The sequence below is a fragment of the Dermacentor albipictus genome, chromosome 2 (genome assembly GCF_038994185.2).
Source record: "Dermacentor albipictus isolate Rhodes 1998 colony chromosome 2, USDA_Dalb.pri_finalv2, whole genome shotgun sequence".
Classification (NCBI taxonomy): domain Eukaryota; kingdom Metazoa; phylum Arthropoda; class Arachnida; order Ixodida; family Ixodidae; genus Dermacentor; species Dermacentor albipictus.
This window is the reverse complement of record NC_091822.1, coordinates 95048639-95336996: the sequence shown is the minus strand read 5'-3', so window position 1 is coordinate 95336996 and position 288358 is coordinate 95048639. Positions and strand designations below refer to the sequence as shown.

At 47.5% G+C, this 288358-nt stretch overlaps 5 protein-coding genes across 9 annotated transcripts; 4 read left to right on the top strand and 1 right to left on the bottom strand.

The window, feature by feature from the left end:
• Nucleotides 1-118347: 118347 nt before the first annotated feature.
• Nucleotides 118348-122847, top strand: LOC135902740 (uncharacterized). Its single transcript, XM_065432959.2, has 2 exons — nt 118348-118725; nt 122452-122847. The coding sequence occupies exons 1-2, from the start codon at nt 118401-118403 to the stop codon at nt 122502-122504; spliced, it is 378 nt and encodes a 125-aa protein (XP_065289031.1). The 5' UTR covers nt 118348-118400; the 3' UTR covers nt 122505-122847.
• Nucleotides 122848-138516: 15669 nt separating this feature from the next.
• On the top strand, nt 138517-159051 carry LOC135902741 (uncharacterized). The gene is made up of 5 exons (XM_065432960.1): nt 138517-138639; nt 145343-146324; nt 149762-150704; nt 152643-153012; nt 158774-159051. Exons 2-5 carry the CDS (start codon nt 145420-145422, stop codon nt 158863-158865), a joined length of 2310 nt encoding a protein of 769 aa, XP_065289032.1. The 5' UTR covers nt 138517-138639; nt 145343-145419; the 3' UTR covers nt 158866-159051.
• Nucleotides 159052-166300: 7249 nt separating this feature from the next.
• LOC135902684 (serine-rich adhesin for platelets-like) lies at nt 166301-222553 on the top strand. Of its 4 annotated transcripts, none has more exons than XM_065432894.1 (18): nt 166301-166472; nt 166568-166734; nt 169633-169782; nt 176511-176951; nt 182655-182786; nt 186211-186421; nt 187399-189728; nt 189804-189952; nt 192784-193001; nt 198420-198474; nt 203373-203492; nt 205037-205168; nt 209503-209583; nt 210382-210465; nt 216219-216381; nt 216661-216828; nt 220674-220808; nt 221768-222553. In XM_065432894.1, the coding sequence occupies exons 1-18, from the start codon at nt 166430-166432 to the stop codon at nt 221873-221875; spliced, it is 4887 nt and encodes a 1628-aa protein (XP_065288966.1). In that variant the 5' UTR covers nt 166301-166429; the 3' UTR covers nt 221876-222553. The 4 variants fall into 4 exon arrangements, with proteins under 4 accessions (XP_065288966.1, XP_065288964.1, XP_065288963.1 ...); XM_065432892.1 differs by having other exon boundaries at nt 176409-176951; nt 216661-216789; XM_065432891.1 differs by having other exon boundaries at nt 176409-176951.
• Nucleotides 222554-227220: 4667 nt separating this feature from the next.
• On the top strand, nt 227221-257636 carry LOC135902685 (uncharacterized). 2 transcript variants are annotated; one of them, XM_065432895.1, is made up of 12 exons: nt 227221-227344; nt 229860-229901; nt 235083-235165; nt 235590-235745; nt 237743-237937; nt 239349-239622; nt 244024-244192; nt 244610-244758; nt 248684-248804; nt 252482-252640; nt 255005-255130; nt 257294-257636. In XM_065432895.1, exons 4-12 carry the CDS (start codon nt 235673-235675, stop codon nt 257522-257524), a joined length of 1497 nt encoding a protein of 498 aa, XP_065288967.1. In that variant the 5' UTR covers nt 227221-227344; nt 229860-229901; nt 235083-235165; nt 235590-235672; the 3' UTR covers nt 257525-257636. The 2 variants fall into 2 exon arrangements, with proteins under 2 accessions (XP_065288967.1, XP_065288968.1); XM_065432896.1 differs by having other exon boundaries at nt 252482-252689; nt 257294-257432.
• Nucleotides 257637-267424: 9788 nt separating this feature from the next.
• Nucleotides 267425-276987, bottom strand: LOC135902686 (organic anion transporter 3-like). Its single transcript, XM_065432897.2, has 2 exons — nt 271725-276987; nt 267425-268103 (listed from the first exon to the last, which is right to left on the bottom strand). The coding sequence occupies exons 1-2, from the start codon at nt 272130-272132 to the stop codon at nt 267537-267539; spliced, it is 975 nt and encodes a 324-aa protein (XP_065288969.1). The 5' UTR covers nt 272133-276987; the 3' UTR covers nt 267425-267536.
• Nucleotides 276988-288358: the final 11371 nt, after the last annotated feature.

The following is a 288358-nucleotide window of genomic DNA, read 5'->3' as shown; positions in this document are numbered from 1 at the left end:
GTTTACCATACGCCAACCATAGTCTAAGCTGTGTCTATTGTATTATCTAATAGCGCTGTGAATGAAGCAATATAAGGACTTCCATGATGTTATTACTCTTCAGGAACCTAGCCACATTTCCTAGTAATCAAACCAGAGTAACCGTACAAAATAGAGCAGATTCATTACCAAAAATCACAACTTCAACAAGTTGCAATCATTCGGATAGTACAGTGTTTGTGGTATCTTTCGTGAAAGAATGGAAAGACGTCAAAGCTGTTACGCGCAAGTTCATGCCTCCACAAGAGGTAGTAGTAATTATTGCAATGGTCAAAGCAGGCCTACGAATTGTCTGCAAACGCTAATCTCTGTCGGATGCCGATTCAGATGCTCTAGTAAAGAACAGTTTCATATTAAAGTGTGTTAGTGCCTTTCATATTAGAGTGTATTACAGTGTCTGGCTTACAGTGTCTGGCTTACAGTGTCTGGCTCGTGGGGGCACCACGGAGTGAGAGTGGACTTCATCCGCCACGTGCCGTTGAACAAGGGGAGGTTGTTTAACGCGACAGTCGCTTATACACGGCCTTGAGTTCGCACAACTTCTGGAGGCGTCGACAGACAGCGGAGTGACCACAGAAGGCTAAGGGCCAATTTACGCTCAAACCGCCCATCGCCGCACCGCACTCAGGCGGTTCGTGAAAAACGGGCGGTCGTTGCGATCCGTCCCGAAATTGCATTTACTCTGAAACGCATGACGCGGTGCGGTTCGTATGCACCCTCTGGTCGTCCAAATAGGAAACCAGCTACTGGCAACATGCATCAGCGACTTGGCAGTCTCGTGTGCTGGCGACCAGCAAAATTTCTCGCCGTGCCAGGATTTTGTTACTGCGTTTGCTCTCTTATTAGTGATTTTTTATTAGTTCGCTGTTTTTCTTTAGTGTTCCCTCCGGTTTGCACACAAGGACAGGCTACGGTCACATCATACAAGTGGCAATGACCACCATCACCACCAGGCAGCTGCTTTGCCCCGGCAGCTCCTGTGGCATCAGCATCAGTGACGTGCCCACGCTTCGGCCCGCGCGGTTGGGTTGGTTGGCTGCGATACACCTAACGCACGTGTTCCTCTTGTCAGCCACGGCTCCCATTAATTACCAGATGAGTGATAAAACAGCAGATTTTTTACTCGAATGCATGTCCAACACCTCTAGGGTAGACTGGCTGCGTGTATCTCTGATGGTGGCTGCAGACGTACTCAACGAGCAGTCGAAGCAGAAACGCAGACGCATCCGACGAATCCTGAAACAACGACGTCAGTTGCGCGAATATTTCACTCTGGTGCAAGAAATGCGTTGTCAAGACGACCAGTACTTCTTCCGAGTACTTTCGGATGTCTGTCCAAAGGTAAATACGCATTTTGCAGTTTCGTTTTTACGTGCGCTTATTTGGTCGCGTCAATTTGGGGTATCGCAATAAATGCTACAAAGGAACGTACCGATATGTTGGTGAGCCACTCAGTATTCAAGCACTCGTTATATTGCAGGGTTTTTCTTCTAAATTCTCTCGCTGATTTCTCGATGCTTGCTGCACGTGTAAATGACTCCGAGGCTTGCACGAGAAACCAAAATTTGGTGAAAGAACAGAGGCTAGTGCGCGCTTAAATGGTGCTTCATTTGTAGTGCGTTACTCCGTAACTGTAAATAAATGACAATCATCATACTGCACCCTCTTCTGGCCACCGCATGTTTTTATCGGGCGACTTTCATTATGTAGTACTTCAAAATCTCGTAACCACAGGTTTGACCATTTTCTGGCGCTGGTGGAGCCGCTGCTACGGCCAAGAAGAGTCACCTGCAATACATTGTCAGCCGGCGAAAAACTGTACGCAGCGCCAATGCAAAATTTATTAACTGACATGTTTCCTTTCGCTGCATTTTGTCGTCGTCTTTCATTAACAGAGATTCAACGTGTTTCGTAATGGAGGCAGTTGATGATGTTATATTGTGAACGCGCTGTCACACTGCTACGCTTCAAGTTCTATAGTTGCGGGACCTTCGAGAATAACTGTTTGGGTGAATAAGGTAGAATTTTTTTTTCTGAGCATAAGAGCCTTAAATAAAAAAAATTCCAGCTCAGTGTCAGAGGCAAAGGTTTAGTCTAGCAGTTCATTCGATGTTAGGCACTATAATAGCATGATTGTATTTACATATTGTTTTCATGCTATGTAATGCTTATTCCCATGCAGCGCACAGGTCACAACTTTCATTATAAGAAGTGCGTACAAACATAAATCAGGTGGGAATTATTCAGAATGAAATGCTGACACAAAGAAAGGAAGGCAAGTGGAAAACAGGGGGCGGGGGCACAGATAACTATGACATGTGCTAATACATTTACGGCTTTTGTGGCACAAGGGCTATAATAGCACAAACCCATTTTTGAGGCTTTTGAGGGAGCCTAAGAAGCAGTTGCATATCAGCTAATATCACATTAGTGTTTAAGTTGTGGTTAATTAAGAGAAGTGTACCCACTGGCACTATTTTTAATGGTTATCATTCGGTGCCATACAAGGTGGCAGCAAAAGATAAATCAGTGAAATGAGTTTCGGAGGGAATCTGAAAGGTGGAGCAAGCTTCAGTACAGGAATACTTTTCCTTCACCGAAGAGTAATACAAAGCACGAAAACCAATACTGGCTTCTTGGAATGCTTTGTAATTCCTAGTCTGGCCATCAATCCTCGGATCAACACCTTTCTGGAGCTGTTGGTCTCTTAAGAATGTGAGCAAAGAAAAAAGTTCCATTGGGAACATCTTGCCTGCACCCTGCTTTGCAGGTGCATTTAATTTAGCTAGATATGCTAATACTATCAAGAAACACTTTTCAAATAATTGCAAAATTATGAGACTAAATGTTAGCTTTTCAATGCTTTTCTCTTGTGGAATTCTTTGAATGCTCTGGTCTACACTTTCTGTAGCTACAGGGTAACAGCTTTAGTTGCTTCTTGTAATTGCAAATGGTGTGCAGTTTAGTGCTCGCTTTGCAGTCTTCTGGATATTTCTCCCTTCTGCCATTCTTTTTTTTACAGGTACCTTGCTCATGGCTCCACCATGTCGATCATCGCTTAGTCATACCGCACATTTGACGCCACCGCCACCCTAGTATTTAGGCAAACCTGCCGGACCTTACGCCAGGTTCTGGAGCCTATGCTTCTAGCCATGCCAACTACAGCAGAGTGGAAGGAGATAGCCATGGATTTTGAGGCACTGTGGCAATTCCCTAATTTCATTGGCGCAGTGTATGGGAAGCATGTTTACATAGAAGCTACAGCGCACTCAGATTCCATTTTTCATAACTGCAAAGGACGTTTTAGCATAATCCTCCTGGCTGTGTGTGATGCCAGGTATCGCTTTACGATGGTGGACATGGGCGAGTGTGGACCGCGTGGGGATGCAAGCCTATTTGATGAATGCCTACTAGGAATGAAGCTGAAAGCCGGACTGCTCAATATTCCCCCAGAAAGCAAGGTACCAGGTTCTTCAGTCAACTTGCCCTACGTGTTTGTTGGTGATGAGGCGTTTCCTTTAAAGGAAAACCTCATGCGGCTGTTCCCTAGTTCCAGCCTTGATGCTGAGCGCAGGGTATCTAACTACAGGTTGAGCCCAGCTAGGCGCAACATCGAAAACACCTTTGGCATTCTTGCAAACAGATGGAGAATTCTCCGTCAAGATATTCAAGCGGCTGTAGAAACTGTAGACCACATTTTGTGGGCTACAGTACTTCTACACAACTACCATCGGACTCTTGATTTGGAAGGCTCCGATAGCTGTAAGTACTGTTCCGACAGGGATGTCGATAGAATTGGTCCAAACGATAACTTAATTCCTGGCAGGTGGAGATCAGATGATCCGTGTACTCGACGTCTGCCCAAGAACATCCAATTTTCTGGAAGTCAAAATCACGCTACCCGAGTGAAAGCAGTGCGAGAAGCCTTCAAAGAGCGCTTTCAGTCTTCTGAGAGGCGTGTGCCATGGCAAGAGAAGGTGCTACATGTAGGCTTGTGAAACTGTGCAGCCTTCTCACTGTGCTTCCAAGTGCTAATACTCAAGCGTGCGTTGCGAGCACTCTGTCGAAGCGCGGAACGGGTCTGGTATTCCGGTAACCACAGGCAAGCAGGGCATTTAGGCAGACGGCTGGAGGCATAAACTCAAGCTGATGAAGGAACTTTAGCCTAGACGTACGTGGGTGGCCTTATCGGTGGACAGGGCCCAGCCACTTGTTGGCACAGCGCTTAACCAGCCAAGCAAAGCACTAATAGTGCTCTAACCAATTGTAAATCATTTGAAACATTTACAAAAACAACGTGTTGATGATTGCACTGCTGTGTAAAACTTCCACCAGCAGCAAAGAAGAATACATTTCGTAACTGCTACTGTGTATGGTTGAGCTCTGTGCCAAGAGGTGTCTTACAAGAACATCAAACGTATGTTTTTCAACGATACAACTGATCAGCAGCTTACAATACAAGGCCACGAAATACTCCGAGTGGCCGAATACAAGTATCTCGGGGTATGGATAAACAAAGGGCAGATGTACACGGAAAAGCACGAACAGTCTCTAATAGCAAAAGTGCGAAGAGATGCTCGGATAATGAAACATAAGGCATTGTGGGGTTACAACAGGTATGAGGTACTGAGAGGCATTTGGAAGGGAGTAATGCTGCCGGGGGTTACTTTCGGGAATTTCTCCCATTATTACTGCAGAGCAACTGCCTGGATTGAATATGCCAATGCTCCGCACCTCCTGGATATCCCAAGAGAAGCGTTGCGCAGTCATCGACTTTCTGCAAGGCACTTCACACCTGACATGCTCTTAACATCGGGACCATATTCACAGGGCATCAGGAGGCGTCTGAAAGCTACTGCAGTAACAACCGTTCCTGTACGCGATCCGTACTTAAGGTATCTTGCTTTACCAAGTGAGTACCAAAAAAAGTGCCCAGATTTTCCACCTAATTAACCGTTCGAGGTTTCAGATTGCTACAAGGTTACACTTCTCCTTTTCAGAGTTCTACATTGGACCAGACCCAAGCACAAGTACACTTTTCGCACATGCATGCTTTTTCCTCCTGCTGCAGAGATGAAAGCTGCCAAGTCTTAGACACATCTTCGCCAGTAAAACAGTAGTTTTGCAAAGCATGGTTTAACCTTTTTCTACCATCGCACCACACTAATGATTCTTTGTTCTGTTTTGCAGCCATCGTGTGCTCCCTCCAGTTTCTACACAGTGGTTCACGTTATTGCTGCAGTGGACTGTCACACTTGCAAAAGGACTACTACACTCTAGGCACTCAACTGCTTCCCCCCCCCCTTCAGCAAGAAGATTGTCTCCGCTCGATCCAGAGGCGTCAGCTGGGATGCAGGGACATGCAATGCAGGTCTCATCATTGCCAGCAGCAGTCCAAGGTATGACCAATATGTGTGTAAATTGGCGACATAGAGTTATTCATACGCACTTTCACATTTGCAGAACGTTTTCCAGCTCATCAGCCGCAACCTTTGGAATATGACCACACTTACTGTTTACCAGAGACTTCCTACCCCTCGGGTATGTGTACCCAAGGAGCACCTATGATCAACTGTGCCAATGATCGACCAGAACCATTTGTGTCACAGTCCATAAAGATGCCCTAATACACTTATTGCTTTTATTTCCTTGCAGAAGGTTCCCAACATGGCCAACACCATACTGACCAGGATTATTGCACATTGGATTCCTTGGGTATGCATTCAATATTCATAAACCTTGCATTACTACAATTCTTCTACTGCTGCCCATAACATATGCTATAAGTCATGGCACCCATGAAGGCGCCGTGTCTTCATCCATTTTAACCCTTTAATTGGCACGATAAGAAACACCGGACCTAGAATGTTTTATTGCTGTATTTCTTGTTCATATTGTTCAAATGCATACCAAATGAAATATGAAAGGGTTTCTCTGAAAACTAAGTGAGATACAGTGGGTTGAAAGTATTGTTGGCCACCTGGTTAGGGGCAAATGTATGGTCCGAAACTTGCGTTTAGTACTTGGTTTGGCCAGGTAAATGTTTCGTCTTAAGGTGAACCTTAATGGAGATAAACAACAATTGCTTTCGCGTTAGCAATAACTTGACCACCACGTCCGCTAACACGATACTGACGAGGTCTTCAAGTTGCCAAAAGATCTGCTGCTGCTCACGGTCGACATTTCTGTGGCTACCACTGTTGAGCAAGTACATAAGCAAGGTAAATTGAAAGGCACAGACTAATATTTGGTATTGTAGAGTGTTTCCAGATATTTCTGAGGTGAACACCACATTAAGCATCAGTACTGCAAGCTGGACCCCTTATGTACGTGTTGACTATTTGTATACCTTGCTTCTGTTATTGTGCATACATGTAATCTGTCTGTTTTCTTAGTGGCAGGGTCGTGCGACTTCCACCCTCCGGGGTCACCAGGATCTCTTGCAGAGCAAGAAATTCCAGGCACATCTTTGGTCCTGCCACAACCATCCACGTTTCTTCCAGGTATAATTTGCATTCCTCTACCTTCATTTCGTGGTGCCCTGTGCAGTGTTTTCTAAATAGAGGTGGGCTAACATTATGCTGATCAAATACGAACAGCTGCATATTGGATAGTCAAATGAAGATGTGTACAGCAGGATTATTTATCTCGGTATCATTGGCTACGGCACATGCAGTCGCTGGGGTGGCAAAAAAGATTGCTAACTACCAGGGACCGGGGATTAATATTAAATTAGGATGGTTAAACGTAGCTTAATAGCAAACGCGCTGCTGTGCCTATACGTTTTGGTGTACCAAACAATTCCCTTTGTGTAATATTCAATTTGAACATTTTCCCATCCCAATTACAAATACAATGCCGACATCTTGACTTGTTGCAGCAGAATGTTTTGGCCTTTAGTATGGCCCTTGCTATCACTCGGCTGAAATAAAGTAATTTAACTATATATTTCGGGTGCTGTAACATTGTGCCTTCAATGAAATTTATTATTCACTTTCTGAGCCAGAGTTCCTGATGCTTGCGCAAGCTGACTACTGACCTTGCCTGTGTTCTTGCGTTTGATGTGTTCCTGTTCTGCCCCAACAGAGCCTGTCCCAGGCATGTCTCGTGGGGTCCTCCAGCAGCAAGCCGTCGCTAGAGGTGCGTTCAGAGCTGGTGCACGGCTAACAGCTGACATTCTTGCCTGTGTTCTTGCGTCTGATGTGTCACTGCTCTGCCCCAACAAAGCCTGTCCCAAGCACGTCTCGTGGGGTCCCCCAGCAGCAAGCAGTCGCTGGAGGTGTGTTCAGAGCTGGTGCACGGCGAACGGCTGACATTCTTGCCTGTGTTCTTGCGTCTGATGTGTCGCTGTTCTGCCCCAACAGAGCCTGTCCCAAGCACGTCTCGTGGGGTCCTCCAGCAGCAAGCCGTCGCTAGAGGTGCGTTCAGAGCTGGTGCATGGCTAACGGCTGACATTCTTGCCTGTGTTCTTGCGTCTGATGTGTTACTCTTCTGCCCCAATAGAGCCTGTCCCAAGCATGACTGAACCCAATCAGTTGACTCAGCTTCACGACCCAGTCAGCACGACTCCGCCAGTCGTCGTTCAAGGTGCGTTCACAGCTAGTGTGCGGCTAACTGCTGACCTTCTTGCCTGTGCTGTTATTTTATGTATTACTGTTGTGCCCCAACAGAACCTGCGCCAAGCACATCTTGTTCCTCATCGCAGGATCTGCCATCTACACCTCCAGGAAGGGGCTGGAGCCGAATTCGCAAGGCTATGACACCACGCATATAGAAGCGGGTGCAAAAATATTTGGAGGAGATAGCAAGCCTACGGAGGACTGTGTCAAGACTGAGAAGAGCCTCAGCGATCATTCCACGAGCACGGACATTGGCCGAGTCATCCAGGTACCTCAACAAAGACTTTTTAGAAATTTTTCGTGTTCAGATGCATCTGCAACCCCTGAAAAAGCATGGACGACGCTGGCCAAAAGAGTTCCGCCAGTTTGGCCTTAGCCTCTATTTCAGTAGCCCAAAAGCGTACAGGTACCTGGCAAAAACCCTTAGCCTTCCAACAGTAAAAACGTTAAGAACCTGGCTATCAGCAGTATCGCTTAAGCCTGGATTCATGCCAGAGATTCTGGATTTTGTAAAAGAAAAGACAAAAAATTGGGATTTGATGGACAGGGAATGCGTCCTCATCTTTGATGAAATGTCTCAAACAAAACCTGCAGTATGACTCTAGGTATGATGTTGTTGTTGGTTATACCGACACCGGCACTGAAAGGTCTGGTCGTGCAGCCAACTCCGCACTCTTGTTTCTAGTGTCTGGAATAGCAAAGCGGTGGCTCCAGCCTCTAGCTTATATGATAGGTGACGGCTCAGTTCCTTCTGAACCCATTCTGATTTTGCTGAGACAACTAATAAGTAAGCTGAAGGACTGTGTTCTCCATGTAAAGGCACTCATCTGTGACCAAGCAGCGAACAATTGTGCACTTGCGAAAGCACTCAAAATGACCCCACAAGACCCTTTTTTTTTAATGGATGGGATGAAAATATACTTTATATTTAATCAACCGCACTTATTGAAGTGCACTAGAAACAACTTGCGAAAGTATGACCTCCCGATTGGCAAGGACGTTGTTTCATGGAAACACATAGTCAATATATGCGAGTCCACCCATCATCTAAAGCTGAAATACCTGCCAAAAATCACCGACCGGCATCTCTATGAGAGTACTTTCGGCAACATGAAAGTAAAGTTGCCTCGCAGGTTTTGAGCAACAGTGTGTATTTGGCAATTGAAGCCTCCATTGCTTTTAACGTTCTGCCTCCTACTGCCACACACACAGGCAGCTTTGTAGAAAGGACAGACAAGCTATTTGATGCTTTGAACAGCTCTGCAGTTCCCATAAGAGAACGGAAAATTAGACATGCCATGACCTCATCCACAGAGCACATTGATTTTTTGAAGAAATGCGTGCCTCGGACCAAGTCCTGGAAATTTTATTCCCCTCGCCAACCTAAGACTATATCTGGATGGCAGGTGACAATCAAAGCAATCTTGTTGCTGTGGCAGGAACTCCACCAATCTTATAATTTTCAATTCTTGCTGACGCGACGGCTTAATCAGGATCCACTTGAGAGTATGTTCGGGCTCATTCGGCAGCAGCATGGTTGCAATGAAACTCCAAATGCCTATCAGTTTTCTGCAGGTCTAAAGCACATTGTCGTGTCATAGCTTTTCAAACTTTCTGACAACAGTACCTGCGAGGAGGACAAGGGCTTTCTTTTAACTCAACTAAAGTCACTGCAACTGACCAACCTCAGCAGCCCGTTGGATGGGGCCCCTAGCTCCACAAGTGCTGCTTTTAAAGAAAAGCTCTCTGAAAGTAGTGCAGAAGCAAGTGATGACGTGCTTAAGTCAAACATAGTTTGCTATGTGTGTGGATATATTATACAGACATTCCCAAAGAAAAGTCAGTGCAGCTCATGCCACAACCTCCTGAAGGAGAGTAACCAGGACCTTGCAAATCCTAGCCAGTTATTTACGATGTTTAAAGCTGTTGAAATACAGGGCAAAGCCCTTGGTCATCTAACTGTGCCAGCTGCCACAGCATATGAGTATGTCCTGGTGCTTGAGGACAACTTTACCCAAGCAATACAAGCTATTGCACACCATCATGGTGTTACAAGTGAACTGTTCTCCATTCTAGCCGTGGAGACCGGTCATGCACCGTTTTGTAGTTCAGACTGCAAACGACAATTTCTGCAGCTCTATGCCCCCCTTAGCCTTCTCTGGCATTTGCGGTTTAAAAACCGGGAGTTAACCTTGCCAAAAGCACCTAAATCTGCTGCCAAAACAAAACTGAAGAAGCTACAGTAAGTCACTGTGGGTGTCTTGCAGATCTAGGCGCAACATTTTCTTTTTCGCTTCAGTGAATCCTGGTTTCGGTTTCATTTTCTTAATTAGCTTCCCGGTCAAATTTCTCCATTGGTGCCAAGCATCGCATTTCTTTTTCCATGAATATAAGCTTTTTATTTGCCCATTCTTGTTCGAGACGATTCTTCCTCCTCATCCAAAGCACAGGTCAAGCGATTCGTGCTACATAGCATTTCACTTGTTTGCAGTACTTGCAGAGTGGGGTGGCTTCCTACTTGAGCGCAAGATTTCTGATGCCCATATTGAGTTGCTAGTCTGATTCAGAATTGCTCTCCCTTCTTGAAAGACTGGGTTTTTTCCGGGTGCACCGAGGTGGTGGTGTCAAGAATGGCGAGCTGCGAAACAAGATTGCCACACAGTTACGACAGGGCGACACGACGCGCACCTCTCCCTCTCCGTCGCTGCAGCTGGGAGGCGTTCAAAGAAGCGGCCTTTGCGCTGGAATCCGCCGCCTTCAACCCGCCCCATCGACATTGTGACGGAACTAGTTCGGCGTGTGTGAACAATGATTCCGGAGTTCCCCAACGCGAAGCTGATTTGACACGCATGGACAAGCTGCCATGGGGACGACTTATTTTGGTGCGTCTCACGCTTCGGCGTGGCACGGAACAACGAGCGATCCTCGATCGGCGCCGATAGTTCCCAGAACGGCACCCCGCCAACGCCGTCGTCGGGCCTCAGAGCGCGGTTGCCTTTGTGCACGTAAACTGATCTGCAGAGCAGCGGCGAGTTGGTGATGAGTAAACGAACAGTCGCCGCGTCGTATCACCGGCGGGTCGAGTGTATAAAAAGTGTGGTTGTGCGAATGCTGATGACACTTCTCTTGAGCAGTCATGTTAGACTGAGACACTTCTCTTGAGCAGTCATGTTAGACTGAGTCACTTCTCTCATGCAGTCATGTTGGACTGATACTCTTTTTCTCAAGCAGTCATGTTAGACTGATTTAATTTCTGTAAATAAACCCTTTTCCTCGTTCTCGATGAGAAACAGTTCTTCACTTCATCAACGCTCTCAGCGTAAATAAGTTGGACGACGGCATGGGCCAGCTGCCTTCGAATTCATGCCGTACTCCAATCTTGGCAAAGGACCACGGACGATGGGATTGAGCCCCCAATCCTGACAAGTGGCTGACAGCGGTGGGATGGACTTTGCGACATGGTGCTGTATCTGCGGTGAGTGCTTGGTTTTTGCTTTGACTCTCTAGGCTTCATTTTGTGGTTGTTCTGTTTAGAACAGTAGGGAAGCTAAATTGTTGTGTGTTAGCTAGGTTGTGTTTTCCTAGCTAGATTTAGAGAGCAGAATCAAGGCAGTAAAGCAGCAGTCATGGAGTTAAGGACACTGCTGAGAGACGAGTTGTTGATTGTTGGTGAGGAACTGGGCCTAGATGTACGCAAGGAAATGCTCAAATCGGAATTATCGGAGCTAATTTCCGAAAAGGCCAGTGAGGAAGAAATTGAAATGGGGTTTGAACTTCTGAAAAAGACAAGAACGAGAGAGAAAAGAACAAGAGAGAGAGGAACGCGATAAAGATCGCGAGTTAAGAAAAATGCCACTGGAACTTGAAAGCAAACGTTTGGAGATGTCTCAAGGAAGTGAAGGCGCTCTGGGACGATCAAGTGAGGCAGAATCGTACCGCATGGACAGGCTATTAAAGCCATTTGAGGTTGGGACCGACATAGGCTTGTTCCTAAGCAATTTTGAAAGGACTTGCGAAAAGATGAACTTCGGCCCAAGTACATGGCCACAGCGGTTGCTGTCTATGTTGCCGTCTGAGGCGGCGGAAGTAATCGCCAGACTGAGTGTGCAGGATGCATATGATTATGCAAAAGTTAAGGCTAGTCTCCTGAAGAAATACCGCCTTTCAGCCGAAGCTTTTCCGCAAAGGTTTAGGAGCACAGGCAAGAAAGATATCGAGGGCTATCCGGAGTTTGCATATAGCTTAAAGGCCAACCTAGTCGAGTGGCTTAAAAGCGCGGAAGCGTACGACAGCAGAGACACGATCATTGAATGCATGTGTCTAGAGCAGTTTTACAAAGCCATCCCCCAAGCTGTGAAACTGTGGGTGCAAGACAGAGGTAATGTAAACACTGTGGAAAGGGCGGCTGAATTAGCCGAAGAGTACGCAACCCGTAGAAAGTTGAACGCCGAGGAGGGAAACTGGGACAGTCGAAATGGACCGAGGAAACCATTTCCGTTCAAAAAGGGTGCGCAAACTAGACGATCAGAGCCTGTAGACATGGCGGAAAAGCCCGCAGAAAAGAGCGAGGAGAAACTTAACGGAGAAACCGCACAAAAAGAAGAGAAAAGAAAATTCGAATCTGTTAGACCAATTCGCTGTTACAAATGCCACAAACTGGGACATATAGCTGTAAACTGCGAGAAGTCTAGCGTAGTTTTTTCCTACGTGGAGGAAAAAGATGAGAATATGGAACTTTTAAGTCCATATCTCCACGACCTGCAAGTTAATGGAAAACCATGCCGAGTGCTAAGAGACAGTGCCGCCACGCTGGACATTGTCCATCCGTCTTACGTGATGGTAGATGACTTCACCGGAGAAGTAGCATGGATAAAACAGGTTGTAGAAGAACACAGCGTGTGTCTGCCCATGGCCAAAGTCAAAATCAGTGAACCATTCGGGGAGCTAGAGACTGAGGCTGCAGTTTCCAAATTTTTGTCACTGCAGTATCCCTACATTTTTTCGAATCGTTCGAATCAGTTACTGCGTGACAGAGGGCTCAAACTGGGAGAGGGCATAGTACAGGCATTGACCCGAGGCCAAGCTCGTAAGATCGCGGCGCTTTCGGCTGAAAATGCTCAAGCTCCTCCAGCGGAAGCAGAAAAGGGGATAACTTCAATACCCGAATCCGAGCTAGGCCCGAGGGACAAAAGAACAGTTGAGGAGAGCCTGCCAGCTGACCAGCTCAATGAGAGCGTAGCACTAGAGTGTCAGAGTTCTAGCCTGGAGGAAGAGCAAGCAGACGCGCTCACAAGCGAGACAGGGTCGTTATTATCACCGGCCTCAAAGAACTTTGATCAACTCTTACGCGTGGATAGAGAGTCACTGGCAGCTGAGCAAAAGAATGATGAGAGCTAAGCTAAATTACGTGACACAGCTAAAGAAGGCATTGCTAGGCGCAACGTAACGGTACATGAGAAAAGAGGATTGTTGTATCGGCATTACAGAGATCGAAAGGGTAGGATTTTAGATCAGTTAGTCATACCTACTAAGTATAGGGAGGACCTTTTGAGTCTTTGTCATGGAAATGGGTGGTCCGGCCACCTAGGCATAAACAAATCAAAGGAAAGATTGCTTATGGAATACTACTGGCCTGGCTGTTTCAAAGATGTAGAAAACTTTGTAAGATCATGCGACGCCTACCAGCGTTCTGGTAAACCAGGAGAGACTTGGAAAGCTCCACTGAAGGTAGTGCCCTTAATAACAGAGCCTTTCAGACGACTTGTAATAGACACGGTAGGGCCTCTTCCAAAAACAAAATCAGGCTACAGGTACTTGTTTACCATGCTGTGTCCGGCTACCAAGTTTCCAGAAGCAATCCCTTTGAAAGAGCTCAGCTCCACCGAAGTAGTAGACGCGCTTTTGACAGTGTTTGCACGAGTTGGGTTTCCAGCCGAAATTCAGGCAGATCAAGGGTCAGTATTCACGAGCGCACTGACTTCCACATTCTTGCAAAAGTGCGGGGTAAAGTTAATACACAGTTCTGTCTATCACCCTCAGTCAAACAGTGTAGAGAGGTGGCATTCGGTGCTTAAGCGAGTTTTGCGTGCGCTCTGTTACGAGCACAAGGAGGACTGGGAGAACTGTCTGCCGGCAACTTTGTTTGCTTTGCGAACGGTTCCACATGAAGCGACAGGGTTCTCACCAGCAGAACTAGTGTATGGGAGGACACTCCGTTCTCCACTGAGAATGTTAAGAGAGATGTGGGAGGAAAGAAGGGAGAGTCCAACCGTGGTTGAATACGTGCTAAATTTACTGGAACGGTTAAGCGCAACCCAAGAACTAGTCGGAAAGAACATGGCACTAGCTCAAAAGAACGCCAAATTCTATTACGACAGGAATGCGAGGCTTCGTACGTTTAACGCCGGAGACCAGGTATGATCCTCAAATCTTCAAGAAAGAACAAGCTTGAAGTTCACTGAGACGGGCCCGTTAAAGTGTTGCACAAACTTTCAGAAACTAACTATGCTTTGAGAATGCCAGGTCGCCGGAAGGAAGTGAGGATATATCACTGTAATTTGATGAAGCCGTATGTAGAGCGGAGCGGAGTCGTTAACTATACTGTCAAAGAGCCGGATGGCATTGGTACCAAGTTTAAGGAGTATAGGGCAACCTCCAACTCTGAAATGGGCCTAGAAGAAGTAGTAGAACACTCGGTAAGCTCGCATGCTCTAAGACCTGAGCAGCTAGATGAGCTAAAAGGGGTGTTAGGGGAATATCTCGACAGATTCAGCGCTCGGCCGGGTAGAACCGAACTGATAACGCATGAAATTGAGCTGACCTCTGCCGAACCAGTAAGATCAAAACCTTACAGGGTGTCTCCAAGACAGAGAGAGATTATGGAGGCAGAGATACAGCGCATGCTAGAGTTGGGAGTTATTGAGCCCGCTGAGAGCGACTACACGTCACCGCTAATACTCGTAGAAACCCCTAACAAGGACCCTCGTCCGTGTGTTGACTACAGGAAGTTAAATGCGATCACTAGGGAGCAGCTGTACCCGATACCCAACATTGAGGAACGAATTGAAAGAGTTAGCGCTGCTAAATACATTTCAACGATAGATCTCGTGCGGGGGTAGTGGCAAGTTCCCCTTTCAGAAAGTGCCAGCCGCTATGCCGCATTCATCTCGCCTATAGGCACTTTTCGCCCTCTCGCACTCAGCTTCGGGCTGAAAAACGCGCCGTTTAGCTTCTCTAAGTTAATGGATATTGTCCTAAAAGACTTGCAGGAGTTCGCCTTACCTTATCTTGATGATGTGGCCATTTTTTCGGACAGCTGGGAACAACACGTATCGCACCTCAAACAGGTGTTACCACGGTTGAGGGAAGCCGGCTTAACGATGAAAGCGGAAAAGTGTAGGTTTGGTTGTTCACAGGTTACTTATCTGGGCCACGTTGTCGGTCTAGGCATGAGGCAGCCGGCTGAGCTGAAAATAGCTACGATTGGAGAATTTTCTCAGCCGCACATGAAAACGGACCTTCGTTCATTTCTGGGACTTGTGGGGTACTATCAACGGTACATTTCGAATTACTCTCAATTGGCAAGTCCACTAACAGACGCCCACCGAAAGGGAGCACCGAGTAACGTACACTGGGATAAGGACAAAGAGAACGCTTTCCAAAGTTTGAAAACGCTATTGGTTTCTCGCCCTGTGCTTCGCGCACCAGGCTACACAAAGGAATTCATACTTCAATGCGACGCAAGCGACAGAGGTATGGGCGTGGTACTTAGTCAGGTCGGCGACGATAACGAGGAGCATCCTATCCTCTATGCCAGCCGTAAACTAAATGTAAGGGAGGAAGCCTACAGCGCTTCAGAGAAGGAATGCGCTTGTTTGGTTTGGGCCGCCCAGAAGTTGTCGTGTTACTTGTACGGAGCGAAGTTCATCTTCGAGACCGACCACTGTCCTCTGACGTGGCTCAATCAAATGTCACACAAAAACGGCCGCTTGCTCCGATGGAGCCTCACTCTCCAAGAGTACAACTTCTCCTTTAGATATAAGAAGGGAAAGTTGCATAGCAATGCGGATGGTTTGAGCAGGCTAATTTGAATTCTGCGATTGAGGGTCCCGCCTAAATTTAAGGGTTACTAGTGTTAGCTTTTCTTTAGGCGAAAAAAATCCCCTCTCATTCAGCAGAATTCCCTCCATTAATTGCTGAATTTGTCAGCAGGAATTTGCTTCAGAAATTGGCATAGTGAAATGTAGCATTTTTTTTGTTTCTGCACTTATGTTGTTGTTTTTTTGAAGCCTAGCGAGTCTAAAATAAGAGCCAATGCACGTCATCTCGGCGCAGAGCCGTGTTGTGGGGTTCATTTTGCAGTTGCCTGTCCTTGTTGGATGTTTTGGGGCGGTGACATCAATGCACAAGTGTTCGCTGCGAGCCAAGACATCAATCCCCCCCCCCCCCTGACCAGCAGCCGTACTCTTCCTGCCTAGCGGTTCTCAGCGTTATAGTCTCTTCGATTTGGCTGCACTGGCTGCACTAGTTCCGTGATAGTTCCGCCACCGTGCAACGAGCGCGCAAGACCGGTTCCAGCAGTTCACAACACTAGCGCCGCACTGTCGCTGTCAAAACGAATAGGCAAGTTCACAAAATGTGCAGGCCTTGTCGTCTGCAGCGCGTCGCCAGCGTCGCTTCGCCGTCTCCCTAGGCGTATTCTTTGTGCCGGGTGCTCCACTGATTCGTGCTGCTTTTTTTTTCTTTTTCTTGTGTGGTGCATCGGACTTTTCGTGCGTGTGTGATCGAGATGGCTGCCTGCTTGCAAGCGGCTATGGAGCTGTTAGAGTCCGACAGCGACGAAGAATTCGACGAGATGTGCATTTTACTTGCATGCGGTGTCGTCAGAAACGATCGTCATCGTATCCCTGGTTACTGTGAAACTGTAGTGAACACGTACTTCGAAATGGAGTTCAAGAGACTCTTCCGGCTGTCTAGAAAGACTTTCGATGAGCTGAGCGCTCGCTTCATGGCATCCGCCTTCTTCCCCGATGCTGTAAAGGAAGGCGGCAGATTTCGGCTGAAAAAACATGTCTGATAGCTTTAGTCTACATAGGCTCCCAGAGCTCAATGTACGCTATTGGCGATAAATTTGACGTGACGGAGTCGTCGGTGCATGTCTGTGTCAACCGAGTCGTCAAGTTTTTGCACGGCATCAGAGACGAAGTAATCTGCTGGCCTGGCAGCGCGGAGATTGCCCGCGTGAAAGCCGGACTCCATCGTCGTCTGCTGCGCGCTAGGACAAACACCCGCCATCGTGAACTGGCTGACACTTGCTCCGACGTGAGTGCAGCGTAGTCGTGAACTCGTCGAGAACTAGGCCTGCACTTGTACAAAAAGAAGAGGAAAGTGCAGAGGGCGCGCGCTGCACTGGCAAAACGTATACGATGGTGCTGCACTCTCTGAACTCGTGCAGCTAGTGCAGCCAAATCGAAGAGACTATTAGACAGTCGATACTTTCCGGGCCATGGAGGCGCTGTCAAGAATGGCGAGCTGCGAAACAAGATTGCCACACAGTTACGACAGGGCGACACGACGCGCACCTCTCCCTCTCCGTCGCTGCAGCTGGGAGGCGCTCAAAGAAGCGGCCTTTGCGCTGGAATCCGCCGCCTTCCACCCGCCCCATCGACATTGTGACGGAACTAGTTCGGCGTGTGTGAACAATGATTCCGGAGTTCCCCAACGCGGAGCTGATTTGACACGCATGGACAAGCCGCCATGGGGACGACTTATTTTGGGGCGTCTCACGCTTCGGTGTGGCACGGAACAACGAGCGACCCTCGATCGGCGCCGATAGTTCCCGGAACGGCACCCCGCCAACGCCGTCGTCGGGCCTCAGAGCGCGGTTGCCTTTGTGTACGTAAACTGATCTGCAGAGCAGCGGCGAGTTGGTGATGAGTAAACGAACAGTCGCCGCGTCGTATGACCGGCGGGTCGAGTGTATAAAAACTGTGGTTGTGCGAATGCTGAGGACACTTCTTTTGAGCAGTCATGTTAGACTGAGACACTTCTCTTGAGCAGTCATGTTAGACTGAGTCACTTCTCTCATGCAGTCATGTTGGACTGATACTCTTTTTCTCAAGCAGTCATGTTAGACTGATTTAATTTCTGTAAATAAACCCTTTTCCTCGTTCTCGATGAGAAACAGTTCTTCACTTCATCAACGCTCTCAGCGTAAATAAGTTGGACGACGGCATGGGCCAGCTACCTTCGAATTCATGCCGTACTCCAATCTTGGCAAAGGACCACGGACGATGGGATTGAGCCCCCAATCCTGACAGTGGGGAGATTCGTTGCTGTCCCTCTTGGTCATGGTTGCCGTGTTACGTTTCTCGGATGTGGCGGCCTGCTCAGTTGAACTGGGCCAGTAGCGTTCTCGGTGGAGTGCCGTGCATGCGGTCCCTGCTAACTGATTCGGGCGCGCGCCGCTTGCGCCAGAACGGCGGGAAGGGGTCCTTTGTGTTGACCACAAGGCTCATGTCCCAGTAGCGTTCTCGGTGGAGTGCCGTGCGGACGGTCCGTGCTCCGTAAGCGCCATGGTCATTCTTTTTCCCCTCACCTCTTAAAAATTAAAACGTAATTAGAAACCTAGTTCCTAGCATCCTTCCTTAACGCAAGGATGGTCCTCGTTTAGTAAAAACTTATCCGGACGTATTCGAGTGCTGTATTGCCATGTTACCTGCTTTAAACTTACAGCTTTTCTCAAGTATATGAATCTACCTACCAAGCGAGTTATTGGCGGGCGCGCCGGCGCCCCGCATGTGTACTTCTAAATATCTCATCTCCGTGCGTCACTGCGCAATAATCATGTTTAGATAATTCCTTTTTTTTCTCTTAATCACTCTTTACTTTTATCTTTATTTACTCAATAACGCAGTTTCTTGCGGGCGCGCCGGCTCCGCGCATGTTTACTTCTAAAGTTTCCTCTACGCGCGCCACAGCGCAATAATCATCTTTAAGTAATTCCTTTTCCTTATTTATTCTTTACGTTTATTTTCTATTTACTTATTAAAGCATTCACCTGCCGGCGCGCCGACGTCGAGCACGTGTACATCCAAACTCTCAACCACGCTCGCGCGCCTCATAGCCACGGCACAGTATTCATCCTTAAATAATTCCGCCTCTCACTTTATTTTTATTTTTCCCATAATTTTAGTTAACTCAACCTCGCCCCAATAACTAATACATGCAGTAACAGGCATACAGCGCTCGAATTCGATCCCGTAAATAATAAAGAAAAGGGAAAACCAAATCAAAACAAAACAGTCATAGCGAACGGAATGCAGCCCTTCGGGCGCGTTTCCTCTCGAAATAATCATAAATAAGGTCATAATAATTACACGAAAAAGGTATTTCGCTCAATCGAGCATTCCTCCCCTGGGCTGGCGGCTCGCGCCGTCTTCCCATGCTAGCTCCGTAAGATTTCAGCGCCTTGCCGGCCACCGGCATAACATTTTCCGAGTATTGAGAGCTGCTCGAGTTTCCTTTTCACGCAGATCGGCCACTTTTTCTCCGAAGTATGCCTTGCGGCCTCTCCAAAACTATTCCGGACAAATTGAAAGAATCGCCACGTAAGTATGACGCCTAGGAGAGGAGTTACGCTTGTTCAAAGTGCCTTGTGGAATAGCGGGCTAACAGACCAAGCCACCTCTCCGGCCCAGTTCCGAGGGTGACAGGTTCGAATCTCGTATGTCCTACATTTTTTTTCTCTCCCCATTCGTGTTTTTTTTATCTTCCCTACGCATCACCACCGCGACCCTCCGCACGGAGCTCTATAACTTCGTCTTAAATCGCCTATACTCTTCTTTTAGACAACTAGCCCGCACAAGGACCTTTCAAATGCCCTGGGAATTTCCCATCAAATCACTTCACCCTTCTCCTAATCAACTAGTCCCCACAGGGACCTTTCAAATCCTCGGAGAAGCTTCCGCTTCTATCGTTTACTCAGGGGTTATCTTCATGGCCACAAACATCGTAATAAAGAATACCCGTTATCCCCAGCTGGATGCGGTTCATCGGAGCGCACATTGATAGCATTGGAGACGCACTATAGCCAACAGCACGGATGTTCCATCAGATGGACTTGTTCTATCTGTGGATTAACTAAGGCAACTTCTCGAGGAATAGCCTCTCACTATGGGCATTGTTCTACGGCTCTGGGGCGGGCCAGTGGGCCGCTGCCGCCCGGGTTCGACGCCAAACAGGGTGACGGCGCGGTCGACGCGGCCCTCACCAATGGCTCCGACTCAGGGCTGGGTGCAGGCGAAACCTCAAAACATTCGCAACCTACCATTATCCGAAATTATCCGTCCTTAATAATAACTGTAGTAAGTGCACAAGCTCGCTCACCTTAAGGGTGTATCTAAAGTGTATCTGTAGCCTGTCAGAAGGCTCAATACCCCACCTCACATTCTGCTTCTTCGCACTTCGCCAAGTGCCGCAAGAGAATTCGTAATGACAAGTTACCAGATTGCCAACCCAACCTTCATCCACGAGTCCCGAAGGGCAAAAGCAGCCCCGTGGGCGTATTACCCCCGTCTACTCCAAAATTCACTAAGACACCAACCCCTCCCTCAGTAACTGAAATTTGTTCGACAACTCGAAATTCTAGTTCAAAGACATCTAACTCACCCCCACTACCCCCTCCCCCGAAATCAGGCAATAAATCACCCCACCATTGGGACTTAACAGAGATCCGTCGAGTCGCGTCCGTCAGGCTTCGGCTGGGGGACACTGCCTCCAATTATAGAACGAGCCTGTGGATCCCAGGAGGTCAACGTGGGACATCGCCTCTCTAGTCACCTCGGACACATACAAAACCATCGAAGCTGAGGTGAAAAGCGAACTAAGTGTCACAGAGGGCAGTGGCTACATTGAGTGGACCGGGCTACTACCAACCTCTGGCGGGTCACGACCACAGCCGAAAGGCAGGAGGACACACAAGGCGGCTTTGAAGTCACTCCACCTGCACTTCTCCTCGTGCTCCTCCTCCTCCGGCGAGGATGAGCCGGCGCCCGCCCCTGAAAGGAAACCAGCTCCCCTAGCAGGTCCCTCCTCGGAGGTTGACCACCCTGCCGGCGATGCCGGGGTGCCACCAGGGATTAGTGCGTGCACACTGGAGCTGGAAGAATCTCAGGGGTCCCCCTAGACATGCGTTTCCCCGCAGGCCGGCTGAGGCCGGTGAACAATAGAAGGCAGCATCCACGTGACCCTGAGTTCCCGGATGTTGGTTCCCTAAGTTGGTTTCCAACTGTCCCTATGAGGCCACTGAATACCTAGTGTGTCACGTGATTGGGGAGGTTTCTTCCCTGTATTACAACAATCCGTGCTTCTAAACGCCGTCTCTCCGCTTCGGAATGGCGCACGTCTGTGATCGAGCTGCCATCGGCGATGACGATCGTCGCTGCGAATTTTGCAGCAAACTATTCATACAGAGGAACATGCTGCAACACATCAGGAACGTTCACAGAATGGCCGTGGATGTCAAGAAGTTGATGAAATGCGACGTATGTGGCACTTTCCTGCCTACAATGGAGAAGTATTCGGTGCACCAGATCGCTGCGCACAACTTCGAGGCTGACTACGTGCACCTGTGTTCCGGAACAATAAGGGTGAGGAACAGTTTTATTAAGTTTATTCTCAGTCATCGTAAGCAAATGACGTTTAAACGCAATATTATATGTCGGACTTTTTTAAATTTCTTGTTGCGCAGTGTGCCTACAAAAGCAGTTGTTTATACCTTGCGGGCCTTTGTTTTTTTTTTCTCCATCTGTTTCGCGAAGAGTATCTTTTGCGCACGTGCCTAATTTATTTCCTTGGGGTATGTTGAAGTTTGTATCCTCGTTAAATATAATTTGTTTGTTTATCCATCTATATATAGTATAGTCATGTGTGCGCGCTCCCAGCGATGCGCTATATGACATACGTTTGGCATGGTCTGCTTTCCTGCCCAGCAAGTGGAGTGAAATTTGACGTTTGCACATCTTTTTTTCTTTCTTTAAGCGACAGGAGTAAGCTGTTCTGCGTTCTGACGTTGCTCTGTGCCACATGCGTGCGTGGCCTAGTCTTCCCCTCAATGCACGTTGCAATGCGGCAGAGACGCAGAACCGGGACCATACTTGAATTTGCGGATGTCGCCGGGATGGTATCCCAGCGTATTGTTGGCAAACTCTATAGTAGTACATTTGATAGAATAGAGCGAAATGTGACGCTCGCGCACGCTCCCCCCCCCCTCTTTTTTTTTTCTTAAACGAGAGGAGGGATTTGCTCTGCGTTCTCACGTTGCTTTGTGCTACTTGCGTGCGTGGTACAGTCTTCGCCTCAGTGCCGACCGCAATACACTTGCAATTGCGGCTGTCAGCGGCTTGGTCTCCCGGCGTACTTTGGGAAAATTCTTTAGTAGTACCACAGTCCATCAATTGAAGGACTCTGGTTGTAGATTTCATAAAATAGAGCCAAATTTGACGCACGCGCAATCCTTTTTTCTTTAATAAGAAGAGTGTGTTAGGAGGCTACTTGGTAAGACATCTTTTTGTGAACTTAAACTGCGCTTAGGAAAAGACACCAACGTAGAAGAAGACAGGACGAACGCAGACTAGCAGCTGGTTTATTGAAATCACACATAATGCTGCCTCTTCGAACCAGGCGCATGCCCAAGCCAGATCATAACAACGTGACCATGGAACACTCCCTCGCCAAGCCCCTATCTACAGTAAAAATTCAAGCTCTTCTTGAAAAGACGGAGCTTTTCAAGAAGAAACTGAGGGAAGGGATTCACACTGTTCTGGGGCGTAGCTTGCACCACGTGCTCTCTGTTCGTCTTTGTCTTATCGTAACAGCATTGCTGTGAATGTACAGTCTGATTCAATATTGAGGAAGGAGTGAGCATAGATCATGCTTAAGTTTCATACTTGTTTCTTATTAAAACAAAACTAATATGATAAATGTTTTGAAGTTATGGCGCATTGCATATTTGAAATTCAATTTTAACAGAAATTTCAGCAATATCAAGGGTGACCTCATGACACAGTCGAGTTGAAGGTGAGGGAGTAAAATAAATGCTACGTTAGCCCATGTCCAAAGCCTTCAAAGTGATTATATTTGTTTGCATCTCTCTCCCCAAAGTACTTGTCATCATCTAATGCTATTTTGTGCTTTTATTACAGAATTTCATGAATGGAAAGCAGAAGAAGAGGGTAGCCAAAACTGCTGGTTCATTTTGCCCAGGGACCCCGAAAACCTGGCCAGTGGAGAGACAAGGATCCACTATTACTGTAATAGATCAGGCGAGGCAAGGAAAAAGGAAGGTCATAGTGACCGTCGAGAGAAAAGTCAGGGGAGCTGTAGGTCTGGTAAGATATGTCTTTCATTTATTACCATCACAATGGACAACACCCAGAGTCCGACACCTGAAAGCACCACCATAAAAGTCGGGTATCAAAGAAACCATTATGGTCATAAACCAGAAATTCAGCACTTGGGAATGAGTGACAAGGAAAAGGCCAGCGTAGCAGAGAACCTAGCAAGGGGTGTGCCCATGAAAACCATTCTAAAGCGAATAAGAACATCTGTGGCATCCAAGCTGAGGCCAGTGCACTTGGCAGAGTGCTCAACCCTGCATAACATCAAACGGCAAATTAACATTGCTGCTCCTGAACGTTGTCACACTAATGACGCTGTCAGTGTAGACATGTGGGTGCTTGTGATGAAAGAAAAAGGTGAAACACTTGTCCGCCTGTACAAGGCACAAGGTGCAGTGGACCCAAGTGGTACATTTTCTTCAGCAGACTTTGCTCTTGTTCTGATGACAGAGCCTCAGAAGGAGCTACTAGAAAAATTGGGCCCTGCAGGGACTGGATGTCTTGACTCCACACATGGAACTATACAGTACCTGTTTGAGCTGACCACTCTTCTTGTGCTAGATAAAGTAGCATCAGTTGTAGCTATAGCTTATTTCATCTGCAACCAGATGAACGAGCGAACTTTGACAGCATTCTTCCAATATCTGGAGTCGGCCATGGCCAAAAAAGCGGCCGCTAAGACATTGATATCTGATGATGCCTCGCAATTCTACAAAGCATTGTCCAGGGTCATGGGTGCCGCAAAACAGAAACTTCTCTGTGCCTGGCATGTGGATAACAATTGGCGTAAGAAGACACTCGAGTGCGTAGAGAGGCAGCTAAGGCCACATGTTTACCATAGTGTGTGGCTACTCTTAGAGTTCCTCGCGGAAAAGGCGTTTGAAGATTATTTTAAGCAATTCCTTTCTAGTGAGGAAGAAAAACTGAGGGACTTCCTGAAGTACTTCAAAGACCACTATGCAGTTAGGCCGCAAGAGTGGGCCTATCGCTTTAGGACTAGAGCAGCTGTCAACACTAACATGCACCTTGAGAGCAAGCACAGGACGTTAAAGCATACTATGCTGGAGAGAAAACAGAATAAGCATGGTGACAAACTAATTTCCGCCCTCATGAACTTAACAAATCATTTTTTAATGAAAAGGGCTAGCCAGATGATGAAAGGGGCAAAGGGTAAGGAGCTGAGAACAATTCAGAAGAACCACAGGTCTGGCAGTGAAATGGCAGCTTGTGCCAAAATAAATGAAGATGGCATATGGACTGTGCCATCTCAGTCTATTAAAGGGCTCTCATATAAAGTGTCAAAAGTGAAAGATGGTGCTTGCTGTCCTTTGAGGTGCAAGGAATGCGCAGTGTGTGTGCAAGCACAGTCACTGTGTGGTCATCGCTAATCCAACTAGCAGCAACAAGGCCCATGAGAGCTCACCCAAAGAAGCATGTGAGGCAAGTCGGGCATTGCACATTGTACAGAGTATAACAAAGCTGGAAGCAGCCAAAGCAGTGTCAAGCTCAACACTCTTAAGAGCAAAAATGGACTCAGTCAGACAGGCAATATCAGATGGTGAAGTCTCTGAGGGTGTGGCTGAGAAGGCAAACAATTTGTTTGAGCCAGTTTTCATGCTTGTGGAAAGTGAAAGTGACCCAAAAAGAAAGATGCCAGACCATTCAAATGAACCAGCCAACAAAAAAGTTGTGCACCTGTTAAGATTTCACTCTACAAAAAACCCTAGATTGTCGCAGCCATCATCTAGCCTTTCAAGGCCCACTGAAGCTCAAAAGGAAGTCCTTAAATAACAGCTTAGGGACAGCAACTTAGAAACTGAAGAGATAACCACGTCAGCAGGGCACGATTACTGGTAACAAGCCTCCAGTGCAGTTAGGAAGAGAGAAGTGGTGCAGTAGTGCTGTGCTGTCATGCCTTATAGAAGCAGGTTGAGGGCTCGCATATAAACAAATCATGACATGTGGTCTCTGATGATTAGCCCGTCTGTTTTTGTCTGTGGTGTGCAGCCATATGTCACAGCTGGATGGTTTGTGTGTTAGAGCACGAGAGATGCCTCCATGCTTGTTGTATGAGCTGCTGGTAAGTGTTCTGTGAAAATAGGTACAGACCCAGTGGTTATATCTGGTATGTGGCAGCTGTTGGATAGTAGTGTGTTAGAGCACGCCTCCATGCTTGTCATATGAGCCGCTGGTAAGTATGTCTGTACATAGGAAGCGCATTGGATGGTGTGTAGTGTTTCAGTGTGCAAAAGCCTCCAATGTGTTTTGCTACTTATAAATTTGTGTAAACACTCAGTAGCGCAGTAGTCATGATGTTGCACTTCTGAGCTCAAGCCTGCGTGTTCAATCCCAGCAAAGGTGGCTGCATTTCAGTGGTGGTGAAATGAAAAAAAGCGTGTAGTTGAATTCAAGTGCACATCACAGAACCCAAGATGGTCAAAATAATACTGAGTCCCGCACTGTGGCATGCCTCATAATTCTATCTAGATGTTGTGTTCCATGTGATGTTCTTTATTGCCCATTTGAATAAACTTTTATTTTTCAGATTACCAAAATAGAGTGTATATGCAGTGGTATTGTGTGCAGTCTGGATAAGTTGCTCTGGTCATGAGCACTCAATGAAAACTTCTGCATATTTGGCTGCAGCAGACAGTGTCATAATGATAGTAAAGACTATGCAGAAAGCTTTAGGCCACTCTACATATCAGATCAGTTTTATATTGCGTCCCTTATGGTGCTTATGGTGGCAGAATAATAATTGGCAATGCTTCCTTACACATTTAATATTTTTCTTTTTTTCTTTTGGAAGAGCAACCTTGGAAGAATAATCTACAACAATGCTCCTACCTTCTCTTTCACTGTCTCCCCATTTCTTTTCTACACTTCAACTTCATTCTACGCACTATCTTATTCTCCTCTTCATCCTACATTGACGGTGTGGGAAAGTGAGCTGAGGGTGCATAAAGATTGCTGTGCAGAACTTAATTGCAGCACTGACGAAGACAAATCTTTGTCAAAAGGTTCAGTACAGCTACATTCCCCCTCCAAACACTGTTTATCACTTCAAGCCTTCATATTCCTGTGAGCTTTTGTCTTGTTTAACAGTTGTAACAGTCATACTATTTATTACTATCAATAGCCAGCATACATTTAGCACTGCAAAGTGCTGTTTAGAAGACGTGTGAGTTTCTACTTCCCTTATGATAAATACTCCAGACATTCAGTCTCTAATTTATGACAATCTTTCAAACATTGCCAGTGATGACCACCATATGGGTTAATGTCGGCATGGGACTGAGGCTTTCCCGCAAAAAGAACAGTTATGTTTTGCTCATATCATGTGACTGACAGTTTCTGCTGTAATTTTTGCACTTGTCAACTGCACTGTGAAGAGTTCGTTTCTGTGAATATGTGCTGGCCTGATTCTTCTTAATCACGCATTTCAGATCTTGTGCTGTGAGATGAGGAGGTGTAAAACAAGAACACCGTGTAGATTTCACAACGCCTTTAAGAAACCACACAAAGCTTGGAGATGAAGCATTACATGCAACTTGAACCAAGTGTCTGGACACAGCAAGTGAAAGTTTTGTCATGAGTGAGGGTGTCGGCGTTACTTGTAACTGCCTTTAAATAAAAGTTTGTTTCAAAACAATGGCTCAACTCTGTGTTCCCCCGGTAAAAAACAAAACCATTGGGATTTGCAATTCCCTTTTTAAACATAATTGACCAATATGAATAAAAAAAACTTTATGAATCAAGATATAAGCTTGCCATACCTAGGAAACACTTGAAACTCCTTTTGAGAAGCTTACTCATACGCGAACACATTATAGCAATTATTTTCAATCGTATACCCCAATCATCACCATGTCAAGTTACAAGGTAGATTTTTTTTTAGACTCCAGGAAGTCGTATGCTTAATTCTATCCATTGTTTACTGCATTGCATTTGATTTTCTATTACAAATAAACTCGAATTCTCCATTGATTGCACCGACGCTCACGTTATAATTATATGCTATTATTATTGACTAGTCTTTTATATATATTCTTGGAGGGTGGGGGCTGCACTGGTGGCGTTCTACGAACTTGCGCCGCGTGTTTGTGCGGGTAAACTTATGCCCCGTTCACACGAGACATTCGGCGTCTGGAGCGGCGCCCAGTTCGGCGGAACCCAGTTCGGCGGCGGCGAGATCCGCCGGAATAGCCCCTTCCGCGCCGATCGCTCCCGTACCGATTTTTGCGGCAGCTGCCGCCGGATTGCCTCGCCGCCGCGCGGCGCTGACCAATCGGGGAGCGCGAAACAGAACTTCCAAAGATGGCGGCCGAGTCTCGCGTCATGTCACAGTCATCAAAGTCCGCCGCGACATCCACATCCGAAATGCGGATCGAACTGGTGCGCAAGCACCCAGTCCTCTACGATAAGCGCCACTTGAAGCACAAAGACAACGTGCAGAAGGACGACTTGTGGCACAACATCGGTCACGAGATTGGTGGGCGAACCCACCAACGCCGCTGCCGCCGTCTCTTCGGCGAATGCTTTTGCGCGTCACGCATCGCCAGAAAGGTGCTTGCCAACAGGCCGAGCAGTACTGCCTCTTCTTGCTCGGGGTTCATCATTGTCTTTCCAAGCAATGCTGCAGACGCGCAACATAAAGACACGAACTCGACGCGAGCGGAGACAACTGCTGCGCAATTTCGAGCCGCGCGAACATCCGGGACATCCCGCGCTTGATTGGAGGTTAGCATTTTATGGGGCAGATGGCGCTGTATGTCTTTCTGGCGGCGCGGTCCGCAAGCAGTGTGAACTACGCGATTTTCAGCGGCAGGAGAATTCCATTCGCTGTAGACGCCGGTTTCCTCAGTGTGAACGTACCATGATGCGCAGAATTTTTTTCGCGCGTTATGAAAACAGTGCACTGCAGGTATTTTAATTAATGCAACGAGCTGTATGAAATATCAGTCAAGGGGTTGGAAACGTCGCTATAGAGAATCCCGACTATTTTCTTTTGCGTGTGTGTATTTGGAGTTGATGCACACTTTTCTTTATTTACTTATTTTGGCTACATTGCGCCAATTGCGCTTCCATAGAATAAAGAAACGCGCTTCCGCGCGCTTGCCGACTCGATCGCAAGGGGACAGCCTGATCAAGATCAACAGCTGGAAGAATCTCAGGGCCCCCCATAGTTACCACCTACTGGGCCGTTGGGCGAGTCTGGCCTGACTCCGCCGGGATATTGCGCAACACATCGGCAATCACCACCCTCTGCCGGGAGGGAAGAGCCTGAGAGCCGTTGGCTCTCGAGGTAAGCACCTGCTCCTGCAGCCTGCACAGCGACATGGACTCCCAATTTAAATGCACCGTGGGCCAAATGTGCTTGTAGCGTGCCTCGGCGGCCGTGACCTGGCATGAACAGAGACCAGCATACGTGCTTACACGGTCTGAAGTGAATGAAGTTGATAGCCACGTGGGTGGAAAGAAACGTGGCTGCGAGAGGTGATGCCCACGAAACGGACAATGCATACATTGAGACAAAGCGGCCCCCTTTAGCGGCCTCCGAAAGAACAAAAAGAAAGGTGCACGTTGGAAAGGAGTGCAACGCTAAAGTGGCGGGTAGTCCACGTTGCTGTGTTGGCTGCGGCAGCAGATGCCTGGTTCACCCGATTGCTTCACAATGCAAGTTGCTCATCTTCAACGGCAACTGTAGGTTCTAACAGGTGGGACGCTCTGTCCAATCTGTCTGCACAGCTGGTTGTCGCTCGTCACCAGACCGCCATGTGCGACGACGAAGTCCCGTTTAGGAACTCGCGTTAATGAATCCAGCGCATCTCGACATGCAAATTTTATTTCTGTTGCATGGGAACGTACATCAACACTGCTCGTCTTCTGCCAATAAAGTAGCACGTTCTGTTCACTCACTTGTGGCTTGTTCGTGTGGACGTCAGTAGACGCACTTGGCCGTCTCTTGGCAATTAGAATGCACCGGCTACGCGGCTGCCGCATAGCTAGCGGGGCGAGCACGGCGCGTACGAGCGGATACGAGCGTACTCGACCGGAAAGAAACGGCCATATTGAATATTGCTGTAAAAAAAAACTTGCACTTCCGCTTCCGGTTTTAGCAGCGCCATCTGGCGTCCACCTAGGTTCCATGCGCTGCCGCTGCTTACTTTCGAACCACTGCGGTACAGTTTCCCTTCTCAAAGTGGGTTTTCATTCTATGGTAAAGCAGGCCAGACCCTGTCCCTTGCGCTTGCGTTCGCCCTAATACTAGACTCGCGAAACGCTAATGCGTTAGTAATCTTCTGGTGTAAAGTGACGGCGGAAATCTTGGCGCCGATCAGATAGCGGTAGTCCGATGCGCAGCTGCCAGTTGGCTCGTCCGCTGCCTTGCAGAGAGACACGATGTCGCAGCTTGACATATTGCCAGTCGCTACGTTTGCAGTCCACAAAGCAACGAAGTCGAATGATAGTGCTCCCGAAAAGACAGACCGACTCTGACCGCGGAGCTCTCGTCAAAATGGTGTACGTCGTAACACAAGCAGACGACGCTTGCTGTGTGCCGGAAGTGCTTAAGTGTAGTGAGCAATTGTTCTTGTGCATTCTAGTTGTTACTTTCTTTTTATAGAAGCAAATTAATTAACATTCCAACTATTACGAAGGCTGTTTGTTCGTCATAAAGGTGGAAATATTATTGACGACAGGCCCTGGGCAGCCAATCGGATAGCTCACGCTAATGACGTCATATGGGTGATTTACGTCATATGGGTAGGGGCGACTGAAAATTCCGCCAAGCAATGTGCTGCGATCGGCAGCGATGTACATTTTTAAACCCTTGTAATAAATTACACGCTTCACGCGGAGCACTTAGATGCGTGAAGTATTGATCAGAAGGACCTACTCTAACAATCTGTACGTTTGCGCAAATTCGTCAAAATCATATCAGGGTCCCTTTAACCCATTGAGGGTCGATGCCGTAAATATACGGCGCTGCGAACAGGTCCGAAAATGGTTGCCGTATATTTACGGCGCCGTCTGTACGTTTAAAACGCGCGCTAATTTCCTAACTTTTTCTTGCCTGGCATGCGGTGCTACTATGTGGGAATACATGAAATTTTTTTCTCGCGTCTCTCTCTTTCAGTTTTCGTTCTATACTTTTTTTCTTGCTCCGGCGCGTCTGCTACCGCTCGCGCATTGGCGCTCTCGCGGGCGCACGGCGGTTAGTTTCGGTTTTGTTCCGCACGCGGTTTCGGCTTCTTTTGCTCGCAAAACTGATGGCTATTTCGTTCTTGTCACTCAAAGGGTGACCGCCTGTTACCCGCTCGGTTGTTGCTCACAGGGGTCCACATACGAAGGATGCCGCCGTGCATGCGTTTCCTTTTTTGGCCCTTTATTCCGAAGTTGCCTCCCACGTCTGCTCAGGGAAGCAGTACCCAGAGGAGGTGCCATGTCTGCGCCAACACCACTCGGCAGCAAAAACATCGCGAGGACAGACTGATCCCTCAGGACCTAAATTAAGTCCTTCATACCATACAAGGTACATACGCGCTGAGTGCAACAAACCGCTCTGCGTGGAGCCATGCTTCAAGAAATACCACACGCTGAAGAAGTATTAGTGCAAAAGGAACATTTCAGACTTGCAAAAAATTTTTGTGCGTGCATTCTTCTTGTGTATTTTTCTCGTGTGCACATTATGTATAACAATGCGCCAATTTTTTGAAAATCTTATAACTTTATTTGCTATTTTTATTGTTTTTCTTGAATAAACAGTCCATATATGCCAACGCCAAACATTTTTTTCTCACTTAACGGTCACCCTAGAAAAATTACAGTAATTTTTTTTTTCGAAATAGCTCCCTCTGAAGAATTTAAATGTGCAATAAAAAAATCGACCCTGAGTGGTCGCATGTGGCGAAAAAAATCGACCCTCATAGGGTTAAGTTGCGATAAGACTGGGCCCACATGCAACAAAAATGTTTAGAATCTGCAATGCTTATCAGCTGTTCAAGTGTAGGTAGTGTTAAGGCGGAACCGCATGGCGCGATTTCAGGCGCGATTGACGCGCAAGGTGGGACGCGCGTGTCATTTTGAAGCATGCCCAGCATGATCCGTCACGAAATCGTGCCACCGCGTGCTGCTGCTCGAGTAAAAAAAAAAAGAACGTGTCGCGCGGCGCGTTCCCCAATCAGAGTTAGGTAAGCCACGTGGCCTTTTGATTTTGCCACCAGATGGCCCTGTTCTCTCCGCATCTTGACGGAACCTCTCTGGCGTACTTCTTTTTTCTCGGCATAACTGGCGCGCGCCTGAAAGAAACCACGTGCTACCGTGATTTCCTTCGCGCATCGTTTTCACTTAAAATGGACAAAGCAACCTTCAACGAGGCCCTAATAACTGTAGGGGAGAAGCGTCGCATATGCTGTAATGCTTCTGTAATGTAATGCTGTAATGTTCTGAAATATTCTGTATTCTATCTTCTAATATTATGTAATATTGTATGTAATATTCTGTAATGTAATGCTAATGATTGGTTCTGAGGCACTGCCATGACGACATCACGACAGGCCACCTCGGTGTCAAGCGCACATGGGAGAAAATTCGCAGCCGCTATTTCTGGCCATAGATGTTTTGCCACGTCAGCAAGTATGTCCTCTCCTGCCCTGACTGTCAGACGCGAAAGCTACAACCCGGAAAGCCGACCGGTTTTCTCCAGCCGATCCCACCTGCAGGTCGCCCTTTCCAAGTGTGCATGGATTTTCTTGGCCCTTTCACTAAAAGCAAAGCAGGAAACCGCTACATTCTCGTGGTTACTGACTACCACACGAAATGGGTCGAAGCTATCGCGTGTACAGCGGCCACCGCTGCAGAAGCTGCCAAAGCCTTCGTCGAGCAAATTGTTTTGTGCCGTGGGGCACCAGAAAAAGTGGATCGAGGGCAGCATTTTGTCGCCAACCTGACTGAAGAAATCTTCTGACTTATAGGTAGCGGGCATGCCACTACTATAGCATACCATCCTCAAGCGAACGGCTAGTGCGAGCGCTTCAACCGCACGTTCGCCGATATGCTCAGTATGTACGTTTCTTCGCGCTATCGCGCCTGGGACGAATTTCTTCCGTACGTGCTCTTTGCATACAATTCTTCTACTCACGAGACCACCGGGTTCAACCCGTTCTTTCTTCTTCATGGACATGAGCCCAAACTTTCTATAGATGCAGCGCTGGGCGCGGAACGCGGTTTGGACTGCACACTGGACGCCAGGAAAGTGGCCCTCCGGCTGCAGCGTGCTCGCGAGCTAGTGACCGAATGGGAGAGGCGTCAGCAAGTAAAGAACAAATGTAGTTACGACGCTAAACGACGTAGGGCAGTCTACCATGCAGGGGACTTGGTGTATTTGTGGACTCCCTTCAGAGCTCGGGGAAAGACAGCAAAACTCCTTCACCGATACCACGGACCTTTCCGTCTTGTTAGGCGAATCGGCGAGAACAACTGGGAGGTAGTGGATAGAACTAGGCAAAAAACGCGACGTTGTTAATGTTGCGCGCTTAAAACCGTGCCACGTCAGACAGTGCTCGGATAATGACGACGCACACGACGCGTCTGTTGACGGACATCGAGAGGAAGTGTGTGATTCAAGTAAAGCTGTGCGCGAGTGCGATTTGAATGGTGGTGCGCGCGAGTGCGGTTCGCGTAGTTATCGTGTGTGCGAGACAGAGACTAGTGAAAGAGTGCGCGTCGTAGAAGACTCGGGCGCCGGGACTGAACTTTACTCCATCTGGAAGACATTCAGGCCGAACCGAGAACTATCACTGCTTACGACACGGACACTGATGTGTATTACAGCGCAAGCGAATAATCTTCACTGTTAATTTTCTTGTGTAGCGCGCGCGAATCAACTTTCATGTTTCTTGTGTTGTGTATTGTGTCTCCATTTGGTAAAACGTGTTTGTTTTGTTTTATGTGATGTTCAGTTTTCCGTACGGATACTTCAGTTTTCTTATATGAATCTTTAAATGTACATGTTTAATTTGTGCGTGTTTAATTTGTAAATTTGGTTTTGTAGTAGTGCTTTGTAACGAGTGGGACACTCTTTATCGTAGGGGGGAGGTGTCGCGAAAAGATTATACCGCGGGCCTCTTGGCTTTCTTTCCGGGAATTTTGTGGGCTTCTCGACGCGGGGGGAAACCGCGGGCATGTGCTGCCGCCGCCACGCCTGACGTCACACGTGCACCTGTCGAGTCCTCGTCCCACGCTCGGCTGTCAAAAGCTGGTTAGTTATGGTCAGAGTGCTCTGTGTACCGTGTGTTGACGCGACCATTTCTTGGCCCCTTAAACTCTGACGCTTATTGGATGATGTCGGCCTGCCTGATTGGTCGGAGCAACGAAATAGCCCATTGGTGGAGAAATGTGTCCCTTGGATCCTGTGTAAAGTTATTTAAGGAATAGTTCGAGTAGTTTAGGAGTGTGAGCAAGTAGACAGCAGCAGATGGCGCAACTTCACCAGGGGAGACCTTATTCAGCTTCAGCGGTGGTTGGTCGTGGCTCGCGAACGCTCCTGTGCACGAGGCTTCAGCGACTTCGTTCGTAGCTAAATACTCTTTTATCTTTATTAGCTAGTGTTTTGAAGTGTTTTCTTTTGCATGGAGTAGGGGCGCAAATTTTGAATTCTTGGTAAGAGTAGTAAACGTACCGGCTTTGTATAGATCTGGCGGCTCCTGCTTAGGCCTAGGTGGTAGGAGGGACCTATTTGAAAGGCTTATTTAATTCTTTCAGCTAGCTCTTCGGATTCTTACATGGAGTAGCGAGTGATAATTCTTATTTTTTTGTTTGGGATAGCGGTCGAGGTCGGTTTCGCGTGAGTGATTTGGCGAACTTGCTCGTTGGGCCTAGGGACGTAGGCCTAGCGACGAAATTGAAGAACGTGAAGGCCGCAGGGGACGGGGAGCAAGTGCAGTGCGACGAGTGCCTGCGATGGTGCTTCCTCGACAAGACTAAATTCCACAATTTAGCAGACGCGGAGGGGTCTAGCTTCACGTGCAGGTCGTGCGAGGGCGTCAGGGAAGCCGTCCAAAAACTGGAAGGGAATTGGGCGGCTAAGTTCGAAGAGCTTAAGGCAAACCTGAGAAAAGAGCAGAAGAAGCGGGTAGCACTGCAGGCGAAAGTTCAAAATTTCGTCAAGGTAGAGGAGGCCCAGGCCGCGCAGTTAGCAAGGACTGTGGTCGAGCTTGAGGAACAGAAAGAAAGGAGCACTGTTAAGAATGGCGAGCTGCAAGGCAAAATCGCCACCCAATTGCGACAAGGGGGCAAGACGCGCATTCCGCACCCCTCACCATCGCTGCAGTTAGGAGGCGTTCGAAGAAGCGGCCTTTGTGCTGAAAACCGCCTCCTTCCACCAGCCCCATCGACATTGTGACGGAACGAGTTCGGTGTGTGAACAATGGTTCCGGAGTTCCCCAACGCGGACCTGATCTGACACGCATGGACAAGCTGCCGCGGGAAAGACGGATTTTGGTGCTTCTCATGCCTCGGCGTGACGCAAGACAACGAGCTACCCACGATTGGCACCGATACTTCCCGGAACGGCACCCCTCCGACGCCGTCGTTTGGGCATCGGAATGTGTGTGCCTTTGTGTACGTAAACTGTTCCGCGGAGCGGCAGCAAGTTGGCGATGAGTAAACGAACAGTCGCCGCCTCGTATGGCCGGCGGACCGAGTGTATAAAAACTGTTGTTGTGCGAATGCTGGACACACTTCTCTTGAGCAGTCATGTTAGACTGATTCACTTCTCTTGAGCAGTCATGTTAGACTGATTCACTTCTCTCATGCAGTCACGTTGGACTGATACCCTTTTTCTCAAGCAGTCATGTTAGACTGATTGAATTTCTGTAAATAAACCCATTTTCCTCGTTCTCGATGAGAAACAGTTCTTCACTTCATCAACGACCTCAGCGTAAATAAGTTGGACGACGGCATGGGCCAGCTACCTTCGAATTCATGCCGTACTCCAATCTTGGCAAAGGACCACGAGCGATGGGATTGAGCCCCCAATCCTGACAACTGGCTGACAGCGGTGAGATGGACTTTGCGACATGGTGCTGTATCTGCGGTGAGTGCTTGGTTTTTGCTTTGACTCTCTAGGCTTCATTTTGGGGTTGTTCTGTTTAGAACAGTAGGGAAGCTAGATTGTTGTGTGTTAGCTGGGTTGTGTTTTCCTAGCTAGATTTACAGAGCAGAATCAAGGCAGTAAAGCAGCAGTCATGGAGTTAAGGACACTGCTGAGAGACGAGTTGTTGATTGTTGGTGAGGAACTGGGCCTAGATGTACGCAAGGAAATGCTCAAATCGGAATTATTGGAGATAATTTCCAATCAGGCCAGTGAGGAAGATATTGAAATGGGAATGGAATTTCTCAAAAAGAGAGAGAAACGGGAAAGAGAAAGAGAAGAACGGGACCGAGAAAGAGAAGAACGGGACAGAGAAAAGCGAGAGAGAGAGGAACGCGATAAAGATCGCGAGTTTCAGTTAAGGAAAATGCAACTTGAACTTGAAAGCAAAGGTTTGGAGTTGTCTCAAGGAAGTGAAGGCGCTCTGGGACGATCAAGTGAGGCAGAATCGTACCGCATGGACAGGCTATTAAAGCCATTGGAGGTTGGGACCGACATAGGCTTGTTCCTAAGCAATTTTGAAAGGACTTGCGAGAAGATGAACTTCGGTCCGAGTACATGGCCACAGCGGTTGCTGTCTATGTTGCCGTGTGAGGCGGCGGAAGTAGTCGCCAGATTGAGTGCGCAGGATGCATATGATTATGCAAAAGTTAAGGCTAGTCTCCTGAAGAAATACCGCCTTTCAGCCGAAGCCTTTCGGCAAAGGTTTAGGAGCACAGGCAAGAAAGATAGCGAGGGCTATCCGGAGTTTGCATGTAGCTTAAAGGCCAACCGAGTCGAGTGGCTTAAAAGCGCGGAAGCGTACGACAGCAGAGACATGATCATAGAATGCATGTGTCTAGAGCAGTTTTACAAAACCATCCCCCAAGCTGTGAAACTGTGGGTGCAAGACAGAGGTAATGTAAACACTGTGGAAAGGGCGGCTGAATTAGCCGAAGAGTACGCAACCCGAAGAAAGTTGAACGCCGAGGAGGGAAACTGGGACGGTCGAAATGGACCGCGGAAAGCATTTCCGTTCAAAAAGGGTGCGCAAACTAGACGATCAAAGCCTGTAGACATGGCGGAAAAGCCCGCAGAAAAGAGCGAGGAGAAACTTAACGGAGAAACCGCACAAAAAGAACAGAAAAGAAAATTCAAATCTTTTAGACCAATTCGCTGTTACAAATGCCACAAACTGGGACATATAGCTGTAAACTCCGAGAAGTCTAGCGTAGTTTTTTTCCTACGTGGAGGAAAAAGATGAGAATATGGAACTTTTAAGTCCATATCTCCACGACCTGCAAGTTAATGGAAAACCATGCCGAGTGCTAAGAGACAGTGCCGCCACGCTGGACATTGTCCATCCGTCTTACGTGACGGTAGATGACTTCACCGGAGAAGTAGCATGGATAAAACAGGTTGTAGAAGAATACAGCGTGTGTCTCCCCATGGCCAAAGTCAAAATCAGTGGACCATTCGGGGAGCTAGAGACCGAGGCTGCAGTTTCCAAATTTTTGTCACTGCAGTATCCCTACATCTTTTCGAATCGTTCGAATCAGTTACTGCGTGACAGAGGGCTCAAACTGGGAGAGGGCATAGTACAGGCATTGACCCGAGGCCAAGCTCGTAAGATCGCGGCGCTTTCGGCTGAAAATGCTCAAGCTCCTCCAGCGGAAGCAGAAAAGGGGATAACTTCAATACCCGAATCCGAGCTAGGCCCGAGGGACAAAAGAACAGTTGAGGAGAGCCTGCCAGCTGACCAGCTCAATGAGAGCGTAGCACTAGAGTGTCAGAGTTCTAGCTTGCAGGAAGAGCAAGTAGACGCGCTCACAAGCGAGACAGGGTCGTTATTATCACCGGCCTCAAAGAACTTTGATCAACTCTTACGCGTGGATAGAGAGTCACTGGCAGCTGAGCAAAAGAATGATGAGAGCTTAGCTAAATTACATGACACAGCTAAAGAAGGCATTGCTGGGCGCAACGTAACGATACATGAGAGAGGAGGATTGTTGTATCGGCATTACAGAGATCGAAAGGGTAGGATTTTAGATCAGTTAGTCATACCTACTAAGTATAGGGAGGACCTTTTGAGTCTTTGTCATGGAAATGGGTGGTCCGGCCACCTAGGCATAAACAAATCAAAGGAAAGATTGCTTATGGAATACTACTGGCCTGGCTGTTTCAAAGATATAGAAAACTTTGTAAGATCATGCGACGCCTGCCAGCGTTCTGGTAAACCAGGAGAGACATGGAAAGCTCCACTGAAGGTAGTGCCCTTAATAACAGAGCCTTTCAGACGACTTGTAATAGACACGGTAGGGCCTCTTCCAAAAACAAAATCAGGCTACCGGTACTTGTTTACCATGCTGTGTCCGGCTACCAAGTTTCCAGAAGCAATCCCTTTGAAAGAGCTCAGCTCCACCGAAGTAGTAGACGCGCTTTTGACAATGTTTGCACGAGCTGGGTTTCCAGCCGAAATTCAGGCAGATCAAGGGTCAGTATTCACGAGCGCACTGACTTCCACATTCTTGCAAAAGTGCGGGGTAAAGTTAATACACAGTTCTGTGTATCACCCTCAGTCAAACAGTGTAGAGAGGTGGCATTCGGTGCTTAAGCGAGTTTTGCGTGCGCTCTGTTACGATCACAAGGAGGACTGGGAGAACTGTCTGCCGTCAACTTTGTTTGCTTTGCGAACGGTTCCACATGAAGCGACAGGGTTCTCAGCAGCAGAACTAGTGTATGGCAGGACACTCCGTTCTCCACAGAGAATGTTAAGAGAGATGTGGGAGGAAAGAGGGGAGAGTCCAACAGTGGTTGAATACGTGCTAAATTTACTGAAACGGCTAAGCGCAACCCAAGAACTAGTCGGAAAGAACATGGCAGTAGCTCAAAAGAACGCCAAATTCTATTACGACAAGGATGCGAGGCTTCGTACGTTTAACGCCGGAGACCAGGTAATGATCCTCAAACCTTCAAGAAAGAACAAACTTGAAGTTCACTGGGACGGGCCCGTTAAAGTGTTGCACAAACTTTCAGAGACTAACTATGCTTTGAGAATGCCCGGTCGCAGGAAGGAAGTCAGGATATATCACTGTAATTTGATGAAGCCGTATGTAGGGCGGAGCGGAGTCGTTAACTATACCATCAAAGAGCCGGATGGCACTAGTACCAAGTTTAACGAGTATAGGGCGACCTCCAACTCTGAAATCGACCTAGAAGAAGTAGTAGAACACTCGGTAAGCTCGCACGCTCTCAGACCCGAGCAGCTAGATGAGCTAAAAGGGGTGTTAGGGGAATATATCGACAGATTCAGCGATCGGCCGGGTAGAACCGAACTGATAACGCATGAAATTGAGCTGACATCAACCGAACCAGTAAGATCAAAACCTTACAGGGTGTCTCCAAGGCAGAGAGATTATGGAGGCAGAGATACAGCGCATGCTAGAGTTGGGATTTATTGAGCCCGCTGAGAGTGACTACACGTCACCGCTAATACTCGTAGAAACCCCTAACAAGGACCCTCGTCCGTGTGTTGACTACAGGAAGTTAAATGCCATCACTAGGGATCAGCTGTACCCGATACCCAACATTGAGGAACGAATTGAAAGAGTTAGCGCTGCTAAATACATATCAACTATAGATCTCGTGCGGGGGTACTGGCAAGTTCCCCTTTCAGAAAGTGCCGGCCGCTATGCCGCCTTTCATCTCGCCTGTAGGCACTTTTCGCCCTCTCGCAATGTTGTGCCATTACCGCAAGCCCGGATTCCGAATCTGCAAGATGCAGAATTTATCCTGCGAGCGCCGAAATTCTCCCTTGAAAAGTCAAGATACTGAGCCGTCAGGCAGCGGTGTCCTGCGGGAGAAGCATCGGCATGCAACGTGTTCAGACGTGTCAGCTAGTGCCAGACAGCCCGGCGCCGCACCTCCTTTTGCCTGGAGGTCACCGCGCGCGCGAACTTTGAACCGGGTGGCCAGCGCGGTCGCTGGTTGGACCCCTCGGACGACCGTCCAGTGCTCACTTTGTATTGGGCCGTTTGAGTGACAATGGTTCTCGGGGAGTATAAAGCTGCGAAGCGGCCGCCTCGAAAACAGGATCCGCCGACCCACCGGGAGACAGTGTCGCTCCCGACTGGGGTGAGATGTGTCACGCGTTTTCGCCGGACGTCGCCGTGCGGGAACAGTCGCGTTTGTGTGAGCTCTCGGCCCCAGTGCCGATCCGATCTTGTCCTGTACAATGACCTGTATATCATGTATAAAATCCCTTTCGTTATTCTCATCGACGCCTGGCTCGGAGTCTTCGCTACCAACGCTCTGTCACGAAACGGGTGACGAGCGCTACGGGACCACAAAGTCGTAATCGTGGTGCAGCGGTGCAAAGTCGTAACAGTGGATGGCAGCTACGGGATTGACCGGCATCAGCTACCTCGGCGCGGTGAGTGCCTGAAGTTTACCTCAAACACCAGACTTTCTCTGACACAGGTTATAGTAGCTTAGGGAAGGATTTGGTGTTGCATTGTGATAACCTTGTGTGTTTCAAGCCTAGTAAGAGTGTTTCGAAAACCAGGGGATGCTGAGGGGGTAAACAGGGCAGTGTGTGAAATGCTTGCATATGTCTTACTAGTAGTGTTGTAGTAGCCAGTGGCGTAGCCAGAAATTTTGTTCGGGGGGGGCTACGCCACTGGCCCATATATATATATATATATATATATATATAATCATCAGCCTGGTCACGCCCAGTGCAGGGCAAAGGCCTCTCCCACATATATATATATATATATATATATATATATATATATATATATATATATATATATATATATATATATATATATATATATATATATATATATTTATATACGTAGCTGCAGCTCAACCTCCTCCTTAAGAGAAAGCTTTAGCTCGGGTGCTCCTATTTAAGTACATGTAGAAGGGGAATTCGTTTTTCCCTGCAACCACTTCACCAAATTTGAGGAGGTTTGTTGCATTTAAAAGAACAAGTTTAATTCTAGTGACTACGGTTTTCGAATTTTTCATTTAGGTGGTCAATTATTTATTAAAAATTGGCCAAATCGAAAATTTTCAGAAAACGAAACTATCAAGTTTAAAACTCCGTGACTCAACAATGAAAAATGATATCACAATTCTGTGAATTGCATCTAATAGCACATCTACAGCGGACAAAATGGATATGTTACACATGAATCTCAAAAAAATTCAGTATTGTGGAATTACGGCTTTTGCAGAACCCTTGTACACAACGTAACCAATTCACGTAAGATACAAATTGACATAGCAAACTTGTCCGCTTTTACTGTTATAGTAGATGCCGTTTACAGAACCACAATGTCTGTTCTTCATGCATAGCTATTCGTTTGTAAACGTCGTGCTTCTATTTTTTCAAAATTTCAAAATTTTCAAAATATTTTAAACAAAATGCAGGCCCTGAATCGAAGTTTTGTTTCGAACAGAACTAGGATTTAACTTTCTCTCTCAAATGCAACAAATTTCAATAAAAGTGATTAGCAGGATTATCTAAGAAAAGCGTTTCTGCGTTTTACAAGTATTTGAATAGGCCGCGTCGGATTGGGCCCGAGCTAAAGCTTCCTCTTAAACAAGTTGTCAAGGGATCAAATCCATGAATAATAACTGCATTGTCATTGCCAAAGATGCTGCAAACGAATTGTTGAAAGCTACGCACTGTAAGTACAAGTAAAATATGTATTTTTTCATAAAATATTATACTCGTATGTGCCAAAAATTGTGCCCAACATAACTGACGTCAATGCTTCCATGTTTTTTTGTCTATTTATTAAGTAAAGAAAATATCACATGAACTTTAGAACTATATCAGTTCGAAACCAGGAAAGCAGTGCATGCCACTGATATGAAAAATTAAAAGGCAATGAACTGAACAAGTTGAGGACAAATATGTTAATGAAACTTTGTCATTCAAGAACCGTGCTTACATTCTTGTATATATGCAATGGCCAGTGAAAAATCTCAATGACGCTGTAATTTGTTTTAATGTATTACGCAAAAGCAGCTGTCACCGGTCGTGTATCGTGAGTAATTGCACCGAAATCATAGTCGCAACAGAGAGCACGTATAAAAAGCAGGAATTCTGCATGATATACGAGGGCAAGTCAAATGAATGTGAGCCAACAACGGGGTACTTTATTTAAAAGTAGTCTTCATGAGAATTTAGACATTTGTCCCATTGACTAACGAGTCGCGTGATTCCCGTCTTATAAAACTCCTTGGGTTGCTGCTTCAAACAGTCTGTATCTGGTTCCCTTGAGCTGTTTTTTCGGTTGCCCCAAAATGTAGAAGTCGCAAGGTGACAGGTCTGAGCTGTATGGCAGATGTTGCAGCGTTTCCCACTTGAACTTTGCCAGTTTTGTATTAACCACATAAGCAACGTGGGGACAGGCATTGTCGTGGAACAAGATGACCCCATTCGCCAATTTTCCACGTTGTTCGTTCTTAATTGCGACACCCTGCCGTTCTGGCGTTTCACAATATCGGAAACAATTGATAGCCTCTCAAGATTTAGCAAATTCTATCAGTAATGGACCCTGACGGCCGAAAGAAAAGTCAACAACACCTTTCCAGCGGAAATGATGGCCTTTGCGTTCTTTGGGCGTGGTAAATTCGAATGTTTCCACTGCAAGCTTTGCCGTCGTGTTTCAGGCTCGTAGTAGTGGCACCAAGGTTCGTCCCCGATCACAGTTGCAAACAAGAAGTCGTCATGCTCATTGTGATACCCGATCAGATGAGTCAAGGCAGCGTGAAACTTTTCCGTCTTCTCGCGATGGATCAAAATCTTGGGGATCCATTGCGCACCAAAGAGCCGATAACCGAGAAGCTCATGAATTATGGCGTGAACCGAACCGTGACTGATGTTCAGACGGTCTGACAGTTCATCGATGCTTATCCTCTGTTTTTGTTTCATCAGCTCACGAACCTTTGAAATTGTGTGGGGGGTGATTGCACGATGGTTTTGGCCCGGTCTTGGAATGTCTTTACAACGTCCTTTAAACCGTTTACTCCAACACTTCACAGTGGTCAATTAAATGCCGTGTTCGACGTAAAAGGCAGCCATACGGCGATTAATTTCTGTTTTGGAAACACCTTTAGCTGTCAAAAACTTCGTGACACCGAGCTGTTCAACTTTTGAAGTGTCCATTATGTGACGCAACCATATTCAACCCAGTGTATGAGAGCATTAAAGAATATTTATCTTCACACCTGCGTGTCACTTTTGCAAATGAGGCATGCCGTTCTCCTACGCGCATGCCTCGCAGATAATGAACCGAACCATTATTGCGCGGTTAGGGCAGGCGCACTTTCATTTGACTCGCCCTCGTACATTAGAAATGCAAAGATACAATGGGATACACAAATGCGAAAATACGGCTTGATAAAGGACAAAAAAGTGTCACTGGAAACAAAGTTCACTGCATGTATACACAAAACCTCGAAACAAGATATTTAAGTATACATTCTAGACATTCTAGACAAAATCCGGAGTGATTTCCGGCGCCGGGGGTCGCTTTGGTCGGCGGTGCATGGACAGCACGAAAAAATTTCGGGGGGGGCTGAAGCCCCATAAGCCCCCCCCCTGGCTACGCCCCTGGTAGTAGCGTACGGCAGGTATATTCAAAAAGGGTAAACAGCAGGAGGACAGTGTGAACGATGGAGAAGTACAAGGTCAAGGAACTTCTCCAAATTTGTGAGGAGTTGGGCATTGAGTTGGGCTCAACCAAAAGAAAGAATGCGGTCCTGGAGGTCATGAGGACTGAGGACTTAACGGCTGAGGAAGCCGAAGAGGCATTGGCGGGTATCAAGGAACGTCGCGAGGAGGAAAAGGAGGAAATGAGAAAGAGACGTGAGCACGAGCTTAAAATGAAAGAGTTGGAGAACCGAAATAGCTCGCGGGCGCCTAGTCTCGCTTCTAACGCTCCAAGAATACGCGATCAACTTCCACCTTTTGTCGTCGGAGAGGATATGGCCAAATACCTCGTGAAATTTCAGCACGTGTGCGAACGGAATAGCATTGAGCGATCCCTCTGGGCACAGAATCTGTTAGCCTTGCTTCCTGGGGAGGCATCAGACGTAATAACTTGCTTATCGAAAGAGGCGTCTGAGAGCTACAGTGATGTGAAGGAAGCGCTACTGCGGAAGTACAAATTGTCGCCCGAAGCTTTCCGGCAGAGGTTCCGGTATGCAAAAAAGGGCAAGGAGTCGAATGTTGACTTCGCGTTTCGTCTAAAAGCCGACCTGGTGGAATGGCTGAAGGGCGAAGAGGTTTACGACGACCGCGACAAAATCGTCGAATGCATCGCGTTGGAGCAGTTCTACCGTTGCATTGATGAGGATGTCCGGCTCTGGCTGCAAGATAGGCTAAAGGAGGTTAAGCTAAACAAGGCAGCAGAGTTAGCGGAAGAGTATTACACCCGCCGCAGCTTGCACAGCAAGGCAGTGCGCGTAGAAAAAGCTGATAGGAGAGATGGGTTTTCCTGGAAGCCCGACGAACGGAAGCAAATCACGCGTCGCGAGTTTCGGGAAGACGAGTCCCTTCCCAAAGAAACTGTAAGGGAAGGACAGAATGCATCTCAGAATGATGACGATGGTCCGAAACAGCGAAACGATACGACGCGTTCTTTTGAAAAACGGAAACCGTTAACCTGCTACAATTGCAAAAAGCAAGGGCACATCGCTGCAAGCTGCCCAGAGAGAATTGCATTTGCAACAATACAGGAAACTCACAAAAACATACGTCTATTGGAGCCCTATGTGCAGGAAATTAAGGTAAACGGTATGAAGTGCCATGCACTTCGGGACTCTGCAGCAACTATGGACGTTGTTCACCCGTCTTTCGTTTCCTCGAGTGATTTTACGGGAGAGTGTGCTAGGATACGGCAAGTGGCCGAGGAAGAGAGTGTCTGTTTACCGATCGCAACGGTTATCATTGAAGGAGAGTTTGGGAAACTTAACACAGAAGCCGCTGTGTCTGCCGCCCTCCCGGAGCACTTTTCCTACCTCTTCTCAAATAACTCGGAGCAGCTGCTGAAGGATCAGGGCAAATCATTCTTTGCCGACGTGGCGTACATGGCGCTCACGCGATCCAAAGCGCGCCCGCTGTCGAGGGAACTTGACTTTGCGTCGGTGAGCGAAAGGCGGTGCGGCACACGGACTGATCAAGTTAACTTGAGTGGCGAGCAGTCACGGGAGAGGCAGAGCTCGGAGGCTGGCCTAGACGAGCGGGTCCTGGAAGTGAGTGGGAGTGACGCGTGCAGTGCTAGCCGCGATATAGACGCGACGCCGCAATTAGGGGACGCGGGCTCCACACTCGCTCCGGTTTCCGCCAGCTGGCAGCAGCAGGCTGCAGTTGAAAGGGAAACTCGGATTCGCGAACAGGAAGATTGTTCACTAGCCGGTCTGAGGAAGAGCGTCAAACGGGGAGTGAAAAAAAAGAGGGTTTCATTTGGCAAGGAATCTGGCTTATTGTACCGCCGCTACACGGATAAGCAGGGTCGCAAATATAAGCAGCTTCGGATTCCGCAAAAATATCGCCGGGAAAAATGAATGACCTCATTTGCTTCCTCAGAAGTATGTTTTCGGTCCAAGTGATTTCAAGGGGACCATTCTATTTGTCATTATTATTGTTGATTATTAATTGTCCTGATATTTTTGTGTGTTGTGGATTTGAAAACTGGTTGTTTGATCCTTGTGTACCAGATCGTACACCTGCCTCTTGTTGCAGCGGGAGCAAAAAGAGGGATAGCAAATTAGTTAGATTGATTTGGATTATGGCCTTGTCTGGTGTTTGACGGGAGACAGAGGGCACTTGTTCGTGTTGGGTGTTGCCTTTTGCCGGTCGGTTTTGCAAGCTGCAGAACGACCACCCGGGACCAGTGGCGAGAAACAAGGGCTTAGGAACGATCCGAGCGGAGCTGGTCGAGGTGCCTTGGCGACAACGCGGTGAGCACAGCTCCTGTCCTGGCGAGTCGGACCTGGGTACGTGAAGTTACCTGGCGTCCCGACACTGGACGTGAACTTGGACGAGCCTGACGAACGTGCGCGCCTGGAATCCGAGCCACGTGGAGGCAGCTCGTCTTCCCGGCGCCTTATCTGAGGGCGGGGATGCTGTTGTGCCATTACCACAAGCCCGGATTCCGAATCTGCAAGATGCAGAATTTATCCTGCGAGCGCCCAAATTCTCCCTTGAAAAGTCAAGATGCTGAGCTGTCAGGCAGCGGTGTCCTGCGGGAGAAGCATCGGCAGGCAACGTGTTCAGACGTGTCAGCTAGTGCCTGACAGCCCGGCGCCGCATCTCCTTTTGCCTGGAGGTCACCGCGCGCGCGAACTTTGAACCGGGTGGCCAGCGCGGTCGCTGGTTGGACCCCTCGGACGACCGTCCAGTGCTGACTTTGTATTGGGCCGTTTGAGTGACAATGGTTCTCGGGGAGTATAAAGCTGCGAAGCGGCCGCCTCGAAAACAGGATCCGCCGACCCACCTGGAGACAGTGTCGCTCCCGACTGGGGTGAGATGTGTCACGCGTTTTCGCCGGACGTCGCCGTGCGGGAACAGTCGCATTTGTGTGAGCTCTCGGCCCCAGTGCCGATCCGATCTTGTCCTTTACAATGACCTTTATATAATGTATAAAATCCCTTTCGTTATTCTCATCGACGCCTGGCTCGGAGTCTTCGCTACCAACGCTCTGTCACGAAACGGGTGACGAGCGCTACGGGACCACAAAGTCGTAATCGTGGTGCAGCGGTGCAAAGTCGTAACAGCACTCAGCTTCGGGCTGAAGAACGCGCCGTTTAGCTTCTCTAAATTAATGGATATTGTCCTAAAAGACTTGCAGGAGTTCGCCTTGCCTTATTTTGATGATGTGGCCATTTTTTCGGACAGCTGGCAACAACACGTATCGCACCTCAAACAGGTGTTCTCACGGTTGAGGGAAGCCGGCTTAACGATCAAAGCGGAAAACTGTAGGTTTGGTTGTTCGCAGGTTACTTATCTGGGCCATGTTGTCGGTCAGGGCATGAGACGGCCGGCTGAGCTGAAAATAGCGACGATTGGAGATTTCTCTCAGCCGCGCACGAAAACGGACCTTCGTTCATTTTTGGGACTTGTGGGGTACTATCAACGGTACATTCCGAATTACTCGCAATTGGCAAGTCCATTAACAGACGCCCTCCGAAAGGGAACACCGAGTAACGTACACTGGGATAAGGACAAAGAGAACGCTTTCCAAAGTTTGAAAACGCTATTGGTTTCTCGCCCTGTGCTTCGCGCGCCAGACTACACAAAGGAATTCATAGTTCAATGCGACGCAAGCGACAGAGGTATGGGCGTGGTACTTAGTCAGGTCGGCGACGATAACGAGGAGCATCCTATCCTCTATGCCAGCCGTAAACTAAATGTAAGGGAGGAAGCCTACAGCGCTTCAGAGAAGGAATGCGCTTGTTTGGTTTGGGCCGCCCAGAAGTTGTCGTGTTACTTGTACGGAGCGAAGTTCATCTTCGAAACCGACCACTGTCCTCTGACGTGGCTCAATCAAATGTCACACAAAAATGGCCGCTTGCTCCGATGGAGCCTGTTAGATATGGAGCTGTTTCCTGCGATTACTTCGAGTTCCCCAAACCACTTCGAATCGCAGCACAACTAATTGAGGAATGCCGAAGCAGGAAAGCACATTCCAGAGGAGCGGCCGAGCAAACAAGTTTAAGGCAACAAGTTCACGTGCCAACAAGTTCGTGCGCCGCCGGGATTAGCAGGTGGGCCTCGGACAATGGAGCATGAGCAGCCCTCCCCTTCTCCTCGTTAGAAGTGCATTGCCAGTCTGCGAGGCGAGACCGCAGAGAGCCGCCAGGTGTTACACTGCGACACGGGCGCCTACCATTGGCTGAAAGTGGCGTCATCGGAGCGGACTCTCCCATTGGTCAAACATGAAGTGACTTACAGTGCTCGAAGAGTTTATAAGAAGCCTTCCAGAGAGACCAAAGCATTCTGGGATATGCCCTGATTCCCGGATTCACCTCTCTCGAACTTCTTGCCGCGGGCCGCAGCGTCGGAGTTGCTGCCGGCCCGTAATGACTGCACGACTGTTAATTGACGCTCACGCCTCCTTGTAAATAATGTAAAATAAAACCTCCCAAGTTTGGGTTTTTCATCCCGAAGTCCGTCCTTCAACCCCTACAAGCCTCACTCTCCAAGAGTACAACTTGTCCGTTAGATATAAGAAGGGAAAGTTGCATAGCAATGCGGATGGTTTGAGCAGGCTAATTTGAATTCTGCGTTTGGGGGTCCCGCCTAAATTTTAGGGTTACTAGTGTTAATTTTATTAAGCGAAGAAGATCCCCTCTCATTTAGCAGAATTCCCTCCATGATTGCTGAATTTGTCAGCAGGAATTTGCTTCAGAAATTGGCATAGCGAAATGTAACATTTTTTTTTGTTTCTGCACTTATGTTGTTTTTTTGAAGCCTAGCGAGTCTAAAGTGAGAGCCAATGCACGTCATTTCGGCGCAGAGCCGTGTTGTGGGGTTCATTTTGCAGTTGCCTGTCCTTGTTGGATGTTTTGGGGCGCTGACATCAATGCACAAGTGGTCGCTGCGAGCCAAGACATCAATCCCCCCCTGACCACCAGCCGTTCTCTTCCTGCCTAGCGGTTGTCAGCGCTGGACAGTCAAGATTTTTCGGGCCATGGAGGCGCTGTTAAGAATGGCGAGTTGCAAGGCAAAATTGCCACCCAATTACGACAAGGGGGCAAGACGCGCATTCCGCACCCTCACCGTCGCTGCAGTTAGGAGGCGTTCGAAGAAGCGGCCTTTGTGCTGAAAACCGCCTCCTTCCACCAGCCCCATCGACATTGTGACGGAACGAGTTCGGTGTGTGAACAATGGTTCCGGAGTTCCCCAACGCGGACCTGATCTGACACGCATGGACAAGCTGCCGCGGGAAATACGGATTTTGGTGCTTCTCATGCCTCGGCGTGACGCAAGACAACGAGCTACCCACGATTGGCACCGATACTTCCCGGAACGGCACCCCTCCGACGCCGTCGTTTGGGCATCGGAATGTGTGTGCCTTTGTGTGCGTAAACTGTTCCGCGGAGCGGCAGCAAGTTAGCGATGAGTAAACGAACAGTCGCCGCTCGTATGGCCGGCGGACCGCCATACGAGCGGCCGTATGGCCGGTGGACACACTTCTCTTGAGCAGTCATGTTAGACTGATACACTTCTCTTGAGCAGTCATGTTAGACTGATTCACTTCTCTTGAGCAGTCATGTTAGACTGATTCACTTCTCTCATGCAGTCACGTTGGACTGATACTCTTTTTCTCAAGCAGTCAAGTTAGACTGATTTAATTTCTTTAAATAAACCCATTTTCCTCGTTCTCGATGAGAAACAGTTCTTCACTTCATCAACGACCTCAGCGTAAATAAGTTGGACGACGGCATGGGCCAGCTACCTTCGAATTCATGCCGTACTCCAATCTTGGCAAAGGACCACGAGCGATGGGATTGAGCCCCCAATCCTGACAGCACCGAGCTGAAAAAGCGGCTCGATGCATCTAGTAAAGTTGGCTCGACGCGCTTGAGACGCGGGCAGCGGAGAATGTCGGGTCAGGACACCAAAGCGGTGGCAAAGACTCAGAAAGTAAGGTACACCCTACAGGCGAAGTGGGAGGCAGGAAGCTAAAGCAAGCGGTCGCCAGCTCGCCGCCGATGAATCGGCGCAGCTATAGTGAAGCAGCGCAACACGCCCCGAGTTAGGCGACGCTGCAGGCACAGGGAGCTGGAAAGAGCGGCACCTACCTTGAGGCTGCCACGCGGAAAAAGCAGGAGCCCAGAGGACAATGCCCTTTGTCGAGTCCGAATCACGCGGAAAAGGACCAAGGGAAGCAGGGAGAGGTAAGAGATAGTGAAAGGGTGATTATCGCTGGCGACTCAAACATGGCTGGGTGCTCAAAAGCAATTGTGGAGAGGGTGAAAGGCGACAAAAGAGGGGCGGTAGGGACATTTCCAGGGTGGACACTGAGTTCTGTCATGGAGCGAGCAAAAGAAAAGCTCACAGAAAATGCCCACGTGCGCAACCTTCTCGTAGTAACAGGTGGGCTAAATGACGTCATAAACAGGAGAGGGCCAGGACTAGCCCAGCGCTTGGCGAACGGGGTGGACGACTTGCGCGAGCTATCCCCTCAGGTGCAGATCGTGGTGTGCACGGTGCCGGAGGTGCCTGTGCGTGACAGTCACGTACAAAGAGCCGTAATGGCTGTCAATGAGGCAATATGGAAAATGAGCCGAGAGAAAGGCTTCGAGGTTGTCGAAGTAAACAGGGAAGTGAGAAGTTGTGGTGGTTTTAAACGAGATGGGATCCACTTCAATTACAGGCTAGCGCGAGAAGTGGGCTGGCGACTTGTGGGTCGCGCTGTTGCTTTTTAGGGGGCCCGCGGGCGCTCAGGAGGTCAGAGTAGGTAGTAATGACGAAGGTCTCCTAAGGGAACATCAGAAGAGCATCGCCGTCGATAACAGAAAAAGGAGGAAAGCAAGAACAAGAGCTCGCCATGCAATAGGCTACATAAACATGCAGGGCGGCACAAGAAAGGAAAAGTGGGCAGAGATTGAGGAGCAGTTACATAGAGAACAAATAGGGGTGTATGCGGTTACAGAAACGCACCTTAGAGACTCAAAAGACCCGCCAGTTTTTGAGAATTATGTATGGGAAGGGTGCTACAGAACTAAGTCGGAAACAAAGGGAGGGGGAGTCGGAATGCTCATACATCAGGGAGCCAAATGGAAAAGAGTAAATTCACAATTTCAAGAGCATCTTTGGTTATGAGGTACAATGAGTGGGAAAGAAACTTGGCTGGGAGTTACGTATTTGTGGACCGGAAAAAATTACACAGAGAAGAATAAAGAGTTTGTGGAATGCATAAGCGCTGATATTAAGGGCTTCGGGAATGGTGCTGAGATTGTCCTATTAGGTGACGTGAATGCCCACATACAGGATTTATATGGCTATACCGACAATAACGGGAAGTCAATGCTAGACCTTTGCGAGCAACATAACCTCGTGATCGCGAATACAGGGCCTAAGTGTGAAGGACAGATCACGTGGGAAGTGGGAAACCGGCAATGGAATATTGATTACTGTCTCATGACAGAAGGAATTCATGATAAGTTGCGAGAAATGGTCATCGATGAGGAAGGGTTTAGCAGCATAGGGAGTGACCATAAACGTATCATTTCGAAAGCGGGATATGTAGTTGGGAAAGAGAGCAAGGAAAGCACAATGGCCAGTCCAAATTTGAACGCTGAACAAATAGCAAATATAGTCACTAGAGTTGAGGAAGAACTTGGCAAGTGGCCAAGCTAGGAGTGGGAATATGGTGAGCTTCTAATTGTAATAACGACAGAAATACGGAAAGAGAAACAACATGTTCGTTGGAAAGGAACAAAAGAAACCGAAAAGCTGGTGGAACAAGGAGATACGAGAAGCGATCGCCGAACGACAGAAAGCATCTCGAGAGCACAGGCAGGCAAAGAAGGCGCAGTTCCCACACGATGAAGTAACCAGTACATGGGTAATATACCGGGAGAAAAAGTCTATGGTTCAAATACTGGTGCAAGGAAAATTAAAAGGTGAAAGTGAACGTTGGTTGTCAGAAATACGTGAGAAAAAGAAGGCCGCACCTAGAATATTTTGGACTCACATAAAATTATTAGGCAGGAAGTCAACAACAATATAACAACATATCCTAGACGAAGATGAAAAACAGACTCAAAGGAGAAGCGGCAATAAATTATATCTGAAAAGTAACAGCCGAATCTTTCCAAGGCAAGGACGAGGTTGTATTTGAATAAAAAAAAGAGCACGAAAGAGACCCAAGTGGAAAAGGAGCTGGTGCTGACAAATTTAGACTGGAAGAAAGCGGAAGAGAAAATTCCTAAGCGCACAGCCACAGGGCTAGGCGAGGTTCCCGTTAGGCTGATAGATGAACTGGGGCCAAAAAGTAAGGAAGCTCTGGTGAAAGCAGTGGAAAAAACTTTAAAAGGTAGACGAATACCAGACAGTTGGCGACAAAGTAGAATGAATTTAATTGACGAAGGTAAGGGGGATAAAGAGAGAATTCACTCGTATAGACCGTTGACCATTACATCTATAATATACAGGCTAGCAATGCAGGCAATCAAATTAAAGCATCAAGCATGGGCAAAGAATAATGGAATTTTGGGAGAGCTTCAGGATGGCTTTAGAATAAGTAGGCATTTTGATGATAACTTGTTTGTTCTTACTCAGTGTATTGAACTATCAAAAGCAGAAAGCAGACCGTTGTATGTGGCCTTTTTGGACATTACAGGAGCCTACGACAACATATACGATACCGCAGCATTTTGTGGGATATTCTGGAAGGGCAAGGCTTAGGTAACGATTGCCTACAGCTTTTGAGAGATATTTACCTAGAAAATACCGTTTGCGTTGAATGGGAAGGGATGAGGAGCGCGGAGAAAGTTCATATCAACAAGGGACTGAGGCAGGGGTGCCCTTTATCCCCGCTACTGTTTATGATGTACATGGTGAGGATGGAGAGGGCGCTAGAAGGAAGTAATATCGGGTTTAATCTCGCATACAAACAGGCAGGTACAGTAATAAAGCAGCAACTGCCAGGTTTATTTTATGCGGACGACATTGTGTTGCTCGCTAACAAGCAAAGTGATTTACAACGTCTGGCTAATATCTGTGGACAGGAAGGCAACAATTTAGGTTTGAAATTTAGTGTTAGAAAATCAGGTGTTATGGTATTCAATGAAAACAGTGAACAGACAGTGGAGATACAGGGCCAAGAAATATCTCGGGTAACAGAATATAAATACCTTCGTATATGGATAAACGAAGGCAATGGATATATGGAAACACAGGAAAAATCCATAACAGTCAAGGGGAAGAGAAATGCAACCATAATGAAGCACAGAACGCTCTGGGGATACAATAGGTACGAGGTCCTCCGGAGTATGCGGAAAGGGGTAATGGTTCCAGGACTTACTTTTGGAAATGCGGTTGTTTGCTTTAAATAAGGGGTACAATCAGCACTCGATGGGAATCAAAGGTTAGTGGGTCGCCTCGCATTGGGTGCTCACGGGAAGAATACAAATGAAGCTGTGCAAGGGGATATGGGCTGGACTAGTTTTGAAGTGAGGGAAGCACGCATTAAAATTGAGTATGAAGAACGGCTGAGGAGTATGGAAGAAAGTAAATGGGCTGGTAGAGTGTTGAGGTATTTGTACTGAAAAAAACATTCATTCAGAGTGGAGGAAAAGAACTAGTAAGCTTGCCAGCAAATTTTCGGCCTGTACGGTGGGCAATACAGCAGCAAAGAGGGTCAAGCGGAAAGTCAAAGAGGCTAAATTAATCTCATGGGTGGCGGCAATGGAAAAGAAACCTGCCATGAGTAACTACATTTAAGAGGAAAAAACGAAATCAGGAAAGAAACCATTTATGATAACTCAAAGGGAAGCTGATTACTTTTCGAAGCGAGATCGGGATGCCTTAGGACACGCACCTATAAAGCGAGATATAAGAAGGAAGAAGAAGCATGTGCTTGCTGCGGTAAAGCTAGGGAAACGACGGAGCATATTTTATTAGAATGTGAAGACGTCTACCCAGCGATCGATCTATGCACCACTGGCCTCCTTGAAGCCCTTGGGTTCAGCGGGAGCAGTGGTAAAGCAAACAGGTCCGCAATAGACATAAGTAAGAGGCGATTGGAGGATTGGTGGAAGAAATGTCGGGAAACGACAGAAGACGGAGACGTACAAAAGCACAGTTCGCATTTGGGGATCAGAAAATTTGGACGTCGTAGTTCATAGTCTTCTTTTTTTCTTTTTTCATTGTTTAACCTAGGTAGGATATTAAGCACCATAGTAGCAAGAGTTTGGTGGCGCAACCCACCGCCCCGTTCCAAAGGGGACGCTCATAACATCCATCCGTCCGTCCATCCATCCATCCAGACCAGGCCGGTCAGGCAGGCCGTCGACGACGGGTATGACATCGTTTTGTTTGTAAATATTTTTGTACAGTTTAAACTTAAGGTAAGATGCCAAGTGAATAAACATAGTTGTTGAAATGCTACTCGTCGTCGTCGTACCTGCGGATTTGGACTTGCCCTTGCCAGAGCTCATCCCCATTCATCTTCGTCTCCCTGGTGAGCTGATGCGTCAGATATCGAACGCATGCGTCACTTCGGTACAATATACTCAGATAACGTCGTCACTGCAGCGCTCAATTCTTCGAGGTCACACGATGTTTCTTCAAGTGCAAGAAGATTCCATATATATATATATATATATATATATATATATATATATATATATATATATATATATATATATATATATATATAAAGCAAGCATGAATTTCTATCACATTTTTTTTTTCATCTCCCACACCCCTCGACGTGGAGAGACACGTGAAAAGTGCACGTTTCCGAGCCGGAAAAAAAAAAGATATTCCTATCGCTTTAAGTAGCGCTCTGACTGCTCTCTCTACATTACAATGTAAATTACTCACAGCTTTGTCCTTCTCCCGACCAATAGTCTTGTCCTAGTTTTGGGCACAAGTCGTTCTAGTATTTACACCCCAGGCACGATTTCTCCCCGGCGACATGCGTACACGTTGCGTCTGTAATGGTACGTCCACACTAGCGACAAAAACGCGTGCGACACAACGCGCGCGGCGAGCGGTGCTGTCGCGCGCGGCAAGATTCACGAAAAGCGGCAGCAACGCGCGGCAAACGCGCGAATGGGTGCGAGACCCATTTTTCGCGGCAGACGCGAAACGTCCACCAATCAGAAGCGAGCCGCTTTACGAGCCGAGCTGTTGTGGCGCCACCTGTCGCATAAGCAAAGAATCATAATCTATGGGCTCCGAGACTGAACAGTGACACGCGCGCCGTAAAATCTCAGAGGCCATTTCCAGTCAAGGGGGCTGTTTTTGTTAAGCCTTACCACACCGCCACTGAGGCGTCGACGAAGAATTCGCCTCGCAATGGAGGCGTTTTTGGAAACCGTTCGCGGATATGCGTACTTCTATGATAAATCGAGCGTCGGACAAGGAGCTGCGCGCCAACCGCTGGCACATTATGGACAGCAGTTTGGCATGACAGGTGAGTAATTGGTGAAGGTGGGGAAGCAGAGTGTGCGCCTGGCCCTCAGTGTCCCTGTACCGCACTCAAAACTTTCTTGTCCGCTGTCTGGCACGTCGGCGTCGCACAAGTAAAGAACAAACAAGTATTATAGTGTTCACAGTCACCAGTAGCTCCTCGTCCGTATCCGACATGCCTGAGCGTGACCGGCAGTGGCGCAAAAAAACACACACTTCCGATGGAAGACGAAATGGGCAGAACGGAGAGCGCGTTGTCGCGAGAAGTATCGAATGGAACGAGACAACGCGGGACTCCACGGGCCGCTGCCGCGTGCCGCAAAACGCGACTGTGGACTTGCCCGCACGCGTCTGCCGCGCGGGCGCTTGCCGCGTGCGGCGTGTCGCGCGCGTTTTTGTCGCTAGTGTGGGCGTACCATAACTCATCGCACGTATTAAGTTTCACAGGCGATTTTTGAACGTAGAAAGCTTCTCTGCAGCTCGAGGCCACGTGCGGTGCACGTGTCGGGCAAATCTAGCCAGCGGAACAAAGGCTTCTAGTTGGGTCACCGTGCGGGGCGCGGACTTGCGGTAAGCGACGAGATAGCTTTTTTTTTTTTTTAGGCAAAGATTTCTTCGCTGCTTACTCAAGACTGTCTGACTGCGGCTGTCGAGCACACGCGAGGAAATCGTTTGAATCCCACCGCGTCGAATTTGCACAATACCCTCTGGTGCCCCCTGGCCGTTGCCGCTTTAACCTCTTGACTGCTGTAATTATCCGTGGCCCTTCTCAAATGCTCTGCAGAAACTGCAGCGCTTTCCTTTCTGCTAACATGCGAGTCCAGACAGAGGAGACGTAGATATAAGTGTAGAGAGGAGGGAGGAGAAGAGGCCATCCCGACACCCTGTAGAGAATTTAAAGGGACCCTGATACGATTTTGACGATTTTCTACAAACGTACTGAGTCGTTAGAGTAGGTCTTTCTGATCATTAATGGACACATCTAAGTGCTTCGCGTAAAGCGTGTAATTCATTGTAAGGTTTTAAAAATGCACATCGCTGCCGATCGCAGCACGCTGCTACACGGAATTTTAAGCCGCCCCTACCCATATGAAGGAAATCGCCCATATGACGTCAGTGGGGCGAGCTATCCGATTAGCGGACCAGGGCGCGTGATCAGTGGCGTAGCAACAGGGGGGCGCGGGGCGCCGTGGGCCCCGGATGCAAGGGGCCAATGGGGGTGGGGGCGGGGCGTGTCATACGTCTGAAGACACCCCTCTTTCCGCCGGCTACACCCGGGGGGGGGGGGGGGGTGGACAGAACACCCATGGGTCCCGGGTGCCAGACGACCTAGCTACGCCACTGCGCGTGATCGATAATTTTTCCAACTTTATGGTAAACAAATGATCTTCGTAATAGTTGGAATGCTAGTTCATTTGTTTTTACAAAAAGAAAGTAACCTAAAGATAATGCACAAGAGCAATTTTTCACTACACTTAAGCACTTCCGGCACACAGAAAGTGCCGTCTGCTTGTGTTACAACCTACTCCATTTTGACGAGAGCTCCGCGGTCAGAGTCGGTCTCAGTCTTTTCGCAAGCACTATGATTTGACTTTGTTGCCTTGTGGACTGCAAACGTAGCGACTGGCAATATGTCAAGCTGCGACATCGTGTCCCTCTGCGAGGCAGCATACTAGGGAACATCGGACTCCGCTATGCGATCGGCGCCAAGATTTGCACGTTTGTGCCGTCACTTTACACCGGAAGATTACTAACGCAATAGCGTTTCGTGAGTCCGGTATTAGGGCAAACGCAAGCGCAAGGGGACAGGGTCTGGCCGCTTGACTGTGCCGTAACGGGATGAGCAGAAGCGCAAATGTGAATGGTCTACACGGTGCAGCCACTTGGTGGCAGAGCTCAACCATACACAGTAGCAGTAACGGAGTGTATTCTTTGCTGCTGGTGTGTATATTTCGCAGGAGTGTGATCATCAACACGTTGTTTTCATAAATGTTTAAAATGTTTTACACTTCGTTAGAGCAATATTAGCGCTTTGTTTGGCTGGTTAAGCGCTGCAGCAACAAGTGGCTGGACCGTGCAGCCCGATCAGGCCGCTCCCGTACGTCTACGCTAAAGTTCATTCATCAACTTGAGTTTATGCCTCCAGTCATTTGCCGAAATGACCAGCTTGCCTGTGGTTACCGGAATACCAGACACGTTGGGCGCTACGATAGAATGCTCGCAACGCACGCTGCTTCGATAGCTCTCGCTTGTTGTCGACGGCCAAGCGGCTAGCGGAGAGGTATCGCGCGGGCGGGGGCGGGCTCGAAAATAATCGGAAGTGGACGATGTGACGTCGCATCGTGACGCAGAACCAGTGAAGGCGGAGCTTAGCCCCGATCACTCGGCGAACGATTTGAGGAGGAAAAGCATGGCTAGGGAGGAGGGCAACTTCTAATCGCCTGCAGCTCCATTAATACGTAACGCTTCACTTAAATTGTGGTGCGAATGTTCTACTTAAGCTGTACCCTACGCGTCTACAAAATTTGTCCGAACCGTTTCAGGAGACCTTCAAGGCCGTCTGGCAGTTCCCCCCCCCCCCCATACCCACCCTGAGCTACGTCACGCAAAAGAGGCCAACTTAAAAGTTCCGTGCAGCGTGCTACGAGCCGTACACCTTTTGAAAATGAGGCGCGGAAGGACGAGTGGGCAACTACGATGATAACAATTCGATTAGTTCCGGCTAGTTCCGAGAACCGTGCCACTCCTTGGATTGTTTCGGGGTCGGAAAAGTCCTGGCATGCTGCGGCATGCTTCCGAGCGCAATTTTTTCTCGACGTGAACAGTGCATGTAGCCTCTGCGCTTATGTTACGATTGCGGTTATGTCCGGCAATCCTTCATTGCCGCGGAATCTGGCTTACGTTCATGCCAGGATATGCCTAATAAGTGCTGCATGCCCGATTGCCGGAGCCATTATAAAGCGGCGCCAAAAAATAATGTCTTCATGTTTCCTCAAGATCAATGAAAATATTGGATGCCGACGCTAAGACAAAGAAGACAAAAGCTAGAACTCCGCGGAATAAGGCAGCTGTTTCATTGTAAATAGTTGCACGAATAATTTTTATCTCCATTGCTAAACTCATTTGAGGTGTTGTAAATATGTGGACTGTGGCACTGTATGTAAGAATGCCTAGAAAGTGAAGTTATTCGTTTAAAGCCTAATCTAGAAGGGAATAAATACATGTGTCCTGAATGTGGAGGACACACCAGTGAAGTTGTCATGAGATACGTGTTATGTCGCAGGGATGACATTTTGTTGGATAACTTTTCTGGTCGCTCGAACGGCAAACTCATTGACGCCGACGATAAATCAAGGCAAACAAACTATTCTGAAGAAGAGGGCGGCACTGTGACTTTTCAATGTAAGCCATGCTCCCCGTCATCATGCACCCGGAATTCGTTCTCAATCCTAAGGCTGGACCATTTCACTTTTTATGGAGGGGCTTGTTAATAATGCAGCACGTAAATATTTTTGCATAAATAACCTAATCTTGGAACACCCTCTGTGCTCTGCGGGCCATCTCTTCAACTATGCCTAAATAGAAAACTGCGCTTGGGTCAACGTTGCAGGTGAGTGCGCGATCCCTTCATGCAACCCGAATCCCCGAGCACGCCGCCGGCCTCCTCTCCACGACCTCACTCGCCGAGCGCTCAGACCTTTTCTTGTCTAGGTGGTGTTGGCAGGAAGTGTAAACCATATGCAAGCGATTTCTCGTGCGACAGCGACGCGATGGAGATGGCAGTCGCGTTAGCTCGTCGCCCAGAAGTGAAGATCCAAGCGAGCGACCGCTTCGCGCGACGACTTTCCAGTGTTGCCGGTATTAGGGGATCGAGTTAGCGCCAACCGTGACTTGGCATTTGCTGCAATAATTTAACTTCATATTTGGCCGCACAAAGCAACATAAAGTATTTCTGAAGGTCTTGCAGTATGTTTTTTTGTTGTTGTTGTTGTTTACATATCAAAATTCGCTAGTTCGCTCGATCCGTCCGGGACGCGCGGCCAACGCTGCAAAACGCTGTCCGCTTCCTCTTCCCGCCCGCGCTACCTGAACCGCCGGTGTCATTTTGCTGTTCGAGCCTGCAAGCATTTTTTTCTGTCCCCGCTGTAAAGCTTTCTGTGCCTGTGATGGAGCAGCGTAGGAAACTAGCTGCTTTACAACTACTTCTGATAATGAAGAGGAAGCAGTCGCTGTCCCGTATGCACTGGGTTCGGCCGGTCTGGACGAGCGAACGGACGAAATGGAGTTCTTCACAGCGGTAAGAGACAAAGGACTTAATGCGCCAACGCAGCAGAACTTCATGCGCTTTCATTGCCTTTTACAGATGAAGCTCATGAAGAACGGCGACGACTCGCTGTTCTTCAAGTTCTACAGGATTTCGCCGGAGACATTCGACGCTCTCCACAACATGGTGTGGGACCGGCTGTCGAAGGAATGGGTCTGCCGAGAACCGATTTCGTCTGGCGAGCGCCACACACCGGCGCTGCGGTATAACCATTTTGTCACTTCAGTAGTTCTTAGATTCGGTAGAAGCTGGCCATTCACCAGTACAAAACTTTAGTGCGTTGATCCTGCTATATGATCTTGTGTGCTTTCAGATACGTCCCGTGTGCTCGTGCGAGATGCAGCAATGTCCTTCAGAGTGGGGCTGGAGACTGCCCGCAAGGCGATCCACCTGACGTGCAATGTGCTATGGGAGGTGTTCTCCCCTGTGTACATGAAGGTGTGCTTAAAATATTTTCATTGCATGGCACAAGCTGGAGCGGTACCAATAAGCACGATCTTACGTTCACCCTTACTTAGCAATGGCTCAGTATTAGTCGCCTTTCTGAGCATTTTGTGTGGGTTTCAATCAATGTTAGTGTTGTTCAATATTATTTAGCATGAATGTCTAAGATGGTACAGAACATGCATGTCCTTAGAAAATGGATCGTGGCTTAAAGTACTAGATGCATGTACATATAAGAAGCCAACAAACACTGACACCAAGGACAACATAGTGGAAATTACTTGTGTTTTAATAAACGAAATAAAGAAATGATAAATTAATGGAAATGAAAGTGGATGAAAAAACAACTTGCCGCAGGTGGGGAACGATCCCACAACCTTCGCATATCGCATGCGATGCTCTGCCAATTGAGCTAGCGCGGCGCCATTTCCCCATACACTTTCTTGGGTGTTTATCTTTCTTAGTAAAACCCAGGGAGTGGTAGCAAGCGGCACCACTCACAAACCTTGGCGGTGGATGTGGAACATCCTTTCTGCCTCAGGCGTCACGAGAACGTGATCTTTTTGTGTGAAGGCAACCGGTCAATATCGCACCCAAAAAGATCACATTCTCGTGACGCCTGCAGCAGAAAGGATGTTCCACATCCACCGGTGTCAGTGTTTGTTGGCTTATTACGATATGACTAATAAAAATCGGGCCCCTCGGTTAGCCCCCTTTCTTCTCGTTTACATGCATATACAAAGACATAAGATTAAATTAGGTGAAACCAGCAGCAGCAAAGTGTACTGTGTGTGACAATGAGATTTGCAGTAGCTGAAGTAGCGGCATAACTTAAACAACACATGCATATATAAAGAGCACGAGGGTACATAGGTGAATAATGCAGCAGTAAAGTCTGCCGGTGATTGGTGTGCATCAGAGTTCAAATCTGTATTATGCAGCCTCCAACAGAGGGAGAATGGAGGGACATCGCCTTAGAATTTGGCAGCCGTTGGCAGTTCCCGAATCGCCTGGGAGCTATGGAAGGCAAGCATGCGAGGATTAGATGTCCAAGAAAGTCTGGGAGCCTGTACTTCAACCATAAGGTATAGAACAGAACATTGCAGTAGTGCATGCTGCATATTTGCTGCTGAAGGGTCAGCTTTGCAAATGCAGACTCCTAAATTTGACAGGAGTATTGTATGGGAACAACCTTGTGCATAAGACACAGCCCTACAGCTTTCAAATGATATTGAGAAGAGCTTGTTCGTACGCTTTGTTAAAAAGGGGGAGTACAATTCCATCCTTCTCTTTTTCCAACCTGCAAGCAGAGGACTGCAGCAAGTAATTTATCTGGTATGAGAATGTAACATTTACACTGTTATTGATGATTGTGGGGAAGTAAGGGAGAGGTTTCTGTCTTTTTTCGGAAATGTAACGATGACACAGGAGAGTGTGTTGTGTCTAGTTGTCGCATAGAGGGGATGGTATATATGAGTAGCAGAGGCGGACGAGAAGATGGAAAAATCATGTAGATACTCTAGGCAAAGCTTGTAGTAAAGTAAAACGGTAACCATGTTTCATGTGTGCCTTGCAACACTGTAATGAAAGCAAAGTGTAATGAAAGATTCCAATTACAAGAATTATTTGTTGTAATTATTATTTCCAATGATTCTGGGGCACCCACTCCATTGTCCTCATCGCTGTCGCCGACAGCCAGTACCTGTTTCGCCTTACTGATGTGGGCGCACCTGGGAGGTTTAGTGATGGGGGAATTTTCAGATTCCCCCATTGGCAAACGACTGCACGAGGGTAAGCTCAATGTGCCTCGGGCAGCTAAGCTACCAGGCTCTGAGAGAGTTTGCGCTCATGTGTTTTTGGCGATGGAGCCTTCCAGCTGCGCCCCGAATTTATGCGACCGCTACCGGGCACCCGGACTGAAGCTGAAGCGGTCATCAACCACCGCCTCAGTCGTGCCAGGTCTGTACCATATCAGGTTTAAAATGGTAATCGTTAAACCGTAATCGTTAAAACCGTAATGCTACAATGATACCTCTGTTTATGCATTCGGTCTAACTACATGAATATTTTTTCACATTTATAAATTGTAAAATTGCCCATACAATGTTGGCGTTTGGTGTCTTTGTGCACAACATGCCATCACCATTTAGTTCTCCATTGTTATTTTAATTTGGTGCAGGCTTCTACTGCACGTTTACTACTGTAATTTTTAAAGAATCACATGTGCATTTTTAAGGCGGAATATATTTGTCTTTTTCAGACGATGTATAGAGAACGCCTTCGGGATTCTCGTTTCCGGTTGGCGGATATATGAAAGGCAGATGAACCTGCAGCCGGAAAATGTGGAGAGTGTTGTGAAAGCAACCTGCGTACTTCGCATCTTTTTATCCGTAACGTCCAGCGCTTCAGCGACTTAATGCCCACCTGGATATGCAGACTGCCAGGACATGTTCGGGTCTGTCCGTGACGGCACTTGGCGACAAGGGACGGCAACTGCTGCTGTGTTTGATTTGCAAGGAGTAAAGGCCCGCAACAGCACAAATGCTGTTAATTCGGTGCGCAAGCAGTTCATCGAATATTTCAAGGATGAAAGGCAGGCATCTTGGATGAAAGGCAGGCATCTTGGCAGTGGGACCTGCCAGGGGTGACAAGCCTGTAAGATGGTGTAGACCTAGCCGCGTCAAGGGCCAGAACACGTGCTGCTGGACTCCATGAAGAACCCAACAGCCCTCTTCAGGGCTACCTACTTGATGCTTTGGCAGCGAGTCGCTGGATTTACGATATTGTCGCGAAGAGAGTATACCGCGGGCCTCTTTGCTGTCTTTCCGGGAATTTTGTGGGATCCTTGACGCGGGGCAAACCTTTGTACACAAATAACCTCGAAAGCGCCGCGGGCAGTGCTGCCGCGCGGCCGCCGCCACCGCCGCGCCTGACGTCACACGTGCACATGTCGCGTCGTCTTCCCACGCTCGGCTGTCAAAAGCTGATTAGTTATGGTCAGAGTGCTTTTGTGTACGGAGTGTTGACGCGACTATTTCTTGGTCCTTTAAACCCTGACACTTATTGGATGATGTCGGGCTGCCCGATTGGTCGGAGTAACGAAATACCCCGATGGTGGAGAAGCCTGCACCTCCCGCGGGTAGCGGATCCCTTGGATGCTGGGGAAACTTATTTAGGGAATAGTTTGCGTTAGTTTTGAGGTGTTAGCAAGTAGACGGCAGCAGGCGGCGCAACTTCGCCAGGGGAGACCAGGCCGATCAGGCAGGCCATCGACGGGGGTATGACATCGTTTCGTTTGTAGACATTTTTGTGCAGTTTAAACTTACGGTAAATGCCATGTGAATAAACCTAGTTAATTGAAATGCTACCTCTCGTCGTCGTACCTGCGGATTTGGACTTGCCCCTGCGAGAGCTCATCCCCTTTCATCTTCGTCTCTCTGGTGAGCTGATGCGTCTGATATATAACGGCTGCGTCACTTCGCTACAAAATGGTGTAGCGTGCTGGGTACCGAAGTCCACGCTCTAATGTCATGGGCCGTGACAACAAACCTCAGGAACCTAGCTCTAACCGCTCGACTATGACCGAACCCCCTACTGTCCTCGCTACCATGTCTACTCAAGCGGAACCTTTCATCGTACCGCCAGTCTTTAAAGGCACGCCAGAAGAATCAATGTCCGAGTGGCTGCTTTGCTACGAATACGTAGCCTCCCTCAACAACTGGGATGACGGAACGAAAGCAAAATCTTTATATTTGGCATTAGATGGCAATGCAAAAAAGTGGCACAAAACTCAAATTTTAACGGGTGCCCCTAATACATGGGAAGAGTGGGCGACGCTCTTAAAAACGACTTTCACAAGTCGCCACACAGTCGAAATAGCATATTTGCAGCTGCAAAACCGGACGCAGCTACTGTCACAGTCTCCTGAAGATTATTACTGTGATGTGCAGCTGTGGGCCAGAGCTAATCCGTCTATGACGGAAGAGGAGCGGTTGCGGCACCTCATGCGCGGCTTGCGTCCGGACGTGCTGGAAAAAATTCTTGTTGCAAACCCGGACAGCTGCTCTGCTTTCCTCGAAATTTTACAACGAATTGATCGGGTAGCTTTTTTAATGGTGCGTACGTCACAACCAGAAGCGATCGGCACCCATTTCTCTGCCGGCCAGCAGTCGTGCTGCCCATACGCACCGGCACCTGCCGCCGCAGTGGCACCTGTATCAACAATGCAGCCGCCTCCGACATGTCTCGCTACCTGCGCTGCGGCCGAGCGTCATTCCCTGCGAGAGGCCACCGACCACGATAGGGACTCGAGGGCGATCGCGGACTCTATAGCATATCACAGGGCTCAGTGATATGCTGTATCTCTACAGCATATCACTGAGCAAGACGACCGCAGCACTGCACCGACTGCTCTAGTTCTTAATCTCTCGGACAGCTACGTTGGATTTAAGGTGGCGCCCCCTATAGGCCGTGAAAGTTGCGAATACTTGGACTCGCAGAAAAAGAAAAGGAGAGAGAGAGGCCATAGTTTCGAGAGACTACGGAGAGAGACTGTAGTGATAGTATTTGGATGCGAGAATTACGCGAAGGAAGATTACGCCAGGGAGAGGACTCAGGCTGTGAAATTAATCTGTCTCCTATTATGACGTGTTGTATATACTCAGGTAACAAAGTTATTTCAGCGCTCAATTCTTCGAGGTCACACAAAGTTTCTTCAAGTGAAAGAATATATATATATATATATATATATATATATATATATATATATATATATATATATATATATATATATATATATATATATATATATATATATATATATAATGAGGTTCGGAAAGCTGCTCGGGCCCCAGCCTCCCACCCTTTCCCCCTGAAACATGAGGATTCTCTGCCTATGCTTGGAAGTTTGCTTTTTGTGCCAGTAGTTAAAGTTGAGTGTCGTTGCAGGCTTCCCCCTCCACCTCCGACGGTTTCTTCGTTCCGATTTAGTCTGAACACGTGGTACAGACAGTACATTGCTCCCGCTTCGTCCAAGCGAACATGAATTCTTATCACATTTGTTTTTTCTGCTCCAACACCCCTCGACGTGCAGAAACACGTGAAAGGTGCCCGTTTCCGAGCCGGAAAAAAAATATTCCTATCGCTTTAAGTAGCGCTCCGACAGCTCTCTCTTCTCAACAAGGGGCGCGGACCTGCGGTAAGCGCCGAGATAGCTTTTTTTTTAGGCGAAGGTTTCTTTGCCTCTCCCTTAAGGCTTTCCGACTGCTGCTATCTAGCACACGACACGAGATGAACTGGTTTGAACCCCACCGCGTCGAATTTGCAGAATACCCTCTGGAGCCCCCTCGCCGTCGTCGCTTTAGCCTCTTGAAAGTTGTAATTATCCGTGGCCCCCCTCAAATGCACTGCTGAAACTGCAGCGCTTCCCTTTCTACTAACATGCGAGTCCAGACAGAGGAGACGTAGATAGAACTGTAGAGAGGAGGGAGGAGAAGAGGCCGTCCCGACACCCTGTACAGAATTTACGGCCGTCTGGCTGTTCGTCCCCCCCCCCCCCCACCCTGAGCTACGTCACGCAAGAGGCCCTCCTAAAGGTTCCGTGCAGCGTGCTATGAAGCTACGAGCGGCGCACCTGTTGAAAATGAGGCGCGGAAGAACGAGTGTGCGACGACGGCGATAACAATTCGATTAGTTCCGACTAGTTCCGGGAACCGTGGCGCCGCTTGGATACTTTCGGGGTTAGAAAAGTCCTGGCATGCTGCGACATGCTTCCGAGCGCACGTTTTTCTGAACGTGAACAGTGCATGTAGGCTCTGCGCATGCGTCACGATTGCGGTTATGTCCGGCAATCCTTCATTGCCGCGGAATGTGGCTTACGTTCATGCCAGGATATGCCTAATAAGTGCTGCATGCCCAATTGCCGGAGCAATTCTAAACAGGTGCCAAAAAATAATGTCTTCATGTTTGCGCAAGATCAATAACAATATTGGATGCCGATGCTAAGGCAAAGAAGACAAAAGCTGAAACTCCGCGGAATAAGGCAGCTGTGTCATTGTAAATAGTTGCACAAATGATTTGTATCTCCATTGCTAAACTCATTTGAGGTGTTGTAGATATGTGGACTGTGGCACTGTAGTCAAAATGCCTAGAAAATGAAATTATTCGTTTAAAGCCTAATCTAGACTGGAATAAATACATGTGTCCTGAACGTGGCAGACACACCAGTGAAGTTGTCATGAGATACGTGTTATGGCGCAGTGATAACATTTTGTTGAATAACTTTTGTGGTCGCTCGAACGGCAAACCCATTGACCCCGACGATAAATCAAGGCAAACAAACTATTCTGAAGAAGAGGGCGGCACTGTTACTTTTCAATGTAAGCCATGCTCCCCGTCATCATGTACCCGGAATTCGTTCTCAATCCTAAGGCTGGACCATTTCATTTTTTATGGAGGGGCTTGTTAATAATGCAGCACGTAAATATTTTTGCATAAATAACCTAATCTTGGAACACCCTCTGTGCTCTGCGGGCCATCTCTTCAACTATGCCGAAAAAGAAACTGCACTCGGGTCAACGCTGCACGTGAGTGCGCGATCCCTTCATGCAACCCGAATCCCCGAGCACGCCGCCGGCCTCCGCTCCACGACCTCACTTCGCCTCCTTGTACTCATACAAGGAGGCGAAGGGGTGACGTGAAAACGCCCGTAACACCCTACTACTATACGACAGCGGGGAAACTGGATAAGACTATGTTCATGGTACGGTACAATGCGTTCCTGCTATTTCTGAAAAACAAACACCACGCAAATATGTCAAGCGGACAAGTTACGCAGGGCGTGCAGAAAAGCAGAGCCGCACTAATGAAACAGCGCCCCAGGGTCCAGGCGACATTACGGAAGCGGTCGACCGTCAAATAAACACTTCTGTGCCCGCCGCGGTAGCTCTGCGGCTATGGCACTGCTAGAGGTCGTGGATTTGATCCCGGCTGCGGCAGTCGTATTTCCACGTGGGCGAAATAGAAAACGCACGTGCATTTAGAATATGGACCACGTTAAAGAACGTCACGGTGTCATAATTATTCCGCAGTCCGCCGCTACGGCGTGCCTCATAATCCGATTATAGTTTTGCCACGTGCAGCCCCATAATCAAATTCAAGTTTGATACTTCTGCCACGATGCGATGTGCCATGTGAGGCAATGGCAAGGCTCAACCCTCTCAGGGATTATGAAATGTGAAGCACTACCACACCTCAAGCAAACTGCTCTCCCTGTGTGTTCTTTGTACTACGCACACAAACAGCAGTGGGGCGCACAAGGTAACGTTTAACATCAACTCAAAACTGTCGTGGCTGAACTAAACGCTGAATAAATTAAGTTTCCCCTTCACAGCTAGTACCATCACAGCTAATTATCGTCAAGCAAAACAATTAGCACAGAAACCTTCGCTTACATCGATTCTCACGGTGCGCGGGATATACATATCTTTTTTATCTCCCCTCTCGCCTTATGAATTTTACAATGGTAATTACGTCTCTTCTACGACGGTAGCAATCAGAAGTTGTGACTATAAGGTTTCAAGTTGTTAAACAGCGGATCATCGTCACCATCACAAGGTCTACGCAGAAGTTCTTCTTCGCCTCTTGTGCTACGATGAAGAGATACTTTTCGTGACGCTTAATTATTACCTCCGCATCGGAAAACGTCACCTGTGCGCGTGCCTCGTGTTTTAGCGCAAAGATTACAGACGACCACGTGGGCAGAGAACCGTTTTAGATCGCCGAGTGTTTCGTAAACATTGTGGTCTGCTGCCGTCGTATATTATAAACGCTGAGCTTGCACCGCTGCCCACTTTTGCACACAACAGGAATCGCTACTAGGCGCCACTTGGCACTTTCTTGCTTGACAAAAGGGGGTAGGGAGAGACTCAACTAGACAATATGAAGCATACGCGTAAAAAAAAAGGAAGATTGAAAATATCGGCGAACTTCCCCGTTTTGGCGAATCCTCCGCGCCGACTCCAACAGTAGCCATTTCCGCAGGTCCAGGCAGCGACGCTTGTTTCTTGAGCGTTGTCATATGACGACACAACATGCACACCCACGCACCACGGAACATCGTCTGACCATAGAGGAGCATCGCCTGACCGTCGCTGCGGCCGACAACGAGTGGCGCTGCTGCTGCACCCTGAAGCCAATCAACGATGGAGCGAAGGAAAGAAGGCATCTATCCTCCTTTCCCGTTGTGCGCCCTCCTCCTTGTAGTGGAGCAGGTTTGCTCATCGTCTGCGAGGAGTGGGGACCGGGGAATAAAGGGGCCGAAAAGCGTAGGAAAGGACTAGTTTCAGGAATCGCCTCCCCCCTCCCTTCCTTAAGTAGTAGATAGTAGCAGAACTTTCTCTCTCCGAGACACCTTCTTCTTCAACTGTACACCGAACCTACGCTCGTTTTCATTTCATCGATTGACTGAATACCATGTCCTGCACTGTACACCTGCCACCGCGTTGGCACAGTCGCTGTCACCACCGCGAAGGCATATGACAACAAAGACCGGGACATCTTGTAGGATATTTTGGAAGGAGAAGGCTTAGGTGACGATTGCCTACAGCTTTTGAGAGTGATTTACCTAGAAAATACCGTTTGCGTCGAATGGGAAGGGATGAGAAGCGAGGAGAAAGTTCATATCAACAAAGGACTGAGGCAGAGGTGCCCTTTATCCCCACTGCTGTTTATGATGTGCATGGTGAGGATGGAGGGCGCTAGAAGGAAGTAATGTCGGCTTTAATCTCTCATACAAACAGGCAGGTACAGTAATAAAGCAGCAACTGCCAGGTTTATTTTATGCGGACGACATTGTGTTGCTAGCTAACAAGCAAAGTGATTTCCAACGTCTGGCTAATATCTGTGGACAGGAAGGCAACCATTTAGGTTTGAAATTTAGTGTTAGAAAATCAGGTGGTATGGTATTCAATGAAAACATTGAACAGACTGTGGAAATGCAGGGCCAGGAAATGCCTGAGGTAAGAGAATATAAATACCTTAGGATATAGATAAGCGAAGGCAATAGATATATGGAAACACAGGAAAAAACTATAACCGTGATGGGGAAGAGAAATGCAGCCGTAATGAAGCACATAGCGCTATCGGGATACAATAGGTACGAGGTGCTCGGAGGTATGTGGAGACGTGTAATGGTTCTAGGACTTTTGGAAATGCGGTTGTGTGCTTTAAATCATGGGTGCAATCAGGAGTCAATGTGAACCAAAGGTCAGTGGGTCGCCTCGCATTGGGCGCTCACGGGAAGACTACAAATGAAGCTATGCAGGGTGATATGGGCTGGATTAGTTTTGAAGTGAGGGAAGCTCACAGGTTAATTGAGTATGAACAGCGACTGAGGAATAGGGAAGAAAGTAAATGGGCGGGTAGAGTGTTGAGGTATTTTTACAGAAAAAAAACATTGATTCACAGGGGAGGAAAAGAACTAGTAAGCTTGCCAGCAAATATTCGGCCTGTACGGTGGGCAACACAGCAACAAAGGACGCCAAGCGGAAAGCTAGAGAGGCTGCAATAATCTCATGGGTGGCGGCAATGGAAAAGAAACCTGCCATGAGTAACCACTTAAGAGGAAAAAAACGAAATCAGGAAAGAAACAATTGATGATAACTCAAAGCGAAGCTCATTACTTTTCGAAGCGAGATCAGGATGCCTTAGAACACGCACCTACAAAGAAAGATATAAGGAGGAAGAAGCATGTGCTTGCTGCGGCAAAGCTAGGGAAACGATGGAGCATGTTTTATTAGAAAGTGAAGACATCTGCCCAGCGGTCGATTTAGGCACCACTGGCCTCCTTGAAACTCTTGGTTTCAGCGAGAGCAGGGGAAAAGTAAACATGTCCGCGATAGAGATTAGTAAGAGGCGATTGGAAAATTGGTGGAAGACAAGTAAGGAAACTACAAAAAACGCAGACGTAGAAAAGCGAAGTTCGCCATGGAGCGTCAGAAAATGGGGTTGCGGCAGCTCATAGCGTTTTTTTTTTTTTTTAGCTTGGGTAGGACATTAGGCACTATATTAGCAAGAGCTTGGTGGCGCAATGCACCGCCCCGTTCCAAAGGGGTCACTCATAAGCATCCATCCGTCCATCCATTCAGTCTATTCCCAGGAATACAAACAAAAATACGCTTTAAGGAAAAACAGCATATGTAGACGAAAGGAATGGACGCAAACACGATCGTTCTGACGCGATGAAAATATGTGTGTTAACTTTACAAGTGGCTGTGTCGCTACATGCTTTTTCCTTATTCTTTTTTTTTTTTGCGTGAATGCACACGCTCTGAAGTATCGCTACTTTGAAGCACCTCCCGACGCGGTGTGGCAGACAGTAGCAGTGGGAAAGCCGAAGGAAGACGCAAAGCAAGCTTCGCTTTTAAAAGATAGAAACGAAAGACATCTCAAATAACAACACGCATACATTTACTGAAGTCAAATGAAGAGAACAGTAGATAGCCTGCGAATACAAACACAAGTACATTAATTACCGTCCACAAGGGAGGGGACCTCAGAAATAAGAACTAGGATGGTTGCTTGGGCTAGTTGGTAATTCATGATCAAAAATAACGTACAGCGCAAAGGACAAGGACAGCGATAGACGACATACACACATGACGACATGTATAGACGACATGTATGTCGTCTATCGCTGTCCTTGTCGTTTGCGCTGTACGTTATTTTTGATCAAAGATAAGAGTTGGAAAGGCGCAGCCAGTGGAGCGCAGGGGAGCGGGGCAACATATTATCACAGAGCCTACGACGGATCGCAGCTGCTAGAATAGTGCTACTCACGCTATTTGTTTGATGCTACTGCATCTTTTGCGAGAGCAAGAGGACGGTGAACACAGCCCCACTTGGCTTTATCATACCCTGACGTGACATCCACTAACCTCTGAGTTCGACGAACTGCATGCACTCGAATGTTCCCTTACAGGACCAAGGCGAAGTCACACGTTCGCGTTGCACGTGGCCAGCATCTTTATTGAATTCACGTGAAGCGATGTTCTCTCGAGCCAGCGTTTCGACCGTGGGACCTGTTTTCGTCGAAGAAACAACTGCCACGGCCACTGGATAGAAATTGGCGACCATGCAAAAGCTTACTCTCTAATTTTTGGTTAGGTTTCATACAGACAGCACTGACATCGTGGCTCCCTAAGTTACTCTACCCCACCCCCAATGGCAAAATAAAGTAAGTGGTGCGTAAAATAAGACGACCGAAGCCGAAATGTTTGAGGCTCATTTGGTTGGTTTAGTTGCGCTAGCGACGGAAGGGGCGTTATAGCCGATTGTTTCTAGTGGCAGCAAGAATCGACAATATATTCGCGTGCAAACAGGTGTTTTCAATCCTGGGGGCCTAATTTCTTGCGAAAACAGGAAGAGGATACATTTATTTTACAATTATAAAACAAGCATTAACAAAAATAATAAAAACAATAAAAATACACAATTTGTATCAATACACTTGTATGGAAACTCTTTTATTGCACATTTTCGCTATGCATCAAATCGTTCGGTGACTGCGTGGCGTTGCACTTTGTAGCACGAGGCCGTGGGTTCGAATCCCGGCCGCATTCCGATACACGTGGAGCGTAAAAGTGCTTGTGTTCCGTGGTTTTTTGGCGCGCAGTTAAGAAACGCACGTTGTCAAATGAATTGCGGAGCCCTCTCCCACGAGGTCCCTCATAGTCCACTTTGCAGCTTCTGCACATTAAACCCCGAAATTTAGTCCGACCAAACACAATTACCATTGCTGTGCACTTGAACAACCGGACGGCTTTATTGATGTTTATCACATCCACGAACAGTACTGTGTGTTAACAGGTGAGATAATGCTGACCGAAGGAAACCAAACATCGACCCGTATTTTTCTTTCGCACTAGCACTTGTTTCTTCAGTCACTTGCTCCGCCACGTTGACGTTATGATACCGAAATGCGCGCTGCCCACCGGGTTGTTTCAAAATTAGGCATCTGACAAACGCGCGTCGAGGCACCCTGGTGCATATATGCAGTGTGCTCAGCTTTTTTTCTTTTTGTTTTAGCGGCACCAAATTAAAAAAACATCGCCCATGGGAGATAGCAACATTCTGACACTTGAGCTAAATTTCTGAATGAGGCGGCCATTAGCTTTACGAGAAATAAATATGCTTAATCTCCCAATTGAATACTTACACTAATTAACTTTGTAATTAATTGCAATTTACTATTTCTATGCGATGAGTTCGCAAGGCTGGCATATTCGCTTTGAACGAATTCTCAGGACTGCACTAGTTCAGAGATATTAATTTTCAAAATGTCCAGCGAAACGCATTAACGTTCCAGTTACATATTGTGCTTCAATGCCCGAAGCAGCGTTTTCTTAAAAACCGCAAGGCATCTTGTGCTAGCGTGTCGTAGCATCAATCCATAGGGTAGTAAGGAGGTAGGGACACTGCCCGAGGCACTCGGTTCCAGTGATAGTGAGGGCCACAAAGATAAAGCCAGTCTGGCTCCAAAATGTCGAGGTTTTAATGCGAGAGCACTACTTGGCTGATTGTGCGACCCCGCCTACATCAGAAAGCAGTGGCAGAAAATGGCATGGAAATTACGTCATGCTGATAGAACAAACACACACACACACACACACACAAGGATTCGATCTTCTGCCCTACCGCTCCGAGCGCGCTAACGACTGCGTCACCGAAGCTTTTCTTTTTCTCTCTCTTTATTGCATGGGAGAATGACCTTCAGCAAAATAAGAAAGACAACGCGCTACAGAAATTTAAGGTGACTGAACACACATTCAAAAGTTCGGCAAGCACGTGCAAGCGTCCAATAAAGGCATTCAGTCCGGCGCTGTTCGTTGCGCAGCGCAGACACTACGAACGGCGCCACATGCGACAATGATAAAAACATTCGATCTGTGCACGGGGTTCGGTTCTGCCTGGCGGCAATCGCGGCTGCGAAGCAAACATCATGGTGCCGCTCGGAAAAGTACTGTGGTGCCATCTGGCTGAAAAAGTCGTGTCATCGAGAAAGAACACTCAACGCAATGTGCGTGAAATATACTACTTTAATGAGAACCCTGCTAATAAAACTCAGCTGAGAGACCGCAATGTGCTCGTCCGCGTCGGGGGCTCGTTCAGGGCGTGCGCATACATGACAGGAGCGAGGAGGAACGGCGACGCGAAACTCGTTTCCACCCCACCGCCTCGAATGTGCACAATGCCGGCTGGAGGGCCCTGGGCGCCGCCACAATAGCCTCTTGGCAGCTGTAATTATCCGTGACGCCCCCTCAGAACCACTGCAGACGCTGCAGCGCTTCCCTTTCTACTAACATGCGAGTCGAGAGGGGACGTAGAGGGAACTGTAGAGAGGAGGGAGGAAAAGAGGCAGTTCTCGTACAAGGGAAGGGGAGCGGGGAGCTGAAGTGAAAAGGCAGGGAAACCATACTTTTATACGAAAGTGGTTTCTGCGAAACTGGATAAGCTGAACCGCATGCGACACGCCTAAGTGCGCGCGCTGCGAGCAGTTCGGTCACGTGTCCTGCGACGCGGCGTGCGTACGGTGCGGCGGAGACCATGCGGTTTCGGCGTGTAGTGTCCGCACCTACTCGTTAGTGACCGCGAGGCCAGAGCGGCAGGAACCTGCCGCTGAGGAAGCGGTTACTTCGCCAGTAGCTGACACGGTAATTGCCTTGGAGGAATTCCTAGGTATACTTTGTGGCGCAAAATACATTTCTGGAAAAGGGACAGAAGAAAGAGAGACAGTGAAGCGCCAAACTACCCACTGTTTAATGACAGCCTGAACAAACGTATAGAAGAAAATACAACTTCCGCTCATGCGCAGGGGGCCAAGGTGTGACAGAACAACGTGTTCATGATATCATGCTTTGGATGAAGCACATTTCTGCGGAATATAATACGATAGATGTATCGCTGACACAATCAGACCCTTTCTTTTCAATATAAAACGCTTCCAACAACTCCCTTGCAGTTTGATCCCTACTTCTGCCAAGAATCAATACTCGTTCAAAGCATGGCCTACAACGACAGGCTTTACAGTGCGCAGGAAGATGCGCGTTCTCACTCTTGCCGATGCTGACTTCAGAAAGCAGGCTACCCTCAGTCTGTCTTAAATGCCGTGGTCGAGTCCCTCCTACAGAAGCTGAAAACTACCGCTGCGAGTGGGAAAACGCACTCGAAGGAAAGGGAGCGAGTAAAGCCAGAAGTAGTACCTTATGTGCACCGTGTGAGCCATAACCTCAAGAATGTTGCTACCAGTTATGGCATTCCGGTTGTCTTTTCGGCTCCCAATAAGTTAGCTCAATTGTGCCCCCGGATCACACGCGATGGGCCGCGGGGCTGCCAGAAGCAGCACGCCAAACATTTCAGGGACTGCGTTGAAGGGGTGGTCTAAGAAATACCCCTAGATTGCGGCAAGTCATACGTAGGACAAAGGGGACGTTGTATTAATGACAGACTGAGGGAGCACGCTAATAGCATCTTCCGGTATGCTATCTAGTATGCTATCTTGCCTACTGAGGAGTGTGAACGCGGCAACCACAAAGAAGAGGCGGACAGAGAGACTGGTGGTTATTGGTGAAACCAATATACCAAACGATATAGTCAACCTTCTTAACAAGGGACCGAAATACGGACTTGAGCCCCAGGTTCCAGCACAAAAGCTTCTGGCATGGAATCGACAAGTCGCAAGAAAAGCGCCCCAGGAACAGCGTGAGCGTTGCCTACTAGATGGTGTAGACAGCCTACAGAGAGCTGCCCCCAAGGCCGGAACTGGTCGACAGGTGCGAATGCTGCAACGTGTGGTGTCTTTTTAGAGCGCAGCTCTTTGGCGTCCGTTCCTGGGTTTCGCGTCGTCGTCGGCGTTGTTGTAGTCGGCCTCGTAACCAGCTCGCCGACGAATCTGCTGCTCCGCCGCCGCGCATGCGCGCTGTCGGCTCTCCGGGCGAGGGAGGATGATGGAAGGGAGGAGGAGAGCTTGTGGAGGAGGGCTGGCTACACAAATGGCTCTTTGGCGTCCGTTCCTGGGTTTCGCGTCGTCGTCGGCGTTGTCGTCGGCCTCGTAACCAGCTCGTCGACGAATCTGCTCCGCCGCCGCGCATGCGCGCTGTCGGCTCTCCGGGCGAGGGAGGGTGATGGAAGGGAGGAGGAGAGACTGTGGAGGAGGGCTGGCTACACAAATGGCTCTTTGGCGTCCGTTCCTGGGTTTCGCGTCGTCGTCGGCGTTATCGTCGGCCTCGTAACCAGCTCCGCCCCCTTTCATCCCCCCAGCGCTAGCAGCGACCGACTGATACCGCTTTCGTGAGTCCGCTACCGCACTCACGAAAGACGTCGTGCACTTCCTGCAACTCGCATTAACCGTCCATCGATCCACACCGATGTTAGTAGTGGGGGACTTTAATGTTGACATAAAGACAAACAGCAATTTCCTAACACTTATGCGGGAGAACATCCCGTTCCTCTCGCTCGTAACGCGTCCCACGGCTGTGACAACCTCGCGAGGCACTTGTATAGATCTCGTCTTTGAGAATCAAGCATTGGTGTACCAAGTCGAACATATATCAGTCTATTTCTCCGACCACAAAGCTTCCTTCATGACTGTCAAGAACTGTTAGTGGAGTCTTTGTTAAAGGAATACGTGTGAAAAATAAAAAAAAATTCTGTGATAGCGCATACATGTGTTGCTCGATTTCTTTGCCTCAATCTATCGAAAAGGTGAAACAGCTTATTTGCTGCGCTCAAATTTCGCATTAGGAAGTAACGTAATCGTCGGTAATTTTTTCAAAGACAATGAACTCTGTCTAATGCAGTCTGAAAAGGAAGGTGCTTTTGTAGCTCTTCCTAGGCAAACCTTTAACGAAAAAGCATTAGAGGCAATCAAAAAGAATTTTAAGCCTGTAAAAGTCAGCTTATCAAAAAGTGAAGAAAACCATGACTTCGTTCTGTGAAGAAATTGGCTGTGAAAGATTATTTAAACAGATCAGAAAGAGTAAAAAAGATTCTCTTCGAGCTTTCTTCAGTGCCAAGACCCATAAGGTTGATGTCCCGTTCCGAACGATTATTAGTGAACGGGACACGTGGCAATATCAAGTCAGCAGTTTTTTGTTAAAATGCCTGCGGCTTCTTCAACTCAATGACCCTTTCTTGACTAAAAACTCGGATGAAGTTTTTGAATATTTCCGTGACAGCCAAGAAATAGCCTATGTGTTCTCCGTTGATGTAAATGACCTTTTTTACTCGGTTCCGCGTACTGAACTTCTAAAAGCCGTTAAACAGTGCATTGACGAAAGTGGTGAAGCTAATTTTGTGTCTAAAATGGAGATGTCGGCTTCGAATTTGGTTTCCCTCTTGGAAGCTTATCTCAACCACACCTTTGTAACTTTTGAACATGGCATATTTTTGCAGAAAGAGGGCATCTGCATTGGTTCACGTGTAGCACCCATTTTATGTGACATCTTTTTATCCTACATTGACCACGCACTACAATGTGTTTTTACTTCATCTCATCCTAATGTTCTTAAAGTTTTTAGATACGTTGACGATTTTTTAGTTGTTATTGACTATAGATGCTCCTTGCCATGCCATGAAATGGTTGAGCAGCTTTTAGATGTTTTTAGAGCAAACGCAAAAGGACTTACTTTTACTAACGAGCTTCCGAAGGACAGTTCGTTGCAGTTTTTAGACCTTAACCTGACACTTAACAGTGATCACGTTTGCTGTGCGTACCTCCCTCGAGGTAAAAAAGAACTACTACAATATGACTCAGCGTACTCCAAGACTGTGAAGCGTGGAATCGCCTTACTTTGCCTCGAATCGGCTCTGCGCAAGTCATGTGTGCATGTAATGCAGGCAAGTTTTTTCCATCAACTTGAGAGACTTCAAAAAGCAGGCTACCCTCAGTCTGTCTTAAATGCCGTGGTCGAGTCCCTCCTACAGAAGCTGAAAACTACCGCTGTGAGTGGGAAAACGCACTCGAAGGAAAGGGAGCGAGTAAAGCCAGAAGTAGTACCTTATGTGCACCGTGTGAGCCATAACCTCAAGAATGTTTCTACCAGTTATGGCATTCCGGTTGTCTTTTCGGCTCCCAATAAGTCAGCTCAATTGTGCCCCCGGATCACACGCGATGGGCCGCGGGGCTGCCAGAAGCAGCACGCCAAACATTTCAGGGACTGCGTTGAAGGGGTGGTCTACGAAATACCCCTAGATTGCGGCAAGTCATACGTAGGACAAACGGGACGCTGTATTAATGACAGACTGAGGGAGCACGCTAATAGCATCGGCAGTGGGTAGTTTGGCGCTTCACTGTCTCTCTTTCTTCTGTCCCTTTTCCAGAAATGTATTTTGCGCCACAAAGTATACCTAGGAATTCCTCCAAGGCAATTACCGTGTCAGCTACTGGCGAAGTAACCGCTTCCTCAGCGGCAGGTTCCTGCCGCTCTGGCCTCGCGGTCACTAACGAGTAGGTGCGGACACTACACGCCGAAACCGCATGGTCTCCGCCGCACCGTACGCACGCCGCGTCGCAGGACACGTGACCGAACTGCTCGCAGCGCGCGCACTTAGGCGTGTCGCATGCGGGGGCGTGGTGTCCTCCCAAGTTACACCTATGGCACAACCTAACTACACCCTCGTACTCACGCTTAACGACACGCTCACCTACACGAAGAAGGTTAGGAACGGGCCGCGCCATCTCTATCCGAATGCGCCGGTTTCCCGTGCCAATGGCAGGGAACCCGGGCATGCCTTCTTCGGAGATCCCGTGGACCTTTCCGAAGACCTCTAGCTCGGAGACAAGAGTCTGGTCCGGAAGATCCGCGGCGTAGCCAAACACCCTAACCGACTTCACCCGCACACATCTATACTCAAAACGAACTTCCACATCACGAACCTTCAATGCGGGATTAGCTGAGAAGCGATAAACCGCGGCCTTAGTCTTAAAAGTAACCTCAAACCTTCCTGCACCAAAGTCCTGCACTGCCTTTAAGTCATTTAACGAAAAGCGCTTTACGGGCGGCTTGCAAACATCGACATTTGACGCGCCTTTTGGAACACGCATGAAAAACGTAAGCGGCCGAAGCCGCGAAGGGGCCACCATCGCGGTGGAAACCACGTGGCACCCGCGCCTAGCCGAATTTTAAGCTAACACTACAGCAAGGTAGGAAGCTAAAAACCCTCAGCTAAACACTGGAAAAAACCAAGGACAAGAAGAGCCACCGGGACACCTCACCAAATCGATGAACAGCGGGTTGGAGACTAGTAGAATCCGCACCGTAATCCTATCCAACCATTCCGAGAAAGGCCCACGTGGGGGGGATCGGCAGCACCGAAGCTCGAACGCACAAATCACACCACCACCGCACCTATCACTCCACCGCCGCCGCAACCAGCCTGGCGAGAGTGAGACGGAGACGAGAACGACTTGCGCACTCGCGATCTGTGAGGCTGAGAGTGACGCCTGACACCGGCAAAAGATGCCGAGAGCGAGTGGAGCTATGCAATGATGTGTGCCTTAGAGTTACTGTATATGCTACCAAAGGTAGCATGCTAGCTTTGGTAGCATGTACAGTAACTCTAGTTTGCCTGTACATGTCGCGCCACCTAGCAGCGGCGATGAGCACCCGTGGGTAGGCCCTCACCGTCACTTCACCATTGTCTGTGGTGCGCTCAGGCCTGCCTGAAAGCCTGCTTTTCCAATTTTCCAATGGTTTCACCGCGGCCTCTTGGCAGCTCCTTCGTGAGAAGTGTGAACAAAAAGAACAAGCGCACGTAATGCTGCGTCAAGGATTGTCACTACCTCGAAGGAAATGTCGATCGGTATCAAATTGTACCGCTTCCCTTCACAATCAGGGGACGCAACCCGGTGGCTGAAGTGGATTCTCGCAGCTCGTGTCGGTCTTGCCAATTTCTGTTAAAAGAACTAACACGTAAACACAAAAACAAGAAAAAAATAAAAAAGAACCAGCAGCGGCGTCCGTAGATAGACGCAATAAAGCGTCTACTGCATAGAAACGCGTGAACTGATTCCCGCTCTTGTAAATCAGTTTAGATAGTTGTTTAGCTCGTCTTCAAAACAAACGCGCAGTGGTTGTTACGTGTCAAATCTAGCTTCGTAAGCGCTCTGTGATACAGCTTTTTACGTCCTGTGTTTCTTCCTGCTCCAAGATCAAGACGCGAATGCTGGAACCGGCTCATTCGTGCCGATATCTTTTCGCGCTTAGAACAACAGAACTAAGGTTGGAATACATCGCAGGGCACGTCGAGTATTCGAAAATTAGCATTTGTCTCGCACACGCTGGTGCATTTTTGTTCAGTCTTCGCGTGTTGTTTCGTCTCAGCTGATTGCTCTCTATGATGCTTCAGCGGTAATACCCTCACACATTCGAGCCCGAACGGCAATACTAGAATATGCTCGAGGCACTTTGTCAACGGAGAAAAAGCACTTACCTGCCTATTCGCCAAAACCTCTGCAATTGTGAGGTGCAAGGCACGCTCCCAGTAATGAAGCAACAAATGACAGTTGAAAAACGTCTGCGGCTGTGTTTGCTCACTTAAGTGGCATAAAATAATGATTTGTTAACTCACTTTGAGTTCAATGCCGGAAGCATGCTTGCTTTATTGTGACAAATACTTCGCGACCTGCGGTGGTTGCTTAGTGGCTATGGTGTTGGGCTGCTGAGCACGAGGTCGCGGGATTAAATCCCGGCCACGGCGGCCGAATTTCGATGGGGTCGGAATACCAAAACACCCGTGTAATTAGATTTAGGTCCACGTTAAAGAACCCTCAGGTGGTCCAAATTATTCCAGAGTCTCCCACCACGGCGTGCCTCCTAATGAGATCGAGGTTTTGGCACCTAAAACACCTTAATTTAATTTTAGCACCTCGCTGTGTTGTCCATGCTGTTCACTTCTTTGACACAATATACATGGTTGTAGTCTTCAATTTTGCGTCCTTTCTCAAGCGTCAGTAGTCAAAAATGGGCCTGGATGTTTTGGATTGCCTTAAAACCGCAATTTAGAACGTCCGACAGGTTTTAAACGAGCGCCGCAAGAGCATGCCTCCGTAGCAGTGGCCGCCTCGGTGTTTCACGCAACTGACATGGTGGCGCTGACGGCCAAGCCGATCGCTGAGGAAGGCTCACTAAGCTTCAACAGATACTCCCTCACCAGAACAGGAATTGGCCTCCCTGGTGCAGTATTCGGCCACCCCTCCCTCATGATTCCCACAATTAACCCACGGCCCTCCGTCCCTAGCAGCTGCGAAGCATCTGAACAAGGCGGCGGTAAGACCTGTAACGCAGCAGAGGGTGCTAAGAATCTCTGAACCCGGACAAGCCGCCAATGGAAACTGACCCTGGCAACCTTCAACAGCCGAACTCTGTCGAGTGAGGTTATAGTTTAGCAGGACTCTTTGAGAAACTACAAGATATTATTTGGGATAGCATTGGCCTTAGCGAGATTAGAAGAACTGGTGAGGCTTATACAGTGCTGACTAACGGCCATGTCCTCTGCTATAGAGGTCTCCAAGATAAGAAGCAATACGAGGTAGGATCCCTAATCCATAAGGACATAGAGGCCAACATTGAATTCTACAGCATTAATGAGAGGGTAGCAGTAGTCGTAATCAAACTTAATAAGAGGCGTATAGATTAAAGATAGTACAAGCCTACGCTCCAAGATCCAGTCATGATGATGATAAAGTATATCAGTTTTATGAAGATGAATTAGCGATGAGAAAAATGCAAACTCAGTATACTGTAGTAAAGGGTGACTGGAATGCAAAAGTGGGGGAAAAGCAGGCTGGTGAACAAGCAATTGGGAACTACAGCGACTATTCTAGGAACGCGAGAGGAGAGATGCTGGTAGAATTCGCAGAAAGGAATAAGCTGATAACATCTTTTTCAGGAAGCGTAGCAACAGAAAGTGGAGCTGGAAAAGCCCCAGTAGTGAAACAAGAAATTAAATTGATTTCATACTTTCTGCCAATCCCACCATGGTGCAGCATGTAGAAGTGATGGGTAGGGTAAAGTGCAGTGATCGTAGGGTTAGTGACGGCTAGGGTTCACCTCAATTTCAATAGAGAAAGAGTAAAATTGGTCAATTAAAAACAGGTCCACCTTGAGGCAGTAATGGTAAAAGCAGACAAATTCAGGCTGGTGGTTGCAAACAAGTATGCAGGCTTAGAACAGAGAGATGAATATGACATAGAGGTAATGAATGGAAACCGTAACTAGGCTGACTTCAGAGGCAAGGCACCAAGGCAGTCAGTAGGCGAGCTCTCCCAAGTAACAGAGGATCTAGTAAAGAAACGACAAAGATCGAAAGTACCTAACTCAAGACATAACAAGGCGAAAATAAGTGATATTCGTAATTACAGCGTAAGACAGACTGAAGAAGCGGTAAGAAATGGACGCAGCCTGGAATCAGTGAGAAGGAAACTCGGCATTCCAGTACCTGTCAATACCCCTGTATTCATTCAACACACTCTTCGAAACTGAGGATGGCACTGAGGATGTATGATGGCCAAAGTTGACCTACATGGCAAACACATAACAAAAATGATTGGCCAATGTGTAGATTTATTACTGAACCCAGCACATACTCCACGGGCAACTGTGAGGTGCATCCATTGTATAGTCAGCTTTGTTCAATGCCACATATTTTACAAGTAAACATTGTCACTTTTCAAAAAAAGGTGGAGAGGGAGGAGCCAGCTTTAGTTTCTTACACAATATTTTCAAAGCTCAATAAGAACACTGTTTCGATCTGTGCTTGTTGCGCCGTAATGCAAAGCACTGCATTTCATAATGATGTTTAGTGACATATCTAAGAGTGAAAGTGTGAATAGTTTCAATGTGTTCCGCGTAGTTGCGCAACTTATGTGACAGCTCATGTTGCTTAGCTGCGATCAGTGGTTTAATGTACCAACCCTGCTGCATATAGCGCGTGCTGAAAAAATGTAAAAAAATATGTTTTGGTGTAGCACAGCTGATTAGAATTGCTGTGAAAAGTATTTTCCTACAAAGCAGAACTCTACGTTACTTGTCACCAATACGCACAAATGAAAATATTACTGTGAGCTACTTCAACCCTCTGAACATGTAACGCAATGGTGAGAGTACCAAGTCCATAAACTCAATCCTAGTACGTTTTGTCATGAACGCGAGAGTAGTAAGGGGACAATTTTGTTTTTATGTAGACAGGGGTACGCATAGCGCCCAGCCTGCAAGCCACTAACCATCAAGCATCTAGACCATTTTAAAAAACCCCACACGGCATATGCGCTTCTTTTATGAGGTCACTGTAGCAGCAGATGGGTGATAAAATATTTTTATGCGAAGCATATTACGAGGGCTCAACCCAGCTCCTCAGGCGCGGCGGTGACCATGAAATCACGTGACACCGTGACGTCACGACAGAGGAGAACCGGCGCTCCAACTCCCGCCGTCGCTCGCGGCGTCGCGCCCCGCATCGGACGCGGTGCGCGTCGAGCAACGCAGCGTTCGGCGCGACAACGAAATGTGCGCCTGAGCAAGCGCCGCACGCCTGAGCCGACGTTATGCGAAGCATATTACGAGGGCTCAACCCAGCTCCTCAGGCGCGGCGGTGACCATGAAATCACGTGACACCGTGACGTCACGACAGAGGAGAACCGGCGCTCCAACTCCCGCCGTCGCTCGCGGCGTCGCGCCCCGCATCGGACGCGGTGCGCGTCGAGCAACGCAGCGTTCGGCGCGACAACGAAATGTGCGCCTGAGCAAGCGCCGCACGCCTGAGCCGACGCCGACGACACCGGCTTTTCTGCGACACGAGCTCCTTAACGCTGTCGCGTTAAAATAAAGGCTAGTATGCTTCGCATCCTGGGCTTAACCTTAGCTAAGCCACAGCCATTTTTTTTTGACAAGCCATGGTCTCAATGGCTGTTTACACACCATCCGGCAATGCAGCATTCTGTAAGCTAAGTTCCCAAAGATGAAAGCGATATGATTACGATAAAATTTAGTTTTGAAAGCACAGCTGCTCAGTGATGTCTGCACTAATTGTATTGTTTCTTTCTCATTTCTTGTATTGAGATGCAATTGTATATGCTTGTGGGCATGTATCATTATGTTGTGAGGTGTATCAAGAAAGAAGCAGTCCCTTGTCTTCATTTCATGCCGCAATGCTGTCAATAGGCGACGAGTGACCGGGCCGGCCTACTCGCTCGATATAACCTGTTTCACCATAGTGTACAGCATGCCCGCGGGGCATTGTGACATTGCGTGAGAAAAGTCTATTCACGTGCCCTCTGTAGGTTGTGCCATCTATGCGGGGTCCATCAAAATGTAGCAATCATGTTACTATTAGTAGAACAGAGCTCTAAGTATATACAAGAGCTGTGGGAAAGTATTATGGCGACATGCTGCAACTGGGTTACAAAGGGTTGAACTTGAAATCACGTAATGACACAAGAGCCTTCCCTGGTCACCAAAAGAGAGCTGTGGTGCCATATACACATGACATTTAGAAGGTCAAGCTACTCTTTTCCACACCATGCAATTTGTCTATGTTTCTGAAGACTAGTAATTCATGTGCTCATGATAGCCAGGACTACATGGCTCGCAGAATGCATAACAGCTGATGCCTATGAAATTCTTTCATGTGGCAAAGTATTACACAGGAACTATGGGCACTGACAAAATAACATTCGGGGAGCATTATAAATATGTGAAAAGAGGATATCTTGGTTGGCTCGCTCTGCATTGTGATGCATATTTCAGACATGCCTTGTTGTGTCCAGGCACAGATATTACATGGATGATCATTGTGGCAGAAGGAAACAGCAAGCTTGGGTCCACATTATGCCAGAAAGTGCGCCACCTGTATAATAAAAGTGGTTATCATTCATCTAGTCAATCTTGTACATGGCGTCCTTGGATTGAGCATCAACATTTTGTGTTCAGGTATCGTAGGTTAGTGAGGACTAGGATTCCCTTCAGTTTGAAGAGAGAAAGACTAAAATTGATAAAGAAGGAACAGGTCAACCTAGAGAAAGTAAGGCTAAAAGCTGACAAATTCAGGCCGCTACAAACAAATATGAATATGCAGCGTTAGGACAGAAAGATGAAGACGACATAGAGGTAATTAATGAAACCTTAACTAGGATGGCTTCAGATGCAGCAACTGAAGTGAGAGGCAAGGCACCAATGCAACCAGTGGGCAAGCTGTCCCAAGTATCAAAGGACCTAATAAAGAAACGGCAAACAATGAAAGGGTCCAACTCAAAAGATAAGATAGACTTCGCGGAACTTTCAAAACTGATCAACAAGGCGAAAATAAGTCATATTCGAAACTATAACAAAGACTAAAGAAGCCATAAAAATGGACGCAGCCTGAAATCAGTGAGAAGGAAACTTGGCATAGGACAAACCAAGATGTATGCACTTAAAGATAAGCAGGGTAATATAATCAGCAATCTCGAAGGTATAGTAAAAGCAGCGGAAGAATTCTATACTGACCAGTACAGTACTCAGAGGACTCACGATAATTCCATTCGAAACAGTAATGAACAGGATACAGAAACTCCTCCTGTAATTAGCGTTGAGGTCATACGGTCCTCGCAGGACATGAAACGAAGAAGAGTGGCAGGAGAAGATGGAATAACAGTCGATTTATTCAAAGCTAGAGACAATGCTTGGAAAACTGGCGGCTCTCTATACGAAGTGTCTATCGACTGCAAAGGTCCCAAAAAACTGGAGGAATGCACAAATTATGCTTGACTTTGAATTTATTGAAATTTAGACAATATACAGTTGTCCGGGTGAAGAGGGCTAAAGATGACACACGTGGTCACCTGACTAGGCCCTAGACACCCTGAATTCACGCAGGCACAGTTTCGACATGGTAAGTTGCGAAGTACAATTTTTTTTTACGGGAAGATTATAACTATTCACATACAGCAATATACATACACTGTACATTCAAATCAATCTAATTAATTATGTATAATACCTACAAACATGTTTACTTGACCAAGAAAAGAAAAAACAAAGCAAGGAATCCCAACTGCATCTCCCATACGACAAAAAAAAAATTTCACATGACAAATATGTTCACTTGACAAAAAAGGATGCTCTAAATCGAGTGCTTCCGCAGAAAAACAAAGAACATTGACATTCACTTGACACTCATTCACACGCATTCACTTGACAAAAAAGAACAAAGGAAACAAATTTCTAACTGGTTTATACATGATTTAAGAAAAATTTCTTGGCCTGGTTTCGGAAAGCAGGCAAAGAGGAACAGTTTTCCATAAAGTCTATCAGAGCAGGATAAAGGTTTAACACATTAGGAATTTGCCAATTTAACAGTTGTGTCCCGTAATTCGTCCTGCATTTAAACTTGGTGAAGTTGGTTCTCCTAAACTCGTAGTGGGATTCATGTTTGGTATACCTCAAAGAGAAAAGTTGTGGGTCAATTTTGAAATCTGAATATGCAAGCTCTGATAGTCGCAGTTTGTATAGTGATTCAATGTCCAGGATGCGATTTTGCGAAAAATATACAGATGTGGATTCACGTTGTGGTAGATTTTCAATAAAGCGCACACTTTTTTTCTGTAATCTATGGAGGCTTTCCATGTTAGACCTAGTAGTGGTGCCCCAGACAAGCAGGCAGTAATGCAGTCGCGAATGAACGGTATTAAAATACAGTTGACGTCGAATATAACGAGGCAACAATAAGCGAAACTTATTAAGCATACCAATACAGTGTGCAATATTACGCTTAATATAGTGAATATGGCAAGACCAACGAAGGTTTTCATGAAACTGAACACCTAAAAATTTAATTTGTGCTACCTTCTTTAGCGGTCGCGACTCGAATGCCACATCATTATTAATATAAACAGGTCTGTTAATAGGGGTAAAAACAATGTACTTAGTTTTGTCAACATTTAATGAGAGTTCATTTGTAACAAGCCAGTCAGATAGATTCTGAAGCCATAAGTTTACACGCGGGATTAAGGAACCTAGATTTTCACCAGAAAAAAATACACTTGTGTCGTCAGCGTAAAGGATAATAGAAGGGGTTTGTGGGATAGATACCATGTCATTGATGTATAAAAATGCTAATCTAATGCTAATCCACAAAAGGGGATACGTTATAGAATTGAAAAATTATAGGCCCATTAGCTTACTCCCAGTATTAAATAGAATATTCACTGAGATAATCTCGAATATAATAAGGGCAACACTGGACTTAAGTCAACCAAGGGAACAGGGAGCTTCCAGGAAGTGATACACTACAATGGATCACATCCATGCCATCAATCAGGTAATCGAGAAATCCGCACAGTAGAATCAGCCTCTATATATGGCTTTCATAGATTGCGAAAAGGCATTTGAGTGAGTAAAGATATCATCAGTCACAGAGGCATTGCGTGATCAAGAAGTACAGACCACTTATGTAAATATCTTGGAAAATGTCTACAGAGATTCCACAGCTACCTTAATTTTACACAAGATAAGTAGGAAGATACCTATAAATGAAGTGGTCAGACAAGGAGACACAATCCCTCCAATGCTATTCACTGCGTGCTCGGAAGAAGTATTCAAGCTACTAAACTGGGAAAGCTTAGGAATAAGGATCGATGGCGAATATCTCAGCAACCTTCGGTTTGCCCATGACATTGTTCTTCTCAACACTGCAGACGAGTTACAACAAATAATTGAGGTCATTAACAGAGTGTAAGAGTGAGTTTGAAGATTAATATGTGGAAGACAAAGATAATGATGGATAAAGGGGCAAGGGAATAAGAATTCAGGACCGCCAGTCAGCCTCTGGATCCTGTGAAGGAGTACGTTTACCTAGGTAAATCAACCAAAGGGAACCCCGATAATGAGAAGGAAATTCATAAAAAAATAGAAATGGGCTGGATTGCATATGGCAGATATTGCCAGCTTCTGACTGGAAGCTTACCATTATCATTGAAAGGGAAGGTGTATAATCAGTGCATCTTACCGGTGCTGACATATGGGGCAAACATTTGGGGACTGACAAAGAAGCTTGAGCACAAGTTAAGGACCGCACGAGTGATGGAATGAAGAATGCTAGGCATAACATTAAGAGACAGAAAGAGCGGTTTGGATCAGAAAGAAAACGGGTATAGGCGATATTCAAATTAACATTAAAAGAAAAAAATGGCGCTGGGCAGGTCATGTAATACGCGGGTTAGATAAACGTTGAACCATTCGGGTTACAGAATGGGTACCAAGAGAAACGAAGCGCAGTAGAGGACGCCAGAAGATTAGGTGGTGCGATGAAATTAAGAAATTCATGGGTGCTATTTGGAATCGGATGCAGCAGGACACGGGTAAATGGAGATTGCAGGGAGAGGCCTTCGTCCTGCACTGTACATTAAATAGGCAGCTGCTGATGATGATGATGATGAGAGCGTGTGTATACATGACAGAAGAACGCCAGAGATGAAAGGCGACGTGCTAAAGAAACTCGTTTGGGTCTTTTCATCGCATCCCGTGTGCACAACACCCTCTGGAGCTCGTGACAATACCCGTGACAACCCCCCCCCCTCCGCAATAGCATTCCAGAAATTGCAGAGCTTACCCTTCTGGTAACGTGCGAGACCAGAGGGAAGCTAGACATAATGGTAGACAAGAGGGTCTCCGCGGCGCGACCGTCTGCGTGCATTGTGAATGGTACAAGCCCAGATGTACAGGTTTTCAAAAAGCTATAGTCCTAATTCCAAGTCCTAATCTCATAGGAGTGTCGGAAGAGAAAGCTGCAGTACATAGCCCCAAACATTGTGCAACTGGATCAACTAGTTCCAACAGATAACTCGCACGAGTGTGCTGAATAAAAGCGACAAATCACTGCCTTTACAAAGAAGAACCGGTTGCAAAAAAAATGCAACAGTCGACGTCACCACCTTCAGGCGACTGCTTACAGGCACATATGGAAGGCGCACACAATAATATAGCCACGATAGTTGATAAATGTGCTGATAAAGTAAACAGAACAGTGCATGCACGTGGTGTTTCTAGGCCTACATGCATGTGGCGTTGCTTCCTGCATCGCCTCAAGCGCCTGCCGGGATCGGGTGGCAGCAGTGTTTGGGTAAAACCCCTCCATACACGTTACCGCCGAAGCGGCGGTGGCGCGTAGATGCAGGGGCTTTAGTTTGAGGAAGTTACTAAGCGTAGACGCCTGAGCTGGTTGGCTGTGAACATAATTATGAAACATCGTAACGACATTCTTGTGGTCTTTATGTGCTCGCCCGTGTTTATTTGTCCGCTGGAAGGATGTTTCATAATGCTTGAGGAAGTGCATTGAAACTCCTAAATAATGTGGAGGGTGGCTGCAATATTCTCTAGTCGAGGTATGTACTAGAAGGAAACAATCACTGCCTTGGCATCCTGTCAAAGGTTCATCTTGCTCTGAACAACTGTTTCAAAGGCGAGAATGGGCAATGGCCAACGAAAGGCACATATTTGAGCCTTCCAACTTTTCAACAATGCTTTATATGTGACGCCCTGTCAGTTGAGCAGTGTCTAGAGGACACTTTTACTGCTGAAAGTAGGCATAAAGTAACCTAGCTTTCATTTAAATATTCAAAACTTCTCTCCCAATTCACTGGCCCCTCAATGTGAAGGCCTCCCGTTAAAATGCCGATGCCGCAAAAGAAGCTCCCTGTCTTCTCACAAATTGGGCTGATGGTTCAAAGAACTGCGAAAAAAAAATGCCTGAAAGACATAAAACGTTTGAAACAACTGCAGTGCTGACAAAATTATTCTGGTGAGCAATAATTCACAAGTTTAATAGGTCGTCTCTGCCGTCTTGTTTTTGTCCAATATGACCTATGGAATCCATAAAAGCAAAATGACCCATCAGCTCTGGTTTACCCCCTTTATTTTATTTCGTATTTTCATTGCATTCTCAAGGGCAAAGTGATAACCCCACATACGATAACGTGGTTTCCAGCACACGTGCAGTCCTTTGAAGAGGGGCTCACCAACCTAAATGAGCTGGCCCATTCCAAGGCACGAGGTCTACGTTCCGTTCCCATGAAGAATTCCCCCCGCCCACGACACCCTACAACAGAGATTCTCACATCACATTTACCTTAGTAGGAGGGTCTATCCGCTCCCACATAAAGAACTGACCAAAGCGCAGACAATCACCTTTAGACTTTTTCAGACGGGGATATACCCCAACCTATTTTTATTACACTCCATCTATCCGGACACTATACTAGCAATACCTGCCTTTGGTGCGGTGATTCAGTTAACTTAGAACATATGCTCTGGCGATGCCCCTCGTTACGAGGCACAGATCAGGCAGACTAGTCAAGATGGAATACCTCACGGCGAAGCTCCGATTATGGGTACCAAATCTGGGCCGTCCAGAGAGCCCACGATACGGCTGCCAGGCTCGGCCTGCCCGTCACAATGTGGAAGCGGCCCGCTGCGCGATAATTGCGTATCTCAAAGCTCACAATAAAGTTCTTCCATCCATCCATCCAATATTCTAAGCGGGTATTGCATATTTCAACGGCTGAACAAGTAATGCTGCCATTTGCTTTAAACCCCCGCGCTTCTGCAAGGTGTGCGTTTATACACGGTGTAGTCACGCAATTACATAATCCTTATCGGGAAATATCGGAAGTTCACATCCGGAAAACAAGTTCTTGGCGGCATATCATACATTTCTGCGCCAGGCGTTTGGCGTGCAGCTACCAAAGGCAAATTAATATTCGTCTGCCCGAGATAAGTGGCGGTGGCTAATACAAAATGGTGTAGCTGGGTAGCATTTTTTCGATGTGTGCGACATTTTGCGAGTGTGTTTGCAGCTTCCACTGTGCCCAGCTTTTGGTTTCCTTTCTTTTTGAGGGGGGGGGGGGGGGAGGAAGGAGGATCATAACCGAAAATAACAAAGGCTTAGAAAGCGTTCGTTGTAATAATAACAACACTAGAAACAACGCTTACTTCTAAGCGCGTTTCCCCTGTTCATATATGCGCCGCGTATTTTTCGGTTATACACTTTTTTTTTCGTCGTGGATGACATAGAACGCACGTAAAACAGAAAAGAAACGTTCAGACCGTTATTTTACTGCACACAGCTATGTTAGAGCGGCAGGCGTTGCTCTCGCTCGGCTGCCGTACAGTCGGCGCGCTTAGAAGGGATCATGCCCTCGATCGAAGCACAGTACACCCAGCTGGAATGCGCCGAAATCCACCGCAGCTGGCGCTGCTTGTCTCAAAGTGGTAGCGCCACCCCACCATGCAGTGCACAACCCTATTGCAAAAACCAGCGTCTTGCAGTGCCTTACAGTGTGAAACCAGCGCGTTTTTGTCACTGGATCGCACTGGATGTACGCTGGCGCTCACTGGGACTCAATGGGACACCAGTGAGAACGCTGGATAAGAGTTGGGTCACACTGAAGGGACGCTGGTTCCACTGCCGAGGCCTACTACAATATCACGAAGCTGCAGCACGCGCAGCATAAGCTTGATACGCCTGTGACAACGTACATTCCGGCGCCCGACAACTCGGTGCGAGGGGTTGTGTACAGGGCATACAGCTATGAAACGGACCAAACCATCTACGCCGAACTTCGCAACAGAAATCCTGACCTGACAATTGTGAACGCGCGGAGAATGGGCACGACTCGCCACTTCGTGATCACCTTCGCCGGAGTCAAGCTCCCGAAATTCGTACGTTACCTGGCTTTCACGCTTGAAGTCTTCCCGTTCCGAGAACGGCCGGAGGCCTGCTTCAACTGTTTGAAGCTGGGGCACCGAGCAGACGTGTGCCCTCAACCCCGACCGGCAGCACCTAGATGCCGGCGGTGCGGCGAAGAACACCCTTCGCCATTCAACGGAGAAAAGCCAACCTGCTCTCCCTCTTGCGTAGTATGCGGTGGAGGCCACCCAACCGGCAGCAGGAGTTGCAAATATCGGTTTATCCAAAAAAAGCAGCCCGCCAAGCCAGCCAATGCTAACACCACGCCGTCGCCATGTGGAGGAGACGAAAACGGCAAGAAGGCGTCGGCGAGAACGTCCAGACCACAGGAGCGGGGTCAGGTGAGCGGCCAGAGCCGAACCGAGTCCTTTCCACCTCTTCGCGGCCGGAGCGCGCTAGCGTGAGGCACCGGTCGGCGTCCCGGCCACCTGGAGACCGCTCGAGCTCCAAGAGCACACAAGTCGCCTGGGGAACAGCCAAGCCTCAGCCGAAGCCCCGGAAGAAGCTGCCCCAAAACCGGCAGGTAAGGGAGCTGGCGGAGCAAATGAAATTACTCCAACAACAATTAGCTGCAGCTACACTCTAAGAAAAAAAGGACTAAAAGGGGTAGGGAGGTTAGTCCTTTTGGGGACTAACTGAGTTGCCACAACCATTAGTCCTTTTGGGGACGAACTGACATGGGATGAACTGTTACTCCCCATGCGCTTACTCCTTCGGGGACTAACAGTTGCCCCTGCCCGATGGTCCTCAAGGGAGTAACTGTAATTCGTTCCGATGCTCCGCAAAGGTGGAATTAATTAAATTAGGCATTTACACCCTAATAAAAAAAATTAATGAGGTGAAAAAAAAACGTGCCCGAGAACAGGATTCGAACTCACGTCCTCTCGGCCACAAGGCAGGTACTCTAACCACTTCACCACGCCGCTTGCTTGTGAAGACGGGATATTTAGACAGGGTTAAGTATGGGAACTCAAATGCGGCAGTATAAAAGTGACTCCGTATTTTGTGCAAGCTATGCAGTGAGAGTCTAACGTTGAGTGTATTTGCAACCATAAGCGACTGCGAAAAGAAATCAGCCCGAGTATTTTTAGGGTGACTTAAACTGAGGCACTACGCCCTGTATACGTGTAGCGAGCTCAAACGGGGCACCGAAGACGACAGAGAAGGGCAATTTCTCTGTCGCTTAGCGTGTGCCGTTTGAGCTACACATCGCTTCAGTTCGCAACCTCCTTGGAACGGAAGGAACTTAGGTACTGTTGACCAAGAAAATCTAGCCATCTATGAATGACTTGCGCGTTTAATGTGTATCGCTCACTTATGGGGTGCGCACGAAGGGCATGCCTCTTCACATTCCAGTTTTAAGTTTCACGTAATTATCTCACGAAGAGGCAAGGTGCTGCTTTGCATGTAGTTCAATAGACAATGCACGAACTTCGAACATTCACGATTTATAGACAATACCGTTTTCGCCGCATCGCTCCGTGACACGGACGAAAACAGCGAAGTCCCTGGGGAGTAACTGTTGCAGTTCGTCCCCCCATTGCTCTCTTTCCGAGCAGGGACTAAACACTTACTCTCCGAAATTTGCACACGGCACGCACATTCATGCAGTTAGTCCTTTGAGGGACGAAAGCGCCCTTTTTAGGACTAACGGCGCAGTTACTCCCGTTTTCCCCGGGATTTTTCTTAGAGTGTAATAACAAAATTCGACAATTAGAAAACGGACATACTCCTAGTAATACCCCCGGCACAAAAAACGCGAGCGAGATCGTGGCTTGTGTTATGCGCTGAGCGGATGCAGAAAACGACATGGAGGTAGATAGTGCGCGCCGCACTAAACGGAAGGCGGAAGGCCCCGCCGCAGTACCCGTCGAGAGTGTCGCCGCGCCGGACCCCCGAATTTCAAAACTGGAGCGCGTGATCGAGAGTATGGTTGCTCAGCAAGCCGCCCAAAACAAACAGCTGGTAGAGAGCGTTGCCGCTCTTAGCTCCGACATGACTGCAGTTATGTCCCACATTGGATTAACCACGGCACAACCCCAATCCCAGCCGCAACCGCAACCTTCAGCCTCAGGTGGTAACTCCGCCTGCACCAACGCCAGAACCAAACATGCTACGCGATTCTGTGGCTCAACGCGCTTCCGGAGTGCTCACAAAAACACCTAGCACGGTTCCACCGTGCATGGAACCGCAAAAACAAACGTGATGGCCAAAGCACCAATCGTAATCTGGCAGTGGAATTGCAGGGGCTTCCGCCGTAAACGCAGGTCTCTGGAATACACGCTTCAAAATCACCAAACCAAACCTGACATAGATGCCCTTCAGGTAACTGGGATAGCGGCAAAATTATCAGGTTTTGCGGCTTACAATGAAATTACCGTTCCAGATATCTCTCCGGCCACGGCGATCATGGTGAACAGAAATCTGACCGCCAACCAATTAAACCTTGAATTCACGGTGGTGTCATACACCTTCGTTAAAATCCTGCCAAAACGACGATAGGACCAAACGCTCTACATTCTGAATGTTTATAGCCCCCCTATATAGGGATAAAAGCCTAGCAGTAGCTATACGCTAATAGGCAAAGCATATAAAGCTGCAAAGCATGCACAACTCGTGCTGCTGGGAGATTTCAACGCGCACCATTCGGCCTGGGGCTACCAAAAATGTCAAAAGAAGGGCACTAAACTCTGGGAGACCGCTCAAGACCTTGGTTTTACTCTTCTTGTTGACCCTGAAAGACCAACCCGCATAGGCAATAGCGTGAGTCAAAACACCTCGCCTGATTTGACCTTCACCAGGAACGTAGACAATGCCATCTGGGAGAATACCGAACTAAACGTTGGTAGCGACCATTACATTCTTTCCATTACGGTATCCTCAAGAGGCTACAAGCGAAATAAGGTGAAAATTAAGCACAATAGATGGGACGCTTTCCGGTATGTTCGCAATAGACGTGAACCCGCAACCATTACAAACCTTGAAGAATGGATATGCACTCTTCTCAAAGACGCAGCCACTCGACCACGGAGGTAGACCAGGAGGAGGACGGCCCGGCTCCAGATGCTAAACTGGTCCACCTGTGGTCTGCGCAGCACAGTTTGCAGAAGCGCTGGCTCGCGCAGGAACACAACCGTGGCCTACGCAGACGCATCGCGCAACTGGAACGGGATATCAAAAAATACTCACGAAAGCTCAGTCAGGAACACTGGCACCAGCTATGCGACCGCCTTAATGGCCGGCTAGGGTGCAAAAACACCTGGTTCCTGCTTAAACACCTACTTGACCCCAGTCAGACTAAAACAGCATCACAAAAGAACCTTCAGAGGATCATACACTCTTTCCCGGGAGATAATGATGCCCTTTTTGAAGCTCTAAAAAACCGCTACTTTAATACAAGCACCGATATTCCAGTACCCGTAGCTTATACCGGAAAGGAAAACAGGGAACTAGACAGCGAAATTATGGAATCTGAAGTACGTGCTGTCCTAAACAACATCAAAACAACAGCGGCGGCTGGCGAGGACCGCATCACCAATAAAATGCTACGGAACCTAGACGATCAGTCGGTTACTGAAATCACCAATCTTTTCAACATCCACTGGAAAGAGGGAACTATACCCACTAGCTGGAAACATGCAAACGTAATTTTCATACCCAAACCAGGCAAGAAGCTGGAGGTAGAGAATCTCCGCCCTATCTCCTTAACCTCTTGCCTGGGGAAGGTTATGGAACACGTCATTCTTAACAGGCTAAACGAGTACACTGAAAGCAATGGGCTGCTGCCCCATACGTTGATAGGCTTCAGATGAAATCTGTCCACTCAAGACATTATGTGGCAAATTCAGCCAGATATCCTACATCCGGGCCCTATAAGAGCCACCCGTACAATTCTAGGGCTGGACGTGAGTAAAGCTTTCGACAATGTGTCACATGCTTCAATACTCACAAATCTAGCCCAAATGAATGTCCGGAAGCGCACTTATAGCTATATTACAAGCTTTCTCAAGGATCGCACTGCAGAAATACATTTTGGGGACATTAAAAGCGGACAATTTCAATTAGGTACAAGGGGCACACCTCAGGGTGCGGTCCTCTCCCCCTTCCTTTTCAATGTGACCATGCGAAACCTGCCTCTATTACTGAAAAGGATCCCGCATATCAAACAGTCCATCTATGCCGATGATATCACCATCTGGACAAATAGCGGTTCCGATGGAGAAATCACGGAAGCATTACAAGCGGCCGCGGATACCGTACAAAATTTTGTGCGACAGAATGGTCTAGCGTGCTCGCCGACAAAATCGGAGCTTCTCGTCATCCGTGATAAATTAACCAAACACCCCACCGAAAGGGACGCCACCTCCCCTATACGAGTCAGTATGGAAGACGGCCCAGTTCCGCCCGTACTGACTATAAGAGTCCTGGGCATGTTAATTCAACATAACACCCATAATTCTGAGGCGATTGTCCGATTACGGACGACAGCCCGCCAAATATGTGGCCTAATCAGACGAGTAGCCACATGACATCGCGGTATGAAGGAGGCTGATATCTGCCATTTGACGCATGGCTTTCCTTATCAGCCGCGTCGTGTATTCATTCCCTTACTACCACCTACGCCTTTCTGACAAGGAAAAGGTTAACAGCGTCATTCGCACAGCTCATAAAGCTGCCGTTGGTCTCCCGAGGTATATGCGAACACTGAACGATTACTTGAGCTAGGTATATACAATACCCTAGACGAACTCGTGGAGGCCCATAAAACAGCCCAACGTGAACGACTCTCCCGCACCGCAACTGGCAGGGTTATTCTAAGTAAACTCGGGCTGAATCCCGTTATGAATTCAGAAGGAAGAACAACATTACTCGGTGCGGTCAAAAGGCGTTTAGTTATAAAACCGTTACCCAAGAACATGCTCTCTGGGAGACACGACAAGAGGCGGTCTGCCAGAGCCAAGGCCCTTCAAGAAAGGTACCAAAGCAACCAGCACACCGCTTATGTTGATGCGGCAAAGCAAAATCACCAAACTTACGTAGTGAGAGTCGTGACCGGAGAGGGAAGTATCCTCAACGCCGCGACCATAAAAACAGCGTCCACCGTGGAAGCGGAAGACACTGCCATTGCTTTGGCCATCATGAATCCCTCCGTGCAAACTATTATAAGCGACTCCAAAAGGGCAATAGTCAACTTTTCGAGAGGCAGCATAGGCGTCTGTGCAGCGCGAGTCCTACGGGACTTTAATAATGAAAACACTGTTGAACTCGTATGGGTCCCTGCCCATTCGGGGAATCAAGGGAATGAGGAGGCGCACTGGGTAGCCCGAGGTCTAATCAGCCGGGAGATGTGCCCCTCAGACTCGGATCCCATGGATGAGGCACCGACGACATACCACGAAATAATAAACTATTACAAGCAAAAAAGGCGAATCTACCCTCCTCCAAACGCAAGCCTCACGCGAGCACAAGCCTCGATCCTGCGTCGAATCCAAACTAAATCGTTCCCCAGCCCACATTGGCTAGCCATAATTACCAACGGGCAATGGAACCCAATATGTCAAAATTGCACAAATCAAACATTGGCTACCCAAAATCACATTCTTTGGGGGTGTGAGGGCTTACCCCCTCCCAGGTCGCTCCTGCCAGCTCCCTCACAACAGACGTGGGAAGAGCTGCTCAGAACACCGGAAGAAACAGTACAAAAAGCCCTCGTTGCCTGGGCCGAAAGGGTCGCTCCTCGTGAGGGGCAATCCTAGGACTCAGGGCTGCCAGAACATAACTGAGCAGAATCTCAATAAAGTTGTTACCACCACCCACAGCCATGACGCTGGGGCGCGCTGGTTTGTGCTGTACAGGCGCCGGTTCTCGCTGCAGTTCGCTTCGCACTGAAAACTGCGCTGGTTGTGTTTGTGGCGTGCACTGGTTCCAGTACGCAAGGACGAGCGCTGCTAAATAATAAATGTTTCATACAATTTCATCGCTTGATACTAGTCTTTTGTCCTAAATAACGCTATATCTTGCAGTCATAAATCCTTTTCGTGTCGCAGCTTGGAATAAAGGGGGGTGAGCTGCCCTGTTTATGCATGCACATTTTACACTGAAGATCACTTTTGCAGTTTCCCTTTTGACTGGGCGCATAACTAAATTCTTGAGCTAAACCACGCGAACGCAGAGGACGCCGCGTTTTTTTGTACGTTGCACTTAACATATGACTGGGAGTTGTCGCCGTTGTCGCAGTGTTGTGGAGTGGACATGAAATCGAGAAGTCGTTCGGACGCGCTCGAACGAACCCCGAGTTCGAAGCCTACCGCTGGTTGATATTATCGCACCGATAACAAAGCTAAGGTGATTCGTGCACTTCCACTTTCCCTATTGTACTATAGAAAAGGTTCTGAGGCTCAAATACACACATTTAATCTTTGGCCAGCTACCCGCGCCGAGATCGGTCCCCACCGAAGCTTAGGCCTAGCGTATCCGCCGAGGCCGTCTGCACGCTATCAGCGCGTCTAGACTAAGGAACCAAGAAGTCTAACAAGGATACATCACTGTATGTTTCAGCTTTCGCATCGGTGTTCTTAAATAAACAATTCTTTCATGTCTACAGTGCCAGCACAAGAAGCGATGACCGCCGATGTGACGCGTCATAAACACAGGTATATATATACATGTGCTGTCGCCGAAGGCTCCCAGCACTAGCCTGCGCTTCTCTGACGAAGATATATGACTACACAGACTTGTTGACTGAAATACATCACTGAACTAAGAAAACATTGTATATCCTTTGCGTGAAGAACAAGAAACGGCTATCGAAATCGGCAGTAACAGCCCATGCAGGATCCCGAGTCGGCGGTTAATTTAGGACTTTTTTCGAAGTTTAAACACCAATCGCAAGTGAAAATCGATGTTCTAGCACTTCCGAGCATGCTACTTAATACGGACAGCAAATTTTTCATCGTAGTACACGCGTCAGTTTTTGTTGCTGGGCGATAGCACATCTTCCATGTCTGTGCCAGACGTATCTCTGCGAAACTAAAAGTGCTTCTCGATTTTGACATGGAAAATTATCGGTTCGTATTCATCTGCTTGTTATTCTGTTCTTTTGAGCTCGTAAACTCTGTGTCAAGCAAGGCAATAAACAAACGGAAAGCTGTCCTAGCGTAGCGGTAAAGTACCGGGTTCTGGATGTTTAGGTCGGACGATCGAATCGTGGTCGGCGCACGTTCATTCCCACGGGTTTTTTTTAATTATTTTTTGTTTATTGCGCTAAAACGCTCTCTGTTTCTCTCTGTATTCGAAAAAATATATATATACGGTGTCCACGCACCGCGTATTTAATGCGCTAGAGCTGTATCCAGCGCCTCCCAGTACGCCGCACCTGCCAAGTGCCCCAGCATCCAGCACGCGACACTGGACCCATAATCCGGTGCACTGGATACTGGGTACCGGATTTTGCAATAGGGAAGGGCGTTTTTTTGGTTACGTGACAGTACGCATTGTGTTAAACTCTATTTCACCGTCCAGCGGCGCCACATGCCAATTTTGCATAATTTTCCTAACAATTAATGTTGAAAATAATGTATTTTTCGTTAAAGGGAAACAATGCGTGCTCGTTTCCCTTAATATGACCCACCATCTTCTCATTCCCACCTCATGTTCCGAGCGGTAGACAGTCCTTCTTGGACTTATCCCAACACAACCATTGGATAAAAGCAAGCAGCTGCGTCATGCCCGTCGGTTAAAACCCCCACACGTTCGTTTTTTTTTATTTTGCCTTCAAACCTTATCAGTCAATCAATCAATAAAACAATCAATCAATCAATCAATCAATCAAAGCTTTATTTCAGTTTGTGATACAGTGTGCAGCACAAAGTGGGGGCAAGAGAGAAAACTCAGTCTAGACGACCGCTTGACAAGGCTCTCGAACCCATTTAACATAGACAGTTGCGACAAGAGAAAAAAAGAAAAGAAAGTGGTGCAATACCAGAGTACCAGATGTACATTGCAATGAAATCTCTCGGACATTGTGAGTACTTGAGTAGCGCAGACTTTTATACTATGATACATGGATCTTCAAATGCACTTAAACCAGGCAGTGAATTCTCGCGAAGTTAAATGTGCAGTGCAAAAATACTGAAATTAACGTCAAACAGCATGGTATGGCAAAACTTTATTCTGATCCTGCGGAACGCGCGTCAGCACGTAGCGGGCCACTCATTGCAGAATTATATTTTTAAAAGAAAAGGTGAAAGCTCTGGGACCAACGACAATCTCGACGTCAAAGTGGGTAAATTAAATTGACGCCACAAATTCCCCCCCCCCCCCCCCCCACAGCCGGAACATGAGTCCGTCACTGCTGAGTGCCAATAAATGTAGCATAATACTTGCAAGCCTCGTCACAGTCGTGATAAATAACTTGCTCAAGTTTTAAGCTACAGCAGCAACAAGTGAAAAGGACCGCGTAAAACAGTCGTTAGAAAGACATGTTTGCGATCGCCCAATTTCTTTCTGCTGATGTGCTTAACGTTGACGTCACGTGAGACTTGCGCGGTTCGCAGCGAGCGCAAGGGGTGTCTTTTTTTTTTTTGTAACGCAATCTTCTCTCTGCTACAGCAATATGTAAACAATGCATGATAGTGAGCTGCCTTGCACGGCACGTGGCCGTTGTGACACTTCGTCTCAATTTTCCGATGCACAGATCTTTGCACGTTTTATTTCACTTTCCCGGGGAGCAAGCAGAAACAACCCTCCCTATAACGGGAGCCCATGTGACAGCGTTAGCTTACACACGTGCGTCGAATAGGCAGGTACTTCCTATCTCGGCTGTCATTAGCAGTCATGGTGGCAGCTACAACAAAGCGTTCCCGGACGATCTTCAGTACAGTGGCACGCTCGTGGCGAATCATTCGCGCCCTCGTAGCCGAAAACAATGGCTGAATGGTACGATGCTCCGGGCTTAAACGTCGGATTGTTCCTCGCATTCACTCAGAACAAGATAGACGTGCTCCGTAGTCAGCGTCAATGCCTACTACGTTCTGTCCTCCTCAAAGGCATCTTCGAAAAAGCAGTGGAACTGGAGCAGAGGGAGCCGTACGCCTTCATACTAAACGACGGCGCCATAGAGATCTTCCATCCGCGCTCGGCAGCTGCAGCCTGGAACCAGCCGAGGCCTTCTTCATCCACCTGGTCGTCAGCTCTTTTCGGCGACCTAGAGGACCCATTCGAACGCGACATCGAAGACTTGGGCCTCCTTCCTAGCCAACCCGGGGACGACGCAACCCAAGGTTCCCTGTCCGTTGACTTGAGCATATTACGCCTGCTGGACGAACGACCAGAAGAAGCCGGTCCAGACAGCAGTGACGACGCCCCTACAGCGTCAAGCGACGCAGCCGAAGCGGATACACTGCAGGGAGACGGTCAGGCCTCGTCCCACAGCCAGCAACAGTCTTCGGTAGGCGAAGCACACGCCGAGCAGCTGGAACTGCCTGAGCAAGCCGACATGGCTCCAGCCCGAGCCGAGACGCCGAGTGCGCACAGCCACGAGTTGTTTCCCTCGACGGACGAGACTGCCGAGGACAGCGACGAAGTTGCCCTGCCGGACGTCAGCCCAGGGGCTGATGCTGACTTCGGGGACTCCTTCGGTTTCGGTGTGCCCGGTGACATGTAGAGGTCTGCCCTTCGAACGCGGAAGTCTAGAGTACGAAGGCACCACTTGTCCGTGACGTGGGAGTAACGCTGCTCCGCAAGTTAACGAGCAAAGTTTTTAAGCCATGACTTGACGCGATACGTTAGCACTGTCACAGTTTAACGGCGTGTAGCACTGTCACTGTTTAACTGTGTGAAGCGTTGTCATGTTGCCGCTGGGTGCATTCCTCGGCCGCGCCTGAATGTGCTACTCCTTTCTTGCCATTTTACGCGGGCAGCTCTCACTAAATCATTCTAGCTGCGTCGTTTTAGTGGCTTGACAGTAATCATCATCATGTCGTCGTGCATCACCGGATAAAATAAAATCTGTAAAAGATTGGTGAAAAGAAGCTCCGCCTCCACCAGGCATCGAGCCTGTGTCGTATACTTCTGCTGCAATGGGCTGCACTACAAACCCTTCACTGTCTACACTTTTAGCTGAGGGCCCTCTTGTCAGATTAGGAAGACTAGCAGGTGCGCCGCACCGTACAGCGACTGCAGCACTGCAAGCAATTTATGGTGTATATCTTACGAAATCCGTCTGTACTTCTGGCCCTTTGGTACGAGAGAGCAGACAAAGACGAGGAATTCGTTCAGTGGGAAACGATAGAAGGGTGCCGGGACTTCCGCCGGTTGATATGTGTACCTGCGGCCATGTTTAGCTCGCGTCGGTTGCGGGTTTCGTGGATCGCGAATAATTAATAATGGCTTCTCCGGGGCAGCGTGTCGTTACTGCAAGCCACGTAGCACTCGCCAACAAATGGGTGAGCAGGCCTGAGTGCGCTGTTGTGCTAGCAGTGCGGCGGATATGGGCGCGCTGAGTTCTGCCTGCTTTAAATTTCTTGTCACTGATTCTGCACTCGCACCTTGCTTTTTTTATTCTTTTTACACATTCTTCGGACATCACGCATATTCAAGAAGTGTTCGAGCGCAACGTTCCGCGTCAGATTTACCAAAGCGGTGCGCTTTTTCAGCCTCGACATCTACTGTCACAGATCATTGTTACCGGCGAAGGTTGGGAAAAAAGGTCCATCGCTGATTAGAAATAATGTCAAAACATAGCAAAGCATTCATATCTGCGAGTGCAAGCAGCATTGTGTTACCCCGAGACGAGTCAATATGAGCGGCCGATCGACTTGACGTCAACTGTGATCCAGCAGGTATATGTATACTGTTAATTCATTACTGATACTCGCTTTTCTTTTTACATCATCGTACCTACAGTTTGCGCGTGCCATAAAACATTAGAGAAAACTGTGCTCGCACAAGTGTTCACTTATAGGCCGTGTTGTTCTCTCGCGAAAACGCGAATGCCGTCGCTGACACCGTTGGTATAACCAGAGTCCTTCCATTTTTTTTTCTGGTCACGAAACTGCCGCCTAAGTTTCATATAAGCCAGCGCCCGCCGCTAGAGGCGCAACGGTGCATGAGAGGGCACGCGAACGCCGCTATCGCTGTTGTTGTGTGTGGGGCAGCCTCGGTATTCTAGCTTTCTCAACTTCCTCAACAGTCGCTTTAGTTTCACGTAACTATTTTTAACAATGAATATGCTTAAATTGCAGCCTGAGCGCGTCTTCTGCCATGATATGAGCGCCCGGGACGAAAAGAAAGCCGCTCATAACATGAAGCTTGCGGCGGTCTCAGACCAAAAAAAAAAAGAAAAAATCTGGGATTTTAAGAGCCAGAAACGCGATACGATTATGAGGCACGCCGTAGTGGGGGACTCGGGATTAATTTTGACCACCTTTAAAAATCCTTTAAAATGCACTTAAATTTACATAAACGTAAATAAGTGTCTGAATGAGATTTAGGTAGGATTAGGTAGGACAAACTTTGGTACTAAATGTCTTTAAATGCACCTAAATGTCTGCAAAGCGATGTCATTTCTGAATGAGATTTAGGTAGGATTAATGCATGACAAACTTCGCTACTAAATGTATTTAAAATGCACCTAAATGTAAATAAACGGTTGTTTTGCATTTCGCCCCTGTCAAAATGCGTCCGCTGTACACGGCCGGGCGGTCTCGGTCCTGATTTCTTCATCATCGCCGTTCGCCTCAACACTTCGGTGGGCTCCGCTTTTTAATATTTGCCTGAAATTAAACGCCGCGCATTGGCAACAAAGCGCCACTTATCACCAGATGCAAACATATGTGCTGTTGCACCCGCGCTTACCCGTAAGTAAGCGCCGACTCTCCGTTGCGCAACTCTCCGTTGCGCACTGTGGCAGAAAAGGACTCTGACTGTGGGCAGTATCTTATAAGGAGATCAAAAGAAGGAAAATGTTATTGCAAAGGGCTACTGCCGTAGAATACTTAATGACAAAGAAAAGGAAATTGAGCTGCTCCGAGCCCTTTAGATTTCTCCGCAAAGCGATGCCATTTCTGAATGAGATTTAGGTAGGATTAATGCAAGACAAACTTCGCTACTAAATGTCTTCGGTGCGGCTTTTAGCAACGGATTAAGGCGAACGTGAAGTGTTAGGACCTACACCATTGAAACTAGCTGTATTGTAATTAGGCAATTGCCTTAGCAAGCAGTCGCGTCAGTAAGCCCAGCACTTATTCACGCTGCTCGTGTTTCCGACGCAGAAACGACGAGACTAGGTATTTTGGTTCTTGATGCGCAACTATTTACAATATGTTAAAACTTTATAATTCGATTAGGAAAAGAAATAGAACGTGTAGGTGCAAAAACAACATACAAGCACGATCATTTATTTATCATGTAAAATAAGCGGAGCGAAATACAGACAGCACAGAGGCATCCGGTCACGAATGGTCCACCATTTACAATGCAAGAAGTTTGTTAAAATCACCACACTGATATAATAAGCATAAAGAAATAACATCAAACGTGAGATATATGCATTGGGTGGCAGGAAACAAACACCAGGAAACGAATGGCAATAAATACAGAATGCATCATCGATTGTTCCTATAAACAAGAAAGTGTAAGGCATAAGCACTTCATAACACATGGCAAAACTCTCTAAACGAACACAAGTCGCTATATCACAAATACAGCAATTCTTTTTTTAATGGCTTGTTAGAGATACCACCATCCTACTTCTTCAGCTGTTACAAGCAACACGTGTTCGGCATCGTTGTCCCGCCCCGCCACTACAACTAAACAGCCCAGCATTCGAAAAATAGCGCAGCACATGCACAGAACGCACCCGATCACTCAGCTCGCCTCGCACTGCGCACGCGTTTCGGTACGCGAACGATGCCCTTTGTGGCACAGTGGCGCCACAGGAAGCGATCAAGAAAATATAAAATAAAAGAATGAGAAGCTCTTCGTCGCACCAAATACAACATACAAACGGAAACGAAACATTTATACAATGTTAAGGTGGACTCATAACGTTATGGATCTGAGAATGACAAACTCTTGGTTGTACGAAATACGAAATGTATGCGGAAATCAAACATTATATAATGTTAAGGACGATGCATAGGACTATGGATCTACATAAACAAGTGTACCTAGCCAAGTGCTGAAGAAACAGTGCAGTTTCCTGAAATCTTCGCTTTCTTGAACATTGGCTGTATTATCTGGGAGACTATTGCGTAATACTGTGGAACGTGGCAATGTAGACGTGCTAAATGCGTTAATGTGAACTTACAGACGCTGAAAGCTGATGTTATTATGCAAACGGCGGGAACAGCGATAAGGTCTAAGAAGCGGCAATGAAGAGCGATGTTTGCTGTTGATGATTTTGTGCAACAGACAAACACGCGAAATGTTTCTGCGTGAGTCCAAAGAAGGTAGTGATAGTGATTGTTTGATTCTATAGTGACACTGGAAGGGGGGTCTGCTGTAGTCACTGACGATGAAACATGCGGTGCGGTTTTCAACCGATTATAGACATGGGATTAGATAGGCTTGTTTAGGTGATCATACGGGAAATGCATATTCGAGTTTAGGACGTACAAATGTTTGGTAGGAATTACACAGAAAAAGAAGAAAGCAGATCCAACGCGCATCTTTGAATTTCTGTGAAGCGAACCCTTCGTGAAGCGGGTTATATCTATGTAAGAAATCTCCTCAATTCGTTGCCGTGTCTTTGGCGTAAAGAAAACTGGCACACGAATCTCCCTTGCATCTGCTTTCACGCACCCTTCCTTGTTAATGTGACAATATTGACTTGTATTTCTTCAATTCTTCTGATTAATGCTAAACATCCCACCTGCTTTGTGCTCGATTTCTCGTGGTGGCCGGGTATGTGCCATGGTATGGAAATCATCGCCATAAACATGCAGCGATCATCTCAGACAGCATCGCATAGAAGCATACGTGCAATTTAAAAAGAAAAGAAAGTGCAATTGTGGTTTCTATAGTTAGAGCATCGGGCTGCTCTGCTGAGCGGCCAAGGTTTGATCCGTGCAGCATCGGGCACGTGATTCAACTTCTTTTTATTGCGATAACCATTACGCGGACATTCCAGGCGGATTTTTTGCCGTCAGCGTCAGTGTGATGTTCCGTATAAAGTCTAAGGGCGATGTTTAGCGCGAGGTAATCAGAAATACAGCAGCCACGGTCTGGAAAGTATGGGAGGGTTCACAACGAAAGCTTCGCCTTCAAAATCGTAAAGTATTTCATTTCCAGGAAAGTTACAAAGTAGTGCACTAATTACGCTATTTTGTAAAGTACTTGGGAAAAATAGCAATTACTGGAAAGTATTACCTACTTACTTGCAAGTTGCTTTTAGGTATCGCGCAAGTGTCATAACAACCAAAGCCGGCATTATCTAAATGCCATTAAACTGTCATCCGAGTTATTAAGATTTGTATCGCATATAGCTTTGCTCCTGTTTTACACAGGCGAACTATCGCCGAAAAATAAGAGTATAAGGGAGGGAGGTATATTTAGAATGCCGAAAATAAAGGCTCGAAGCTTACAGCAGTGGTTTATTGCTGCACACTTGTTCAACGGGGGCTTGCAAGCTAACAAGTTACTCACAAAGATATTGAAATTACGCTAACTTGAAGGACTGAAATTCATACCCAATGATATTGTCACTGTGCGAAGAAACACGGGGACAAGTAAGGAAGCGCACAATACACTACACTTAATTGTGCTGTGTGATTCTTTCCTTGCCTCCGTATTTATTCGCGCATCGATAAACATGTACAGCATCGTCCGCACAATATTCAAGTCGCCCACAAGCATGCACCACTGACACTTGCATGTAAACAAGACGAGACTTGGCACTCGCCCTCGTGCATTCTTGTTTATTCGCCTTCGTCTAACGTTCTCGCTTCCCACAAAAGAAATGATTCGCAAATCGACTTCTGCGCTTCGTAAAGAAGTACACACAGAAAAAAATTTTTTTTAGTTAGTAGGTGTAGACCCGGTATTGAAGCAATGAAGTCCAAGTTAATCGAGAAGTTGTAAATAAATAAATAGAAATTCAGTACATAATGACAGAGTCAACAGCCAGATAAACCAGGCCAGAAAGAAAGACAGTGTCAATGCTATTTTACGAACAATTGCGGGCGCGTGCTCCTGAATGCGCGGGAAACATTCACACGTAGGCGAACGCGCACACGTGACTCATTTTTCAAAATGTTTGCGTTAGCGATGTAGGAATGTACAATCACGCTTTGATTTAGCCAAGAAGGCCGTTTTGGTGAACCAGGCAAATATTTATTCCGTTCCAGACCAGTTCTAAAATTGCATAGCAGATTAAAAAAAAAACTTTAGCTTGGTTACCTGCCGCCGTACTTGCAATGCTTGGAACTCAAGTGACTGCGTCCGTAAAGTTTCCTAGAATAATTACTAGAGGGAACTCCGTTCAGCCACCACGGGAATGATGGGAAGCACGTGGATTTGTGTGATCTTCGTGCAAGCGAATTGAGACGTTCTTGTGGCTTTGCTTATTAGGCTTTATATGCCCCCATTGTCGTAAACAGGACAATTTTTTTTTTACCAACACCTGCTACACGAGTGTAACTAGTGTAGGAAGACGCCATTCTTTTTACCTGCTGTAGAAAAATGTAGCTCCGCCCTTCTACACGAAGCCGAACCCGCCGTGGTGGTTCAGTGGCTATGGCGTTAGGCTGCTGAGCACGAGGTCGCGGGATCGAATCCCGGCCACGGCGGCCGCATTTCGATGGGGGCGAAATGCGAAAACACCCGTGTACTTAGATTTAGGTGCACGTTAAAGAACCCCAAGTGGTCAAAATTTCCGGAGTCCCCCACTACGGCGTGCCTCATAATCAGAAAGTGGTTTTGGCACGTAAAACCCCATATATTATTATTACACGAAGCCATTTTTTTTTATAGTTGCAGTGCGGAATGAAAACTTCACTTTCTATTTTGCAGTTTCAATGATTGTAAGCAGCATACGACAAACAAGGAGGCGGGTGTTGATAACGCATGGCGCCATTTTGTCTGTTACTATCGGCGCTGACATAACGACGATAGTGAATATACGCGGCAAAGACGGTAGCCAAGCTCAATCTAATTAGGTCGCGAAGCTTGGAACGAAATGCATGCCGAAACCTATCGCCAAAGATATCAATTAGTGGCGTACGATTGAAGCGCGACTAGGTGAGGGAGTGACAAACACTGAAACCAGAAAACCTATGTGAATAAAATATTCGGAAATCTGTAATCGAAACACTGTCACACGAGTAAATATTCTGTTTCAAATATTTTTGCTGTACTAAAGTAACAAAAGGTAATTATTTTTTTCGATTTCACAATTTATTAGTTCGTTCTTGCTGACACCTACCAACCCGTGATTCCGGCGCAAGATTTCGCAAGACTCTGCAATCCAGCTATTATTGTCGTCCGGAATGGCATTGCTCACTTGAACACAGTGATTTCATCTGAGCCTTTTTTATGTCCTTGTGTCTTTGTCCGAAGCGTGGCGTGCACTTCGCTTCAAATTTTGCATGACCTAGCGCACGGAATTCATTGGCGAGACGGTTGAGTGGCGGCTTTTTTTATCGTGCAAATTCACGCTGCGGCCTCCCACGCGCTCTGTTTCATCGTGACGAGAAATGCGAAACGCTCCGCAATAAAACGACGCGTTATGTTTGCTCACTCTCTGTAACACAGGCTGTGAGTGTCTGACGAGCAGCAAAATTAGTAAGTCAAATGATTTCTAGATCATAATGTGGGGCAATGTTGTCTTGTCTGATAAATGTTGGATGTGAATGCGTGGTGTCACGCGAAATTGCGAGTGATTATGAGAAACGGTTTCGCATATGTTGCTATACATTACGACTGCGTGCAGGCCACAGCACTTTTCATCAATTGAAACATGTTTGATCAATTATATCAGTTGCATTATTCTAGACGAATAAAAGTGAAGTTGCTTTTGAAACCTTTGTGGCCCTGTCATATATCTCCATCCTATTCATTCACCTTCCTAAGGAACCTACTGGAACAACTGCCGTCAATAAGAGCCTAATCACGTTTATATAAAGACATATGCCCCTCGTATAGTTTAATGACACGCTGGCGCTTCAGCTGAGGTGAGTTGAAGCTCGCCTCAGCCTCAAACGGTCGAAATGCCGCACGCTAAAAAAATTCAAAATTTCGTGCCAAGGAACACAAGATCTTGACGTCACTGCAATTTCCGGTTGTGACGTCTCTTTTTATTTTTTTTATTTTTTGCTTGCTGTTTTCGATTTATTTTATTGTTTGCTTGCGTCCTTTTTGTACCCTTTTCAGCATGGGCATGCGTACGCCAGTCGCAAGAACATCTGCAAATCAGCAACATCATAATCTTTCATCCAAAAAAGCTATTTCTTTTCCCGACAGTGCAAGAGAGGGAGCGCTTACACATTTATTTCCTTCCATTCTAATGTAATAAAGCCTCTATTATTTCGTTTCCCTCTTACATTTTCCTTTCCCTGTGAATTTTGTTTCTTCAAACATGGCAGTGCAGTGACACTTGTTACAATGTCCTGCTAAATGGCTCCCATAGCCATTCTTTAAGTTACTGCTGTGCAGGCGAGCTCTTTCATTGAAACACTTTCCCGTCTGACCTACTTAAGTTTTTCCACAGGTCAGCGGTATCTGATGGATAACAGTGCGCCTGCTGTCAGTGAAACGGGATTTATGATTTGTGGTGCACATCATTTGTGCGTTTTCATACGATTACATATCGAGGACAGCTTACACAGGGCACTGAAAAGCGAAATAATATTATGTCTATTACAAGCTTTCTTTAGATTGTGTGACAACTTGTGCAAGTATGGCACCACGTGGGCTTGTCTCATGTCTTTATTGTTTTTTTTTGTGATGTTTCGGAACTTATTCTTTTCTCTTTCTGCAAGATGGCTTCGCATACTGAAGTGATCACAGAACTCGGAAAGCCTGCGTTCTATGATCGCGTTATCTGATTTTAAAAACTGATCGCACTCATGCTCGCACGACTTACTCAGTGCTGCCTTAATGCACGTGGTTGCTATGCCTCTCTTAATCAATTTAGAGTGTGCGCTGTCGTAGCGCAACAAGGTTTTCTTAGATCTGGGATGATATCCCCAGCATACATGCTCGTCCAAAAAAAAACAGAGATTAATTTCGAGAAACTGAATACGGTTGTTAATTGGCAATTCATACATAAACTTAAGTCCTCTCGATGAGTCAATGATCAAGTCCAAAATTTGTTCGACCGCATCATGAAAATGCATACAGGTATGTTTCTTCATAACAATTAAGTAGTCGTCAACGTATCTAAACATTTGCGTTACAGGCATGTCCACCAACTTAGCAGAAGTTACATTGTCAACCGAGGATAAAGAAATGTCACATAAGATGCGAGTTATGGCTAATCCTATACAAATGCCAGTGCATTGGATGTAGAACCGGCCGTCATAATTAATAGCAGTTGAATGAAGATAAAAATCTAAAAGCATAAAAAAATTGTCGCTGTTGACACCTATAGAGTCCCGAAAATTGACTTCTCCAAGATCTTCTATCCTATCGCACGCAGCGCACACCAAACCATCGCGTGGCACAGAATATAGGTACTCTACATCTATTGGAAACGCGCTTAGTGCAGTCCCCTGGTCTTCATTTATCGCCAAGATAACTTCTTCAGAGCTTCTTGCCAGAAAAGGGTAATTGATCTGCAACTTCTTCAGATGGCCTTGCAGAACTTTTCCTACATGACATTGCCATGACGTCTTCTCGGACGCAATAACCCTAAAAGGGTATTCAGGCTTGTGGGTTTTGCAAGTGAAGAAAAGTTCAAGGAACTCCGTTTCCGCTTTGTTCACAAGCTGCCATAACGAGTTCAGGTGCAAATATTTGAGTATAGCTTCAGGGCGGCCTTCTTTTGCTCTTTCAGTTCGATAGAAACAGCTTTGAAATTCTTCATAATAGCTTGCTTGGATTTTTGGTTCATAAGGTTTTGAGGCAGACCAACAAAACCACTTTCTTTATCTGCCTTTATCGACCCTTATCTTCCAGCGCATCATTCTTTAGGTTCATTACAATTTTCTTTATGGGTGGCATACCTGATTTTCCACACGGTGCGGGCTTTAGGACGCAGTCCATAGCTTCACGGACAACTCGTTCACAGTCCTGATCTTCAGCTCTGTCTCCTATGCTTCTACCCATGGCTAGGAGCTGTGGAGCAGTAAGCTCTGGCTCAAAACTATTTCGGACCTTTCTTCAGGGTACCCCTAAGTTGGTCTGGAATTGTAGCATCCCCAAGCGTGGTGACTACGTTGGCACTGGTGATCCTGGTGCACTGCTTCGGTAAGGAGATCCTGGTGTGTTGCCACAGGAACTCTGTAGATTGCCCGGCAAGTCTCTTGTACTCGCACCGCGTTCGGTCCTTTTTGCAGGGGGCCTTTTCTTTCTTCAACAAGTACTTTCAGCCAATCATTGTATAGTAGTATTTGGCACCATTTTTCAGACTTCATTAATTTCCACATCCTCTTCGCGTGTCCCCAAGAAGGTTCTACGAAACCAAAAAGGCCCATGATTTCAAGTGGCGTGATGCATCTTCTCAGGTAGTAGTCCAAGGAACGTGACTGGCAAGTAGTTATGGCGATGAGGTTAACACATACGTATGCCGGGTCTGGCAAGGCTAGTGATGAGAGGAAGGATCTTATTGTAGAAGAAATTTGCATTAGTAAGATCTTGATGAGGGCTAGTTTGTTCGTATTTAGAGCTGAGGTTAAACAGCGCGAATAAAAAAAAAAGGACACGACGAGACAAATGCCCCAGACAAGCGCTGACTGCCTACTTACACGGGCTTTTCAGTGCCCCGTGTAAGCCGTCTTCGATATGTAATCGTATGAAAACGCGCAAAAGGCCTCTGTGCACCACAAATCATAAATCCCGTTTCACTGACAGCAGCCGCACTGTTATCTATCAAATACCGCTGAGCTGTGGAAACATTATATAGGTCAAACGGGACAGTGTTTCAATGAAAAAGCTCGTCAGCACAGCAGTAACCTAAAGAACAGCTACGGGAGTCATTTCGCATGACATTGTAACAAGTGTCACTGCACTCCAATATTTGAAGAAACAAAATTCATAGGGAAAGGCAAGGGGGAAACGAAATAATATAGGCTTATTACATTAGAAAGGAAGGAGATAAATGTGTAAGCGCTCCCTCTCTTGCCTTGTCGGGAAAAGAAATAGTTTTTTTTTTGATGAGAGATTATGATTTTGCTGATTTTCAGATGTTTCTGCGACTGGTGTACGCATGCCTATGCTGAAAAAGGTATAAAATGGCTGGAGAATTTCAAATAATCTTCCAGTTGGCAGGCAGCGCTTGTCTGTGGTATTTTTCTCCTCGTGTCCTTGTTTTATTCGCGTTGTTTAACCTCAGTTCTAAATCACCAGAAATTACAACTGCTCACCTTGTCGGGGTGGCCAGTATGAAAATCGCCAAGTGTCTCAACGCAGGGGCTTGCCACGACAAGTTCAGCAGGGCGTTTTATGTCGCTTGCCGATGCATGCGTCCGTGGCGTAATGGTTTCAATACCGGGCTTCTGCTCTAGAAGTCCTGTGTTAGAATCCTGTCGTCGGGCCATTTTATTAGCCTTTACTTAACGATTTATTATGCAGTACTTTGTTAAAAATGACTAGTTTACAAAGTTATGAAGCCGGTTAAGAGCAAGCTTTAGCTCGGGCCCAACTCCGACGCGGTCTATTAAAATACATGCAAAACGCAAAAACGCTTTTCTGAGATAACCCCTGAACCGATATTAATGAAATGTATTGCATTTCAGAGACTAAGCTCTAGTGTCTATTGGAAGCGTAATTTCGATTTAGGGCCTTATTTTGTTGAAAAGATTTTCAAAAATCCGGTAGTTTGAAAAGAATAAAAGCACGAAGTTCACAAATTAGTAGCTCTGCATCAAGAACAGACATCGCGGATTCAAAGCGGACAAATTTGATATGTCATGTCATATCTTACGTGAATTGGTGACGTTGCGTACAAGGGCTCCGCAAGCTGTATTTTCATGTTAATTTTTTTTTCCGATTCATGTATAACCAATGCCTCCTTTTTGGTATAACGTATCAGTTTTGTCCGCTTTGTATGTACTATTAGATCCATGGCAGAGTGTAGAAGCGCGACTGAACGAGGACGTAGAAAGCAACAGATACACAATGCTGTGTCTGTGTATCTGTTTCTTTCTGCGTTCTCGTTCAGTCGCGCTTATACACTCTACGATGGATTCTAACCAACTAGCCCGCCAACGTGTTTTAACCAAGTACCAATAGATACAAGTCATATAATTGCGGTATAAATTTTCATGGCTGAGTTACAGAGTTGTAAACTTGATAGTTTCGTTTTATGAAAGTTTTGGATTTTTGTCCCTTTTTAATAAAAATTTGCGACCTGAATTAAAATTCCCAGCACGCAGTCACTATATTCCTAGTTTTTCTTTTAAATGCAACAAACCTCGCGAGATTTGGTGCTGTGGTTGCCGAGAAAAACGAATTCGCCTTTTACGTGAACTTAGATAGGACCGCCAGAGCTGAAGCTGCCTCTTAAGCCAAAATGACCAAGTTTAGGCAATTCCATGTTGTTAGATATGGCGCCGTTTCCTGAGGCTACTTCGAGTTCCCCAAGCCACTTCGAATCGCAGCACAGCTAATTGAGGAATGCAGAAGCAGGGGAGCCACATTCCTGAGGCAGGACACTTGCAAACAATTTCGTACGCCGCCGGGATTAGAAGGGGCCCTTGGACAATGGAGCCCAATCGTCCCCCTTCGCCTTTGAAGAAGGCATTTGCCACCACTGCGGAGCCGTACCACCGGGAGCCGGTGGGGCCTCGTACAATGGAGCATGAGCGCCCCTCCCCTTCTCCTCCTTGGAAGAAGCGCATTGCCAGTCTGCGAGGCAAGATCGCAGGGGGATCAAGTGATCAAGAGAGAAGGACCAAGCGCCGACTCTCGGCGCTTGGTCCTCCTCGGTACCATCGTACGGGCGCCTACCATTGGCTGAAAATGGCGTCATCTGAGCGGACTCTCCCATTGGTCGAACATGACGCGACTTCCAGTGCTCGAAGGGTTTATAAGAAGCCTTCCAGAGAGACCTGAGCATTCTAGAGCATTCCCTGATTCACCTCTCTCGAACTTCTTGCCGCATGCCGCAGCGTCCGAGTTGCTGCCGGCCCGTAATGACTGTACGACGGTTACTTGAGTCTCACCTCTCTGTATATAATGTAAAATAAACCCTCCCAAGTTTTTGTTTTCATCCCGAAGTCCGTCCTTCAACCCCTACAATGTATACTTACCATAATTCCCATGCTGACAGAACCAGCCCAATCGCAGCTCCCGTAGATACTAGCGCTAGAGTTCGCTCGAGGAATTGTTGTATGAAACTCTGACTGTGCCATGTCGGAAACTGAAGATGTAGTTAAGTGATTTTATAAAATGAACCTAGCGAAAAGACTCTGTATGCGCTCAATCCTCGCGATGTCATCAGAATAACATGGATCCCACGCGATACCAGCGCACTTAAGTATTGGGCGAACAGGGGTGCGATGTGCTTCAAGCTTAGGCATTTGACAGATAAGTTATTAGCTTATGTCGCAAAAAGCAGTGTATTATATACTTTCGTAAATGTGTAACTAATATGCAAATCCCAGTTAAGCTTATATGGAATTGTTATGCTCGGGTAGGTTACATATGAACCTGACTTGATCTGCTGGCCGCTATCCGAGTAAGAGTACGAACGAGGGGCATTTTCAGACGTTAGAGCCGTAGGTGCGGTCTCGGTAAAATTGATCTGAATTCCCTCACGTTCGCATCAGTCCGAGAGTTTAAATATGTTATTATTGATGTGCACTTGCGACGGGATAGCTGTTAACAACGAAGTTGAAAATGCTCATCAACGAACAATCTCACTGTCACACTAATAAGTTGCTGTAGTAATGTCAATTGCACCAATCAAAGAGAGTAATGGTCCCAACACTCAGCCAAGCCGAACACGATATCGCACTTGTAATTTTATTAAACCGTGCACTCAATTTCCACGAATTTCGTACGATAACTCAGCTTTGCTTAAACGAAATTAAGGAGTGTGTCCAGACGGCCCACTTCCCTCAGCGTGGCAATCAACGAATTATGCGGAACACGATGGAATGCTGTAGAAAGATACAAATTTAGCGTCTCTCTAAAGCTGCTCATCGAATGCGAAGGAAATGCCGTGTTGGAAACATTTTTGGGCACACACGTGTTGTGCCGCGCTGCGTGCCTTCATCGAGGCAACCGTCGCTCCCCCCCATCCCCCCCACCTTGTTCTTCTGAAGTGGTTGTCCTTGTGACAACCCGCAAAGTTTCTCGAAACTGCCAGCCCCTTTCCGTGGGTTGAACTGGGGAGTTCGGGGGCACAGGGCACCGCGACGAATCCACTGACGGCCTTCTGAATTCCCCAGAACTGCTGACCCCTTGCCAGGTGCACAGGTGGTACGCAGTTTGAATTTCTCCCGTGATGGAAGAGGAAAGCGAAGCGGTTGACGTCAGCACCGATCCTGCCTGGTCGCTGCCAAAAAGCTATAAAGGGACTGACAACCAATTTTCATGGCACCCATTTTTTTTTTGGTGCGATGGAAAGCTTACAGGTCTAAGTGTCTAATCATGAAGTGCTAACGCGCAAAACTCAGTAACACATTTTATCAGTATTTTCCGATCTGCAGTGTAGATGTATTCGTTCACTGGAAGCATGCAGAAAACGGTGATAGGGGATTTCTACCAGCATTAGTGGTAGGCAGGCGACAAGTGTGGCCGTGCTGCAACAAAGTATGATATTAATTGGAAACATTGGTTGCGCTTTCTAGACAATCACATGTAAGAAGACAGGACAGGCGCAAACTAACAACTGAGGTTTATTCGAGAAAAAACACTTAAATATCACACCATGCCAGCGCAGGCGCTTCAGGGTATCAGCAGCATATCAGCAGAAAAAACCCAAAATCAGAAAAAAACAATGGCGTGGCTTACCTAAACATACTATCTAAGAAACGTGCCTCCCTATTGTAAAGCATGACCGATGTGTCACTGATGCATGCTTGTCTCTTCTTTTTTATATAATATGACTCAAGAAGTTCTCGTGCTTTTTCATTATGGCACTTGCGCAGGATGTTAACTTGGTTGAGCAGAGGCCTGCATTTGTGGTCTAAGCAATGCATGGGTAAATGACGTTGCTCCCGGTTTATAATTGATCTTCCGTGTTCTCGGATTCGCACGTTCAAACAACGGCCCGTCTGGCCTATGTAGGTTTTGCCGCATGCCAGGGGAATCTGATAAACAACACCAACTTGGCAATCTAAATAGGTGTTCTTGTGTTCCATGCCGCAGCCACCTTGCTTCTTTCTGGCGTGATATCTCCCAATGCAGGCGCAAAGGTGACTCAGCTTGCAGGGAGCCGAGAAAACGAGTGGGACACCATGCTTGGTTGCTATCTTCTTCAAGTGATGTGCTGTTCTGTGAACATATGGAAATACAACTGGCTTTAAAGCTTTGTTGGCCACATCAGAGTTTACTTTTTGGGGCGCTTTTAGTCCCAAAATAATAAAGTATGATATTGTTTATGAAGTCGATGTTCCTGCGATTCGTGTTTTCCGAATTGGGCTTTGGTATTTAACCAGTCAACACGAAGCCATTCCGATAGAAAACGAAGCGACGCCCTTACACGTGATATGCAGTTCAGCGTGCTGCCGTAGCAATGCGTGCTTTTTTGATTTCCGAAGCATAGAATAATGCGCGAGTGTCTAATAATATACCACCTGCAATTTTAAGCGATAATTATCGTTTACTAAATAACAGTTGACTTACGTACAGTAATCTCATAGAATACATCTGAGGCACCAAGATTTCACCGCCAGCTCTTGCCACTTCCTGGTTCTTGAGACTTTCATTGCCAATTTAAAATTATAATTCCTAGTTCAATCGCGAACATCGTGCTGAATTCTGTCACTATAAATCATGGTCATTTCATTTCCATCAGCGTCTCACAACACATTTTGGCCAATTTTCGGTCCTTTTAAGGTAGAGGCGGCCCATTGTTAATAGAGAGAGTCGCCACCAGCCGCACCGTCTATCTGGTGCGCTCTTAGGCACCGTTACCTGTATTTTATTACCTACTATATGTGCATACTGTGCATACTGTTATACTGTTATACTGTGCATACTGTATAAAGCTTTCCATCTCCTCTTCGTCTGCTCCAAGAGTCCGTCTCTCGTCTTCAACCCCGAGTCACAGCAGTGGATGGGAAGCTGCGAGATACGGGGCCCGGGGACACCTGCTACACCTCTCGATGGCAGCTACGAGACCGATCGGCGTGAACCACTTTGGCTGAGTGAGTGGCTGACGTTTGCTTTCATGTCGCTAGACTTCTGAAGCACGCGCAGACGTTATGAGAGTGTTTTCTTTTTTTGTATTTATGAATTTAGACTTTACCTTCTCTAAACAGTGATTTTATTTTAAAGTAAGGATAAATTTTGTGGGCCAGCAACGCGAGGAGCGAGATCGCGATGGAGGAATTCTACGTTCAAAACCTCATTCAAATTTGCGATGAGTTGCGTATTTGCGCGGGCTCCGCAAAAACAAGGAAAGCGATTGTCGACGTGGTGCAGTCAGAGGACGTGACGATCGAGGAAGTTGACGAGGCTTGGGAGATAATTGTTGAGCGAAAGCTAGAGGCAAAGGAACGCAAGAGAGGCACGAGCTAGCAGTAAAGGAGCGAGAAAGTCCTCAGCAAAAGGCATGGTGAAAGAGTGGTCGAGAAATTCAAGCGTAGATATCGCGTAAAGCACAATACCATCTCCGCGATTCCAAGGTAGGGGAGAGTATGGTTACTTTTCTTGCGGAATTCGAACAAGTTTGCGAAAAAGAAGGCGTCAACCGGGACTTCCGGTCCGAGCGGTTGATCCCGTTGCTCCCTTGTAATCTCGCGTGTCTTTTGGAACACCTGGTTGACAAGGAGGATCGCGACTACGACGAGGCAAATATGGCTTGGTCGAAGCATTTGGTGCTGTAAGTCAGGCCGACTGCGAAGGGCGACGTGATATCGACAAGGCCGAGCCTCTCGAGGAGACAACGTACGGCGAGCCAGCTAGCTCAGATGGCGTCGGATGCGGCCATGTTCTATCAGAGGCCCAGATATCTAGCGACTACCACGAGCGTAGCTTGATTTTGCCGACCGGAGCGGTATCGTTGCGACGAGAAGGCGGCGTACCTGGGAGTACGAGTGCCGAGACCGCATGCTTTGCCAGTCGCAGCGAGGGCAAAGGACGAAGGCGCAAGCCGAAAAAGTAGGACTCGGGCGGTGACACGAGCCGGATCAAGCGCGCCAACCGCCAAGACGTTAAGAAAAACCTGAGTTGGCTAAAGCCGAAGCACAGGTGGTTGGCCAAATCTAGAATAGGCGTGACGCGTCTCGGGGAAGAAAGAATTTCACAGAAATTCAGACACCGCAATGCCGCCTATTATCAGTGGGGTCAAGGCATTGTAAGCAGCGGCGCCTGCCTAGCGGACAAAGGGACAGCGTGCACGCGGGTCCGTGAATGCACCGCTCTCCCAGCATTTCGAGGCCGCGGGCCGAAAGTCACGGCTGCAGGCAAGGCAGTTTTGTACTTAGTTCGCCGTTCGACAACGGGTAGACCCGAGAATGGGCGACCCGCTCGAGCGCGTCTAAAAATGGTGTGTTTGCGAACGCCAAGCAATTGAGAACATGGTACTTTGAGAGAAGCTTCTGTAATTTCTAATTTTGGCATTCATTTTTTTTAGTCTTCTTTGCGGTAAAGTTTAATCTCGTGTTTCGCGTCTGAAATGCTTGAGATGTAATAAATAGCGATTTTTTAATTTTCTTTGTTTTTTGTTCTTTCTATAGTGAAACCTCATTGCTGAAAGCTTGAGTGAAGAAGGCATCAGTGTTTCCATTTGTTCGTTGTATTTACGCCTGTGTAGGCTAGGAAGAGCCTAAATGCTTAATTTTGACTGTGACTTGATTTATGTATCGTATGCTTTAGTGGTACGTGTCAGTGTAGAATTTATGTTCACGTCTGTTTTTATGTCGTTCACGCGAGTTTTTGTTTCTTAATTTCGTAGGACCGCTTCTGGGTACTCGTTTTGCCGAGTGCATTTAGACGGCATTAAGAGGCTGGTTCTTTCGATTGACGGTTACACTTGTCGGATGTCATTGCGTACTTTTCAGAAGTGACGCCCAGGTGCACAGATTAGCAGCGTTCAGCCTTTGCGTCACGGCTTTCGGAGGCAAAATGAAGTAATCTTCGCCACATTTGGTATCAGTACAGAAAAAAATATTGATTCACAGTGGAAGAAAAGAACTAGGAAGCACACCAGCATGTAGGCAGCCTGTAGGGTGGGCAACACAGCAACAGAGAACGTCAAGCGGAAAGTCAGATAGGCTGAAATAATCTCATTGGTGGCGACAATGGAAAAGAAACCTGCCATGAGCAACTACTTAAGAGGAAAAAAACTAAATCAGGAAAGAAACAATTTATGATAACTCAAAGGGAAGCTCATTGCTTTTCGAAGCGAGATCGGGATGCCTTAGAACACGCAACTAGAAAGCGTGATATAAGAAGGAAGAAGAAGCATGTGCTTGCTGCGGCAAAGCTATAGGAAACGCTGGAGCATGTTATATCAGAATGCGAAGCGCAGCGGTCGATTTAGGCACCACTGGCGTCCTTGAAGCCCTTGGGTTCAGCGAGAACAGCGGAAAAGTAAACATGTCCGTAACAGGCATTAGTAAGAGGCGATTGGAGGGTTGGTGGAATAAAAGTAGGGAAACGACACAAAACGGAGATGTTTAAAAGCACAGTTCGAAATAGGGGATCAGAAAATTTGGGTGTGGTAGTTCATAGTGTTCTTTTTTCTTTTTTCATTGTTTAACCTATGTAGGAAATTACGCAGTATAATAGCAAGAGCTTGGTGGCGCAACCCACCGCCCCGTTCCAAAAGGGACGCTCATAGCATCCATCCATCCATCCATCCATCCATCCATCCATCCATGGTCAGTTCACCACCATTGAGTGCCGCATCCACTAAAGGGGACGACAGTGACTAGAGTTGTTGTCTTGGTAGTGTTACAAAATTTTAGATTTTTACCTCCATTTTCTGAACACATAAGGAAAATCTGCCCTTGCCTAAATTCATGTAACAATATTTTAGATTTTTACCTCCATTTTCTGAACACATAAGCAAAGTCTGCCCGACTCTTGGCCAATCCCCGCGAGTGGGTAAGCGCCCAACTCATCAAGGACATCATCATCATCATCTTAGTGTTCTTTTTCTTCTTGGCTGATACCCCGTAGTGGGTAGGAGCCATCGTTTGAAATCAAGAACAAGAGCATGTCGAGCAAGAGCAGCGACGTCTCCATCAGCCAGGAAGACCCCAGCGAAGGCAGCGCGGCCATCGCGCCGTCGGAGGAAGGTTCCGGCGAAGAGGCCGGTGTCGTCGACGAGTACCTGCGCCAGGTGTTGAGCCTGGACCCCGACGCGATGGAGCAGCTGTCCGCTCTTGACCAGGAGGGAACCCGAGCGCCCACCAACAGCGTCACCAGCGTCGGGGCACGGACGCCCGACGCTCGTACAGCGTCGGTCGAAACGTTGCGTCCCGGCCTCGATTCCAACGCCGTGTGGGCCAAGGACCGGTCGCAGCAGGCGACGGCGGAAGGTCAGAGCCCTGTACACTGCCTTTTCTTCAGTCTTAATCTAGTTCCACGTGTGCAACTAAGTAACTGAATCCTATTCGAAAGAGTCATGTAGACCCAATATTCACTGTGGAAATCGGTGTATACGGGAAGGTTAAATTTCATAAACAAGCAAGGCGAATAGGCCGCTTGCGAAAATTCTGTTGCGCATGCGGGAACACGCCTGTCACGAGCGCCCTCTACATGGTTAGATACTAGAAGCAGACGAACAACCAGCGCACCCCTATCGCGCCTTGAGACGCCGATTTGTGGTGGTTTTGATCGCGGTATTCTCGTGAAAAGGCTAGCTGTTCGTGTTGCGTATTGTGCACAAATCGGTTCACTAGCAAACGGAGCAGGAACTTATTTCGGTTTCCCTCCGAGAAGAGCTATCCGGCGAGGAAAGCAGCATGAACAAGCGACGGCCGGAGATGCCATCACACCACACAACTTGCTCGCTCCTCGCAGAGCCGGTCCTCATCGCTCTACTTGCGGCTACTGGATTATGTTATGCCATGGCAGTGCCGCGAGGTTATTTGCGCCAGCAAAATTCAAGACCTTCTTAAACGCAGCTGTGTTTTGCCGGAATGTGGAAAGCTAAAGATGTACGAGGACGGGCAGCGCTTGCCACAGTGCAGTGGTGTCACTCAGTTGTCGCTGACATGGAATTATAATAAATATTATAAAGTGATGCCGAAAGTGCGCCTCATATGACAATAAGCGTCCAGTACTACGACACTGAAGTGATCGAAACGCACCACCCGCGGGCAGTTGGTGTCGCCGACGGGCGGCGCGGAGCGACCACCGTGCGACAGAGTTCGCCTGGTGCGCTCTTTTACAGATATCCAAATGTATTTTTTATTTAGCCTCCTAATATTCACGCACGCTTTAAAGAGTTCGCAAAAAACTATGCGTTCAATTTCTAGCAAAAGCTTCTTTATAACCGGCGACACTCGCAGCCAGCGAGCAAGGCCTACCGTCTTCATAGGTGACCGTTTGTGCATACAGTCGAGAGAACGGCGCGTCGTTTAAGGCTTTCCCGTATTTACCGTGCGCGAAAAAGGACCGTCGTAATAAGACGAAACAGCTCCGTGAAACTTTGCTTTGTTGCAGATGGGTCATATTAATACGGTAAACTCTCCTAAGCGGAGCATCACGCTCGGCACGCTGGCTTTGTCGGCAGCCGCTGATCGCTCGAACCGGTAGGCCTAGCTCCCGGATGTCGAATCAGCAACCGACGGCGCTTGCAATTAAAACACTGAAAATCATAGAGCGTTTCTTTTCGTGAGCATTGTGGCGTCTGGATGATTATATGTCGCGGTTAAATGAACACATAGTTGGTTCTCTTTATACTCTGTCGGCATAAAAGAGAAAATAAGGCGAGCAGTCTTGCACGGTGGTCGCTGCGCACGGCCAGTCTGCAAAACCAAGTGTAGACAATCGGCGACACATCGGGAGCGTGTTTCGACGGCGTGCACTCTATTCTTCATTGAAGGAGTGCATGTCACTCGCGTCAGTCCCGTGATGATATCAGCAGTCTCCGAATACACGACAATTTTAACGTAACCTTCCTTCAGTGCCGAGCCTCGTTGAGCCTGGCGAATAGTGGCAGTTACGGATAGCAGATATTGCCACACGCAATAAGTTTGAATGGTACGCTTAGAGAAGTCGGAGGTCCATGTCATGTACCAAAACTGGAACACATGTAGTGACGGCGTCTTCAAATATTTTTGCCGCAGTGAACACACGCAGTGAACACCCGCAGTGAACACACACGCCGAAGCCAGGCAGACGCTTAGAAACGAAACTCGCTTTCTAACCACGTACTATCGCACGCAGAGCGCTGCAGCTTTGCCTGTTGTGCGTCAGATGGCGCTCAATATTTTGGAAACCGTCAATTAGAACAGTAAACGCGCTGCAGGTTTCAGTGACGAGCGCGTCCCTCCGCCATCGTGGTGTACTTTGCAGAGAAAGCGGAACTCTTATTCAGCATAAAGCGGTATTCAATCACAAGACACGCCGTGTTTGACAGTGTAGAATTTCAGAACAAAAGAGATGTTCACAGGAAGATTGATGCTTGAAATGATTAACAGTGGTAGAGCAAGAAATGTCCCTGAGCCTACGGTATGACAACGCGCCTTGCCTTCGCCAGGGCAGCAACAAGGGTACGTATACCAGACGGTTAGGAGATATGAACCAAGTCTCAGCACCTGGCCTCCAATATTACTCGCGATAACGGAGGCCATGTTCAACACCTTGAGTCAAAATTTTCTTAGCGCACCGTAGCCTGCCGTGGCTAGGGCTTGTCTAGGAGGTTTTAGCTAGGCTGCCTGGATACCTTCTCTCTTCCCCTCGGAGTAGGAGGAACGCAGTCAGCACCCTACGACGGGTGCCGCCAATCTTTGAAATCATGTCATGGCAATGCCTCGTCAAAAAGCTCCACTGTGTGATGCGTCAGTTCTGGCAAGCGCTAATGTTGAAGTTTCTTTTTTTTGTGTGTGTATTTTACGCGTAAGCGTAGATGGCCCATCTGTGAAATCGGGAAGCCTATGTTTGAAGCCGCGAGGGAAGCGAGCGCCGGAGAAGGAAAGCGCCTGGAGAAGGAAGGCGCCTGGAGATGGAGAAGAGAATTGCCGCGTTCGCGCCATTTCCGTTTGGGCTTCGACGCTGCGGTGCTCGCTGTGCGTGTTCGCGGCGTCCATACACTCGTGCGTAACCAGAGTTCACGAAGTTAGACGTCACTAAGTTTTCCTTTTTTTTTCAGTGTCAGTTTCAAATACGGGAGGCGATCTTTGAAGTAGGTGCTACCTGGGTCCGTTCATTGTATGATCCGCTCGGCCATGAACATGAACTTCCGTAGAACTTCCACATAAATATTTTACAATTAATCAACTTGTCATTAACGCAGTTCAGGAAAAACTTCATCCTGGACCAGCATAAACTTTTCCTCAGCTCGGAGGCTTTGTTTCTGAGAAACCCATATGGGTCTCCTTTGTAGCTTCGTGCTACAACCGGGTGGACGGTATTTTTTCCTTTCATGTACTGTAAAGATCACTTGCCTTAAGAAACGCCCATTTTCCCGACCTTTCCGTGCTCCATCGTAAAATATTGCGTGGAGGCTGGTCTACATTACACTATCTTAAGCTACGCTTCATAAGCAGTCCGAAATTTTGCTGCAACTGGGCTTTAATGTGTGATAGTGTGATTGGCCTGAGCAAAGACAAAGCTGACTCGCAGGCCAGTCTCACATGTGCGCAAATTTGATGATTCAGCCGTCTATCGGCCGATATGCCGGGTCCATCTTCCGTACAGGCAGTGAAGAATGGGCACCGACTGTGTTTAAAATTCGTCTGGGACGGAGTGCATAAAAGGAACGTGTAACGCTTCCGTAAAATAGAAGCTGTAATAACAAGATAACCAAGGGGTACACGCAATACGTACTCTATAAGAAACAAGTCGCACAGAGTTAAAATAACGCGACTTATACAATATTTCTTTATAGACAATAAGTTTTTGTAGCATAGCGTCCCTCACTGAAAAACAACTTGCCAATTATAAAGATAAAACGACAGCTCATGTCGCATCTTCTACGTGCCGTAAATTATCGTTACAATAGGCTAGTAAACTAAAACAGCAGCTTTGCCTTGGTTTTCTTGCAGTTTCGAAGCATTCGCACCCTTTGATTCATAGACATTCATGCATCTCCGCAGTCGACCACAAGGCCACCGACGGCAGCTTTTCGGAGGCGGCGACCAACGAGTGACGGCGCTTCGTTCCTGGCCTCGTGCTACGTTCAAGGACCCCAGCTCGAAGCGTATTGCCCGCTGAGGTCGAAGCCAGCCACCGCAGGCTCATGCATTTGTCTCACCTTGACCTTGAACATATGGCTCCTGTTTCCTCTTTCAGAGTTGTGAGCCGTACCAAAGCGCGAACTTGGGTTTGGTTTTTCTCATCACTTTTACTCCGAACTTTCTCCAAGGCAACTTTCGCTATAGTCGATGTTGGGGCTGTATTCCGCGCTGCAAGGTCAAAATGTTCCGTGCATGCGTTCAAGGCGTCTAGTTCGCAAAAATAAAGATTGTGCGTTCAAAAGCGCAGACTTGTAATTAGTAACTAGAGACCTGATTTATCAGCGCTAAAGACGAGCGGCTAGGTGCTTAAACAAGTACTGACACCAAAATTCGAAGTCGAGTTAACGTGTGAGATCAATTTATGTGGGCACACACACATCGTCTCCAATATATAAACGGCGAATATAGCGTAGAACATATTCACAATCAATTTTAAAGTGCGCGTGCGCACAGCCAACCGCAAAACGTATCACCACGCAACACCGACATTAAGCAAGGTGTGCAAACAAGCGGGTGAGATTGGGTGAGGGAACAAACGCGAGTTAATGAAATCTTAGTTGAAATCAAGAAAAAGAAATGGGCATAGGCAGGACATGTAATGAGGAAGGAAGATAATCGATGGTCATTAAGGGTTACGGACTGGATTCCAAGGGAAGGGAACCGTAGCAGGGGGCGGCAGGAAGTTAGGTGGGCGGGTGAGATCAAGAAGTTTGCAGGGACAACATGGCCACAATTAGTACATGACCGGGGCAGTTGGAGAAGTACGGGAGAGGCCTTTGCCCTGCAGTGGGCGTAACCAGACTGATGATGATGATAATGATGATGATGCAAACAAGCGATAAAACACTACGTCACCAGTTTGCGCTGCCATTGGGGCGTGCCCTGCGAGCAAGTTTCTCGCCGCTCCGATAGCCCCGATGTTCTTTTAATAACCGCTGACGTCAGTGCGGAAAATTAGCTAAAATTTGTTTCCGACACGAAGTAACTCAGAGTTAAGTGACCTCGAAAGTGTGCATGTCATAAAACGTTGCACGATATAGTAAATCATTGCTGTGATTTTGATTCGCAAGCGGTCAGCGCAGCCACCGCAGCAATCGTCTCTGCGAAGCGGCTCGCCTGGCTAACGTGTTTTCTCATCGCTACCAACGGCGTCGAGAAAACTAATTCTATTGTCACTTATGAGCGACATAAATGTGCAGACGTTGACTGTGTGGACGAATATAGGTGCTTTATAACGAGCTGCGGACGGATAGCATGTGACGTCGGCCTCGGATCCGACGGCCAACGATCTAGGCCTATGACATTTCCTAGCGATCGCCAGCTCGCCTGGCTTGCTCGTTCGCTACTGTCGGTGTCGATGAGCGGCAGAAGTGGTCCGAGTTAGTGCGCGCCGCTGGACGTTTAGAATCGACCCCGTTGAAGAGCAGCCAGATTTGCTAATTTCGAGCGTGCATTGTATAAACAAAACCCGCCGAGCTTAAAGCAGTCCGATGATCTTCCACCAAGACCACATACCCCCAAGCCTCGTGATGTGCCGGCTTTCACCACACCTTGTGTCCTGCTCCGGAGTATGCTTCATTCCTGAAGAGCCCTCGACGAATGGTTCGTTCTACTTGTAGCAGTACGTACGCATATTAACTGTCGCTGGCCGCACTTTCCGAGACGCTGCTTTGTAGTGAACCCAATCAAAAGTGGTTGGTATGGCCACGTTTAAAACGGCGGCAACTCCCACCTGCAGGAAATAGTTGCCGCTGGAGGAAGAAAATGAAGACGATGATGATGGCGAGGACATCGCAAAGCACCTGTAGACTTAGCAGACGAACTAGCATCACAAAGCTCGCGAGCCGGCGAGTACGCTGGCGTGCGTACGTCACAGTGTTGTGCGATCACGTGCCCGCCTGTGTTTACATTTCTTCCTCGGCCGTCTCGTTGCTCTCCGAAACCGAAACTTTGACTGGTCGCTACAAACACGGCTCCAAATAATTACCTGTCGTGCTCTGAAGCAAATGATGTTTCGTGCCGTGATCACTGGGTCATTAGCTAATTATTTCATCGGAAAAACCAAAAGGGAAAATTTTTGTGTCAGTGCTCCTTTAAAGCAGGAACCTAAAGTAAAGAAAAATTCTGCCGCCGAGATTTGCAATCCAAATAAAAGCCGGGGCAGGCGGAAACTGGTAAGCACAAGTCGGTTTATGGAACGAAATTGAAAAAAAAAAGCAATGAATGTAACAATTTTCTCATAACCTGCCGCTCCTAAGAGGCTGCGAAATATTTTCGCGCCTGTTTATGTTGGTCCGACGCAGAGCGTTTCGCCGTGTCATTGTCCGCTGATTCATATAACAGGACGGTATTAATTATTTTGGCGGCATTTCATGCGTTTCACATGGCGCATTAGAGGATGATTGCATAACGTTTTTCACTGAAATGTATGCTACAGTTTAGAGGACAATACACCAGCAGTATTTATAATCTAAGTCACAGCTTTCTCCATTCTCGCACATGGTCCGAATAATTAAATAAAAAATTATTTGTACAGCAGAATTGTAATTTACTGGTTCTTTGACTTAAGGCTACCTCACTTTCTTCGAATTTGGGCCTCATTTATTCCTGAAGAGTCCGTCGCCGAATCAAATCCGTGACAAGTGCTCAATTGTTCCTCCTGCATCCGAGAACACAAGTTTCTTCGCAAGTGCGCCGATAGGGTATTCGCACGACGAATCTGCCAAGCCACAAAAGAGGGACGCAGGTGCGCGAAAATGCTGCAGCGAGAAGGCCTAAGCCTTCCCCACACCGACTCCTCCCTTCTCCCGTTTCCGCCGCATGCGCGACCTCCTTGCTTTCGGGCGACGCGCGCTGCGTCTTTCGTGGCGTCTCGCAGGTCTTGGGGGGGGGGGGGGGGGTATTATACTTTAAGAAGCTCCATCTCACAAGCTGTTTGCGGTATACTGCGGAAGCTGCACGAATTCTTAGCGAATAGGAAGGCCGAATACCCCCCGATGTGTTCTCATCGGCACCGCGCCGTGTGCTCAGTGTCTGCTTGCCATTCATGGAGGAAGGAAAAAAATTGGCTGAGGCTTAGCTTGGTTAAGCCTAGTCAGATGCGAAGCATATTGGTGGCTAAACTTGGTAAGTAACTTGTCGCCGAGCCGCATACTGAGCACGTTGCTTGGCCAGACGTTCTTCCCGCTCTTCATCAGTCTCTGTAGCACGCCGCAACCTTCGCTTCTCATTCCAACGAGCAGCTCTGTCTCCAGGAGGCATCTCACCTCGTGAGTGTCTAGCAGAGGGAAGCGCAGCTGCTTATATACCGCCGCGACGCCGCGAGTTGGAGCCCCGTTTCTCTTCTGTCGTGACGTCACGGTGTCACGTGGTCAGCCTTGAAGGCGACGCCGCGAGCGACGGCGCGAGTTGGAGCCCCGTTTCTCCTCTGTCGTGACGTCACGGTGTCACGTGGTATGGCATGAGTACTCAAGGTCATTTTAGGCGACACCGCCGCGCCTGAGGAGCTGGGTTGAGGTCTAGTAATATGCTTCGCATAAAATATATGAGGCAGCACACCGTAACGCAGTTGAAGCCAAACCTGTCCGCCCAGCACGTGCTCGCACGTCAAAGTGCGTGGTTGGTTTTAGTGTTCCCACTCTGCAGGCAGAGCCACGGCAGGGCAGCTGAACAAGCGAGCACCGAATAAAAAAAAATTGTAGGACGATTAAGCTTCGCCTTCAAGAGTGGAACGTGATAGCGCTATCGCACCCCGTTCGCACCGCCCACTCATTCGCTCGGCATGCTCTTGACGAGACGAAGGGAAGTGGGCGAGTGGCACGCCACCTGTCGGGGCTGTGCCTTACATTGCGAGGAGCGGGTCTTCTGTGTTTGCTGCAAGATGGCTCTGCGTGTGCGCCAAGCGCAGAAGAAATGTAGCGGAAGCGTACTTTGCTACTCGTTTAACTGCGACTTCTGTAATTTACATGCTCATAATTACCGATATACACCGCAGTATAACTTTCTGCGGTGCGTTTCTAAGGCAACACCGCATTCACTAGAGGCGCTTTTGTCCCGCTTTGAACCATCGAACTCATGGCTGAGTGGTAGCGCCTCTGTCTCACACTCCGGAGACCCGGGTGCGATTTCCACCCAGCCCATCTTGCAAGTTGTTTTTATTTATGCACTGCCTTGCGGGATTTTTCGCTCATGGCCAACGCCGCCGACACCGGCTTTTTTGCGACACGAGCTCCTTAACGCTCTCGCGTTAAAACTACTAGCCTAACTACAGGGAACCGAACGTCTCAGCAAATCTCGATACTGGCTCCGTGATCTCGATGCAAGAGGTCACGTGTTGAGCCGCCACTGTGTCTTCACGGAGCATTCGCTTGGCAAGACTGGCTTCGTGACGTAATACTCCTTTCTATATTTTTCATTCTTCCATAATATTACGGCTACCGGTGGTAACAGCCACAGTAATTCTCGGTAGACGACGTGCAGGCGCAAAGTCCTAACGTGTCCGCTTCAGACCCGGGGTCCGACGCACCGGAACGGCAGCCGGAATCGAGGTGTTTTGACGTGCCGAAGCGCCGGATCGGACGCCCGGCGTGCAACCAACCGGGTAGATTTTCATCAGTTTGTCGGATGCGTCGGTCCGACAACCGCACCGTCGTTTGGCCGCATCCAATGACAGCGCGGCTGCCATGTGACGTTTTCCGACGTTCCCTCCGCAGAGGCGGCGCTGGCGGGCCGGTTTCTCACTGTCTTTTTTTTTTCCTTGCCGGCTGCTGTTTGTTTCCGTTGTAGTTAGCAGTACAGTAACATTATCTCTAACGTATGCCTGTTATGCAAAGCAGCGTCTAGTAGACTAGTACTAAGCTACTGGCGGATCGGGAGTCGCGATGCGAGGGCATTCCGCAGGCAGACAGCATACGTCACCGTCTGAGCGAGGCTGCACGCTTCGCTTGCACGTTTGCCCTTCGCAATGACTGCGTCGAGTAAACCAATTGTATTTGATTACGGGCAAGCTAAGTGTACAGTGTTAATCGTTTTGGCAAAAACAAACGTTCTTCGACGAGCTCGGGCTGGATCGCAAGCGCCGTCGGCCGCGGCGTCCGCCTAGCTAGGCCTACAGGCCCTATCGCTGGCTGTCAGCGGAGCCGTCAGTGGACAACGCGCCGTAATGAGGTGTTCTGTCACTCGCTGGGGCCTAATTTTATTTACAGTGTTCGCGTAAAGCGAATCAGTGTTGTGCAGCAATGTTTATATTGCGTTTCTCGACGCGGATATGAAGTTTTCGGAGCGTACAAGCTGGGGCGCTTGATCTGGGCGAAGCTTACGCCCCCGCTCGTTCGGATTCACGTACCGTGGGGCCTGAATCGTCATATGCCGCATATGCCGGAGCATTCAGCGCCGCACGTTGGATCGGACGCCGAATCGTACCGTGTCTCCTACTTTAATAATGCTTCAGATAAAAGGGTTAGGAGACAAACCGAACTTAAACCAGCAACTCTTGACAAGTTGACAAGTTGCCTATGCAAATTGTTCGAGAAAATGATGAACCGGTGCCTCTTTCATTTCCTTGAAAGCAAGAAACTATTAGACTCCCTACAATGTGCTTTCAGGGAAGGTAGATCTACAACTGATCGTCTGGTCCGCATCAAGACGAATATTCGTGATGCTTGTGTGCATAAGCAGTTCTTGTCAGTATTTATTGTTATGGAAAAGACATATGACACCACATGGCGCTTCGAAATTCTCCGTGACCTAGCCTAAATGTCATCCAAAGTTACCTGTCTAATCGCACTTCCTTTGTTAAGTTCGTAATCTGCTGTCTCGTCTATTTACACAGGAAACGGGTGTACCACAAGTGGGTTGGCTTAGCTGCACTCTATTCGTTGTAAATATGAACTCGCTCCATACGATTACGCCACGTACAATGTGTTACTCTGTGTATGCGGATGACGCACAAATAGGTTTTAAATCATGTAGTATTTAGGCCTATGAGCGACATGTACCGCTTGGACTAAAGAAATTGTCAAAGTGGGCTGACGAGAAACGGTTTATACTAAGCCCGCAGAAAAAGCACGTGTGTTTTCTTGTCGAGCAAGAGAGATATCTTACCTGACCCCACTTTTTATCTTAATCGACAACAGCTCCCTGTGAGCCATGAACATAAATTTTGGGCTTCATTTTAGACTCCAAATTATCATTTATCCCCCAAGTGAAATACCTGAAAGCGAAGTGCATGAAGACAATGAATCTACTGAAGGTCTTGTACCGCACGTCTTGGGGAAGCGACAGGAGATGCCTTATAAAGTTGTACAAAAGTCTGATAAGGTCACGCCTTGACTATGGAGCCGTTATAACTCTGCTACCCGTAGTGCCTTGAAGATGCTAGATTCGATTCACTACTTGGGTATCCGTCGTGCTACTGGTGCTTTAAGGACAAGTCCTGTAGAAAGCCCGTATGTTGAATCCAATGAATGGTCTCTACACTTCCAAAGGACATATTTAACTTTCTTCTATGCCCTGAAAGTTAAATAATGTATTCAGCATCCATGTCATTTTACTAATTGCGACTTGTCCGCTACCAGGCTGTTCGGTAAATGCCCAGCCACCAGGCCTCATCTGTCCCTCCGGTTCGAAGCACTCCCCGCAAAAAAAAAAAAAAAAACAGAGGTACGTCTTATAGAGAATGTCCAAATGGCTCCTACTCGGCTTCCACCGGCTTGGGAGTGGCAAACTATCCAATGTGACACCTCTTCTTTAGAAACATCAAAACGAGCACCTGAGACACACATACATTCGCATTTTATTGAACTTAAAGGGACACTAAAGTGAAAAATGATTTCTTCTGCATCAGTAAATTACCTTTCTACACCACCAAAAACACCATTCTTACAACGATAAGTCGTTTGGTAAGCCAGAAAAAGCGCAAGAACGAAATACGGGTGGCGACGCTTAAGTTCCCGCACATGGTGACTGTGACGTCATGGAGTTTTATGGCCTCTTCTAGCTTAAGTTCCCGCACATGGTGACTGTGACGTCATGGAGTTTTATGGCCTCTTCTAGGGCCTACTAATTATATATATTGGTACAGATTGACTACATTGTGTTCTAAAGGAACCAAATAATAAACATGGCCAGATTCGGGAACCTTTACTCAGCCAACGCGGCCCAAATGTGAAAACATACCTTGGAATTCCTGACGTCACGCTGACGTACCGCGCTGGGGTTTCGGCGCGAAATTCAAATACTGATACTTGGACCCTCATTTTATCATATAATAATCAAAGTATTTTTTAAATGACTGCCTGCAGGGTTCTGAAACAATGCTTCATTAGTCTAAACTGATTTATTTCACTTTAGTGTCCCTTTAAGGGCAATTACTCCTGCGCTGAATTTTACACCGATGCTTCGAAGTATCCTGCTGGTCTTGCTTACGCAGCTCTCGGACCCTCATTTTCAAGATCTGGGACACTAACTCCACACAGCAGTAACTTTACAGCGGAAGAATACGCTATACTCTCGGCTATTCAACACATAAGGCGCACAAAAATCGCTCAGGCTATTGTTTCCATGGACCCATCAAGTGCCGTGATAGCCCTAATGAGTTAACGAATATACAAGAACTCCGTTTCGAATGAACTGTACAGTTTGTTGTGCTCCGCGCATATGTGCAACCAAGTGACCGTCTTATGCTGGGTACCTGGCCACAAAGGTATAAAAGGCAACGCAGCTGCTGACGAATACGAGGGGTGAGTGAGTTTTAGCCACACAGATGACAATGTCCCCATCCCTGCCATAGACCTCATATTTTTTCTACGTCATAAACTGAAGAAGGAGAGCGGAATGCCCAAGCATTGAATAAACTGCACATGATAAAACCAAAACTAGGGAACTGGATAAGTGAGAAAACAGTACGGTAGAAGGATGTACTTGTTCGCCGATTAAGAATAGGACACACTTACAGTACTCTCTTACCTTTTGGATGGGGGGGATTCTCCGACTTGTGGTAAGTGCGGCGATAATCTCACGCTCCTCCATGTTCTTATTCAATGCCCTGCAATAGAGGCAGAAAGAAAAAAGGGTTTCCCTTCTGCATATCGCGAAAATATACCTCTTCACCCGGCATTTTTTTCTTAGCAATGAATCGCTTTTTAACCTGAAATTAGCCTTAGAGTTTTTAGCTGAGACAGACACTCTGAAAATCACTTGGCCAGCTAACTTTCGGCACACGGTTAAGAGCCTTTGTATTCAAGGGCTCTCTTAAAGCTCTAGTGTCGCTGTTATGTTTTGTTTCATCGTGACTTTAACGAAACCCAATTACCGTAGCCCACATCACTAACCAGTGAGTGTCATTATTTTAATACGTATATATTTTACGCCATTTACCGCGACAGGTTTTAAGCCCTTTGACAGCCATGTCACATCCATTATAAGGAATTCATTGTCCACGCCATCTGCAATTCATCGATAACATTACCATTTGTCATGGCGCTCCTTGGCCATAGCTGGCCCTTGCGCCGTAAAACACTACAAATCATCATATTACCAATTTTATCATGCAAGTCAGACACTCACTGAAAAAGTCTCAATGAGAGCTTAGTGGTGTGTCCACGCTGGGGTAGCTTTATCTTGGCAGATCAACTGCAGATGCGCAAGCAAAGGTATCGCTCTTGTCAGTCTGGTTTCTATACGAAGCGACATAAAGAACTAAAGCCCAGTCTCGTTGCGAAATAACTAGCAGTGTTATTGAAGATTGCTACTTGAAAGTTTGTTACCAAGGTTATCATGAAAATTGGACACTCAACGGAAAGGTCTTCAGAGATGACAGGCGTGTCCACGCTGGGGCAGTTCGTGCGAGGCGGATGACCTGCAGATGCGCAAGCAGGTGTTTGAATAATATTCTAAATGATTATTGTTTATGAGCATAGCCGTTGTCAGTCGACTGGTTTTCTGCCAAAAGCAACATAGAAAACTGAAGCCCTGTACCCTTAGGCAGCGGCGGCTGTCCAAGTAAGGGATACAATTTTGGGGTGGGGTCGTGACGTGACGTTCCCTGCAACCACAGAGGCAAGTCGGACAGCCCTTTACGATTCACCTCAGCCTTTGTCAATGTCCACGTAAAAACGCAAAACTAATAAGCATGGGGGGGTGGGGGGTAATTTCGTTGACTGATGAACGCAGTGGTTTCCCACACATCCTTAGAACAAGGTAAAATTGAAACAAACTGGCAAAGAACACGACTACTGGTTACGACCGCCAATGCGCTGAAATGATGGCCCCGTTGAACTAACAAACAATGCTAAGCATTTCACGTTTTACTGCGTTTTTGCGCTACAAACTCCAGCCAATTTTTCGCATACTTCCCCATACTGTCCTGGACTTAATTTTCTTAGCAACGTCTACATGAAAAGGAATGTCTTCCTATACAGGATACTGAAAACATTTTTTTTTCATCTGTAACTTCACCTAGAAATCTGAGAAATATTTGTGTCACGTTAGCAGCTTAAGGCAGAAAATGCATGTTACAAGTGACATTGCATTGTCCTTCGCGTAACAATATGAAAAATGTTTTCTTCTAAGGCCATAGTTACCATTCACAGTGGAACGCTCGGTCTCCGGACTGGACGTATCCAGCGGGCAAGTATCTCGCTCGCTCACGGGAGAGCTGCAGGAGTAATGCGCTCCTTGGAGGCTTCCTGCCTATATGCCAGCGTATGACATACCATACATCGATACCTAAGCCCACGCATGAAACCACGAAGTTAGGACCATCCAGTGCCTTACTTTGCCTAAATGAGAGAATGGTGGGCACCGCCATTTTTGTGACCCGTGTGTGGCCAAAATTAATGCAGTCCTGTGCAGTGATTGTTTACTGCAAATCCGGTGCGATGAATTCAGTTGGCTGGCTGGCACTGTCAACAGGTCGTCCCTTCCATTGTATGCTACTCATGCCGTCGACCTGCACAGGTGATTCAGGGAACAGTAGTACACAAATTGTTCACAGTGACAGATGACCTGCTAACAGTTGAAACAGCAACACGACACGTTGGTTTACGCACTTGGCAAAACAAAGAGCCCACTACAACAAGTACTTAAGTACCGCATCCACCACATGCCACCTAAATAGAACATAAAGATGTTATCCGATTATGTGCAGGGATTTTTCGGTTGCACTGCTAGCAAAACTAAAAATTCCTATGCCTTTGCAATTGCAAAATAGTGGTTAGGCATATTTTAATACCATCAAGGGGCTGTTTGGTATAACAATACAATTAATGCTACTCTTAGAGTCCTAATGGCTTTGTCTTTTTATTCAAGTAGGAGAAACAGCGAGCTAGAAATTAATGTGATACAAAACCAACACACCTGTTGGCCTGTGGCACGCGAAGGAAATGAACCCCGGAACCGGGCGCTTGGCGAGGGTTCACTTGACCACTGTGTGGGCACCCTGGCACACAGCCCTAAACCCAGAGGGCATGATCTGAAAATCATGGCAATATTTCAAAGAACCCACACCGGAGCTCAGCGAATGGGTGCGACGTGCGCAATGTAGGGTTTACAAAACTAGCCAACGAACGACTTTAAGATTTTAAAAACGGCACGTACGGAACAGCTCTGCACGATGCATGAAATGCCAAACTGTCTTTCGGGCAATAAAATATACATACACACACAAAACATTAACAAAAAAATATGCAGATCCCACGCACTGTGGGAATCAATGTAAGCGAAGCTGTGTCTGGTGTTTGCGTTCATTGATGTTATTTGTCGATGATGTCGAGGGCATACGACGGTCGTGACGTGATGTGAAATGTCACCTTGCCTGCAACACTGCTGTCTATTGTTCTGGCTCTGTTCGACGCTTTTGCAAGCCTCCGTCTCCTTGGCACTAAGTGGGCGCTTCGGTGCCATTCTGTGTTGTACCGTTGTAACTCACAGAACTGCCCTCTCTTTCTCTATTCCCTCTCCGACATTCTCCCCCACCTCCTCCCACTGCTGTTGCTGTTATTGTGCATCACGGAAACAAACGCGGCAGCTCCTGCACTGCATATTTGGGGGGTCACGTCTAATGACGACGTCCAGCGGGCAATTATATTTGCAGACTCCCTAAGCGTCGTAAAAGCCTTGAAGACACTCTATAAAAGCAAAAACGCGATACTTACTGAGCTCTATTCGATTCTCTGTGCAGCATATATATCTAACCAGCACGTCACTATATGCTGAGTAACTGGCCATAGAGGCATCGAGGGTAATGTACTAGCTGACCAAATGGCCACATCACTCACATCGCAAGTTATTATTCCTACAGCTGCTGTCCCTGTCACATATCTGAAGCCTTTCTTACGAAAGAAACTGCGAAGCCACTGGAAACGCTTGTGGGACATGAAAACTAAGAATAAGCTTCACTTGGTTAAGCCACAGTTAGGTTTCTGGCCCCCGAAAACGAAAACACGACGAAGTGATGTCCTAATCTGTCGACTCAGGATAGGAAAGACCATTGGCACCCAGAATTTCTTTACTGACTGGAAATGAGCCACCAACCTGTGGTAGATGTGATGAGCGGCTGACCGTTCCGCACGTTCTCCTGGAGTGTCGGGAAGCTGAAGCTGAAAGAAAGAAACATTTTCTTCTTGTATATCGCCAGCACACCCCTCTCCATCTTGCAATGTTTTTCGGTGCAGAACCATTCTTTGAAACCGAAGCAGTTCTTTGTTTCTTGAACGAAGTCGACTTGCAAGTTTTTAGCCCCATAAATTCTTAGCACTTTCCAGAGGATGACGCTGTAATGGTAGTTTTGTATAGCACAGGCCTCCAGGCCCTTGCATCTCAAGGACTCTGTTAAGGCAGCAGTGCTTATTGCAAATATTTATGTATCATACATTTCACAATACCGTCGTTATTTCACAATGTATCTTTCGTGTCCATTCTACAGCTCATTAACCATTGGCATAATTTTATCTCATAAAGGATTTATGCACTTTACAGGGACTGTTCTTTAGGCCCGTTTACAGCCCGTAACATCTACCCTTCGACATTCATAGCTCCACTGCGAACTCATTAACACCGGCCTGGCGCTCTTTGGCCACATTTCGCTTTTGCGCCACAAAACACCACATTCATCATCATCACATGCGATGCGGCGTAAATACTGGAGCGAGCTTCTCGGGTCGTCTCTCCTTTGTGCCACACTCCTGTTATGCATTACCGCGATAGCGTTAAGGGCCCCGTGTGGAAGAAAATCCGCAGAAATAATTCTGAACCACAATTAGGCAAGCCCTCCACGTGGCTCATTCCTTGTCTTACATTCTTTACATTCCTAGTCGGAATTTTGAGAATGATAGCTCGTAAGCAAATCTCATGAAACAAAACACCGCAGCGCATGCCTTTTATGTTTTTGTGACACGGCCACATCTGAACCACATGCCGACGCGGCCGGAATTAGCGGCGTGCGTTTCAACCGCGTCCCGACGTGGCCGGTGTTAGCGGCGTGCAGGAGAGCAGCAGCGGCTTGAAAGTCAAAGAAAGAGGCAAAGAAAGCTTCGCTTTAAAAAGCCCTGTACATGTCACGTGCATGTGTTTACGTGATGGAGCTGCATCAGCAAAAGAAAACACAAACAAACAGAGATCTCCAACGTGAACTTGTTCTATCATAAACATTGGGCAACGAGAAGACGCAGCGGCTTCCGAGGCTGCAAGATGAGTGAATCCAACGCTTCTTCCAAGGTCGAAATTCGACGAGCCGCCGTACGAGAGCCAGCCACAGTACCGGACACTGCGCGCGTGCACACTGCAGGGAAACGTGGAAGGAACGCGGATGGCGTCGGCAGTAGCATGGTAGCTCTGTCTCACCTTTCGGTGCGTTGCCTCTTTGATGCGGCTACAAACTCAGCCCATACCTGCTATAGCGTACAGCAGGTGATGCAACAACATACTTGTTATGCAATGTAGAACGAATACCTCATCTGAAGATTTGAAGTCATTGCATACTCATGCTGTAATGATCAAATCTGTTCTCTGCAGACTCGACGTCTTACTATATCAAGACGCGTTTTCACCGCTCGTAACGCGCCACAAGGAAGCGCTCTAGCCCCGGCGAGTGAATGAGCAGGCCGCGCACGAGCCTTTCTCTGCGGCGCACGTGCAGAAATTATAAAGCGTGCACGCACGCTCTTCATGCTCAGGTCAGCCAAACGCAATTATTTCGCCCGTACGACCCGCCCTGTAGCGCACCGCGGTAAAAATAGCTAGCTCCCATGACTTGCTACTAACATAAGCAAACGCAGAGTGCGGCTTCTTTCGCGTTTTTACGTTTTGACTATGACCGCAACTTAAGTGTAGCCACAGCGCACAACACGCTGTCCGCCGGACCGCCGGCCACTTCCGCGCGGGGCACGTAATACAGTACGATACGCAACACTTCAAAACCGTCCTTCGCGGTCGTGAACGCGACTAGTGGCGACGAGCGCGTACCACTGCCACCGTTTAGCTCTTTAGCAAACGGAACAACCTCCCTAACCTAGTATAATGCTTGGCTAAGAAAAAAAAAATGGTCCCTTTAGTATTTTCTGAACTGTTAAAGGGAAGCTGAAAGGTTTTCCAGAAAAAATGAGTGAACATCTGTACATAATGGTTTTCAACCCTCCGAATTCGAATACCGTATCGAAATTGAGCGAAAGAAAGCGCAAATATATTTTATTTTGACGAGAAGTGCAGCAGCGGACACGCCCAGCTCGCGCGTCTCGTTTCCGCCTGTGATTGGTCGGTGCGCCTCGTGACGTCAACTCTAGTAACCGACCGCTGCCGCTACACATGAAGCGCGGTGCCAGGTAGTTTGGTGCTGTTTTTCTGAGACGGTAATGGAAAAGTTAGAGAGCCTGCGTTTTTCTGAGGAGTTCGGCGTTACTCCCTACATGTACGAGCCGATTGCGTAGAGCCGGCCTCTCGAAGAAGCAAACGATGCTGGTGCGAGCAGTGCTTTCGACGCGAACGAAAGCAGTCTTGGGATCTCCTCGTGTTGGAAATGCTCTTTGGTGAGTATGTTTTTTGCAAAGCGATCTAGTGATCTCGCCGATCTCTCGCCGATCTAGTGAGCTCGTTTCCGGTCAAACAACTGTAGTATTGTGTTCCTGCATGCCTCCTCGTGGAACGTAAGCGGGGATGCGATCGTCGGCATTTGTGCGCTGTCCAAAGCTGTCGGCAATCTACAAAGACGGTTTAAACGCGTGAAAAGCTTCCCGGTTCATGCAGTACGTGTAGTGACCTTCATCTGCTGACTACCACTCACGTTGACTACCACTCACGTTGATTACCACTCACGTTGACTACCACTCACGTTGACTACCACTCTACATACACGCAGACGCACCAACAAAGGAATGCAGGGTCGATCGAAGCAGATTGCGATGGCACGCACGCACAAACAAGCGCGGTCAGGCACGGTCGCGGACGCTGTGAAGGAACGAAACACTAGAGTTGACGTCACAACACCGCGGTTTCCGGTCTCCGCTCCGCTCGCTCACTCGACGGGGGGCGGAGCTACAGCGCAATTTCAACCGACGATTACGTCGCTCCGAATTGGAAAAAAAAGCCCAAATTTTACCTACATGGTTTATAAGGTTCCCGCATCCGTATATGAGCGTCTTATTGAATTCGACAGACTTTTCAGCTTCCCTTTGATCTAAGACGCAAGGCCGGCTGTGCCTAATTTCATTGAAGCTACGCAGCGCGCGCAGCGTTCGAAGTACAAGCAAAGGTAAAGAAAAATTGCTCCCCTTTCGTTCGAGACGCACTAACAATGCCGATAGGAAAGCAGCAGGGGTTTCTTCCGCACGAGAGACTGCAGTTAGCACGAGGCCAGAAGGGATTGAAGCTCTCACGACGACACACGCTGCCGAAACGCACTGAAATGCAAATGGCTTGCGGCTGGCCAAGGCTTGCCCTGGCTTTCTTTTATGTCCTGGATTAAAAAGCCACAAAAACGTAAAGTCAAAACTATTCAAATTATTGCATCAGCAAAAGTGTGTAGCCTGATTAGGAACAAAATGTCGAAAGTATATGTGCCTCAACTTAATAGACAGTTTTAGTATAGCGTAAAACGCTTGCGTTAGCGTTGGCGTGCGACGCGACGTTAACGCAACGAAAGACTGCACTGTGTGGCACAAGGTAGTTTCAACAAATTTTTCTACCACTCGCACCAGCTAGTGGCTGTCTGGAAGACTAGGCTTTCACGTGATCATGATGCACTTGCTCAGGCCAGATATGTCCCAATGTCCTCTCTTTAAATATTTTTTTTTTCTTTTCTATGGTGGTATGCTGGGACGGGCATCGTTCACGTGCCTCTCATTATATTCTTACACCCTGGTCTCTACTCTTATCTGCAGTGCACCAACAAGGTCTGTGTTCTAATACTGTAAACGGCAAAGTATAGATGGCTAAGCGGACAGCGGCCATCTCAAGTCCCGTTCCGACTCTCACGAAGACGTCAAAGTAGACAGCTTAGCGAAGACAGCATCGAAGTCAAGAATGATGTAGGGTACCTTCCTGCCCAAACAAGATAGCGGCTGAGCAGAAGGCTTGGAAACTTGACAGGAAGGTAGTCTGCTCAAAGGAAAACGTAGTAAGGCTTTCCTATGCCCTTAAGGTCAGTCGCATCTTGTTTTTCGTAGGTTCGTAGGCGCTAAGACTTAAACTACAGAAATAATGTGTGCCTTTCCTTGTCGCCGCGAGGTGGCGTCCCGTCGCAGAAGCGCCTTCTATACATCTTCCAGACGGCTCCATACGCGTACCATTACTTGGCCTCGAAGCTGTCTCGGCTGTCTCATTAACTCTCCGTCTCTCGATCTCTCAAACCACCCATTGCTGTCGGACGAGCTCTCGTCGCCCGAAATACCCATCATCCATCATCATCATTATATATCAATATCATCATCATTATATCATCATAAACACTGTTCTATGCGTCGCCGCGTTCGTCAACGCAGTCCGGTCCTCGGTCTACAGCCGCACCACGTTTACTCACCAAGTGATCGCGCTTTCACGCAATCCTGAAAATCGGAGGTGAGCTCTCATTCTTTCTTCTAGTTCTCCCCATTATTTGCTGCGCATTCGTGAGCTGATGGTTGGTATCTTTCTCACCTGGCACGTGCATCAAGAGATATTGATGGCGTTTTACTCGTTAACACAATACGAGACGTTAGTTGTTTAGTTTATATCTCTAAAATTCAAGTGCTGGCTCATGCACACTTGGAAGGCGCGCCTACATAGCCGTGCTTCAGGCCAAAGCGACGTGGGTTCAAAAACAGAAAACACCATGAGGGCGCGCTGCTCGAGACTAAGGCTTCTGAAAAAGAATTGCCGTTTGTGAACGCGGTTAAACAAAGTTTGTCGAGCAATAGCACGGTTTCACTTGCTTTTGGGGAAAGGAGACAGACGCTGCTCGGCGCCCTCGGTCAGCAGCAGCGAGCGAATTTTCCCTCGGGCTGCGTCTCGGTTCTACGCTAACTAAGCGTAGAAAGCGCAATGCATACGACGCTACCGGCATTCAGCGCTCTTTCTCCACATCGCAGATCTCTTTCATGATATAGACGCCCACGTGGCTGCTGCAGCAGCCACCGGTAGTGGCAGGCTGAGTCCCAGTTTGACCATGGCTGAGTTTAAAGGTCAGATTTACGTAACCAGACATTTTTCTGGGTTTGTACCTGAAGTAGTAGAACCATCGCTGTAAAAAAAAGAGCAACGCAGTACTTGTCAACGTGAAGGCACGCCCTCTTTCGTGAGTTTTGTAGATTGTAAATAAAGTTAGTTGAGGTGCGAGGTCCGTGGTTCGTGGCCCATGGCCGGAATAATGGGCTGGCGCAATTACCCCGCTAGGGCACACCAGGGTGGTGAGGTTCGAAGCGGAGTAGTGGGAGGGCTTCGACGGAAGGAAAAATTCGAAGAGGTAGTGTTGAGTACGACAATGGAATGTATGTAGAAGCAAGGAGCCTGAATTTTCTCGTGTTTGAAAGTGTAAAAATATCCGCTTTTCGGTCAGTCAATATAATGAAGTGCTCGGAGTGTGTTTAGATACATGGCATAAAGCCCTCTAAAAAAGAAACCTACCTTTATTAGAGGCTTTAAACTGATATGCTTGTGACGACGGTGCGGTTGCCACTCATTCACTATTATTAGGGCACACCGTGTCGTGGAAGTGCATTATGCGAGATCTAAGCCAGCAAAACGCTTGCACTAACATGAACCATCCCCGCAAGCAAAAAGGGCCGGACGCGAGTGCGTTTTCATGCAGCGGCGATCAGCGTTGACGCTCCTGAATGCAGCGCAACTGCGCTGGGAATGGTCATCTGGGTAAGCTCGATGGCGCTGAGAAATCGCAGGTATTCAGTCGTGACGCAATATGTCTTTTGGAAGGCCGAGCAAGCGCAATTTTGAATGTGCACTCCCGTTTGCAACGCAGCACGCGGCCCGAAGCAACGGCGGCGAAGCCCGGGGCCGATGGGCGCCGAAAACGCAGCCCCCACGACAGCGAGCGCGCGCCAGTCGAGCCGGGCCATGCTCGTGGCTCTCGCGTCCGTAGTCTCCTTGTGGACGTCATAGAGGCGCTGCTGCAGCTGCTAGGAGACGAGGCAGAGGCGAAGAGGCGCACTAGGCGCCACTTTAGTTTTATTCTTATAGTGAAGCCGTTAAGGGCTAGTTCCCCCAGGATCGCGTCCGTGTGCAGACACAAAATCCAGAATATATTGTGCAATGCCGGGCCGAGCCGCGGCGGAGGTGAAGCAGGCGGCGTTAAGCACTCCCCATAGGAGGGCTGACCCCGAATATGGTGCAATACCGGGTCGACCCGCGGCGGAGGTGCAGTTCGCCATTAAGGGGCCCACATACGCAGCTTCACTGGTCATCCTTCTTCACAGAGTGGAAGGGCGTTGTTATTTTTTTAGCTTTTTACAGCGAAGCTGTTTATGCAGACTCTGTGCCGCCGTTGTCGTTCTCTAAAACTATCATCATCAGCAATGGCTCAAGCGTCGTCGTCGTCTTCCACGCCTTGGCACTCCATGGCGCTACCACGCGAACGCGCTCGTGCCACTGCTCCCGCGTTCGTCATCGTCGTCTTCTTCCACAGCTGGCCCCGTAGCGGCGCGTCATTCCAGCGTGGAACTTCTCTTCTGTCGCCGTAATGAGGAGATCCGTGTTTACGGGGGTATGAGCCATTGCTTAAGGGGTCTGCGCCATTCATTGTCTTACGTGACGGACAGATCCAATACTGAAGCAATCTAATTTTGAAGAATCGCAAGCGACAATGCCGGGCGGAAGCTGCTAACCACGCCACCGAGCAAACTCGAGACATCGAACTCAAGCAACAAAGGCGGATTGCGGGCGTACTATCACTGACGTCGTTCTCACCGTCGCAACCGAGCGTGTGTGTAACCTCATTAAGAAGCACAAAGACGTCATTCGTCAAACCAATGCAACCAACCATCAAAACGATTGCAGCTGCCGCATATCCAGTCGTGGGCGTTGCGCCCAATATACGGAGCTTTGAATTAGTGGTTCCGCACATTCCATGCCAGATACAACTATGGGAAAACCCGTAGTAGTGCGTACTCCGGAGGAAGAAGCTGCCTACCGCAAGGGTCAGCGAGAGTTGGCTCGGTAACGGGCTCGTCGTCGTAATGCCTGCCTCACGCGAAAGAAAAAAAAATTGGGAAACACTCCCCCCTCCCCCCCTCAGAGAAAGCACTCCTAAAGCATGCTCACCACGCGAAGCACGCAAAAGTGAAAACGAAGTGAAATACAGGTGAAACAAAAGATTTGCAATATAGATTGCTTGCAAAGTTCGACTTGCATGGTTTAACCCTAGGTGTAACTAACACAGCTTCGCTGTTCGACCAGCTTCACGTACTGGAAGGGGCGGTGATTATTTCCTTTACCTGGGCATTGAGACTACACTCCATTCCATACAACAGCAGTGAACGCTGCGGAAGCTACGCAGGAAGTTCAGTCAAGACACGCTATCGCTCTGCGCGTTCCGTCAATGCTTCGCTGTGCGCCAACAACGTTCGCTCGAGCGAGCATGCACGCGTGAGGCTCCTGGCGATGGGTTGCAAATAAAGAAACCTGAAAAGAATAACAAAAATAAAAATGATCTAGAACAACGCATTAGCACCCATATACCACAGTGTGTTTGTTTCCAAGGTTAAGACTTGTTTCGCTTAATACTAAGCCAGTATAAACAAAACAAAAAGAACCCGCACAATTGCAGTAAAACACCATCGAACTATATCCAAGTGCGAACGAAGCCACTGCAAGAAGTCTCTATAGCATCCAAAGCGTTGACTGCAATCTATAGAAGGGAGCATAGAGCACCTAATTTAGGGAAACGCTGTCACGTAGCCGCTTTCAATGCGTTTACAGCTATAAGGTCGAAATAAAAGGTTTTTCGCGTACGAATCTGTCCGTGTTGCTTCTTGAATACACAAGCGTGTCATACAGCGTGCTTCGACGTTGCAGTAGAAATTCAAGGGTGATTACACAACACATCGATCGTGACAACCTGTTTCAATGATGGAGAAACTTTCCTTGATACACGACGAAAATTGACGTATACAAGAATGGCGCATGGGGCTACCATTGTACACCTACGTCGCTTCCCCAGGTGTCCATGTGCTGCATACCCACGCATGCACTGGCGGTGGAAGGCGGTGTCCTTGTTGTTCCTTTAACGTTAAACTCCAGCGACTAAAGCGTGTAAAAATGAAAGGAAATGAATGAAAGTAGCACAAAACGATGAAAGGAAACAGCCGAGGAAGAAGGTCACTTTACCCGGCCACCAAGTGGCTATAGTTTAAACATCATAGCTCCATGTATTGTTAACACAGGGGTAGAAGAATACTCGATTAGATGAATAATTGATTATTCCCGCCACGGTAGGCAAGCAATGCCGTGGCTATGGCGTTGTGCTGCCAAGCTCTACGGTGGCTGATAACGGCATGTCCACAGATTACAATCCCAGGAGAAGTAACTCTTTTATCATGATTACTACTTCCTTTTTTTTGCAACGTGATGTTACAGAACTCTCGCGGTAGCTTCGTAGTACTTGACGTCCACACCGCTGTTCTGGCCATCATCTCTCTTTCTTAGCTACGGCTCGCGTCAGTGAATGTCCGTGGTAGCCGCTGGTCACACAGAAACTGCGTTTACAACATTATGACAGCATAGCTTAATTGTCGCATTCCTTAGGGGATCACGATAACCATACTGTGTGACAAGCCGGAACCTGTTTGTTTCCGGCGATTTGCATTTCATTAGCGAGTGATGCCAGATGTCTCTCACCGCCAGAGTTTACATGTAACGAGAGAAACCGAGAAGCCCGTCTTGAACTACCCTCTCCTGCTGCATCGACACCCGCCGTTGTTGCTCAGTGGCTATAGTGTTGGGCTGCTGAGCATGAGGTCGCGGGATCGAATCCCGGCCACGGCGGCCGCATTTCGATGGGGGCGAAATGCGAAAACAAACGTGTACTTAAATTTAGGTGCACGTTAAACAAACCCAGGTGGTCGAAATTTCCGGAATCCCCCACTACAGCGTGCCTCATAACCAGAAAGTGATTTTGGCACGTAAAACCCCATAACTGAATCGTTGCATCGACGCTATGCATCGCATTCTGCAAGGCTGTGACCTTGCAGAATCACAACTAAATTTCCAGCGAAGCTGTTACTGTCGAGCAATTACAACAAAAAAAAAGCACTTTGCTTGGGAGTTAACCACAGATCTTAAAATGTGGCTTCTGTGTGACTGGATTTTACGACTGACATATCTTTGTATATCATATCATCCTTCCGCAACGTCTATTTTGTGTTCATAGCACACCTCATTAGTCGTTGCCACAATATTATTACATATACATTTTACGCACTTTACAGTGACTGTTTTAAGGCCCCTCTACAGCCACGTCGCATCTACCTCTCGTAACTCATCGCTGCATTGCCAACTCATCAACCCTAGCCTGGCGCTCTTTGACCATTTACTTGGTCTTTGCGTCACAAAACACCAAATTCATCGTCACATGACTGGTTCGTTTGAATCCTTGCCAGCGTAGGCGTCTTCGGGAACTTGGTAAATAAGTTCTTGAAAATGTAATGGTTCATCCACCCGCATTTTACCTTGCGAGAAAATGAGCCACAATCCCCATTTTAACTCAATGTGCAGAGTTGCCCCAGGGCAGCAGCTTAAATTATGCGTTGTTACTAAAACGCAGTTATAACGTTCTGGATAGCCTGCATGCGTAATGTACTGCTGAGGCCATGAATTGTTCACACACTTCGGACCTCGTTCATACATACAACGCCCATAACCTGTCACTAATTTAAACGAAGATAAACAAGGTGACTTACGCAGTTTACTGAGGACACAGGGAAACCTACTACAAACATCTTACAACGCAAAAAAAAGCTAGAATATCGGGTGTTCAGTCATTTCTTGCAATGCTTCTAATAAAGCCCGGAATGGTAAAGTTACGTCGCACATTGCGCTGAATACGACCCCCCCCCTTTTCCAGTTAATATAAAGAAGGTCTAAAATAGAGTTATCTCAGTCATTAAGACCCATAGCTGATAACCCCAGCATGACACTTTCGAGTTGTCACTGAATTTGTTTGCAAAGGCAGCATTTTCTTTCCCCATATGCATTTCACTTCACACACACCTTCGCCATTGTCTTCCCCTCATTTTTGCACCATTTATTTTTCGTGGAAATTTTTATACTGCCAAAGAAAAGGGCTAAATTCTTCGAGATCGTGAAACACTCATAATGCTCCGGGGGGCGCTTCAATGCGTAATTTTTGGAAACGTCTCAACTAACGCACATATTCCGAACTTTTCGTGCTTATTAGCCATAACCTGCGCCTTATTTTCTTGAAATATAAACAAAGTGCCTTGTGCAGTTTACCAAGGAGACAGGTTAAACTCTAAAAATGTGACATGACTCGTGAGTACAAGGAAAAGGCGACGGTAGGTTATTTCTCTGCAACACTTCTATTGATTCTTATTGCGAACGTTCACGCGTATTGAAGCCCGGAACACGAAACTTTCGTCGCAGATTACGCTTACTATCCCCACTGCTTTCTCTGAATGCGAAGCTGGTGTGTTGCGCAGTTGTTTTATGAATTTTGTAGGTGAACTAAAGTGGAATAGGGTGGATTAAAGTGGGTTAACGCGGATTAAGGTTGGTACATATTAGAGCAAGGTTAATTAAAGAGGATTTAGGTTGGGACAAATTAGAACAAGGTGAATTAAGGTGAATTACCATGGTTAAATGTCGGTTAGGGTGGAATAAAGTGAATTAAAGTTGGTACATATTAGAGCAAGGTGGATTAAGGTGGAGATATAATTTGAAGTGATAACTTAGACAAGTCCTCATGCTTTGGGCTTCAAATTACGTAAGGATGCTTTAGTGACCGTCAACTTTATATATGAATACGTAAAGGGGCGGGGAGGGTTAGCTATGTAATAAGGTTGCTTTCACTGACGCTTCTCGGTAGAAACGAATTTCTGGAAAATGATTTGCGTATATTTTTATATTATTCTGTTTAAAACAAAAAGGAGCAACACGAGGTATAACACCTGATGTACAGGTCATGGTGAGAGAGCATGTATTTTTCTTTTCGTGAGGAATATAGTACCATCGGAGATTAGCAGCACCACGTACAGCGAATTAACTACGACGCTCAGTCACGTTTGATGCGTATCGTCTCTCTTTACTCACGCAGGCCATACACTTGACTTGTGGAGGACTATACCTCAGCCGTTCCGGCCCTTCGTTCGCCACCCACGAGAAACGCAGGCCATGTCGGACGCGTCGTCTGCTCCGCTCGCGGCGGGTGCCGCGATCGCGCGTCAAAGCAGCGCCGTAAGGAAGCAGCTCCGTCGCGTGCGCGTCCGTTGCACCAAGGACGAAGACTCCGACTGTCAGCTACTGATGCACCTGCGTCGCACAAGCCGAGTGCTCCTCGGCGCGTATCTGGAGCTGGTTCGCGACGATCGACACCCCGGCGGCATTCGCCTGGCGGTCGTTCGGGCCCCCTCTTCCTCGTGCTCTTTGCTCGGCACATCGGACGACCCGCGCAAGAAGGCGGCTCTGCGTTGCGCCGAGTACCTGCTCACCGAGCACCGGTGCATCACGGCCGTCGAGATCAACGGCAGCACGGCCCAGCCGCCGGCCCTGCTCGCCGCTCTCCGAAGCAGTCCCTCGGTGAGAAGCGTGACCGTGTGCATGGTGCTGGAGCGAATCCCCCAGACAAACGCCGCCGTCCTCGAGGCGGTGGACGCGCTGTCGCACCTGGAAGAGCTCGCGTTCGCGTCCGTCGGCTGTGGTCTGCAGGCGGTCTTTCGAAACATCACGCAGCTGAGAGGCCCGTTGCTGGAGCGGCGCACGCACCACCTGAGGAACCTCGACGTGTCCGTCCTCATGCTGAGCGCGGAGAGGGTGAACCGACTGTTGTGCGCGCTCACTTGGAACCACACCATTGCCGAGCTCGCCGTCGGACCGTGCGTGTTTACCGCCGGATTCGGCCAGCTGTTCGCCCGGTACCTGACCAAGAAGGACGCCACGCTCAAGAAGCTGACGCTCAGGTCGCTCGACCTTTACGAGGACCAGGGGACGGTTTTGCCGACTCTCGCTGAAGCGTTCTGCAACATGACCACGCTGGAGGAACTGAATGCAGACCTATACATGGATATCGCCGGGTTTTTGTAAGTATTTCAAGTGCTCCTAAAGCCACGGATAGAAAGGGACCTTCAGCTATGTGTAAGAAGTTCCCATATAGGAGCAGTTAATGTTGGAACTAACGCCTGTGTCAACCGTAGACAGACGGCGGATAACAAATTCAGACAAGGAAAATGATGTACCGCGGGAGTGTATGGGGCTTGCGGTGCTTGCATCAGATCTAGTGCGCTTCGCAAAGAGTGATTTATTCACGCGAACTTCATAACATGCAGAACCCGCGGCTCCGGGGCGCGACCTGCGATTACTGTGTACACTGGAAACTCGATTTAATGAAGCGATGACCACGCTTGAATTATTTCGTTAAATCGGGAAGTTCGTGAAATCGAGAAGGAAATTTTTTGGTCCTTCGAAATTTAAAACTGTAACCTAGCGACACGCAAAGGCTACCACGGCATTGCATTTGCCGTTAATACCGCCATCTGTCGCATAAACCATGAAGTAACAAAAGCAACCACCGTGCCCCTACGGAGTTGATTCGGCTGTTCCGTGCATAGGCGCGGCGTGCAGCCTCGTCTAAACGAAGCTAGGGATGTGGCCACGGCGCCTAGATGTTTGAACGGACTAACTTCAGAGCACACGCTCGAAGAAGAAGCCATCCGTGTCAAAATTATAAAGAAGTCACCATTTGTTTTACTCATTCATTTCAGGAAAAAGTTCGTTAAATTGAGTTCGGCCAAGTTTGCTTCGTTAATTCGGGTTGATGATAACATTGAACCCTATGGGTAGCTGCCAGGGAATTGTAAATTTCTTAGTTTGCTCGGGAACTTCGTAAAATCGGGTTTCGTGAGTTTTAACTGTATAATGTGACTCTAGCATGGCTCGGCCAGCGATACCGCGCTTCATTTTCTGCGTGTTTAAATGGGAAGCAATGCTGTCTACCAAATTCATAGAGTCTTATCTCTCTTTGCCCCAATAGCTTCCATCTATTCATTACGTAAGGGAAAAGTATAAAACTGTAAACACTAAATTGATCATGGTATGCTGTAGTATACTACAGTGACGCATAGTGCATACTACGCGTAATATAGCCCACAATAATCCTATGTATTATATCACTTAACACGAACGTGACACATACGTGGTCTAACATATGAAGCACAAATTATTTTTAAAAAAAGGAAAAGGAAATATAGATGCTGTATAAGCTAATGTCAACAAAATAGCAATGTTTGTTTTTAGTTGTGAAGGTATTACAGTGTAGGTTTCATCGCGGTGTCTTGGAGTGCGGTTACGTCAATGTCATGGTAATTTCCGCGTTGCACAGAACGCTCCCCATGAGGCTTCAGATTCCGCACTGAACGGTGTTGCACCTGTTTCGGGGACGTAGTCAGTAAAATCTATAAACCGCTCTTCATTGCATATCAAGCGGCGCTTAACGGGCCTGAATGGCAGCTTCGCAGAAAAAAACGTCCCTGTTCGTTTGCGCCATTCTTTCTTGAGTGTGGATCGCCAACACGCCCAGCAGTCAGTAGTAGTGCTGATTCCTCGCCAAAACGAGATCGTTGCTTCTCGACGTAACGCGTCAGCCGACGAAAGAGTGTCGCGTCGTAAAATTTGGTTGCGAATGAAGGAATGCCCCTTATATCTGGCTCACATGTTCCCAGGAGCCTCTTTAGGAGGTCGACAACGTGCTTTTATTATTTACAAAAATCCTTAACGGATTCCTGGAACGTATATTGTCGTACGCCTAGCCTCAAAAGGCATCCCTCAACGCCCGCTTTCTCACAAGAATTTCGTGTCAACGCGCTGTAATAAAACGGGTACGATTGGTTAAACATTACCCTCATCTCAGGTCATGGCGTTCCCCTTCATAGTTTTTTTTACTACCGGCTGCCGGGAATTTACGTTCTTGTGTCAAAAGCAGGAGAAAATCGTTTTCACTCGCTTTCGCAATGTCGTTATGCTGCGGCATCGCAAGCAGCTCGACCAACCAATAGCCATTTGCTGATTTTGTGATCGCGAGAACATCCTGAGTGATGCAATTGTGGCTCATTTGCGTTAAATAAATGGAAAAAATATATGTGTCAGCCATCTCAAAACGACAGGAAAACCATTTTATCTTCGCGTTGCCGGCCTATCACACATTTGCTCGTCGCTGCGCCTGCGCATGGCCCCTGAGATGAAAAGCGTGGCGTAGATACCACGGAAGCCATGGTGTGCCGCCACGAGCCGTCTCGTCTTTTCGAAGCCAGATCAGGATACCTTAGAACACGCACTCATAAAGCGAGATGCAAAAAGGTAGAAGAAGCATGTCATTGCAGCGGTAAATCTAACGAAATGATGGAGGATGTTTTATTAGAATGTAAGGATATCTGTCCAGCCGTCGATTTGGGCACTTCTGGCCTCCTTGAAGCCCTCGGATTCATTGAGAGCAGAGGGAAGCAAAATATGTCAGAAATAGAGATTAGTAAGAGGCGATTGGAAGATTGGTGGAAGAAAAGTAGAGAAACGACAAATAACGGAGGCGTACAAAAACCAAGTTCCCAGAAGGAGTTCAGAAAGTTGCGTGATGGGAGTTCTTCGTTTTCTTTTCTTTTCCTTTTTTTAACATAGGTAGGATATTAGGCAATATAATAACAAAAGCTTGTTGGCGCAACCCACTGCCTTGTTCGAAAGGGTACGCTCATAGCATCTGTCCATCCATCCATCCATCCATCCAACCATCAAAAAAAAAAATTTCTTTTTGGCGCGACTCTTCACAATATCCGGGATCGGCCCACACAAGTGATCGCGTTTCTACTAGAAAGCTCGTCTTCGCGCACAGCCATCGCCGCCAGCGTTTCCCGGTAAACCTTACGGTTACATAAGCTGCAGTTGCCGGGAAGCGTGAGAAGCAGTCACGAACCTTTGAATGCTATCGCGTTTAAATCCTAAAGGGGAAGGGTAACCGTTGTCGAAATTTTTGCATTACAGGGCTGCATAAGATTGGTTACTATTTGCCATTGTTCCGTTCATGCTGATTCCGTGTAAAAAGACGCATCGGGCATAAATGATTCCAGAATGATCGCTTTAACAGCCCTTCAAGTTATCTATCTAGAAAGGAAGGCGAATACCTCACACAATATTGTTACAGGTGGTGCAAAATACGTGCCGCCATTCTATATGAAGGCCAATCTTCGAATAAACCGTTCAGTTGCATTTGAGCGCTTTACGTACGTTTGTGTGTCTCTGGGTACTGTATCAACAAGATGTACCAACTACCTCATTTGTTTCTCGGTAGCATATCTTCGTTCTTTCAGCTTCGCTCAAGCGCCACCCTCTCAACTTTCACAGCTCTAAAACTATCAATTTCAGTCTGCCAAGCCTACGCGTAGTACAATGCGAGCGTTTTGTCATGGATGCAACATATATAGACGCGTTAAGTTGAAAGCGCATAGCTGCAACATCTACATCTGCTCTTCAGCGCAGGGAGGATTGCACCGTTCATGAAAGTGGTGGCTCTGAACAGCACCCTGCGCTGTCTCAGGCTGCCTTCGTCAGTCTGTGAACGCTGCTCCACGATGCTGTCGCGAGTTCGCGACCCCGTCGGCGTCCCGGACCCCCGTGTGGCTCAGTACGTCGAACCGTGGCACACGGCTCTCCGGAAGAACTCCTCGCTTCGCGAGCTCCGCATTGACTTTGCAAGCTTTGACGAAGCGGAGTGCAGCGCTTTCCTCGGAGCGGTCGCCGACAGCGACACCCTGCGGTCGGTGATCGTCAGTCACCTGCCGGCGAGAACCAACCCCGAGAACATCTGCAGAATGATCCGAGAACGCGGCCTGCGCGATCGCGTCGTCGTTGCGGACTACCACGTGGGACTGGCAGACGCGGGTGCCTTCGGGCGGTGCGCCGAGATCACCGGCGTCACTGTGGACAGCGCCCACTTCAAGCTCCCCGAGAGGCCCCACCTGCTGCAAGACCGGGCGCTGTCCGAAGTTTTCGATCTCGCCGGTCACGTGACGACACTTCGAGTGTGCTGCGACTTCTTCAACGAAACGGCGTTCGCCGCTTTGTGCGCGTACCTCTCGGCGCCATCGGCACTCGAGGACGTCGAGATCACACTGGTCAGGAACACGCTGGAGATGACGCTGGAGCAGGTCCAGAGCTTACCGAGGAGACTGGCGTCGGCGTTGGCGTCCAACACCAACCTGTGCAGAGTGATTGTCAGAGGCGTGCAGTTGTGCAACCACGACATGGACGTGCTGGCGGACGTTGCTCGAACGAGTCGGCGCCTCGTCGAGTTCCGCGTGACGTGGCAGTGCAATTCCTGCTGCCTGTTCGACCGAATCTTCGGAGTGCGCAACCCCGTGAGGGGACCGTTGTACTCGCCGAACGCCTACGCTTACAACGTGCTGGCCGATATACAGGTACTGCGTAACCTGTCTTTTGTATTCTTCCGCGTGTATTTGATGGCAGGGCTTCGACGTGGCCCGTGAGTGCTTAAGATGCGGTGAACGCAAAAATAATAAGTGAATTTTAAAGAATTCGTTTCCAGAGTAAAGTTGCAGTGTAAATTTGGCGCCTCAAGTTTTTTACACGCTAGTGACTTTCGGCAGTTTCTGTGAAATGGGCGATGACTCGAATCAAAAGTAAAACAGTATAATCAATTGATGGGCTATGCAAGAGGCCCAAGTTAGAGGAGGTAATCGATCGCGGTTTTTTCTCGTCGCAGGACCGGAGGCTGTCGGGTAGTGCGATCTCCACGCATTTTCTCCGCGCTTTGGTCTTGTAGCTAGACCTCTTTGCTACTTTCTTTAAAGTAGATTATGCAATTGAACGCCCAGGAGCAGTGCAGCGTACTACGGAGGACTGCCATACAGCTGGCTACGCATTGTCCGGCAATATGAGGTTCCTCAACGCAAAGGCAAACGCTGAACTAGTCTTGTGTGATAACACATTATTTTAAAACGCTACTTTTTCATTTTCCTGTGGTCTCGTTTGCTAGAAGAGAAACTGACGGCCAATGTTCGATTTATTGACCTTTCTCCCGTAACCTCAGTGCCGGTATTTAAGACCAACGTCACATATTTCAAATTATTTTCCCGTATTTGAACCGTTGTGGCACAATTAAAGTTGTAAAAAGGTATAGCAACTTCTGTATTTGGCTCTATTGTAATACGGTGTATCCCATCTACAACGATAGAAGGTTCAATAGTCCCAGGGAGACGCTTTCAAAAATTCATGATATCAAAGCGAGCTGTAACGGAACTTTAAAGCGGCGACGGCGCCCGCCTTTTGTTTCTGATTATTTTCCGACTTGCAAAAGTTTCTTTTGTTAGTACCAGTGATTTTCTTGATATTGTCAAAAAGAAAATGGCCAGCCATACTTATGCAGCTCAACTCATTTTGTTCTCTTTAATTTCCGTTCTATGAGTGTTTTAGCATTCCCCTCCCTTTGGAATGCGGGCGCCGCAGTTGAGCATCAAACCCACGACCTGGTCATTGCAGAAGTACGTCATAGCCCCTCTACTATACCGCGGCTTGTGGAATGAAATTGTGTATCTGACAATCGGCACATGAGCAGTCGCTCATCGTCGCTTTTCTCACAAATGCATTTATATCTCAGTGCTCTAGAATGTCTATAGTAGCCGTTGCGTAAGAACACTTGTTTATTAGTATGATGCATCAGGAAAAGTTTGTCGAGCGGCACCAATGACATAGCCTCGAAGCAACGGTTTCATGTGCTTCGTAGACAGGTCGTGACATAAAAAGATGGCGTGGTGATAATTAGTCTAAAATGTAATGTGCGATTGACGTTCGCACTATATAGCGAGCGTTCCGAAAAATAAAAGTGTTGGGCATTACGTTTCACAGCCACGGGCGAAGCGTCGAAACCGTGGGACCGACGCATCAACATGCCGAGCACTTTGACGCGCACCAAGGGCACTCGTGAAAGCTGCGTGCAACCATAAACGTGACAACATGGCCTCCGAGATTTGACCTGAGGCCATGAGAACGCACGTGAAACCGCCGTCGACAGACTCAGCAGACTTGCCAACCATGGAGCGCCGACTTCCTTTAATACCTTGCTGCTATTGACGCAACCCGACGAACTCGTGGCGGTGTGAAACGTGACATCTAGGGCTGCGAAAATTCGAGTTGAGAGTAACATTCTAAATTCGCTTGTCTTTTGAAATTCATCTGACCAATAACTTGCATTTATGTGCCTTCTAATTATCTTAATTCATTTTGTTCTTGGTTCTTCGACAAGTTCAGACTGTATTTAAAGCAAAAATATTCTGGCTTGAAAGAAGAGTGTCGCAGGGTCCCTTTATGCAGCAATAATGTTTACTGTATACTTCTAGGTAGTCACAAGACGAAACGCCGAGCACATCTCGGCAGCGGCTCGTTTCGTGCTGGGCGAGCGAGAGAGCGTCGAGGGCGCTCGGTCCCTCGAGCTCGTCCACGACCATCCGCACCTCCTTGTCCTGGTGCGGGAGGGTGCTGCCGTGAGGGGCGACGACGCCAAGGCGATGGTCAAACACGCACTGGCACAGCTGCGCAACTACAGTCTGCACCAGTTCATGAGGTTGGCCGGAGTGGTGGCGCACGGGGTGGAATGCCCTCCGCAGGATGATGGCCGGTTGCAGCTCGCAGATATCGGCGACGATTGCTGGTTTGTCATCCGCAGCTACCTGAGACTGGCGGATATTGCGATGACGGAAGGACGCCCCAGTGAGTTTAAAGGGGTTAAACGCCCTTTTCTTGCTTCCGATAGAAAGTTCATTCTTGCACTCTTTCGAGAAGCCAATTGTATGAAGCCTTTGTGTGTCATATGTACCTCCGTCATTCCCTACTTGCGAGAGTTTTACGTGCGGTAACAATGTCTGCGTATTAGTTGCCGTAATTCCTGTCATTTTATCACAAATCTTTTTTTTTCTGTACATTCCTAATCACTCAAGTAGAATTAGAAAAAGGAAGCGAAGTTATGTGCATTAAAATCTCCGAGCTGCCATTCGTCGAGCACACGCTAGACGGTGCCACAGTGTCAGGCCGCAGCATCCATTACGCCAGGACCCGCCGCTTGCTAGCGCGAGTGCGCCGATGTTGATCGCGATTGATCCGCTGTCGAAGTGACAGTGCGTAATCGCAGACAGCAAAAAAAAAAGTGTATAACAGGAACAGAAATAACGCCTTTACAATGGAGGCGAAGCTGCCACTTGGTGGCAGTGGCAGCTCGTGGAATGTGACATGTCGTTCCTTGAAGCGTGCTCCCAGTAGGCACATTCGAATGCACTTCCTTGAGCTTCGGTCGAAGTACTGCTGCCCGGATTTTTAACCGATGGATCAGTCACAAACCGGCGTGTCTTATGCAGCAGTTGGTCCATCTTTTTCGAGAGTCTGGCATTCCGCATAAGCAAACAAGTATCTTTACGGCTGAAGCCTATGCGCTATTATTCACTGTGAAACACATCAAGCAATTAAAGGTAGAAAAAGCAAATATATTTACCGACTCTCTAAGCTTTGTCAAGGCTTTAGTATCACACCAAAAACATAAACGTCCTATATTTATTGATCTTTATACACTCTTGCGCGCTGTTTATGCATGCAATCAACGTTTCATAATATGCTGGGTGCCCGGGCACAGAGGCATCGAGGTTAATGTGCTCGCCTACAAAAGCACCACAACCTCTTCCACAATCTACAATTTAGAGTTGTACTTAAGAGCTTTAAAGTGCTTCTGAGCACCGCTATTGGAAGATAGACATTGATGTCATTTTCTGCTTTCCTTTTGCCGTTGTGAATGAGTTGTATTCGGGTTTCTTTACAGGCTTCAGGTATATCTCGTGTCGCAAGGATGTCATTCAAACAGTTGAGTAGTGTTTATCTTGCTATTGCTTGGAGAGCCTTGAGAAATTCATTTGGAATGTCATCTATGCCTGATACTTTCTGGTTCTTTAACTGTCCAAGGCGTCGTTTTAATTCTGCCATTGAGATCGCCCCGGATAGAGTATCACTATGTGGTGGTGCATTGTGGCGTTTCATTGCGTTCTTTGTGGGTTGGTGCAGTGGTGTCGCGTAGTTTGCTTGTATGGTTTCAAAGTGGTGTATTATGTATTGTTCCATTTCTTCTTTTATATGGAGAGTACGTCTCTCACCTGTTAGGATTGCAACATCCTTGTGTATGTCCTCCCGTGGTTCCAGGTTCTGTATATAGGCCCAGAACTTGTGACTGCAGTGTTTTCGCTCTTTTGTTACATGATCCTTTTGCTGTTTAAATGCTTTGTCTATCTTTCTTGCGACCATAGTTCTGACTCGTTCTTCTTGCTTCAGGTATTTTTCCCAGATGACATCTTTTAAGCTCATGTTTTCTTCAGGTATATGGTAGTGCTGTCTGGAGGGTGTCTTTCGTTTTTGTATCTAAGTTTTCAGCTCCTTGTCGAACCATGGCGATGTTCTAGACCATTTGTTTCCAGTCGTATTTCCAATGGTTCTGTGAGCTATTGATAGACACTTTTCTGCGAATTCTTTATAATTCAGTGGTCGCTCTATTGATAGCTCCAAATCACTTGCAAATGCTTCAAGGCGCTGGTCTTCCCTCACTTTCCAGTGTGGTTTGCTGGGCCTTGTCGCAGTGTTCTTTAGAGGTTGAATCCATTTTAAGCTTATTGTAATTCTATTGTGGTCGCTTCCACAGTTGCTATACTTCTCTTCATCTATGTGTATGGATGACGTGTGCATCTGTTGCTGTGTTGTCTCGTCATTGTACAGAACATAGTCAATAGCAGACTTGCTTGAATTTCGTGACCATGTGTATGTTCCGTTGGAAGTAGGGTCCAGGTTGGCTATATGTAGATTGCACTGTTTTATCTAGCTTGCGTAGGCCCGCTGAATTTTCTTCGTAGCCGTCTAGCTCTGTTATATGGCAGTTGAATTCTCCTATAAGGAAGACTGGCTTAGTCTTGTAGGTTTGTTTTATATCGTTTTTGATGCAGTCATATACATTTTTATTCAGTGTTTGTTGTTCTGAGCTAGTAGACATGCAGCCGACACATATGTTGAGTAGGCATTTATCAATTTTCACTGTGGTCCACATATGTTCTTGGCTGTGGCTCTTCGTTGCTAGCGCGTTTTGGCTTCTTGGGATGAGACCAACTCCACCTCCTCGTTTATCGTCTCTTCTACTGTTTTGGCCGATCCAGTTGAGTCCTGTATGTAGGAGTGGTTGTTCATCGTGTCGGAAGTGAGTCTCTGTAAGTGCATGTACGTTAATGTCTTCATCTTCTATCTGCTTTTGTAGTTCAGCCCATTTTATAATATTGCTGCCTTGCATGTTTAAGAGGAATATTTTAAATTATATCTTTCCTTTGCTTCGAGATTTGCTCTTTCTGTGCCTCCTCTTTTATTGCATTAGTGTTTGTGGGTTCGGGAGGCTTTCTAGTTTTCTTCTTTGCATGGCGTATGTCAACCATTCACCTTCGGCGATATGGTTGGCTTAGCTGGGCTAGTGCTGTTGACATAACTTTGAGCAGTGTCCTCATATTCGTCTGGTCGTGTCCTGTTGGATGTCGCCGTTTGGCCGGGAAGCTGGCATGCCGCCCTTTGCTGGCCCCTAAAAAGTGTGGGACTTTTTGAGCCAGAAGATGTCCAATGCGGTTTCCTGTTGATTCTGTGTAGGTCACCGAGGCTGTCATTCTCTAGTTGGTCTGTTATGGAGCAAATTCTACTTGAGGGCCAAGCTTGGTGCATATTGCGCTGGCTTTCTTGTTCCATTCTTGGCAGGCGGCTGTCACGTGGTGGCCTCGTGACGTCAGCTCCGGCGTGGCACATATTATGTAGTGATGCTGAGGTGTATTTTGGCTCCAAGTTTGCAGTTTTGGTTTTAGCTGCTCCATGGATCCGTTTGCTTCTCTTTCATTTAGTATGGCGGTGGTTCCAACGCGAAGTACTAGCTGGAGCCCAGGTGCATATGGACATCTGACAGCACGCTACACAAGCGATCGTGCGATCTCATTTTGCACGTGCGATCTCATTTTCAGCCCGAAGAAGGGTCTCCTCCACTGTTGCCCCAGATTTCGTAGTGACGCGAAGCCTCCGTTCGCTGACTTCTTTATATAGGTGCCTCTTTAGGCGATGAGCGTAGGAGTCTCCGAGCACCACTGTGCGTTTACGCTGCGGTAGTGTGTCCTTGGGTTGCTGCTCGGGTTGTTTATGTTTCTTCGAAGCAGATTTCTGGCTTGTGTAGCGTGCTGTCAGATGTCAATTTGGTGGTTGCACTGCGCGGTTGTTTTTCCCCCCTTTGAGCCATGAGCCTGCTTCGTTTTCCTCCCCGGACTTGACGTTCTCTGTAGGGTAGCTTGTTGTTTTCTTAGGGATTTGTTGTAGGCTGGAAGGCGAGTGGGCAATTCATTCTGACGACTCAGCGTCATCTTCGGGTGTAGCACTGCCATTGTCTTCGGCCTGGTGGCATGGTATGGGTCTGGGGTTTTCAGCGCAGTCTTGGAGAGCCGTCACTTTCGGCAAGAGTTCTTCACGTAAAGTACGTTCTGCGTCGAGCTCATGAGTAAATTTTTGTATTTCTGCTTTATTTGTAGCTTCAGCTGTTCGCCACTGGTATTTCATTGTTTCATCAACAGGTTAAACGTTTCCCTCATTTTTTGTTCCTGCAATACTGTTATGGTGTACAGTGCAGATAACTTGGTGCAGAAATCGCATGTGTGTCTTCCCCTCGGCCCCTTCTAGACTGGAGAAAGGGGAGGCTTTCAAGTGGGTCCAGCCTGCACAGTTGCCGCATTGTACCATGTCCGATTCTTCCACTGCGGCGTCCGGGTTTTTCGTTGTGCGCTTGCGTGTTTTGGACATACTGACGTTAAGGGGGCTGTCTTTTGATTCAAAGTTTGAAGGATGCGTTTTCACATGCAATCGCACATTGCCATTTGCGCGATATTGCCGCACGTACTGTAGTGGTGCCAGTCCAGCGACACTGGTCAGGCTTTAGCGGTCGCGATACGCTAGGCCCATTTCTCAACGTCCGTTCGTTGCATTTGTCAGGCGATTGGCATTACGAATGTTTCATCACTTGCCTCGCGTCGTGCTGGTGTCACCCATTGTGCACGGTCATACGAACTGCTGTGGTCTTTGCGATGACGTTAACCATGCAAGCGCGCGAAACACTCGAACACATTCACTCAAAACGTTCGCATACCGACTTCCCATAGATAGTTAAACAAAGCGCCACAAGGTGCCGCCACGAGCCACTAGACTCAATGAGAAGCTTGGTGTAGCAGTTTTTAAAGACTACCACCACACAAGCTTTACAAAAATATTCCTTACGGAAACAAAGGCTTAGACAAATCATCACGTGCTTAATAAGGAGATCGTTCTCTCAATTCACTATTATTTCCTACGCCACAACACCAATGAAGTATTCAACTACGCTTAACTCGGTGTTTGGACACTTATGTAACTGATTAAATTCACGTGCACAAATTCATTCAACGCATTGACCAACGGCAATATTTTAGGGCGACACCTGCGGCACCGTACTATTTAAGTACATCCTGCTTTATTGCAGAGCTTAATTAAAGAGAAGGCTGCTGCTTGTACCAAAAATTAATTAGGAAAAAACTAAAGAACTTGGCTTTTTTTACATTATACAGTACGTTTAGTCCCTGGCTTGGCGTATAAAATGAGCATCGCTGCTTTAAGGTCATTTTCAATTTGTGATGTAATACGGTTTCTCCCAAAACATTTAAGCATCTTTATCGCGCACTTTAGGACTTCTTCTCTCACTCTGTGCGCGTTTAACATCGGGCTGTGTTGCCTATGGTGTGTGTGTATCTACAATATGGTATATATGTGGCATGATGTGTGTTCTTTATGTGCGTTGCCCTTGCCAATCCGTTGTGATGACATACATGTTCTGTTACTGAGCCACGAAACTGAGTGTTGTGGTGCGCTGAAGCAGCAGCATTCCTTTGAAAGTGAAGTTATACCTAATCCCCTCTATGAATCTTCAGGTGCACGCTCAAGTACCCTGGGTTGTTGAGGCGTCTGGTTTCACAATGCCACACCTTGCTTCAAATACATCAACGGGACTTGTTCTGCTTTCGCTCGTCATTTTATGATCGGCGGAATGAAATCGCGGCTATTGGTCCTCTGTGCCAGCGCGCCAATGGTTCATCAATCTCCCCTTTGCGGCGTCTTAATTTGGCTCCCGTGAGGGCTTGAGACATAAAGCAACACCCGACGCAACAAAGATATGGCCTGTTTAATTGTTAATATTTATGGATACCGTATTTTCTTTCATTTCGCGAGCAGCCGCAATTATGTAGAGGAAGAGAAAAATGCAGGATTATTGAAACCGTCTACCTCGATGTTCTAATGGAGCGTGAATGGCACAAAGTCCGGTGTAGCGCTCATGAAGGAGCCTCTCTACTGCAGTAGACTTGTTCAGTCCATGGCAATGACATCTTATTGTCGCGTACTCGTGCAGATCTGCCACCGAGCACCAGCTCAGCCGACGAGACTGCTGCCCCAGCGACTGGATGTGACGACAGCCCGATGAACGGCGACATGCCGGCCTAGTCACTCTTGGAGCAGTCTTTCTCATGTGCCGGCTGAGACATTCATTGAAGAACCCTCACGGAAGCCTGGGCGTCCTATACCGAACCAGAAATGTTATTTTTTTTAGCACTGGATGTTTCTTAGTACTCATGTTGTGGTGAGCTAGGAGTAAACTTGTAAACTTCTGAGTAAACATGTTATAAAGAGCTCCTGTTTCAGAAAGTTCTCTTGAGATTTGCTTCAACTAAGGCACCATCTCCAACGCTCAATGAACTAGTCTACCTAGATATCACGCTGTGGGTTCTTAATTGAATGACGCATCGTTTTTCCAAGCTTGCTCAGAAGGAATTCGGTAGAGGACGTACGGAAAGTAAGTTCTGCTGACTTTGTTGCTGAGAAACTATGGTGTTCTAACGGATAGATGGCAATGCATGAAGCCTCCTCTCAAACAAATAGTGGGCTGGTGTTAATATTCCGGGCTCACTGACGCTGGACATTTTAATGTAAGTAGACCATAGAGAGTTTTAATAACATCAATTTCACAAAGCAAGGTTACCAGTTGTAATGAAACAAAGGCGGTTTCTATTGTGAATCTAAGCGATAACGGAACCGGAGACAATGTAGTTGGAAAATGAAGGCTGATCGCGAAGATTGGGCGGTAAAAAAAATTTAAGCAGTTGGACGCCCCTCCTGCTCTTGTCATGCAAGAGTTGACGCAATAGAGTTCCGTGCACAGTGACAACGCCCCATTCTCACTGTAAGACATTCTCCCGTATTCTGGAACATTTCTCCGCTCAACGCTCCACCTCGACTCGGGAACGTTGATAGCAGCGCCGACCCGCGAGAGAAGCGACAACTGCACTGCAATCCACGGCCACCCTTGAGAAGCGTAGTGTCTTCCTCAGTAGTGGGAAATGTCTGGGATAAACTCGGAAAGCTTCGAGTCAGTGATTGCTTGAGAGCACGGTGTGTTGTTCTTCATTGACGTCAGCTGGAGGTTGAGTCGCCTTTAAACACTTTTTGTTTTAATTCACCTCTTCTAACTTTTTCAGAAATGGGACGTCAGTAACAATTAAACATATGCCTCGGACTGCCGCGATTCCAGTGAACTTTGGACGTTGTCGAATCGAATCTGCCGAGGCAGGCAGGCAACTTAGTTTTATTTTTTCTTCTTTTTTTGCTTTTAGTCATTTGCGTTTTGCAGGAGGCTTTGGTAGGCAAAGTGACTGTACCCTCAGCTTGAAGCTTCGGTCTCCCCAATATTGCTTTTCTTCGGAAGTTATTCTAATCGTTATGACAGCTTGCAGGAAGCATCGTTGTCAGCGCTAACTCAAACGCGAAACGTCTGCAGCACTTGTGGTTTGGCGTTTTCCTCCTCCTTCGTTTCATTTTCGGCAGTGTGATGTGCTCGGTTAGTTAGAGAAACAAACGTTTTCTGTTTGGCTACAAGATGTATATATAAAGAAGATGCATGTCCTTTCTTACGGTAGGAGCACGTGACACGTCGATGACATTCAGCTGAACGGTGGACCTTTGCGGCGTGTAGATCATCACGACATGGAGCTTCTGCTTCCTTCGCTCAGTATTAGGAACGCTCATTCTTTAGAAATGAGGCTTGCTCTATTATTACAGCAGCAATTTCGCTCGTACATGTTTCGAAATGCTGCGACTGTTGCATGTGATGGCCTCCATTGTCAATGGCAACGCGATGAAGCAGTTGTCTCCGAAGTATTTGCATCCTGTTGAACACACGAAGAGCTTTCTCACGCCGTTACGATCAATGCGGATAAATTCAGTGGGGGCTTGCAGCCTTGCTTTAGCCGTAGTGCCGCACGTTTGATTGTCGTAGTACTGGGAGGAGTGGCTGTGGCTTGCTGGCTGTGGTAGTTGAACACAACGTTGGAAGGAAGGCTACGAAGTAAAATATTGGTCAGCGTACGACGTCGCCGGCGCATTCAATGCTCTCAAACTTTTCACATTATTCTGCACGGCATCGGAGCAACGTTCGTAAGCCACTGAGGTCACATAAATGCAAAACTGTGAAACGATTATGCAAGCAGATGGCACTGCCATTTTCCTCCATCGACATAACCAATGAGAGTTGGAAGATATTTGGCTAACTCCCAACTTATTGTTCTGTGAAAATGGTTTTCGGATAAAACAAAGGAAGTAATATTTTCCAGCCGCCACAAGGTGTGGTTCAGCGATATTATTCTGTGAATAGGTCACGGTAATTTGGTGTTTTCACACCACATGACACCAAGGTATATGTGATGACCAAAGGGACACCGCATATGCCTTGGTACCACTTCGGTCTCGGCTCTTAATTATAACCGTAACATCGATGAGGTGGTACGTGGGGCATGTTACCTCCTAATAAAGGCTATACGTATATTAATTATTACACCCACTAAGAATAATTACTTGGCAGAATTTCTGTCATTTGCCTTACTGTATGGAACAATGTGAGGACTAACATCCTACATGCATAAACACATTCATTGCGTCACAAAAGAAAAGAAAAACGCGTCACGTAATAACAATAAGCTTATTGATAGATCCTCTCCCCTTTCCCGCAGTTTATATATAATGACATTCTATTCTGCTTTTCTTTACAAGGTTGCCTGCATCATTAAAAACGTATCACAAGATAGTTTCCCTATTTCGTTTTCGATATTTGCATGAGCCAATCATTCCACAAGAAGTAATTCTCAGTTTTCATTGAACTTTACTTTGAAAAACAATGCTTTTAAGTGCTACACGTTCACTTCATTCTTATAAGGACAAGTGCTTCTGTAATTTTGCCTTTATACCAGTCTTTGTATTTCTGTGTGTGCGATGTACATTGTAGACCTGTGGCATTTTTATAGCACTGAAATAAATTTAATTTCTTACTCATGTACAAGTGTAACATGTTCATTGATGTGCAAGCCACCCGCTGCGATAAGCCCAGTGGGTATGGCATTGCGCTGCTTGATCGAGGTTTGCGTGTGCAATTCTGGCCTTGGCATGCACATTACTATAGGGGGGAGGGGGGGATGCAAGAACGCTGTTGTAAATAAGATGCGTATGTTTCTCTTACCAAAGTTACTTTAACGCAAATGAAAACACGCCCGATTTTTTTTTCAAGAGCGCTGTTACTTAGGGGCGCTTTCCCTCTGTTGCTTTTAAATTCATTGCCAAAGTTGTCCGCGAGCATAGCAAAGTAAAGCACGCGAGCACGCCGTTTTTCATATGTGGCCCATTCTGCCGCCACGGTTATTGGTGAGGGGGAATTGTTCCATCAACTCAATGTTCTCCCCACTGCAAAGAGCTCTGCGTGCTTCTTGCGCACATTTCATGGGCGCGCCATTTAAGATGCGGTCCCTCCTCCTGGAAGCACACACCTGATCTTGACGTACTTATTTACTGCCCGTGCGCGACGGCGCCTTGGTGTCAGTAAGAGGTGTAAGTAGACACTCTATCTCTCTCTTACCCCATCTCTCTGTCGCTCTCTCTCTCTTGGAGACTATCTCTCTCTCGGAGTCACGAAAAGCAGAAGCAGCCCGTCGGAGATGCACCTCCTAAATTATCCCGTCGTGACTGACGTACAGCTTCTCCGCAGTAATACTATATATGAGGCGGTGCACCCTTTACAGGCTAAGTTCGGAAAACTGCACACACAGGTGTAGTCTCTTTTGGTCACGTTGTTTAGAGATTGTCGAGAATCTTTGCGAATTTCGCCGTTGAGATAACGAAGGGTGGAGCGGGCGAATGGAAGAAAATAAGAAGCCAATGTTCGTGTCAAGCCAATTCAATCACATACATTTTATTTTCCACCAATTTCGGCACGCGCCTGCCGCGTTTCGCCACGTGTCAAGGGCGCAGACACGCGAGAGTGGTGCCACCTTTGCGCGACGCTTGTGCGCATGTGTAAGTTGCGAGAGAAAAATCTGGGAACTGCTCCTAAGTACAACGGAGGAGAACACGCTTTGTTAAGTTCGTCCCTATACGATGGCTATGCGCACAAAGCGGCCGATACATTGTCCGTAATGGCGAAGCATACCTTACAATACAACAAATTCACCGTAAAAACGTGTCATTATTCATCGGTCTGCGGTTGCGTATCATTATTCATAGATCATCTGTCTGCGACATTTACCGGCATTTAGCGACCTGGCGCCCTTCGGCCTTCAGAGTGTAAGACGTGCCGCACATTACAGATACAGCTATAAAGAAATGTTCTCGACCTCACCAAGAAGGAACTAGCACAATACCTCGATACTTTCACTTCATTTCACATTATCGCCCCGAAGCACTGCGCAATTCGCACAAAACTTCAGTAGCTGTTTAAACCAATACAAAAATAGTCAAGATTCTTGGTTTAAATACTGTTTTCTTTATTTTATTTTCAAGCTCTTCTTCAGGCTTGGAAAAAAAATGTTCACATCGAGCAGCGTCGGGAGATGTTGCATTCTTGAGTGCAGGGACATTGCTTGGGAAAAAAAGAACACGTTTCCGCAACTTCCCGGTTAATGCGCTTCTCCAAGGACCCTTTAATTTAAACAGTAAGTTACATTATGACGCTGCGTTCACTGTGCGAACCTATTGAAAACAGTCGATTAGTAATAAACCTGTTTCTTTCCCACATAATTTTGCCATTAATATTCCCAGCTGCTTCCTCGGCTAAGCTTTTGTTTGGTCGCGGATAACCGAGTGCTCTGACTTCAGGGACTGCTGGTTAGATTTAGGATCACAGTGATGCAGTCACGTTTCCTCCACAGTGGTCAAACGGATCGCGGAAGTCATCTCCAGATGGCTCGAAATATTCTAAAGTGTGCTTCGATGATTCCACCTGGTGGCACTTTTTGTCGGCGATGGCGTATATCAAAACTGTAAATTGACAACCAGAAGTCATCAAAACGAAAGTGAGAGAAACAGATACAGTAAATTGTATGCAACGAATGGAAACAAAAAAAAACATAAAGATTTACGAAAATGCCAAGAAAGAAACTAGAAGAGAAAACTGGTATGATAACACAATTGGCAGCGCCTTGCTATTTGACTCTCGAGCTGGTTGCCTAAGGACAAAAACATACCTGAGCAAATATTGGCAACAATATCAGGCATGTGTTTGCTGCAGTGAACATCCGGAGACCTCTCAGCACATTTTAATGGAATGGGAAGGGATTCGCCCTGCGAGAACTGTAGTTAACGTACACCTCCCAAAAAGCATTTGAATTTAGAGTTGATGGCAGCATCAATAGGTCAGCAGTCGAGATAAGCAAGAAACGTTAATGTTATTGGTATGATTTATAGGACTGCATTCGTTGCAGACACGGGTGGCGGTACAAGGTAGATATATACGCTTTAAGATATAAGCTTTAAGATATATAAGCTTTGAGAGTAAGAAAGCTCAGGAAGAGAAAAATTATCATGGAGATAGATACAAAGTGCTAGAATAAAAATCTTGTGCAGCATACGTGATGAACTCAAGCAGGTTGAGGGATTGTTTCCATTCTGTTTCAAAGAGGATGCCGATAAATCATCATGGGCGCTTTGCACGCATTTCGCCTACAGCTTCTGCATTGCCAACTGCACTCATTACTTAATAATGCGACTTGTTGCCTGGATATTTTTTCATATATCCTGGGTATATTTTTTGCCATATTTTTAACATAAAATCAGCCTCCAAGCCACCTTGTCAACGTGAATGTATAGCGAAGCTATTGCCTACGTTAGACAAGCGGAACCGACGTCAGACAAGTGCTACCACTACAAGCGACGTCATCACGCTCGCACGCATGTGTGCGGAAGTGCAGCGTGCAACCTCATTCTTCCAGGCCCACCGCCAAGAGCAAATGCCTTATTGAAGTAATTAAAAATTTCAAAACAAATTCCGTACAAAATTCGCAAACTACGACTGACACACAAGCTGCAGACATGATAGCTTCACATTGCAATTCGAATATACGAGAAAACATGATCCTGTTGCGCAAGAACTCAAAGACAAAGCCCCTTTTCAGCTGCCGTTTGAGGTCTGTTTGGGTGGCGGCGGCCGTTAGGTGGCGGTACTATTTTTGGTGACCAAGAGCCCACGCAGTATCTCGACCAACTAGAGGCTAACAGCTTCGCTGTAAAAAAAAAAAGTCGCAGCTCTGCCCGAAAGCCGAAGCATCGATTGCGATAGCAAATTGGTAGACAGCTACAAGAAGTAAGGATGGTAGATTTATTGGGTGCATAAACTTGTGAACATATGCTTAGTAATTGAACTACCAAGCACGGAGTCACGCGCGCACAGGTAAACATGAACACATCGCACTCGATGACCGCGGAAACTAGCTGTCAAAACGCTGGAGGGAAGAAGGGCGGCAGCAGCAGCGCGCTACCTGGCCTTCATGCTCCGCGTCGCTTCAACGCAAACAAAGCGTCGAAAGCACAGTGCATACGGAGCAGCCAGCACTCTGCGCACTATGTCCACATCACAGATCGCCTTCAAGACGCGGGCGTCCGCGCGCCGCGTCGTACGCAGCAACCGCCGGAGCGTACGGCGCGCTGCGAAGGTGCTATCACTCTTGGGCTTTATAGTGAACATCACGGCGACGCCGACGGCAAAAATGCGGCTGGAGTGTCTATATAACTGCTATCACAATAAAAATTTGCGGATCCTACGCACCGTGGGGACTGAAGCGTTTTTCATGGAGCTGGCTACCCACCGTTGCTTCGGGTTCCGCAAAGAGTATCCAGGTTAACCAACTTGTCTCGCGTTTTCGCGAGCGTGTGTGTGACGACATCAGCGGGACGGCGGCGATGATGATAGCATGACGACTATGGAGGGAAGACTTGTAATCTAGCGAATAAATGTCACACCTTACGTTGTTACGACTTGGGCCGATCCCAAATAGGTACTGCCGATCTCTAACGTGGTGTAAAATGTCGCACAGCATCTGCGTAGCGCTAGCTCCTTCGAGAAAGGGACCTGGAAATGTGGACCAATCCTGAAAGTGTTGCGATGCATGCAGTCTGACGCAGAATCTCGAAGCGTTATGTCGCATTGGCTGACTGTTGATTTGGCACCCGCAATACCGTCTACAGCGAAAAGCTAGCAGCTGCAGCAGAATTTATTGTGCAGGAGCCTTCGCTCTCAGGCGAGACACGTTGTTGGCACTATATAGAAGCCTAAGTGTAGAAGAAAATGCCGTACATTATTGCTTCCATGATATACCTATTCGTGCTCTAGGCTTCATGTCGTTAATTTATTTCGTATGTTTCAGATGCACTCACCCGATCGCTAATGACCTAATAATGAGTTTCCGCTCCCCCGGCACAGCCAATATGATATAGAGCCACTGGGTACGAACGGAAGGTGATGAAAGTGTCAAAAGGACCGCATTACTATGTCCGCCACTGTCTTGACGATGATGGCATGTCGTCCGGCACGGACGCCAGTGCTTGGCGTTTCAAGGAAGACGAAGCTCAGCACGTGCTCCACGCTATGCACCTGGGTCCCCGCTTCGCTGTTCCTGTGACGCCCTGTCTATTGCTTATTGCTCGCCCTGGTTGGTCAGCCTGCCCGCCTTACAACGCCGCTTCGTCCCTATAGCCAATGTTCGACGCGGATGCAAGAGGCGCTGTGAGCAGGCAGGAAGGTAAGAGGCCTTGCGCGAAGCGCTTGTCCCTCGTCGCTATGAAAGCTCTATCAAGGCGCACTTACGAGTACGCAATGTTCACATTACGATCGCAGGCGCAGGTGCACGGGGACCTGCAGAGTCGTCACGCCTGCAATCGTCGGTGTATACGTTGCGATCATACAGCAATACTGCCGAAGAACGCCAAGAATGCCGCAGCCTGTCGCACCTGGGGATCCTGACACCGTTTTACTTGTTGCCTCTGCTGTTTTTTGGAACCAGGGTACCCTATAGAGTTGGTGCCTTGCATGTAGTTCCCAAAGAACACTTAGTTCGCGACCAAAAGAATCCATATGCAGACAGCCTTAACGTAAGGCGGCTGCTGAAGGAGCGTAATTTAGAGGTTAATTTTAATATGGCCTGTGTAAAAATGTATAGTGATGACCCGCGAGATGGTCACCAATTGAACACACCTGATGATGGTAGCATTCCCGCAATTAGTTCTGCGCGGTTACCAGCTCTCAGCGTAATATGGACGCGCCGGCGCCGGACGAGTACGCCGCAAATGCATTTCATCCTGTCACCGCTTCAGCATGCATCCACAAGATTCAGTGTGCCCTTGAGCAGTTACACGGCGTACACGTCCTGTTCCAAGCTCCACCTGGAAAGGAATTGTTGGTTGACGCGTATAATGAGTTTTTACTCGCGTGAGAGTGCAGAGGAGCGTATCATTCACAGGAGAGAGTTACTTGCGCCATTACGCTTCAACTATGCACGATTTTTTTTTTTTGTGACTCTACAAATCCACACGGGAGGGCTCTCTCGGCGCAATAATATCAAATTTCGAAGGCCATGATTTGGCTAATCTCAATCGTTTCCGGCGCACGCAGAGCCGGAAGCACGTCATAGACATCATGTTCAGGACACAGCCTATTTAAAAGGGCACAGAACTCGGGCATTTGGGAATCTTCTCGGATATTATTTTTTCGCAGATTGCTAACAGCTGTGTACGGCCGCTGGACAAGCTGTGTACGGCTGGGCACGGCCGCTGCACAAAAAGAAAAAAAGAAAGATGCGGCCTGCCGCGTCGGGCAGGCTGCAATGGGAGCGAACGTGACAGCCGTATAGTTGCATTCTCGGCCGCTTGGCTATAGGCCGAACGACGCTAGTTGCGGGGGACAGGACGCGTCCGCCGACCGCGTTCCAGACGCGATCCTGAAGCACTTTCTGTGTCGATCCGAGACAAACAGTCCCGGCTAGTGGGGCTATGGCGAAGGACAGCGCTTTCGATGCACGTGACAGGCCGCACCTTTGTTTTTTTTAAATCGAGCAGTCGTCACTAGAGTAAAAGGCTTTGTAAACGCATGCCCTTACGCCTCACCGCGTTCGGTCTAAAGAGGATGGCCTGCGAGGCATGTCTAGTTCATTGCGATACATGCCGTAACGCTTGCAGAGACGAGACTAATCAAGCGAGATGACTGCGTACTTACATCGCGTTCTGATATCTGTCCCGCACCCGTGTTTCACCAGCAAGCATATTGCCACTCATTCCGCGCCAATAAGTTGCACGACTCTGCACGTCTTGCTTCGGTTGTGGAATCATGAATCGATATTATTATGCGAAGCATATTACGAGAGCTCAACCCAGCTCCTCAGGCGCGGCGGTGTCGCCATGAAACCACGTGACACCGTGACGTCACGACAGAGGAGAAGTGGCTTTGGCTCAAATCTTGCAAGACGGGCTGGGTGGGAATCGAACCAGGGTCTCCGGAGTGTGGGACGGAGACGCTACCACTGAGCCACGAGTACGATGCTTCAAAGCGGTACAAAAGCGCCTCTAGTGAATGCGGTGTTGCCTTAGAAACGAGCTGTTTCTAAGGCGTGCGTCTCTTGCTCAGGCGCACATTTCGTTGCCGCGCCGAACGCTGCTTTGTTCGACGCTCACCGCGTCCAATGCGGGGCGCGTAGTCGCTGCCCTGTAGCCCATTGTCTTACACCCCTTGGCGGGTCGACGGGAACGCTGTCGCGTTCCACTCTTGAAGGCGAAGCAGTAATGCATGAGTTGTTTCTTCGTCTAGCCGAACCAAATATAGATAAGCAACAGCAGTTCACCAGGCTAAACAGTGGTTCAACAACTAAAATAAAGGCTAGTATGCTTCGCATCCTGGGCTTAACCTTACCTAAGCCACAGCCATTTTTTTGTTTCATAGCTTTTATCTTGACACTGGTTTACTTTCAACGGTAAATGTGCTTTGGCGTGAGACACAGCCATCACATTGACTCCACCGCAGCACCTGCCTCTAACACAAAATAACTCTTCGTTAACTTTATAAGCGTTCCGGATTTTTTAGCTTTCATTAACATGACACCTTGCATAGAAACTGAAACCTACCCGCCGCGTTGGCTTAACGGCTATGGTGTTGCGCTGCTAAGCACGAGGTCACGGGGCCAAATCCCTGCGAATGCGGCCACTTTTCCGTGGAGACGAAATGCAAAAACGCCCGTGTCCCGTGCATTGGGGGCATGTTAAATATCCCCTGGTGGACGAAATTAATCCGGAGTCCTCCACTTCTGTGTGCCTCCTAATCAAATGGTGGTTTTGGCACGCAAAACCCCGGAGTTCATTGAAATCGCAATCTAATTTAGCTTATAAAGCCTAACTTTAATCATAGGTTGATTTTGCATATATCATCAACTTACAAATACAAATACCAGTTCAAGGCCTGAGATTCAGTCAAATCAGCCGAACTAGTATTTGCACAGCAGGACATAGTGAGTACTTGAAAAAAAAAAGAGAGAAAAAGCTAGAGCGCTTGAACTTATCTGCTACAGAGTCTTCTTGTAATCCAGGTAATTATTGGCGCTGCATACGGAAGCACCGTTGCAATCGTATTTGGTGTTGTAAACAACTCTGTGATTAGCATTCACTAAACAGGCGTAAGCCGCACTCTAGGGCACTTTCAACAAAAAATTATTTCTCCTTCTTTTAGCGGATACCTTCAAGGAGCGTGCTCTTGCAGCGTCAGTCGTGCAATGACTTGCAACAAAGAAAGTAAATAGCGTGCACAAAGAAAGGGGTATGGTGCTCACACTACCAACGCTCGTGCTTTCGACACAGCCAGCCTTGCTGTCTCTATTTTCCATGCGCAACAACGCATTGACGCGGCCCCGCGATGTGCAGTACGGCGGCTGCCTGTACTGCCTGCTTCTTCCGCTGCTGCTGTGGTCCTTCAACTCGCTCCCCAAGCCAGGTGCCGCGCTCATGCACATGGTCACCGTGCCGCTGCTGGGACTCATGGAGCCGGAGCAGATTGCCCTCCAGTATCTGTCCGTGAGTCTTCATTCCCCGCGGGACGAGACTTTGAACGTGCGCTGTGAGAAATCCCACTGCTTTGTTTTACGATGGCGCAGTCGCAGTTTGTGCCTACTCTTAAAGAAGCAATGAAACCGCGGGAGACCACCGCGAGCCGAATTGCCTTGCTGTCAACGCGTAACGTAAAACAATTACGCGCGCCCCGCAAAAGTACGCCAGCTCCAGTAACCTGAAGCTGGCCGTGGTTATGATAAGTTGGGGCAGTTGTAACGTCGAGTCCCGACAATGGCCAGACGTAGTAAAGAATAGACCCGTAGGTAAAACGGTAAAACAACACGCTAAGAACGTGGGGCCTTCGCTTTGCACTAAATTACGACGTCTAAGTTACTAGATGGACGTCATCATCAGGAAACGTAGATTTACGTTTGGTCAATAAAAATGCTTGTAGATGTATTTGAATGTTTTGAAATTTATTTGCATCGAGTGTGTTTTCCAAGGTGGCAAAGTAAACGAGATGATGCTTCAGTACTGCTTTAAGAATTATTCTGGCGAAAAAAGAAAGAAGACAGAAAACTCATCGGCGCATGCTCTGAAAAGGTAGCACCACGTGTCAATCAGGTACACGTGCCGGTCTACTTGAGAGGTAGCTGTTAAGACATTTGATCTCTTCCTTATGTAAGGTAATCGAACGCTGACTCACGCACCCACTTCCGCCATTATTGATATGTCATGCCTCGACCATAAGACGCGTTTCTTCATTCCCATGCCTGTACAATATGAGCAATAGGTAATAGCTGAGCTATTTTACACGAGCTCGTAACCATTTCGACGCCTTGGCATGATTAATTACGCATTATTGAATACAGAGAAATATTTTTTTTTGCCTAACCCTAGCCCTGCCACAATTTCTCACGCAACGTACAATGTCAGAGAAACGTACCTCAACTGTTTCACGGTGTTGCTACCATTTCATACTTACGCTTCTTTTTCTCTCCTTCTCTGGCTTAAGCAACCTGTGATATTGACTGTAAATTGATTGTCTGCGTTATAAAAGAAATGGACAGTCTATCCACTGCTGCATTGTTATCTTCTTGCTCATTATAATTTTATTATACTGCATCAAACTTGCAGCTGGACTATGTTGATGAAGGTTCTCATGTTGAACATAGCAAGAACGTGCCAATTATTGTACCAAATGGCTTTAACAGGACGCAATAAAGGTTGCAAAGGCAGAACACCTGGCTGTCCAGCTTGACCTTATTTCAGAAGCGGCAAATGACCGTGTGCAGAAACGGAGATCAGGGCAGTGCGTCGGCCTCTTCCGTTTATTGCACAGTGAAAACTAGGACGCCTGGCATGCGCTTTGGCGGGCAGCATTTGTTTTCCTTTATAAAGGTGCACGGAAGCGAACTATTTCCTTATTCGTATTCCACAAACATGGCATGATAAAATATATTTTTTTTTTAATTTTCCTCCGTGACTGAAGTTAAACAGGAAAGGCACTCTTAAATGTACAAGATGCGTTACGCTCGTGGTTCACGATCGAGCGCCACCACGCGGGACGTGCAGAAGTATGTTAAGGAGTTCTATGGCCTCCAAGATTTACGAATCTTTCTTAACAGTTGGCGTTGAAATCACTGAGGGTTAAAAATAATTTTCTGGAGGGAATATGGAGTCGTGAGGTGAAGTCAGGCCGCCGCCATTTTATACTAGGGTATTCTACTTACGTTGTGCGTTTAGACAAGGTTTATTATGTCACAGACAATTAAGACACAATAGCACATAACCTGATTGGAAGATTTACCACTGTCTTTGAAGAGGAAGGTGTACAATCATTGCATTCTACTGGTGGTTACATGTGGGGCAGAACCATGGAGGTTAACAAGGAAGCTCGAGAACAAGTTAGGGACCGCGTAAAGAGCTATGGAACGAAAAATTGTAGACGTAATGCTAAGAGACATGAACAGAACTGAGTGGATTAGAACTGCCGACGCAAGAATTGGGTGGTGACCCATAGTGTTCTTCGAGCAGGCCGATGAAATGCCCTCCTCGTTTGTAGGTCAGCTTTGTGTACATTTAAAGCGAATAGCATCGCTTTAATTGGCATGCCTTTATTCATCTAGTCAGCTCATTTTCGGCGAGGGGCATGAAGTGGAGAGCGTTTTGGTGGAGCCGGGCTAGGGCGGTGAAAGCAGATAACCTAATGAGAAGAGTGGAGCCAGCGCCTGCGACTGTCCCGCTTCTTCTGGCTTTGCTTTCTGTGTCTGGTAGAAAACCGTGAGGGCGTGCAATGGGAAGGTAAAAATTCAGCTAAACGAAATAACCTTCGAAAAAAATTTGACCGAGCGATGTCGTCTATACTTGCTGAGAGAGCTCGACAACGCTATACTGTTGCGCAAACATATTTTTATATGCATATAGATGCATTTTAATAGGCAGTTTCGAGTAGTCGGTGCCAGAGCAATCGGTGGCCAGCCATCTTCTATTCATTTCGGAACGGGACGGCCTGCAATCTTGTAAGAACCCTTCGCGTTCTTACAACCTTCAAAAGACCTTCCATCGCTCGACATATGTAATTGCGAGGTCCAGAAGCGGACTGATTCTTTCGATGTTAAAATCGTTCTTCCATTGAAAAGACATAGCCGTTCCGCCTGGTGTATCGCATAGGTTACAGTCTTCTTGGTAACTACGAAGGCGCAGTCTGAATAAGACGAATGCATCATCTGCGAGAAGCGTTTTAACAGTAGAGCAGGAATTGTTGTCCTCAAGCAGGTGATTCCCGAACCCCCCTGTTCAATGGACGCATAAAAGAATCCGATAGGCACATCATGCGGCAGTGCATCATGCGGCAGTGCAGGGTAGAAGAATACATCAAAGTTCAGGAAGAGAAAGTTGGAAAAAATATAAAGAAACTATTAAGTCTCACGGAGAATAAATTAAAGTGCGGAGTAACTAAATTAAAAGACCGGCCTTCACACCTTCTATCCTTAGGAAATATACCACGCGATAGCTCTCAAAATCATACAGATTTTCTGGGTGAACACTTTGAACAAATATCCTGTGCATCACACTACAGGGAAACTTTCCTGAAGTTCAAAGGACATGCTGAGCACAGCGCTTCGAGCGCAGATGTGTGCGAAATTAGGCATACAATCAACCATTTAATCTAGCTGGACTTCAGGCATCTCTCAATTGTTGCAATAGCTCGACACCAGATGGTGACCGCATCATGTAAGAAATTATTAAGCACTTGCACCCTGAAACACAAGAACACGCTCCTCTCGCTATTTAATGTAATGTACGCTGTTGGGTACATTCTATCTTGTTGCAAAGAAGCAGTAGTAATTCCCATACTTAAACAAGGCAAGGACCCGTCCTTAGACAGCAGTTACAGAACTGTAGCTTTAGTGTGCTGTCTGGGCAAGCTCCTAATGAGATGGTAAACTGGCACCTAATTTGTCTCCTAGAAAGCACCGAATTATTAGATCCGTGCCAATGTGACTTCCGATAAGGTAGGTCGACAACAGACCACCTATTTGTTTTTCCCCGGGAAACTGGTGTTCTTCAAGGTGGTGTCCTTAGCTGTACACTTTTCATTGTGAAAGTGAGCTCTGTACGCATAGCTATTCCAAGTACAATGTTCTACTCGGTACACGGGGGGATCATATTTAAGTTTTTCGGAATTTCTAAAAATCGCCTGTTGCAGATAACGCAATTCTGGTCCTTCAGCTGGATTTTGCAGAGATGCGAACATTACTGTCACGGGAAATCGAAACACATTTACCTAAATAAAAACTCACTAATTAACTTTTAATATATTTAATCTATGGCACATATCGGAATTTACGAATTGTAGCGTCGAGTTTTCGTGACAAATCCACATCATATGAATTTTCAGCATAACTCCGGTTTGGAGAGATGCGCCAGTAAATTGTCATAAGAAGGGACCACTGTTCCACTCACTTTTTTACCAAAACGATCTTTTATGCATCGAAGCAAAAAAGTATCTGTAACGCCCAGGTATATCGTGCCGCACTTTGGAAAATATATAGAAACTGGTGTCATCCTGCAGACGCATTTCAGTCGATACGTCATGCGATTTCACCGACCACAATTCGTAAATTCCGATATTTACTGTAAGGCAGTTAATTTAGAAGGCAGTTAGTGAATTTCGTTAATTAGTTCAATATGGGTTCTTATTTTTCGAGCTAGTAATGTCCACCTCTTCGAATAATCCAACTCATGGACATTAATTGTATGCTATGTGCCACAGGCTATTATGAAAAGCTTTAAGATGATCACCCCATACGTAGATGACGTGATGATGTGATGAGATTTTCAGCTTAGTTTTCAAACGCAAAGGAGTCTTCATTCCGTAAACTTAGCCAAGAAATGGGTTTCTCACACCTTGAGCACAGTCTAATAAACCCAGCGAAAGTGCTACCACCGTGGCTGACTATGCTGGGGTAACACTTATAACACTCACTTGGCATCCCTCCAGGTAATCCAGAACCAATCCATAAGAATAATTACAAGCAGTTCACGCTCTGCTAATGGAAAATCTCTACTACATGAAAACAATATCCTAACAATTTCAGAACTCACCAAATATAATGTAGGAATTTTATTCTACAAATATATGACTAAGGAACTACCATCAATCTGCTTCTCACCTTGTGACCTAATAGCTCATAGTCACACTAGATTTGCACTCAATAATAATTTTCTTCTACCTAAAGTGCGAACTAACTATGGTAAACAGACTGCGGAATTTTCCACAATATCGCTTTGGAATACCTTACCACCTATCAAAAAAGCAAAAAATTTATACCAATTTAAAAGAGAGCTAAACTCATTCATAATAAATACTTACTGAAACTCTCCTTGTTTGTTTCTTAATCTTAAATTTTATTCCGTTTTTTTTATATTGTCCTGCTGCTAACAAGTGTTCTTATTACTCATATGCTATAAACATGTTTTGATATTACTCTTAGCTCTCATCTGTACTACTGTTGCTTTAAACATTGTATAACATCATACGTGTCTTTAGCAGGAGGCCCCGATACAGTCTTTGACTATGGGACCTCCTTATGTATACTACGCACATGCAGTTATCTGTATTTTACTAATAAATAAATTATGAAATTATGAAAAACGTGACACATCGTTTATCGGGGTTACAAAACACGCTCTATCATCACACATTCGAATGCAATTTTTTAGAGCACAAGTGAAAGTAATCTTGCCTTGAATTTTACACCGACGCACCAAAGTTCTATGATGGCCTGTCTTATGCGGCAGTCGGTCCATCCTTCTCGAAATCTAATGTACTACACCCCCAAACAAACATCTTTATGGTAGAGGCCTATGCAGTACTGTCGGCGGTGAAACATATCTGCAGATCGAACCTCCAAGGAGTAATACTTATAGGCTGTTTAAGCGTTGTTAAAACATTGCATTTGCCAGATAAAGATAAAAATTCTGTTATGAACAACTCTTATTCGCTGTTCTTCTGAGTTCATGCATCAAAACAAGAAGTCGTAATACGCTGGGCATCTGGGCAAGAGGCATCCAGGGTGATGTTGTTGTCGACGGTATATAACAACGAAAGCTGGCAGCTTTTCCATAGCTATCACCGCCACAGAAGTGAAGCCTTTCCTATGAAGGAAACTACACGGAGCTATTGGCAACGTACGTGGGACAGCGAAGCTCTTAATAAGCTCCGCTATTAGGGCCTACTTAAGAAATTGGCAGCCTATGAGAAAAATGCGACCTACAGAGGTTTTTTTCTTTTTTGACGTCGTCGTCGTAGAATAGGCCACATCCCTGTGGCGCGCACTTCTACCTGTGAAATTGTGATGGCCTTCCTATGTGTGATAAATGTAGCGAGTCTCTGACGGTATTTCAAGTCTTTTTGTAGTGTTCAGAAGTGGAAACGCAAAGACAAGAATATTTTCCTCTGGCGCACAGACAATACATTCCCCTCCACCCAGAAATGTTTCGTGGCATAAAGCCCAGCCATTTTTCAACAGCGAGTTAGTAATAGGTTGCTTACAATATTTACATCGCGAGTTATGAGCCCCATATATTCGAGGAACATTCTCTCACTGGAGGTTTCTGCTGCGATATAATTTTTGTAGAGCACACACCTCGCAGTACTTGCGCTCGAGGCCCAGGTGGGGGAACTTTTATTATCATAGCACCCATCACTATTCACTGACATAATTTTCATACTTACAAATTTAGCGCACTTTACAGCGAATAATTTTATGTCTCTTTACATCAGTGTTACATCTACCATGAGCAATTTGTATTTCCTTTAGTAAGTCATCAATATTTTGCATGGTGTTCTTTGGCCGTATTTGGCCCTTGCACAGATAAAAATAAATAAGTAAATCAATAAATGCTGCCTTCTTGGTGTGCACACAACCGTGCCCTGGTAGGTTGAACTGGTTCAAATGGCAGCATCGGGTGCGTAATGTATTTTTACAACGTGCGATTGAGATTGCCCGGCTGCACTCTACGAAGAAAACCCGGAAAGTGATCCGATAAACGCTTCGCTATGAAACGACACAGCAAGACGATCAGCGCTGCCTTTTGATCGTTGCACTGTCTCGTTTTTCTCCCTCGTTGGTTGCATTCAGGACCAGTTTGTATTCATCGGCCACTGTCACCGTGGCTCTCGATCTCCCTATGGTACAGTGGGCCTGACTTCCGGGTGCCTCAGCTCTGCCGCCGCCTCGCAGGTCGACGCCCTGACCATGATCTTGTTGCTCTCCTTGGTGGTGGCCGTCGATTACTGGAACGACTTGGCTCTGTCTCTGGCGCTCGACGTCTCCAAGCGCTTCGGGCTGCGCCGCGGCAAGCTGTTCGCGGTCCTGTGCTCGTGTTGCTTCGTGTGCGCATCGCTTTTCTCCGGCGCCGTGCTGTCGACCACGCTGCTGTGCCTGCTGAACCGCGTGCTGACCACCATGTTCGAGGAGGACATGGACCGGCCCCAGGACCTGGTCGCCCTTCCGACTAGCGCCATCAAAGGTGGCTCGGCGCAGGGCTCGTCGCAGGAGTCGAGCTCACTGCGTTCTGCGATGATCGCTGGGAACCAGGCGCTCTTCGAAAGGCTGACGGAAGTCGTGTTGTCCATGCAGAAGCCAGTCGCCATGGAGCAGAATGCTGCCTCAACCTCGGAGGTAACCGCGCACTTCAATATCGGGTGATGTATGGAATGTGTGTGCTGGGGTGCTGTAAGGCGAGACTATTCCAAGCTGTTTCTATTGCATTCCGGCCGCTAGCCCTCCACGATTAGTAAAAACAAAATATTTTCGCGCCACCTCCACTACGCCCGTATGTCACGCGAAGTCTCGAAAACCGCGAGAACTCCCTGTATCATATAGTGGCCCCACTGAATAATCATGATTACGCCGAACAAAAGAAAAAAAGCATACTTTCCGAGTTTACGCATTTTGCGACATTATAGCCCTCCGTCTCCAGTCTTTCGTATATAGAAGAACCAACCTAGCAACTGATTTCCTTGTTGTTGCAGCGCCGCTGTGTGTAAGCAATGCATACTTAGGACTGTTGGAGAGGCTTGAATACGAGTAGCGGCAAAGGAAAAAAGAAACGGCAATACGACCAGCGGTGGTGTACTGTCGACATTAACGCTACTCCCATTATTCTAAATCACCATTACTACCATTATTGTCAAGCACTAAAGCATTGTATACCCCCCTTCGCAATTCTAGTGTTGTTTTAGAGGGCTCAGGCTCGGTCCGCAGGCTCGGTCCATGCGCTGTAGAAAAAAGAAATTGGCAGAGACATTTAAGACTGCTTGCGTATGGGAATGCGTTATAGAATTATTATGGAACGCGTGTAGCATTATAGCGTTAAGCATTATAGTCCCTTTGGTGAAATGTTTTCGATTGAGTAGAGATAGCACCCATGAAATCCGAAGAACAAGTGACGCACGGGAAGCAACACGCTCATTTCATACACTCGTGACGTGCTGCCACCTCCTACCCATTGGCTGCGCCGTCACGTGCCCAATGACGCACGCACTCAGCCACACCTTTAGTCAGCCAGATGGCTGCGACATGACCTGTGCAATGACGCACGCACTAGGCACAACTTTAGTCAGCTACAACCTGGGAGCCGCCGTGGCGTCGGGAAAGAGTGCTAGTCTCGCACTCTGAAGGTCCGGGCTCGATTCCCGCCTGGACCAAAATGTACCAAATTTTACTTCCGAAGCCTTTAAATTACTTTGTTTACAGGAACCTGCCTGAGAAATTTGATGTCAATCCGCGCGTTTCTGACGTGTTCTTACTCTTTGCGCCGTCGGACATTGACGTGTTTTTACCCCTTGCGCCGTCGGACATTTTTGGTACCACCACCCGGTCCCGCCGCCGGTGATGACGCCGGACTTTCGCGTAATGAAGCAGATAATCATTTCGCATTGAAACATCACCACCTAAGCACTTCGTACAGATGGCTAACCAGCGAAGCCGAAACGTGCGGTCCCGGTGTTTATCACTTGGTTCATTAAACGATGGCTTGGTAGGCTGCCTGATCCTCGGTACGCAGTTGCTGCTTACGCTCAGCTGCTGGAGCCTGTTCTTGTGCCGGGGCTGCAGCATCGGCACGACGTAGAGGAGCTCGTTCCCGGTTCTGCTCGCGGTGCTGCTGATCGAAGGCTACCTGCTCATAAGGAGCGCGTATGACGCTTTGTCCAACCATGTCGCAGTCAGAGAGAAACTGCTGTGCGTGTTCTAGGCTGCGACGCAGAGCAGCAACGTCACTACTGGCGCAACTAATTTAACACCACTTAGATAGCACCTAGATAGCAATCCGATCCTTAACGTCATGTTACCTGGCCCGACTGCCATAAAATCTAGTGGGAATGCCCTCGAGTATGCAACAGTGATTTTCACGTCAGCGCTTTCATTACGCCCGCCTTGTCAGTGGAAATTTCGAGCCAAGTAGCGTGTCGTCATGGATCGGAGTAAACAGGCCTTGTGGTATCTAGGTGCTGTGGGCTAATTGCGCGCCTCTCTTTTCTTTTCGCGCATGCGCACGAGGTTCCGCCGCAGACACATTCGGCGTACAGGTGACCGACAGACGGACGAACGGACGCACGAATCGGCTAGCCATATATAGCTTCGCAGTAAAAACCTTACGTGAAGCAAACAGCTACCCCTAGATGCCGGTTTTCGGTTTGGTAGATTTCGGGCAGTACTGGGTAGTATCAAAGATACATGTATGTTAGATAGTATCTTAGATACTCTTTGGGCACCTTGTATCTCTACCATGATGCGTCTGGCAAGACATGTATCAGTGTCTGATACATGCAAGAATGTATCGTGTATGTAAAGACACAACATAATGCTATCGCAACATCACCGTGCGACACTATAAACGTTAGCTGAACTCCGCTCCTCAAGCTGATACTACTGCCACTAGGCCACCTGAAAAAAATGAATAATTCACTAACAAAAGCTTTACGCCAGCAGATAAGAAAAATTTGAAAAATCATTGTAGCTTTTTGTGCCCTTTTTATACATGATGGGTCACCAAAAAAATGTCGCTACGGGCGTTGTTGCTGCTACACACTTGTCCGCTGATCTGGTGTTGCGTAAACGGTAATACGTTGAAGGACAAGGTAAGACTGCACAGTGGTATTTGAGCCATCGTGCGCATGCATCTTATTGACGTTTTTTTTAACTGTATGGCGACCGGCTAGCTGGTCGGCAAGCCCAGAAGCGACCCCCATCAGTTACATGAGCGACAAGCAAAAACCGCTGACAGTGCCGCGTATAAAGGGCTTTCATGTTAATAGGATAAAGCAATCCCAATAAATTGTTTCGGAAGGAAAATATTATACTGGCAGCAAGAAAGACAAGAATCTGGAGATACTAATGCACATTTTAGTAAAATTAAATTAGAGTGATTAGAGTTAAGACATTTCCAAGCAAACATTTTTCTGCATACGCGTTTGCTGCTATATTACATAGCTCTATAATAAGAAATTTGCGAATGTATCGAAGTATATTAAGATACAAATGGAAAGTATCGTATAGGATACAATAATTGCGGTAGTCCAAAAACAAGAAAGGGGCTGACAGATGGAATGGCACACTGTGATATAAAGTTTGTAAACAGGGATGAAGTGCCTCAGACAGGCTGGCCAACGTTTCGATAGGTGGACCTATCTTCGCCAAAGGCGGCCTCGTCATCCTCGGCGTGTTAGTTTTAAAGGGTTAGTGCAGTGACGTCACGTGCGGGTGTTGTCGCTGGCGGCTGGTTTTAAAGAGAGAGATTACAAGAGGGAACAGGCGCTGTCGTCCGACGTCTGTGAGCCTCATTCTCAAGACGAGGGGACAAGAGCGTGAGAGTGGGCACGCGGGGAGAAAAGAAATAGAAGCAGAAAAAAAGCGAAATCGGTATAACAAACAGGAGGGTGACGCGTGCAGAAGCGGGCGGAGGCAAGTGTACATGGAAGAAGGGGATCGTGCAGTTGGTATAGACGTAAAAACCTGAAAGAGTACATTAAATTGAGTAGTAGGCAGGAAAAAACTTTTTTTTTCGAAATGGAAGAGTGGGTGAGGTCAAGAATTAAAGTTGGCTGGTGGCCTAACGTGTTTTGTGTATTGGTTGATGATATGAGAGTTTCAGATTTAAGTTACAGCTTTTAAAGATTCTAAGTTGCCGCGTGCCAAATTAATTCCTGTCGGGTGTAGGCAATTAAACTTGTGTATGAGGTATGATTCCGTATATTTCCTTTCGCGAGGGGAACGGAAATTTGTTTCTAGTATATAGAGCTTTGCATTGTCAAACATATGTCCATGTTCATTAAAGTGGCTGGCTACTGCTTTGGGTAAATTGTGTTTTGTGTCCGCGCGGTGACCATTGAGTCTTGTATTGATTTGTTGTCCAGTCTCACCTATGTATTGTTTGCTACAAGCGGCGCATTCTAGACAGTAGACTACGTTGCTTGATGTGCAGGTGAAAGCCGAAGTTACCTTGTGTGTGTAATTCGACGCTGTACTTTTTACTGTAGTAGTGGATTGAATGTGTTTGCATGTAGAGCACCTGGGGCGGCCACAGGGATTGGTTCCCAACTTCTTCTTTTTCTGTAGTTTGGCGTGCAGAAGAACATCTTTAAAATTAGTGTTGCGTCTGTAGGCCACTCTGGGAGGGTCGGGAAAAATCTTCTTAAGTTTCTGGTTGCTGGTGAGAATCGGGTAGTATTTACTTAGGATGTTATTCACGTTTGGGAGTGCGTTTGAGAATTTAGTAGTAAGAAGAGGCGTTGCTGTTCTTGTGATCCTCGGGCGGGGCTTGAGGACCTCGGCTCGATCAAGTTTAGTTGCAGCAATGTAAGCTGTTTGAAGGTCACTGTTTGGGTGGTTCCTGTTTGATAGCGTTTCTTTAAGGTGATCGAGTCTATCTATGTAGTCTTGGTTTTCAACGCAAATGCGACGTAGTCGTGTGGCTTGGCCTTTAAAGATGCCTTGTTTGCAATGTCTGGGATGGTGGCTGGTATATTCTAGGTACTGTTGTTTGTGGAAAGGTTTCCTATACAGCGTTGTCTTTAGTTCACCATTGTCAATGCATATTGTTGTGTCCAGAAAGTTTATGCGCTCAGTTGAGGATTCTGATGTGAATTTTATTGTTCGGTGAACAGAATTTAGAAAGGCTACATATTTATCTAGACTGTCTTGACCATGTCCCCAGATTATGAGTATGTCGTCTATGTATCGTAGGTATGTGTGGGGCTTGGTAGTGCAGCGCGATAGGAAATCTGTTTCTAGAATCCCCATAAATATGTTCGCGTAGGTTGGTGCAAAAGGCGTACCCATGCTTGTACCATGTATCTGTAGGTAGTAACTCTCTTCAAATTCGAAGTAGTTATGTGTTAGAACTAATTCAAGGAGAGACAGGTAGACTTCAGTAGAGTGTTGTGCACTGTGTTTAGACAGCGTTTGTTTTATCGAAGATAAACCATCAGGGATTGGAATGTTGGTGTACAGCGCCGTGACGTCTAGCGTTGCGAGAATTGTGTTGTGTGATTACTACTATGCTACTCAAGTCACTTTCAACTCATGTTTTTTTTTGGTGTGTGTGTGTGTGTGTGTGTCTGGGTTTTCTCCTTCTTTTCTGTCTCTTGTGTTACTCGCGCCTCGCGCACAGACCGCTTGACCGGCCGTTCTAATGCCTCAAAAACATGCCGCCAACGACTCCCCCTGAATACCTCCTAACCTTTCGCATCCCCAACACGCTCCCAAAGATTTCCTTAAAGATTTCATTTTTCTCTTTCTTTTTCTTTCATCCCCCCCCCCTTTTGTGTCTTGGTGCCGCCCTGGCTCACCCCCTCCTTTTTTCCCCTTTTTTTCGCTTTTTTTCTGCTTCTATTTCTTTTCTTTTCTCCCCGCGTGCCCACTCTCACGCTCTTGTCCCCTCGTCTTGAGAATGAGGCTCACAGACGTCGGACGACAGCGCCTGTTCCCTCTTGTAATCTCTCTCTTTAAAACCAGCCGCCAGCGACAACACCCGCACGTGACGTCACTGCACTAACCCTTTAAAACTAACACGCCGAGGATGACGAGGCCGCCTTTGACGAAGATAGGTCCTCCTATCGAAACGTTGGCCAGCCTGTCTGAGGCACTTCATCCCTGTTTACAAACATTATATCAATAATTGCGGTAGTATCTTGTAACTGTATCTCAAATACTGGTTGCCCGGGTATCTTGTATAGTATCATGATACAATTGCAAAGTATCTTTGTCCAGCTCTGACACTGCCGGGTAGCTACCACTAACCGCTAGCATAGTCATCAGCCGGCTGCTCTAGCATGCAGTGGACTTAAATTGGTTCGTGACGACGGTTATGACACTTTACAGGCGGGGCAGGCAAGCATCGCTGTAGTGCCGAAGGAACCACAGGAGGCCAAGGAAGGAGGGTTTTCAGCCAAGCGCCGATTCAGCCAGTGGCGCCGGAGGTGGTCCCGGAAGTCGAGTGCGATTGTTCCGCAGGTGATGAGTCTTCTCACTCAAATATTTTTTTTTTCGTGAGCAGGAACGATAGTGCCTCAATCGTGAGAAACCATTTCTTGGGAATCGTTTCAAGGCAGTGAAGTGCGCTTATAGTTCTGTTGTTTGTACACATCCAGCAAGAAGATAGGCAAGAACAAGGATCGTAAGCCTGGTGGAACTGAGCATATAAGCCTTGAATGTCAGACTACCGCAGCAACCGATTTGAATGTACTATATCGACACGGACCACACTTATACACGTGTATTTTGCAGCAGATAGAGCACATGACTCGCCTTCAGTGGTGTTAGTTTTGAAAGCCAGCGAGTATCTGGCAACATTTAAGCGGACACGATTTTCGTTTATACATAAAAGGCTGTAGTAGCATAACGCAAGCCGTTTTTACTGCAGGCGTTGGCTCCACAATGGTGGTTGGGTAAAAACTAGTCTACTAAGTGCTGCGCGAAAAAACTCATTTGTCTGATGCTGAGGCTGCCAACATTCATAAAAGCATAGCAGTACGTTATTCGTATGCTTGTGAATAGAGCCCCTGGAAAACCTTTATTCTTTTTGCTCATTGCCCAGCGAGCCCTGAAATTTGGCAGTCTCGGTACTGTGAGGTAGCCGCATTCGAGGATTATTGGCCAGGCGAGGAAACGCGCCAAAGCAAAGGGCGCGTGTTCACAGGCAACCGAGTTGCGAACAGGCAGGGAAGAGGGGAGCAAATTGGAATGGGGGGGGGGGGAGGTAAAGCCTGGGAGGGGGCGTCGTGCGGGAGCTCTCGCAATGCAACGGTTTCGAGACCCAAATTTGGAAATGTGTTTGGCTTGAAATCAGGGGTGTAATTAGGACTGAAGCAAAGGCCAATGGGACGTCTCGCATTGGGCGCTCACGAAAAAACTAAAATGAAGCTGTACAGGGTGATATGGGCTGGACAAGTTTTCAAGTGAGGGTAACTAAGAATAAAATTTATTTCGAAGAACATCTGAGGAACATAAAAAATAAATGGGTTGCGAAAGTGTTCAGGTATTTGTACAGAAAAGACATTGATTCACAGTGGAGTAAAATAACTAGGAAGCTTACTAGCAAGTATATACGGCTGGTATACTAAGCAACACGCTGACAAACATCGTCAAACGCAATGTCAGAGAGGCTGGGACAATCTCCTGTGTGGCAGTAATGGAAAAGAAACCTGGTCTGAGTAAGTACCCAAGTGGTAAATAGGAAATCAGGAAAAAGCTATTTGTGGTAACTCAAAGGGAATTAAGCTATGTGTTTTTCGAAGCGAGATCAGGATGCCTTAGAACGCATAGTTATAAAGCGAGGTACACCATGGAAGAAGAAGCATGGGCTTGCCGCGGTAAAACTATGGAAACATTTTTTTAGAACGTGGAGATATCTACACAGCTGTCGGTTTAGGCTCCTCTGACCATCTTGAAGGTTCAGGGATAGCGGAGCGAAAGTAAACGTTTCCGCTATAGAAATTAGTAAAAGGTTATTGGAGGTTTGGTGCCAGAAAGGTAGGGCCAACCCAATCAACGGAGGCGTACAAGAGCCAAGTTCCCAATATTGGTTCGAAAGTTTGATGCTTGGAATTAATTCTTTGTGTTTTTCATATCCAATCAACGGAGGCGTACAAGAGCCAAGTTCCCAATATTGGTTCAGAAAGTTTGATGCTTGGAATTAATTATTTGTGTTTTTCATATATAAAAGAGAGGTAGGACGCTATAGCCGCATTTACATGAATGCGACAGTGTCGCATCGCATCGCATTTCTAGTGCATCACATTCATGTAAACAGCAGTAATGCGCTAGGAAGGCGCATCGCATTAATGCGCCAGGTGAGGGTAGATTTACGGGCGCGAGTCGACTGATAGGTTACGCCTATCATTCTTCTTTCCAGAGCTCGTTGCGTCGTCCTCAATTTAAGTAGAACCCTTTTCGTAAGCCTGCAGGTTTCTGCCCCGTACGTGAGTGCTGGTAAGACACAGCTGTTATACACTTTCCTCTTGAGGGATAATGGCAACCTGCTGTTCATGATCTGAGAATGCCTGCCAAACGCATCCCAGCCCATTCTTATTCTTCTGATTATTTCACTCTCATGATGCGGATCAGCAGTCACTACCTGTCCTAAGTAGATGTATTCCCTTACCACCTCCAGTGCCTCGCTACCTATCGTAAACTGCTGTTCCCTTCCGGGACTGTTAAGCATTACTTTAGTTTTCTGCAGATTAATTTTCAGGCTCACCCTTCTGCGCTTTGCCTGTTCAGGTCAGTGAGCATGCATTGCAATTGGTCCCCTGAGTTACTAAGCAAGGCAAAATCATCAGCGAATCGCAAGTTACTAAGGTATTCTCCATGAACTTTTATCCCCAATTTTTCCCAATCCAGGTCTCTGAATACCTCCTGTAAACACGCTGTGAATAGCATTGGAGAGATCGTACCTCCCTGCCTGACGCCTTTCTTTATTGGGATTTTGTTGCTTTCTTTATGGAGGACTATGGTGGCTGTGGAGCCGCTATAGATATATTTCAGTATTTTTACATACGGCTCGTCTACACCCTGATTCCGCAATGCCTCCATGACTGCTGAGGTTTTGACTGAATCAAACGCTTTCTCATAATCAATGAAAGCTATATATATTGGTTGGTTATATTCCGCACATTTCTCTATCACCTGATTGATATTGTGAATGTGATCTATTGTTGAGTAGCCTTTACGGAATCCTGCCTGGTCCTTTGGTTGAAGGAAGTCTAAGGTGCTCCTGATTTTATTTGCGATTACCTTAGTAAATACTTTGTAGGCAACGGACAGTGAGCTGATCGGTCTATGATTTTGCAAGTCTTTGGCGTCCCCTTTCTTATGGATTAGGATTATGTTAGCGTTCTTCCAAGATTCCGGTACGCTCGAGGTCATGAGGCATTGTGTATACAGGGTGGCCAGTTTTTCTAGAACAATCTGCCCACCATCCTTTAACAAATCTGCTGTTACCTGATCCTCCCCAGCTGCCGTCCCCCTTTGCATAGCTCCCAAGGCTTTCTTTACTTCTTCCGGCGTTACTTGTGGAATTTCGAATTCCTCTAGACTATTCTCTCTTCCATTATACAGCACCCTTCCTAATTCAGCACTGCACTGCAAATTCAGTTACACTAGCCTGACTCTTTGTCCAGAGTCGGCGCTTGGACCACAAAACACAACTTTATCATCATCATCATCATCATCATCGTCGTCGTCATCATCATCATCATCATCATCGATTGATTGATTGATTGATTGATTGATTGATTGATTGATTGATTGATTGATTGATTGATTGATTGATTGATTGATTGATTGATTGATTGATTGATTGATTGATCCTTCAGGGTAATGCCCTTCATGCTACATTCTCAGCTCCACTTTAATATCATCACCGGTCCCAATGCAGGAGCAAGTGAAGGCGCTGATAACAGATGCAGGAAAGACGGCAGTCGTCGATTCAACCACCGAGCACGCTACAGCTGAAGGCGGAGCAAGGCCGGATGAGGCAACTGCAGCTCAAGATGTCAATTTGTCGGCGGACACCGGAAATCAGGCTTCGACAAGCGGAGCGCCTCCGGCGCTTAGGACTCTCGTTCGAGTTAATCTTGATGAAAAAGGTGATGGTCACACTTTCAACTTTCTTTTTTTGCAGGATTACACATTGCCTCTCGCCATACTATTGAAGCTATATGTGCACCGTTATAGGAACAATGATGTAGCCTGGTGCATTTCTTGCTGAGATTTATCTCGCCCAGTTTTGTATAGTTCTAGTAATTGAACTAACCACATGCGCCATCACTGAAGCGTCGCGAACTCAGTGGGTATCATGAACACGAACCTCTTGGAATGCAAGCTTAAGCTTTTGGTGATTATGACGAACACATTCATTTACAATAAAACTTGCACAAGAAAGCCGTCGAAAAAATCCAGGACTTAATTCGTATGTCTACCTTCCTAACTGGTATTTCAGCGCTTACTTGAGTGTTCTGCTTGCCATCGCAGCGTTTGCCCGAAGTACTCTGGTATGTTGCTAGGGTTCAAGAGCGAAGTATGCAAAAGTGCACTTCTTGCGGTGGCATTTTTACGAGTCACTTGGAGTCCGAGCCGATTCTCTGAACAATGTTGACTGGCACTGGTTCCCAGCTATGACGGCCTTATACCACCACAGCGAGCAAAAATTTCCGAAATGTGTACCTTGAAATAATGAAACTGCGAAACAAGATAAAGCAGAAGGAATAGCACGTCAAGATTTTTTTAGCTAAGCTTATTTGCTTATTCAATGCATTAACCTTGAGGCTGCCTTTCGCATTTTAGGACTGTATTCTGCGGACGTAAACACTATCTGAGGTGTGAAATCTCGCGTCTTTGTCACTTCAGATGAAAATATGCCACGCCTTCTTTTCACTTCAGAAATTAATAGATGTATCGTAATCATGAAGACCACATCGCAATATTTTATCATTTTATTTGAGGAGTTACCCCACAAGAACAATAAAACATCCGCATTGACATTATTTTACCAAGTCCTAATCCTAAAACCTACAAACGTAGCCACAATGAAATAGATGACAGGCTTCCTCTTCTCCATCCTTAGGTGCTTTCAGCCCGATGACGCCGTTCGTCGTCGAGAAGAAAGTGTCGCTGGATGAGCAGCGCAAGCTGGAGGCACCCTATCGGTTTGGCGCCTCAGCGACGAATCCAGACCAGAGCAGAGCCAACATACGCAGGGTGTCGCAGTCGATATTGCAGAGCAGTTTCAGCAAGACGCAAGAGCCGGGCACACGCAGCCGTACCTTGAACAGGCTTTTCGGGCGGAACTTCTCCAAGAGTCACCCAAGCAGCACGAGGAGCGGAGCCTCCAATCTGGTCACTAAAAGCAGAAAACGCTCGAAGGTGCTTCGCAGCCTCAGCGTCATTGCTGGCTTCTTTAGCAGGCGTTTCTCGGAAACGCAGCCCAGGCTGGCCGACGAAGATGGCGTCCACGCGCACGACCAACCCGCCGCCGCCCGAAGGTCCCTGGCGGATGCCAAGCGCCACGTCGTAGAAAACGAAGCCAAGCCCGACACCGACAAATTGGCGGCGATGGATGGTCCTTCTGCTGTAGGCCGCGTCGGGACGTCTGCACAGTACCGTGCGCCGTACGTTGGAGCGACGTTGGTCACCCTTTCCGCTCAGACAGACCCTGGCGCTTCTAAAGCACCAGTGGTCGAGCCTCGCCCCGATGTCTCCACCAAGGACCCTTCCACCACCATTACGGGTACAGTGCGCGCAACTGGCAATCATGGTCCACCCGTGGCTATTACCAAGTCATCAGGTTCAAATCTCGCAGTTTCCGCTACCGCGGCTGTCACTACTCCGGTTCTGGACACGGATGCTGCCTCAGCGTCGCGCGAGCTCAGCTGTGTTCGTCCGGCCAAACCAACTCGCGAAAAGAGAGTCAGTGGTGGTGACACGCTGACACAGGGGAAGAAGCTGCAGAATGGAGATCCCGTTACGGCCAAGGCCGAGAAAGTCGGCAACGACCAAAATACCCCCGTTCCCAGCATGCGTGAGCCCTCGGTGTCACAAGAGTGTAGCTCCGTTCGCCCGACCAAACGAGTTGGCCAAAAGAGTGCCACGGGTGGGCGCACGCCGCTATGCGGGAAGAAGCTGCAGCCTGGCGGTCTCGTGACCACCAAGCCGGATGTTCAAGTCGGCGGCGACCTAAAAGTTGAAAACGTGGCTCGTAAAAGCGATGAGAAGCCAGGTTTCGAGGAAACTCGCAAGGAACGTCGTGAGGCAAACGAACAGATGGCCGTGGTTACCGACACCATCGCTACACAGGACAACTTCAAAAGCGAAGGAAAAGGGTCGCGTGGTGTCGAATCGCTCAACACGGAAGTGCACCATGAATCGCATTCAAACAAAGATAAAAGTGATGCCAGCAAGAAAGGCAACAGGTCTGGGAAGAAAAGCAAAGGCTCGACGCCCTCATCTCGCCGCCAGTCTTCGCATCCCAAGAGCAGAGCGTCCGTATGTGAAAATTCGCCAGAATCTCAAACTACGCCGAAGCATGAAGGACAGACACAGAGCGAACGTTCAGGTCCCGAGTCTTACGTCAAAGTAGGTCAACAGTCGGTAATGAGACCTTCTGGAGCCGTTTCGTATGAGAATAACGAGAAACCGCACAGTGAAGATGATAATCAAGCTGCTCCCACCCTTGCAAAAGAAGCAGCGCAGCCTAGCGTTAGAGCATCTGACAAAACCCGTCACAGCTTGCCCGAAGAAGGCGTTGAGCAAAAGCAGGTGTCCTCGCAGTCAGACTCTAGTAAATTGTCCGCATCGACCGCAACCGAGTTCGAGAGGGGAGCTGTGCGACGGAAAGCCGGCAGCAGCGACGGTAGCGTCCTCCGTAACTCGAGCCGCAAGTCCAAAGCTCCCGCCAGGCACGACCAAAGTATAGACTCCCCGGCAGCTAAGGGCACCGCTAAGGAACGTAAGCAACATGCCAATGCGTACCCCGACGGTAAAGAGACGCAGACTGAGAAACTTAAGCCCGAGGAAGAATCGCGTTGCAAACTTCATACCAATGACACGGATAAACTGCCGCATCCGCATGAAATCGCGAAAGCGCTTGAAAGCACAGCGGTGCGAGAAGATGAAAAGGTGCTTGAGGCTGCGAAATCGAATGAACCGGCGAAGCCTGCCAGTTCTTCGAGGACTTTTGTAGATCAAGTGCATAAGTCCGCGACGAGTATAAGGCCATTAATAGATCAGCAGCTTCAGCCCGTTCCTATCATAAGCAGTGTATCGATTCGCAACGCTCGGCGTGCTTCTGGAACGAGCGTGAAAACTCCTCGGCGGAAGCAATCCGTCGTATCCTTCCACACAGGCACCAAGGAAGCGGCGCTGGAATTCGATCCGAAGCACCTTCCTGAAGAAGTGGTGAGTGGGATTAAGCAACGTGCTCGAGCACGTAATCAGTGCTCTGCATGTGTCGCGTGTCTGGTGTCTTCGCAGCCGAAGGCGTTCGCGCATCTGGAAGAGATGGGACCAAAACTATCGAAGAAGAAGAGCCTGTCCACTATTCTCAAGGCATCCGGCTCGGCGACGACGCCCCGATGCGAACCCTTGGTCGACTTCGGCGATACCCACTTCACTCTGATCAGGTTTGTGCGTGCTTAAGGAATGACGTTCCCAGCGATTTAAGTTGTGAAAGAAAATGTGCGGAACGCTGCCTAAAAACAATGCCTAGAAATACAGGACTTGTCCGGAGTGTTGTCACCTGTATCGAAGCTTTGTATGATTGGGAATTGATGAAATGCCAGGGACTTTCGTCTGACACCTTTCCACGAGTGGCTCACGTAACCACACCTTAGGCGTCTGCGCGCATGAGGACGGCCAGTTAATACGTATAGCGACGCTTCGCTTGCGAACGACCTGAATGCCCTAGTTGTCATAATGAAACTCGAGTGGGAAGCATCATTGAAGATTAGTCGCCGAAACCGATCCTTGTGATTTTTCAGCTTGTATTCGACGGTGTGGCGGTGTCTTTTCACTATGATGTCTTCTACTCGTCTCCCAATGTAGGAAGTTAGGAGCATAAAGTTAGCGTGTTCGCAGCCTCTGTTATAAAAAAAAATAGAGAGTAGGTTGTAGATGGTTCCACAGTGAAAGTGAAACAGCCAATGAAGCGCCCACCAGAACTTGCGATTGTTGTCTCGCGCGGAGCTCTTGGAATTAACAGTAACATAAGAGCCCGGCCCACACGCATATATAAAGGTTCTTTCACGTAACTTGAACCAAGGATTTAAAAGATGTGGTAGTCACAGTAAACATCGGCTGCAGCTGGAATAGAATAACACCATATGGTTTACCGTAACGTGGCGCACCTTAATGTTTTTTATATCCTGCTCGATTAGTTAATTAACTAAGATTAATTATGCAATATTCTAAATATTCACTTTATGACCAAGTGCGCTTCGTTGCGTTGTAGAGGGGATTCAGAAACGACCGGTCCAACTTTCCGTGGCAACGTACAATTTGCGTGTCGATTTCTTTCGGCGTTTAAAGAAATCCCGTTAAATATGAAATCAAACCAGGTGACTGCGCTCATGCGTTATCGTATTGCAGCGCTCTCAACCGTGCGTCGAGCCCATCGCTTATCAGGGACGACGGCGCTTCCTTTCTGTGCGCCACCCCCAAAAATGCTGTCGCAGTGTGAAGCCGTTGCCTATACTGACGGGCAACTTTCTGTGGCTGTGAAGGTAAAGCTACGAGCGCGTGGCTGCTGCATATGTGTTACTGCGCCAAGTAGTTCGGCAGCATTTGAGAGTGCTTTTGGTGCTTTTGGTTGCTCGGAACAGACGCTGAATCAACGCAGCTTCCACGTGCGACGGTTTCGCGTTTCCCCAGACGCGGAAGGGAAAGGCCGCAAACTAAGTAAACCTTTACGCTCAGTTGTGTGTTCTGTCTTATTTACCTTTTGCTAATAAGGTGTTTATGTTTTCTCTTCCACACCCTAAACTAACGTGTATCAGAAACGCGGGACCGTTTTCTGAAGCACTCTCACTTTCCCTTCATAGCTGAAGAATGTTGTCTGCCAGGATAGAGCCGGAGTCGGTTACTTCGCCACGGTCCGCGCGCGGGGTTCTTTCGCACGAGGCGCGGTTGAGAGCGCTGCAATACGATAGTGCATGAGCGCAGTCACGTGGTTTGATTTCATAGTTCGCGGGCTTTCTTTAAACGACGAGGAAAATCAGCATGCAGCATGCACGTTGCGACAAAAAAAAAGGGGATCGGTCGTTTCCGAATCCCCCCCCCCCACCCCCACCCCACAACGCAACGAAACGCACTTTGCCTTGAAGCGAATAATAAGATGTTTGCATCAGACATCTAAGTTAAGTAACTAATTAAGTGAAATATAAAAGATACTCTAAGGTGTGCCACATGCAAGACGCCAAGCTATATGCCATTGGTTTCATTCAGCTGCGATTAACCACTTCTTTAAAATCGGTAGTTCAAGCTGCGTGAAACAGCCTGTACATGTAGTCCCACATTCACGTCTATCATCGCCACTTTGGATGGGACTTCTGACATTTGACATATTGAAGTGTGACATTTTGAAGTGCCAGCATCTCCAAAGATATCAGGTTATGCGTGAATACTGCTCGAGGAGCAAAGGTACGCTGAACTCGCATAGACACAGCTGTAGGAAACTGCTTACATGCTCATCAAGCCATCATCCAAAGAGAATAATGAATTGATGAAAATTACGTTTGCTCGTGGAGTCGCGTCACTAACCTGCTCTAAGTATACTTCACGAAAAACCACGCAACTTTAGCATTTAAACTCATGCACGTATGGATTTTGTGCAACCGGGCCTCGTTCCATTCTTCTGGTTAACAGAGAAAACGACGGCGATAATTGTTTTGTACTTCAACTTGCTTCTGTTGCACTTATTGCTTACTGATTACGCGATAACTATTCTTTGCGAGTTGTTCCTTCGCTACAGTTGCATTTATGGCACCTCGAGTGCCATTTCCACGACGCTTTACCAGCGTGTCTTCAATCAATCAATCAATCAATCAATCAATCAATCAATCAATCAATCAAAAAGTGAGCTTTATTTATACAAGTCAAGTAATGTGTACAAAATAGTTGGACCAATAGCCTATGTGGCTAGTAGCTGGTCCAATACACAATAGTACATGTACAGGTCAACCAAATACATATCTGCTCAATGACTAGACTTTAGCGATTTAGTAGCGAAAGACAAGGATCAGAGGACAGAACACAACTGTCCGGGTTTCTGCTTGGACAAGTTTCGCTATTCTCGCGCGCGTTGCTCATTTTAGTCCCGTCGAACGCTGAATTCGATTTCCGAGTGCCTAACCGAACGGCTATACAGTGCTCCAGTGCCAATGAATTGCGTCACATTTTGATGGAGCGAATTTATTTGCCTCAAATCACACACACATCTGCCTTCTGGCGCTTGCAGCCCTCTGCTCAGCCCGACGCGTGCATCGCACCCGCGTCCTCTCTCGTCCAGCAGCCGCCTCTCTCGGATCTCGACGGGCAGCCTGTCTTCGCTGGCCGACAGCGACGCCCACAGCTTTGGGCGGCAGCCCATCACCCTACGACGCATGACCCGCACCCGCGGCTACGGCTTCGAGGACACCACCACGCGCAGCGCCGACAACCGGCCCTCTATGTTGGGTGACGCCGCGCTCTTCAATGCTTTTAATCGGACACTACGTTTACAATGGTCACTTAAGGAAACGCTAAAGGAAGGTAATAAGTCGAGCCATGATCGACACATTGTTCGCCTAGAAGCCTGTCATCGTTGTCTGTGTACCAGTATGATTGTTGCGTAGAAAATTGCCACCGAAGTCCCGCTGCGGCTGCTTCTTAATTTGAAACGCCCGCGTCAGAACGGACTTGTCGGCGTAATCCCCACGTGACCTACCTTTGTGCCGCTTTCTGTGACGCGCTGACGTGAATGCGCCAGGTAGAGCCACTTCAGTATTTCATTTTCTCCGCTTTCTCATTTACAAAAAATATGCTTCGAATTCGTCTCACTACAAATGGTCAATTCGTTATCAAAAAGTCTGATCTTTGAATTAAGCTTGGCCCAATTTTTTCAATGTTCATTTAACGTCTTTTGGGGCACACGCGTGCCTATCAATCCTTGTCATACGAGCAGACGAATAATACTTGTTGGGGGGCTAGTTGGTGCATGTTTCCAGAAGAGGGTTATAGCGCCGAAAAAACACAACGAATGCGCCTGTCCCGTCTCGCTTGCTGTGTGTTGTGTTTTTTCGGCGCTATAACCCTCTTCTGGAAAGCAGACGAATATTTGCAAAACCAATGCACGTAGGTGCTTTGCAGTTTTAATTCCCCACCTCAAGGAAGATGTTCCCTATTTTGCCGTGGTATTGTTAATACGGCTCGGTAAAAAATCATTTGATGAATAGGACAATAAAGTTGTGATACAAACTTGTCTTGCTGATTATGCGGCTAAATGTTGAGGAGTAGTAGTACGGCGCCCGTATTACAACCGTGGAGTTCATTGCGCGAACCCAGTAGATTACTCGAGGCTTTTTTTCTAATTTCTAAGCAAACTCGCCATCTAGGTCACTTAGCTCACCAGCATTGCTTATCGCCGTAAAATGCCACCATTCCAATGAATGGAGCCTTGGTGAAACAGGAAAGGCGACACGAGGAAAACCTTGTGGCTACACCATATTAAGGTTCCCACATATAGCTCACTGTGTTGTCATAAATTTTTATTACGCCAGCACGGAACTACATTATATAACAGCACAAAACGACAAAACACAAAGGCAAAGGATTCGGGTGTTCGTGCCTTGTCGCTTCGCACTATTATTGTAAAATACAAGCACACGAAACCACCAAAGCTTCCATCCTTTTGCACGGGACGAGCTTTTTTTTTTGTGAACGAATGCATTGCATTTGAAAAGGTCGAAAGATCCAAACTAGCGGCTTTTGAGCACATTTCGCGCACAAGAGTGGCCCAAATACTTGATAGTACCATGAAACTAGCGCCATCTCTGTGGCTCTGGTATCAAATAGCATTTTTTCTCCAACTAAGTTTCAACAATTTTCGGCACCTGAAAACATCACCCACAGGGCTTTTCTGGAAAACTTACAAGGCCTAGGAGTGAGGCAACGAACCCATGCGTATGTTAAAGACTTTCTCTCTGACCATACTGTGCAAATCACAAACGATTAAGTGAAATAAAGAAAGATAAAACTCGGAAGCCGGGGCACGCCACAAGGATCAGTCTTATCTCCCTTTCTATTCAATGTAGCTATGGTTGACCTGCCAGCAGAACTAAAATAAATGGAAGGATTGCAGCATAGCCTCTACGCCGATGATATCACCCTTTGGGTATCAGGTAGAACTGATGGGCAGATAGAGGAAACTCTCCAAACAGCCATACGTACAGTCTAGAAATATGTCGTGGTTAAAGGATTGAGGTGCTCGCTGCAAAAATCAGAATGTATATTATACCGACGGACACACAGGGGCCATAAGAACACCACAGGGAAAGGCCCGAACACCACAGGGAAAGGCGGGAGGAAAGCGCAAGGGCTACACGGAGGAGAGTCCAATGCTCTCAGGACGTGGTGTACGTGGACGCGGCAGAGTGCACAACTAATCAGAATATGTATATCGTTGCGGTGAACTCTGAGGGTGACCTTAAGGTCAGCGGATCTATTAAAACCAACAGAGCCGAGGTGGCTGCGGAACCGGTCATTGCTCTCGCAATGCCTTCACTGGCACCCTGTAATGAAGTCTGCCCGTACATGTCGCGCCACCTAGCAGCGGCAGTGAGCACCCGCGTGTAGGCCCTCGCCGTCATTTCAACACTGCCATGGTGCGCTGAGGCCCGCCTGAAAGCCTGCTTTTCCAATTTTCCAATAGATTCATCCCGGCCTCTTGGCAGCTCCTTCGTGAGAAGTGGGAACAAAAAGAACAAGCGCAGATACTTCTGCGTTAAGGATTGTCACAACCGCGAAGGGGATGTCGGTATCAAATTGAACCGCTTCCCTTCAAAACCGGGGGAAGCAACCCGGCGGCTGAAGTGGATCGTCGCGGTTCGTGTCGGTCTTGCAAATTTCTGTTAAACGAACAAAGACGTAAATGCAAAAACAAGAAAAAAAATTTAAAACCACCAGCGGTATCCCTAAAAACACACAATAAAGCGTCAACTGCATAAAAACGCGTGAACTGATTCCCGCTCTTGTAAATTAGTTTAGGTAGTTGTTTAGCTCGTCTTACTCCAAAACAAACGCACACTGGTTGTTACGTGTCAAATTTAGCTTCGTAAGTGCTCAGTGCTGGAGCTTTGTCGCGCTGTTTCTTCCTGCGCCAAGATCCAGACGCGAATTCTGGAACCGAGCTCATTCGTGCTGATATTTTCTCGCACTTAGAACAACAGAACTAAGGTTGGAGTACACTGCAGCACATGTCCAGTATTCGAAAATTAGTATTTGTCTCACGCACGCTAGCGCATATTTGTTCAGCCTTCACGTTGTTTAGTCTCAGCTGATTGCTCTCTGTGATGCTTCAGCGGTAATGCCCTCTCACATTCGAGCCCGAACGATAATACCAGAATATGCTCGAGGCACTTTGTCAACAGAGAAAAAAAAGCACTTACCTGCCAATTCGCCAAAACTTCTACAATTGTGAGGTGCACGGCACGCTCCAAGTAATGAAGCGACAATTGACAGTTCAGAGACATCCACAGCCGTATTTGCTCGCTTAAGTGCCATAAAATAATTATTTGTTAACTAACTTGGAGTTCGACGTCGTAAGCATGCTTCCTATGTTGCGTAAAATACTTCGCGACCTGCGGAGGTTGCTTAGTGGCTATGGTGATGGGCGGCTAAGCACGAGGTCGCGGGATTAAATCCCGGTCACGGCGGGTGAATTTCGACGGGGTCTAAATACCAAACACCTGTGTAATTAGATTTAGGTCCACGTTAAAGGACCCCAGTTGGTCCATATTATTCCGGAGTCCTCCACCACGGCGTGCCTCCTAATCACTCCGTGGTTTTGGCACCTAAAACACCATAATTTAATTTAAGCACCTCGCTGTGATGTCCATGATGTTTACTTCTTTGACACGATATACATGGTTGTAGTCGTAAATCTGACTTCCTTTCTCAAGCGTCGGTGGTCTAAAATGGTCCTCGATGTTTTCGATTGCCTTAAAACCGCAATTTAGAACGTCCTACAGGTTTCAAACTAGTGCCGCAAAAGCATGCCTCCGTAGCAGTGGCCGCCTCGGTGTTTCGCGCAACTGACACGGTGGCGCTGACGGCTGAGCCGATCGCTGCGCCGCCTGACTACAGTGTACTATTCTAGTACACTGTAGTCTGACCATTGCAGGGAGCCACAGCAATTCTAAAACCGCAATATTAAGTTACGTAAAAAGGCGCATTTTGCCGGAAACACAACGAATCCTGGCAAATTTTCGCGGTCAGCGGGTTGTCCATACCATCTAGGCGCCTGCGCACTCCTCCCTCCCCTTCAACGAGACAGCCGACACCGTGGCTCCAGGACTCGCAAGCCGAGCCACCGGGGCGCCGCAACTGGGGCTTACAGGGGACCGGATGGTTGGCTACAGGGAGATAACCATTACAGATTGGGGAGGGTGCGTTTTCCTCCCGCACATTCATCCCTTAATAAGCAGCAGGTGGTGGCATGGCGCCTTCTTGAAACCAATATGTTATCCAAATCCGGTGACTTATGATCCAGAACAATAGTTGGCCAAATGTAAATTTTGTCAAGAAAGGGCGGACATGGATTACATTATCTGGGCCTGCCTGCGGGCGCCCCAATAGGGCCGAAAAATTAAGGGTCGTAAGCAGTAGGATACCGTGCGGCTCACCTCGGCCCCCGAAGACCAACTTATGGCCGTCCAGCAGGCCGAGGATGCCGTCAGAGCTCGATGGCTTCTGGCCGCCATCTAGGCGGGGTGCCCCCCCGCCATTCTGCCGGCTACATAAATAAAAGTTATTTCTTTCTCTCTCAGCGCCTACGTATATTCTAAACAGTCTCAGTGCTGCTCTTTGTCGACTCAACACCAAATCAATTTACACTTGTGGACTGTACGTTGGACATCATAGGAACATTCCTTTAGCTGAGACGGGTGGATTGTTAACAATGTAGACGATGTTAACGTATTTCTTTGTTGAACATATTAATCCACCCCTTATGTAATACACCGAGAACGTATTTAAGGGGAATAAAGTTAATTGTAGTGAAGATGAAATTTCGCTTTTGTTATACTTTGTGTCCGAACCATAGCATCGTTGGTGTCAGTAATGTGCTATCAAATGATCCAGGGAATTTTCTCGTATCTGAGTGAGCAAAATGAGGAAAAATTATTAAACATTCATCAGGTTGAGTCCTCGCTTATGCTTTCAAACAAAAAGCAATGCTTCCTAATGGTTCAACAGTGAAGTCGTTCTATGCATACCGATCTGAAATCCATGTCGTCACGCTAAGCTGGTGCAGATATTTCAAGGAGGGTTTCCTACCAGGGCTTCGCTCTTGCATCCTCTATAGCCTAAATGCCACCTGTCACAGCAACGCTAACGCATTCGCATTTAGAATTGTGTTGCTGATTAACTCGTTCCGCATTAATTGTCATGTAACTTAGGTTTGTTAAAAATTATTGATATTGAGTAGTTAATGGTACGCTCCAGTCTGTGGAATGATCCCTTCAATGGTAGGAGTCTTGGGCGTGTTCAACCGCCTGTTTAACCTTTCCCGAATTAGACTTTGCAGATATTCTTCAGCATTAAACAAAAAGAGACGCATCGATGCTACCGCGAAAGCTGCCAATTAATGGGTGATTTGGCGACCGTCGTCACTGACGTCTTGGTTAGTTCCCTGCGTAGTGCTGCAAGTTGCCGTTCAATAATGTTCAGCTATCTGTGTCGCTTTCTGATACCCGCTGATTCAATACTTTCGAATTTTTTGAAGCGACCGCTAACCTGAGCAAACCTGCAGAGACATAACGAATATAAACCTACGCATGAGTGAGCTCTCCGAATTTGCACATTTCTTTTATTTCACATATATATTCCCTCTTCCAGGCAGCCGCATCGCAGACCAATTAGCGTCACTGAGGAGAAAGGAAAATGTCACGAGGTGAGCGCTGGCAGCTCTAGCGAAATAGGGTTAAATTAGGAATTTGTTGACACACCAGATAACTTACGTGACCTGGTGCTCTTCATCGCATGTCTAGTTGTTTCCGTCCTCGGTCATTTTATGCAGCCGGTCGGTGACCGCCTTGCAGTGAGAATTTATTTCAACGACGATTGTGATAGCCCATAAGGCGAAAGTTGAGCGCTGCTCTATTCGTGTTTTCATTTAGCGATATATTGTCTGCGCGGACAATCTGTCTTCGTGCAAACGGAGCGAAGGGTGGCGCCACTGCATTGCTAATCTGGCGATCGCGAGAGGCAGCGAGTGGGTGGCATGTGGACGCAATTCACAGCAGCGGCCGCAAATGGACGTCACAGACGACGGCCGCTACTCTGGCGCCATCTCGTAGCTTTCGTCGCCGCACCACGCTTTTATTCCCATGCTTTCGCCATACCCTCCTTCGCTTTCCTCCTCATTGTTCCGCTGCACCCTCCTCTCCGCTTTCATCCTCGCGTCTTCCCTGTGCACTCCGCGTTCGCTTTCATCTTTCGCTGTGCTCGTTCGCTCGCTTACGGCGCCGACACCGACGCTCGCCGCAGGAACGGGTGACTAAAGCCCAGACCACATGTACGCTTGCGGACTCACGCTAGCTTGCGTTCGCGCGCCCACGCATGCGCAGACGGTGCGGCATGGCTCGGACACGTCGAAACGCAGCGTGATCTCGGGAACAGCTCTTCCCCGGGCGCTTGGGTTGCCTCATAGAGTTTCTCACTACATTACCTAGAGGGAAACCTGGCGCTGCTGCGCTGTGGTATGCATGGGAATGCCGGTATATTGTGGATTCGGATTGGCATCGTTCTCGTAGAAACAGGACACCTTGAAGACGCGCTTACGAAGTACCGTTCCGTCTGTCACAATGATTCATTTTCTACTAAAACAGCACGTGAAAAGCTGTTTTAGCTTTATTATTACGCAAAAACATGTTTTGTTTAACTATGAGAGCTTGTTATTACGTGTACGATTACATAATACGTAAAAAGTATCAGCGAACCGCTAAAGTTGGAGGATAGACGACAAGGTTCGCGCTCGCTTTCAAACAGTTTGTCGTCTGTTCTTGGTTTTCATCGCTTTGTCGTGCATTGTAGGTGAGTGAAGATGTAATATGCATGAATGGAAACATTTTATGAAGATTTTACTTTGAGAATGTGTTATTTGTGTAGCCAAATCCACGTTTTAGACGAAGCCTTTTACAACATCAGCCAACACGAGCCTCGCAGACACATATACCGTCATTCCCATGACGGCACGGGTCCTCCTTAAGAAACTCCCATAGACGATGGCGCCAGATTACCCTCTAGGTGTTATAGTGAGAAACTCTATGGGTTGCGTCGCGTCGGCGCGCCTGGCTACGCAGCTACGGCGCGGAACGCTCAACTCTCAGTGAAGCAGATTTATATGATGCAAGAAAGTGCTTCTTTCCTTTTTGTGCTGATCTAACAGCTACAAAAATTACTTTTATAGATATCGAAGCATTTCCAAACAATGTCAAATACGAAGTACGAAGCAGCGTCTGCCAAGGCGTCTGTTATTGAGCCCAGTGAGCGCGTGCTGTCGCACGTCTTTGTGGATGCAAACCGCCATTCCTCGCGAGGCGCGGCAGCCGCTAGGCGCGCGGACGCGGGCTTGCGCACGCCTGCAAGCGTACGTGGAGTCTCGGCTTAAGAGCTAAGTCATGCGTTTGATTTCCAGCGACGGCGGACGCATTTCGATAAAGATTTATTGCGAAAATGTCTTTGTACCTTGCTTTGGGTATGCAGTTAGGAACCCCAAGTCGTCAAAATAAATTCAGGGGCTTCCACTACTGCGTCCCATAAAGTCCACTTTCCAGTGTCTGGACGTTTGCCGCCCAGTTTTATAACCGAAGACTTTTAACGCTTCTCTGCACTGGAAGAACAGCACAGCTTTGTACATGTTTATCACATGCAGGATAGTAGAGAGAAACAGTGTGAAATATCTGCTGCTTTTGCGCTAGAACGGAGAAAATAATTATTCTAGCTCGATGCGGATCGAAGGGTCTAAGGCTTTTTCGACGCAAAGCACTTGAGACAACCAGATCGCAGTGCACTGCGACCACAGTGCAGCAAGGACAGGGCGCTGCACCCTCGGCTCTTTTAAATTTTTAGCTGTAATTGGTGCCCGCGAATGGCACCGCGGCGCCCCCGTGCGGCAATGTGGATACCTAACGACAACAGGAAGCAAAGTGTTAATTATTTAGTGAACTTCAAAAGTGAACAAAACAACTATTCCTGCGGGCTTCAAGCGTCATGCCCTGTTTCAAAAGTGATAAGGGACTTCACTTTAATCTATACCGCCAGTGAAGGTCCACCATGCTGCGAAAAGAAGGAAGGTAAGAAAGAAAAAAGAAAGGGCGGCTCAAGATGCGATATTTTAATGATGAAATTAACTGAAAACGAATTCTTTCTGTAGAACGCTTTCTAGATGGCGCCTCATAACTTCCAACGTATGACCGATATTTCTAATCGAGCCCCGTGAGGGACTCTCTGACGAAGTGATTTCATTCACTGTTAGGTAAAATGAATGGTTTGAAAAGTTCTTTATCAAAAATATCGGACACTCCGCATCAAATTGCAACTAGGAATACTTGAGATGGTAAGTCGACGAACTGGCGCTTTGATGAACTTCTTGTGATGGTTGCTGCCTGATAATGCGGTACCATATGGCACGCGCTTGGCGAATTATGGTTGTTGCCTCTGAGGCATGAGTGCACACCTTTGCGTCATCTTCCGCTTTTTGCTTTGTCTTTTTTTCTTCGCTTAGTGAGAGATACGGCACGCAATATTTTTCAGACCAGACCACTGCAACAGATATAGCCTCTTACTGCACATGAAACTTTGCGGGATTATGCATATTGTTACGGAACAGTCGCCTCAGTGTGGCTGTACTGGAGAGGTGGAAGACGACGTGCTCCCTTTTGATTCAGGGATGCCATTTTGGCCACTGTAGATAACATTGTGAATAGACTTGTGCATCAGCTACACGTAACATATAATCTGGTGGAGTTGGACGTTCTCCGTACCCGCCATGGAGCTTCGCAGTGGTCACACACCCAAGAGGCTTCAAACAATAAGTTTTGTAAACCAGTGCAAATACTAAATTCATAGACATCTTCAACAATGCTGAAAAGCCCTGCGCGCACTAGATTCCCGCCACTATCTTGGGGGATAGACGTGCGAGCGAGCGCAGAACGCATGTTGAATGCTCGGAAGTCGCACGCACTCTGCTGCTTGTTTGAACGAGTTTTCTGTGGTGTCCTGACATATACGTAGCGTGTTCGCCGCATTACATTATCCTGGAGAAACGCAAGCTTGGTTCCGGGCAACAGATCGAATGTCTTGGCGACCTACGGCGCCTCAATGACACATCTCTCTCCGCTGGCGTCCTAAGCACCCTAATGCTCCCAGGTTTACCCCACGAAGGCGTCGTGGTTGCTACAAAGTGAAAGCGGCGATCGACGGTGAGCGGCGACAAGGAGTGGCAACGACTTTGACTGCAGGGGCCATACATTCGTATCCGTTTGTTGCATCATTTCCTTGGCTCAAGAAACGTGTGTCTCCAACAGAGCTTCAAGCGCGTGACGCAGCTCATTTTGACGGTGCTGTAGCTCATGAATGAGTGCAAGAGCAAGATAACTAGCCACGCGTGCGCTGGACACATTCTCGAGTGATATTGGTGACTCAAAGTGGCCGCACTTAATTGTCACAATTAGTGAGAAACATGGGCGAACAACTGGCACCGCCACGCTGCGGCAGATCTCGCAGGTGAAGTCGATGCATTGCGCTCCGTACTCAGCGATTGCAACGCTATACTCCAAGCGCGTAGCTGCTGGCGCTTTTTTTTTTTTGCGCTAGCGGCGGGCGCTGAGGACATGGAGCTGATGAGTCGTGGTATGCTATGAAGGCCAGTGTATTTGCGACGCATTATGACTGCATTTGGTTCGTCAGCGATAACCCAGCGCTCTTCGGTGGTGCAAAAAGCGCCAGCCGCCATTCGATCTGATTATCGCGGAGCAGTGCACCTTACGGCCAGAGGTGTCCACGTAAACACATTGTGGGCGCCGCGGCATGCACCTGTAGGTCGGTACTGTACGTCAAAGTTCTGTGAAGGAACACTGGAGAAACAGTAGAAAGCAAACAGTGGGGTAGGTGATCGGCCTTCTTACGCAGCCCGTGTCTATTCCACACGATGGAGGCCATAAACCAGCGTCGACTGACTGCAGCACAGTGTTGTCAGCATTATGCAAGTCCCATGTTCTGCTATCACGAGCAAAAACGACATGTATCTTTAGGTAATAAATAATGATTCACATTCTTTGGGAGAAACAGCCTCTAACCTGCGGAAACTGTCTTCTGCAACGTGCAAATTTCCGCCGCTCGGTAGAATCCAGAACGCGACTAAGGGCTACACAGTGAGAGACAGAAATGAAGGTGACAGGCGTGAGATAAAGAGATCACATTAGAGTTGTACGAGTCAGGAATTAAACTCTAATCGATGATAATGTAGTTGTGTTCAAGAGGAACAATGTGACCAGGTCCTAACCTACCTGGCATGACCTGCAGGCCACACAATGCCTCTCGCGTTCTAGAACAATAGAATGTGCTTTAATTTGGCAGATATTTTGGCAGAATGATGAGAATATCAGCGCGTGTAGCCTACGTTCAGTCGAAGTAACACACGGAAGATAAGACATACCTGCCAGAGACCTTCGCTCTGTTCTGGTCTTGATTCGGCTAATAATGACGACGATGACAGCAATTAGCCTGACTTCACTGCCATTTAATAAATTTTAATGAAAACGCGCAAATATCCTTTGACGTTCGCAGCGACCGCATGGACGTTCACAACGCTTTCTTGCTGGGTCCTTCGCTGATGACCATGCTGGGCAATATTTGCAGCTTCCACGCAGGCGGCAACAGGAGGGCGCTGAAGATCGTCTCCAACGCGTAAGTTGCATTTTACCCAACACACGAGGGCACAGTCTCGCTGAAAGAGAAGCCACAATGGTGGCAGCTGCGCATGCCGCATTCTTTATCAAATTTAGGTGATGGCGAGAGCACGTAAAAAGATAAAATGAAATGACCGATGCTTTCTTTGTCAGATGAAATATTGACAAGCACACCTTCGACCTTTAAAGCCTGGAGTTTTAGGTGCAAGCATTTCAATATGATTATAAGACACGTGCCGCAGTCGGGGACTCTGGAATAATTTTGACCACCTGGGATTCTTTAACATGTACCCAGTGACGTAGCAACAAGAAGGGGGCATGGGCCCCGGGTGCAAGAGGCCAGCGAGGGAGGAGGGGGGGTGTCATAGACGTCTGAAGACGCCCCTACATCCGGGGAGGGGGCTGACAGAAGTCCTATGGGCGCCGGTTGCCAGACGACCTAGCTACGCCACTGCGTGTACCTAAATCTAAGTGCGCGGGTGTTTTAGCATTTCGGCCCAACTGAAATGCGGCCGCCGGGGCAGGGATCACACCCGCGACATCGATCGAGCTCAGCAACGCTACAATAGCCACTGGGCTACCGTGGCGCGTGCGTTCGATATTCTTTTTGAATAGGAGAGTTGCTTTAGAGGGTAGTCATGTTCGGCTATTTTTTTCGCTTTCTGTATGCGCATTCTCTGTTGTCATCATCACCACCGCTTCTTTGTTTTTATTTATGTCGATTGTGTGTTTTCTTTATTTTGGTCGTTTTTTGCTGACTTTACTGGGGTTCTTTTCTTCCTCTTCTCTTCTCTTTTTTTCATTCTTTATTTATTTATTTTTTTAATGGTCGTGTCATGTGTTTACGCCAGTCGCATAACTACATTTTTGCAACTGAAAGGTAAGTGCGCGAATTTCATCCTCCAGGGACGGCCGAATTATTGTTTAGTTTTTCGCGCTTCCAGGTGACGCATGGCATAATCATACTTATAGGTGTATGCGCTTCCATTAGTTCAAGTGCAAGTGTGAGGAGACCATCAGTTATCTTCTGTGCCACTGTTCTCGCTCTGACAACCAACGTCAGACTCTCCAGTGTGCCTTGAATAGAGTGGATGACAGGCCATTTACAGAAGCAAAGATCTTGGGAGCCTGGCCTGACAGTTCATTAGCCCAGAAAGCAGTTCGAGCGCTTCTTCACTACCTGAAAGCAACAGACCTCAGTGCCCGGCTATAGACATCCTACCCCTAACTCAGTGCGTGTGAAAGTGCGATATAGACCCATGTTTCTTTTGTCTCTCTCTTTCACTCCCCATTCCCCTATCCACGTGTCGGGTAGCAAACTGGACTCAGTCTGGTTAACCTCCCTGCCTTACCTATTTCCCTTCTCTCTCTCTCTCTCTCTCTCCTTGCAATAAACGTTGGTAGTCTACGCTCTATCCAATTTTTCTTTTATTGTTCCGCAGTACGTCACTTTTTCAACACGAGCCAACTGGCCCGCAACAAAGTACTTTCGGTATTAGCCGTTTGTGACAACCTGGGACCGACAATGTTCCTTTCACGCAGATTCGAAGCGACGGGGGAGGGCACCGGCGGGACGATGAACACTTCCGTGTGGGCTATCATCACGCTGCCTGGAGCGGTTTTGGCGTTAATAATATGCACCACAGTAATCTGGTTCGTCCACGTGAGGCCCCAGTGAGTATATCGACCCCTTGCTCACCCCGTATATATATTATATATATTGTTATATCTATCTGTTATATCTATTGATGCAGCAATTTAACCCTTCCTGATCGGAATGTTTTTTCTTGTTTTTTTATGAAGTGAAAATACGTGCCCCGGATCGACAAAAAAGGCGGCACAAAAGAAAAATTGTCGATTCACGCCGAGCGCGGGCTTTACGATGGCGGCGATAGAGGGCGCAGCGTGTGCAGCGGGAAGTAGCGTGCAGTAGCAGCAGGAGAGGAGGCGATTTCAATCAGCCGAATGTACCATTAGGAAACCTTTGAAGTTTCTTCCGTGCTGGACAGGATGGAGCCCACTTCACATGCGTTCCTCAAGAACAGGAGCCGGATGCTTTAGCGAGCGGCGCCACAAATGCATTGGGCATGTGCCGTTTTTCAACGAACATCACTCCCAGCAACGCTTTCGCGAGCTATACGTCATGGATGCGCAGGATATGTGTCGCTCTTCAACGAACATCTCGCCAACTTGGATCTCTGAGTATGCACCACCGGGTGTGCGACTAGAGAGGGAAAAAGTCTCAGCGTTCGCACGCACCTGTGCGCCGCGAATCTTGTCTCGGAGGCTATAGGCGCGAATTTCCCGGCACCACCACTAGATGGCGTGGCGTGTCCAGAAAAAAATGCGCGAGATGCCCACCTGCCGAAGCCGCGCAGCCGCAAGATGCGTTCTCGGCGCACGCATCCGCGCGCCATACATATCAGAGGACACGCGCAGACTTCGCGGCGGCGCCGCTAGATGGCGCAGTGTGTTCGCAGGAAGCCCAAGAGAGGAGTCCCGTTGACACGCCTCACGGAGGAAGGAAACTAAGGAGAGGCCCTACCCCCTCCGCGCGCTAGGAGAAAAGTGTGGCGGAAATGACGTATGGGTTCTCATTTTTTTGTTGCTTTTTTATTTTTTTTGCTGCATGGCCACGCCTTTTGGGTCACAATGGCGGCGTTGTTCTGATTTTTTGAGCGCTCACACGTGTTGCTCTGGTAGGTTTCGTGCCGTAGCAAGGGCGCTGTGTGGGCGGGTTTGCGTTAGTCACCGTGTCTTGTTGCGCTGTTACCTGCACCGTGCTCTGCCGGATGTTGCGCGAGCGCGCGCGAGACCACGCGCAGCGCGGCGTGGTTTCGCGAAAGATGTAAACAAGAGAGGAGGGTGGCACAAAAGGCGGAGCATCGCCATGAGCAACGCCAACTTCCGGCTTCACTTTTGCTTCACAAAGAGTGACGTCAGGGCCTCTCCTTAGTTTCTTTCCTCCGTGACACGCCTCGTACACAAGGCGTTTCGATGGTGGCAATACTTAGTGTCGCTATACTGCCTCAATGCTAAGCGGATCACCGTCGACAGTCATCGCGAGATGGGGTTTTGCAGAAACAACCGACTGTTGTCAGTTCAGTGTGTTGTAAACAGCATGTGATTTTTCAGAATTCTGAATTAGCTATCGTAGTAGCGTGAAGTATGGCTAAGTGCGGGGAAGCGAACCATCCGCAGACGCCTGCACCACCCTCCACATTCGGTTATCTATTTTCAGTGCGCTGGCTCGGCCCCATTCAAACATTCTCCCCTTAAGCGTGCTTCTCGCATCTTGTCAGCTAGTTAGATCAGAAAAACTTCTCAAAATAGGCAATTATTGGTTTTGAAAGCAAACAAAGGTGACCTCCTATAAACTAGAAGCTTGGAATAAAATAACATTGGAATAGTTTTCCGTTATACGGCCCAGTCTTGTTAGTTTTTCGCAACAGGGGTCATTGCACTAGAAAGAGTTCATAAGTTTAGTGACGTCTGTCTGGAGCGGCTTCCAAGAGACAGATGGGCAAAATAACTTTTTCTGGCCAAAGCTCGTAGCAGCGGCGGACAATAAAAGTTTCGTAATAATTTTGCATAAGCTTTTTTTTTTCTTTATGTCGATTGGTATTGATATAATTCGTCTTATTTTGCAAGAAGCATTTCTTGGTAATTTTGTTGTTTACGAAGTAGGCAGTTTCTGCAGCACGCAAAACATTTTTGTGGCGCAAGCTGTAATTTTCACATGCCTTACATAATATGTAACAGAGTATTTTCTACATTATCGATAAATATTCTTTTTCTTTGGAGAGCCATAAAGTTAGGAACGCTGCTGTTATTTTATATAACGTTGTGTTTCGGCATGAAACACATTAGCGTGTTGTCCTTTAAAAACTCATATAATTCGGAAGTAAACTCATTTAGTTTATTTTATAATGCGCTGGGTACGACTGAGTATAGCTATCGTAACCACAATAAGAGCACACCAGGTGAACGAGGTTAGCCCAAGTGTGTCCTATCGTGGTTACTAGTTATACTGAGTTGTACGCTTGCTTGCTTGCTTTGCTTTGCTTTGCTTTGCTTTGGCAACACGTACGCCTATGGTACATTACTCGAAGCGCAAAACTCGAAAGTCCGTCCAGCGGCGTTCAATTGGACATTGATGTTTTGTTTTCGTATTCACCTCGTAAGAAGTGCTTCGGTGTCCTCGGATTTTTTAGACCCCAAAACATTTCTAGGCTTCTTTAATGATGTATTACATGCTATTAGTCGAACTAATGTATGGCGCGTCCTCTTACCAGACGATGCTGCTGCGATAATAGTGTATTGTATAGCACATGCCTCCAGGACCTTATGTTTCAAGAGCGTTGTTAAGGCAGCAGTGCTTCTCGCACATTTTTACCACTGAAGTATTTTAGTGCACCGTATCAACCTTCCGGAGTGTCTATTTCGTGTTCATAGCGCACCTCGTAGGTCACTGCCCTAATCTTATTGCATATATATTTTACGCACTTTACGGCGAGTTTCTTAAGCCCCTTTACAGCCACGTCTTATCTACCTCTTGTAATTCATCAGTTCATTCTCAACTTATTAACACCAGCCTGGCGTTCTTTGGCATTACTTGGCCCTTGCGCCAGAACCCACCGAATTCATCATCACCATCACCGTAACATCGCGTGGCTTTACCGCTGTGTTAGACTGCACTATCTTCGGGATCGGAGGCCCACGAAAACAGTTACACACGAAGAAATCGCAGTTATAGTTCTCAAAGAAAGTAAAACACTTTAAAAGGCAGAGTTCAAAAACAGTTTTGGCAGATATTGATGCTCCTAAATTAACTTGATACAAATGCGATAAATGCGTGCCAATGTGATGCGCCAGAGTTTACACGTGGGTCATTACTTGTGCGTCAGCGTTCGAAACCATCTCGCACCTGTATTTAGCGAGTGCGTTTCACGTGAGTGAGTGGATGCGGGCAAATGCCCGGTATTTCGCGTTCACTCTCTTATCCATGATGCGATGATACAGCATGAATTCACTAAAGGGGCCTCTACTCCAGCTTGAGCATAAAAGCCCTGCATCCTTCTAGCGCGTTCTGCCCCTTTGCACAAATGTGATGAGCTACCGTCGAATGCGTGTAGTGAAGAGACGAGTGAGCGAGCTTGACATCGCGCTGGTTGGCTGGAAACGTGCGCCAGCGGCTTTCCACGTTGAAATGCAGGGAGGCCAGCAAAAACAGCTACTTCATTATGGGAACGTCACGAGAGCGCGCGTAAATGCTCGAAAGTGTGCAGAAATACGTTGTAGCATCATTTCACAGATCACGGGCACAAAGTCCCAAGGCGCATGCCAAGATTGAGCGAGGCGGTTCTAAAGCGCGCGTTTAGGCAACATTGAGGAAAGCGCAGAGATTCGAGAGGAGCGATGGCGAACAGAAGACCAAGATACGGAAAAGAAACAACTGAACGTGGGCCACACAGATCATTGGCCCTGCAGCGCAATGTATGAAGGCAGCCTGTAACGTAGAAGGGAACAATTTATAGAAAAGGCTTTTCTGGAACATCCGAGCACTCCACTCCGACTGTGATATTTTCTTTTTTTCGGATGGCCGTTAGTCGGATATTGTGTGGCAGGTTGCCACTCTTCGTGATGACGTCTCTTTCGTGAGAATGAAAGAAGGGAGAAGAAAAAAAGAAAGAAAGCGAAACTGTATACCTCATTGCAACCGTGAGTATTCTTGCCGTGATACTGTGGTGGAACGATAGCATCGGGGGCAAACTGGGCTCTGTTATAATGCTAGAAAGGCCAGAGTGTGCATCTATACGCTTTTTCAATATGTCTTGAAGACATGTCCGAGCAGTCACTAGCATAGCGCTGCCCGACATTTTCACACCGGCACTCCCAAAAGCCACAGGGCGTTATACAGACGTTCGCTACTGCATAGTACTTCTGAGAGGCATCTTACTGCTAAGAACTTTCTGCAAATGCGTTTCGGCCTTTTTTTTATTGCGCAGTGAACCAGACCCGTTGTCGCCCGAGAATGTGGCTGTCATGAGAGCTGCCCAAGAGAGGAGCGCAGCTAGGGGAAAGAAGAGGTGAGAATGCGAAATTTTGCGGTTTCAACATCCCTGCCTCGAAAATGTGTTTACATTGCGGGGCTCTTTAACGCATCACAAATCACGTCGCCGAATGCTTGAGGTGTCCACATATTCCTCAGTTTGTCGTTCCCCATATCAGGTGCGACTTTATGTATCTGCATGTCCAGTGGTACTCTCTTTTCGTGCAACAGCCAACCACAGCCAAACCTCTGTTGGCATTCTGAGAGTAGACGATGTAGTACGGATCTTACAAACCGATTCGGCCCTGTTCTCTCTCTGAAACATGTCTGCCCAAAACATTAGTGTGCGGTTATGGCACCTTTATTTTGTTTGCTCTGGTATAGGCTCGTGTTGCAACAGCTACGTCACCATCAATTGTCGTATTATCGCGTATGCGTAAGGTTCCCTCAGCAAGAAATTACCGGTATAAGCTTCTGATCATTTGCTCTCTTGTACGACTTGCTTAATGGATCGACACCATCCATTAAACCATCGACCACCATCGACCACCATCGACGCCAGCGTTAAAAAAATTAAATTATGATGTTTTACATGCCAAAACCACTTCTTGATTATGAGGCACGCCGTAGTGGAGGACTCCGGAGATCCTGCCAGCATCGTGGCCTTTGAGCATGCGTCGTAACTTTCGATGTCGCGAGATGACTAGAAAATAGTCAAGCCACTGCATACTTTACTTTTTTTCTGAATGCTCTATTAACTCGCGAACTAGTTTTGAATTTTAATAAAATTTGGAGGGATCTTTACAAGCAGCCCACAACCTTCCTGTGTTCCCAGAGGCGTCCATTGTGCCTGCGCAGCGTACTTGGTCATCTTCAGCCTGTCGTACGCACCTGCTCTTTTAATGAACCTGGAACTACGGTAAGTCATGGTCCCTTCAATTGCAAGTGCAACTTGTTGCTATAAAGAAACCATTATCAAATGAATCCACCTTACAGGCGCAAAATGTTTATAGATTTTGTCTAGGCCGTGTGTGTCTTTTTGTTATTATTTTGTCCGTAGCTAACGGTCTTTCCATTGTCGATGGAAGTTAAGAAGTGATGAAACCTTCAGGTCATCTATCTGCGCTCTTGTGTCGCATTACACTTATTGAAGAATGGTTATAGTTTGATTTGTTGCAAACCCGCTGAAGGGGATTGGACTATGCTCACAGATACACATCTTTTGAGTTACAAATTTGTGACCATAATAAGAAGAACAACCCACATTTCCAAGTGAAGAGGAAAGTTCGTTGTGGTCTCCTTTTATTTTTTTTTATTTCTATTTATGTACAGTACGTAAAAGCAAAAGCTCATGCTTTGATCACAACACGAGCTTGAAAACCGCAACAGTTAAATTACTTATAAAAGCGCGAAAGAACCAGGATGGCAGAAAGGCATAAGATGAGCGCTTCTTCTGTCGACTTTGTTCCTTGGCGTTTTTACTAACAGTGAAGGTACACCAGCTCTCGCAGTTCACGATTGTAGTGGAGTTGGATTACGGTCGTGGTATAGCAGGGCAAAGGAAGGGCCAATACAGGAACAGAAATGACAATTAGCGCGAACGCTGACTTTCATCTCTAGGATCGCTGGAAGAACACCCACAGGTCAGGTCGTAATTATTTAAACAAGGGAACGTCGGCAGACACTTTGGATTCTGTGAGACAGGCTGCAGGTGTGCAGTGTGAGAAAGTGCTGAACGCTAGCTATTCGATTATCGCCACAATAGAAACGTTCTCGTAAGCACTGTTTTTGTCGAACTTTTCGAAGCCTCCACGCGAAAGACAAATTTTTCACCAGGCTCCCCGGCAGGGTTTCTGTAATACTCTCTTAAGCTCCGAAAATCTATGAAAACTCACCCTCGCCACATCTGGGGATTCGGAATAATGACAGTTTTGCATAGAGCCAGCGTTGGTACTGCGACAGATCCTGTCACGCGTGGATTCGAAACACTTAACGGGCTATACGATTGAGCTATGTACTGTGCGATCCATGGTGACTGAGGACAGCAACTAAAATCCACGCAGCTATCTATGTAGCTGCATGGACTTTCGGAAAGCACTAAGAACTGTTTTCTTTAGTCACAAAATGTGCTACACCGCTTACACAAGTGAGATTTCCACTGCCGCACGAGATGTTTATATAGTTCATGCAACATACCGCATGATATGCATGAAAACTCGTCCAAGGCTATTTGTATTATGAGTGCGTACAATGCGACTATGCAGGCCTACACCTATTTCTTGAGTTTAAATACTTTGTAAAGCCGGCAACCAGTGACAGCGTTCGCAAAGTTCTATGTTGCACTTCGATTCCTGGGGGCGGTGTTCTAACTACTCGAGAAATTGACATGTGTGGTTGCGCCAAAATTTCCGCAACCCTTGAAAGGTTTGACACGCTACGTAGAGCATGCAATGGTATTACACAGACGCCACATCGCTACACATAGAGAGCGGCGCCAGTGAAATTACGAGACTTTAGACTGCGAGCGCTGACTTGAGATTGCGAGCACTGTTTTGAACTTTTTAACAGTTTGAGAAGATTTAGGGTAAAATGCATGCGCTTTGAATTAAATGTGTCATTAATTTGGCTTGCGCGCCTTGAATATCGCAATAAAGAGTTCACCTACAATTACGGATGCTCCCGACAATAGGGATGCTCCCTAATGCGAAATTTGAGTGCAGCTCTATACGTGTTTTCATTTCGCGATATATAGGCTGGCGCGGGCAATCTGTTTCGCGCGGCACGTTGCAAACAGGGCGCAGTGCGGCGCGACTGCCTCGCTAATGTGGAGATCGCGATAGCCAGTGCGTGAGCGACGCGTGGGCGGGATTCACAGCAGCCGCCACCGACAGGAGCAGCCAGGCGACGCACGCTACTCTGGCGCCGTCTCGTAGCCATCGCCGCTGCTTTCCGACCATTTCGCCGCACACTCCTCCTCCACTTTCCGCCTCATGGTTCCGCCGAACTGTCCTCCTTCGCTTTCCTCCTCGCGTTTCTCCTCCCCTGCTGCGCTCCGCGTTCGCTTTTTCATCTTTCGCTGTGCTCGTTCACTCTTTCACGCCGCCGCCCACGTCGGCGCTCGTCACAGGAACGGGAGCCTAAGAACTGCGCTCTAAAAATTAAGGAAAAGATCTGTCATGAACTTAAGCCCTCCTCTAAACAACTTTGTAGGTTGAACATTACAGCGTCTATCATGCCTATATACAGCACAGATAAATATATATACAGTAAAAGCTCGTTAATTCGAACCGCAAGGGGAAGCCGCTTCAGTTCGAATTAACGAAAGTTCGAAATAACGAAAGTGAAGGAGAGCAACAGTACACTGCGATTTGAAAGCAGTAGGGCATGTCAGAAATTTTGCGAGTCAAGAAGTGATGGCGTGTGCCGCGGGCACACGCCATCTTCGAGTCGAAGCTCTGGGTCCGACTGTGCCACACCACCGATGTCCAATGAAACGAACGTTAGCCGAGGCTTACCACCATCACAATGAATCGCGACGGCCGATGCCTCCTAAGCTGAAAACAGAGGTGCACAACCGATGAAGACTCCCGAGACAAAGACGCTGAACATGTGAAGGTGGCGAAGGCCCTGATTCGTTGGTTCTTGATTGCAAGCGCAGCTGCGACGTACTTGATTCGCTGTGTTTTGGCGCTTGCCGTGCCATCTCCGCACAGCATTAGCAGCTGTACAAGATTTGCGAAGCCTTCGAGATTCGCATCGGGCAAGAAGTCTCGGAGGTTACGTAGAACGGAGAGGCGGCAGCCGCCGCTGCCTTCTGGTTGACCCCGCGTCGGTTAGATTTTTTTCCGATTTTGCCTTCTCTCGCCGTTCTCTCCGTTTCGGAGGCAATACAGCCTTGTGTGTAGGCAGTAGGCGCGTTTCTCTAGCCGTGTGCCAGGCGAGCGTAGTTCGAATTATCCGTGAGGGAACCTTCTCGTGTTCGAATTAACGGACTTCTTTATACATAGACTTCTGTGGAGCTTGGCCGGACCAAATCGTACAGTTCGAATTATCCATAAATTCGAATTATTGAAGTTCGAATTAACGAGCTTTCACTGTATATATATATATATATATATATATATATATATATATATATATATATATATATATTGTCACGGGTATAAAACTATTTACAATGTGTATTTACAAGGCATATATAAACACTAGCCGAGAATCCCGAGAGGCTGTTGCCACTTCGTCTTCTTCACCATCGACGACCTTGTCCTCTTTTCCACCGTAACAATATATACGGAACATCACGGCAACAGCGACTCTGCGAGACAAATTAGCCTGGAGTGTCCATATAATTGAACAAACATTGGTCAGGAACATTGACAGCGACAGCAAGGTTCAGCGCTACGCCTGACCTCATCAGACGGTGTACAAAAAAAAAATTGGGTGCGACAAGCAAGCAACTCCTGTTGAGCTGAAGAAACAGCGCCGAGGCTTAAGGCGTATCGGGCGTCTGGTGGCGTGATCTAGCACAGCTAGCGGCATTCCAGGCGTCCCACCTCGATGGTGCACGATGTGAGTCCATGGCGCACCATACGAGACCGTTAGTCAGTTCCACTCCCCCCCTCCCCCACTGAAATAATAAATAACCCTTAACACCACAAGGAATACTTTGGAACCTGTGGGGCGTATCTTATCCCCAAACGATAATCATCTTGCCTGACCTTCCTTTCTTCAACGCAGCGCGCCCGGCACTTTCAGGTCAGGAAGAGCATGCACGTTTCTGCCTTATATCACGTTTTAACGCAGATCTCACGGGTCCTATAAGTAAAGCTAAACTTACTTTTTTTTCATTGTTATACTCACCTTGACGGCACGGACTTCCTGCTGGGATGGTGCACGTAAACATGCAAAAGTTGGTTCTTATGAAGTTGAGAGCAGCAAAGGAAGGTATGCTTTTCCTTTGTGCACTCAGATCACCGTGACTAATAATAAAATCAAATAATTGTGTTTAACATGACTGAGCTACACAGTGGCTTATGGGGGTCACTGTAAGAAAAGGTTCGGGATTAATTTTGACCACATGGGGTATCTTACCGTTCTCCTAAAGCACGGTAACAAGTGGTTCTGCATTCCCCCATCATTTGAATTTAGGCGGCGCCACTTATTACGGCTCCACTGAGCCTACCGTGATAGGTTTGGCTAACAGTTTATGAACTTCACATTGTATATGGTTTAAAGCTGCAGTGTAAATGTGGCGTAAATGAGTACCTTCACGACAACGCAATATAAATAAATTTTTTTCCGGAGACCAGTCATTCAAGCGAAGTATCAAATCGGCACCGTCAAAATGTCCGCTTTTGAAGAGTGGTAAATTTTTGTGGCTGTTTTATCTACGGAAGAGGTGCGTGCTTACGAAATCACTACTTGCTGACTTAAGGGAACCATGCACTCGGCCACAGCACTAAGTTGTTGTGCCGGTAAAAGGGGTGCGAGTATACTTTCTAAGCACAATTCGTACATGTTGTCACTTCTAAAAATAGCAATATGCCGGAACTGCGATCGCGGCAGTTGATATACAAGCAGCGCTCTTATGCAGAGAGAACACGTCGCATGAACTCTTTTCTTTTTTGCGATCAGCGCCCGCTTCGTAGATGCGGCAGATGGGAGGGGTATAGTCGCAGTGACGTCGCAATGTTTGCAAACGGGAAGATGTATGTTGAACATGGTTACACAAGTTCAATTTGATATTAATTCGATAGACTTAGTGAAACAATTAGCGTTTTTGTTCACTTATCGCCTGGAGGAATGTGCACGACTTCATTGCACCGAGGTACAAAGCATGCCCCACTGCCAAACGCGGGAGCTGTTTCTGGTAAAGCATGCAGGTCGTCAGATGCAGCTATCGCCCTCCTTGACGTCATAAATCTTACACCGTTTACAGGTTCACATCACTGTTTGCCTTCGTTGACATTCACCTCATTTCTGCACTAGAGGGCCTTGAAGACGACGTAGGTCGTCAGTTATACGATGAAGTCGATAACACGCGTCGTCATCGACTGCGACGTGTTTGTCATCCTCCGCACCCACTGCCGTCTAACAACAAGCAGCGTACGATTTGAGCGATTCCTCAAGCAGTGCAGCAGGACTGTGGCACTCGTTGACATCGACGCGGTCGTCGAGTGCGCCGCTTGTGCTGTCGTTAGCGCTAGCGCTAAGCGCAGCTAAGTGGTGTATGCGTAAGCCAGAGAAACATGGCGTTCGTTGTAGAGCAACAAATAAGCAGTCGGGGAGCCCAAATTTCTTCGTTGTACAGGCAACCTTGTTGCATCAGTCTTCGTTGTAGGAGTAAGTGTTCGTAGTACACATATGAAAGACGGCAATTACGTCGGGACGTTATGAATCTTTTGTTTTACAGGTCATTTCGTTCTACAGGCGCTTGACTGAAATTTGTTTCGCGATATCAATAACACCGAACGTTTCTGACAAGGGGTAAATACCTCGACAGCCGTCATCTTTATGGCTACCATGTTTGTTTTATGCCCGTTTGCTTGCCACTTTCGCATGGCTTACCAAACGTTAAAAAAAAACTGATTGCAAGGCCCTCGAAGTGATTCAGCGAAGCGACAGAAAAAATTTCCGCTCGGTGTGAGTGCAACGAAGCGACTGCACATGCAGGACGTCGATGCTGGTCGCGCTGTCTTCTGTGGTGCTGGTGACGAGCGCCCTGGCGTCGTGCCTCCAAGCCGCCTTCGAGTTTCTCCAGCACGTGTGGCGGATGCTACCCTGGGGCGTCGTTTTTATGCTCGGAGCGACGCAGGTGGCATCCAGGCTGCTGCAGGTATGGCACGTTTGAGCGGCGTTGTAACGTCAGTTTCTGCAGAACCATCCGAGCTACATTCGACGCGGCGCGTTTTACTGCGCTGATATTGAGCTGTCTTTTATATGGCACTCGCCTCCGGCGTTTTAACCCCGTGTAACCTTACGGATACCGACACCCGGATTTTTTCCTTGCTTCAGAAGCACGAACACGCGCTTTAGCTCTGCGTTCAAGTGTTTTGCTAAGGTGGGTACGCGAACTCTCCAAACCTTTTTCTTTCCGTTTTGGAACCCCGCATAGGAGCACGGTCTTCTGACGGAGTTGTTCAAGCTGATCTCGACCTCCTTCTGGGAGGAGCGCAGCGTGGTCGAGGTGCAAGCCATGCTGGCGTTCGGCGCCTCCGTCTTGGCCGAGACGGCCGACAAGCAGGTGCTCGTCGAGATCATGACACCCATGGTGGTACACATCGTGAGTGGGCATCACGATCGTACGCAGCGCGTTGGGTGCTGCCTCGTGCGAGTGAGGAAATGAGCGTGATTGATGTTGGCCCCTATATTATAAAGGCTGCCCATCAGGTTTGGCCATGGTAAGCAGACAAGCGCGTTGCGTATAGGTGACGTGCTGACGATTGCTTTGCAAGGTATCCAACCGCTCCACGGCGCGCGAAAGCAGCTTGAAGCCTGTGCGCCGATCTCTCGAAGGAGCCCCGCTTTCTGCTGGAGACTAAAGATCACATGCGTAAACGCCTTGGCGTAAAGCGAACTGCCCGCAAAGTCGCCGGTTAGGCGCGTGATTTCAACGAATCGAGTAATGCAGAACGCGTAGCACCGCCATCGGATGTGCGCGGCGCCGCGTAAAACAGATTTTTTTTTAAAGGAGGCGGGGCTCGTGACGTGAACGTCACGTGATCCGTCGAACCGGGTATATGGGAGAAGGCAAGGTGGTATTTTAAGGCAAGGTGATAACGGGAAAAGCGGTATCGGTGGCAGCAGTCGTTGTTTGGGCATGATCGAAGAACTGTGTTTCAAACGGCGGCATCCGTCAGAGTGGGGGTACAAATCTTTTCTCTAACGTGCACGAACCGTGTTATATGAGATAGAGATTCCCAGTGGTTTACGCTAACAAATTCGCCTAAATCAACATGACTCAAGGCTTCGATTGATAACTGGGTTTTACGTCTGCATTAGTGATGTACAATATTGGTTGTCGGCTGTGCGTCACGCTCCTACCTCCAGCGGAACACGTTATTGCTACCCATACAGCTGTCGGGTATTTTGTGCAAATAAAATCGGTTGGCTGAAAAAGATGGGTGTTATTTTTACTCGGACGTGCTTTTCGCCCACATGTGCGACGTGGGTTGTAATAAGGAATGCAGAAAAAAGTGAGACTTAACAATAATTGCCTGCGACGAAACTTTCGGTGGCATACTTTATACGCTTGCACGCTAAGCGTAAACGCCAGGACGTTTCGCCCTATAGCAGGCACGTACCCAGGATTTTTTTTCGGGGGGGGGCACCATCATCATCACCATCATCATCATGTTTTCTGTCCACTGCAGGACGAAGGCCTCTCCCTGCGATCGCCATTTACCCCTGTCCTGCGCCAACCGATTCCAACTAGCGCCCGCGAATTTCCTAATTTCACCACTCCACTTCGTGTTTTGTCGTCCGCGATTGCGTTTTCCTTCTCTTGGTACCCATTCTGTAACCCTAATGGTCCAACGGTTATCTAACCGGCGCATTACATGACCTGCCCAGCTACATTTTGTCCTCTTGATGTCAATTAGAATATCGTCTATACCCGTTCGCTCTCTGATCTAAACCGCTCTCTTTCTCTCTCAACGTTATGCCTAGCAATCTTCGTTCGATCGCTCTTTGCGTGGTCCTTAACTCATTCTCAAGTCTCTGCCCCATATGTCAGCACTGGCAAAATGCACTGATTGCACACCTTACTTTTCAATAATAATGGTAAGCTTCCAGTCAGGAGCTGGCAATGTCTGCCGTATGCGATCCAACCTATTTTTATTCTTCTGTGAATTTCCTTCTCATGATCAGGGTTCCCTGTGAATAATTGACCTAGGTAAACGTACTCCTTCACAGTCTCTAGTGGCCGACTGGCTATCCTGATCTCTTGTTCCTTTGCCCGGCTATTTATCATTATCGTCATCTTCTGCATATTAATATTCAACCCCACTCTTACACTCTCTCTGTTAAGGTATCCAATCATTTGTTGTAACTCGTCTGCATTGTTGTTGAATATAACAATGTCATCGGCAAACCGAAGGTTGCTCATATATTTGCCGTCGATCTTTACTCCTAAGCCTTCCCAGTTTAATAGCTTGAGTTCTTCTAAGCACGCAGTGAATAGCTTTGGAGAAATTGTGTCTCCATGTCTGACCCATTTCCATATAGGTGTCTCCCTGCTTTTCTTGTGTAGAATAAAGGTAGGTGTAGAACCTCTGTATATATTCTTACGCGAAGGACGAGCCAGTAAGACGAGAAACTATTTACAGATTATATTTACAACAACGGTTGCAGCGCTGACCGCTTAGATTCACAGCACGAGCCCAGTTCGTTCTTCCTCCTCTTTTCTGGAGTGATGGCGCCCACGCACCTCGTTCAAACAAACAAATACCACACGCATGTAGCAATATTTTTCAAGCTTTTTACGTATAAGCATTCTGTAGTCCTTGATTACGTAGTGCCTCTAGACTGCTGGTATCTCTACTGAATCAAATGCATTTTCGTAATCTATATAAGCCACATAGAGAGGCTTATTGTACTCTGCAGATTTCGCGATAACCTGACTGATGACATGGATGTGATCCATTGTAGGGTATCTCTTCCTGAAGCCAGCCTGTTCCCTTGGTTGACAAAATCCAGTGTTGCCCTCATTCTATTGGAGATAATTTTGGTAAATATCTTACATAATACTGGGAGCAAGCTAATGGTCCTATAATTTTTCAATTCTTTAACGTCTCCTTTTTTGTGGATTAGTATAATGTCTGCATTCTTCCAGTTTTCTGGGACCCTTGCAGTCGATATACACTTCGTATAAAGAGCCGCCAGTTTTCCAAGCATTATGTCTCCTCCATCTTTGATTAAATGGACTATTATTGCACCTTCTCCTTCACCTTCTCCAATTTTACACAAAAAGTGCTATACAATTAGGGAAAACAGACGAGGTAACTGGCGACAGTCATCTTGCTTATGGGTTTTAAGGGTTACTGCAGGGTTTCATGATGGACGCTCTTTCACATCATTTTATTTCCCACCTTATCTAACCCATATCACGTGTATATGGTTCCGGGCATCTGCCAGCGTCGCGGCGAGCCGTAACTCAAGGAAATAATGAAGCAAAGGGAAAAGCTAAACGCAATTGGTGTTTTCTCCGGCCGCAACTCGTTCCATGAGAGTACAGACCAGCTGAGTAACAGCCGCATCCCTCTCCTGGTCCCAGGATCAGCCAAACAAAGAAGGTTGAACTAACAAAAGCAACAGCTATGCGCGTGACGGTTGAATAGATGGTGACAACTGAGCGCATCTCGAGTTAATCGCGCGGGTGCGGAATCTATGAGAAAACTGTCCTTCACATTACAAGAGATGCCGATAACTACCGCCATCTAAAAGGAGTGAAAAAGGCAGCATAAGGCTGACCGATGAACTGCTGCCAAGTCTCAACATTAATCTGGTGGCGCTTTAGGAATGTGTGAGGAGTGGTGGCGTGGGTGGGGAGGGGGGGGGGGGGTATGCCACTTGATTTCGGGGGGGGGGGGGGGCCGGGCCCCCCCGGGCCCCCCCCTGGGTACGTGCCTGCCCTATAGGCAATATCTGTGGAGTCTGGTTTTACAGTAGAGCGACAATTCGGGCTATTTGGTGGATGTCCATATTGTAATACGTGGGTTACTGCGCTATAAATACGGATAACAGAAGTAGAAGTGGACAGGACGCGCGCAACCTGGTTTTAATTTGACGAAAACTGAGCTCACATAGCATTCGACCACTTGTACATTAGCGACCTTAGTTTTAGAGATTGTTTGTCCACACAATAAAGCACAGTTCGAAACCGTAAGTCTGGAGCTGCTCCTTATGGCGCAAACACGGAATAGTAAATGACAACAGTATTTCACATTCATCTGTGCGCCCTGCATTACACTCGATCCGGCAACTCTAGCGCCGTACGAACGCCAGTGCGCGATTAACCGACAAGACTCTGTGGTAACTTCTCTCTTGGAAGCGCTGATGTATACTTACCATTGCACATGGCCTTTTGCACTTAGTGGTAATGTCCTTTCAACCCTGACTTGCTCATAGGCCGAGCTGAAGCAGATTTACCCGGAGTATTACGCGATCCCCGTCATAGTGGGTGCTTCCAGCAACTTCATCATGCCGGCGTCGGTGCCCTTCGCCATTCTGCACGGGCTGGCCCAGGTGCCCTTCTTGAATCTGGTGGGTGCCTCGCGTCGCCCGCACCCTCCGTGGTGCTTCGCTGCTGGAGGAAACACCGCAAATCTGTGACGCCTATAGTGCCACAAATGCAACACAGCGTTACCGGCTGTCCCGACAACATAAAACGGAACTTTTAGATCGTGGTACCAGACTGCAATGAGAGAAACGCTGCAAAAAAAAAACGTGTATGGCGCCATGAAAAGTAAGCAAAGTACTGGAAGAACACGTTCCTTGGACACCAAATCGATGAGTTTAACTGTGTCATGGTAAAAATACGGAACTAAAGTGGCGATGCCACCATGCAATTCCGACTGAGGTGCCCGTTACGTCACGGGTTTTCGAGGCGTTTTCTTGGAGCAATTTATTAGTTTGTAGGTAAAAATAACCTTGCGCACGAAGGTAGGAACGAAAACTAGGAACTTCTAAAAGCTCTCCGGCTTTCTTTTATCATACGCCAATGTATGTCCCGTAAAAAGAACTAGTACACTTTGCATAATTGTTCTCGCCTTTGCCATGGCAAAAGATTTAAAAAAAAATTAAATTATGGGGTTTAACGTGCCAAAACCACTTTCTGATTATGAGGCACGCCGTAGTGGAGGACTCCGGAAATTTCGACCACCTGGGGATCTTTAACGTGCACCTAAATCTAAGTACACGGGTGTTATCGCATTTCGCCTCCATCGAAATGTGGCCGCCATGGCCGGGATTCGATCCCGCGACCTCGTGCTCAGCAGGCAAAACATTTGAAAACATCACAATAAATGTAAATATCGAATGCTACATTGTCCGGAAACAGAGCACCTGAGAGCGTCTTTCTTAGTTAAGCTGAATGCACAATTAAGAATCTCGACCACATAAGTTCAGGTAAACTGTAACAGCGCGTGCTTGGGGTATCTTGATCGTGTTATTTTTTCACCTTTGTGATGCAACTATATGACCGTCGTTTGTGTTCTCCGTAGTTCTTCCTGGGCCTGTTTGCCAAGGTCGTGATCATCGGCATGGTCATCGTGACCGTAAGCGTCGTGGACCAGGTCGGATACCTTGGGAGCCAGACACATGCGAACTGAAATGTCTCCCTGCTTGACAGCGAGGAGCCTTATATTTGCTTCTCGATTTTCTCTTTGTCCTTCCTTAACCCGCAGTGCTTTTCACTTGGTTGAAGCGTGTCACCAGCAGCGTTTGCATTGTTAGATAATCAACTACTTCATGCGTCGTTATTTCGCCCTGGAGGACTTCTTTCGAGACTGCTATACTTTGAATGCACCGTTTCGATGCCGCTTTGTGAACTGTGAATCAGTGTGGCATCCCGCTGGACGCCCTTTGCCGACTGCGACCACAAGAACCTTTCTTATTTTTCGAATGACGGCCGAGATTGTTCGGCACCATGAAATGTACTGCATGACGCTTTGCCCATGAAGTTTCATCACGTGCATCTATGGAAAAAACACCGCGCTTCCATCCGGGACATCGGGATTTAGTCTTGACGTCAAGTGGTTCGAACACGTCCCAGTATAATCTGTGTGAAGGACTCGCGATTTCGATTCAACACAGTGCCACAGAAAGCATTATAGCCTGCAGGCCCTGCGTGGCACGGTTAGGATGTTGACCGCACATACGTTTTGTACGTTATCTGTAAATCAAGAGCCAATGTATCACTGTAGCGATCGCACGGATTTTCAAAGAGCGATTGCATGTGCACATATATGTTATCGTGTGATAATTCGATTTCGATGCGAGTTCCGTTACGCCTGTGTGTCTCTTTCTTCTTTGTTCAGCTAGAAAAGCATCTTTTTTTAAATATCGCCTGTGAAGGATAGCGAAAATCAGCATAAACCAGGTCGGTTATGTATGAAGAGGCGGACATGACTTCCTGGACAAATTGAAATGGCTATGTAGCTAATTAAAAAGATCATAATAAACTTTTCTTTAATTCACTCGTTCAAACGGCGAAATTAAAACCGAGGCGTAGTAAAAAAGTCATATCTACCTAGCAGAAATCATGAGACTAGCATGACTTTCGAGATATTCGTCGCCAAAATGCGCTAAAATATGAATGTGTAACTGTTAACAGCAATCCCAATATAGTATTTCGTACCACATTTTGCACACGTAGGCATCATAATTTCTGCTAGTCATAGGTTTTCCGCTAAGCAAATACAAAATCACAACTATTCAACTTCATAGTTTCACCATGTAACATAAAGTAAAGAACTAAAAAGTTAGTGATCTTTTTCGACTATCTAAGCTGCTTGGATATCTCAGTTTGCCGTGCAACTAATGTCCGCAACTTCGCATAACTCGTATGAACAGGCCGAATTGCACTTTGTCAATTACATTCCGAAAAAAAATTATTTAGAAAAGCGCAAATAAAACGGCATATTGAATTTGCGCTCGAATTTAAGCTTGGTACACGAGTTCATGTCCGAAAAACAACAAGGAAAGCGGGGCAATGAAAACCGGCAAGGATGAAGCAGTGTTCTCTTCGTTTCTGTCCAATCTATCGCTTTTTTCTAATAAGCACGATATATACGTAACGGGTATTTACACTGCTCCGTGGGCTTTAATATAAAAGCATGTATGAGCACTTAACAGGAAAGAAGCCAACATCCTTGTTCGAACGCTTCCTGTCCAATACCGTTCAAAAATACTTTCGCTATGCAGTTAGATATTTCATTCCCCAAAAAGTCGTAGTATTTATTCCAGCATAACTAGGTAAATGTAATGTTGAGGATGGCAGGTAAAAAGCCTTCTGGAGGCTTGATCGGTCCTACATCCTATACACATGGCAGAGCAGTGGTAACAAAACACAAAAATGGATAAAAGAACCCAAGGCCATGCGGCAGCCCTTAGCAACGATTCATTCTTTTTTTCTTCTTTCCGTATTCTTTCCTACTTCTAATTACTTATCATAGATGCCGCGAAGCGCAGCGTGATGTTTTCCTGACGTTGCTGAAAACTTTCGTTCTCTCGCATAACGATCTTGTTAAGGCCTTTTACCTGAGTCGCCGAATCTTCCCCCCGCCTCACCCAAAATTCAACCGGGCGCAGGCAACCACCCTGCGTCTACTACAAACAAACACGTACCCTTCACCCGCCCGCCTCCACCTTATATTTCCGGACGTCTACACTACCCCCAACTGCCGGTGCTGTGGAATTCACCCGGCTACGCTTTCGCATATGCTATGGGAGTGCCCAGCACAGTACGCACAGACTAACACCACGACTCTCTCGTCGAGGTTTCATGAGGCTCTGCGGAGCTCCACCCTCGACGACCAAACCTGGGCGACCCAGCACGCCAGCGAGGCGGCGGCGAGGCAAGCCCTCGACGTCCCTTCGTGGGAGGCGTAGGCCCGGCCATCATAAAGTGCTGGTTCTACAATAAAAGTTTATTCCTCCTCCTCCTCGCCTGCATCCGATGCAGCCAACACGGCAACTGTGCCCGCGTGATTTCTCATCACACGCCGCTCCGATTGCAGCACCAGCCTTTCTAGTGGCAGCGCTCTCCCCCAATAGTACTGAGGGAGGTTCGGACCTTTGTCAAGGCATTAAAAAAAGAATAATAATAAAAGAACAATGGAATACCGTCCCGTTGTATTCGTCTTTGCGGAGAGTTATTTCCATGCGCTGCTCGTGATCAGCCTGTTCGCATAAAGTGCGTTATACTGCGATTTCTCACGTGGCTGTTAGGCGAACGCTAGCTTGGTCGTTTCACCAGAACGTCATTCAGGAAGTGACCGATGGCAAGACGTGTTGTACGTAAGAGTTACATAGAAATGACCTGCGGATAGTTAGTGGCACCCGCTTTTCTTTTTTCTAGGTATGGGGAAAATAGGTAAATTTGGTAACGTAACGGTAATTTGGTAAACAGTAACGCTGCAGCTTTTTCGTCCTAACCTAACCAAATATATATATATATATATATATATATATATATATATATATATATATATATATATATATATATATATATATATATATATATATATATATATATATATATATATAATGTGTGTGTGTGTGTGTGTGTTTAGGTTTAGCTCTGGGGCGCCTATATAAACACGCGGAAAAGGAGAAATCGTTTCTCTCGGCAAGAACTGCATCGGCTTGATAAAGTTTGTTGAATCTAACAGGAAAAGTGAAAATGTGACTCTTGATAGTGCACTTTTTATTTATACCGTCCTATCTTTAAATAAGAATTGCTGAAAATCAGCACTTTTCAAAAAATACTACTGAGTTAACTCTGTAACTCCACAACGAAGAATTGTATCATAATTCTGTATATTGCATATCATAGTAGATCTAAAGTAGACAAGTTTGATGCGTTATACATAGCTTTGAAATAAACCAGTAATGTGTGAGTGGGACTTTTCCAAAATCCTCTAAACAACGTAACAGATTCATTTAAATATAACTCAATATATCAAGTTTATTCGCTTTGCATGTTCTGACGACTGCAGTTTATAGAACTGCGATATCTATTCTTGGTACGGAGCTATCAATTTCTAAACTTCGTGCTGATATTTCTTTTTCAAACTTACCAATTTTTGAAAATTTATTTTGAGAAATTCAGGCCTTGCATCAAAATTTCGCTTCCTGCAGTCACTCGCTCAAATACAACAAGTTTCATTAAAGTCGGACCAGTGGTTATCTCAGAAAATTGCTTCTTCGTTTAACATGTATTTGAATAGGCGGCATCCGAATTGGGCCCGAGATCGTATAGCAAACGTTAAGAACGTTTATCTCGCACTCACCTCCAATTTTCACAGTAAAGCGCACCTTGAAAAAAAAAACGGGAAGACAAACTACAACACCAACTATGCAACCTCGCAGTTGCTAAATAAAGAAAAAAGGCGAGAAATATAAATTTTGTAGGTGCACCTGGTGAACATGTATATGTTACAGAGCACTCATCGTGCGTTTGTACTACGTAAGTTTATCGTTCGACAAATAGCTAGTGTGCATTACACGTTATCTTGTCCATACCGCAGCTGTATATCATGCGCTCCAAACTCAACCCCCTCCCCCTTCCCTGTTTTACACCCGGGCAACCTGCGCCATATTATGCGGCTCCGCCTGATACGCCGCGTCAGCCACATCTAGGGAGGGATGATGTTGCTGCTCTTCTAAGTGGTTGTGGTGCATATCCATAGTGTGGGATTTGCCATGAATTGGGTGGTTAAATTAGGTGCACAAACAAGGGCGTTAACAATTTGAACGTTGGAGCTTAGAAAGAAAATCTTTTTTTTTTGCCAGGGAAAACAGCAATCAGGAGAAAACCATGAATAAAAAAATAATGATGAATGAACATAATCAAATAAATAAATAAATAAATAAATAAATAAAGCTATGCTAGCTGGGGAGTGGGGAGGACCAGCCTAACATGGTGATCGATTAGTTTCACTCATTTCAATTTGGACTACGAAGCAAACATTTTTGTGGCTGAACCCAATAATGGTGTCCTCAAAAGATAACATCACAGGCACAGATAAATCTAGGCAAATATTGTGAAGCGGGATTTCGAGGTTGCAACCGTAGTCACTCAATCACCTGGGAGTACCACCCGCACAAATAAAGACTACTCCGCCTATATCGTAATTCAAACCCACAAAGCTCAACGCATCGTTTTTGATACGCCAAGCTTACTACCGCAATATTCAAATTTAAGAGCGATAACCTTAAAGCAATACCCGTATCTATGTTTTTGGCGCACTGGAGCGAAATTTCAGTCATAGACACTACGGTAAACCAATTAGTTTACCGTAGTGTCGTAGTAAATACGTAATTACTGTAATAATTATATTTTACTCAGATGTCATTTGGTGGCCTTCTTCTAGAATATATATTCTCCATGGGCAGTAATAACGGGAAACAAGTTCTCTTAATTTCCCTTGAGTGGTGCCCGGGCTTTGTGGGTTTGCTGTCGCCTCAAACATGGTTCGTACCCACAGGGGGGATTGGCCACACTGGTTTGATTGAAAAATGCATCTAATAATATATCAAAAGGGGGTAAAGGCGTAAAGGTTGATGATGATGATGATGTCCTTGATGAGCTTGGCGCTTACCCACTCGCGGGGATTGGCCAAGAGTCGGGCAGAGTTTGCTTATGTGTTCAGAAAATGGAGGTAAAAATCTAAAATTTTGTTACATGAATTAGGGCGAGGGAAAATCGAAACGGTTCAGTAGATTGTCATGCTACGTAGACGAAAAAAAAGTATTATCTTTAATATATCAATGAGGCAATAGAGGAGGAATGAATAGAATAATATGGTCATGAATGAAATCGGTTTGATTCAATAATAAATTTTTCTAAGGCGAAGCACACACCTGTGTTAATCAACGAATCTGACGTAGTCTTCTTTTTCTCCGATGCGCTGAGCACACGTGCAACAAAAGAAGCTCGAGAGAAGAAGAAGACACAGACCGCAACGGTCTCGTGGGCTGCAGCTCGGCAGGCGACGCGTTCAACACTGGCAGCAACGCTCGCCCGGCCCAGTTCATCTCGCAGGTTGTCGATCGGGCACTGAGAGTCGCCATGGGTAAGCTGTGAGCTACCTTTTCCGCGAACGTTCTGTGGTTGGCGCGCAAGCTCCCATTCTTGACGAATCTACACACTCATAGCTGCTGCGAGAACCTTGGCGTCGTCGCGGTATGGTCTCCGCGAAACGTTCACTAAAGAGAAGCGATGAATCAGTTTATGTTGTTACACACGAGGTGTTTAATGCGGAACCAGATGAAGCTGGTTGATAGGCGCGTTTTGAGAGCGGCCCCGAGGCAGCTTGGCTAACGTCGTTCTTCTCTCTCTTTCCCCTGGTTGTCTGCGCGGCAGCCGTGGTTCATGACAGAGCTCGTGACAATATTAATAAAGCATTCTTTGAGAACGCTACAGTCTTGGAGTTCGCCGCAATGGGTTGCGTATCGGAAGAGAAAATGACGGTCAATAGGCTTTTTTTCCTTTCTTTTTTTAATTTCACACCGAATCAGCACAGGGCGTCGGCGTTGTGCATTTCAAAACATTTCGCTGCATTTCGACTGTTTTGATTCTCCTAAATGCTCTTGAAACCTTCCATGTTCAGTCTTTGTCACTTTAGAAATACGATATGTAGTCTATTTTTTGCGATAGAAATGCAACTAGGCCCGAGGAAACGGTGTCAAAATCCATCACGTCACGGCAAGCTGTAACGGGAATTGCAAGGAAGCGTCGCCTCCAGTCTTTCCTTTTTCTTTTTTTCTTTTTCGTCTTTCCTAGAGTACCAAGTATCTTTACGCGGCAAGAGCAACTTTTCAGGTATTGATAAGGGTAATTTACTAACCCGTCTAAAATATATTTTGTTTGCTTTCTAGTCCCTTTAAGCTCGCAACACGGAACGCTTTGAGGAGCACTGGGAAAACCGCAGCAATAGACGATGAGCATCACGACATGGGTTTTATTGGATTGAATTTGCATTGTGAACGTCACACATACTAATAACATGAGCAGCACAGTCGGTCTCAAACTTCAAGAGCCGTAAATGGTACCTCCTGGGAAAGCAAAAACACAAAAGAGGGCGGTAAATTTACGGTTAAGAGCGTAATGCAAGAATTACTAGGGCGATAGAAGAGCGAACATCACAAGCGCTGACTCGCAACTGAATTTTATTGCTCAAATGCCTAGTAAATATACTAGCAGTTATCTACGGAAGCGAAAAAAAAAAGAAGTATGAAAGCCAGTCACACACTACATCAAACATACCAGGAAAAAATAAACAACGTAGCTCCTGGCACATCTGCAAAAGAATGCCTATAGAAAACTCACCTCCTTCTCGGTGAGAACTATCGACGCTTGTCTCATGCGTGCGTCGCCATGTTTGCTGATGTACGCAAGCGTATTATGCCGTCCTTGTATATGCGTCACGCTGTACGCTACGCCATGAGTACGTACCAAATCGCTCATCTTTCCATCTGGGTGAAAAACTTAGCTGAAGAAAAGATCGCTTCTAGGAAAATGTAACCAAAGGAAGAAAAGCCAATGTTGACGTAAACATAATAACAAAAAGCAGTGAAATTGTCCAACGAGTTAAAGAAGTAAACTGGCAATGTCAGTGACACAGGGACACGGCAAAGCTGTTCACATATGCGGGTTAATTTTTCTCCTTCACTGAAAAGTGCAAAAGTTTCTGAGTCCATAAAGTGTTCGTTTTCAGAGGCGTCATGATACGTAACAGTTACAGAAAACGTAGATGCCTTAAACATTTGCTGCTCGCGTCACCTGCATGTAGCCACTTTGAGAGCAAGCCTTCGTAGTCACCGTAGCGATGACTACGTCTTCCTGGCTGTCATCTGTCGATCTAGCCAGCGAGATATTTAAAAGCTCGACTTTCATACGAAAGCGTAGAAAGGTTATGTCTGATGGCGTATACCTCGGATTAAGTGTGTGGTTGCTTGCTACAAGAAGAAAACCTATTAGGTATTGCTAGATGGCAAATATGCGTCCTTTCAGTCCTGCATTATGGTGTCAGGTATCCAGGTACTGCATGTATACTGATGCCGTTTGCGGTGGCCTCCAGCTTTTGTGAGCCAGCAGGGACGACGGGCGACAGGAGTTCTTTGCACGCTTCTGACAGGGTGAAAAACATCGTGAGGGAGAAAACATAAAGAATACGTCACCAAATTAACTAAAATTCAGTTATTCCTTCCCACTAACACTTCTCCGAACAGCGTCAGTATATCCGACGTGGCCTAAAACATTTCAGGTGTGATATATTTATGCTGGCAGCAGTGTAATGAAGTACGCTCACGTTTGACAGAATAATAAACGCGGCCGTCGCTATCCTACCAAACATTTAACATTCATTTTCAATACAAATGCCTCAAATGTGGTTTTTGTTTGCACGCGAGGGTATATTGTTAGCAATAACAGATGTGTAGCTTTGCGGACATGGCATTTGCTTGGGAGCCTAACCACCCATAATGTATCAAGGAAGATTCCAGATTTCCCTAGATTGCACGATGACTGCACGTAAAGTGGTGTCCTTTTCGCTGCCAAGAATAACATGTAGGCACGTGATTTTACAGACACTACTCCCCCTGAACAAAGTGCTACCACTGCTACTGAAGGTAAGTTATATAAGTATACCACCCAGCGATGACAGCATGCTCCGTGGTCTGCCTGCGTGTGCGCTAACGCCATTGCCTCTATTTCCATCTCCACCCGTAGCGCGTAAAGATGGCTACTGGTCTGTCACTCATGCAGTTGTCGCTTCGTCCTAGGAAGTACAATGGCATTCGTGCCCTGTTTCGGATAATTCTGCTGTTTTGTAGCACCAGAAAAATGCACAAAGTGAATGAAATGAACGAAACGAAATACATTCGACCCGTTCTGAATTGGGTTTGTCAACCTGACCAGCCAGCTCCCAATTGCAACATTACTCGCCTTTCTGCCACGTTTTCGCGGAGATGGAGTTCCAATCTACCGGTCATGCACGGCAGCAGGGAAACGAGAACAAGCTCAGAGGAGGCCAATGGGGCCGCCGGACTGTGGCCCCATTGACACGTGACCTCTTGTACGGGTTTTCTTTTTCTTTTTTCAACTTGGACAAGCGCACGTTGTGTACTTCGAAAGCTCCTGAAGAACTGCCACCGTGAAATTTAGAATTTTCATCGTTTTTTGCGTCAAACGAAGATCTGTACCTCTAACCACTAGAAAACATAGCGGCAAGCCTCAGACTGCCCTAAATATTTTACTTCCACAGCTATGGCAATTGTTCCGGCTTGCTCGGCGGTGCGTTATGCTGCTTCGTGGTCCACGCGATTAGTGCCAGCACAGCAGACCACAAGTTGAGCCAGACGTCGTGGTGTCCTGCTCCCACGTGACCCCCTCCTGTGACATGACGTCACGACAACATGTACATCTCCTGAGAAACGAAATAGAAACCGGTTAGTCAAAAAGTTATTAGAGAGCAACTTATTTAGAGCGCTCTGAGGCTTGCCAACATTTTTTTTCGTGGATTTCAAGGTTCATGACTTTCACCTAACGTAAAAAAAAGAAAAACATCGTGCCAATATTTTTGTTAGACAGTCCTGCTACTTTACGCAACGCAATCATCATAGGTGAACTCTGATGGTGATAGTGCACTGCGGGCCTTTTGACACTGTTCCTACGAGTTCTGCAAGGACCAGCCACTTCAATGTCGATCACCGACATAATCGAAATTAAATTATGGGGTTTTACGTGCCAAAACCACTTTCTGATTTTGAGGCACGCCGTAGTGGAGGACTCCGGAAATTTTGACTACCTGGGGTTCTTTAACGTGCACCTAAATCTAAGTACACGGGTGTTTTCGCATTTCGCCCCCATCGAAATGCGGCCGCCGCGGCCGGGATTCGATCCCGCGACCTCGTGCTCAGTAGCCGAACACCATAGCCACTGAGCAACCACGGCGGGTCATAATCGAAATTATGTGTGCAGCGCGAACCACCGCAGATGTATTCCTTAAACCGTTACTCCTGATTGCCTCGACGCTGTTTGTCCTTTTTATAGTACTTGGCTTTTCACATTATCTCTCCCTACATTTTTCTTCAGACACCACGACTTCTCGAGCGTCCATCATACATGATGCACCAGAAGGTACAGCGTCCGCACATATAAGTCACGCTATATCTCGCACTTGTTCCTTCACATACTTAACTGCCTCTCTTCTCCCCCTTGCTCTGTCGCATACAGATGCGTGGTAAGTATTTACCACGCGCTTTTACGAAGGTTGCCTATTCTCGTCAAACGTGCGTAACTCCCTCTCTTTGGATTCCAATCTCCGAGGATGTGTCTATGGGCGCAAGCTGCAGTTAGCCCGGCCTATCGATGATCCTAGCGTCGTAAGCTGGACAACCACTTTACTCTTGCTCCATGTCACACGCATAAAGACTAACAACCCGCTTATGATGCGAATCCAGATCTAACAGGAGCAATATGTTGTATGCTGAAAGCCCGTTTAACTGGAAAAATCATATGAGGGGCAACCGAGCCAGAACGTCGGTGCCACCGTTAACAGCGCTCACGGAAGCCGAAGTAGCGCTTTTGCAAACAATAATTTTCACGATTGGTCGCTGTGATTACTATGTCACTATGGTAAACTTGTACGCATATTGAATTAGAAAAATAGGTTCTGCTGTTATCAGTGGTGCCGGGGTGTGCTTCGGTCATTTTACTTTCTTTTTTCTGAACCTTCTTTAAAGACTATAATAAGCGCTAGAAGAGTTGACTGTTGGGCTAGTTGGTCGTCCATATTCGAAGTAGTAGCTTAGCGCGAATAAAACCACGGGCACAAGAAAGACGGACAAGGACAAGCGCTACTCACAACTGTTTAATGCAAGGAAGGATAGTGCATATATATATCCTCTTGTCACGCATGCGCCTACCAAGCAGAACAGAAGCCGGCACATGCACATCAAAGGCGGTTGCGCAAGAAGTTGAATTCGGCATCCAGTAATGTGATAGAAGGCTCACTCACACATCTATCTCTATTCTTCTTACAACGAAGGCCTCAAGAGCGAGCCTGGAAGAGGCGTTGCCGCTCCTGCCAAGAACAGTGGTCGCAGAAAATCGAGCGTCGCAACCACACGCGCTAACATGAGCCACCAAATGTGCGCCCTTATCCTCTTTTTAGAGGATAGGTGCAGGGATAAGGGGGAAAGAGGATAAGGGCGCACATTTGGTGGCTCATGTTAGCGCGCGTGGTTGCGACGCTCGATTTTCTGCGACCACTGTTCTTGGCAGGAGCGGCAACGCCTCTTCCAGGCTCGCTCTTGAGGCCTTCTTTGTCAAGAAGAATAGAGATAGATGTGTGAGTGAGCCTTCTATCACATTACTGGATGCCGAATTTAACTTCTTGCGCAAACGCCTTTGATGTGCATGTACCGGCTTCTCTTCTGCTTGGTAGGCGCATGCGTGACAAGAGGATATATATATGCGCTATCCTTCCTTTCATTAAACAGTTGTGAGTAGCGCTTGTCCTTGACCGTCTTTCTTGTGCCCATGGTTTTATTCGCGCTAAGCTACTACTTCGAATATAATAAGTGCACTTGTTATATTTATTATACCAATCACTGTAGTCTCAAATTCCACAAGATGAGCGCATATACAGTGAAAGCTCGTTAATTCGAACTTCAATAATTCGAACTTATGGATAATTCGAACTGTACGATTTGGTCCTGCCAAGCTCCACAGAAGTCTATGTATAAAGAAGTCCGTTAATTCGAATGCCAGAAGGCTCCCTCACGGATAATTCGAACTACGCTCGCCTGGCACACGGCCAGAAAAACGCGCCTACTGCCTACACGCAAGGCTGTATTGCCTCCAAAACGGAGAGAACGGCGAGAGAAGGCAAAATCGGAAAAAAATCTAACCGACGCGGCGTCAGCCAGAAGGCAGCGGCGGCTGCCGCCTCTTCGTTCTACGTAACCTCCGAGACTTCTTGCCCGTTGCGAATCTCGGAGGCTTTGCAAATCTTGTATAGCTGCTAATGTTGTGCGGAGATGGCACGGCAAGCGCCAAAACACAGCGAATCAAGTACGTCGCAGCTGCGCTTGCAATCAAGAACCAACGAATCAGGACCTTCACCAGCTTCACATGTTCAGCGTCTTTGTCTCGGCAGTCTTCATCGGTTGTGCATCTCTGTTTTCAGCTTAGGAGGTATCGGCCGTCGCGATTCATTGTGATGGTGTTAAGCCTCGGCGAACGTTCGTTTCGGTGGACATCAGTGGTGTGGCACAGTCGGACCCAGAGCTTCGACTTGAAGTTCTGACTCGCCAAATTTCTGACATGCCCTACTGCTTCCAAATCCCAGTGTACTGTTGCTCTCCTTCACTTTCGTTAGTTCGAACTTTCGTTAATTCGAACTGAAGCGACTTCCCCTTGCGGTTCGAATTAACGAGCTTTTACTGCATACGTTTGCTTCCGTTGAAATCGCATTTGATTTCCATTACTTCAAAGTCTCTGGTGGCGCACGTTTGAGGTCACATTTAGCAGGGTAGTACTGCTTATTACATCGAACACAGGCTTCGGCACTAGCGAACATTGAGCGTCACTCTTAATAGTGCTTGGCGGCTATCATCAGTGTTGAGAAACCAATTGGATAACCTCAACACAGACTCTAGGAGAAACAGGTGGGTTCGTATGATAATAATAATATTTGGGGTTTTACGTGCCAAAACCACTTTCTGATTATGAGGCACGCCGTAGTGGAGGACTCCGGAAATTTCGACCACCTGGGGTTCTTTAACGTGCACCTAAATCTAAGCACACGGGTGTTTTCGCATTTCGCCCCCATCGAAATGCGGCCGCCGGGGCCGGGATTCGATGCCGCGACCTCGTGCTCAGCAGCCCAACACCATAGCCACTGAGCAACCACGGCGGGTAGGGTTCGTATGAGGTGCCTAGTTTTGTAACGCGGCGTTGATATGGTGATACGTTATGCAGCAAACCACATTTTTCTCTGTGTGAAAATATGCACATTTAACTAGCGAATTCATTTGTGTTCCTGCAGAACGTGTCGGTATTGCTGACAATTTGTTCTGGAGCAAATAAAATTTCGGCTCCATACCTTTATATATGGACGTCAGCTCGACGAATGGTGGAGTTTCTTTTTACTTTTCCGAAATTTATTCATTCCATGTTGGGCTACTCCATCTACATTTCTTCAGTAATATTCTGGCGTCCCTGCAAATGTAAAATTAAGCGTAATGAAGCAAAAAAATAGTCAGAGCGGCTTTAATTTACGCCCTTCCATCGGACGAATCTGAAGTAGTACACTGGTGGATCCAAAGTATATGTGGAGTGGGGGGAGGGGAAGGGGAAGGGGAATAGGGCCTGTGGACTAGGCCTTTCCCCCAACCCGCCCTTGGACATTCTAGCTGTCGTGAAGTATTCACAGCGCAGCCGGCCTTGCCCCTACCTCTGTCGCTCTTCTTGTAAGCTGCTCTCATCCACCCCCGAGGTACGTAGCGTCCAGAAAAAAAGAACTACAGCCGCAAACATACGAGCAGCATTCGTTCCCTTGTCTCAATTTAGTGCGGACGCAAACTAACTTTACCGCTATACTGTGAACGCCATAACGTTTGCGTTACTGGTTCCGAGGCGTTCTCTATCCATTGTCTGAGCGTTGTGTTGTCTTCTGCTGCGTGTGCGCCCCTTGCTGACGAATTCGGCCCTGCTGCGGGCTGCATTTTGAGTTACACGACGGCGGCGCAAGGACTCGACTCCCTCGGCCCCTGTTCGCAATTCCCACGCGCCCGCTTCCGCAGGTGCTCTCCTGTGACGATCTTCACCGGCGCTGGTCTGCTGCTGCTCCTCCTCGTTGGATTCTCGCTTTTCGTGTTCGTCAGCGGTAAGCGGTTGTCTTCACTACATTTAGGCACGTCACACAGAGCTCTACGATTCCTGTCACTGCAAAAGCTGTGGGATTTTTCTTTTATTGATGAGCTATTTGAGACGTCATTTTTGTCTGCGCACCAAGAGTTAGGCGATCTTAGCTTGTGGATCAACCGATCGCTATCTGGATGCGGTCTGTAACGGTGCGCGACCACATGCTGCCGGGAATGAAACCTGCACTCCTGATTGGCAGCAGAACATCATAGCCACTAAGCCACCATAGCGTGTCCTCTAAGTATAAGGTAACGTGTATGAGTTAAGAGCCTCAGAGTGTATACCCGCTCCCGCCTTTCGTTGCAGTATACGGAATCGCCGAAGCGCCTCGTTATCTTGCGGCGAGTAAGCGTCTCGATTGCACATGCTGCGTGCACTATTCGCAGCAAACACTGGCGACGCGGCGGCATTCGAAGTCACGGCCGAGCCGGAGCCCGAACCCGAGAGCAGGGCCAGCAAGAGAAGCGGGATGGATGTCGCCGGTCCTGCAAAGAACGACTCCGAGCCGCGCTACGGAGGCGAGTCTGGGACCGATCCCAAAGGTCGGTCTGAGTGCCTCGGGCTGCGTCCGCTGACGGCTGCGGAATGGGTTGAGGAAAGCTGCGCAATCGACACGCAAAGCTTGCGAAAACGCGGGGTTTCGAAGCTTTGCGGATTCAACTGTGCAGCGCATGCAGAAATTGGGCAGTTGCAGCGACATAATTTTCGATCTACACCGTCAATATGGCCCGTTAATCGGCTCTCTGACAGGCTGCGACATGATTTCCAGTGCGGCCTTCATCGGCTCCATAGAGAGTATGTCACCTTGACGGGGAAACGAACAACGACAATTTGCACGCTGCCTTTGATTAACGATCGTTGGTTTTTCTCAGTGAACGCCGAATGTTTGATCGTGAAACAGTTTAGCCGCCAGACTCCTGGAACAATTCCATCAACGCCCAATTACTATTGGACTTTTGTTCACACTGTACGTCTTCTGCCAAGCGACTGCTGAATCCGTTGTGGGGTATAGTGTTGCGAAATATGTAATGGCGACGCGGCTATATGGAAGGCTTGCTTCCGCAGGAATTCTTTTTTCTAACAATACGTACAATTTTGAACCTTCACTAAGGGATGAAAGTTCGCTGATCATGGCAAATTTTAATAGTCCACGCCTCCTCTTTCACAATAATCGGAACTCTGACGTCATCTCCAATTAAAGAAATGCAAAGAAAACCACCCATAATGCTACCCGCGCGTGCAACCGATTACTGTGACTATCGATACAAGCATAAAAGCATCGCTTTTTTCGGCTTAGTCTCAACGCTTGTCAGATGAGACTTGATTGGTTCGGTAGCGTACGACCGTCTCTAATTTTGCTCCTTTGGCAGCGCATATGTACCAATAACACCAGCGAGGCGTTTTTGCCTTTCTTTTTTTGCACAGTCACAGGAACTTTTCCACTTGACCACGGGTCTGCACTGGTTTTCGGGACTATATGCACTGTTGTTTAAATGTCTGCACGTGTGCACACAAGCCGCGTTTCCGCGACGATTCCTTCATAAGTTATTAAACAACAGGGACTTCGAGACATGATTACCAGGCTTCGTGCCAGCGCCTGATATTGGTAGGGGCTGTGAGGTGATAGTTATTTACATTCATTAACATACACTACTAATTATGTTATCAGTTAAGGACTTCATCGGGCATGTTATTTCAGAATTGAAACCAGCCAGTGCTCAACGCATAAGCTTTTGCTAGAATGTTTGTGTCTGACACTATAGAATACTAACTCAAAATGTGCTGCGAAATACATTGCTATTTCAGTTGAATTTTTTTTATTTTGCTGCATTTCGCCTCAATGCGGAAACATAATTGGAACAGCAATGTATTTCGCTGCAAATCTTCAGCCCATATTTCTGGAAGTTTGTGTTCAGTGTATATCATTTGAAATAAAAAAGTTATGCCTTTACTATTAACTGACATCAGTTTTGAAATTACGGCCATGCAATGTGATAATTGGAAAGAAAAGTTATCACATTTTCTTAAATGATCAAGGAATGCTCAGTTATTCCGTAGATTCTGGTGTTTGCCACTGCCACGTAGATTTTTCAGTAAAAATTAAAATTCTGCCATTTGAAACCTCTTAGATTTATTATTCTGAGAATTCAATTGCAGAAACAGGCGTGGTATGCCAATGTGTGAATGGTCAACGATGATATTGAAATCTCTTCCGCGAATTTCTCTTCTTCTTCAAACATTTCGTGTCCCGGGTCAATATAATTGCAGTCGGTGAACGTGGATACATTAAGGCGTTGCTTGCAAATACGACGTGTACTGTAGGTTATTGGCAACTAGTTCATATACATCACAGCTGAGTACTACTTTTCGGCGTTACCGTTTTGCGAACTAGCACATCTAGGCCCAGTCCTGGCTCTTATTTTTTTTTTTCTTGAGAGAAAATTGTAAGCGGAAGAGGTAAATAGAGCATCTGGAGTACCGCGTTCCTTGAATCAGACGTAGAAATGAATGTATTTCCACGGGCTTCGAACGTTCGCAGCAACGCCGAACGAAGGGTTCGACGAGACGGACGACGACAGCCACGCGGTCACCGGCCTCGTTCCCGAGAAAGAGCTACTCTACAAAGCGGCGACGCGCAGGATTCGCTGGAAAGCAATGCCAACAGCGACAGCCACGAACGCGGGAACAGTTACCCCGACGGGCTCCGTCACAACCGGCGGACGGCGAGAATCCTGTGAGAGCGCAACACCGAAACTTCGCGCATATGCAACTTGAGACGAACACAATGATTTCGACCAGACGCAGGCAGATATTTAAAGGCGTAGGCTCGCTGTCGTCGCGATGCTATATTTTGTTCGAATTTCGCACAATCACCACGCCGGGACGAAGCTTAGCGCCGGCAGGGAAGCCTTAACTCCAAAAAGACCGAAGCCCGTTCCATATCAAAGAAACATTGATGTTGTTCACCTTTATGAGAGTCCATTCGTGTACACAAAAACGAGGAAACATAAAGTTGAAATTGTTAGTGTGGTAAATAATTAGTTGTTCGTTTTCTGAACTATATACAAAAAAGAAACTCTGCTCCGGTGCATCACACACGCGTTTCGTTTCACGCGGTTGTATAATCTATGTCACGCCTAGTTTGATGCCTCAAAGTGCCTATATGTGAGCGCGAGAAGCTTAACGCAACGCCCGTAGTTGTGGATATATACTGGACTAAACTTTCAAGCCGCTTATAGTTCCGCAAACTGTGGTGCCATGGGTGCTTTGGACGTGCAGACCAGCCCAGCCAATCATAACTTCAACAGCAGACGAAATGGACATGTCCACTAGGTGACTCTTACACAATACGTCCCCTAGGGTTTAACGATTTGTTGTCCTGAGCTGTCCTGTGCTATCCAAAACTCTGCGTACGCCAGCGGTCATTGGCTGAAAGCAGCGACTCGGGCATTCCTGGGTTCTTCAGAACGCCAAATCTGCGAGATTTCCGCTCAATGTACGCATGCATCCAGAAATTGGCGTTAGGAAGGCGGAGACTCGATGGTTCTAGGGAAGAGGGTAGGGAGTGGGCGTTGTACACTTTCGGTGTTTACAGTCAGAGGACAGTCATCCGTGTTTTCCAGTGGCGTATTTAGCGCAATTACAGCGAGGCTTATTGAAATGAACAGTGTCCGAAGGCACAATGAACACCCTTCCGCAGCTTTCCAAGGGCAACAATTCTGGAAAAAGACAACTGTAGCATAGCGGCCCGCGTTACAATTCCTTAGTAGACCTGAATCTAAGCGTCACTCTCTGTGAATAAATAGCAATGTCATACGTCTCATTACTTTGGAGACCAACTTTAAACAGAGCTTTCCGAGGTAAGGAACTGCTGTAGGTTTGACGGGAAGCTAAACCCGTTGCTCAATTACCGCTGTTAACGAGTGAACGACCCGAGGGCCTGGAACGCAGCAGGACTTTTCATGACAGCGCAATAGCCGGAATCGGTTACTTTGCGTAACTATAAGGACCGAGAGTAACGACTTAAGTAGTGGCGCTAGGGACCACATGTTTGCCTCATCTTTCCTCTGCGAGGTCCACGCCGCACGAGTAGACCACGTCGGTCGGTAGTCGCGACCGAAAGGTCACGCACCGCACACACGCAGCGATCGCGGGGCCGCCGGAAGCCGGGCTTCGTCCGAGCGGCGGCGGCGGGCCCCAGCAGCTTCCCGCCCGTTCGCTGGTGTGCGTGCTGGGCGGCCGCTCCGAGGAGTACGGCCCGGTGTCGGTGGACGGCCTCTGCGACGTGGTCCTGGCGCCCTTCTACGCGCTGCCCGGCGGCGACACCTTCCTCGACGACGGCCACGGGGTCACGCAGGCGGTGCTCGAGATGGCCGCCAAGTCCATCAAGACCACTTACGGCATCCACGTCCCGCTCGAGTACGCGCGGGGCCCGCGTATGCGCATATAGCTTCACAATATTGGCGCGTTGAAATGACAGCCGCCGGCGGTGTTGGCGTTGCGCTGCTAAGCCCGAGGGCACGTGACCGGATCCTCCACGGCGGCCGCATTTCGATGAGCGTGAAGTGCAAAAAAACAAACAAAAAGAAACCTTGTACCACGCCTCGAGTGCACGCCAAGGAGCCCTACGGTGGTGGAAATTAGTCCGAAGACCCCCACTCTACCGCACGCCTCGTAATCGTATCGTGGATTTGGCACGTAAAACCACAAAATTAGAGAAATACGTTAGCGTTGTACTGATGGTGAAGGATTACGCTGCCAAAAGCGCGAGTTAAGAACTTGTCTCCTTATTGGGCGTATATACTTGTACCCGGAAAAGCGAGCAGTGTTCAAAGCACAAGGTTCGCCGTGAGCACAGTCATCGGTCGCAAAATTCCGAGCTGACGGGTCAAATCCACCCGCTATTCGCACGTGTATCGCCATATGCTCCAGAGTTATCGCTGGCGCTCGCGTGCATATGCAAGTCTATTCGCGTTCCGCGCGCAATGTAATTCGACGGGACTCACTGCTGTAGAATCGGAGGCAACATTCAAGACCTTTCGGATAAAGTAGGCGCGTCTTGCGGTGAACAGCAATTAGATAACAGTGGTAAACAGGTGAAAAACGGTGAGCGGCAAAAAATGAAAACAATGTACGCCTGACAGCGTGTAGATAAGCTGCATGTTTTAAACAAGCAGGCTTTTAAACGCAAAACGAAGAGATGACTACACAGTCGCATGCTCTTCTTCGCAGAGCACCGCACTGTAAAATTATAACTGCCGAGGACCTATTGAAAAATTGGCCATGTCTATTAATCTCATTTGCAAAACAAATCGCACCATTACTGTCTGAACATTTTCTTTACGCGCGTGAAGTACTGCAGCGTCTCTATAATAAAAGCAGTCTTAACAAGTAAGGCCCTGTTCGTAACTGGTTTCCACGGCATTAACTATATTTAGCCCAATTGCCGAGGGTTTGCTCTTATTGATGTAGGCCCACGTAGGAGCATAGTCCATCACGAAGTACGAAAAGTTCAAATTGTGGCGTTCAGTTATGCTTGGTGCCAGATACCTGACTTCTTGGTCGTTAATTTCACAGAAAGCTGGACCTGAAACAGGCGACTGCAGCTTAGAAAGCTTATAAAAGGTAGTCTGGTCCGCAAAGGCGACCTTGTTTCGCCTTGTGCGGCCGACATAGATGGCGCGTTGTTCGTAAAAAAAAAGAAGGATGTTCCCGTTTCAATAGAAACCGCGTTGCTATCGCTTCATCTTCAACAGTCTTTTTGCTGATTCTGCATTTTAATCTATAGCCATAAGGATTGCACTCATTTCTAAGGAACTAAGACTTATGGAGCATTCGCTTGGTGATTTATTTTAGTATGTACCTTCAATGCACAAAACCTCTACAGCAGAGAGGAAAGTGAAATATGTGCACCACATCTGCACCCTATGGCAGTGATAGGCGACAGGTGACACGTAATATAAATAGTAAATTCCGCCTCAGTACCTTGAAAGCTGGTGGCGCTATGTCAGGCAACCGCTGCTATAGCCTGTTACATGTAAGCGAGCTAGCTGCAGCAAGGAAGAACATAAAGCTTAGGGCAAAACCAAATACTTCGTCGTTCCCTATTGCAAAACCCAGTATCCAGTGTCCACTGCCACGCCGGATTGTGGGCCCAGTGTCGTGCACTGGATGCTGGGTCACTGGGGCGCTTGGCAGGCGCGGCGTACTGCACGGTGTCAGGATTGGGGGCTCAATCCCATCGCTCGTGGTCCTTTGCCAAGATTGGAGTACGGATGAATTCGAAGGTAGCTGGCCCATGCCGTCGTCCAACTTATTTACGCTGAGATCGTTCATGAAGTGAAGAACTGTTTCTCATCGAGAACGAGGAAAAAGGGTTTATTTACAGAAATTAAATCAGTCTAACATGACTGCTTGAGAAAAAGAGTATCAGTCCGACATGACTGCATGAGAGAACTGAATCAGTCTAACATGACTGCTCAAGAGAAGTGTCCTCAGCATTCGCACAACCACAGTTTTTATACACTCGATCCGCCGGCCATACGAGGCAGCGACTGTTCGTTTACTCATCACCAACTCGCCGCTGCTCTGCAGAGCAGTTTACAGACACAAAGGCACACACATTCCGATGCCCAAACGACGGCGTTGGAGGGGTGCCGTTCCGGGAACTATCGGTGCCGATCGAGGGTCGCTCGTTGTTTTGCGTCATGCCGAAGCGTGAGAAGCCCCAAAATACGTCGTTCCCGCGGCAGCTTGTCCATGCGTGTCAAATCAGCTCCGCGTTGGGGAACTCCGGAACCATTGTTCAAACACCGAACTCGTTCCGTCACAATGTCGATGGGGCGGGTGGAAGGCGGCGGATTCCAGCACAAAGGCCGCTTCTTCAAACGCCTCCTAGCTGCAGTGACGGAGAAGGTGCGGAATGCGCGTCTTGCCCCCTTGTCGTAATTGGGTGGCAATCTTGCTTAGCTGCTCGCCATTCTTAACAACGGGAGGCGCTGGGTACTGGTGCGAAAAACAGCTCTAGCGCCTTAAATACGCAGTGCCTGGCCACCGTATATACTTTTAATACAAAAAGCAACAGAGAGCGTTTTGGCGCAATAAAGAAAAAAAAGTAAAAATGCTTCGACCAGGATTCAATTGTCGAACCTACACATCTCAAGCCTGGTACTTTACCACTACGCCATGCCAGCAGATGGACGCAGGTGGATAATTTGCCATGTCAACATCGAGAAGCAGTTTTAGTTTCACAGAGATACGTCTCGCTCAGACATGGTGGATGCGCTATCGCCCAGCAACTAAAATTCACGCCTGTACCAGAAAGAAAAAGTTGCTGTTCGTATTCAGCAGTATGCTTGGAAGTGCCGCAACATCGATTCGTCTGTCTAGTCATATATACTTTCGTCAGAGAAGCGCATGCCAGTGCTGGCAGCCTTCGGTGACGGCACATATACCTGTGTTTATGACGCGTCACAACGGCACTCATCGCTTCTTGTGCTGGCGCTGCAGACACGAAAAAATGGTTTATTTAAGAACACCGAAGCGAAAGCTGAAATATAGAGTGATTTATCATTGTTAAACTTAATTCCTGAGCCCAGACGCGCTGATAGCCCACAGACGGCCTCAGCGGATACGCTAGGCCTAAGCTTCGGTGGGGACCGATCTCGGCCCGGGTAGCTAAATGTGTGTATTTGAGCCTCAGAACCTTTTTTTAGCACAATAGGGAAAGTGGAAGTGCACGAATCACCTTAGCTTTGTTATCGGCGCGATAATATCAATCAGCGGTAGACTTCGAACTGGGGATTCGTTCGAGCGCGTCCGAATGACTTATGGATTTCATGTCCACTCCACAACAGTGCGACAACGGCGACAACCCCCAGTCATATGTTAAGTGCAACGTACTAAAAAACGTGGCGTCCTCTGCGTTTGCGTGGTTTAGCTCAAGAATTTAGTTATGCGCCCAGTCAAAAGGGAAAATGCAAAAAGCGAAAGCGATCTTCAGTGTAAAATGTGCATGCATAAACAGGGCAGCTCACCCGCCTTTATTCCAAGCTGCGACACGAAAAAGATTTATGACTCCAAGATATAGCGTTATTTAGGACAAAATACTAGTATCAAGCGATGAAATTGTATGAAACATTTATAGCAGCGCTTGTCCTTGTGTACTGGAACCAGCACGTCACAAAAACAACCAGCGCAGCTTTCAGTGCGAAGCGAACTGCAGCGAGAACCAGCGCCTGTACAGTAGAGTATATACAGTAACTCTACTGTACAGCACAAACCAGCGCCGCCCAGCGTTATGGCAGTGGAAGCAGCGTCCCATGCAGTGTGACTGATGGGCTCTTGTCCAGCGTTCTCACTGGTGTCCCACTGAGTCCCAGCGAGCACCAGCGCACCCAGCGCGACCCAGTGTCAAAAAAGACGTGCTGGTATCACACTGGCAGGCACTGGAAGAAGCTGGTTTTTGCAATAGATAGGGCAAGTTGTTAATTGTAGCTTTGATGAATCGATCATAGGACTGCTATTGTATACATTCACCTGTTATCACTTTCCACAATCTTTCACAACGCCAAGGTCGAACCGATTCACCGCATTACTACAGAACTGTGTCCATTTGGACATCTCTTCTACGACGCATTACAAATAGAAAAAATAATATATCAAGATATCTTCTATATAGTTTTCTCTTTGTTAAAGCGAGACGTCAGGGCTTGATGGTTTAGCAACGTCACTTGCTGATTATGTCTAAATTGCGCTCTGCCCTGCGATATTGCGAGTGCGAACGACACCTTCTAAATAATATTTCACTTGCCGTTTCAGAAAGCTGTCTCAGGTGAGAACCGACCTCGTGAGACAGAAAGCCCAGGACAGGATGAAATACTACTGGATCGAGCAGAACATCTACCACTACGCAGTTCTAGACCTGGAGATAGGGCTCAACGGCACTGCAGCTTCTAATATAGTCGGCCGAGTTTTCACCGTCCTTAAGGTAAACCCCAAGAGTGTGCTGCAAGTATTTTGACGCATAAGCTAGCTTACTTCGCGTCCTGTGTATTATTGTCGTGCAATATATTGCCGAGCTTCCCAAACCGCTCTGCAGCATCCAAGTACGTTGTCAGAAGCAAACTTCAGTGACTTTGGCTCTTTCGACTGAAGTACATGTAATATAAAAATTTTGTCAAGTCTCCCAATCTTAATCAAGCATTTCTTGGATGCACATGTGGCTTCGAACGATAATCGGAAGACTCGTTCGGAGATTTGTTCTTCCACTTCCTCTGCGCGTCGACCAAATTGAATCGCTTCCAAATGACTGATAATTCAGTATTGTTTTTTCGTGATTCCAACGGACGCGAGTGCATGACACTAACATTGGTCTGTCTCCTCTGGCGACTGTTCTTCCCTGCAGCTGTTCGCAAAGATCCAGGAGGCGATTCGACAGGCGGTGTCGGCCGAACACACGTCGGAAGCGCAGCCCGACGCCTACATCCTGCTGGGCGTTCACCTACGGATGGCCACCAACGACAAACTTTTCAAGGCGCTTCAGAAGAACGTCCGGTAGGCTGTCCTCCCGTCTTTACGACAGAATGAAGAACCGAGTAGCTCGTGTTTTGTTATTCACAACCGTATGACGCCTACTTACAGTGAAGCCAAGGAAAGCACAGGGGAAGTTATTCATAGTTTTAATTGAAGTGTGCCGCAAGGAATAGATAATGGGAAATGAAAAGTAAACGAAAAAAAAATCGGTCGACGATTACGCTTCTTGGTAATGCGATCTTCGAGCGCAGCGGCTGCCTTATTTCAACAACAGGCAACCGAATACAGAACACGCAATGCCGGACGGAGCTGGTTCTGCGTTTCGGATTGGGCTGCACACACCGCAATCCGCCGCTATCGAGCCCGCGCTCCGGCGACGCGACATCGCGCCATATTATATTGGGTCACCGCCGCGGAGAGGGGAGGGGGGATATTAGCAATTATTGTTTAATGTTTTTTCTGAGGTGTTATGAAAAAACGGGTGGAGAACAGGGGTATTGAGTAGAGGTCGCACACTCACAGACAAGCCTCAACGTGGCCGCACAATGTTGGGGTAAGAAGCAGAAGTAAGGGGACGAAACGCTGAAACTGTCTTTCCACTCACTGCAACGGCACTGCGCAAGATAAGGGGAGGTATAAGGCAAGAGTAGAGGCGGGAGAAGGGCAGCCAGACGCAAGCACTGCCAGAGGCGACAATTCCCACTGAGGAACGCGCCCCGCAAAAGGGGAAGTGAGAGACACGGCATGAGAGCCGTACAGCCACAGGACGCGGAGACGCAGGAGCGGAGAGCCATGAATCACGCGCGAGGCGGCGTAGAGCGCCCGCCGCCGGCACCGCGGCAGTGCCGCGACAGCGGAAGGAGGTACGGCGAGGGCGGAGTGGACGGTTCCATCGCGACGGCGCTGCGCGGAGAAGGGGCGTGAGGATGGGCGAGAACACGTGATCCGGCTTTGGAGGACAATGGGAGAGCAAGACTCGCGCCGCGCGCGAGAGATGGCAGCAGCAGCGCGCGCAGCTAGAGCAGCGCGCGAATGATGACCTTGGTTATGGCGCGGCTGACGGCGACGCGAAACGCGGAAACGGGCGCTCTAAAACAACTTGCCGCTGGTGGGCGCCGAACCCACAACCTACGCGTTGCACTAGCAATTTTGCTACGCTGGCGGCTGTTCCGAGGTCCACATTTCTTTGTAAATTTATGTGTGTGCACATTCTCACTCCAGGAGTGTCAGCCAGCGCCACTTATAGCCATGGTAGCTGATATAGCACGTCTTTGCGACAGACCGTTAAAACATTACTGTCACGGCCGCTCGATGCAAAGCAAGGTGCGGCCAGCTACGTCGCGCCGCGGACAATAGGCGGGCGCGTCTCGGCCGAGTTTACAGTTGCGACCGCTTTTCTTGGTGAGGGCGCCACTGCTCGGGGAGGCTTTCGCGACTTCGCGCCGGGGCTAAGCGGGCGTTGGTTCTCGCGTTAGAACGTGTTTGCCTCATGCTCTATGCACTAATCTCGTGTTTTTTCGCGTGCGTATGTGTGAGCAAGTTGGTTCGCGTCAGAATGTGTTTGCGTGGTGCGATATGCATTAATCTTGTGCTTTTTCGCGTGCGTGTGTGTGAGCAAGTTTGCCTGTGCTTGCTGTGCTTTGTTAGGGCTCTTCGGTGTGCGTGTGTGCCGTAGCCAGCCTCGTTCATGTGCAGCGATTCCGCGCAACTGTTGTTTGCCACTCTGCGACACAAATGCCAAAAAGGACCCGACTGTGAAATATCACGAGTTCCCCGGCCACTTGAGGCGTCGAGAAGTGTGGCTAAAAAATATCTCTCGCCAAGGACTGCCGGGAAAAGGAAGCAAGCGGGAACAGAGCGATAGGTCTCTGGTATGTTCCCTGCACTTTACAGAAAGTGACTATAAAACGAACACGAAACTTAGGCTCCTGCTTCCGAATGCGGTACCGACCGTGTTTTGCAAATATCCACAGTACCTGCAAAAAGAGAATGTGCAGCCCAAAAAACGCCATCGAAGAAACTTTACTGATCACACAGTAGTTGAGGAAAGCGATAATTGCGGCAGCTCAGGAGAAAGCCCCAACATCGAAAGTGCCTTGCAGTTTCTCAGCGACGAGGTGGAAGCTCTAGTTCCAGAGACTGCTTTAGCATCATGCTCTGAACGTAGTTTTTCTGTTGACCAGGCCTGCAAAACTATATTAGATATTGTGGACGTCCTAGAACAGTCAAAGCAAGCAGTCAAGAGATTGAAAAAAAAAAGTTGCCCGTCAAGGAGAAGAGTTGAAAAAATTGCAGTTCGAACGGGACGAAATGAAAAACCGCCTCTTACAAAGAGCAGAAAAAGGAGACAGAGCTGGTGTTTTTATCAGCAACCAAGTGGCCGCTTCAGGGGGAAGAAAACCTGCCTACAATGAAAGAATCCTGCGGGAATGTGGTTTATGGAAAGCGTGCTCAAATGCAGGGTATGAGCATGTTCGAAGCAGATGCCTTTTGAAGCTTCGTTAAAAAGGACGCACTCCTTAGATAACCTCTAGCGCCACTCAATATGCTTCGTTTTCATGAGAAACAATCTACTGATGATTATTTGGAATGATAAGCGTTTTTATTTCATCTAAGTTAGGTTGAATTACTTGGGAAACTGGTACAAGTTCTCCCTATGTAAAGTTTTTACTTTGCGTACGTGTTCATGAGAAGTGAATAAAAGTACTGATAGATTGCTTCAAGCAGAACATCTCGATGGAAGTGCACCACCCGGTCGTGCATCGTACGGGCAACCGTCACGGACAGCGTTCAGGCGTATTCTAGAACAGATTTCCACCCCTGTGACAATCTGTTGGCGTTTGTGGCGTAATCAGCACTTCCAATGACGACTTAAAATATTTTGTCTGCAATTTCCAAATATAAAACGCATTATTTACGCCTTGACTGGAGTGGAGATCGCGCGTGCCGACGCAGCTGTGAAGGCGCCCTCTATCAGCAGCCATCCCCGGACGGTGGCGCCGCAGCGGGCGCACGGAGAACTAGGCCCGAGACGCCGTTCAGACGCGACGCAGCGGGCCGCACCTTGTGCTTTTGGATTGAGCGGCCGTGTTACTGTGTTTCATGTTCAGGGAGGAAAGTTGTGAAGAAATCTGCACAAATAGTGCGGCGATAAAGGAAATTATCAGTGCACTGGTTTCGTTCTGAAGCACTTCATAACTGTTGCACTGTGTGTGTATTAAGTCTTGAAAATATTGCTCCTATTTGAGCCAGTGCAACGTCGAGTAATGTTACAACATGGGACACGTTATTTTTTGTTGCAAGTGCAGGCAGTGCGAACAGTCGCCTTAGCTTTCACAGTGGCAGCTGCTAGAGTATGAAGCCTAGTTCGCCGATCACGTTAAGAAAATAAAATCGTCTGTGAACACTCTTTGCGATAACGCGAAGAAAAGACATCGCTGACGCTGGCCAAGCTAACATGCAAAGCAAGACTTTATCCTGTGCAAGTGAGCTCCTAAGCAAAGAACTAAAACAATAGCGCAGGAAAAGCAGGGACAACAACACTGCACGTCTACAAGTGGCACTCGTCCTATATGTGGCGTGTTTGTGCACGTGTATTTTCGGATCCGCATTTCTCGTTAATCCGTTTACAATCGCTCCTTAAGCGTTACTTCACTGAACACATCTCGATCCAGGAAAGTGGATCGCAGCACCACTCCTCCACTAGGAGGTTGTCTCCGTGGTTCTAAGACACTCCACGACGGTTCGTGAGTGAAGTATCCCAGCACTGCCTATAATGTGGCATTGAGACACTTTAATCGCGCTTGATGGGGCCTCATATGATGACATTGAAATTGTTTCACCTAATGAATTGATTTTTCTTCTGGTCCTTCACAGTACATCGTGGTGAGCAAGGAATGACAGTGATACTTTTTTTTTTCCTTCCGACGTTCCTCCGGCTCGATAGGTCCTTCACAATCAGCGCCCTCATAGCCAGAACTCACATCACCGAGCGTGATTACGACGGCTGCAAGACCAATGGGCCTGCGCCGTACGCGATTGAAAAGAACGACCATATTATGGGAATGGTAAGCCGAAACTCCTTCGAAAGATACTTGGTTTAGTCACAAATAGCTTGTTGCTGAGCTAGAATCCAGTCTTTAATTTTTCACCTTTGCCAAATGATTTTTCCCAGCATAAATTTAGTTGTATTCCTTTCGCAGATTTCTATTGCGATAGCATTTCATATATGGACACTCGAGGTGCATTCAGCTGCTCAGAAGGAACACAAACTTGTGCCTCTGCTGGATGCGCATGCGCCGTCATTAGTGTGGCAACACGACGGCGACAGCGCGAAGGGAGGGTTTCGAGTGTCCGTACAATAAAGAGTTTGTAAAAGGCTACGGTGGTGTTTTTATTTTGCTTACCATGTTGGGATACATATATCTTTTTTATTTCTACTTACATATAGACCTTTCTTTCGTACGTACGACGGGTCAATTTGCTTAGATAGTTGGACATAACTCTAAATAAATGAAAAACAGATTATCGGAACCACAATTAGAGGGTAGTTTGGAGGCCCGCTTTCTGTGGTGACGTCGGATTTGTTTATTGTTTTCATTATTATTGCTATTATTGCGATAGCAAATATATGAACATTCTAGGCGTATTTCTGCTTTCGGCGTCGGCGTGAGGTTCCGTATAAATTCGAAGGGCAATAAAACCGTCAAGTATGGACAGCTGGGCTAGTTGGTTGTGATTAGCATTATGAAACCGTTCCAGCGCACAATTGAACACGGACGAGAAGAGAAAGACAACACGAACGCCGGACTTCAACTGAATTGTATTCATGGAAAACAAGGCTTTGTGTACACAGGGGGAAGGGGGGGGGGGGCTGCTAGTGCGCAGGACCACCCAAAAATATTTCCTTGGTCCAGGCAACAGTCATCAGAAGCGTCGAAACCAAAAGAAGCAAGGAATAAAAGCAAAAGGTGAAAAAACATTTATTTCTCTCTTTTCTTCCCCTCTTTTTCACATCACTCAGTACAATCTTGCTCATCTCCTGCCCTACCTAGCTGATTCGACACACACGTTTGCCCTGAGATAATCAAGTTCTTTTTTCCCGAGTACAACAGAAGGAGCACTGACACAGTAATCGTTTTCATTGGAGATACAAAAGGCTTCAAAACCATCGCTGCGCGCCGTATCCTATATGTGCGAATGAAAGCTTGCGAGGGTGAACCGGCGATCGCGACTCAATTTCGCGCACGTAACGAAGTAAAGCGGAGAGGAAGTGCGTCACCTTCCGACACACGCAAAGATTGGGAGGGGGGGAGGGGGGGAGGGCGTTCTATTTCGGGCGGCCTCGGCGGCCACGCGCGCCTGTCCGGGTCGCTGTATCTTGAAAACCATCTGCCATGGGTACAGGGTCCGCGCTGCCCAGTTCTCGCGACTTGGTTCGTGTTGATGCGAGCGGCAGCACGAAGGTCAATTAGCTCGCTGCTGCTGCCGCGTTTCCTCACTGAAGAGTTTTGACCGCGAGTCTCCGCTCACATCGAGTGAGATGTGTTCATGTTTGCTTGTGCGTGCATGACACCATGCTTGTTAATTTAGTTAGTATGCCTATGTTTACAAGTTTATGCGGCCGATAAAACGACTATCCTTGCTTCGTAAAACTATCCACTAATTTGCTATCGCAATTGATGCTTCGCCTTTTGGGCGAAACTGCGACCTTCTTTTTTTTTTTACTCTTCAGTTCTTTCATCTGCTCTTCGTTATGCTTGTTCAGTATTACTATGCCTGCATTTTTCATTATGCGGCGTTGAATTCCATAACACGCTAATTTTAATCTGACTCTATGGTTGTATCGACAACGCGCCATCGCATGTTTTATTTTCTATTTAGTATGCATCGATACGTTGTCTGATAAAAGCTATTTATCTCACCGTACTCGAGTACCATAGCCAATGTCTGTGTGAATCAGCTTTCTTTCGCGCCTATTATTTTTTGTATACATTGACGGCCGCATTCATGAGATGTTCAGCTGCAAAAATAAACGTTAGAAGGACCAGGTGCTCTACGCCTTAAGAAAACTCACACCAAACAAAAAAGCTATACAAGGCACTTTTTTATTTACACTTTCGCCAGTGTCTGTGATGCAGACTTGTACGTGTAACCGGTTAAAAGTACAAATAACTAATAAAAAATAAAATTTATTGCAGTAACCAATTAAAAATTAATGGGCTTTTACGTGCCAAAAGCACTTTGTGATTATGAGGAACGCCGTAGTGTAGGACTCCGGAAAGTTCGACCACCTGGGGTTCTTTAACGTGCACTTAAATCTAAGTACACGAGTCTTTTCGCATTTCGCTCCCATCGAAATGCGGCCGCCGTGGCCGGGATTCGATCCCGCGACCTCGTGCTCAGCAGCCGAACACCATAGCCACTGAGCAACCACGGCGGGTTCAATAACGAATTACTGCCTCATGACAATAATTAAGGAATTACTCAAAAGTACTTGATTAATTCTGAGTTACTTTCCTCCGAACTCTCATTAAAACTTCACAGATACAGGAAAGAATATTCGAGTTGGCCTGACACTTTCATTGCGTCCACTGCAGCGCTTCGCACATTGCTTAGATTCACTAACAATTGCTTTTCATAAATTTCTTTGGTCATCTTCCCTCGTATTTTTTTTTTCAGGACATCATCAGCGACACTGAGAAAGAGAGAGAGAAAATGATAAATGAAAGGCAGGGAGGTTAACCATCAGCGACACTGAAAACTCACTAGATGTGCGCGATGGTAGGTAGGGCGATGTCGCCACGTACAGACATCCTGACATAATTGTCGTTACTCGGCATCTGTGCCCTTCGTTACTGAACATCTGCGCCCCCTATGAAGCGCAGCGTTTCATTGATGCTGCTACTTGGAGCTGATGCTCCTGGTCTGGCCATTGAAAAGCTGGCAAAATTCGGCAGAACCCATCACGACGACTGTCGACGGTGTAACGCGTTTCGCATTGAATCACTGTAGCGACAGGACGTATTGACACCGTCGCAAGGAGTTGTGTATGAGGCGTGTACTGCAGCGGGACCCCTCTTTCGCACTTTCCTAGGAATGCCCAGCGCCATCGGGTGCCGAGTATCCTCACTCCCGACACAGCTTTCTGTTGGTCAATAAAGGCTACCTAAAAGTGTTTTCTCAAGCATGAAGGCACGCAGAATGCCTCGATCCGCCAGTCTTGTGGCATTTTTTCGTGTTTTCGCGGGCTGCCTTCATGCTTGCAAAAATATTTTTTTAATGTAGCGCGTATTGAGCAGCAGAAAGCTGTATCGGGACTTTTTCATGCTGCTCTGCAATTTCCTCATTGACACTTTTCATCGAATTAAAATATTTGAGAACATGTATAATTAATTAATACTAATAATGTAATTTGGCGGAAAGCAAAAATTAATCTGAGTATCTCCAAGCGACAGTAAACATTACCTTGGTTCTTTCCAGCTACGAGACATTTTGATATTTTTAATAATGTTTGGCCCAAGTTGCGTCGGTAGAATCATTATTATTCACAGGTCAGAATTGAGTTATCTTAAACACCGTAATAGCATTTATCGTACTCTGGCGTTTTCCTGGGCCCCAAAGCACAAAGAAGCGATTTTTTCTAAGCCGATATGTAGACGTCAATAGTAATTTGTTTGACGACTACACGATGGCGTCTGTGATCGTCAAGTCGTTTTTTTTCTCTCTTCTTTTCTCGCGGCAGTCCAACGCGGTGGCCTACGTGAGGACGTTCCCCTGGGTGCAGCGAACGTCCCTGGCCGTCTCGTTCACGCTGTGCGCTCGCTGGTACCGGCCCAAGAAGGAGTTCCTCGTCGGGGTCGATTGCGTCAAGGACGCCATGTCGGTGTCGTCTTCCGGAGCTGTGAGTGGCACGACCTCCCTCCGTCAAGCATCTGTGCGAGTAAAAAAAGGTTACTGCCAGCTTCTTCGATGTGATCTGATTGTGTTTCAGCATATGGTGGTTGCCAGCTTTTCAGTGGCCCCACCAGGAGCATCATCTCTAAGTAGCAGCAACAATGAAGCGCTGCACTTCATAGAGGGCGCAGATGTTCAATAACGAAGGGCACAGATGCTGAGTAACGACAATTTTTCAGGATGTCTGTACGTGGCTTGTACATATAGCCACGTATACTAGCGGCGGTAAAGAACACGGAACCAATAGTGTGACTGACGAAACTAACTGATTGGGCCAACCTGTGCCCACAAAAACAGGCTACACTGAAAACGCAACGATAGCGGCGAACACAGTCGCCGATCGTCGAAATATCTCCTCGGCGGGTCAAGGGTGTCAGCTTTTACACATGAGCCATCGAACGTTCCAGGTTAATCGCTGGCGCCCGCGTGTCTTCCAGAAAGTTCTACACCATTTACGTCACGCATACATGCAAACAGATTGCACAAGGTTTGGCGACAAACGCACAGCGGATAGAACCATCGATAACATTCCAGAAACTTCCGATACATGCAGGCGCGTCCTGCGCTGAGCGATAACATTTGTTAGAGTATGAAACGCGGTCGTTCGATAAACAAGTACACGTGTCAATATTTACCTTTATAACCTCTACGCAACGTCTATGAACAAGCCCGTTGAATTGACAATGAGTCTACACACGTCCCGCAAGCAACCCACCATTTGGACGTCTATATGAAAAAGATGTGTACAGCTGGCGGCGCCTCTATATCGTGATAAGTTTAAAAGAAAACATTGCGCTAACCGCTCTTGTTGGTCTGTGTCGTGAAATGAAACAGTTGATATATTTGATAGCATGGTTCATTCTGAAAAAAAAAAATGAGCAAAATACGTGCAATATTGCTCGGATATTTATTTATAGGTGAAATAAGCAAAGAAACGTAGTCCCACCCCCCGCAACAACAAAAAATTATTCTTTCATATTTGCCATGACAAAAAAAAGCTAATTTCACTATATTCAAGGGCTGCTATACAGGATAGTAGCCTGCACTTTTTTTTTGGTTTATCATTGAACGAACAATTGTTAGCGAGAAGACAAGGGACGGTTCACCCTGACAACCTGAAGTTGAGAGCCAGCGCATCGTCCTGTTGTGTCTTCCGGCTCGTCTTTGCCGCTCTATCTGCATGTTACCTGAAGTCTGTAGACATATTTGCTTTTGATTAGGGCGGACCTATATTCGACCTGTGACACGGTGCCCGCATTCACCTTTATAAAGCGCTTCCTAGCCCTGTGCTGACGAGCGGGCTAACTATGTGCAGAAGAAATAAGGCCGTGTTAACACCATGGTAACCTTAATACTATTCATATTAATAATGATGATAATTTACTTCGTCACGCGCAGTCCATAAACAGCCAGGCCTGCCAAGCCCACGGGAGGTTCGTGGCCCCTGTGTTTTCCCGGGCTCGCTACCGAACTCAAAGCGACTCATGCCAACTCGTGACCACTCATGTCCACTCATGTGTCGGCTCTCCGAAATCTGAGAGATGACAGGCGTTACTGCGACGCATCCTCTTCTTTGCCCTGGCGATGCAGTGGCCTGAACTATTCTTTACCTCACTAGGACTGACTCTGCAGAGACCTCTTTTATGCGTAACACGCGTGTGCTATAGGTTATCGCAAACTTACTACAGTGTGATCTTAGCTAACGTTGGCAGAAAATAAGTTATTTCTAATCCCAACCTGTTGCACTGAAATAGTGACCAAAATGTGTAGTTCGGATAGCGCTGGTTGTGTATAGTGAGCCGATCACAATTAACGAACAGGCAACATACGATAGTGAAAAGCCCCACACTGAAATCCTTGCCCATCGTCCCGATCATGAACTGCGGGACGAAACACAACAATGTAGAGCTGCGAAAGAGACAGTTTATAAGCGTTGCGTGTGCCACAGGTAAGCGTTTCATTTGATGACAAAATAAGGCATTCAGCGTCAGCCTAGATCAAATGTCTTGAATGAATGAATGAATTCAGTGGTTTTACGTGCCAAAACCGTTATTTGATTATGAGGCGCGCTGCAGTGGAGGACTCCAGAATAATTTTGACCACCAGGAAATCGTTAATGTGCCCCCCATGCATGGGACACGGGCGTTATATCCTGGCTATTACTTCCCTCTCCAAATTAGTGCGCATTGGTCCCGGTTCCTAATGGTTATCTTTATATTCATCGGCACAAAAGTGGTGCGGTTTCAACCGTCCTATACTACATACCATACGCTTCTTCGCGTCTAGAGCATTGCGTGCTCCTCATTCTCAGGTGTGCAGCGAAAAACCAGACTTCTTCGCCAACCAGGCCATCGACAAGACGCAGCACACGGCGTTCTCGTGGCAGACTCCTGATCTCATGGCCACGTACGACACCGCTGACACGATGCAATGGAAGGCGAGTGGCCGCAATTTTGCTTTCTCACTTTTTTTTTTTGTTCGGAGCGTCATCCCACTGAAATGAATTAAAGAGGCGCTGCGAGAATTTCTACGAAATAGTAATTCTATGAAATAGTAAATGTTTGCAAAACGCAAATTTTAAACGTGACGTTCTGGAAATGGTGCACTGAAAGTTATATTTTATAAATTTACTCTTTTTATTATGAAATTGTAGCAGAAAGGAACAGTGGTATATACGGAATACTTAGAGCAAAAAGAAAAAAAAATAAAGCAATCCAGGTACAGTAGCGCAACATTTCTTGTTTACCATCACATAGAAGCAAACGCGTACACGATATTTTTGCTGCAGTTTGCAGAGCATTTTCGCTGCAGCTACAACGAGAAAAGAAAATCCTTTTAGCGTGGTCCTGCAGCCCTCGATTGAGATGTGCAATTCATTGGTCAAATATGTTCTTGCGTTCTTGATTACAGACTGCATCTCCCTTTTATTTTATTGCGATAGTAAATATATGGACACTCCAGGCGCATTTCTGCCATCGCCGTGGTGTTAAATTCCAAGCACGACAATAGACAGTTTTAGTTACACACACGTAGAGGCTTTGCGTACGTAGAGCTTCTACGTGTGAGCAGTGCGCATGCGTAGAACGTAGTGGGTGCGCGCGTGTCTCACGGACGTACGTGAGATTCAATTCTTTGCATGCGTTTCTTGCGCACGTAGACAGCTTCGCGCGGGAGTTCCGCAAGATAACGAACGAGCGATAGCGGGCCGCGCACGCGCAGACGGCTCGCATCGAAACACGGCGACGGGGTTGAATTGGCTACCGCCGTGTTCACATTTCCCGGTAGATGTGGCTACGGGGTCCCTATTGGCGTGCGTCGCGTACGTGTAGCTAACAGCGTTTCAGATGGCGTGCACGTAAGGAACGTAGGCTTTTCACGTTTGCGTACGTGAAGCCTCTACGTACGTGTAACTAAAACTGTCTAACGCCGTCACCGCGCACCGTATGCTGCATGTGCGAGTGAAACTGGCGAGGGTCATCCGACAATTGCGGCTCATCTCGCACGTGCAAGGATGGAAGGCGGGGAGAAAGCGTGCCATATTCCGTCATGCGTGAGGCACCGCGGGGAGGGGTAGAGTGGAGGAGAGGCGTTCTACTCCTGCGGCTGCTTCGTGCGGAGCGGCCGCGCTTGCGCCGTATCTTGAAAGCGGTCCGCGATGTAGACAAAGATGAGGGCTGGTCGCTTCGTGTGCGCTGTACTTTCGACGCCTAGTTCGCGTTCAAGCGACAGGCAGCACGAAGGTCAGTTCGCTCGTTGCGGCTGCCGCGAATCCTCACTCCAGCGTTTCGACAGCGAGTTCCCGCGGTCATCGAGTGAGATGTGCTCGCGTTTACCTGTGCGTGTGTGCCACCGTGCTTGTTAATTTAGTTAGTAAGCAAGCTTATATGCCCGATAAAGCTACTATCCGTGCTTCGTATAGGTGTCTACTAATTTGCTATCGCAAAAGCTGTTTCACTTTTCCGGCAGAACTGGATACCTTTTTTTGCAACATCCGTTGTTTCTGAACAATTTCTCATTATTGAGGAAGCTTCGCGGGGGCTCTTGCGTGCAGCGAGAGCTTAAAGTGCCTCCTACTGCTAGGCGCAACCTAGTGCCCTCTGTAATATGCAACTGAAACTTAGCGCCCTCTTTCTACATTGCGCAACAGTGTGCGTGACGCTGTTCTCGTCCTGACACACATACGCACTTGACATTGCTTGATTTTATATTAGGGCGCTTTTCTTAGGTAATGTCACTGGCTTTTATGTTAAGTATAGCATAGCGTCTTCTGCAGCGATTGATGATGATGATGATGATTCCTAATGGTCTTCCCGTTGATACGGGGCGGCAGCGAATTGTTGCCTAGCCTACCTCAGCTAATCGGGTTTTACTACGTCTATTGCACTTTAGCATTTTGGCTACCGCTTTTCGATATTTCTCCGAATTAAGATGCTTATTTCTACATTGTAACTCTCCACAACAGAAACTGAAGAGCAGCGGCCTCTTGTATAGCGGGGAAAAAAAATTAAATAATGCTAGGAGGCTTCGAGCACGTCACGCTACAACCTTGACCGCGCCTTGCGGAAAATGTGAGATTTCTCTCCCGTCGAACGCCGAGCAGATGTGTTCGCTGGCGTTCGAGTACCGACGCCTGAACCTGGCCGTCGCCCTGTTCGACGTGGAGTGCGACGACTGGCAATCCCAGTGCACGCGCCCCAGCGCGTCGTACATGCGGGGCTACGAGAGGACGCGCAGAATGCGTGCCTACCTGCGCGGCCTGCAGTCGTCCGGCCGCCGGAACGGCAACGTCAGCACCGCCTGCCAGGAAGTGCAGAAGAAGGCCCTGGCATGAGCACGCTCTTCACCGAGGGCATGACGAGCACACCCGCGCACATAAGCACCGTACGGACTGTCAATGTGCCTTTGCCGATGGCAGGGGGTTTCAATAAACTTATCGTGATAGCTCTTTAAAAGAATATTTTCTTAACGTCGCAAAAAAATGGCTGTGGCTTAGCTAAGGTTAAGCCCAGGATGCGAAGCATACTAGCTCTATGATACTAGCCTTTATTTTAACGCGACAGCGTTAAGGAGCTCCTGTCGCAGAAAAGCCGGTGTCGTCGGCGTCGGCTCAGGTGTGCGTCGCTTGCTCAGGCGCACATTTCGTTGTCGCGCCGAACGCTGCGTTGCTCGACGCTCACCGCGTCCGATGCGGGGCGCGTAGTCGCTGCGCCGTAGCCCATTGTCTTACACCCCTTGGCGGGTCGACGGGAACGCTGTCGCGTTCCACTCTTGAAGGCGAAGCTTAAGCGTACGCTTTGCAGCTATTATGACGTCATATGGTAGCTACGCGGCCGTGCGCGGCGCAGCAAGGAAGAGCGTGGTTGTGCGGCTAGTGTGCTTCGCATAAAAATATATTTCTTAACGTCGAGATTCCGATCACAACGACGTGCCACGAAAGGTAAGCGGTTTTCGAATTCGGACGTGCGTCGTCGGTTGAACGACTCGCAGAGGTTGTGAACAGCTCTGGCGCCTCGAACATCATTGAGTTGCACATCTTCTAACGCGAATCCATATGCATTAGCTGCGCCCTCAAGGTCGTCATTGTTCCACATCTCTCGGATGGAGGCGCTGCTGCTTTTGATGACGGAGGTGCGTTTTCGATTAAACGTTTCCACGAAACTTTTTTTCCGCACATCAATGCGGCTATTCTAATCGTCTGTCTTCTCGTAACGGCCGTGTTTTTTCAGAGCCTGCGCCGTAGTTCTGAGATCGTCCGGAGAGCGATTGTCGAGGCGATAGGTGTAAATATAGGGACATGTATATTTTGCTTAAAATATTTCGCAAATATTTTTGCGCTTAGCGCTGCACTTTTCTTGCTCAAATATCGCACAAAAATTGCGTTTGGAGTCTACGTCGTTCAACGTAGTAGTTCTGCGGAAAACCGCAAGGTGTAGAGAAGTAATGAATAAAGGGAAAATCAGACATCCACCCATTCGTACCAATTGCTACAAAGGTAACCCATACGGGTTCCTCGAAAGAAAAGCCTCATAGTTGAAGAAAAATTCGTCCTGGTCCGGGACTCGAACCCGGGACCACCGTTTTTCCGGGGCAGCCGCTCTACCATCTGAGCTAACCAGGCGGCTAGCAGATGGCAGGGCGAAGTCGAATTTGTCGACAACACGAAGCCAAGGCAAGACTACAACTACTACGTCAAACTCTTGCCTTTGCTTCGTGTTGTCGACAAATTCGACTTCGCCCTGCCATCTGCTAGCCGCCTGGTTAGCTCAGATGGTAGAGCGGCTGCCCCCGAAAGGCGGTGGTCCCGGGTTTGAGTCCCGGACCAGGACGAATTTTTCTTCAACTATGAGGCTTTTCTTTCGAGGAACCCGTATGGGTTACCTTTGTAGCAATTGGTACAAATGGGTGGATGTCTGATTTTCCCTTTATTCTCTACGTCGTTCAGTGTAACACTTGGCACACTTAACTGCCTCCCTAGCGCAAAAAGTTGTTCTCTTGCTGGCGGAGGGTTTCTTAGGGTTGTTAGCTTCTTTCCTTCTTTTTTTGCGATGCAAAAACATTTTTGACAATAGTTAGTGCTTCACGTGTCAGCATGCCCCTTTGGAAGCTAGAGGGAGTTATCTTCATCCACAAAAAGTGTCCCATTTCTCCATATATCATCTGGACTTTGCTGTAGCAGTTTCGGCACTTCTTCGCAGTTTTACTCTTCGACTTTCTTGTTTTTCTTTTTTGGCAGACGCGCTTGAGAAAAGTTTGCCTCGTTAACTAGCTCTAGTGAAATACACCCGAAAGTTCACGAAGGAATGGCTACGTGAACCAGCGCTTCGACTCTGGTTGATGGAAGCTCCAGGTTACGCCAGACGAGCCAACTGCCGCTATTGCAAGGCATAACTTCGTAGAAAGCTCGGGAAGTCAGTGGCGCACGCTGCTATGAAGAAACGCATTACAGCTGCTGAACCATTTCCCTTCTGTAGGCAAACAGTGCAAGCACCACAAGTCTCGGCCCTCATGCACTGCCGAAGGATGCGTCGTCATGTTCGTATACGCCAACTCTGCAGTCGTTACTTTGAGCCACCTGACTGCTGACCCATAAATGATGCTTCAGATACACACTGCCCAAGCACGCGGTTCACAGGATCGGCACGATGGAGGTCTTCGGGGTTAGCGATGGCAACAATGGCAGATCTATAGCCGCGCCAACGAATGAATATACACAGAGGACGCGTGACAATATCATGATGAAACTGGTGACACTTCGCTTTGAGTTCAACCTGTTTTCGACCAGTGAGTGTAAGCAGCACCTCCGAGACAGGAAGCCTGTGCACTCTGTTTGCTGTGCTCAGGTCGACCTCTCTGTCCTTCCTGTCAATAAATTCTATTGTATATTCTGCTTTTTGTGACGTAATGTTACCGGACCGGAATTTTCATTGTCAAGCCCGGAGTGACGAAAGCGGCGAGGTCAAAATCATCGCTGCTTACCCGGGAGAGTCTCCATTAGATTCCATGGAAGTCGGTAGCATGACGTCACGGATTGAAGTGCACGGGCCTTGTGCTATGTAGAAGGTTGTTGTTGTTGTTGTTGTTGTCCTTAGTGGCCGTGGCACATACCCACAGTGGGGGATTGGCCAAGAATCGGGCGGTTTAATTAGGTGCCTAAAAATAATAATGATAACAAGGGAGTTAACACTTTGGGCGTGTGAGTTTAAAAGTAAACGTTTTGTGTTTGGAGAAAAAAGGAAATAATCAGATCAAAACCGGGTATAAGATAATAATAATAATAACAATAATAATCAATAAAAGATAAGAAATAAAAAAAAGCTATGGTTGGGAGGGAGAACGATCAATCTAACATGGAAATCGATTGGTTTCAATGAGGTAATTTTGGATCGCCAAGCAAACATTTCTGTTGCTGAACCCAACAATGGAGGCTCCAAAAGAGAGGATCACAGGCACTGATAAAGTTAAACCAATAGAGCGAAGCGGGATTTCGAGTAGTCGTTTTCTTATAATAGAAAAACGTCTGCAAGACAACAAGAAATGGTCGATTGTCTCCGCTTCGCCACAGAATGAGCATAATGGTGAGGGGACCAGACCAGACCTGTGGAGGTAGAAGTTCAATGCAGGTATACGGCAGCGCAGCTTCGTGATAGACACTTCAATTTTCCGTGTTCGGCAAAAATCTCTGTTCCAAGGGTGCAGGAGATGTCCGTAATCCGCAGAGTTAGTAATTGCGGAGCCTGACACTGACTGTATAATGATACTCCTGCGAAATCTAGCTGCAGTAACATAAGCAGTCAAAGGGCAGCAAGGAAGAATCGGGCCACTTATCGATGCCTTGGCTAGAGAGTCTGCAATTTCATTAATGATTAGTCCTTTATGGCCAGGCACCCAAATCAAACGCACGCTTCTCAAGTAAGCAGGTACCAATGATTGAAATGTCCTCATCACGCGAGAATCACTAGAAGCAGTAAGGGATGAGCACAGTGATAAAGAATCAGTGACTATCACGGCTGACGTAATTGATGGTCCTAATTTACGTAATGCCAGCACCACGGCCATGAATTCGGCTAAGAAAATCGGTATGAAATCTGGCAGCCGAAGAGAAAATGTCCAATCGAGAATCGGGGAAAAAATTCCTACACCTGACTTTTCTTCACATTGTGAAGCATCTGAAGCAATTACAACGTTTGTTTGAAGGTTTTTCAGATGATCTTGCAATATACCGTCTAGAATATGGTGTGGAAGTAATTTTGCGTTATTAGGAAAGATGTCATCAAATTGAATATCCGTGGCAACAGCTCTGTCGGTAATAGGAAGAACATCGCATATGCGCACGCCCAAAGAGTCAAGTAATTTTTGGACAAATATAATTTGCGGATTATGTAGTCGCGGCCAGATGACACCAAAAAACAACGCAGGTTGTGAAATAAAGATTATTTGGGGATGACGCAGTGGTGATTCGTAAATCCTTAAGAACGTCTGCACCGTCAAAAGCCGGAACCTGCACGGAAGTGGCGGAACACGGGATTCTAGATAAAGAATAGAATTTGCAACAAATTTAGGAAGACCTAAACACAGACGTAATGCTTCTCTTTCTAAGAGGATTAGAGGACGGGACATGTAGGCTGGAGCTCCAGAGAAGAGCACGCAACCAAATTCTAGTACAGGACGAACGTACATACGGTATATCATTAGGAGTGTATCTCTTCTCAATCCTATTCGACGACTGCTCAGCCTACGCACTATGCCAATTGCACGGGTACCTTTCCCAGTCAAATCATCTATGTGTGAGCGCCAGTTGAGAGAGGCATTATAAATAATTCCGAGGTATTTAACAGATTCCACCTGTGGTATGTCTTGAAGGTGGTAAGACAATGAGATGTGCACTATGTCACGTATCGGAAATACGAGAACAGCACATTTGCTGGCATTGAGGGTGAAGTGACTAGTATCTAACCACCTCTCCAGATCTGGTGCAAACATCTTTCTTCTTTTTCGTAACTGTGTTTCGCAATACTTTTCCGCACTTCCCAGTCACACAAAAACGCGCTTAATAATATTGATATTTCATATCTCGTACGGCATTATGGATGAAAAGAAAGATGCTTTCCTGTCCATTCTAATTTTTTTTCATCTGTGTTTTATAGCTGCCGTAGTTGCTTAGTCATAGCTATGGTGTTGGGCTGCTGTTTGGTTGGGTTGGGTTGGGTTGGGTTGGGTTGGGGACCAAATCCCGGCCACGCCAGCCGCATTTCGATGAGGGCGAACTGCGATACACCCGTGTACTTCGATTTAGGTGCGCGTTAAAGAACCCTAAGTGGTCCAAATTATTGCGGAGCCCGTCACTACGGCGTGCCTCTTAATCAGATCGTAGTTTGGCACGTAAAAACCCGTAATTTTTAATAAGACCAGCGGATATAATTAACTAAACAATAACCGAATTTACCCAACTGAACGAAATAGTAACGAAGCTAACAAAGCTAACTAAAAAAGATAACTAAGCTAAGCTAATCAACGAATAACTAACTCAGGTCGCCTAAATTACAGATAACATAAGAATAAACTAATTGCCCATTAAGCTTGCTAATAACTAACTAAATAACTAATCTGTCTTTGACGAAGATAGGTAATCCTATCGAAACGTTGGCCAGACTTTCTGAGGCACCTTATCCCTGTTTACAAACTTTATACCACAGTAATCTGCCTAACATAATATAACTATATGTAAGCAACTTAATTAAGCCAACCTGGCTTACTAATCTAGAAAATATAGCAACTAAACTCAATAGTAAGTAATGTAACAAACCACAGTAACAAGACTAACCGAACTAACTAACTAGCAAACTAAAGCTATATATATTCACACTGACAAAGTTCATTAACTAATTAAACTAACAAACTCATTAACTGAGATATCTAACTCAAGCACAAAACTATTAACTGCGTAAACTGATATTCTAACTGAAATAATTAAGCAAGTATAGTTAACTTACTAACTAAACTAACTAATCAAGCAATCACTCACTTACTGAACGAGCTAACCAAATACAACTGACGTCTAAATTACTAGACAAAGTGCGAATAGAGACATGCTACCGAAACAGTTGGCGCCAGGAAGGTTACTATTGGGGAGAACACCGCCTAAGTCATACAATGGTTTCATTTATAATTTAAGCACGAACGCATCGCACGTTAAATTATTTCGCCAAAATACTCCGTTGCATGCTCCCTCTGCAAACATGCTGAAATAAATGTGGGATAGGCGCCTTTCCTCGTGAAAGATCTGCATGATCGCATCCCGGTCATCTGACGCGGCATATCGTTCCCCGATGATGATAATGATGATGATTACGACGGTGGTGACGATTATGATGATGATGATTTACTGGCATCCCCTTTGAATTTGGGCAGTGACAAATAGTCACCTTGCCTGCTTGAGTTAATCGGGTATGCTGTACAACCTTTTCATTCTAGCATTTTTGTATACGTCTCCTTAATCTTTTTCTCTTCCTCGAAAAGACTCCAGCACTCCTTCCTATGCTTGCCACCGATTCGGTCGTAGCAATCTCTTTCCTGTTTTTTTTTAAAGCCAGAAGCCTTATATGTCCTATGAAGCGGAAAATCAGCCGTCCGTAGTTATCAACTGATAGTACCAAAATCCATGTGACCAGGGGATGACGTCACGTTCCCGGCGCTGGGTCTGCTGCGGCTCGCACTGCAAAATCTCACGGTGAAGGGCCACAGCGCCGGACGGATCCCCTGGCCCACACCAAAAAAAAAAAGCTAGTCGGCCCACTCCCAAAATTGGATTCTGGTAGATTGCATGGAAGAATCAGTCACCGAGCACTCCGCATACTCTGCTCAGTAGACTGTGAAACAAAACAACAAACAGGCACAGAACCACATGAAGCGATCACACACAAGATCGTTTGGGTACCGGGAAACACGGGGGTGGCAGGGAACCAAGAGGCGGACAGGATAGCTCGAGAGTGCACTAATCACCGAGCGTCCAACGTCGACAGCCCCGAGGAACACACGCTTGTACCCCGAGAGTACTCGGTCATTTCAGACAATTACAGAGGCAGCAAGAAGCAGTACCCCTTGCCGCACAAGTCCCTTAGCAGGGAAGAAGTTGTCGCCTGGAGACAACTACAAACAGGGTCGTACCCTAACCTAAAAGTGCTAAGCGAAATACACCCCACACTATATAAGGACAAATATCCATGGTGCAATGACAAACCCACATTACACCACAAAACATGGGCATGTCAACAAACTGACGTAGTCCCAGTCATATCACACCCAAGTGCGGAGAAATGGGAGGAACTGCTGTCCAGCGACCGCTGAGAAGACCAGCTAGGTCTAGTGTGACGTGCAAGGCGTACAGCAGAGGCCAGCGGAGCTCTGGACTGAGGGCAGCCACTGCCTCTGGTGCCACCATTTGTCCCTATTTGAAACTTTCGGGGAAGTTTCGTGACCAGATGGAGGCATAGAAGGACCCTGGTATAACATTTCAGAGGAAGAGATAGGAGTGGTAATTTGATTTCGTCGCATTTGCGTGTTCGCTTGTTAGGCGCAGGAATGCGCCTAACATGCTGTCTAGTCTACATTTCCGATACTTTGTGTTCCTGCCTGTGTAAAGGACAGTCTTGCCAAACACTTCCGATGGCTCCATCCGGTGCTGTGCACACCACCGCGAGACTCGCGACACTACATAGCTTGCTTGCGACAGTAATTCTCAATACTTTGAGGTACGATGCATTAGAAAAGTTACTAAACAAATAGTGCTTCGTTCGTTAACGTATTTAACAACCAGCTGTACCTCTACGAACTGTAAAGCGACAGCCATACCTTGACTGTTAAGAAAGGATGTCAACCTTTGTAATGATGCATACACCATCGCTACCTGCCTAACACAAAAGTAGCAGCGCCCACTCATACATGTGCATGTTCCTGTGCAAAACGTTGAGTGAAGACGAAGCGCTGCTTCAGTCATGTAGCAACAGGCCCAGCTTCCGACCTTGCTGTGGAATAGGTCACCGTTGCAGATGAGCGTTGTCAAAATGTCAAAGCAAGTTGAAAGTTGGGCAGCGGACGCTCGCAGGATAAAGTGTCAAACAAAGCTACCGCAAAGCTCGAACACCAGCAAATGAACGCGCTCGTCTTGAACAATGACCGCAGTCGGCCAAACAGAAAAGCAGAAAACACGATGGTGTGCTCAGTTCGGAAATGTTTATTGCTAGTTTTGCGTGCTGCGTGTCTTCCGTCGTTTGACACGCAAAATCGAAACTGCATAACGAAGACGCAGAGCAAGACCGCTGAAGCATAGCCATGTACAAGTAGGATTGAATGAAGCTTTGGCAGTTGGCTAGTTTTCCCATCTCCCAGCGTCCGCGTTATTGCGGCACGTATTACCAATTCCAGTGGTGTGCCTACAGTCTTTGGACATTCGCATCGAGCAATGTGAGAGCTTTGCATTTCGTGTTCGTCGTCACTGACAGTTGTCCTCGGACACGGTGAAACACTAGCGCGTGACATACATTGGACACAGAACAGTGCACCAGCCTTTAAGAATGAAGGATCGTCCGTTTTAATGCTGCTTCGAAGCGTCGAGCCAACCATTCGGTCAACTCGAGAGTTGAGCGAGTGCTGGGGCACTAATAGCGTACATTGCGGATAGCGCACAGGTGATACATAGAATGAAAGCATATGCGTGTACTGAAACGTTAACTCTCTCAGAAAAAAAATCGCATTGATGACTGAACGATAGTCAATAGTAATTATATATTGAGCTAAACACAGTGTGAAGCATCCACGTCGTGGGCGTCTCAGAATCGAAGAACATTGCTCAACACGTTCTCGCAGTTCAGGGTTCCTCGACGCTTTCGGAACGCCCCGAAGTCTTGCGTTTGTCACGCGGCGACACGCTAGACATTGACGGCCTGGCAGACGTCCTCGACTTCTTGTGAGAACGCCTGTCATGTCTGGGCGGAGTCAGCGGAGTCATGAGTGACAGGGACGCCTGGATGACCGCCTTGCGTTCAGTCTCGCTCATCGATGACATTGGCTGCTGCTCATTGCCCTTCTCCACGAAGGCCTCCGGCAGCGACTGGATGGCCATCACGCTCAGCAGCACGAAGACCATCACTATGAGGCTGATGGTGGCGTCGCCTTCGCTGCCGGCCACTTGCGAGAGAGTGATGACTGCCAGCACTCCGAGGCGCCCGAACGCGTACGCGATGCACAGGCCCACGCTCCGGCTGATTGTGGGAAACACGTCGGCGGTGTAGCCGTAGTTGAGGCTGAGCGCCGCCGAAGAGATGCTCTCCACGAGCGCTTCCATCAGGGTGCCGAGCGAGTTGGCGTCGAGCAGCAGCACGCTACCCTTGAGCGCCGTGAGGAGGCAGAGCACGGCGAGCAAAACGGAGAGCGTCTCGCGCTGGCCGTGACTGTGAAGAATGCGCCACACGACGTAGTAGAGGCCGGCTTGCGTGACCGCTTGCGCGACGTGCCACAGGTGGTTGCTGCTGACGGCGCGGAGTACGTGTCCATACTAGGTGAAGTTGACGCTGAACCACGACAGGAGCACGGCCATCATGCGCCGCCGAAACAGGACCGACTGGATGTAGCCGTCGGCCATGGTCGTCACGGCGGTGGCCGCCATCCGCTCGTTTTATGCGAAGCATATTACGAGAGCTCAACCCAGCTCCTCAGGCGCGGCGGTGTCGCCATGAAATCACGTGACACCGTGACGTCACGAGAGAGGAGAAGTGGCTTTGGCTCAACTCTTGCAAGACGGGCTGGGTGGGAATCGAACCAGGGTCTCCGGAGTGTGGGACGGAGACGCTACCACTGAGCCACGAGTACGATGCTTCAAAGCGGTACAAAAGCGCCTCTAGTGAATGCGGTGTTGCCTTAGAAACGAGCTGTTTCTAAGGCGTGCGTCTCTTGCTCAGGCGCACATTTCGTTGCCGCGCCGAACGCTGCTTTGCTCGACGCTCACCGCGTCCAATGCGGGGCGCGTAGTCGCTGCCCTGTAGCCCATTGTCTTACACCCCTTGGCGGGTCGACGGGAACGCTGTCGCGTTCCACTCTTGAAGGCGAAGAAGTAATGCATGAGTTGTTTCTTCGTCTAGCCGAACCAAATATAGCCAAGCAACAGCAGTTCACCAGGCTAAACAGTGGTTCAACAACTAAAATAAAGGCTAGTATGCTTCGCATCCTGGGCTTAACCTTACCTAAGCCACAGCCATTTTTTTTTCTATATCTGCTTCCTGGGGGACTTCAACGAGGCGCGCGCCTTGTCTATGTCTACGCCGTTCAATGCGGCAGACAGCAAGATTATCTCATCGGCGGGCCGTGCGTTCCACGTCGCCAGGAGCCAGCTGGGCGACTCCTCGATCAAGTAGCACCACAAGGCTAGCATGGCCGTGGGTAGGATCAGGATGCCGTGAGCCTGGTACCACTGCGGCTCGAGAGCGGACAGCAGGTGGATTGAAAGCCCGAGCAGCGTGGTTCGCACGCTGTCCGTAGAGGGCGCGCCGTTCGTTGCCGGTCACCTCGTACAGCAGGATGGACACTGGCACTTGCGCCGAGCAGCTGCAGGCCGACACGAAGAACCGACTGACGACAAACATGGCGAGCCTCTCCGATATGAAGGCTCCCACGCTGAACACCAGGGCACCCACGGCATTTCCCACGATGGCGGGCCGGCTTCCGAACCTGTCCGCCAAGGGTCCAGCCGCCGGCACAAACAGCACGGTACCCATCACGTAGACGGTCTTGGAGAGCTTAAGCAGCCATTCTCTGTCGCAGACCAAGTCCCATCGGCTCACGATGCTGTCGTCTGTGTTACTGGTGTCGTACGCCCACTTCTTGCAGTGTGCCACGTGTCGTTGTTGGTCGGCGCCCTTCTGCGGTAGTAAAAAAAAAATCCATCTTTATCCGTATGGAACTTTTCTTCACACATTGGGAGGGCTGAAGGGGGATTGCATTACACTTGTCATTCAGCGGTATTTGTTCTTAGTACCAAAGCAAAATAAAGGGGACCGATCTCTGAGGCAGTGTAATGAATTGCATCGGACGGACGATCCCGATAATGCTTATTGGATTACAATTGCTCAAGTCCAGCTTGAGGCACGAGAATTTCTATGTGTTTGTGTTCTACGCACCAACGGCACAAGAGGCTCTTTGCTAATGTATACAAAGAAAGTGTTCGGTCAGAAAAAACACAAATATGAGTATTGCGGCTCGTTCTCTTAGCGAAGTCGTTCAGAGAGTTAGGTTTCATAATACTAACTGCCTTGATATTGGGCAAATATCCTATAGCACTTATAAAACCAAGAGCGCGGAAGAACAGATGAAATACCATCAAGCATCCACACTTCCGATACTGAAATGCATTTTCACTTAGTGAGTCACGCGTACACAGGACTCAAACCTTCATCTGGTGATAAAATTAAGAGCTTCCTCTAGAAAGCCATTCGAAAGCGCAGAAAATAAGCTTTCTATACAAAAGTGCTCAAATCTCTATAGTGCGTGCATAAAGCACCAACCGCCCGCGAACATTGTCTAAAATGCGAAGCGCACGCAGCCGGATTGGGACCGCCACCTTAAATATGGAATCCTGTGAACAATGCAGTAAAAGCTCCATGGAGTTCCATAACATAAAATGCCATCCATATTTACTTTGAAACTATGATATTTCGTACCTACGGCAAACGATGTTAATCACGTGTGGTTCCATCGCGCCGAGTTATTTTAACAAATCTTTCCAAGAAGATTACGCGGCAATCTGCTCGAGCCGTGACGAGAAGAATTGGTTGGGAGAAAGCAGTCGTTATAAAACCTAACGCCCGTGCTTTTGTGTCTGTGAATCATTTCCGAATGCTGCTGCATGTTTCGAACATGGATGTGACTGTGATTTAACGATCTGTTGGCATCGCATTTAGTACTTCGCCGAAAGGAAATAATGTAACGCGTTTACGCCATTTATGTGTGGAAGTGAGTCTCACTTATTCATTCAGATTTGCAATGAGAAACTTGATTCAACAGGTCTACAAGTTACTGGGTTACGCATCCGTGAACAGCTATAGCAAAGTGGGTGGCTACGTCTTGTCGCTATTAGTCCAACCACAATTCATTTGAAACATTTTTTCTGTGGGCGTGTGTTCTCGTTGAAGAGAAAAATCCCAGCGCGCTTCCACTCTCTGAAGAAGGATGACCAGCGAAGCTGTGTATGTATGCCCCTTAATGGCGAACTGCACCTCCGCCGCGTATAGGCCCGGCATTCCACTATCATCGGGATCGGCCCACGTATGAGGATTGCTTAACGCTTGCTTCACCTCCGCCGCAGATCGGGCCGGTATTGCACTATCTTCGGGATCGGCCTACGTATGGGAAGTGCTTAACGCCTGCTTCACCTCCGCCGGGGGTCGGTCCGGCATTACATTATCTTCGGCATCGGCCCACGTATCAGGAGTGCTTAACGCCTGCTTCACCTCCTCCGGGGGTCGGCCCGGCATCGCACTATCTTCGGGATCGGCCCCCGCATCAGGAGCGCTTAACGCCTGCTTCACCTCCACCGGGGGTCGGCCCGGCATTGCACTAACTTCGTGATCGGCCCACGTATGAGGAGTGCTTAACGCCTGCTTCATCTCCGCCGCGGATCGGGCCAGTATTGCACTATCTTCGGGATCGGCCTACGTATGGGAAGTGCTTAACGCCTGCTTCACCTCCTCCGGGGGTCGGCCCGGCATCGCACTATCTTCGGGATCGGCCCCCGCATCAGGAGCGCTTAACGCCTGCTTCACCTCCACCGGGGGTCGGCCCGGCATTTCACTATCTTCGGGATCGGCCCACGTATGAGGAGTGCTTAACGCCTGCTTCACCTCCCCCGCGGATCGGCCCGGCATTGCACTAACTTCGGGATAGGCCCACGTATAAGGAGTGCTTAACGCCTCCTCCACCTTCGCCGCGGATCGGCCCGGCATTGCACTATCTCCGAGATCGGCCCACGTATGGTGAGTTTACTGCTTACCACAACGACACGAAAATTTCCTTCGACGGTAGAGGTATACAGCTTCGCTGTAATATCACCGTACCGACTGCATATTAACGATTATATCGATGGTTGATCATTGCAGTATTAGCTTTGTGCGCTGTCTGGTTAAACTATGCGTCACGAGATATCGTTATCAACGTTGTTGACGTAGACCTCTCCAGTATTCCGATAACCCGCAAACGGTAATAAGCGTACGGACGTACGCTATAAAGGTACCAGCAATAATGTTTGTAAGACCGTCCTGTGCTTAAAATCGTTAATTTTGTCGGCTAGGGAGTTAACCAAAGGGCGGTGGGCCAATTGGCGTGGGCGCCCGCGCTAAAACCGCAAATGAAGCAGTCATCATCATCATCATCATCATCATCATCATCACCAGTAGCCTGTTTATATTTACTGCATGACGAAGGCCTCTCTCCGCGATCTTCCGTTACCGCTGTCTTGCACTAGCTGATTACAACTTGCCCCTGCAAGTTTCCTAATTTCATCACGTACCCCTCCTAGTTTTCTGCCATCCTCGACATTTGAGGCAGTGCCGGGTGACATATGGGTTGGGCCTCTTATGAAGTCAGAGAAGCACAGTGCAGAAATAGTTTTGAAAAAAAAAACACGAGAACACAGATAAAGATTGGGCAACTAGAGCGTACAAATGTGTTTCTCAACATCGTGATGGAACTAGCGGTCAAGAAAGCTGGCGACCAAAGACAGGGTAATGGGCAAGCAAGTAGAGAACTTCGAAGCATTAACAAGAAAGTAGCAAGAAATAAAGATAGTTAATAGGACGCAAAGGATGAGGGAAACTGTACAGTACGTGAGTTATTTACAAGCACGGCAGACCTGTATAAATCAGCAAAGAAAATTTGTTGACAAAGCTAAAGGTGGTGTCTTTCTTTTTGAAGCCCGGAATGGCCACCTAAGTACAAGGGCATGTAGGAGCTAAATGCTCGGAATATGGTTAGACTTGTGCCTGTTGCATGAAAAGAATGGCCACTTCGCACATTGTAATGGAACCTAACCAGACTTCATGAAGGGAGCCAGACTTCCAACAAGCGCTTACGCTGAAAATCGTTTAGGGGCGTTAACTGGTGAACCGTGCATGAGACCAGCAAGAAACGATTGGAATCAGTGAAAATAAACGGGAAAAGGGTGCGGAGGGAGTCTTCGCAGGCTTACGTAGCGTTAAACGACAAAGTAGTTATAAAGATAGCGCAAATTACAATAAATGCAGTTAAACCCAATTAGCTCGTGCAGGTCAGGTAAGTGTCGCAAACCACATTCAAAGGGGTGGGGGGTGCCATTAACAAGGGTCTATCGTCCCCTGATTGTCTACGCCGCGTCCACCGCGTGCCGCCGCCCTTACAACCCCGCTCGCAGACCACCGTTTATGGTCCATTACCAAACTGTACAGAAGCAAAAGCCAAATCGCTAACCAAATCGATTGCGAATCGATTAGCAGCCGTAAATACGCACTCACCGTTAACGGCGGGTCGTAGACGTCGCACTGGTTCGGCTCGCCGTCGGGACCCAGCGGGATGGCCGCGTTCTTCCAGGCGTCCGTGGGCAGGTCGTGCAGGGCGGAGCGCACCAGTGGCGGAGTTCGCGCGCGACGAGCTGGTCGGCCAGCGCGTGGAGCAGCAGCACCACCACGGACAGCATGCCGGTGAAGAGGACGCGACGCTGGAGGGCGCCGTGGCCCAGGATGACGTAGGTGTTCTCCTGGATCGCCTTGTGCGTCGCGGCAGTCGCGAAGCCCGTCAGAAGGCTGACTCCTCCGTGTTGCGAAGTGCACGTCTCGCGTTGCGCTTCCGAGGGCGCGGCCTCGCTCATGTCGGAAGACCGAGTCTGGCAGACGCGAAGTAGAGAGCCCGCAGACCGGCCGCATGCGCAGCTGCCTTCTTGACCGGCGTCGTTGTGCTTCTCCGAGATGATGGATAGCGACGAACCCTTGTGGGATGATGATGATGATGATAGCCTCATATTATGGCTCATACCCACACTGGGGGATTGGCCAAGAATTGCGTGCTGAAACGTTCACCTATTTTTTTGAAGTGCCACTTATTCGATGATAAAAAAATATATATATAACGAAAGAGAGATAAGAAAACATACAAAAACCAATAAAATACAAGACAAAAGTTAAAAATTTATTCGTTTTGTTGACGTTATGTAACTGCAAACGGCATCAAATACGTCCCTGTGGCTGACCCCTATAACTGACGCACCGAAAGATAGTATGGTTTCTGGTGATAACATTAACCCTAATTTTGCGAACGGAAGTTCTAGATGTCTTTTTCTTAACAATTTGTATCGTCGACATGCCAAAAAATAATGATCTAGTGATTCTGTTTCTTGACAGTATGGACACAGAGGTGATAGCGTCAGACCAGTCTTGTGTAAATATAGGTTTAATGGAGGGACACGGCAGCGTAATCTCGTGACCGCTACTTCTGATTGTCTTGATGGACACCACTGGATTTTCCACGGAAATTTGAGGTGCTGATATTCTGTCCATGTTGTTATTGATTCACTGACATCTCTATGAATTGAATATTTTCTATATCTGATTGCTGTTATGTGGGCCACCAAAGGAAGAACCTGCATTATTGGTCCACTCAGGGATGCTCGCTCTAATGCATCTGCCATTTCATTTAAATGTAAGCCACAATGTCCAGGTACCCATAATAGTTTTAGAGAATTCAACTGCGGAGGAACTAATGTTAGAAACGTCTTTATTGGTGGCGAATTGGGTGAAGCCGTAAGCGAAGTACAGACCGAAAGGGAATCTGTTATTATAACCGCACTTATTGAGTTCGACGGTAGTTTCCGAAGCGCTAATAGAATTGCTAAAAGCTCGGCTTCAAAAACAGGTGTGAAGTCTGGCAGTCTCAGGGAGAATGACCAGCCAAGCGGAAGCGAGAAGATGCCTACGCCCGCCTTTTCGTTGTTCACTGAAGCGTCCGTAGCTATTATGTTATTTGTTTGCACGTGTGCTAGGTAATCTTGCAACAGGTTATTTAAAAAAGTGGCTGATTGAAACTTAGAGTTTGGGGGGAAAATGTCATCAAAATCTATCTTAATATTCTGATGTGATTCGGTTGACGGAATTACCTCTCGAATGTTCACATTCAGGCTATCTAATTGTTTTTGAACAAATATGATCTGTGGAGTGTGAAATCGAGGCCAATGAGCAAGGAAGAAGGAATTTGGGTCATTAATGAATGCGTATTCAGATCGTCTAAGCGGCAAGCTGTAAAATTTCAGGAATGCTTGAACTGTTAAGATGCGGAATCTGCAGGGCAATGTTGGAAGGCGCGCTTCTTGGTAGATAACATTAATAGCCACAAACCTGGGGAGTCCCAGACACAGGCGTAGGGCCTCACGCTCCAAAAGAACCAGAGGCTTTATTTTATAAGCTGGGCCGCCTGAGAACAAGACACACCCAAATTCCAATATGGGGCGCACATACATTTTATAAATCATCAACAATGTATCCCTACGTAGTCCATATTTCCGGTTACTCATTCTGCGCAGAATACCTAAAGCACGTTGTGCCTTACCTGCTACACTCTCTATGTGTGGACTCCAGTTGAGTTTTCCATTATATGTGATTCCCAAATATTTTAGAGACTCAACCTGTGGAATGGGTTTTTGCTTATAAGTTATAGAAATTGAAACCGGATCTATGACCGAGAACACTAAAATGGCGCTTTTGCTTACGTTTAATGACATACAAATTGTCTGAAGCCATACTTCTAGCATGCTCATGTATCTCTGTAATTTTTGGTATAATGTGTTAATGTCTGTGTCGGCAGCAAAAAATGCAATGTCATCGGCATACACGTAAACGTGCACGTCCTGACAAGTGGGGATAGAGCTCATTAATATATTAAATAATAGTGGGGATAGGACAGATCCTTGGGGAACTCCGCGGGTTTGTCTGAATTTAGACGAAGAGCATCCGTCCTTGAAGCAATAAAATTCTCTTGATCGCAAAAATTCTGCCACCCACGCGGGTATATAATTGGGGAAATTACGACGCTGCAGAATATCAAGTAGAATTGAATGTTCGACGCTGTCATAAGCTTTAGCTATATCTAATTTCATCAAAGCAGAATATTCTCTCCTTTTCCGGGCAAGTTGGATGCGGCTCTCTAAATCAGCATGGGCACACCATATTGAGCAATTAGCTCTAAAGCCTATTTGATTTGGACTTAATATTAAATTATCCGTCATCCAGATAGTAATTCGGCAGTGTAATACCCTCTCTATGACTTTGACCATATTAGAAGTAAGAGAAATGGGTCTGATGTTTTCTATGTTATACCCTAGTCCTTGTGTTTTAGGTATCGGGATTACTTTAGCTACTTTCCAATCGTTAGGTATCCAGGCTTTGTGTAAGGAATAGTTTATAACGTTTAGAAGGTCTCCAGGAGATAGATCAAATAAAATTTTTATCATGTGCACGGTAATTCCATCAGGACCAGGGGCTGACAAAGGTAAATTTCGAATCACTTGGGATAATTCAGGCAATGTAACTTCAGTATACACTAAGGATGGGGCTACTTTTTGCAAATTGTACGACATCGATGACGTGAATCTACTCTCCAAGCCTTTAGCCAGGAGTTCAAGAGATTTTCTCATTTCATCGGGAGACAGATTGACATAATCAATATTAGCTGGCGATGGCAGAATTTTTCGATATTTCATATATCTAAACAACGATTTTTTGTTTTTAGATTTAGAAAGGAAATCATAGTGTTTCCTATCATAATCCTCTTTAGCTTTAGCAACTGTACGTTTAAAGACTGCAGCTTGAAACTTGTAATCAAACCAATTTTTGGGGCACTGGTTGTAGAGGAGCTGCTTCCAAGCCGCCTGTCGGCGTCGGTGGTCTCGCGTGCAGTCTGTATTCCACCAAGGGTTGTAAGATGTTTGCTTTGCAGATGTAACACTGAATTCAGCCTTTTTGTATGTTCTTTTAATTACCGCACAAAGTTTCATAGCCTTGGTGTCTTCCTGCTCTTCAGAATGAGAAGCCAAATGTACCCTAAGATCGGATTTAAATTTAACATAATCTACAAATACGCGTACCTGGGAGCACGCTGGCATAATCGGGCAAGCGATTTCAACCATTATTGGAAAGTGGTCACTGTTGGTTGCACAGTCCAAGGCTGTCCAGGATGAGTTAGTGAAGGACGAACTTACAAAACTTAAATCCAATGCTGAGCGGGACTGTTTACAAATATATGTAGGAATTCTAGAGTTCAGACAACACAGATTATTATCTATTGTCCAATCCCACAAGCGTTTGCCACATTGGTCAGTTCGAAAGCCCCAGCACGTGTGATGGGAGTTGAAATCTCCAACCAGAATTTTATCCTTACACCATGAAGTCACTGCTGAATTCAAACATCGAGTGTTCTGTACACCCGCAGGAAAGTATGCGTTTACTAAGGAGAAAGGTAGACACCCTGGTATAGTTATATCTAATGCGAGAATTTCACTTTCGGGGGACATATGTTTATATGAAATCTTTGCTTTAAGGCTAATTCTGTTATTGATAAAGAAAGCTAAACCTCCGCCCTTCGATGGACGGTCCAGTCGGAAAGATCGATAGTTCGTCAACTGAAAACTTTGATGTACTGAAAGCCATGTTTCCTGCAAAGCAATGATATCCGGGGAGAATTTCGATGATAGATACAATAAATCTGTTGCTGCTGAGTAAATTGATCGGCAATTCCAATGAATAATTTTGAGGAGACCTATGGTTGCGTAAGTATGGACTCAGTGGAGTTTTCCTTTAAAAAATCTTCCTTGGTAAGGCTGTCTTTCTGATACTTTTTTGTCTTTGCCTGAGTTAGAGTCGTAGCCTTTTTAGACAAAGGGGACCTACATCGTTTTAACGACCGAGGATCCATGTCCATTTCCTCTGCGCCCTTTGTATTGTCGTTGGAGCCTGTACGTTGGGTCTGGTTAACATCGACTGGTGGGATTACAATTTGGGCATCTTGCGACGTGTAATTGGCGGCTACTTCCTCGTTTGAAGTAGGTAGACACTCAGTAGTTCGCGAAGTTATACCAACTGCTGTTGTTGCTGCGAATATCTGCGCCATCTGGCTAGTGAGAATTTGTGTCAGGGACTCACAAAGGTTTCCAGCTAGGCGCTCCATAGATTTTTCCATTGCCCTTTCGATGGCATTAGCAATAGAAAATGAAAGAGCCGCATCCGTTGCTGTCACCTGGCGTGCTGTGACGCCGGCGTATCCCTGTGTCCTAGAATGAATTTCCGCTACCGCTTCTCTACGCGAACAACGTCTTCGTTCAATGATTTCCAGAATCTCAATCTCCCGTGCCTTTGCTGAGCAAGTAGAATAATCTGCCGGGTGCGCGTCATTGCAAAGGCAGCACCTTTCTTCCTTGCTTTTGCATTCGCTTGCATTGTGTTCTTCACCACAAATTCGGCATCTGGAAGCAGATCTACATCCTTTTAACGTGTGTCCGTAGCGCCAGCATTTCACACATTGGAGGGGACGAGGGGACAGAGGTTCCACTCTGTAGATTAGAGGCCATGCCTTTATCTCTGAGGGTCGAAGTGTCCCTGCAAATGTGGCTATGATCGACTCAGTAGGGATCCTGTTTTTCTCGACCACACGTCCACACCGATAAACTGAAATTACACCCGCGGGTGAAAGCATCTCTAATACCTCTGTCGGTGTCATGTTCACGTCGACGCCGCGGACAAGTACTTTCACACATGCCAAGTGGGGGGGAATAAATGCGCTCACCGGATTGGCGGCAAACAGCGAACACTTTAACAGGTCTTGTACACAGGACTGGTCTGCCGAAAAGCAGAGGACTCCACCTCTGTCAAACTGGCGGACCTCAGAGATGGTCTGGAAATGAGCCGTCGCCGAGCGCAATTCCGCCTGAATCGCTTTCGGATTCTTCATCCGTATGACTCCGTTATTGGTTGGGACAAGAGCCACAGGAACTGATGAGATGCCGTTGCGTAGAAACAGATCCACAGGTAACTCCTGCGGAGGAATAGAAGCGGACCAGGGGGAGGCCCCTGGCCCTGGTGAAGAAAAGGACATCTGCGTGGTCTTATTAGCTAAATAATAATAGGACTAGCAAAACTGATGAGAAGCGATAAAAGAGAAAAAAAACAGCTATGCAATTCTAGGCCAAGACCCTGCGAGGCAAGAGCAGTTCCACTCGGACGACGGAAGCAGCAGACTTGACGCTCACATAGCCACCGTTCGAACCAAGCGAACTCCACGATCCCTTGTGGGATCGTGGAGCTCTTCTTCTTCTGCTGCTCGAGGCAGCTTAATGCACGGGGACCTCGTCGCCGCTCCCGCTTCCTCCTCGAAAGGCCTGCTTCATGCGCACGAAAACGTAGAGCATAAATAGACACGCTGAAGAACAGGGCGCGACCAGCTATTTTCTTCATTTCTATTTCATTATATATCTATATATAATAAACAAGACATTTTCCCTTGCATCAATTTCCGATTCTGCTGCGGGTAAGGTAACCATGCATGCACGATCATGCGCCGAGACCTTTTTCAGCGCCCACTTGTCTTAGAGAAAGCTTTAAAAAATCACCTTGTCGTTTTTAATTTGCGGGTAATTCCCGTCATTTGATATAAAATTGCGTCGACGTTGCCTAAGACATTAAGTGCCAGAAAAATGACCACTGCCAATTTCGAAAGTGGGCGCATTGGCCCCATCCACTGCGGCATTATCCCGTATTTCCCCTCGCGTATGCCTGTCTGGCGGTCCTACACCACAATATCAAATTCCTCCCCGCTCCCGCTTAGAGCCAATCACGGAAGGCGCGTGGACGACCTGCGAACCACTCAGTGCTGAGGAAATGGCGAAATCATTTATGTGGCAAAATTTGACAATGTCCCATGAAAGCGCCCCCAATTCACTAAAATAACAAGATGCAAGCGTTAAAAAAATTAAACTCATGGCCGTCCGGAGAGCTCACGACATCGCGAAAGCCTTTGGCCTACCGGTGCCTACGTGGGCGGAGCCACCGACTTAGCCTGGGCGCTTGTGCCCTCGGGCCCTAGTTTCTCTGGACCAAAATAAAGTTCTTGTCATGCCATGCCATGGGGTTTTACGTGCCAAAACCACTTTCTGATTATGAGGCACGCCGTAGTGGGGGACTCCGGAAATTTCGACCACCTGGGGTTCTTTAACGTGCACCTAAATCCAAGTACACGGGTGTTTTCGCATTTTACCTCCATCGAAATGCGGCCGCCGTGGCCGCGATTCGATCCCGCGACCTCATGCTCAGCAGCCGAACACCATAGCCACTGAGCAACCACGGCGGGTAAGATGGAAGGGCCAGTTGTAGTGGAGAAAGTGGCTGCCAGAGACAAGCGACAGGAAATCTTCTGGGGCCCCTTCCGAGATTCGAACCCTTACCCCGGTATTACGTCAGTGGAGTAGCCAGGGGGGAGGTAGGTGGGCACATTTCGGCACGTGCCCCCACCCCCAAATTTCTGTGTTCTAGCCTGCCCAACCCCACCCCCCTTACCTACTCAAGTGCGCGCCCTTCTCTAAAAAAAATTCGGGCTACGTCACTGTAGTATGTATTAACTGTTCAATACAGATTGCGGAAGTGGTGAGGGAAAGCCACGTGATAACCACAAACAGGCGTCATTGTGTGGCTCACTTTTGCCCTGCTCTGCGCAGTCACTGCATATTGAATAGTTACTAAGTAGCTCAGCTTTTCATTTCTTTACAAACTGAGCACCATGCAGGTCGGGGGACAACTTTACCGGTGGGCTTTCGGCAGCAGCAGGATTCCAACCATGTACTTACCGCATGTGAGGCAGATGCTCTGCCACTGCCAGACCGCCAGACCGAGCCAGTCAGACTCTGCCAGACTCTGCCAGACCGAGCCCAGTCAGAAATCAAAGCCATTTGGCGACAGGCACCACTCGAGGCACATGAACTGGCCGTGCATAACTACACTGTAACACTGCCTATAGACAGGCAGGTCATCGGCGCCCATGTATCTGTCCGTGTTCTCTGTGGGCGCGCAGGAGGCAAATGCCGCGCGGTGTTCCATTTGCTTTTTTGTCTGCTGGTCGCGAGCTACATGCGGCAATTGTTCGCAAGTACTGAGCAAGATGGCACCATTTAATACAGGCTACACGCTCGAACGATTGACGTAGCCGTAGAGGTACCAACCCCTCGAAATTTTTAGTTTGTGTGTACATATATATCCGCACATATACAAACGCACGCACGAATGCCCATATAAAGTATAGGACCCCCTCGATCCCTCGAAATAAAATACTGACTACGCCCGTGGCTCCAACAGCTCAAAAGTTCGCGTGCAAAAGCGCATTACCTTGCAACAAAAAGCGGTGCGATGTTCTTGAGCGCGCATGTGAAGTTTTCTCGCGGAGGCCGAAGGCAAGAAATGTTTTAAAGGGTGTTTAAAGAAAACGTCACGCACGTGTGGTAGACAGTTCTGTGAGCACATTTTGGCTGCCAAAACGAGACGAATAATGGATGTTGCCAACAGAATTATCGTGCCTGCAATTATGTCAGTGACCGTTGACAGTCATTCATCACTAAACGTCGTTCACAGCAGCGGCACGTTTTCGATATATGCGGTGCAGACACGTAAATTTAAACGCATTTGAAATGTTCACATGCGCACATCTTGTGCAAAGCTTATTTTTACGATTCATACCGCAAACTTAACAGCTGCTTCGTATATTAGCAAATCTGCAAGTGGAAAAAGATGCAAGATGCACGAGCTTCTAGATCAAATTTATTTCGTTTAAGGGAATGGATGAGCAATGGCCAGTGGCAGCAGGAGATGAGTGCTGGTTCTTGGAGCCTTGGGGGTCTGAATTCAAAGCCACTGGGAAGGCAACAAGTTATTAAGAATAACAACAGGTTATTTTTATTGGACTAGCTAATCACATAAGACGACAAACTGGCAAAGTAGTTATTCACACATTGCAGACTGTAATATGACAGCACATTTTTCTTTATCTCTTCATACTACTCAGGTTAAATTACTGTAAAACAGAGCTTATTACACGTACAAAAATAATTTCACATTCCTCACGTCGACTAAGGCTGATCGAACTAGAAACATATTGCGGGCGCTAAATGCTGTAGCTATCCCAGCTGTCTTATAAGCGGGATCGCACGGTGTTCTAGCTTATTACAAAACAATGAACACCAGGAGATCAATCGACTTTACATGAAAAATCAGAACGCCGGCAAAAAAACACGGAGCAGAGAAAAGCCATGGTGCAGCGGGTCAATTGCATCGGCTAGTATTTACTCTGTTCTGAACACACTTTTCTTAACAGTCGTACAAGCAACAAAGAGAATTGAGCGAGTTGGTAAGTTAACATTCTTGGCGTATATGTGCAGCGCTACACAGACGTGTCGTCCTTTCTTTGTACCGCGTCTGTGTCGCGCTGCACATATACACCAAAAATTGTACAACTGAACAATCCCTCATGCCAGGCGTACGCATTTCAGCGTCTACAGGAGTGTTAATCGAGATGAATGCCGCGTTAGTTTAAACAAGCCGAACTCAACTCTGCAAAGAAGGCGAACGGACCTCGCATATCCTGGCCCCTTTCGGAGCCGGCCGGTCTCGTCCGTCCGCACGGCACCGCGTAAAAAGCTTTGCCGCCTGCCGTGCGATTTGCGCAGTTTGGTGCGCTGCAGCCCGTCATACAGCAATACAAGTGTCAAAATGATCTGCTTCATAGCACTTCACCGAAGTCGTTAACTTATTGTCCTCGAATACCGTACCTACAACCAGGAGCCGATCGTTGCTACGCGAGCTCGACGGTCCGCTGCTTGCAATTCGATGGCACTGACACAAACGAGTCGGCGCCGTGTCCGTAAAGTTGGCTTCGGAGCGCTCGGTTGGTCATTTGACGTCATTTTGCACCACGTGATCGCGCTCGGCGAATAGCAGTGCGAGCGGTGCTGGAAAAGATTAAAGGGGCTTTAGAAAAGGTATGCGCAACTCTGCTCCCTGCGGGAGCATATATAGGAACACTAGGCTGACATAGTGTTCCTGTATATGCTCCCGCAGGGAGCAGAGTTGCGCATAGGTCCGCCGTCGTGATTCAGCTCTGCAGCGAAGCCACTCCTCGTGCGCGCAGGAACCAAATGCCGCGCGGTGTTCCGCCTTTTTCTCTAGTGGTCGCGAGCTACAAGCGCCAATTATTCGCAGGCGCTTAGCAAAGGGCACTTCTTAATACAGGCTACGCTCGAACGAGTCATTCGTGCAGTCGGAGGGGGTGGGCTTCCAACCAACCGAAACTTTGTATGTACCTATGTAAACACGCATATACAAACACACACAGAATAGGGGGTAGGACCGCCTTCGATTCCCCAAAATAAAATACTCCCGTGGCTCGAACAGCTCCAAAGTTCACTCGCAAACGCGCAGTACGTTGCCACAAAACGCGGTGCAATGATTTTCAGCATGCCTATGAAGTTGTCTTATCACTGTCAGAAAGCAAGAAATGTTTTAAAGAGTGTTTAAAACTTCACACACGTAAGGTGGACACTTAGCGCATTTTGGCTGCCCAAACCAGCCGATTAATGACCGTCGCCAAGAGAGCTATCGTGCCTGCAGTTATGTCAGTGACCGTTAACAGAGCGTCATTTATCACTAACCATCGTTCACAACAGCTGCACGTTTTCGATACATGCGGTGCAGACACAGGTTTAAGCGCATTTCAAATGTTCACATGCGCACATTTTAAGCAAAGCTTACTTTTACGATTCATTCATACCGCAGACTAATCAGCTATGTAGTAGCAGCAAATCTGCAAGTAGAAAAAGATTCACGATACAAGAGCTTCTAGATCAAATTTATTTCATATAAGGGAATGCATGAACGGCTGCTGGCAGCAGGCCAAGTGTGCTGGTTCTTGGAACTTGGGGGCAGAATTCAAAGAAACTGAAAAGGCAACTAGCTATTAGGAGTAACAACAGGTTATTTTTATTGCACTAATCACATCAAGATGGCAAACTTACAGAGTAATTATTCACGCAGTGCAGACTGTAATCTGACAACACATTTTTCTTGATCTCTTACCACTCGGAGAAAAACCAGTAGTTGAAGACACTATAAATCAATGAAATCGCTGAAGCAGGTTTTGGCCAAAAAGCCAGGTTACAAAGCTTTCTGACCTATCGCATCAGAGGCAAGGAAATTTTACGTCATTGAACGCATTCACTCCACTCCCACCCACAGGAAACAACATTCACCAAAGCACAACGTAGATTTCTGGCATACGTTCTTGTTCCACTGGCTGATACATGATGCTCACAAGCTAGCACACATACAACTGCGGCTTAGCTTCTATGGCAGCAATTAGTTAACAAAATAAGCCAGTGCACTTCAAGACAATAAATTGACTAGAATCAATTTTACTGTTCTCAAAACTTCACGCGAAGAAGGAATATATTACAGTTATCACAGCTCGAGAGCTAAATATGCATATGCCAACTTAGCACCCGTTTTATCCTTGTTCCCTTGTGTGCTTTCTCCAAAGATGTCCTAGCTCTTCAGAAATTGCGGTTGACGAGAGAGGTACATATTTCTCATTTCAATTTTAAACTCTGAAGGGTGCATTCAAAGTCAAGAAGCCCAGACTTGTTAGCAACAACACTCTCACTATGTATCAGTGTGTCTCCAGCTAGTTTGCTTGGCTGAAGCATTTACTCCTATGGCTGACTTCCGTGCGGTTTGTGCAGTGTGGTGCGCTGCACCCCGTCATACTGGAATACAAGTGCCAGTACGATGTGTTTCGTATCACTTCACCAAGGTCCTTGACTTCACATCGTCGAATACCGTACCTGAAACCCGCAGCTGCTCCTCTCAACGCACGATCGACGGTCCGCTGATTGCAATGGAGATGGCACTGACGGAAACGACGAGTTCGCATGAGTCGGCAATGCGCCCGTAAAGTTGGCTTCGCAGCAGTGCGGATTATTTGACGTCATTTTTCGCGCTCGGCCAATAGCGGTGCGAGCGGCGCCGGTAAAGGTATGCGCAACTCTGCTCCCGGTCGACCACAGCCACCCGAAGTGAGCGGACGTGCCGTCGGCGCTCTCCGGACCCCGAAATCTGCCCGAAGAGAGCGTACGTGCCGTCGGCGCGCACTCCGAACCTATCCGACGTGTACTTTGCCCGTCGCCCCCTGCCCGGGCCTCCCGAGGCGCGAGCTTTGCCCGTCGCCCCCCGCCCGGGCCTCCCGAGGTGCCGGACTCCGGCTCCCCAGCTCCGGAGAGACGCTCAGCCGTCGAGCTAAGCCTCACTCGGACTCCGCCACTCCGCCTGCGACGCCAGCCGTTAACATGGAAGTAACGGTTGAAGGACACACCGTAACCGCACAAGAGCTCCAGTCAGACGATTGGACACCAGTTATATATAAAGCCTATGCCTCCCGACCGGCCAATTCGCCGAAACCACCTCAACGCTCAGACAACGCTACCTCCGAGGCAGCAAACCCGAACGCCAGGAACGCGGCGCCCGACGCAGCAGCCGCAACTAGCAGCGGCAAGACGCCGGCCCGCCTACCACCTGCAACCAAGGAGGCTCGCCTCACAGTGCAACGCAGCAAGCAACTGCCGCCACTCCCACCCAACGCTATTAGAGTGGTAGTTCGCCCGCGAGGTGAAGTGCGACTCCTTGACATCCCAACACCTCGACTCAGTAAGGCAGTACAGACCCAGCTCCAAATCACTCTACCGGACGACTTCTGCCTTCGCATCCACCCCACCAACAATACTTTCACCATGGCAACAACACATTTCCCAACTGCCGAGACTCTGAAGACGCTGACCTCCCTCACCACTGGAGACCGAACCTACCCGTGCGCAGCTTACGTGGCACCCCCACCGGGGGCTACCAGAGGAGTCATCGCAAACGCCTATGACGACGAGACCCCAATGCAACTCTACCAAGACCTGGTCAGAAGAAATCCAGAGCACAGCATATTAGCAGCCCGACGCATGGGAAAGACGCACTCCATCCTAATCACCTTCGACGCAAGCGCAGTCCCGAACTCCATCAAATACATGGGAGCCATCCACCGCTGCACCCAATACAGCGGCAGTCCGGAAGCCTGCACAAATTGCAGACAACCGGGTCACCGCCATGATGTATGCCCAAGCCCCAAGACCAATCTCTGCCCCCGCTGTGGGATACAACATCCGCAACAAGAACCTCCTTGCACGCCTAATTGCATTCTGTGCGAGGGCCCTCACCTTACCGGCACGGGATCCTGCAAGGGACGAAACCTTCACCAGACACGGAAACAGCCGAGCCACCCACAAACGCGGCATCAAGAATTGATCACATCCGGGGACAATTTTCCCCAGTTGTCGCCCAATCAACACAAGCAAGCCTGGACAGCGCCGTTGAAGCAAGCCTGGGACACTCCCCTCTCTTCTCACAAGCACATGCCATCCATGACGGCGACTCCCAATCTGCAACACGCCCTTGCAAAATCCCAGGACGAGGCAGCGGCGGCCAAAGCAGAAGCTACAGCAGCCCGGAAAGAAGCCGCCGCCCTTCATCAACATATCGCCAAACTGGAAACCCAGATAAGTGCTCTTGCCTCTGGATGTCCCATTCCACCTGCTCCCGCTCCTGCCGCATACCAGCCTCCCACCCCCAATCAACCCACCGCCCATACCTTACCCAGTCACTCCAACCCTACTTCCTCTCCTGATTTGCTAGCAATGGAAGCTGACACCGAACCCTCCGCAAATTCAACTGCATGCACAGCACCCACTCCCCCCACCGCTACCTCACGAGACGACATTCCAACCCTGCTTGAGTCCTTCGCTGCTCGCTTTGAGGCAAAATTGCAGGCCGCTATTACTCACATCAACCAGGAATGTGCAACGCTCAAAAACGCGGTAATCCACTTAACGCAAGATAATACTTCTTTTAACCAACGATTAGACGTGCTAACCCAAGGCTTCTCTGACCGATGTAGCGATCTTGAGTCCCAGCTCAATTCTTACTCAACCGCCCTCCCGAAGCGGGACCCCACCCCAAATAGACGCAAGAAGGCTAAAGCAACGGAGGGAAACGACAACCCTATGCCTGTCATAGCTCACGACTCCCACCCCCCCGTTATTCCTTCCCCTGCTGTCGATTCTCATGATGGCAGCTCCAAACCGTAATCTTACACTCTGGCAGTGGAACTGCCGGGGCTTCCGCCAGAAGCGTCATGTGGTCCACCAACTGCTGTCCTGCGCAACGGGACCCGACATCCTTGCCCTGCAGGAACCCTCCAACCCACTTACCCTCCCTGGCTATACTCCTATTTTGCCCACATCTCCCCTACCCTCCCGGGTAGCATTTCTAGTTAGTCGCTCAATCACCACCATCTCCCATACCCTACCGATTCAAGACATTGATCACCTTCTAATTGAGCTTGTGCCGCAACACGCTCGAGCGAACAGTCTCTTCATCCTAAATGTATATAGCCACCCAAAGTGCCTACAAAGCAACTTCGAACGCCTCTTTACACTTGCGAAGCGCATAGCAAACAAGTGCCCCTTACTCGTTGTAGGAGACTTTAATGCCCCGCATACGGCTTGGGGTTACCCACATGACACACCGAAAGGCCGTCGTGTGTGGTTAGCAGCGCAACAAGCCGGTCTCTCTCTACTCACCGACCCTACCTCTCCTACACGCACGGGAACCAGCGTCTGTAGAGACACTACGCCAGACCTTACGTTCGCACATCGCCTCCCTCACGCCACATGGTGCAACACGCAAGAGAATTTGGGTAGTGACCATTGCATCATCGAAATTCTCTTAAACATTCAACTACCCCGCAGACCTCCCAGAGGCTCCACTTTCACGAAGTGGGACTCTTTCCGATCATGTAGAGCAGCCCGCACCTCCGCCCCCATCAAGGACATCACCGAATGGTCCAAACAACTACAAAGTGATGTCCGACTCGTAACTCGTCCCCTATGGGAGGACTACCCCAGCGACACAGTTGACTCCCACCTTCTACATTTATGGGAAGCTAAAGCAAGCCTAGAACGACGCTGGCAAAGGCAGCGTTGGAACCGGACACTTAGACGCCGCCTCGCCCGTCTCAATAAAGAGATAGAGACACACGCAGCGACTCTTTCACGACAAAACTGGGAATCACTATGCAACAAGCTAGATGGCAATATGAGTTTACCTCAGACCTGGAACCTCTTTAGACACTTAATAGACTCCACACAGTCTAAGACTACACAAAGACACAACCTCACCAAACTCATACATACTTCCGATACACCTCCATTGGAACTCCTTCAAGAACTTCGAAATCTGTACTTCCCCACACACCCTCCTTTAACACACCCCGACTATGCAGGCCCCCCTAACGACTTCATCGACCAACCCATTACAGAAGCAGAAGTTCAGGCTGAACTCCAGAGACTTAATACGTGCTCAACCCCCGGTCCGGACGGGGTACATAACAAGGCACTCCGGAATCTCGACGGCGAATCCATTACGGCCCTTACCGAATACTTTAACGGGTGCTGGCAAAAGGGCACCCTCCCATCGCAATGGAAAGAGGCCAAAGTCGTCTTCATACCTAAACCCGGGAAACCTCTGCTCACCTCTAACCTCAGACCCATCTCTTTGACATCTTCGGTGGGCAAATTAATGGAACACGTACTCCAGACCAGGCTCTGCCGTTACCTAGAAAGCAATGATCTGATGCCCACCTGCATGTTTGGATTTCGTCCTGGACTTTCCACACAGGACGTCTTCCTACAGCTAAAACATCACATTCTAGACTCTCAAACCAACGACACCAAAGCTATTCTAGGTGTGGATCTTACTAAGGCATTTGACAACGTTACACACTCAGCTATCCTACAAAACCTTACAACCTTGGGAGTCGGAGCCAGGATGTACAACTACATCCGAGACTTCCTCAGCCACCGCACAGCCACACTTACTTTCGGTGACCACAGCCTCCCAGGTATCACAATCGGGGCACGAGGTACGCCCCAGGGAGCCGTCCTTTCCCCTATATTATTCAATATAGCACTCCTTCACCTACCTCAACAACTAGCTAAAATCCCCGACATCCATTTTAGCCTCTACGCCGACGACATCACTGTCTGGACAAACCGAGGCAGTAACGCCGAAATAGAACAACACCTACAATTGGCACTAACCACCATCGACACATATGTACGAGAGCGTGGCCTGACCTGCTCCCCCTCAAAATCGGAGCTCTTTCTATACCGCCACAAGCAACACGATTCAGTCGTTCCTCCCATCACCCTTACGCTAGGTACTCACCCCATCCCACTAGTATCAAAAATCCGAGTGCTAGGGCTAGTTATCCACTCTCATGGCGCGCACGGAGAAGTCATAAAAACTCTCCAAACACACGCTCAACAGACCACCCGACTGATTCGCCGCATAGCGAACCGCCGGGCTGGCTTACGCGAGGAAAACACGCTTCGCCTCACCCAGGCTTACATAATAAGCCGCACCGCATATGCTCTTCCTTACCTACCCCTTCGACAGAAGGAGAGAGATCGAGTAAACGCGCTCCTACGTAGTTGCACGAAAGCAGCTCTACGCCTTCCTCCCAGCACATCCAATGACCGACTCCTCAAGCTCGGTGTCCACAACACCTTTGAGGAACTCAGAGAAGCCACCTTTACGGCACAAATATCCCGTCTGTCTAACTAAGAGCCTGGCCGCACTCTGTTATCCCAATTAAACCTAACCCCTATTACACACCCTACCGAGAGCGTCCCCCTTTCTCCTATCCTCCGCTCTAACATCAACATACTCCCTGTCCCCAAGAACATGAACCCTGAGCGAGACGGGAACCGCCGAAGGGCAAGGGCTCGGGCCCTCCACAAACAGTATGGCGAGGACCATGAGGTGGTCTACGTGGACGCAGCGGAATATACGTCAGGCTCCCGTATGGCCCTGGCGGTAGCCGACAATCGAGCAAAGCTTCTAACCTCCATTTCAATCATCACCAATTCCACCACAGAGGCAGAAGAGGCAGCCATCGCGCTTGCTCTCATCTCTTC

What these genes read in the sequence shown, in the direction of transcription:
- LOC135902740 (XM_065432959.2), top strand. Translation starts at nt 118,401, where the DNA reads ATGTCGAGCAAGAGCAGCGACGTCTCCATCAGCCAGGAAGACCCCAGC. An exon ending in GCAGCAGGCGACGGCGGAAG is followed by an intron (nt 118,726 to 122,451) that starts GTCAGAGCCCTG and finishes GCATCTCCGCAG; the next exon opens with TCGACCACAAGGCCACCGAC.
- LOC135902741 (XM_065432960.1), top strand. Translation starts at nt 145,420, where the DNA reads ATGTCGGACGCGTCGTCTGCTCCGCTCGCGGCGGGTGCCGCGATCGCG. An exon ending in ATGGATATCGCCGGGTTTTT is followed by an intron (nt 146,325 to 149,761) that starts GTAAGTATTTCA and finishes TCTGCTCTTCAG; the next exon opens with CGCAGGGAGGATTGCACCGT. An exon ending in GATGACGGAAGGACGCCCCA is followed by an intron (nt 153,013 to 158,773) that starts GTGAGTTTAAAG and finishes GTACTCGTGCAG; the next exon opens with ATCTGCCACCGAGCACCAGC.
- LOC135902685 (XM_065432895.1), top strand. Translation starts at nt 235,673, where the DNA reads ATGGATGTCGCCGGTCCTGCAAAGAACGACTCCGAGCCGCGCTACGGA. An exon ending in CGGCGGACGGCGAGAATCCT is followed by an intron (nt 237,938 to 239,348) that starts GTGAGAGCGCAA and finishes GCACACACGCAG; the next exon opens with CGATCGCGGGGCCGCCGGAA. An exon ending in GAGTTTTCACCGTCCTTAAG is followed by an intron (nt 244,193 to 244,609) that starts GTAAACCCCAAG and finishes TCTTCCCTGCAG; the next exon opens with CTGTTCGCAAAGATCCAGGA.
- LOC135902686 (XM_065432897.2), bottom strand. Translation starts at nt 272,132, where the DNA reads ATGCGGCCGGTCTGCGGGCTCTCTACTTCGCGTCTGCCAGACTCGGTC. An exon ending in TCTACGACCCGCCGTTAACG is followed by an intron (nt 268,104 to 271,724) that starts GTGAGTGCGTAT and finishes TTACTACCGCAG; the next exon opens with AAGGGCGCCGACCAACAACG.
- LOC135902684 (XM_065432891.1), top strand. Translation starts at nt 166,430, where the DNA reads ATGTTCGACGCGGATGCAAGAGGCGCTGTGAGCAGGCAGGAAG. An exon ending in ACCCACTTCACTCTGATCAG is followed by an intron (nt 189,953 to 192,783) that starts GTTTGTGCGTGC and finishes TGGCGCTTGCAG; the next exon opens with CCCTCTGCTCAGCCCGACGC. An exon ending in GCAGCTAGGGGAAAGAAGAG is followed by an intron (nt 209,584 to 210,381) that starts GTGAGAATGCGA and finishes CTGTGTTCCCAG; the next exon opens with AGGCGTCCATTGTGCCTGCG.